This window comes from Rhipicephalus microplus, chromosome 9, assembly GCF_043290135.1.
Source record: "Rhipicephalus microplus isolate Deutch F79 chromosome 9, USDA_Rmic, whole genome shotgun sequence".
In the NCBI taxonomy this organism is placed as follows: Eukaryota; Metazoa; Arthropoda; class Arachnida; order Ixodida; family Ixodidae; genus Rhipicephalus; species Rhipicephalus microplus.
In genome coordinates, this window is record NC_134708.1 from 10754740 (window position 1) to 11043097 (window position 288358).

Genomic DNA, 288358 nt, shown 5'->3' on the forward strand with positions numbered 1-288358 from the left:
ATATATATGTATATATATATATATATATATATATATATATATATAGAGAGAGAGAGAGAGAGAGAGAGAGAGAGAGGTTAGTTGTCACTCACTCTACTCGTGGTTCAAATACACTTGACCTCGTTCTTACAACTGCACCTGAAACTATAGACCACATAAACTATTTGAATGGCTTCAGTGACCACAAACTGCTGCAAGTTGATCTTTTTATCTTGCCACCTTTTGCAGGAACCGAATCAAAGAAAATTAGAGATTATAATGAAGCCGATTACGATGCCATTAACAGGAAACTTGAGTCTTTCCTTGACAATGTGCTGCTGCCTTCCTTTTACAGTCGCTCAGTTGAGGAAAACTGGGTTCTTTTCAAGAATGCGATTTCAGCCCTAATAAAAAAACAGGTGCCGTTGATAACAATTACGAATGATAAAACTAATTCATGGTTCACCAAGTCTTTGCGCAGACTTAGAAACAAAAAGAAGCGGCTTTATCGGTCTGCGAAAAATTCGCGTTGACACACGTCTTGGGATAGATACGAGGAATGCCTAAAGAAATATTGCCACGAAATTAAAACTGCGAAAAATAAATACTATTCCCAGGATTTGCCTTCACTCCTAAAATCTAATGCGAAAAAATTCTGGAAAGTAATAAGTCCTGATCGGGACGATAACTTCATTTCATTACACGATGCATATAACACTCCTTTTGCCGACACTGATTGTCCTCATGTCTTTCATTCATTGTTTTCATCCATGTTTACTAGCGAGCATGCTCATCTTCCAGAAATTGTTGACCACGATTACTCATTCATGTCACCTATAGATATCACAATTGAAGGCATAGTTAAAATTATTGAAAATCTGAAGATGTCATCAACTTCTGGTATTGACGATATCAATTCAAAAATATTAAAGAACATTGTTTATGTGTCTGTCAATATCCTGTTTCACATTTTTCGGCAGTTGCTCGCTACAGGAATGTTGCCTTCTGACTGGAAGATAGCGAAGGTAGTGCCAGATCATAAAAGTGGTGGTAAAAGTTCGCCTGGAAATTATCGCCCCATTTCCTTTACGTGCATATGTTGCAAGATGCTTGAGCATATCATAACTTCTAACATTTATGCGCATCTAGAATCTAACAATATCTTTTTCTCAAACCAGCACGGGTTCCGAAAGGGTCATTTTTGCGAAACTCAACTCTTTGAGTTCACCACCGACCTACATTCTAACATGAACAGTAATCTACAGACAGATTGTTTATTTCTTGATTTTGCAAAGGCATTCGATCGTGTTGCTCATTGTCGCTTGATATTAAAACTGTCATCACTAAAACTTGATTCACTCACGCTAACATGGCTCAGAAACTTCTTAACTAACCGCCAACAATTCACTATCGCCAACAATCACTCTTCATCACTCTGTTACGTTTCCTCTGGTGTACCACGGGGCAGTGTTCTTGGTCCCTTACTTTTCCTCATCTACATTAACGACCTGCCTGACAACTTATCCTCATGTATGCGTATATTTGCCGATGACAGCATTATCTATCGTCCCATCCGAAACAATAGCGATCATCTAACTCTTCAAAAAGACCTCGAGCATATAATTGAATGGTGCAAAACATGGCATATGACACTTAATGTTTCCAAATGCAAACTAATCCCCTTTAATCGCAAACGTGATAACTTTAATAGCCAATACAAAATTGATAATATCATTGTAGAACGCACTGATCATTACAAATACCTAAGCATAAACTTAACTTCTACACTTTCGTGGTCCAGACATATCACTTCTATCTCTGCCAACACATCTAGATCATTAGGTTTTCTGTGCCGAAATCTATACAGTGCTCCCTCCGATGTGCGCAAACTGGCTTATCTTGCTCTAATCCGTCCTCAACTGGAGTTCGCATCCTCCATTTGGTCACCATATCAACAATACTTCATATATAAGTTAGAATGTATGCAGAACAGAGCCAGTCGATTCATAGCGTGTAATCACAGCTACCCGTCCAGCGTAACACAGATTAAACATAGCCTTGCACTCGAGCCACTGAAAATTCGCCGCGACATCTCACTTTTATCACTATTTCACAAACTCATCCACACCAGCATGATGCCATCTGTTCACCTTAATCTAGTACATCGAACTTCGAGCAGACTACATAACACCTTTAGCTTATCACGCATGTACGGCAATACTAACGCTTTCAACCAGTCGGCTCTTCCACGAGCTATTCGTTTGTGGAATGCTTTGCCAGATGATCTTGCGTCAGAACAAGACCACACAAAGTTCTATCATACTCTTAAAAAATACTTATGCACCAAAAACTGCTCTATCGCATCTTCGTAATCATCAGTGTTTATAAGACTGTTGCCGATGTTTTTGCACTATTGCTAGGTTGTAGTTACTGTCATAATAGTTTTTTTTTTGTATTTCACCTTCACATACTGTAACTCACTTTTCTAGTGTGTATTTTGCTTACATGTTCATAAGTAGAACTGCATTTCCTATTATATTCATTATTTGCCTATGTATGTGTAGATATTACGTATATCTATTTTTCTAACATATTATCTGTACCGCCCCCCTTACACAATGCCCCTGGAGGGCTCTGTAAGGTACTGTAAATAAATAAGTAAATAAATATATAGCTTAGGATGCATTGGAAAGGAACGCCAGCTAGTCGGGATTTCCGGAGGCTCACCACAATTGTGTCCCTCATCAGCATATTGTTACGTAAAAATGACACGAGGTGTGTCTATTTAAAATCTATATTCAAAATGATGCGTATGGCGTCGACTAAGATGGAAGCAGCGCGCGCAACCGACAGAGCACTTCCTCGTTGTCTTTTCACCGCTGATACGTCAGCTACGTAGCATTACCCCCCCCCCCCCCCGGCGGTAAAAGCGCCGTCTCGGTGCACATTAACTACGGTCTTCAGTAGGCAGGTGGTAAGGTTTTAGCCTGCTGACGTGCACAACATCACTGGGTGTGGTTGCAGGCAGGCTTGTGGTCTCAGATGCAGGAATGATCTCATAGGTGACGTCGGTTACCTGGCGGATGATACGGTAAGGACCCATGTAGCGAGACAATAACTTCTCTGATAAGCCAACTCGACGAACTGGGCACCACAGGAGAACAAGGGAACCGGGTGAGAAGTGAACGTCAGCATGCCGGCTGTCGTAGATGGCTTTCTGGGTGGCTTGCGAAGCCAAAAGTCTAGAGCGGGCGATCTGACGTGCGTGGTCGGCACGAGCAATAGCGTCGCGTGCATATTCGGTTGACGGCGTTGTAGTGGTTGGAAGTAAGGTGTCGAGTGGTAACGTCGGATCACGGCCATAAAGCAAATAAAAGGGTGAATAACCAGTGGTGTCGTGGCGCGAAGAATTGTACGCGAAGGTCACGTGAGGTAGTGCCAGGTCCCAGTCATGGTGGTCGGAGGACACATACATCGCGAGCATGTCCGTTAGGGTCCGATTTAGCCGTTCGGTAAGGCCATTTGTTTGGGGATGGTAGGAAGTGGTCAGCTTGTGGTGCGTCGAGGAAGAGCGCAGAAGATCGTCGATCACACGGGACAAAAATGCGCGGCCACGATCTGTGAGTAATTGGCGAGGAGCGCATGCTGTAGGATGACGTCGTGGAGCAAAAAGTCCGCAACGTCAGTAGCGGTGCTGGTGGGGAGCGCTCGAGTGATGGCATACCTAGTCGCGTAGTCTATAGCAACAGCGACCCACTTGTTGCCCGATTTCGACTCGGGAAAAGGACCGAGAAGATCTATACCAACACGGAAGAAAGGTTCGGTTGGGATGGAGATCGGTTGAAGAAGTCCAGCCGGGGGCGCAGTAGGTCGCTTCCTACGTTGGCATTTATCGCAGGAGGACACGTAACGGCGAACGGACCGGGCGAGACCGCGCCAAAAGAAGCGGCGACGCACGCGGTCGTACGTCCGAGATACGCCCAGATGACCAGCAGTTGGTTCATCGTGAAGCTCGTGCAGCACGGTTGAACGCAAATTTTTCGGCACGACAAGAAGGAGCTCAGGGCCATCTGGCTGGAGGCTACGACGGTACAGCGTGCCATTCAGGAGGACATACATTCGAAGTGACGTGTCGTTCGGAGCAGATTCGAGACGGTCAATAAGTTGTCGCAGAGAAGCATCACGACGTTGTTCATCACCAATCTGAAGAAACTGGGACATTGACATGACGCTGAGGCTAGGCTCGATGTCTGGTTCGTCGGGCTGATCAACAGGGTAGCGGGATAAGCAATCGGCGTCCAGATGGAGACGTCCAGACTTATAAGCAACCGAGTAGGAATACTCTTGTAGGCGTAATGCCCAACGACCAAGTCGTCCAGTGGGGTCCTTCAGAGAAGAAAGCCAACACAGCGCGTGGTGATCTGTGATGACACGGAAAGGGCGGCCATGCAAGTAAGGACGGAATTTCGAAACCGCCCAAACAAGAGCGAGACATTCCCGTTCTGTTATAGAATAATTGCGTTCAGACTTAGAAAGCAGACGGCTCGCGTACGCGATTACACGGTCGTTGCCCCGCTGAATTTGCGCCAAAACTGCACCAATTCCGTGACCACTCGCGTCTGTTCGCACTTCTGTGGGAGCATCGGGGTCGAAATGTGCAAAAATAGGAGGTGTCGTTAGAGCGGTGATTAGCTGAGAGAAGGCGTCAGCTTGAGGAGGGCCCCAAGAAAATGGGACGTCTTGTTTGAGAAGGTCGGTGAGTGGCCGTGCGAGTGCCGCAAAGTTTTTCACAAACCGGCGAAAGTAGGAGCAGAGGCCCACAAAACTGCGAACATCATGAACAGAGCATGGGACTGGGAAGTTTGTTACAGCGCGTACTTTCGCCGGGTCTGGCCGTACGTCGGCAGCGTCAACAAGGTGACCCAATACGGTAATCTGACGAAGACCGAAGTGGCACTTGGAGGAATTGAGCTGCAGACCAGCCCGTCGAAATATGGATAGAATGGTCGAAAGGCGTTCAAGGTGGGTTGCAAAGGTAGGTGAGAAAATGATCACGTCGTGCAGGTAACACAAACATGTCGACCATTTAAATCCTTGTAGGAGCGTGTCCATCATTCTCTCGAAGGTCGCTGGAGCGTTGCAGAGCCCGAACGGCATGACCTTGAATTGGTAAAGGCCGTCAGGGGTAACGAAGGCGGTCTTTTCTCGGTCCATGTCATCTACAGCAATTTGCCAGTATCCAGATCGGAGGTCGAGAGATGAAAAGAAGGTGGCGCCATGGAGGGAATCAAGGGCATCGTCAATGCGTGGTAGAGGGTACACGTCTTTTTTCGTAATTTTGTTGAGGTGGCGATAATCAACGCAGAAACGCCATGAGCCGTCTTTCTTCTTTACTAATACCACGGGAGATGCCCAAGGGCTCGTTGATGGTTCGATTACGTTTTTCGTAAGCATTTTGGCCACTTCTTTCTGAATCACTTCTCGCTCAGATGCTGACACGCGGTACGGCCGACGGTGAATGGGCGCAGAGTCACCAGTGTTGATTCGGTGAGTGACAATTTTAGTCTGGCCCAAGGGAGGATCGTCGGTGTCGAAAATGTCACCGTATGAGGCCAAAACTTGGCAGAGAGCGTCGGCCTGGTGAGGCGACAGCTCCGATCCAATCATGTTTCGAAACATACCATCGTCTGAGCTGGGTGACCGTGAGACTGCGCTTCGATCAGGAGCAGATACAGCGACAACACTGACATCGTCCTCTGTTATGGCAGTTAGCTGGGCTAGAGACATCTGGCAGGGCAACACTTGAGGGGTCAAACCAAAGTTAAGGAGAGGAAGTAACACACAGTTATCCGCTATGGTCGCGATGGTATAGGGCACAGTAACACTGCGCGTCAGCCGAACGTCAGTAATTGGTGTAACGATATAATCACCGTCAGGAACGGGAGGGGTCGATGACAAAGACACGTACGTGACGGCTCGAGGTGGCAGGCGAACGAAAGTGGTTGGGCTCAAGCGGCTGGTGCGCTTTGCAGAGTAGTCGGCAAAAAATGGTAGATCAAGGCTGAGGGTACCAGACGAACAATCAATTAAGGCCGAGTGTGCCGAAAGGAAATCAAGGCCAAGTATGAGGTCATGAGGGCAGCAGGCTAGCACGGCAAAAAGGACCACGGCGTGACGACCGGCAATGCTGACACGAGCAGTGCACATTCCGATTACTGGTACAGTACCGCCATCGGCAACACGTATTGCCTGCGTCGTAGATGGCGTCATAATCTTTTATAAGCGGCAGCGTAGAGAAGCGCTCATAATAGACAGGTGCGCACCTGTGTCAATGAGGGCGGTCACAGGAACATGGTCGACTTGTACTTCAAGCAGGCTATGGTGCGTGGGAAGCGTCAATAGAGGATTTTCGGTCGTCATTAGTATTGCAGCTTCACCTCTATAAGCTGCAATATCTAGTTTTCCTGCTGCGGTCGTCCAGAGAAGCTCGGCGAAGAAAAGCGCCGAGGTGGCGGAGAGCGGGATTGGCGACGTAGCGGCGACGGGGAGCGAGAGCTACGGCGACCGGACGAAGGGGCGTCAGGGTAGCGGCGACCGGGCAAAGGGGCGTCAGTGGAAGGCTCGTAAGATGACGACGAATAGAAATTGAAGGGTGTGGCGTCTGAACGTCGAGGGCTCGTCGGATGCATGAGCGCCGAGGTAGAGAAAGTCTGACGTGGTTGGTTTGACCAACGGCGGCGGCAATAGCGAGAAACCTGCCCAGGTTGGTGGCAGGAAAAACAAATAGGTCGGTCGTCGGGTGTTCGCCATTCCGAAGGGTTACGGAAGGGCATTGTTGGAGGTGAACGGCGAGCGTGTCCTCGGGAGTAGGGCGGGACTTCAGGGCGAGTCAGGGGACATGCTGAGGGAAGTCCGAGGTTCGCACACTCCTGCCTCACCACAGCTTGTATTAACGCCACTGACGGCTGTTGTTGGTCAGAGGCGAGCGTTGCGAAAACGGGTGGCTGAAGAGGAGCCGGACAGGCGGCTTCGATTTCCCGACGAACAATACGTGTGACGTTGTCATACGTGGGGGACTGGCGGGCGGCGTCACACGATGAGGTCGCGGCCGTGTTGGGCAGCCGGGTGAATCGCTGAGTGATACGGCGGCTTTTGCTTTCTTCGAACCGCCGGCACTCTTTAATGATGGCGTCGACGGTGGCAACGTTGTTGTAAACTAGTAGATTAAATGCGTCGTCTACTATGCCTTTCAGCACATGGGCCACTTTCTCCGACTCACTCATGTGCTCGTCAATCTGGCGGCATACGGCGATGACGTCGTGAATGTACGCGACGTACGACTCCGTCGACGTCTGTGCACGAGCCGCCAGTTGATTCCGCGCTGTGATCTGCCGCCCAACGGTGTCGCCAAAAAGGTCGCGGATCTTTTCTTTAAAGGAGTCCCAGCTCGTAATCTCCGCTTCGTGCGTCTCGAACCACACGCGCGGTGGGCCATCGAGGTAAAAAAGCACATTGGCAAGCATAAGAGTCGGGTCCCACCTATAGCTTGCGCTGACCCGTTCGTACCGGTTGATCCATTTGTCGACGTCAACGCCATCCTGACCGGAAAATACACCTGGATCACGAGCAGGAGGTAGAACGACGTATGTAGAAGTCACGGTAGGGGCAGGTGGCGAAGACGATGGTTGTTCAACCTGTGACATGGTTGGACCTATGATGATGCGGCCGTTGCGGAGCTTCGTGATGAAGACGGGGAAGTACCCAGCACGTCCACCACAAAGATGTTAGGTAAAAATGACACGAGGTGTGTCTATTTAAAATCTATATTCAAAATGGTGCGTATGGCGTCGACTAAGATGGAAGCAGCACGCGCAACCGACAGAGCACTTCCTCGTTGTCGTCTTTTCACCGCTGATACGTCGGCTAGTAGCAATATGATGGTTTGTGGGCTTAATTAAAACGCCAATCATTATTATCCACTTTCTCCACTTCACAGTACAATCGGGGTGAATTACGTGACCTAAAAATAAACTAATACAGCAAGCAAACAAAAATATGCGCATTACATAGTCCCGAATTGTCCCTTTTCAATCCGTAAGTACTGTACTACCAATCAATCTTATGGTTTGTGAACTATGGGAATCATGGTTCAGTCACAACGAAAAAACACTGTGCATGTCTTCTAGCGCCTTACTCGGGTACTGTGTCTTTTCTCATCCACATCATGCCTCTTTCTTTGCTGTCTGGCAAAAAATGAATTAAAGAAGCAAGTTGTTCCCGAATATAGCTACGGCAGTTAGTTGTGGATGCGAGTTCTCTGCTCCGTACAAGTAAATATGCAGAAATGCACATGTGCAAAACACATGTTGCTCGGTTAGTTCTTGCAAGCAGCTAACACCTTTCTCTTTTTTACTCTACGCAGTCACGCAGTTTTTCTCCTCTTGTGCAAACCACTATACACCCGAGCACAGCTAGTTCAGTGCTTGCTGCCATATTGAGAATCGTGTGGCGCCACCTCTCGCAAGCGCGGCGAAGCAACCCCCTCAACTGCCATGCGAGCAGACGCTCTGCAAATCAAACGCGAAACTTCACAACCCGAGTTCAGCTGTAAGCATGTTTCGCGCTGTTCCTTTGCAGGAATTTTGTGCTCATTTCGTGCGAAACGTCGAGGAGACCTTCCTCGACAGTCCGAAATGTCTGCAACACGTGCATTGCAGACTACGGAAACAACTACATCAATAATATGTACATCAGGTACATATTATTCGACTGAAAAAAACACGAACAGCGCAAATTGTTAACTGTGGCGTGCCTTGGCTGTGACAAGGCAGAATTCGTGCTGTAAGCCCGCGTCAACATAGCGTTAGAATCTGGCTCCAACTTACGCTCATTCACCGCATGTCTACTAATGGCCAGTCTTGCCGGACACTCGGAACACACACGTGATGTAAAAGTGCCAGCCAAAACAAGATTTTAAAATTCTACGGTGACGCCGGCCGAAAGCACATGTAGATTCACCGAGAGACAGTCAAGGCATGTCGTAGTTCGACCAAGTCGAAAGCCATGATTTCCGCGCCGTTCACGTCTCTTTGCATCGCGATAGCAGGTCCTTACAGTTGAACTAAACATGCGCGTTGCGTTCATCCTCGCGTGAGTGGCAGTACGTATATCTTATTATTGACATGCGGCCTGCGAAAGCGTACGGCAATAGTTTCGTGCCGCATACTACAGGCATACTGCATGTAAATAACTGCTGTAAAGTGGAACAGCTGGTGTCGCACTTGAATGAACGCAATAAATATACTTACTCCTACACTTTACTGTGCTCGTAGTTTTTCCTGTCGATTACAATTATATACTAATGCGGCGGAGCTCAGCGTTTTCTTCGTTGTGGGCGGAAATCTGTGCAATCGCAAGACACCGCACCGGCACAATTCCCGCGATGTGCTGTGAACTTCACAGGCACTGCTCATCAATCTCTTCCTCTTGCGCTAGTTGTTGTCGCATCACATGACATCGCAGTGGTACCCAGATGAGATTTTATAAGCGGGCGCAGCGTGAAAAGACGCGTTTTTGCTTTTTAAACTCCCAGAACCACTGCTTTCCATGCTAGCGAGGCGCGCCTTGGCAGTTCCAAACACATTATGGCGTCTCTGGGAGCGAGGGTATACCGCCGAAGGCGCCTGGGTGCGAGATAGGAGTGCTCTCGTCTATACAGCAAGCATACAGCGTCGTAAGTGTTCAGAATCACACATATATGGCACCACCTTACCGAAAAGGAGTCTGTGCACATGGTCTTGCATTAAAATGCCGGTCAGTGCGCAGGCGCGCGTCACGGGGACGTGACTTGACCGCCAATATCAGGTGACCGTGTTTAGGAAGCTGTACACGAAACCAAAAACACAAATGCCTGCGCACTGGCACACGACATAACGTTCTTTCGTTAACAATGTAACGAAAATAAATCTTCCTGTTCAATAAAGTTTCATGAGCGCCTTCGTGTACAATGATTGTTAAAGCTTTGTACAACTGTTGAAAAATTTAATTGACGATAGCGACACTGCCTCGAGCGAATCATCTGAGCGTATACCTTCGTGTTGGGGCAACACCATGTGTGTTTGAAGTTTTCACTTTCCGCGAGGTATCAAGTACGCCACAAATCGTAATTTTTGTGATGGGACAAAGCACACACTAAGCCATTATTCATCTTTCTGGAGATCAGCGAGGTACCCACGCTACACACGTGTAAGATATTATGTGTCCATTGTTGATGCTGCACGTCGCTGATAACGATGAAGAATTATGGCTGAGAACTTCGAAGTAAGTGACAAGCAATAAAGCGCGCGCGCGCGCACGCACGCACGCACGCACACACACACACACACACACACACACACGTGTGTGTGTGTGTGTGTGTGTGTGTGCGTGGATCTGTTGTAGAATTCTCGACTGACACGCCGAGGGCCCCGGTTCAAATCCCACTCGATCCTGGGTGTTTTTTTCTCGTTTTAATTTATCATGTCTACCGGTTAGTTCTTCATGTCTTATGTGTGATCGTATCACGATGACCCTGTGATAGTATTCTACCGAATATTCAAATAGCTTTTTGTCTATCTCTCTCTTATGTCTATCGGTTACGTCAGCGACAGCAACGGCGACGCCACTCAACAATAGAACGAGCGCCTAAGTGCTGCGCTCTGCAAAAACTCGCAAGGTCTCGTAAGCATTCACCTCAGACGACGCAGAGACGAAGGCAACGTTGCTCTTTTTCTTCTCGTAGTATGTATTTATATGCATATTTGCGAAATATGATTTCCGAATTGCGCACGTGCTTACCGACGAACCCCGGAACCAGCTTGTTAATGCGAAGGACGGTCTGCCGAGTGAGTCATTTCCAGGAGTCATGTACGATATACTGTGCGCTGATTGTGGTCCAGTGTACATTGGCGAAAAAGGAAAGTTCTCCCGACGCCTCAAGGAGCCCAAACGTGACGTCACTAATAACGGTTACACGACAAATGTCATTGCTGAGCATGCGCATGAACTAAATCACGCCATTGACAGGGACAATGCCGTTGTCATCGCCAAGGAAAAGAAGCGGTAAGCACGCCGGATCCTAAGTTCTCTAATCATCCAGCATACGTCAGATACAATGAATAAGACAACAGGGACTATGCCTGCTAACTATGCAGACTCATTTCGTCACCTACTGGCTTCATAATTGACGACGACTTCTGGTCGAGCTCAGTGAACAAGAAAAACGTATGCGGTTCCGAAACGTCAGATCATCGTGAAACTTGGCCCTTGACCGTGTTTCATCTCGTGTATTCATACTCCACCGCTCCCTTCCGAAATGTTTCTGCGCCCAGTGTGGTTGTGCATAGCCTCAGGGATCGGAGTCATGTGCAAGCTTTCCGCGTCTCACCTGGTTTTGCCCTGCCTACGTATTCAGCCCACCTTAAACAATTCGACACTGTCATGTGTCGACGTCAACATGTCACAACACAGATTTTGCCGATTTAACGTCATCATTCTATGATCATCTTTTACATCACTCGTGTGGACACCTACGATTACATTTCGCATTTGGTGTGGCATCTAAGGCATTTCGCGTCCAAAAGAAAACAAATTATGCTGGCCTGAAGCCCCTGGGAACGGCGCTTGTCTGGTCCAAGTCATTACCACCTTTTGGACGGCTAAGTCATAGCTACGCATAAGTGGCTTTTATTCATCTATACACTACTGGAATTGCAGTGTAAAATAATACGTTCGCACATTTAGACATGAGACATGTGGAAGGGGTCCACAACTCATTCACGAAATATTGCTTGTAGGCGGCCCAGTTGGTATACATGCTAAGAGTGACAAAAAAAATCGCACAAGTCTCCCCGTGAAGGGTACCCTAGGTAGCATGCGAAGCAGCCGTGGGTCGACTCTAAGTTCGGTAATGAAGTACGCTTTGTTCATTACCGTAGACGTAGATGGTAGCGCACACAGCCGCTTGGCAAGCCCTCACCTCCGCCACATTGATGTTCATTTCTTCATTCATACTACTGTGCTGTGCGTGTGTGTGTGTGAGAGAGAAAGCGCTTTTATTATATAAAGCAGCACAGCACCGGTAGCGGTCTCTGCTCATACTAGAGCACTCGCCCGAGTGGAGCGAGCACACTACCGTAGAGCCATCTAGGGGCGCTCCGAGTGACAGCGTGGCTACGGCGACAGACGAGGGACAAGCTCCGACCATCAGCTGCTTCGCGTCTGAAACAGTGCACTGCGTATGTGTAATCCCAGAATGTGCAAGTGACCAGTCTACGTATATACCTGGACACAGACACACGCATGCAGAGCCTGCTTGATTCGAATATGCACTTTCTGGTATTCAGCGCCAGGTATGCAGAATGTGCTCTGCCGACCATGTGCGACTTGGGCGCATTGGAATCTGAAGGTGCTATAAGGATTCATATCGCGCTACGAAAGCCTCGCTTTGATTTTTTTTAGATGTACAAGCCTGCATGACCGTTTGTGTTGACGTGAATGATGTACCAATCTGTGCTTTTGTATCTCTCACAGCCTCTTTTTTATATCCATCAGTCCTGTTTTTCCATTAAAGGGTAGCACACTGGACACCACTTAGTTAACATGCTTGACGTTTCCCCTTTTAACTGCTACCCATCTTGGTGGACTGACGAATGTTACGACTCCGTGTCCTGTGGGTCTCAGTTTGGTATTGGGCCCCCCTCCTAGGACCCATCGTCGAACAAGTCAGATGAGACGCTCGTAAGAACAACAATTTATTTACATGGTTAGTAACTGAGAATTTGAAAGGAGGTGATCAAGGGATCACGAGAAGTCGAGAGCTGATTGATATGTGGGGTTTAACGTCCCAAAACCACTATATGATTATGAGAGACGCCGTAGTGGAGGGCTCCGGAAATTTAGACCACCTGGGGTTCTTTAACGTGCACCCAAATCTGAGCACACGGGCCTACAACATTTCCGCCTCCATCGGAAATGCAGCCGCCGCAGCCGGGATTCGAACCCGCGCCCTGCGGGTCAGCAGCCGAGTACCTTAGCCACTAGACCACCGCGGCGGGGCAAGTCGAGAGCTGTAGAGGAGAACTGTTGGACTGTGTAACTTAAAATATACAAAAGTTTTCCGCTTATATAGTGCCGCGTTGCCAACCCTGGGTGCAATAACCCGCCTTGATGGCACATCCTTGCTTGGAATGCGTCGAAATATTTTCGTCCAGTTCACAAAGACCGAAAGACTTCAATTATGATGACGGTCATAACACGGGAGTGTCATCACGCTTTTTTTTTACCTGAAGACCTCGGTTCGACTCTTATCCACGCGGCCATATTTATATGGAGGCGAAATGGAAGAAAACCCGAGTTTCTACGTTTATGTGCACGCCAAGAACCCCATGCCAAAATAATCATATGGAGTCTTCCAATACAACACGTCTCATAAATGTCATATCTGTTGTGACACGTGAAGCCCAATACAGTTACTTCTTTTAGCTCCTCGATTCTGTGACTTGTCACCATGGGCATAGTTTCCTCATAGTGCATTAGAGCGAAATTTGGCGCTAGTGTCTATGGGGGCTACAACACATTGCACTTCATCCGGCGTGGAATAATGGGTAGTGCATGGATTTGTATAAACATCGTTCTTTCCATAGGCACCATACGGCCTGCAGTCACTTTGTCGTAAGATGAGCTTCACCGAGTTCTTCAGCAGACGTTTAGCAGTGCCGATTCACCACCCTTTGAAGACACTCCGATTCATTCGGGGCAATGATGAAGCTGTCGCAGCTGCCCAATTTATCCATGACGGTGTCAGCAGTGTCATCATTGCCCTTTCAAGATCCGAAGCCGCGAAGGAACTTCGTGTGTGAGTCCATAGTCTAACATTAGACTTGTGGCATTCGTCGGCTTTTACAAATGTAGGGCTACATACTTTAGACCCTGACCTCCAGCTACGTGTCTCACTCAGCCTATCGCGACGTAACACTACCTTGCTGGCCTGTTAGTGGCTTGGAGAGGCGTTTTCAAGTGCCTATTCATTTCTTATTGAAATGGCTTACAGCCCGTCATGTGAAGCGTGCGGGTGCAGCGGAACAGTCGCGCACCTTCTCTGTGACTGCACCCGTTTCAACTGCGAGGGAGCAACCCTAGGCTAGCTGGACAACCGCCCCTATGACAGAGAACAAAATCCTGGGCCCTGACCTGCCCGGTTTGCATAACGAGCTGCTCTAAAAGCATTGTTGCGTTTAGTGCAAGCAACAAGACTTAGAGACAAATTATGACGGACTTAGAGACAAACTGTGACTGTTCGCAGACAACGTTGCTACATATAATGCTTGGATAGTAAGGTACTACATTTTGATGATGATGACGGTGATGATGATGATGACCTCATATGTATGGCGTTCACCCACAACGGGGGATGGGAAAGAGAGAGAGAGAGAGAATAAAACGTTTAAGATTTTCTGCGCGAGTAGATTGGTGAGTGGGATCCTTAGGCCGGGATCCCATCGGCTCAGGCCAGCGTCCTCGCATGTTTGACAAGGGCCTCTTGGGTCTTTGGATCCGAGCTGGACAGAGCTGCCTACCTCCTTTCCATGTTCTGTCCTGAACCGGGCGGCAGGATGTTTAAAGTAATGAAACTAAAAACCAACCTTTTATGTGAATCAATCCTAAAAATTACTTTGAAGATAAAACTGAGAATAAATAAAAATGATTACTGAGCTAGCGGTCAAACCATCTGTTTCCTGATTGAAATAACTACGAACTACAGACTGTTCTCTTTCACACTTCTACACCCATTTTCCCCTTCCCGAGCACAGGGTAGCGAACCGGGGCCTTCTTCTGGTTAACCTCCCTATCCTTCCTTTATCTCTCTCTCTCTATAATTAAAATCGGCTCGCAAAATCGACGACAATCTATAATTCTGTCCGAAACAAAAGACAAAAAACAACAAACGAAGCCACCAGAGTGTTTTAAGTCACAAGCACGAAGACTAGGCAAATCCGCACACTGCCCACCATTCCCCTGGTGGCTAAACATGGATGGATGGATGGATGGATGTGGCTGTACCCTGTAGATCGGGCGGCAGCTAACGCCCCCTAGCCGTAATACTTAGTGAACTAACTATTAGATTTATCTTTTTTTCCCTTTAAATAGTGACAACAAATAGTAACAATCGCCACGCCACAGTTCCCTCTAGTGACTATTGTAGAAAACGTTATGACCACGTGAATATGAACAGCGGAAATATGCTGCAGGCTGCCATGTGCCGACCACATTGAGCGTATTCATCGAAAAGCATGGAATTATGAATGACGGAGCCACTGACGAAGATCCCACGATCTCTACAGCATGGCGTTCTCCGGCATAAAGCGTTCCCAACTCGCCATCTCTTTCAGCACTTTCAGTCCCTGAGCGATAAAATAAACACAAAGCAGCAATCTGCGATCTACTGTTCGAATGACCTTGGACGACATAATGTCACTCCTTTTGCGCATGTGCGGAGGGGTTTAGAATCAACGCAACGGATTCGAGCTACAGCTATACGCAGCATACTCACCTGCGCACCATTTTTATGCGACTTTGAGCGAATCTTGCGTTTTCATTTTTTTTAATCTTACGTTGGCGCTCCATCGGTTATATTGAAGTTGCCTTTGTATGAAAAAAAAGTAAATTGTTGTAAAAGAAAACAAAAAATGCGCGACGCAGGTTTAACCGTGCCAGTAAATGGTCTGTATAGGAACGACAACGAACGAATCCCCGCCAGCCATTTATTTTTTGAAACCTTATTTGTATCTTTCCTTTAATATTTCTGTTATATATCGCACCGTAAAGTGTATACGAGGTGAACCGTGGAAATGGGAAATACACGTGAGAGCTGTACCCCGTAATACAGCCCATGCGCGCGGCATTGTAGTCTCTTGAATGGCGCCCTGCATGCACCCTTTCCTAATATTCTCAGTGACTAGACACCGCCAACAAAAAAAATACATTAAAAACAGAAAATTGGATGGAGCTGAAGAGTTGGGGGTTGAGAATGAAAAAAAAAATATGTATACTACATCGATACGTTAAAAAAAATACATCTATAGAGTTACGCAGAGCACAAAAGCATCGAGAGATTGAGGAGGGGAAAGCTATGATTTTTTTTTTTAATCCCGTAGCCGTACAGTTACCGTCGTTTTCTCTACTCTTTCCACTCAAGTTGGACCAAAAACGACAACGAAAAGAAAAAGCCGTAAAACCAACTTCGCTCCTTCGCGAAACACAAAACGCGCAAGTAAAGCAGTAAACTAAAGCGCTCACGAAAGGATATAGCGAATAGCACGTAGGCACTATAGTCCCGTCGTTACGACCGTGTTCCCGTGCGGGTTTGTCCTTGAAAGTTTTCGAGGGCTGTAAATCGGTTCGAGTCAGGGAACGGGGAGTAGATGGGCAGTGTTGGCCTCAACAAAGAAAGGCGTCGTTGTGTTTGGATGCGTGTATATGGGGCCGCATGTGGTTCTGATATTGGCAAAACGTGAAAGAAGACTACTATACGAAACGTGGGAGCTAGAACGGCAGCCGAACGACTGAAACGGCTAATAAATGAATGAAATATATAAATAAACAAGTAAATAATATATATACAAAGCTCGAGAAAGCATAAAACGAAGCCTGAGAGATAGTAATCATTTTCGCCACAGCCTTACGGATTAGTACTGTTATCGATTCGCAAATGGCGACAACCGAAGCGCTTTATAATCAAAACGAGTACCATGAAATCCCTTCTTCAAATTCACTCAAATACAGAATATCGTGCAGCCCTGCTTGATTCGACGTCATGTTACTTATTAAAGACGATGGTCGTTCTTGAGATACTTGAACACAGGAATTGGTGTCTGTCTGTCTGTATCAGAATTCAGCCACCCTGCCAAAGTTTTAAGCACTGGCTGAACACCAAGCCATCTTGAACTGGTGGCTGTGTTCACATTTGTGAACATTGTCGATCAAAAAGCGAGTAATACGCATATCTGAGGCGCAACATATACACGTCAGTATCAAGTGTTGTGTTCATTTACTAGAAAATGCATAGATACGTAATTCGGCAGACTCTAGTGTTTCTTACACCGCGCTGAAAATGCGGCGCCGTTCGCAAAACGGCATCTGCCGGCGATATGATTCTGCGGCGTGACAGGGCGGAAACGTTGCGAGAACAAGATCACAGGGGGCCACGGTTTAGGCCAGGACCCACGTAGTACGGGCGGCAGACGTCTATATCATCTTTCGACGACATTTGCATCGATGCACACAGATATGCGGCCATTTTTTTCAATAATGTTCACGACACAATCGCAACAAAAAAATATATGTTGAAAAAGAACTCGTTGCGCCCTGATAGAAGGGTTTGTCGGTGTTTACGTTGTGTGGAAGTAGTACATTGGTTCCGAAGCACCTATTGCGGACTTTTCTTTCTTGAAGCAGCGGATATGAAATGCACGCTATCAGATTCTTTTATGTCATGACTAATGACACAATGACGCAACTTCGCTTTTAAGTGCTGAGAACTTTTGAAGGTCGGGCTGTTGCATGCTATAGCGTGCAGTGATCTTATGCTTCATATGGTCGTCGCTTAGCATAAAAACAACGAACAGCATTGCCAGATGTAGCGAATTTAGCGCTCGCTCGTGTCATGTGGGTCTTTTTCTTCCATTCTGTGGGCTTGCCCTCAGGTGTCCCTGCAGGGTTGCAGAATAGGTAATGATGAGCAGTGGGAGGATTGCCGAGTTCAGATCCGAAATAGGGACTCTGGGCAGTCTGGCTGGCCGAAAACGCCGCCAGGACCCAACTTCTGGTCTTGGAGTGACGTCAGGGTCTGCCCGTGATAACCGACGCTTGTGCGTATTCATAATTATAACATTAATGATAATATTCAAGTTTTACGTCCCAAAACCACGATATGATCATGGGAGACGCCATAGTGGAGGACTCCTGAAGTTCTCACCACCTTCTCACCACTGAAATCACACAGTACACGGGGTCTCTTCTATTTCGCCTCCATCGATGTGCAACCGTCGCAGCCACGATGGAATGCGCGGTCTTTGGGTCAGCAGCCGAGCGCTGTAGCCACTGTTCCACCGAGGCGGGTAGCTCGCGAGTCTTCACAGTATTCAAGAGAAGATGTGTTGGCATACACTTAAAAAAGAAAACAAAAGGTAGTTACACTATCTTCGAGGTAGGAACGCGTCACAATATTTTTTTGTCGTAAGTAAACGTGTTCTAACATCCGATTTACTAAGTTTACTGCATTTGCACTTACTACTTACAGTTACTATACCTACAGGAAAATAGTAATACAAAGTCAGTAAATTACTATCCTAGTGTCACCTATTCGTGTGACCTGGTAAATACGCGCCACAATTACGCATTCAGTGTATTTCCTCTTCCAGTAACGAATCGCTCTGACGAGCGGCTGTGCCTTCAGCTAGGGCTTCGTTTTCTTGCCTGGCTCAGATTGAAAACTTCTAAATCGGAAGAGCGGGACGCGCCCATTGCTGCAATCCAACTGAGAGCACGCGAACGACCAGTTAAACGTGTACTACGCGTAAGCGGCTTAGGTTTCCGTCGTTACTCCCATAATCTGAGAACATGACAAGCCCGTCGAGTTTCCGGCGGTTAGGATTGCCCCATAAAAAACAAACAAAAATGAACGACGCCTTCAAAACAAACGGTGCTATTTCCTGCCGTGCGAGCACGTCACGGTCCAGATAATCTCGCACCACCCATCTGCCACGACGCAGCGAGCGAATGCTCGAAAACGCGGGTAATAAAAAGCAACGCCTGCGGCATTGCGTAGCCTTGAAAAACAATGGGAATCGAAGGTGCGCACAGCGAATGACGAAACACGCTATCTGTACGGCGTATACGCGGACGTTTCGGCAACGAGAAATTGCTCTCCGCCATCTGTCGTGGGCGCCGCGCGAAATCGGCCGCCCGAGCCTGCAGTGTGGGCGCGTCGAAGCAGATGCGTTTCCAAGAGGGGCGAAGAATCTCCGCAATGCCGTCGCTCAATTTGCACGAATCGGAGAGGCTGCTGCCACCGGGCGCACTTTCGTAAGAATCACGCCAGACGTGGTGCGTGAACTATACCAAAACCAAAACTAACAAATGAAGTTTGTATACAAGCCACGCTGATGTTGCGAACAGATGCACGAACGATGCAAGAAGACGACGACTAAGAAAATTAGTTCGAACGTGGGCCGCCTGAAACATAAAAAAATATATAAAAAAGTTCGCACTTTCATGCCCACACGAAGCAAGGAGCTTCCCCGCATCGGCGAGTGGTGTGGGAACAGAGATTTTTAACAGTGACGATCACTCTACTTAGTGCCGTGGGTCGACGCGAGCTTTTTTTTAAAGGGACACTAAAGAGGAAGAATGACTCGGTTTAGTTCGATAAACTGCACCCTGAAAACTTCAATTCCATAGGTTTCACATTGATAAGTTCATTATTACCGTAGGAAATCAAGGTTGAAATTTCATTTTGAAATTCCGAGCCGACATCTCTGCGCGTGACGTATCGAATTTCAAATGTATTTCTCGTATTTTCGCCGCTTTGGCTCGATGAAAATTTTTTCAACAGAAGGCGACAAAAGCTCTGTTTAAATTCCTACGCGACACGGACTTGAACAAGCGGCTGTAACAGCAATGCCACACACCGCGAAAGACAAGACTGGTCACTGAATGAGTGTGCGCGCGTGTGCTGCCGATTGTGCTGTGTTTATCTCTCTTCCCTCTCCGCTCTCGTTCATCTCCCTCAACCCCCTCCCATGCGCAGGGTAGAAAACCGGCTGCCTATAGGCTCGTTAACCTCCCTGCCGTTCTTTTCCTCCTATTTTTCCTTTTCTTTCAAAACTCGTATGTTAGGTCTATGGCACCCGTTAATGACATTGTACTTTCTTTTTACCGAGTAGAAACTTTGCGAAGCCCAGTATATGCCTTCGAAATTTACTCTGTCGCGGTGGCGTCTCCACTCGCATTTTGTTTTTGGCGCGTTTTCTCCGTTACCAAGCGTCACGTCGCAGCAAGAGTGGTGTTTTCGGGATTGTGAAATCGTACCGCTCTGATACGGGAAAAAATTGTTTTGCTCTTTAGTGTCCTTCTAAGCTCAGCAATCACTGAGATCGCGCTACTGAAACAGATCTTATTACCCTGTGAAGGGATTACTGCACACACAAGAGGCAGTAATTGGGGGGGCGGGGGGGGGGGGGCAACTGAGGCGAGAAACAAACGGGTAACTACTTGGTCAAACGAGGCGACACTCAGTCAAGTGTGATTTAGGGGAATCTATGGCCCGTATTCACAAACCAACCTCATACTTTCCTCGAGTTTTCCTTATTGGTTTTAAACCTTTATTGCACACGATAAACAAATTGTACCAGTCTACATGAACCAGTCTTGTCCTTACCTTTCGCTCTGTTACCATTTTTGTGTCTTTGTAACTCATGTAGAAGGTACAGAAAGTTGAAGAAAACGCGAGGTAAGGCCGAGGTTGGTTTGAGAATACAAACCTAAGGAGATTATATGCGAAGGAAACTTGCTCAACTTACCGGCAATGTGTTTTGGCAAAATCATGTGACGTCAGATCTGTCAGGGAAATAACGTGTCGCGGGTTTGCCCCTTTACTATCGTCATGACGTCAGTACAAAAATAGGTCACCTTAAAAAAAAAAAAACATTGCCGAATCGCCCGATCGGAGAATCGAACTTTAGGCTGCTCCTCAGCACTCTTTCAGTCTCAGACTCTACCCTCTGATCTGCCGAGCAATTAGACAGACAGATTATCTCAGGTAACACGCCACTAATGCAGGCCTTCAACTTTTAGTGGACGGTATAGGCGAGATGTGCTGTGGCAGTCAACGTGACTGCATCTACGTCAGAGGCTCAACCGCAACACGCACTGAAAGTTGTATTTTTCTGCTTCCAATGAAGCTGCCGCAACTTGCATCATGCACACTTCAAATTCCCGTTATCAGTGACAATAAGCATGCGCAGGGTACCACGTTAGGAAGGGAGGTTCGTCAAAGTGCTCCCCACCCATTAAATCAATGTGTTGGGCTTATTTCGCGTCCCGTCTCACAGGTGGCTAGTGATTTGATTGATATGTGGCGTTTAACGCCTCAAAACCACTATATGATTATGAGAGACGCCGTAGTGGAGGGCTCCGAAAATTTCGACCACCTGGGGTTCTTTAACGTGCACCCACATCTGAGCACACGGACCTACAACATTTCCGCCTCCATCGCACAGGTAGATAGTGTGTCCCCAGCCCATATTATGCGCAAGTCTATGTGAACAACCATATGAAGGAAGATCCCACTAAAAGCGTTCAGTCATTTCATAAATTTCATAATGGCATGCTTGACGCAGATAATAAAAAAGGTGACCGCCCCGCCACGGTGGTCCAGTGGCTAAGCTACTCGGCTGCTGACCCGCAGGTCGCGGGATCAAATCCCCGCTGCGGCGGCTGCATTTCCGATGGAGGCGGAAATGTTGTAGGCCCGTGCGCTCAGATTTGGGTGCACGTTAAAAAACCCCAGCTGGCCGAAATTTCCGGAGCCCTCCACTACGGCATCTCTCATAATCATATGGTGGTTTTGGGACGTTAAACCCACATATCAATAAGAAAAAAACGGTGACCTTCGGGTTGAGTATCACTTAGATATCGCTCGACTCACCGACCAGTGAGTTGGATAATATGATTAATACCTACGCATATTGTCACGCATACGCTGATAATTGTTTAAAATTGTTTAGTAACCCTCTAATAATGAAACCGCTGAAGTCGCAAATGTTACCAGCGACCAATGTACCCAGCGGACATTAGGAGGAGAATAGAACAAACTTTCAAAATGACGAACTTTATTTACGAAACGTCATAGTAAATACAAAACGTTGACACCCTTGGTCTTCGCAAAAACATAAAATATTGTCTATGAATTACGGTACATACATGACTAGAAGTCATTGCAACGAGGCAGCAATGAACACTGGTTAGTACGAAAAGCTTATTCTGCGGTAATACTTATACCAAAAGCTAACGAAAGAAATCCACTTTCTGACAGTGCCGTTCGAAAGGTAACATATATGTACGGTTCCTGAACTCTGTTTATTATCTATAGTCAAGCACTTTTTTTTTTCGTTTTCCGGCAATTAGGGGCCTGAACAGCAATCTCGGTATTCCGTAGCTTTAAAAAAATAAAGCATGCTATCAGTTGAATTTATTCTATTGAACGTAACTACCCGAACAACAACGTAGACATCACATAGTGAGAAAAAAATAAATTGTAAAGAATGACAATATCACAGCTGAGCAAAGCTGAAAAACTATGTAGCTTCTATGAAAAAACAGGTACGTTAAACACTTGGTCAACAATAGGCCTATAATGAATTCTATGAGGCCTGACCCGTGCCCGACGGCTAAACCGCTGACAGCAACAGCGCGACTTAATGAGACCCGTGTCCTGTCGTTGTAACAGCTAATAATGAGAATTTTTTTTCGCGGAAACGTAATAGTAGTTCACATGATACAGATCACAGCAAAAAGCCCTAAATATGTAGCACACACTGGGTGGTTTGTACTAATAACAGAACCAGTGTAGCTGAAACGAGGTTGTCATATAGAAACAGCGGCATATTATGGCAACACTGCACTGATATGCTTTCGAAATCTCCGTCCCGCTACTCGTGTAAACACTACAAGTTACCCGTCAAGAACAATGGCACCGGATTCCCAAGTGGCAGGGACTAACCATCGGCTCTAGTTTAAAGAAGAGAAGAAAAATTGCAGATTTGAACTTCGCGAGCGCAATTTACAAACAATTGCGAACTGCTGATTAAAAAAAAAACAGCGCAAACAACTATATCAAGAGCAACGTTTCGCTAGGCGTTATGCTCTGCATGAACTGCGCCAACACCTTAAACTAAAGTAGGGTACACATGTATGCTATCTGTTTATCACAGCTGCCGAAATCTTCTCGGTAGTGCTACAATTGAAACGACAATAAACAGCGAGAAACACTGGCAGATCTCTCGGGTACAAAGATTGTCAAGAACTAATCACAGTTGCATGTCATGCACATCTCCTTTCGAATGGAATGTTCTTGTTTTTTTTTTTTTGAACAACATTCCAATCAGTCAAAGTGCTCATTTAATGCAGCGTCTTGGCTAACTCTCTGCCGATAGCGATCGCCAGAAGAGGAGCCACGCTCATGGCGATCATCTTGTACCGCTCCAGAGTTGGACCCAAGAACACGAAGTCGTCCGGGTAGCCCTGAATCCGAGCACACTCGCGCACGCTGATGACCCTGTCCTCTTCGGGGTGAATGACCGGACCCTGCTTGCTCAGCGGTTCGGGGTTGGCCACGACGCTGTGCAGGTAGCCGTCCCACTGGAGCCGACCGTAGACGCCACTCCACTGGCCGCTGCGGTGGGCCGTGTGCACAAGGCTCCAAGGGATGAGCGTGTTCTCCTGGCGATACCTGGGGTCGCACGGAGTCGTACTGTCCTCGGCGCACGCGCATACGCCTCGCTGGTGCCTGTACGGGCTCGAGGCGCACTTGTGCGTGTATACGAGGCGCTTCGCGGTCGTGCCGTCACTCAGCTGGACCTCCACGTTGGGCAAGTCGCGCCAGTCCGATCCGCGAGTTCTGGGAACGAGTTCTATCCTCGCTTGGGCCATAGGATTCATCCGCTTGAAGCAATCGGCGTCGCGCGGTGCACCACGTCTCCCGCAGAACCGCATGAAATCCGTAACGGGCCCTGCTCCGCCGTCACGTGCGAGGTCTCCGATGGCGTCCCTCAGCGTAGTCCTCGGGTACGGCGCGGCCGACGTGGCCGCCAGAGGACTAGTGTAGGCGCGCCCGTCAAAGGAGAAGGTCAGGTGTCTTTCCGGGATGTCGAAAGCGTGAGTGACCGGTGGGAAAGCAGGCAGCTTCGCGAGTCCCCTCTTGGCGCCAAAAATGACGAGCCGCCGATGGCTCTGCGGTATTCCATAGCAGCCGTCCTGGAGAATGCTGCAGGACGTCTGGTAGCCGAGGTCCAAAAGGCACTTCAGCGCAATGACAAGTCCGGAACCATTGCTGTACTTCACCGCACGCCTCTCGGCCACGAGTACGACGTATTGCGGGTCGTAGAACTCGCAAAATCCTAGGAACGTGGCCAGCTGGGAGTTCGACAGCGGCAGGCCGTCGCTACACTTCGACGACTCGAACGACGGGGTTCCGCAGACCAGGTGAATTTCACCTTTCTTGAAAACTGACAGCTCAAGACTCGCCTTGCCCGACTGTAGGCCTCTAAGCACATTTGAAGGGCACGAACGAGGTGCACACACGAACGGGAAGTTCATCCTGAAAGTGTTCAGGTGGTGCTCGTTGTCACTCAGTGCGAGCACGGTCTCGGCAACTCCCGACTGCAGCAGACCAAGTGAGAGACCGCCGCAACCGCAGTACACGTCGATGGCTTTGAGGGTGTCCGGCGGGGGGGAACAGGAGACGAGATGGAGGTCGATCTGCTTCGCCTCGGCAGTTGGCTCCGAGTATGTGTTCTCTTCCGCATCGTAGCACTGCGAGAAGTAGAAGGGAGGACGTACGGTGTCAAAACATGTGCCCAGGGAGCCGCCAACTCTGTATACCACTTCGCACGGAGCTACGACATCTGTCAGTTCGATAGAGAAGGACTTCGGCGAAAGGCAGAGGTGAAGCTTATCTTTGGAGCCTTCGGTGACTTCGTAATCTCTGTAGAATGGCTGCACAAGCAAAGTCGAATCTCCATTTCTCCGCCTCGTCTTCCCTTTCGGTCCTTTGGATACAATGCAGCAGATGCGATACGGGTCTGGTGAGTTGCAGTCCTCTATATGTGGGGGGCGCAGAATTTTCCTGTAACTTTCGGTAAACTTGTTGCCCGACAGTACCGGCACAACACTATCTTCATGCGTTGTCTCACTTAGCTTCGGCCTCAGCGGCACACGAATGGCACTGGGTTTCACGAAAAAGCAATCGCTGTTTATATTCGGAAGGTACGCGAGCGTCTTCGCGCACTTTTGCTGCTGAGCACACAGGCAACTCGGGCATTCGGCATTCGCCTCGGTGAATGTGCACGTCTTCACGTGGCACTGGAACCTGTAGAAGAACGTGGACCCTTTCAATCGCGCGACGTCTACGTGGGCACCGTCTTTTCCATGGAAAACGATGCTACAGACGTCTCTTATGGCTTCCAAGGGCACTTCATCACATTCCATCGTCGAGAAAAGCTCGCCACTAACACCGAAGAAGTAACTGCCAAATATGGTCTCCTCGTAACGTCTGAACCAGATGACATGAGCAAACTTCTTCCCTTCCTTGTCAGCGTAGAGCTGCGTCACACGGCCAATGTAACATTTGATATCCAGCAGAGTTGAAAGAACAATCACGCCCTCTCCAACAGTCACGTTCACATCGCTTCCTATACTGCAGCACTGGTAGAAAGTCTTGCCCTCGCTCGTCCCCAGTGAATCTCCGGTCCAGACAACATCGATGCCATATCTTTTGACGAATTCCCTCTGCGCAAAGGGTTCATCGGGAAGCGTCGAGACTTCTTGGTCCATAGAGTCAGTTCCCGTGCAGTCAACACTGTCCAGGAGATGCCTCTGCTGGCACCGTCTACGAACGCAGCACTGCTTGAACGTGCCCGGTCCTCCATACTTCTTCATATTGAGGCAAAACACACACACCTTGCACTCGGACGCCAGACAGGCTTCGCACAATCCACATCTGTTCTTCCTCGCGGGCACCAACCTCTTCGGAGTACTGCTGGCGGCCTTGCAGAGCTCTTCCAGCGTCTTGCACACTGCGGGCATCACGAACGGCGACTTCGGCTTCTTGGCCTCCCTGTGTTCGACGGTTGGTAACGACCTCCATTTGGGCACGTTCCTGATGACAGCGCCGGTGATGCGGATAAGATCACAGATGAAGGCGCTATCCAGTAGCAGCGTGCCATCGTCGGCGTCGTCTGCCAAGTCGTACGCCTGAACCTGGTCCACCACGAATTGCGAGTACTGGTGCAGAGTCTCGAGCGTCAGTGGTCCCACGTCGATCGGTAGGCCCTCCAGGGTTTCAAGGTGATGCACGACTTCGTCAAAACTGGCGTCGCCGCTGCTCTCAATTAGCTTCTCCAGGACTCCCCTGAGAAGGTACATCTTCTCGCCCATTCGCTTCATGTAGGGCTCGTACTGATCACTGGGCTTCATCAGAACGTATTCGGCGTACGCCGTGCCTAAGCCCAGGACGACGTTGACGCCTCCGTCGTAACCCGTCGTCCACCAGCTGACGACGGGACCCGCCCTTGCGACAGCCACACTGTCTTGCAGTCCGGGGTCGTCCGCGCAAATACTTTTGATGTGGCCGCTAAGGTATAGCGTCACGTCGGCTTCGATCAGGCCTCCGTCAAAGGCGCAGACATGCCCATGTTCGTCGTATACTGTAAAATTTGTAATTTTAAACAGCGGTTGCTGTGCCACGTCGTCCTTGGCGCAAAGGGACGACGTTATCCGAGTGTCAATGATCGCCAACACCTCTTCCACTGCGCTTTCGGTGTCCCCCTGTAAAGCAAGGTAGAGCGAAACATGCCTTTAACGCCAGCCCATTATTGCTCAGATGAACAAGTGCAAAAATCACCCCAAAGGAACGAATGGAACATTATAGACAGAGATAGATGGTCATTCTAATTCTAGTACTCTTTAATGTGTCATGCATTCGAAATTTCATATATAGACGTATGAATGAAATGTTTTATAATTAAAAACCATCCATTTCCATTATACCGAAGTATACTGATAAAGTGTGTTAACGCAGCATTCTGTTGCAATAAACTACTGCCTACGTAAATACTTAGGAAGACTACCGACGTAGTTTAAATAATTGTTGACTGAGAATGCCCGTTATTGTCGTCAGACAAGTTACACGTTTAGAACAGATGCGTAGCTGTCAAAAAGCACACCCAGGCGGTCTGTTATGGAAACAGGAGTTCGAACAGCACAGAATATATGTTACGGATGGGTTTTGGTTCCGCCATGCTCAATCTGGGGTTCTGTTTAACTAAACGAATAGTGGTAAGACACAAGCCTACGCACGAAGACTGTTGCATTTGGAAGTTTTCGGTTGGTTACCTTAATTCATGCCCCGATTATTAAAATAAGAATAAATTCTTTTTACAGCCTGAAGTGATGGCGTGAATGACAGTGACGTAAACTTATCAACTGATAGCTTGCCCGGACGTCACGGACGCACGACATGGCTCCAACATGGCAGCTAAAGTGACGTCAAGGAAATATATATAGTACGCGGCGATTGGGCAGCTTCAATGAGACAACGTTACTGGAAAGTTATGTCAGCTCAGTATAAGAATAGCACAAATACAAGCATGTCGTGTACTGATAACACATCTATGACATCCCAAAGTTCGCGTTGGGCCATGTTGGTGCTCCAATGTAGCTGTTTCTGCGACGCCAGAGCAAGCCATAGCCAATATTTTGTCCTGCTCATGTGCTAAGGGTTCCCGCGCTTCAGCCAGAACGTGCGCTACTCACTTTGAACATCACAACTTCCGAAGGTATCAACCTCTTGCCACAGTCCCGACACCATTGCATTTTTAAGTCGTCCCCAGAAGCGACGGGATCCTTTTGTGGGGCAGACGACGCGCGGCCTTTGCACTTTCGCTGCTTGAAGAAAGGCGACCAGTTGTCATCATAGCGAGACGGCCTGCGCGCGGCCCTCTTGGGGCAGTTCGTGCGACAAGCAGCGTCGCTCGCACTGGCCTCTGACGTAGTTCCGTCGCCCACGGCCGCCAGTTCCGCAAGACGTCCAGTGGGAATAGCAGACTTGTCATCGCTGCTTGTCTCGGCGGACGACATGGACGCGATGTCGCTTGTCGAACAGAGTGCAGACTTCCTGTGGGTTTCTGCTCTGCAGCTAGCACTCGCGGATGACGGGCGTGAGGACGCCCTCTTCGCACGGTCGTCCGGAACTCTACTCGTTGCCGCACCGCTCGGGTCACGGGCACGGGACGCAGACGAAGTCACCGACGGCAAGGCATCGTCGCCAGTCGTGTCTGCAGACCTTCCGCGAGCGCCGCCCCCTAGCGAAAGGGTCGTTGTCGGAAACGACGTTTCACCCCCGGGAACTCCAACCTTTGTCGCAACGCCTGGGATGCGGTTTGAAGACACCGACGAAGTCGACCGCAAGGCGCCATCATCATGACGCGCCGAACACCTTTCGCGAGCACCCGCCGGTTTGCTTCGGCCCGCTTGCTTCTGGGACGTCGTCTTGTCACCCTTCATTGCACTGCCTGCGGTTAGTGCACAAGCGCTAGTTCAAGTTATTTCATTGAGCTGGTCTCCGGCTCTTGTGGAGCTTCGGATTCGACCCACAGCCGACGAGCTCGGGGCGTTATAGCCTCCTGCACAGTGCAAATAAATACATAAGTACAACGCAAAGTTTGCTCACGTGAAATTATACGTTCCCAAGGAACTGCATTCACATTAGTTCAGTACGAGTGCGCTGGATGTGTCTTATCTGTTGCCATGTCTATCGTTTCTTCTTGTGAAATCGTCCTGAAGTAAGGGATTGACACCCTGCCCAGAAGGTTGGTCCCCTGAACTGCACATTCCTCTGCAACGCTTTTTAGTTTCTGAGCAATTAGATCGCGCAATCGATGTAACACGTACCTTTCATCACGTAACACTGAGCAACAAAGCCGCGATAGTCGTGTCGTATAACTTGCAGATATTCACGTACAATACTCAAGACACATTCGCACTTAGCCTCGAACGGGGCTGACGCCACAAGGCTAACCAGAAATCCGCTCGCGTTTGCCGTTTCTGCTGCCGGAAAACCACGTGGCGAGCCCTATCCGTAAAACTCGGTCCGAGACCGATTGTTTTCGCCTTTCCGCCTCACAGGAAGCGCTATAGTCTGGCTGCACTGACATCTAAACGGCGTGATGTAAACCCCTGGTCACGTACTCAAAATGGCGACAAAGAAAGTGCGGTGAGATCTAATTGGTGCAATTGCAAACTGCCGCTTGCTGCAAGACGAAGCCCAAAGTTTCTGCGAGAACGCGCTTCTGAAGGCCCCGATTTAATTAACATTTTCTTTTGTCGATAATCAGTGAGTGGAACGACCTGCCCTGACATATTGCCGAAACCGCCTGCTTATCCTCATTTTCCAAAAAGAAGAACAAAAGTTTGGCATGTCTCAATAAATGTACTATAGCCATTATCTTGTACATGTAAGGTAGCCACTATCTTGCAAATGTATTCAGCCGCTACTTTGTATGTAGCTATTATTTTCAAACCCCCACCCATTAATGTAATACCTCTCTGCGAAGCCTTTAAGGAAAATAAAGTTAATTAGAATGTTTTGTAGCCATCATATGGTGGTTTTGGGACGTTAAACACAACAAATCAATCAAATCAATGTTTTGTGGCGCAAATAACAGACAGGACAGATGTAGGCACGTGTGGGCACACAGGGAGCGCTAGCTTCCAACACTGGTGTACTTTCGGAAACCTGGGAACGCACACGCCTTCGCCCCACGAGTCACATCTACGTCATCGTGATAAACGAAGCGAAAAGATACAGATATGCACACAAGTGACAGGTACGGATTTTGCGCATGCTCTGCATGAGACGTGTAAAATGCAGTTGTCAGTGGCACTGTCCGACAAGCGATTTGAGCATCTGCGCATGCTGTCTAACATCCCTGCATCTTTCCGAGTTGATCGCCATAGTCACATAGCTGTGAAATGTGCGCATAAGTATCACAAAGTCACTTAGGTCTCACATCGTACGCATCAGATCGTGCAGCAGCAGCGGCGAGTGGGCGTGCCCCAAAACATCCAGTTTTTTGTTTTTGTTTTTTCACAGCCGTGTGGATCCACTCTACCACCGCTGCCGGCGTGCTCGTAGCTTCTTCCGAGCAACGTCGACAAGACGGGTGGATGGCTCGATGGATACAGAACTTTGTGTGCACGACCAAGCGCGCTGCTACCCCGTTGGGACAGTCAGGCCAAGTCCGACTACCCGCAGCTTCAAAAGGTGAGAACATTTCCTTCCCGTTCGGCATGCTTAGGTTTAATTCGTTAAAAAATACACAGAAGACAAGCGCATTAGCGTGCGTTCACTTCATGAACTGATGTTGTCGGTAGACGTGTCGATGACGGCGGCAGGCCAAATGCGCGCGGGCGCCGTTTTCAGCCCGTTCTGGCTCTTTTGCTCCTTAATAGTGACTGCGCCTTAACTATGTAAAGCTCATTTTCGATATGCTAAAAAAAGTCACGATGCGAAACGAAAATTAAACGAGCCATCTTCCATATCCCGTTCATCGTAACCTGGCCGCCGCAGCCAGTATTCGAACCGGCGACCTGAAACTCTGCAGCGCAACGCTATAGCCGCGAAGTCACGGCGGGCTACAGGAAACGACTTTCACGAAAATTGCCGAGATCTTGCGGTTAGCTTGTTAAACTTACACGCTGTTACGTCAGCGGTCTGCAAATTACTGGTATTACAAAACGCCAGTATATATAGTCTTGATGAAGATTGGTCTCCGGTCGGAACGCCGACTAATGAACGGTTCTTGCGAAGTGTACCACCTTTTTTTCCACTAGCATGCACATATATTTGTCGAACGCTTTACTTCTCAAAACCACAATACGATTATTAGAAACGCCGTAGTGGAGAGCTCCAGCAATTCATGTGTGACCTTAAGTCTTTAACGTGCATCAAAGGAAAAAAATACGCAACTAAAGAAAAACACACCACAAAGAAGGAACGCTTCAATAGGTCGAGCGCAAACTACCAACTGTTTTCATCAGTTAAATAGAAAAATCGTCGATTAAATAGGGAAACTGAACATAGCTGCGCCGACGCGCCAGGGTATACCGCACCTTACTGATCAAAAAGGACATTTCTGCACCGTAGATCGATATCGAGGCCTCGCCTGCACACCTATCACTTTTCATGTTAATGAAAAACGCTTCCAAAACCCCACGAGCACAAGTGTTTCTGCTATGACCCAGTATCTCAGTCTGCTGAAATAGTGCTTCACATCCAGAGGCTGCACAGTGGGCAGGTAGATTACCCATTTCTTTATTTGTGATTGACAGCTGCATGGTGTTCCCGTAAAGGGTCGTTCATGCCGCGGCCTGTGTGGCCCACGTAAAATAGCCGCACGAAAAACGGAACCTCGTATACCATGCACTCTACATCGCATTGCACCATCGGTTTGGCATGTTTCTTGCTATACACAGGCTATCGCGCTCTTCGCCGCTCGAAATTCACGAGCACAACCGCGAGCACAAGTTTCTCTGGTGCAGAAAACAACATGCCAACTTAGTGGCGCTTGGCAACCTTCTTCAGGTTGTGTGTTTCCCTGTGTAAGTATAAGGGTAACGTACACTATCGCTTCATCACGCCCACTGGGCGCGTCTTTCAGCACCGGCCGGCTACACACGCTTTGTCGATGCGGCACGCATGTCGTGTAAATAGGAAGCATGATTCGCCTTAGAGATTGCACTCGACTTGCATGGGCGCTCGTAAGGAGCGCATTTTATCAACCTTCAAGTGCAGGCCCAGCTATATCATCGACGTGAATTAAAAAAAAAATAACGTATGTGCTCTTTCTGCTTCCTGCACCCAGGTTCGACGCGTCTAATCTGCACTGTTTTGCGAGCAGTGTAGCTGGTCGGGGTAAACAGCGTAAATATATATATATATATATATATATATATATATATATATATATATATATATATATATATATATATATATATATATATATATATATATACAGTAAAGGAGGGACACAAGACGAGCCCTGACTTACAACTGCGGAATTTATTGAATAAACATCAAACATACATTCATTCGCGCATGCTCACGCAAGAAAAAAAACACGACAAAAAAAAACACTTCTGTGCAAGCACGAGGCATCTTGCCCTAACAACGTTACTGTGGTAATAATCTAAAAATGATATTTCATTATCATGAATAGCCATTGACGGTTCGCAGACGCAGTTTTACCTTGCCTTCGGAACTTTGTGGGCTTCAAATATTCCCTTGTAAGCCGGTCACGGTGGCGGAAGAGAGCCCTCGTTTTCGAAAACTCTTAAGTGCATTCGCAGCCCCAGCAGTGCATGGCCAAGTGTGACAAGGTTACAATACCACGGAGGGAATTTCGATGCTCGCTCAGTCTCTAGTTTACACACCACCCTGTCTGACCAATCTAAACGCATCCGCACGGGAAGGGTATGCTATACACAACGGCAATGACATATTCTACAAACATATTTTTGTGGTTAATAAAACATGCATTCTTCAACAACATGCATTCTTCAACAGTCTTGGATGAATGCATAGAATACTGCGGTCTTTCTAGTTTTTTCTATATCTTTTACCTCTTGTGCACTACTATGTACTATAGTATTTCTTGTATTTATTTTTTTTCTTTGCGAAAAAGTTCAAAATTACAGGGTCCCTTGTCCATTCACTTAAGACGGCTCCAAGGCCAAAGCCATCTTTTTTTCGTTTTCTTCGCAGTCGATACGTTTATTATAAGGGAGCAGGGAGTACAAGCCATGGCTTCACGGGCCTCACTGCCAAGCGCCGTCTTGAGGCCGCGCGATCTCCGGTTTCGGGCAGCACCCAAAGGAGGGCGCTACAACTGCGCTACTGTACTATTTTATTGTATTATATTACTACCAGATTTTCGTTTACCGCTCCCGGTAAACGAAACGGTTATTGCACCCTCAAGGTCCTCAGGCCTTGAGGGTGCAATAAACAAATGAACAAACGGTCATACGTAGCGTTACGTCACGTAACGTCAGACCAGAACTTGTTACGTTATGTAGACGTCATAAACTTTTGCAATCTGTGACGTCGTCATGGCACACTATGGCGATGTCGCCATGACGATGACTGTTCACATTACTCGTCTCCCACGCGGTGGGGCGGTAGACACAGTCGGTCAAACCTCCGGGCAGCGCCAGCTAGCGGCATGCATGAGGGGCGGCGGAAACCTCCACCGCAGAATTTTCGCCTGACTCCCCACCCCTCTTTTCGCCCCCCAAGAACATAGTAGAAACACAAGGCATACGTTCCCCACCTTTCTGTCGCTACTCGATTGTCGTTGGTTCAGCTCCCCGTAAAAAAATCCTTGCACCACCCTTACCTGTTTGATGCCCCCTCTCCCCGTAAAAAAATCCTAGCGACACCCCTACCCGTTTGATGCCTCATCAAACCAGTAGGGGTGGCGCTAAGATTTTTGTACGGGGAGGGGAAGGTGGAACCAATGACAAGCGAGTAGGGACAGGTAGGTGGGGAACGTATACGCCTTGTGTTTCTACTACGTTTGCATGTTTTCTTTTCACAGATGCAAAGCCCCTCGCGCGATACCTTGTAAAAACGTATAAGGTACTCCGCATATTATATAGTAAAAATAATCATGGTTGCCGAGGTTTTCCGTCCGACGATATGATTGAGAGACCCCGTAATGGAGGGTTCCGGAAACTTCGACCACCCGGGAATCTTCAACTTGCACCTATACATGATTATAATATATATAGAGGAATGAAGGGGCTGCGGAGTTGGCGTCATCTTCGGTGTTTTCCATTCTCTGCATGCGCCACACTTTGTCGCCGGCCAAAACGACAGTCAAAGGCACATTCCTATCGAAGGCGCCAGCGGAGTCTACCGACACGCCATGCGTTTGCCCGCTCTCACCATAGAAATCTCACTTTTTTTTTTACAGTGAAAGTTTTACGAGATCGCTTTTCGGGTCAAGCGCAGTTGCATGTTGTCCGCCACCCGCCGCGGTGGTCTAGTGGCTAAGGTACTCGGCTGCTGACCCGCAGGGCGCGGGTTCGAATCCCAGCTGCGGCGGCTGTATTTTTGATGGAGGCGGAAATGTTGTAGGCCCATGTGCTCAGATTTGGGCGCACGTTAAAGAACCCCAGGAGGTCTAAATTTCCGGAGCCCTCCACTACGGCGTCTCTTATCATCATATAGTGGTTTTGGGACGTTAAACCCCCACATATCAATCAATCAATCAATGCATGTTGTCCCCCGCCGATGTCCGTAACCACATCGCGTGAAAGCAACAATAACCCAGTGGGGAACCTGGGTCTGCTGGGTGTCGGTTCAATATTCTACCTCAGAGTTACGTCGGTGCTTGGAACTTGTCAAACTTGCCTTATAGGCAGACATGGCCTAGCACCAATGGCACAGTGGCGCTCGATCCCGGGTCCGCTGGGTGCCAGCCCAGTATTCCACCACTGAGCTACATCAGTGCTTGTGACTTGTTGTCGAACTTGCCTTAGGCAGGCTTGATGTCGGGAAAGCAATCGCGTTAATACGACTCGTAAAGCGTTTTGAAACGGCGAAGGAACGACCAGTCGTCGCACAATGCGATTAGCGTTAACGAGTGGGCCGTCCAATGCTCCAACCCCTTACAAGAGCTTCTTCTTGTTTCCCTATTAACTGTGGCGCACAGCCACAGTTCCTCATCGTCGTCAGTCACTGCACGAACATTTGGCACAAAATTCCTTGCAAGTGTTTAGCGGATACCAGGCTTCTCAGAAGAATGACGAAAAATAGCATAGCGAATGCCGGCCTACTACCCAAACGTTTATTATTAATGCCCTAGTGGGTACCAAGCTAGTGTGCTTGCAGTAGTTACCCAATGAGCGTATTGAAAAGGCTCTGAAAGGTCGCTCTTCTAGCTTTCGCTGCGACTGTGCTGCGCCTTCCGCGCAGGCCTGGCGTTTTTTTTTTTTCTTCCTTATTGTACATGCCAATGGTTACTAATGGGGAATCAGAGACAGGTGCTCAATGTACATGCCAATGGTTACTAAAGGGGAATGAGAGACAGGAGAATTCGGCTTTTAGTTAACGCGCACGCTGCGAAGTTTTTATTGTTCAACAACGCACAGGAGAAGTCTCCCAACCGGCACCACCTTGCAGGTCAAAACGTAAGACGTGTTACGCACTACTACGAGGGACGAACGGGTGCCGCTCAAGCATGCCATCTCTGCTTGCGAGGTGCCCAGCGCAAAACCTTGCCACTGTAGCATAGAACGGTGACGTTAACAAAAATATCACCTTGATATTTTTCACCCTCGCGCATTCCATGCATGGTCTCCAGGCTACCTGAGCGCGAGGGCGCAGGTGCAGGTGCCGGATACGGTCGTCACCATTAAATATTTGTGAAATTGAACAACGAAAATGTACTCGTTAATTTACGTGCGAGTTAAAAAGTTTGAAGACGTTAAGGTCATTCTGGAGTAATAAGCTACGCGGCGTGGCCTTATATAACATCGTGGTTTTAACGCGGAAGACACCAGAAGACAATTTCACGCAGCCATCACGTCAACTTTAAATAAAATTACTCTTACCCCATCACGTCAGCCAAAATCTCGCATGGCCCCTTTTGCATTCGCTAATGAGGCCTTGAAGCCACTGATGATGATGACTATATGTATGGTTCACACCCATACTGGGGGGATTGACCAATAAACGAATACTCAGGTAGAAGTGATTATATATGAATTGTATACATAATGAATTACAAGATGGTTATTGGAAGTTAATGACACTAATTTAGAAATTTGAGGTGGAAACCTCGCTGAAAGCAGTTATCCTTTTTTTTTTCACAGCCGACGTCCTGATATAACGAAATGAGAAATAGGTGAAAAAAATATCAGTCAAAAGAAAGCTACTTATCGAAAATGAATCGTAATACTACGCAGCAGAGACCCACTAGAACATTTTAGTGAAATTCCGGTATCGTACTGTACAGCTTTCCCAGCCAATTCAACACGGCCTATTGGAAACGCATGGGGCCACATTGTAAAATAGAGCTCTGGGAAGCCACGCCCATTGAATCGCGACGCTAAAATTATACCAGGATGACTATGGTGGTCTCTACCGCGTACAACCAGGAGTCGTTTTTGATAGACAGCTTTCTTTGTTATATATGAGCTTTTTTTTCGCCTATTTACCATTTATTTATGCATGGCATTCGAAAGAGCGCGCGCCCATTTCGGAGGCCATGATTTGTGTGAGGACGCTGTCGTTACCACCGAGAGATGGCGCCATATGCAGATATGTGGAGAGTTGGCATGATTAAGAAGTCCGCACTAGAGATCTATCGAACTTTTAAGCAGGAAATCGCCAAGGAAAGAATCTGTGATAACACTCGGGGTAGTTCTCTATACCGTTTGAGGCCAGGACGGGAGTATTTCGAACCAAGACATATCGGGCAAATACAAAGGGGTAGACAGGGTATGCAGTGCAATTGGAGAGGAGGAGGAAACTGCCGAACACTTGATGATGCTTTGTAAAGGGCTTCGCCCTATAGTTCAGGATGATGGCGCAGAGTTTTTCAAAGCACTGGGGTTTCGGGACAGGGAGGGCAAAATAGACTTTAAGCGGGTAGACTTAACTAGAAGGAGGTTATCTGATTGGTGGCTAAAGTCAAGGCGCGCGTGAAAATTAAACCCTTCACTGCAAAGTACGAATCCTCATCATCACTATTTAAAGGGGAAAAAATCTAGTGGTCAGTTAACTAAGTATTACGGCTAGGTGGCGTTAGCCGCCGCCCGATCTAAAAAGTAGAAGTCCGTCCATCCGTCCGTCCGTCCGTCCATTCATCCATTCATCCATCCATCCATTCATCCATCCACCCATTCATTCCAATCATTCCATCCATTCCAATCATTCCAAATCCCGGTGATGCCAGCTAAAGAGCTACGTCGCGATGAGCATATTACCGCTTACGCAAACGCACGGGGGTTAAAGCGATCAGTGGGGCAATCTGTATGGCGTATACTATGGGCCGCACGAGGATGCACAGGTTGTTCGGCTAGTTTTTTTTCTTACTCGGTCCTCAGTTCTTTGACAAGACGGCTATGTCCTGGACTAACGGTCCACTGACGCAAGCTTCGCGTAACACGCTTCACCGACATCGCTGAAAAAGAAGCGACGACGAGAGTGCCACCAAAGAATGAAGACTTCACAATGTCGGTGGACAGCGCGACGACACGATTCGGGAGAAGCAGCTCGAGCAAGTCGCTGCCAGGCACCAATGCGAGAGCCGCTTTGCATTACTGTGAGACAGAAAGACAAAGACGGCGCAGAGAACGTTGCGCATGCTCTCGGTCGAAGAAGACGTGGAGACTGACTGAAGAGGGGTTACGTCGTTTTTCGTAAGGGAGTGGAAGTGGCAGACTATCCACAAAGCACTGGCGTAGCCGGTAGGGACCGGGGGGTGATTTTTTAGGGGCGAAGCTCCTTAGGGCGTGGGCTGTGCGTCCCCTGTAGCCTGTATGTAGCCACCTCTAGTTTAGTTCTTGCAGTGTTCACTAGATGGCGGTACGGTCCCCTGTATGTAGCCACCTCTAGTTTAGTTCTTGCAGTGTTCACTAGATGGCGGTACCGTCTCCTGTATGTAGCCACCTCTCGTTTAGTTCTTGTAGTGTTTACTAGATGGTGGTACTTGTAGCTGATGATGAAAAGATGCAAGATGTTATAAACTAGAAAGCGGTACTTGTAGTTGATGAAAGACGCGAGGTCTTATAAAATAGGAATGATGTCACATATGGCGCGTGTCATTGGTTGAAGGCAATCGTTCGATATAGTGCGGCGACGTACGCTAGGGGGAGCGATGTAATAAAATCGAGTGGGCAAAATGTACAGAGGATTCATGGTTTACCAGGTTTACCTACGGAGCTTCGTCCACTCATCATCATTCACTTCGTGGATATGGCGGATTTTTTTTTTATTTAGCACGTGTATATTGTAGCAGGGTTGTTATCGTTGAGGTTTGACGCGTGTCGTAGACATAAATTATGATCATCATTTACCGGCATGCGCCAAATCACCCAACGCCCAAGCACTACGCCCCTGCCACAATATTTTCGACTAGTAGTGGCTTTCAGGATACGAAATAAGGTTATTTCCGCAACTTAAGTACGGCGAAGCGTCGTTGAGGAAAAGGGTCGAGTTCTTCACGAAGGGAGGGTTCTTCACGAAATAAGCACCACCAACAAGCCGGGGTACCAGCACGTCTATTACGAAAACCGGTGGGTATACCCATAGGCTCTGCAGCGAATCCTGTTCAAACGCCACGCACTTGGTCAAGACAGAATGCAGTCTATAGACGGCATTCTGTCCATAGAATGCATTTTATAGACGGCAGATATATCTATACACACGTGTCACTATACTCGCATATATCTGATAGCACAGCTGTGCTATAGATAGGTAATCGCTCACTAATTCTGCACTTTTTTTTTCGAGCACAGTTCTTAGGCGCCCGTTCTTGCGTTGAACGATGCTGCCGTCACCGGCATAACTGACAGACCTAAAAAAGTAAGCGAGAAACATGGAAAAATAAAAGGCGGAAAAATACCTAGGGTCCAATGGGATTTAAGCCAAAGCCCTGTGCGCGGCAGCTGAGCATTGTACCACGGAGAGCTTGCAACTTTTTTTTCTCTTGCATGGTATTAATTACAAATTATGTCTGCATACATACAAAGCATACATAATACTTGAAACTGCTTCGACAAATGAACAGTAGGCATTACAAAACAAATACCACTGTGTTCTAAAAGGGTGTTTGAGCAGTGCACTTCGTGAACTCTGAATACCAGTCCTGCTGAAACTGTAGTCGTTCTCTTTAGGAATATTTTAATGACTATGCAGATAAGAGTGCTTGAAACTCCTTTGCAAATAGATCCTATACATGCATCACGTCGGGCAAGGAACCGAGTTAACCTGTGCAATATAGCATGGTACAAGAGTACCAGCCATGATGAAATGCCAATCGGATAACGGGTGTGTGTTTTAATGCTTCACACCCACTGCAATGTCCTCAGCCGTAAGTCTTCACCGTCATCAGCCACATGCAACATCAATCAAGTGCAGATAATACCCTACAGATGTGTAGCTGGTATCCCGCTTATCAATGGCGTAGCGTATGCTGTACTAGTTCACAAAAAAAAAAATTTATGGCGCATCCATACCTTGAGTTAAGCAACTAAAAGTTGGCCCTTACTCTCACAAAGCTGCGCTCAGAATTTTCATAGGGCAATACTGAAATCATCGGTAGTTTTTTTTTTTTACTTTCTTCGTTAAGACGTGAACATATAAGCGACCTGATCAGCTTTCCAATAAAAAAACTACAGCTAGCAGTGAACATGAATCGAATCTAATATCCACGTCTCAAACGTCCTCCGTAAGTTCGCAATGGCTTGTTTACGTGCCGGCGTAGCCAGCCGACCCTCCGCGCTACGAAAGACGCTAAAGAACATCCGCTGTGGGGAACGTACTGTCGATCACTCTCATTTGTTATACCTGGCTGCGTTCCGCGTACACAGATCCTACCATATACTCGATGATTCCTTGTTTACAGCTTCGGTTGCGCAGTAAAAATGTACCAAAGTTAGGATGCAAAGAAACGAAAGTGCGATGGCCAGCAAGGAAGCGTCCGAGGCCACTGCCGACAAACTGTACACGTTGCTTTCGGAATTCTCGTTCAAGTAGACGCGGCAGCTGAACGCATGGACTCGCTCTCTGGATTTCGTGCCGAGCGGTTGTGCCCCCGCGATCTCCGACGACAGCGCAGCTCTGGCCGACTGGCTCGCCCTACGCCATCTCCTGAGGCCGACAAGAGCTCTCGCTGAGTGGTGCCCCATCCTCAGACTCCTGCGGCCATGTCCATATTTCCTATCTTCTCCTTATTTCTGTATGTGGGTCTCTCTGTCCCTGCGCCTATCTCTATCCCTATACTTTTAATCCCTCCTTACCCCCATCCCTCGTGAGCCACTGTTGAGGTGTCACACTATGATGCAGACAGTTACGAGGCTCACTTTTTTTCTTCTTTTTTCTCTTCTAAGATTCACTTCTCCCCCTCTATACTAAAAGCGACGTCCGAATTCGCAACCATGCCATATATATATATATATATATATATATATATATATATATATATATATATATATATGGCATATATGGCATATATGGCATGCGCAGAAGAATAACTTCGGTTGCCGCAAGGTTATAAATATGAAAGTAGATGCGCTTTCACATAACAACTGTTTATCGTGCCGACGTTTCGACGGGAACCCCGTCTTTTTCAAGCCTTGAAAAAGACGGGGTTCCCGTCGAAACGTCGGCACAATAAACAGTTGTTATGTGAAAGCGCATCTACTTTCATATATATATATATATATATATATATATATATATATACAGAAAGTGATGTGATGTCACCAGATGGGCATATGAGGTGATTACGACATTTGTCGCGAATGATTGATAGATAGATAGATAGATAGATAGATAGATAGATAGATAGATAGATAGATAGATAGATGTAGGTATGCAATCTACGGGTTATTGAATATTCCTTAAAGGGACACCATATCTAATGAAAATAATAAATATCGCAGTGACGATGATGATATGCTGTTAAGTACGCCTGTTACTTGAGCGAAATCTCCATAGAGACACGGACGGACGGTGGCGGCAGCGCCAATAGTGATCTACATCTTGTAATGTTCGATTCCAGCACAAAGCTTCAGTCCAATCTTTTCGGAGCTACACATCGTTGAACACGCGGACACATAAACAAACACACCTCCACGGTATAGTATACATCGCAATGTTACGCGCGCACGGAACAACAATACGTGCGGCGTTGTCGTTCATCGTCAACGACACCGCGAGGCGCGCATTACAGAAAGTAAAGTCACGACGGCTCCGCCCCGTGCGGCCGCATAGCCCAGTCCCAGCCCGATTCCTTTTGTAGGCACGAGCACGCAACGCTTACACGGATCGCGTCTCGCTGCGCGGTGAATGGCCCCTTCGCCGCAGCGAGGAGCCATTGTCGACGCCGTATACAGCGCGCAACGTCTCGCGCTAGCCACGCCAACGTCGCCGGCGCTTCAGCGGCGACACCACCACGCTGCTTGTTCGCGGTGTGCCCGTCTCACCGTGCGATCTTCCCGTGGGGCAGACTTTTTCAGCAACGTTATGCGGGAGGAAGCCTTAGACGGCCCATCAAACGTGAAACGCGACCGTCAATAACAGCACGAGTAATGAAAAAAAAATCATCGTTCGATGAAATATGGCGTTATCACATGACCACACGGGTCGCTTAAATTTGTGGCGTCGTCGCGAGGTCTTGTAACAATGTCACCAGAACCCTCCTCCGAGGCACAGCAAAAGCGCGTGAGCAGTAGAAAGCCTCGAACGCCTCCATACCCCAGGGGCCTTGAAAAAGCACCCAGGTCACAGTAAATATCTCGGAGCGGCGAGGGAAGACAATGCAATAGACTGTAAAGAAAAAATAGATCAATAGCTTTCACCTTCGAGTTGTCTTAAGCAAATGTACATGGGACCATGCGAGTTATTAGACGTACCCGATTGCATATACTGTACTCAGATACTTGTGCGCCCCAGATAATTTGTTAAGAGTACGCAAGGCTGTACGTCCGCAACGTGGTATACGCGCTGCGTCTCCTACAGCATTAGTTTACGGTGCGCAACATTCGGAACGTGTACTGCCCCTGTGCGTCAACAGGCTTGATTTATGAGTGCTGCTTCACGCCATCTCATGGAGAAAGCAAGAAACTGTACTAACCGACATTCGTCGACGCAATACGCAAGTCAAGGCATGTGACAAGCTGATATTTTCGAGGACGAGTAGTGGTTTGAGGTGTTGATTCTAGGTCAACTAGCAGCGTGCAGGACAAAGACGGCGAAGACGATCGCTTATTTTTTAAATTTTTTATTGTATTTTCTTCAAGGGTCCCTAACAGAAGGGACATTACATGAGGGGTGGGGACACAAGACATAGGTAAAGGCAAAGTTGGATGTACAACAAAACAAAAAACAAATTTTACGACATAGCTGAAGCGGCAGAAACAAACAAAACAAAAAGAGAAGAGGGGAAGGGGGGGTAAAGGTATATTTATTTGTGGACTCTAGATAAAAACATTCTGCAGTGACAAAAGATACCACTTATAAGGTACAAAACATTGCCAAGTACACAAAATATACATACACGCCATACTAGGAGGATGACACTAGAAACCATTACACAAGAATTAGCATGGTAAGTCACACGAAAAAAATAATTATTACGGTTCAGTGATGGTTGACAGGGAATTTTTAGAGGCTTCTGCATCCTGAATGCTAACAACAGTATCCGGTAGGGTGTTCCATTCCTTAGCTGTCCGATGTAATGCCAATTTAACATTTATTTTTGCTACGGACATTTTCTGAAACCACGGGAAAATTAACAGAGAAAGAACTGAACTGGTCTTGCTAAACACTAAATACAAGAATGCCCCCATTGGCGGAAACTTCATCACATGTCAGTCTTCACGTGCCGTGAAAGCTGTTTTCACAATGACGAGGACATCGAGTGCGAGAAAATTCACCTGAGCTCGTGAAACACGAACGCGTATTCAAAACACATGCACGCTATGCACGATTAGAACTAACCTTTATTTTCTAACACTTAGAATGCTTTTACAGGCGATCATTCAGCCACCGGCCGGTTAGACACACGCAGCAACCATACCGCAGTTCAGAGGGATCAAACATACGAAGCCCCGTCCACAACTCACAAATCCGTCGCCGTGCATGCTTCACGTCCCCACCGGGTGCATACTTCTCCGTAAATGACGTTGCCCGATCATGCAACGTTGTGTTCCGGCTTAGCAGCGATCACAGTCCACTGCACCTGTTCACCTATTCGCTTCAGGTTACTCAGGTCACCGCCCAAGCCCACCTAAATTCAACGGACACCATTCACTGCCACGACCACCATAGTGTAGCTTGTCGCAGCCATCTCGTCTGTTTCGGTCTCGGCCGTTCGATATCTCGCGAGAGCCGCTGGTAAGGTGCGCCACGGCTGTAGCGGGCACCACGTATACAAGCGCCAAGATCTAGATAGCGTGCATACCCTCTGCGTGCGCAAACGCACGCATCTCCTAGGTTTGGCGCATGCGCACTCTTGCTTCCTCTCGCGCGTTGCGGACTCTAGGCCGTTGCGCGCACTAAACCAACATTCTCTATTCGCAGAGTGCGCAGGTGTTGGTCTGCATCCTGTGTGGCCGCGCCCACGCGCATTTATATTTTATGTGTCTCATTAGCTACGGGCGTGTTAGTTAGACAACGCTGCAGAATAACCTATTAAAGTTACCTTTTCGACGGTAAGCAGAACGAAGGTCCACTATATTCATGCACGTATGGCTGATAGTCTGCGCTCCTGTTCCATTGTCTTCGGTCATAGAAACATAGCAACGTTGCTTTTTGGACGAGTTGGAACAAGTTGTTCATAATGTAGTGCAGCGCAAAAAAAAAAAAGACAACAAACGATCGTAAATGCACTGTGTCCTCGTTTTCTCGCTCACTTGTTGTCTGTCTTTTTTTTTTTTTTGCGCTGCGCTACATTATGCTTGCCATCATAGAGACAGTAGCATCAACAAACAAGAAATAGGTTTGTTCACTGCGAATCAAGCAACAGCAATAAACTAACGTGCAGCTTGAGCTTGACAGCGATATAAGCTGGATAAGTTCACACCAGTCAAGGCTCTGTGTAAAGCTCAATGGTTGTCAAAAAACTCCCACGTGCAGAGTCTGCGCTTTTCTTCTATTTGCTTCTTCTTCTTCTTTTCGTTCACAGACTTCCAGTGTGTAATGGGAAGCTGATGCAAAAGACATCGGACAGCACGGGCTAGCATCTACCGATGCCGGTGGAGCGAGCTCCAATTACTTGGCGCCGTTAACTGTTGGCACGAATCGCCAGTCGCTCGCAAATGACCGACCGGCGTGCGGCACGCTCTAATCGCGGAAGCGGCGCGACCATCTGCCCACACGTTTTCCCTCGAAGAGCTGGCGCTTGCCCGAAGAGACGCGCGTCACGGTGTTTATATGTATGCGTCAATACTTTCTGCAATGCCGCATTAGCAGGTATACGGCTGGTTCGTGTAACATTGTCGCTGACGCAATTCCAACGGCAGGTTTCGTGTACTTATAAAGCTAGTACTGTCACAAGAATGCCACAGCCAAATCGGGCGGGGAGCGCTTTCGGGTTCATTTTAGAAGCGTAAAATAAACGAGATACAAATTAATAAAGGGCCCGTGTGCACAGATTTGGGTGCACGTTAAAAGACCCCAAGTGGTCGAAATTTCCGGAGTCCTCCACTACGGCGTCTCTCATAATCATATGGTGGTTTTGGGACGTTAAAACCTCACATATCAATCAATCAATCAATCAATCAATCAATCAATCAAATTAATAAAGTGATACACACAGAGCACAAGCGCTAACGTGGTATGAAATGACGCTGCGCGCGTGCAAGCGGAACTCTGCTTTTAGAGACAGATCGTATGTGTACAGTTCACGTCTTGTTATCTTTTTTCTCCCATTTTTCTTTCAATCCTGCTTGTTCTTGTGTTTCAATGTTGACATCATGGTGATCTGATAGACCTAGCCCACCTTCCAATGTCTTTCACATATAAATGAAAGAGAGAAAATATTAGCATCGCAACTTTTGTTTCCAGTTTCACTGAAGATATGATCAGCTCGAAAAACAAAGCTATGAACCAAAAAAAAAACAATAAAACGGTAAGCACACAAACTCCAATATCCAAGCGCTTTCCTACACGTGCCAACGACTTGTTTCAGCGTTTTAGTCCGAGTGCCGGCCACTCGTGGGACCACCGGGGAGAACGCGTTCTGCGCGTCGAAGTCGCGAGGCTTCGCTGTCGAGTAACAACAACGTCCATGTCCGCACGACGTCCCGTGTCAGGATATAACAAACTGCTACACATGGGCAAAAATAAAACCGTGTGCCCCTTCCAACTCGTTTGAAGGAACGCTTTAAAAGCGTACGAAATTGAGCTTGTTTGCAGGCGGATCATCGTACAAAAACCACACACAGACAAAAAAAAAAACAGTGGAATAAAAAAATGCATAAAATAGCGAATAAGAGCAACGCTGCAGTCTTGCTTGGTCGTTCTTGCCGTTTTAAAGTACTCTTTTTATTGAGTGAAAGGGGGCGGGGGGGGGGGGGTGTACTATATAGCACTTGGGCGAAAGCGCAAGTGTTGCTTCCCTGAGAAACTTCCGCGGACGGCGCAAAGCAGCGAGCGACGGCTCTTGAGCGAGTTAGTGAGTGAGTCTTCTGTGCGCACTCGTGCCGTGTTTGCGTGAGAACGACGTGGAGAGAGAGGGAAAGAGAGAGAGAGAGAGGGGGCGGCGTGCAAGCAAATGGGTTCCTGCCTCGTTGGAGTTTTTCGTGCGAAACGCACTTGGCGAAAAGAATAAAGAAACAACAGGCGGTAAGGTGAACAACCCGAGCGGGTTTTTTCTAGACAAGAAGGTGCAGCTGTCAAACTGTGTAAACAATGTGGCTTTTTAGACCCGCCACGTGGGTCTATAGCTAAGGTGCTGCATCACTGGCCCGTCCCCAAGGTCCCGGGCTCGAATACCAGCCGCAGTTTGGTGCAGAACGGCATTTCTAAATGCTAAACATGTGTGTGTGCTTAAAAATATGGGTGCACGGTAAAGAGCCTCAGGTGGCCGAAATTTCCGTAGTCCTCCCCATACGGCGTCTTTCACATCCATGAGTCGCTACCCCTAATATTCTTGAGGTGTTAATGTCTTTTCAACTAAGGTAAACCAAAGGGAAAGTGTGAAGCACGCATCTCTTAGATGTAGCGACAAAGCAATGAAAAGCTAGAACAAGGGACGCTAGGATAGATCCCAGTTTGTGATAAGCACCTGGCCCGCACGTTTAAGCATGGCTGGTTGACTATTGTACAGTGTTTTTGAACGGCGATTTTTTTTTCGTAACCGCATATCCTGCAGCTCCTCTTCTTAGTTCTACACATAGCGATAATACGCACTATAAAGAGTAAGACCCGCCGTGGAGGCTTATCACACACTGACAATTATTCATTCATTCGGACTTTAATGAAGGCGATTCTCAATTGTCTTAGGACACGCATCAAAAGGCCCGAAAGGTGCCTGACTATATAGGCTTCGTCATCCGGGCAACAGCTGCGGCAGTGCGATGCCTGTCGCTCGCAATTTACGTAAGTGCAAAAACACAAGAACACCACAGAAAGCTACTCCTTTCGCTTGGAGAGGAAAAAGAAAAACAGAGATGAAACGCAACGAACAGATGTAGACATTTGGCAGTGTTTGTTCAAAAATATTGTGTTATATACATTGCACAACATTTAATACGCAAGTGAGCACAAAAACCTAAAGCGCAGGAACTATTCTTTTCCTTGCTCTTTAAATTATGTTGCCCAGATTCTATTTCCCGGTAGGTTTCAATACCTGGGTATTCGTTTAATATGTCTAGTATTATGGTTGCCAATTTTTGTAAGCCGTAGTTTGTTTTTGATGGCGGAGAAATGTAGGGGAGGAGTCTCAATCTCACCTCAATGAGTCCCAGTCACGAAATTTAGCCCCACAACGGCTGCGACAGTAAAAGAGTGTTAGAGCAGTGAGAGAGAGGGGGGAGGGAGGGAAGGAAGGAGGGAGGGGTGTGAACAAAATGTCCGCTGACCACACCATTCGAAGAAAAAAAAAACACTTTTGCCATGTCCCACACGTGATTATTTTTTAAGGAAATTAGACGTGTTTCGGAAAAACATATCGACACGGATTGCCACAATGACTTAAACCTGTACTCTGATTCAGAAATGGTTTTCTGCTATAGTGATGGTGATGCTTCAACTCGCAATGATCGTACAAGTTGCCAAAAAAAAAAAAAAAGCTTGCCATCAGTCCAACTTAGTGGCTTGCCCGAACACAGCGCTATTATTTTACCGGTAGGAAAACGTTATTTTCTTGTGAAGATGCGGGCCGCATGTTTGAGACCCCTTGGCTCAGGATGTTGCTCTGCAAAGATTGAGGTCGTGGGTTCGATTCTCGGCCGCGCCGGTCACATCTCAATGGCGGTGGAGTGCAAACAATTTTGCGAACTTTGATTGTGCCTGCATTCTAAGGAATAAGTTAAAAGTATTACAATTTATGTGCTGGGATATAATGGTAGTTAATTATTAAAAATTACCTAAGGGTATACAGTATTCCGCTGACACCCGCTACAGCGCTCTTCGTAATCACATAGCCTGTTTTTTTTTTTTTTGCATTCGAGCCGAAATTCAGGCAGAATAATTGCTTAAAGAGGCACAGCCGGGTCGATGAAAAGGGAACGCGCGTATACAGAAACATTCGCGCGCACAAGAAAGCAAGAGCGATGGCGCATGCGCACACGAGCACATGAACGCATGCACACCTGGCGTAAGTGCATCGCCCTTTAAAGACCACTCCACGTCGTTTATATATACCTGTGCCACACCGCTTGAAGTCTCTGCGTTTTGTGTTTCTTCTTCAATGTTTAAAACGCCTTTAAAACGTAGCCAACGTCTTCTTCCGCGAAGGCAACTTTCATCGGCTTCAGAGCGAAGGCGCCTCTTAGGGGGAAAAAATTGCGAAGAGTAAAGTGACTAAAAAACAACACAAAAACCAAACGCAAGGACGCAGAGAAGAGAGCGACAGTGACATACTGACACGCTCCAGGGCATGTAAAAGAGGTAGACATGAAAGCACAGGGACATTTTTATTTTTTTTTTTGCGTGCCCCACCTTTCTGCTGTGCGAGTTGAGGCTCGTTTTCTTCGCATTTCACTCTCGTTTCACATTTGAGTCGGTATGCACACTACCTTCGCCGCCACCTTCTCGGCAGGCAACACTGTGTTCACTTCACAGAGTGCTATCGAACGTATGTAAAGGCTTGCTGCGTGCTGTCAACGCGCCCGACTATGGTATGGTGATCACGATGTTGACGCCCCTGTAATGGCTCACCATGCATACGGCATTATTGTTATTATTATTTATTAATGTTGTTGTTGAATGTGTTTAAGCTAGCCGTAATTTATGCGTGAGGCCAATCAGAAAACGTAGTACTACTAATGGATTAATCTACGCATGTCCTTTTGTATTTTGGGGCCTAATTATTAGTTTTGCAATGAAAGTATGCGTGCCCATCCGGGACTGTTAATGAAACCAAACGGTTGGCAAGTTAACCAACATTACTATTCTAACATGCCTGCATAAATATATACGTATAAAAAATAAGGGTATTGCTTTATTTTATGAAAGTTTAGTAGCGGGTCATCAAACTTGACGTGTCTACAACATTACATAAATATACTCAAGTATTGGTCTAATTTAAACATAAACTACTTTTTCTTTATTTAAACAATTATACGCAAAAGCACCACAATTTTCGAGGCTATCTAAATTTTTTTTTGTAATGTAACGTCCATTATCCTAAATCTGCAGATTATTTTACAAAACCACCCAATTCTTCGCCAACCCCCACAGTGGGTATGCACCAGGGGCAGTAGGTGAACAAAAACAATGCCCGAGCACGCACAACGAGAAAATACTGGAAAACGGGAAAGCACCACAATTTCCAAGGTCATCGCTAATCGTTATATTAATCTCCATTATTCTAAATCTGAACAATAATTTTCAGTACTGGGGGGAACAGCGCAAAAAATGGAACGGAGAAAGACTGAACACACGACGCAAGCGCTGTACCAACTAGCCCTTCAACAAACCCTTCTGCAATAATGTTTTTTAAAACCACTCATATCTTGTCCAATCACCCATAGTGGGTATGCGCCACGGCCAAAAGGTGAGCAAGAACAAGAAAGGCAGTGGGGGCTGCGTGAATACCCCGGAGTAGAGTGTACTAGAATAAGTTCTAGCACACTCTACCCGAAGTGATGGAAGACCACCCACGACGTGCCCGCAGATCTATACGAAATGTTCGATCGCATAGTTTCTGCGCCAATTTCTGCCCCTGGAGTTCGCACAACCGTGTCGTGACTGTTACTGTCCAAGACTTAACTCGAACTTCCGTGCTACATGATTCTACAAACAACCCAGGTTGATGCTAACATCTGCAGCCTCGAGTGAGAGAATGCGGAGTCACAGGAATTGCTGTTACCCATTTCTGAACAACAAATATTTGCGCGTTTTAACGCCTTCCAATACTGACGCCTTTTTTTTTTTTTTTCGCGTGTCAGAACCACGTCATGACCATACGACACATCGTATAGTGGGGGAACTTCGCTATGATTTCGACCACCTGCGGCTCTTCAGCGCAACTAATAATAATAATAATTTTATTTCTGCCAAAGAAAATACATTGACAGGGGAGCTGCAGAAAAACCTGTAGTAGACAGCTTGACCGAGCCACAGCCGCTAAATACAAGGCAACAGCGAAGGCACTTGAAAACTGAGTTCAGAGCGTACATAGAACTTCATGTTACACATCAAAACGCACACGAAGTGAACAGAGTGTGGTCTACACTTTCTACACACAGCATCAATTCATCAACTGCTTCCTCAATTAATAAGAATTATAATAATTCTAATAACAAAAATAACACATTTCGAAGACCACCACGTATCAAGTAAATTTAAGCATACAACCAGCCGACGTAATGTAACGGTTATGGTGCTCAGCTGTAGGTCGCAGGTCAGATCCTGGCCTCCGTGGGCACATTTCAACAGAGGCGACATGATCCGTGGACTGCGCGATTTTAAGGAGCATCATCAATCGGATGGTTGAAATTTCCGCAGCATTCCCTTACGGCCTGCCTCATTAATAACATCGTGGTTCTGGCATGTCTAACCCCCTATATATCACTATTAAATCTGAGCTTACGGGTGTTCCATGCTTTTCCCCATTTAGCAACCGGCATCGAACCCGAGACCTTTCGAGTCAGCAGCGCCAAGCACCGCAATCGTTACACCGCCGTGGCGGACGTTTAGCGCTTACGAATAAATTGAGGCTTGCAAAAACCCGCAGGTGACTTGCCGCAGTGTATATAATCTTGAGGGTGCCTCAATAGAGAAATCTTATAGCCTCTGACTCTGCTGACTAGCCAGTACATTTTTCGTAATATACCCATAACGGTGTCGCAATTTCGCCTTCCAGTTCGTCTCTCCAGACGCTGCACTTCTCCTCGTCGGTAAGCGACACCGCCTCGAACCGCTATATACGAACGGGAACGTTAACGGTTTTTTTGTGTGTGTGTGCTTTCATTCTTTCAAATCCGCATGCAGGCAGGCGGCATGCCATCCATCGAACATTTCACGCCGCTGAGCAGGTCTCCTTTCGCCCTCTCCTAACCGCTTCTCAACGAGTCGTCCTCCGGCCGCAATACGCGAGGTCGAGCACGGCGAAAAAGGCGCGCGTCAAAGAGTGGGAGCGAAACGACCAAGTGAAAACGGACAACAAAGGCACGAGCGATCGAGTTGTATGGTCACATGATTAGACTAACAGCTACGATGTCACGCACACTGCCTGGGCTTACAGGCCACGAAGAGGAAACGGAGAGATAAATCGGTAGCACACTATACACGGCGCGTGTAAAGCCACCGCGAGGCGACGAATGTTCGGGTATACATTGGGGCGCGCGCCGACGATCGCCGCCAGGCTATAGACTGGGTGTCGGCAGCTACACTCGCAAGCAGCAAAAGTTCACAGGAAGTGAAATGTTCTGACAAAAATGCGTATGTTTACGTTGTCTGGTGGTCCAAATTTCCGGAGCCCTCCACTAAGGCGTCTCTCATAATCATATGGTGGTTTTGGGACGTTAAACCCCCACATATCAAATGAATCACGTTGTCTGGAACACAAAGTGCATAAAAATACTCCATCCAGCCTGAAGTTGGCATTGCAACTTATACAGTCACAGCTAGATGCAAGAATGTTCCTCATTCCGGCTGAGTTCATGATCCTCAAATGTTTACTCTGACTTGAGTAAACAGAAGTAAAGCAAGATTCCGTTGAATTTTCGCCACCAAGTGAGCAGAGGTCGCCCACTCCACTGATATAGTCACATAGTTCCGTGTAAACGTTCGATAGGAGTCAGCGGTAGTTGCACCCCGTTATGTCGCGATGGATGAGGTTGGGGAGTCCTGAAATAATGATTCATTCGTCGCGACAAGTCAGCGAGCAACAACCGCGGAACCCTACCAGACGTTTACACAAACTTGTGTGGCTAGCAGCATGGTTTCCTAAAATTAACTAGAGGGGACTGTGGCGCTGCGATCGTTCAGCGACCATGGGAATGATGGGTACTATACAAATTTGCCTCGTCTTCTTACTTGCGGGCAGGGAATTGTACTTGCGGCTTCGTTTATTGCTGGTTTCATTTTTGTTTCAAAAAAAAAATAACGAACCCTTTTGAACTTCGCGACCCTATTTGAAATGGTAAGCCAAAAAAGAATAAGGTGGTGAAGCGCAACAGCTGAACATTTCCCGATTTTTGTTTCGTGACAAAGCTGCTGCATGCTACACGAACACACAGAGCCAGCAGTACGAAGATTAGACAAATCCGTGTACTTCACATCATTCGCATGTTCGCTGAAGCGCCGTTCGTTGCAGCTCCCATAGACACTAACGGCTGAGCTAGGAAACTCTAGCAGTGAACTAGGCGACCTCAGCTTATCTGGTGTCGGGGCATACTGAGGATGCCACCAGCATGGGTGGCGATAAGTCTGTAATTTTTGTTCTTCTTGAGTTATGTCGCAGTAAATATTTTAGAATCAATCGCTCCTAGATTAGAAGAATTACGCACTTAAAGAGCAGAAAAATTGATTGAATAAAGGAGAGCTGACCTAGTTCGTACGTATTCTTCATGAAAGGATACGGCGTGCAAATATTTCCTTCTCGTGTGTGTTTGTACACTGTATATTTATATTGATTGATTGATTCAATACATTCATTCATCGAGTCAATTATTCATTCATCTCTATTTCCTACAACAACGTATCGGATACACGGGTAAAAACCAAATGCGTTCTGTCTGAGAGTACCCCTGCACCAGAATGCGCAGGCAAAGATCACTGTACCAACACAAACACAGAAAGCAGTCTTATACAAAGTGAAGAACGTGCACAGTTTTACAATCACAAAGAAAGAGTCCTAAAATTACAATTACCGAAACCTCAGGAACATATAATTTCCCGAAGAAAGCCAATTAACGAAAGCATGGGCTACGAGAAAAAGGCAGATGAAAACACCGCTGTAGCATCATCATAATAATCATAATCATCATCATTCTGAAGCACCACGAACCAACTTGCCCAGACATCAACCCTTGAGCGTATCAATTCACCATACACAACCTATTAATCATGAGGACTGAAAAGGTGGCAAGCTTTAACGTTCTTTTTGATAGATTTGAGGGACGTACGTTTCTGAATAATTCCTACGTCTTGCGTATATCTGTTGAACAGACTGAAAATTAAGTTTGCAATCGGGTTTCATTGTTCGTCACGCATTAGTGAAATTATGTGATGGTTGCGCCTTAAGCATCAGCAAGTCACGGGATCGAATCCATGCAGCGGAGGTCGCATTTAATTGGAAGCGAAAATGTTTGAGGCTCGTGTACTTAAAACCTCGGGAGGTCGAAATTTTCGAAGCTCTCTCCTACGGCATCTCCCGTAGTCATGTCGTGGTTTCAGAACGTTAAACTCTAACAATTATGTATTAGTAATTAGTGAGGCCGAAATACGGGTTGTTTCTTACGGAAGAGGCGCGGCTACTACATGCACGCTGACGCGACATCAAACTAAACCCAATCACCTCTCTGTAACCATTTAATGGTTATTAAATGTTTCACCACCAAACAAAACTCATTCGCGACTATCGAGCGCGTAAGAGTCGGCAAGTGTAACCCAAAATGAAATTTCCGCTCGTTCGGCTTATCACTGCGCCATTCAATATGCTTCCCGAAACGCACTACACTTGAACGTCAAGCATACTTCGTGGTGTTCGCTGCACCGTTTAACATGCACACAGCGCAGGCGCGCAGATAAGCGGCGAAGCTGCAATCCAACCCTCATCCCAAGCTTGACGCCTGGCGTGCAAAGGGGTGTAGTACACATCAGTTCCGTTACGAAAGCACTCGATCGCGAACATTGTTTCGGCGTTACAAAAACCAAAAAATAAACTACAGCTCCATTCGTGTTTCACGTGTCACCTTGCGGTGATTAGGAGTGGCGTTGTACGACCACACGACAAAGCCCGACGACAGTGACAATGCAGACAATGAAGGTGACCGCGTGGACGAAATTATAGAACTGAAAAAAAAAACGCAATCTCGACCCACTAACCCCCGTATCCAGAAACGCTTCTCGACTCGAATTCCATCCTTCACTTGACTGATTTGAGCACTGCGCCGCTGCTCGACAGAAATTGACGCTGCGCTTCTCAAGAATCGCTGCAGAACATTGCCGATATGCAGTGACTTGGTCTGCCAAGAGACGGCGCTCCTATCAAATTTTTCAAGTCGAGGAGAGCCCTTGAGTGGAGGAGCGTTTGTGAATACGGGGGTAAATCGTTTCTCTATAGACGCGGACGACAAGTCTATATAGCGACCGCCTTGCCTCGAAGCAACATTTTTCATTCGGAGCAACAACACGAGAGGCCTTGGAGCTGAAGCGACGCGCGCGCACTTTTGAAAACTTGCGGGGAAAAAAATTGAGCAACGTATACGAAGGTATAGGGCGCGTGCACGCGATAATGATAACGGCTCTTCGGAATTAAGTCCTGCTCAGACGTCCTTCTATGAAGCGTGACAAAGAAGCCAATCTGTGCCAGTGTATAGCGCTTACGCCGTTCGTGCGCGTGAACGGAATTCGGCGTCGTATAGCGTCGTGAATTTTGTCCTAGGAACGCACTCCCCGCACTAAAAAGCTTGAACGCGTGCACGCACCACCTAAAGTGAGAGAATAAAATACGCGCGTATTATCGCAGCTTCAATTGAAACAAGAATCGCAACTTTGAAAATGATTAACGGGGTTTACCGTCCTAACTAAACCACCACATGATTACGCGAGACACCGTAGTGAAGGGCTCCGGAAATTTCGACCACCTGGGGGTTCTTCAACGTGCACCTAAATCTAAGCACAGGGGGCCTACAGCATTTTCACCTCCGGGATTGCAAATCCGGGATTCCATCCCGCGACCTGGGTCAACAGCCGAGTACCTTAGCCCTAAAGCAACGCGGCGGGTCATTTTCTCAACTGAGTAACACATTGATATATCAGACTGACGTATATCTCTGCGAATATTTATAACGTCAGGCGATTTATTCAATTAAAATTACGTTCAGGTGACAAGCTTGTAACATCAATCAGCTAAAAAAGTTAAACAAATATATTCAGTAAAATTTGGCTTGATTTTATTTTTTGGTTGTTTATTGATTGAAGGCGCATAATGTGTACGGTTACGTTCGATGACATTGCCATCTGAAGGTAATTGTGTACGTCTCAGTCACATTTAATTATAAGTTAGGTATCGTTGGCGGTCGAAGTTCCAAAGCCACAATATGGTGATCGATGACGCCGTAAAGTGGAGGGCTGCGGAAATATCGAACGTCTATAGGGGTTCTCTGATAGGAAACTAAGTCAAGCCTGAGCGCACGAGGCTCTAGCGCTTCACCTCCATCGGTATTAAGCTGCCGCATCTGGGATTCGACCCCGCGACCCGTGACAATCGAACATCAGCGCTGTCGGTATATAGCGTCCGCGCGCCCTGTGTGTGCTTCGACACCAGTGGCCAGCGCTCAACCGTTCGGACTCGAGCTGCGCCGAACGTGCCCAAAAGGCCACCTTCCTCTCCGTCTGCGCGAGACGCGGAAGGGATACCATCGCAGTCGATAGATGAGAGAGAGAGAGAGAGAGAGAGAGAGAGAGTGAGAATTTATTAGAAGGCAGAGAGGTCGGCCTGAGCTAGTTCGCTCTAGCCTGCTACTCTACACAGGGGATAAAGGAAAGGGGAAGGAAAGAGGGATGAAGGGTGATGATGGAAACAAGAAGAGGTGGTGCGTATATGTACAGTAGCCACTTAGCATAGTACCCTACAGTCTAGTTTCTAGTCCAGTGCTTTTTATAAAGTCTAGAACCGCCTTTGTAGGAGTTTTTGACACTGTTTGGTCGTTCATTGCTGACAATATCTGGCTTTCACTTAATGGTGTTCGTCCAATGCTTGCCAACGTTGCAGTTAGCATTTTTCTTTGCGCCACGTATAATGCACAGTCACAAAATATGTGAGCTATCGTTTCGCGCACTTGGCAGCGTTCACAATTCGGGCTGTCCGTACGGCCGATTAGGTGGGTGTAGTGGCGAGTGAAGGCGACGCCCAGGCGAATTCGGTGCAGTATATTAGCATGTCTTCGGCTGATTTTATCTGGAAGACGAAAAGTCATACCGGGGTCTGTTTCCCGCAGGCGCTTGTTCCGGTGATCTGGTAGCGACCAGTAAGTGGCAGCGCATTCGCGCATGAGTGATCTCAACAATGTTTTGACGTCACTTCGCGAGTAGGGTACTTTGACGTACATAGGAGCGTTGTATACTGCCGCTCTTGCTTCGCTATCGGCTGTTTCGTTGCCAACCAGGCCGCAGTGTCCAGCAATCCATCGGAGTGTAATCAAGCGACCGCTCCTGTGTGTTAGGTCAAATGCTTGGACGATTCCTAACGCTAACTCGTAAAATTGGCCTCTTATCCCGATCGGGTCTCGATTGCGATCCAAGACACCCCAGCGAAAATCGCATACTGCACTTAATTTCCCACCGAAGTAACGATCAACGCGTACCACTGGGGCGAAATTCGCGGCTCTCATCCACAACCGACGCCTCCGCAACGAATGCCATCCTCTCTGCGCCTAACACACGCGAGGTCAACGCCACGGATGCCACGGCGGCGTCGAGATGAAACAAGCCGGTCCTCGGAGATTTTTATAGCACACGCGAGCGGGGCAATATGTAGCCGGGGACACTCTACGACAACACGCGAGACCACCACCAGCAACGGCGGCGATCTGTTATGCAAATCGCGCGCTCGGGCGCCCACCGCAACAGGTCTGCAGCCGATACGGAATCCACGACGCCCGTCAAGCTGTTGCGAAGGAGGGGGAGAGGGAAGGTGGCTGAGGGAAACGCGGCACGTTCCGGTTGTACCGCTTTCTGCGAGATCGGATCGGCCGCGTGCCGGCTTTCTCGCGGCGCGCTGTGTATGGGCCCCGATTCATTTCGCTCTTACTTGGTGTGACGTTATGCCATACGGACCCGGTGTATCGGAATGCTGTTCACACACACGCGCTTCCTACAGGAGCGCCTCCCGCGGCGCGGACGCTTGGAGAGGAGCGGCGGAAAGTAAGGTAGTCGGCAGGTGCGTGCCTTACCGAATCACTTTAAAGGCCACACTTGCGATAGCGCATTAGAAACCCCATTTTTGGACTTCCAGAATTTTAAAGACGATAGTCTTAAAGACAATATTCTTTCTTGGGGACCTTCGACGCAAAAATTTTGGTCTGTCTGTCTGTACATTTGTCTGACCCCATCCGCAGCACCCACCTATGCTGCTCAAGATTCAGCGTTCATACTTGCGCGATTGTCGGTTAAAAAGCAATTTTTGCGCGTGTCTGGGGCACCATAACAACACGTATATATTCTGCATGTGCGCCTTTTACTAGAAAAGGCGTACATAAGTAACTTTAAGGACCGTAGCGCTTATCACGCTGCGCTGACCATCCAACGCTTGCACGGAAAGGCGATTGCTTCCAACGCTTTGCTAAAACGAGACGGTGGTGCCACCTACCCGTCGCCTTGTGTTCTACACAATATCACCTCTGAGGCGGGCGCGCACACCCGTCTCAGAGCCACGTGCTTTGTTTTTGAAAAACTGTCAGATGGCGCTCATGTCTCACGTGTGACGTGACTTGATGCGCTCGTTTGCCTCCGCTACACGCTCGAGACACTTTAACGCAGCGCCTCCAGAATACCATTCACCGATTTTCTTGAACAGAACATCCAATGAATGTTTTGTTGATTCTCTCCACACGCAAGACTATCGTCTTTCGACGACATTTGCAGATTAAATGCAGATACGGGGCCAAGGGGCCAATTTTTTTTAATCAATGTGCAGCATTCCTTTACTGGATTCCCGGGAATTATATAGTCGGGTAGGTATGCTCGCGTTTCGTTTTTGCAGCAAAAGCTGTTATGAGACCACTTTTCGGGTCGCGCGCAGTTGCATGTTGTCCGCTGCCGCCGCCGCCGGTGTCCGTAACCACATCGCGCGAAATTGCACCAAGAACCTTGCACCAATGACACAGCGGGGCTTGAACACGGTTCCACTGGGTTCCAGCTAATATTCTACGACTGATGCTTGTAACTTGTTGTCGAACTTGCCTTAAGCAGGCATGACCTAGCACCAATAGCACAGTGGGGCTCTAACCCTGGTCCGCCGGGTGCAAGCCCAGTATTCTACCACTGAGCTACACCGGTGCACGTGACTTGTTGTCAAACTTGCCTTAGGCAGGCTTGATGTCGGGAAAGCAATCGCGTTAATACGACTTATAAAGCATTTTACAAGAGGGAAAGCACAACCATGTCGCCGCACAACTGTGGCGCAAACCCACTTCAACCATAATTCCTAATCGCCGTCATCCAATGCATGGACAATTGGCACAAAATTCCTTGCAAGTGTTTAGCGGATACCAGAAGAATGACGAAAAATAGCATAGCGAATACTGGCCTACTACCCAAAAGTTTATTATTAAATCCCTAGGGGGTACCAAGCTAGTGTGCTTGCATTGGTTACCCAATGAGTGTTTTGAAAAGGCTCTGAAAGGCCACCCTTCTAGCTTTCGCTGTGACTGTGCTGCACCTACCGCGCAGGCCTGGCGTTTTTTCCACATGTAATTTGTATCGGTTTACATGTGTTGAAACACATTACAGCAACTGACCATTTCACCACAAATGTGTATTTACAGTTCCATCCTCCACAACTGCGGCCCCGCCGCGGTGGTCTAGTGGCTAAGGTACTCGGCTGCTGACCCGCAGGGCGCGAGTTCGAATCCCGGCTGCGGCGGCTGCATTTCCGATGGAGGCGGAAATGTTGTAGGCCCATGTGCTCAGATTTGGGTGCACGTTAAAGAACCCCAGGTGGTCTAAATTTCCGGAGCCCTCCCCAACGGCGTCTCTCATAATCATATAGTTGTTTTGGGACGTTAAACCCCACATATCAATCAATCAATCAATCCACAACAGCAACCGAACAAAACCGCCGCTATCGCTTTAATAATGACTGTGCACGTGAAACGGGTTGCAGAGAATATCGAACGCGTAACGAATGCCCGCCGATTCCGAAGGCAGAAACTTCATTTCGTGAAATGAACTGACATAAAAAAAATATTCGTATCGTAAAATAGGAATTTCAAGCAACGTTCTTGGTTCATTGTTCATTAAATGAGGCTTTTATCGAGCAAAAGCATATAAAGCTACACAGCGCCAGGTTGCACAATTAAGATTAAAGTTACAATTCAAGTTACAAAGTTTTTAAAAACTGAAACCGCTATACAATGTAATAATTGGGTCCTATACTAGGATTAGGCTATATAAAGAGTGGGAGGGCGCGTCAATGTATGACTGCCAACGGTTCCTGGCTTTCTCGAAATGTATTATAAGTCGTTCGTGAAATACGTAGTTAAGACGTGTGCCTCCTTACACGACACTAGTTCACGGTGCCGTACTAAATGTTGCCCCCTTATTTGCATCAGTCAGCTCATCAAAACCTCAAATGTGCGATTAAAGATCCTCTCCGCCACTTGACGCAACGCGGAGTGCCAACGCACCGAGTCCTTTCACCGCCATTCAAGTGGAAGGAGAAGAATCGTGCCAGTTCCGGTGAGCGTTTCTTTTTCTACCTTTGTTTCGCCTCAAATGCGCACGCACGGCGACCAAATTGAGACATCCATCGAACGAAAGACCATTCACACGAGTCTGAATGGGGTGCGCGTCATTGCAAAAGCCAAAAATTCGCTATATCCGCACGTGTGCGTTAGCTATATACAAGAGGCTTCGCACCGCAGAGATGTTTCGCCAATACAGTAAAAGACGTCGGAAAGTGTTTAACAACAACAACAACAACAACAACAACAACAACAACAACAACAACAACAACAACAACAACAAAAAATCTCGCGAGCTGTGCACGTTCTTCTCGCCGAACAATACGGACTGCGAAAGCTCACGAGATTTCTGTTTATTCATGCATGTTGGTTTATTCATTTTATTCTTTCACACCACCAAACCCTCTCCACTCACTCGAAAACTGAGCGATTTCGTTAGCGAGGAAGAAACACGAGAGTACGGAACCGGACCACCAAGGCGTGTGCAGGGGGGCAATCAGTGCGCCAGCATCGATTTGAAAGCGAGACCCTTCGAAAACTGCGGGGTCGGTTTCGTCGAATATACTTTCGGTTACGCAAGTCGCCGCATGCAGTTGCGCGCTGATGCACGGCATCCTTGGGATGCTCGTCTCTGGTAAGGAAAACCGATTCGAGCGAGCAAACGAAACGGTGTGCCCAATATGTTACAAGAGTGAGACTATGGCTGCGAAGGCGAGCGACCCCGTGGAGCGTTCCCACGAACGTTAAATGCGCATAGGCTGCGTATCACAACGCCATATGTGTTGACCTCATTAGTAACGACCTGACGACAGCTAGTCACTTTACAATTCGGCGGAGAACGAAACAGCGCGACGAGGACAAGTACCACAGGACAAGCGTTCGTCCCGTAATATTCGTTCCTTTAGTTTTTATGTTCTTTCTCGTCGCGCTGTTTTAATTCTCCGCTCCAGTGTTTACCGACAAATCACCAATTGAGCGCAATCGCTCCGTTGTAAACAAAACAACAGTAAACAAATAGATAAAACTCAAGCATGGCAATTGAGTTATTGAAGAAAGACGATGTTGCTGTTGGGAGAGTGTGTTCAACCAGGTGGGAGGCGCCGGTTCAACTCAACCGTTCATGGTCACGTGACACGAGCACGAACGTCACACATGACGTCATACAAACGATGACGAAAGTTATAGCGCGAGAACAAAACGACGACACGGAGACAAGAGGGAGGCGAATGACTCTTGTCTCTGTGTCATCGTTTTCTTCTCGCGCTATAACTATCGTGGTGCCATACCAACTATAGCCCAAGCTGCCACACTTCTAAGACATGCCAACACCGTGAACATTGAATGAAAGCCGTGGTATTGCGTGGCGTTCAATAAGGACCGCTATTTTGCCACTGTTAGTGGTTCGTCCGTGTCAATGGGAGAACCACGTTTTCGTTTCATTTCACTTTTCTGGCGTGAGCAAGCGTAAGCACGCTCGTTGAGCTTGCGCAGTCCCGCATGGCCCATCGAGGATCACGCTGCGCATGCCCGAGGAGCAGTGACGTCACACTGCGCACAGCTGACGCGCCGATGAAGGCCTGCAAGATCCTGGAGTGACGTGTCAATCGTGGACTGCCGCATGACTATATAGCGTCAGCTCGCTCGCTGTTCATCGATTTCATTCGTCGATTCTAAAGACTGTTTCTTCAGTGCTCGACCACCAAGAAGGGGGGCAGGAGGCTGGCGCAACGGGGAAACTCAGCACCTCCCGTAATGAAAATCAACCCTGCGCACGCCTTTGACGACACATACATCCAATCTCCGAAACACTAATGCTCATTTTTGTATAGTCAAGAGTCCGACGGAATCCCGTCTGGTCGGGGACAAAAATGAGTGCAAAATAACAGAAACGCCGACCAAGGTGAAGTACACAAAACTTAAAAAGACGTTTCGGCTACCCACACGGGAGCCTTGTTCACAGTGAACAAGGCTCCCGTGTGGGAAGCCGATACGTCTTTTCTAAGTTTTGTGTATTTCACCTTGGTCGGCGTTTTTGCTACTTTGCACTCATTTTTGCATATAGGAAAAAGTCCGCTACACCATGCCTGAGACGGGTGTGCATTTAAACGCCCCGTTATGTGTCTTTAAATTACATAACCGCTAACAATGCAATCTAGGCCTTTCGAACCACTCTGCGAGCGTAACTGCGGCACGTAATCGAAACGCTGCTTTAGTAGGCCACAATGGAGCGCGCAATTATGGCACGCGAAGGCCGGGCAGAAGAAGCTGAGGTTAGCAACGAATGAATAATTCACTCCGCACAGAACGAGTTCCACAAGACGCGGCCGCATCCCAGGGACCTTTTTTTTTACGGAAGCGGCGTTTAAAATGCCGGTCGGCGCTACTTTTTGCGAAGACGTTCACGTTTACTGCTTACAGAGAAAAACAAGCTCATGCAAATACGAACACTATTGTTCTTCTTATCTCCGGGATGCGAATTTTCAATTAACTCAGTCTCGAAGCAGCTTTTTTACTTCGCACACGTGACATCGAGACAGTGCTGCATGCTGAGCGTGCGTGGCTGGCCCTTGCATGCGAGTCATCCGACTCAAGGCAGAAGCTGGACAATGGGATTCATTCAGAAGGTACAATACGCCACGAACATAACTAAAAGAAACAAGAGCTAACCGCGTCCCTAATTACAAGCGCTTTCTGTGTGCCTTCTCGACCATCTGTAACAGTCTCCGCAGAGCATAACATCTCTGCGTTGGCTCTGCTGAATTCTCAAGTACCACGTTTCTCAGTGCAGCTTGTTCCGCAACGCTCTACCTGAGTCACACAAAGAGAGAGAGAGAGAGGTGAATTGAGACAAAAGGCCAGGAAAGTGCAGTCAGTTAAACAAAAAATAAAAACGAAAAAAAAAAGACACAGTACTTAGAGGAGGTGGAGAAAGCAGCCTTTTTTTTTAAGCAACACGCATCCGGACGACGTTTCGTTGCGGTAACTCGGGAATTCCTACGTAGACACGAGAAAAGGCCTAGCACTAAACGAGGTGGGAGAGAGAAGCAAGAAGAAGAGTTCGCAAAGAAGTGTTTCCCTGAGCTGCAGTAGCTCGCGTGCTCACAGCAGTCTAACACAGCACATGCGCACGGCGGAGGAATGCGAGAAGACGGTTGCTACTGATTCTCCTCTTCCCAGAGTCACGCAGTTATGTCGCTCCTCCATCCTTCCGGCAAAGGAAAATAATTGTTTCAAACAAAGCCGCAGTCGCTGCGCCCATCTAGGCCCGCGAAAAGCCACTGCGCCTTCTCTTAAATGAATCCAACGGATAGCTAAACCAAGGAAGAAAAAAAAAGTAGGGGGGGGGGGCATATGGTGTTTTTAACTTTATAGTGTGGTTATTATAACATAAATACAAGTCAACTGAAGTAGACTAAAAAGCGCCCTTCCGTCAGTGGGAACCAAACCCACAAACGTCTAAGGTTTCCAGTTTCAACAGCATTCATCTATCTCCTGTGTGAACAGCCGTACGATCTTCGTCGATTCAACGATGACATTGGAACACCACACTTCCCTGCCACCACCACCACCCCTTTCCCTTAATCACACACTCTGGATTCTCGCGTCGTTGTGCGCAAACTGGCCTCCCGCAACCAACGATTTTTCCGTTTATAGTAACTATACAGCATTACCACATAGGTTAACTTGAGACGTAAGGGAGCCGACACGTCAAGAGGAAATAGTCTTATAACAATAGAAAGGAAAGTTTGGCGAGTTTGTTATTACTTATTTAGAGCGAAATTGCTTGAGGCCTGCATACTATGCAATTTTCAGTGATACCACATGGTCAAAATTTCCGGAGTGCTACAGTATACGACGTGTCTGTCATATCGCGGTTTTGACAGGTACAGACCCTATTCTTCTTCTTATTGTTGTTGTTATTGTTTGTTATTTTTGTTATTATGAGGAGGACGAAGAAGGGCCACTGAAATCCTTGTAGACTCTAAGAGAAAGTGGGCATGGGGTGGGTCACGTCACGGTGCGGCGAGATAACCGATGGCCTGTAAAAACGATGGAATTGTTACCAAGGGATGGGAAGCGCAGTCAAGTCCGCGTCTGAGTCCGGCAGCTTGATGAAATCTAAAAGTTCACAGGCATCAAATGGATTCAGCTTGCGTAATACAGGGTAAATCGCGAATCCCCGGTACCAATATCCGTCCAGCAGTCGACACTGAACAGCCTAATGATGATGATGATGAATCAAGCTCGCGCTAACAAGTGGACTGCGGCGCTGTCAGCAAAACAATCGAAGCGCTCCCTTACCTTGCATCCCCAACTCTAATCACTTTCGTTATCCCAGATAACCAAAAAAAAAAACAAAAAAAAACCAACCAGCACTACTCGCAAACACCGACGAAACAGCGAAAGTAGTGCCGTTCCCTTCGACAGGTTAAGGCGTTTTTGGGAAGTCTCTCAGATACGTTGTACCACTGCTCTTTATTGAACAGCACTTGTTAATCTTTGGGGTGATAGCATAGTTTTATTGCATCTTCACCGTACCACTTTCACACTCGGGTTTACAAAGAAGCGTTCGCTTAATTAGGACGCTCCGATACGACGTATCAACGCTCATCATTAAACACTCTTTGTTTAGGTGGTCACCACCTTTCAACCATACAGTATCACGTGACCGCGATGCGCATGACTACGGTAACGACGACGCCATTTGCTTGTTTAACTGTTGCCTCCTTCCTGTTCGGTGGAAGTTGTGTCTAGCGATTTCTACCCAAATTCTGTGGCACACGCGCGGTATGATGATGATAGGTTTCTGACAAGCCGCACAGATTTGTGTGGCATTTACTCGTCTGTTGGTAACTGATGCCTGCTTATATAGCCATTCATGACGTTCACAAACTTCGCGTATACATAAAAGGCTCGGCTGAAAACAGCATCGCTGTAAAAACTTCTGGCCAATCACGTGCCGGAAGTCCCAATTTGACTGAGATACGAAGTAGTGCGGTTTCCAGGTTATTAGGAAATTCTCCGATAGGGGTCCCCAGAGAATTTTGCGTATACACGCTTCGGGTCAAGCAGGAGGCGAAAAGTTTTTTTTTTTTTTAATAGGGTCTGTTGCCCTTTGCAGACTCACCCTATTCTAGGTTTCCCTATAGTCTTGGCCGAGAGCCGTCACACTTGCTTTATGCAAAGCCTTTGGGGCTCGCGCTGAATTCGAGAAATAGCGTCCCCTGCGCAAGACGCAAACCCCGTTTGGGTCTCGCACATGCGCAGTGGCCTCGACGCTATTTCTTTGGGGCCCCAAAACGAATACGGCCCCTATTCGAAAACTCCCTCACGTCTGTCCCCCAGGGTTCGTTACCATAACGCCAATCTAGAACATAGTATAAAACCGGGCAATTTGGTTGATTCTCGCAATAAAAACAGGGCAGTACGGACGGGCAAACAATGCGGAGAAATGGAAATGACATGGTGGCAGTAGCGTAGCCAGAGAGTGGCACACCGAACCATCGTTTTCGTCATGGCGTACAAGGCGTACAAACCACAAAATGACTCAACCTCATCTGCCTGCCCGGACGTCACTTTCTATCGAAGTACCCCCCCTCCCTCCCTCCCGAAAAAAAATTCTGTCAACGTCCCTGCAAGCGCGGACCTAAATTTAAGCACACCGGTGCTTCTGTGTTTCAAAAATAGGTACGGCACTAAAAGGACGCGAACCATGCGAAAACACAAACCGACATATTTTGTCACTGCCGGCCACAGTGGAGTAGCGGTCATAATGGTCAGCTGCTGACCAGAATGTCACAGGTTCGGTATCGGCCGCGGCGGTCGCATTTCAAAGGAGGCGAAAGAGGTAGAGGCCCATGCGCCCATTGCGCCATGTCAGTGCACGTCAAACAACACCAGATGGTCAACATTTTCCGAGCCATTCGCTACGGCATCTCTCACTTTCATATGGTGGTTTTGACCACGTAAAACCACCGACACACACTTTGTTGCCGTCATTTTGGCGCCACAGTTATTTTCGTCATGCATATGTGCCAGCTAGCTAAGCAACACACGATCAAATGTCACCTCGACCCCATCGCAAAGCGGCCGCCGCAACCCGGACTCGAACCAGCACACTCGTTCCAGCGCTACTCGTGAACCTTAGCTAAGACACCTCCGCGGGTCCGAGAACAGCTTCATTGCGAAGGAAGCAAACCAGCTGTGTAAAAACCAGTCATCCTTTTCCTTCAAGCGTTTGCCTCCGGGAAGCCAACGGATGTCGGTGACACTTTCTTTTTTCGTGTTGCCAGGATTGCGCTCACTTTCTCTTCTGACACGTTCACGTCCCGTCTTCTTACGTTTTCTGCATCCTCCCCTCGCGACGTGGCTTCTTCATCTTCTTCCTTGCCACACATCTCGACGCTCATAACGCGTCACGCCATCCTTTCCACCAACGTTTTCCTCTAACACTACCGCCATTTTCGTGATAGAAGTGTCGCAATAAAAATCAAGAAGGACGACAGAAAGGCGAACAAAACACGTTCACGTGCTGTGCTCCACAGTTGCGCTAGAAGGCACAGCTTTCTTTTATTTCCCGACAACCTCCTCGTCCCGAGCTTTATAGTCACCCGCTCTGTACCACAGGGAGTGTAGTCAGTCGGCTTCGGACTCGGGGTAAGCGTCAGCGAGTCGTCAGAAGCGGACTACGACGAAGCAACCGAGAGCCGACGCCGGGACGAGGATCTCCCGTATTCCAGGCTTACGGGGCACTCCGTGTACAAGATTTAACCAGGTGTGGAGAGACACGGAGAGAAGGCGAGACAACGTACGAACCAGTGCAGTGTGCAGACAACTAAGCGAGCGTGAAAGAAACGTCGTGCCGACAACGACCGAAGGAAATCGACAAGGCATCTTAGGGCCAACTGGAAAGTGTACGATCGACAAGGAAGCCGACGAGCAAGGACGTGTCAGATCGACAACTGTTTGTCGGCCCGATTGGGTACAGGACGCCGCAGCTATCGACCCACGGGTCGGCCGCCAGTTCTTCGGTCCTTGAGAAGGTAAAGAACTCCACTGGTCCTTCGGAAAAGTGAAGAGGAACCGCGTGACAAGTGTTACACGTCAAACTCGTGCACGTGTACAGATCAGCGTTGGTTTTAACCGAGTGTGTCACGTTCGAACCTTCTCTGTTGCAGCCGTACCACTGCGCCGATACTTGGAGAGAGGAGGACAAAGAGTCGAATTCGAGAAGAAGAAAGGAGACGCACGGACTTATACGACAAAACTTGCGCTGCAACCAGCCTCCCCTACCACCCACCAGTGCAGGTCTCCAGAAGGGGCCCCAGCCGGCAAGCTAACGGAGGGCGAACGAAGCCAAACCGGCTAGCGCAGAACCGAAAGAAAGGGACCGACGACGTTCGGGAGAAGAGAAGTTTAACGCTCGCCCCGCTCACTTCTGGCGCGTGGCGGTTCGTTTGCAGCGTCGGCGGAGCCAGTTTAGCGGACGCGCGCCGCCAGCTCTGACCCACTTGGACAGGAGACCGTCAAGGGACGTGTGTGTCGGCCTGTCCTCCGCATCGCACGAGCGCCCCACGGAGAAGCAGCCGGAGGGTTCGGCTGCACTGAGAGCGGTTTCACTCTCGGCCCCGACGTTTCGGCGAGAATCTTGCTCTCCGACTCGCTTTTTCTTAACGGGAGTCTTTTTACCCGTTTTCTCCGTCTGCGGCGAGTTTCATCCGGATCTACGGGAGGTTGCGTGCTCCGGCTACGGCTCCGGTGAGTACTTGCTATTGTCGTTATCATCTATTAGTTTGTCTGTGTGAGTTGTCGTTCGGACGTGCGTTCAGCCTGGAGCAAAATTGCAAGCCAACATGTCAACAGTTCCTCTGGCGCAAACTTTGAAAGACGCCAACCGAGGTGAAGACATATTTGAATTGACGTTTCGGCTCCCTCATCGGGGCATTGTTCAAATGAAGCTATATTTTACAATACATACAATATGAAGTAAATATGTTTTCACCTTGGTCGACGATTTCTAAAATTTTGACCAGTGTATCATTGCCAGTAGACAATTTCGTTACTGTTGATTTCAACAATCTCTCATAAGTCTCTCATAATCATAATCTCTCATAAGCTGCATGGTCGCGCTAACGTAAGAGCGTTTTTTTTTTCACAGTGCTCGCATGCTTGATGACGATACACGGTTAACATGTACGATTTGCGAGTAATGTTTTTGTGTCTATCGTTCTCAAATCTACGCGGCTATGTGTCACTTTTAGGGAAATTAAAAGGTATTCCGTAACAACCCAACATGGAACAACATTTCATATTTTCTTTGTTAAGCGACCATCGAAGCAAGATTGAACATAGTGATTAAAGCTAGATTACGTCCATTTACATTGTTCAGCCACGTATGCTGCGGTAATAGATGTCACCTTACGTGTACATGAACGGTGATGTGACCGAGAGATTTCTTTTCGAACAGCGTTCATAAATTGTTTCCGAAAGCGTGTGTCACGTACATTAGGTCCGTACCAACATCTCTTGTCAATCTGAGTATCAAATTATCATGAATGCACCATGCCCACAACTTGCACTTTCTATAGGTTTTACGTAATGGAGTGTAAGCGCCTCCTAGATATCGCTCCCGAGTCTTGTCTGATGAAACACCTTTGAGATGTCGGTGGTGGTAATGTTGCAGCCGGCGGGGTTCGCCTGGCATGCACGACGTTCTGAATGCTAAATGCAGTTCAGACAGAGTAAAGATAAAATCACCGCGTCTCATGATGAAACCAGCGCTAAAAAGTACACACACTCAGAGAGGACACAGACGAGCACTTACTAGCAACTGAAAATTTTATTTCGAAGCGAACACTAATATATGCAAACACGCATGTGCGTCATTCCAAACCTCCTGTATTTTTTAGCGCTTGTTTCATCATGAACCTTTACGAACACGCCCAACTGGCAGTCATCCCAACAGCATATCCATGGAGTGAATGATGATGAGTGGGACGAAGCATCCATCCGTCTATCCATCCGTCCGTGCATGCGTCCACACGTACGATCGCGTTCGAGAATGCAGACGGCGCGTGGGTAACACCGAAGAGACGCAAGCCAAGAAAGCCCAGCGCTAGCGTCTCCAGCGCACCAGGCGCTTTGTTTCGTCCATGGCCCACCAACGATTTGCCACATACGGCGACTATTCAGGAGACTGAGAGAGGCACTGCACGTTCGCGCACTGAGGCAAAGCGCGCTCAGCAACCAATCGGAGAGTAGCTGCACTTCGGAGAGTGTCGGCATAGAAACGCCATCTAGGAAATGACACGAGAAATGGCCATCCATTTCCTTTTTTTCTCTTTTGTCTGTCCTCTCGTTTACGCCTGATTGGTGACAAGGTTAGATTATAAGGAGCTTCGCCTCTGAAATAAACGAAGGTAGCGGTGTGCATAGCCGTCAGTTTTCTCAACTAAGTACCTAGTATACGTTTCAGCACTCTGCGCGACCGCACATTGAACTCTTGCCTTTCGACGAAAGGCAATCGAATCCTGGAACAGTGGTTCCATTCAGTGCCGTTGACCAAAGCTCCAGATGAATTTGCTTTGCCGCCCTATTTTCTTTAACACGCAATGAACTAATTACAACGTTAGCACGCACAGGCGCCTTCGCGCCGCGACTGCATGCGAATGTGGCCGCGCGGCCAGGAAAATACCAAACAAGTATTAGAGAATATACGTGACACTGGACTGTTGCAATTTATCCGGCGATCGGATTCGCAACACAGCCTCTTTTTAGAGACTGGTGCTGTGATATAAAACTTGTACGACAGACGCCTCCTGACCCTTGAAACCAAGAGTGCCGGAGACAGGCTGCTTCTGATAACCCGACACTAGCGGTTTTATCACATCGTCGTACCTTTTTTTGTGTTTTATACGTTTCCCCGTGATCTTGTATATACACAACGTGCATTTAACGAAGCTTTTAAGGCCGCTTCACAGCCACTCTACATCGACCACCAGAAAATCATCCTCTAACAGCTCATTTTGTTTTGTATGGCGCTCTTTGGCCAGCACTGGCCCTTCAGCCACTAACCTCCAATAATCAATCAATCAATCAATCGCGGCCAGGAAACGAACTCTCGACCTCTCGTTTGGAAGCAGAACCCCGCATCTGCGCAGACAACGTATAGCGCGTGAAACTGTACTCTTTGTCGAAAAGATGCCTTTTTCAACCCGTTCCGGAGAGCACGCGATATGTAAACATCGTTACACGAGGCCGACCTTCGAGTGAGCACAACAAGCGAGAAAGGTTACTGGACTCATCCGTTGCGATAACCAACTCAATAACGTACCCAAACAAGTGCGTGCGGAATTTTCCTATAGACTTATAAATCCTGAAACACTAACCCTCTTTAGAGAGCGCTTAGGCAGAACCGACTGGAGCAATGTGTTCGCAGCGAGTGCCGCCAATTTGGCATACGATTTATTTATGAACAAGTTCACCGAAATATACCTTCAATGTTTTCCCCTAAAGTCATTTAAAACATTTAAAAAAAGTCGGAAACCTTGGGTAAATAAAGAATGCCTTAAGCTTATAAGAAAGCGGGACCAATTGTTCAAGGCATTTATTGTGAGTAAGTCCCCTGAAGCCCTCAAAGCATTTAAAAAGCACCGAAACTTTGTCACCAAACGCCTTCGTGATGAAAAGAAACTATATTATTCGAACCTGTTTAACTCAACGCAAGGGCGTACAGAAAACGTTTGGAAGGCAATTAACAGTACGCTTAATAATCCACCGGAGGAATTAACCAAAATTGTGAAAGATGGTACAGAAATTCAAGGGCCTGATTTAGCTGATGCATTTAACGACTTCTTTTTGTCAGTTGGCGGCCCTACAACCAGTAGTACTTCTTTAAAATATATGAATATTCGAAATAACCAAACAATATTTCTAGAACCAATTTCAGAGAGTGAATTAGTAGCGACATTTTTGACACTCAGTAATAGCAAAGCCACTGACGCGGACAATATTCAGATGAAACCTGTTAAGTATGTTATTGACATACTAGCACCCTGTCTTGCCTACATTTTTAACATATGTTTGTCCACAGGACATTTCCCGCGAAACATGCAGATAGCAAAAGTGACAGTTATCTATAAAAAGGGTCCCAGAAATGACATGTCCAACTACCGCCCTATATCGATTCTACCTGTATTCTCTAAGGGTCTGGAAAAAATAATTTTGAAACGTTTGAACTCTTTTACTGACAAGTTCAACTTGATTACTTCAGCGCAGTATGGCTTCCGGAAAAATAAATCTACTGAGCTCGCGCTACTGGCACAAAAAGAATACATTCTAGAGAATTTTGAATCCCGAAATATGGTACTCGGTCTTTTTCTTGATTTCTCAAAAGCCTTTGACCTCATTAATCATAAAATTCTCCTACAAAAGTTGGACCATTACGGTATAAGAGGCGTTGCACACAAATTGATCACTTCATACTTGCAACACCGAACTCAATTCGTCGTAATTCAAGGCAAACATTCCGCAACAAAATCCATTAAAACAGGCGTCCCGCAGGGAAGCATTTTGGGACCGTTTCTCTTTATACTTTACGTTAATGAGATAGTTCGTATTGATGAATCTGCCCATTACATTATATATGCTGACGACACAAGTTTGTTTTTTTCAAGCAGATGTAGCAGCGATCTAGGTAGCCGAGCGAATAACGCACTGTCTAAAATTAACACATGGGCCCAAGAAAACTCTCTAAAACTAAACATAAAAAAAACAAAAGCTGTTTTATTTCACCCCCGCCACACACAAGTTCAGTTTCCCATCATTTCGTTAAATAATTTAGAAATTGAAGTCGTCAAAAGTTTTAAATCATTAGGCGTGTATTTTTCACAAAACATGACATGGGATGATCACGTGAACCATATTATTACTAAACTATCTCGTATAATCGGCGTCATGCGCCGTCATTGCTACTATTTTCCTGTTTCTGTAAACATGCTCATATATAACTCGTTGTTTTCTTCATTATTGAATTATGCCTTTCTTGTATGGTCCACAACGACAACTGTAAACGTTTGCAAACTTACCATCTTGCAAAAGAAAGCTTTGCGTCTTGCCTCTAAATTACCACATCGCAGCCACACAGCAGAATTGTTTAAAAAACACTACATCATTCAGGTTGCATCAATATATGATTATAAACTAAGCCGTTTATATAAGTTCGGTTTATTGAAAAATAATGATACGATTGCTAGAATAGCCAGGTTAGAGAAAAATTTTCCTGCTTATAATGTACGTCAACCTGAAGTGTGGCACATATCAAAATGTAGAACGAAATACGGTAATCAAATGTTAAAGTTTCAACTGCCTGCACTTCTAAACCGCATAATTAGGGAACATAACATTGATATATCTAGCATATCACCAAAAAAATTGCGATTAGTGTTTATATAATAATGTGATCTAGCGACTACCTCGGTGATCTTTCATTGTAATCTTTCATTGTTTCTTTTTTTAGTGCACATTGTGAAACACTTTTATTTTGGTTGTCCTTAGCCGCACGTCTTTCTGTGCTACCCTGTGTACTAGGGGGTCAGGGCTTCTCAAGCTGTTCTCACAGCTTTTACCTGCCCTCCTCGTAACATGTATTTTGTTGTTGCGGAATAAATTTCAAATTTCAAATTTCAAATTTCAAATTTCATAAGCCTAACGCGAAGAGCAAGCGGAAGTGAACGCATCTATTCGAAGTACACCTCGCCACGACGAGCCATCGCGGAGAGACCGTTAGCTCGCGCTGAACGCCACTTCCACAGCTCGCGGCTACTGTGGCATCGTTACACGCGCACTATTACCGGGACCTTGAGGGACCGAACGACCGTCGTGCGTCTTCTTCTTCTTCTTCTTCTTCCTGGTCCGATAGAGGACCGCAGACAGGCGACCTCCATGGACACGTACAACACAGTAAGCCACATCTTGATGACCATACGGGAATCGGAGATCTTCTGATCGGGTCGATCGGCCCATTAGAAAAGGAAACTTCAGCGGCGACCTTACAAAAGCCCGTTCGCATAGTGCTTGTGGGAGGCCGAGATTTGGATGGAACACGTGCGTCTCGTTGTAAATCAGAAGCAGCATGCTTCGGACTGCTAAGGTTCTCAGAAGACCTCTCTTCGCGAACGATGCATGATACATGTCATTACAGAGTTCGCGAGGTCATCGGGAAGTTGGTTTTCGTGTTTATTTCTTTCATGTTGCAATGAGGTTTCTAAATCGTTTGGTAACGCCATTAGCAACTCGAATGGACGTTCAGTAGCCGAAACCCAACTGCATGAAAGTCCACCATTTTTTATTTATGAAATTCCTCAATTGACAGTCCACAGCACCCTGTGCGGCAACATAGTTCGCATGGTTTTTCTACTTCTCCTTGTCATGTTCTGGCCAGTCCTTAATATCTGTGCACTTGCAAATGTACGCATGGTCGGCAAAGAATATAACACAAGAACTGCAATAACAGCGTAAACGAAAGCACGCCCGCTTAGTACATCCACTAATATCTGTTGTTACCGTTATTGACTTCAAATGTTACGTCATCCGAGTCAATCATGGTCATTCTTCACGCCTGTGCGGTACCAGAGCAATTCGCCACTTCTTCTACTTATTTTTTTCTTCTGTATATGCCCCGTGCTTCGTACAGACACTCACGAACGACCTGCACAGTATAAGATCCCTTACTAATGGGAATGGCTGACATCATTAAAACTGGATCTTTGTAGGATCGTGGTAACTGCATTGATGCCAATGTACCCCCCTTCAATGTGCAAAACACCCTCGCAATGCAACTGCAACTGGATAACGCGTACTGAGCATACCTATACTGTACTTAACTGGAGTCGATATGTAGTGTGGGTACATAATTTGGGGCTCGTCTCATACAACATTAGGACATTAATACAAGGAGTAGTCAACCGTCCACCTAACCATGTCCTATTCATGCCATAAAATACAGACGGTAGGCTTTTCTTTGTCTATACCTTACGTGCCACGCTTCAGCACTGTGTGCAGCACATAACAACGGTATGGCGCTAAACCCACATTGATTGGTTAGACGGGCGGTCGGCTACTCCTTTTCCTTATGTTTCACCTTCGGCATTGCAGTCCCGTGCGAAATTGCGGCGATACAGCAGTAAAAAACTAAGTCAAAATCACTGTACTTATAGCGCTTCTAGAATTCTACTGTTGTAGCGTCTTATAGAATTGGCATCGCCGTTGTTTCAGCACGGCAGACAAGCGACCCGCAAATTAATTAGAACACTGCACCAGACGCCAGGCCGACCAGCGGCAAGCAATGTGGGCCACCTATGTGCGACTGATAGACCTTGGCGGCGTGGCCGGCAGGCAGTGCACTCGCTTTTTTAAACGTCGCCAGACCTCCCACTTTTCTTCGAGGCCAACAGCAGCAGCACTGGGTGTCCCCCCCGCTGATCGAAAGTGGGGCCCAGCGACGCCACGTTCCACAAATTCCACTGCTCCCTCACTCCGCTGCGGAACTGGAATAATGGGGGTAAATAAGCAAAACACGCAATACGTCAAAAGCGTAATGCGTGCCACGCGTATATAGGCTCGCGACAGGTCGGCCCAATCAATGGGCGCTTGAAAGTGTCGCTTTTCAGCGCGGCTGGCGGCCGACGCCCTTCGCCACGCCACGGCGACTCGCTTTTAAAGGCGCGCGGCCGCCAAAGCAGAGCAATGCACACCGGGCGCCCGCTGAGGCCTGGCACGGCAGTTTATAGATAACTTAATTAAGGAGAGAGCGGTATCTCTAGTGCACGTCGTGTAAGAAACCCATGCGACTCCGCGGGAGGGCTGTATATAACACACCGTGTTACAGTAACGCCGCGTTGCAGCGCGATAAAGAGGTGCGCTGCGCCCCGAAGAAAAGCAGGGCGCGCGCCGGGACCATGGGAGAACAACGGACAGCGCGTTTTCCGTTCAAGCTGACAGGCGCTGACACTGATATCAAGCATTTGAGGCGTGTGTGAAAATGTTTTCCCGACGCGAAAACGTCTTTGTCAACCTCGCAACCTCGGTGTACTTCCGATTAATGAAATGAAAAAAAAATATCCATTTTACGTTATTTACACATATCACAAACACAAGTCAGACTTGTAGCCAAAGGCTAGCGGGGGGGGGGGGGGGGGGGGTTAGCATAAACAAATGCCTATGAAATCCTATAGCACAGTAAGAATTACGAGCAGCTATAGTGATAGTTCCCCAGTCAGAGGCATCTACTGAATTCTAAAATTAATACATAGTAAGTCGATCTTGAAAACGCAGTTCGTTTAATGTTCAATGTTAACTACGTCTCTTCCTTTGTCGACGGCGGTGTTGTCATCAATTCGTCATTGTGAAATCCCTTACTGCCTCAGGCGTTGCGAAAATGGATGCTTTAATCTGCTCTGAGGGGAACCTCGACGACGGCACGCGTTATAATCTGCATATTCGGTGTTTCTACTTATCCAAAGGAGCTCTAGAGCCCGAAAGCAGCACTGAAGCATTCACAATGTGTCGATACAAGTACGCTGTCGCGATTATTACACTTGTCGTCAGCAGCTCTATACCTGCTGTTACGGCTTGTGCATCGCTGCAAGATCTTAACGTATACAGCTGAACCGCCGGCGGAGCTGAGACGTCAACGACGCAAGACGCCCCGTGGCGCGGCCGGCGTCATTGTCTTTTTTCGTGCCGCGAGGAACCGCCCAGTCGAAACACAACTGGGACATGGGGCGTTGCAAAAAGCAAGCTACACACTCCATCGGCAGGGTTTCTTATATTTGTCCTTTATTTATTTTACTTTATTTCGATTATTATTATTTTGGCTCACAAATCGCGCATTCAGGTCTCGGTTAAGCGTTCCAGATTATCCGACCGCCACAGCACACAGCACGCACACATACAAGCTGCGACTTCATTACTATAATGCGCGCAGCCTACACTACCTCAACTATACACCCTTAATTGCCCCGCATACGTTTTAACAGCGGTACTGTTTAAGCTGGTTTATATATGGTCGGCACTGCGCACACAACTCGGCGATTATGCGCCACGAAAAGCGGGTACGTGCCAAGCAGTTCCCGGCATAGCGTAGCCGTGCATAGTTTAGTACAGCAAAGGAACGGGAAAGAGGTGTCTCGTACCTCCTTCCCGAGTGATATGATGGTGAAAAATGCAGAGAGAAGAGAGAGTAATGGCTTACATAGCCTCGTATAGTACACTTCATGCACCAAAGCCAGTGGGTATGTACACAGCAGCTCATATAGCATAGCATAGCGTTGCGTTGTACAGCATAGCAAGGGGGTGGGAAAGAAGAGCGAGGGGTGAGGAGAAATGATGTGACGGTGAGCAATAAGGGGAGGAGGAAGGCAGAGGGTAAAGCGTGGCACATATCTCTGTGTAGTTAGTTTCGCAAGGGTATGGGAAAGGGAATCAAGCGACGGAAGTAGTAGTGTGAAAGATGGGAGGACGCAAGGCAGGAGACGGGACAATATAGAAAAAAAATATAAACAAACATACACGAAGCACTCAATCGATAGGTTTGCCAGTTGGTGGCGCCCACTTGCCAGCTCACGTTTCATAGACGCGGAACTGGCTCTAATTTCTTTTTTTTTTTTTGTTTCGATAATACCTGTTCTGTACGACAGAGCAGTTTAATCGAACAGCAGCACCACACGCGGCGGGCTGGCTTCAGAAAGCAGGCAACCTTGTTCGAGACAGAGACGGAAGGCGCGTCGTTAAAACGCTCGTTTTTCCGGAGCTCGCTTCTTCGAAACGAGCAGCCGGCGGCGACGTGATGCCGAGATACCGAGCCCGTTAGCTGTCCCGGTGGCTCCCCGCTGACGTTGCACAAGGCCGACCGGATTTGCCCGCAATGGGTGCGTGTCCGGCGGCGAAAAATGGATGAAACGGAAAGTCGAAAAGTGCGACTGCCACATGCGGCGTGCCACGCGAGAAAGCAGTTCATTCCTACGTCCTTTTCTCTCTCTCTCTCTCCCTCTCTCTCTCTCTCTCATTCAAATCGACGAGCCACATATCTTAACAGCAGTCGTTTGGAGTCCTTAAAAAAAAAAAAAAACGGCATCACTAACAACGGCCGCATTCTTGAACGAGGCGAGAATGCTGGCAGCCCGAGTGCACAGATTAAGGTGCGCGTTAATAATAACAGGGATTTCGCGCGCCAAAAACTGCAATTTCGTTATGGGGCACGTCGTAGTAAAGTGCTGCCTAAAATTTTGACCACCTTTGGTTCTTTAACATGCACCGACATCACACACAACACACGGGCCTCTATAGCATCTAAACTGCGTCGAAATGTGACCGCCGCGGCCGGAATCAAACTCGCTACTTTTAGGTCAGCATCTAAGCACCATGACCACTGATCCGCCACTGCCGACGTAGGCGCACGTTGTTCGATTTCAATTCAATTCAATTTTATTTACAAGAAAACAATCTGGAGGGACACATGGGCAAAAAGCTGTCGCAGCAGCTTGACGAAGGCCCAGAGTCCTTCACATGGCAATAGCACATATACGACACATGTCAACAAGTGTTTTTACATGCCACTCACATCGAAAGCATTATACATACAGAGATCGAAATAACTCCAGTTGGTAAAAATTTCCAAAGCCCTCCAGTGTGTTCCTAATAATCATATTGTGGTTTTGAGACCTAAGGGCCCACATTCATTGATAATATTAACGTTATTGGACGGATTACGAATGAATCGACGACAGCCCCCCGAAGCTACAGCCAACGCTGCGACAATCTGTACAAACGAACAGCTCTGCACACGTTATCAAGTGGAGTAAGCAACTAACTGCGCCAGCATGCCTTGCACTCATTAACGAGAGAACTTTCATTTCGTGATATCGATCACATACGCACGGATCAAACTGTGTGGCAATCGTGATAGGCACTGTAAGACACTTGCACGTTTAAATAGGACGTCGCCACTAGTCAACTAAGTCGCTTGGCGAGTGCTTATCGTATTATTCCAATTTTTCCTATCAGCGTCGTCCTATTTTTCACCTGCACGCCACAAACGTTTTGCAAGGGATATATATATATATATATATATATATATATATATATATATATATATATATATATATATATATATATATATATGTGTGTGTGTGTGTGTGTGTGTGTGTGTGTGTGTGTGTGATATAACACACAGTAATGCAAGGAATGTACAGGGGAAGTTATTAGAACCAATGGAATGTAAATAAGAAGAAAGAAAAGTGGATGAAAAAATAACCAGCCCTGCCCACGGCTGCTTATTTTTTCATCCACTTTTCGTTCTTCTTATTTACATTCCATTGGTTCTAATAACTTCCCCTGTACATTCCTTGGAATTACTGTCTGTTAGATCTCATTAATATTGTGTTAAAACACGGAAAAACGAGCCCTTAGGTATACATACCTCACCTAAAGCAGGAAACATTTCAGGCGTTCTGTAACTTTGTCTCAGATCTGCTGATAAGTAATGTGTCTGGACTACCAACGTTGCTTCATTTAGAGACCAGCATTGTTAATCTTTAATTGCACTGGATCGCACGCGATGAACATTCGGCAGATTGCAATGCAAATATCACACGGTACGCTTTTTAAAAATAAATGCTGTAGTACATGGCGCTATCCTACGTGACAGTTCATTTACATTGTGCATCAAGTGCCAAGCAATGCGCATCGCATGCACTAACAGAACGACAGTGCACTTCAAGTCCAGCGTCAAGGTCACGTATCACGGGCGACGGATCGTGTATTTATTTGTTTTTTATTTATTTATTACATACTGCAGTCCTATAAGGACCAAGCAGGAGGGCAGATGGGAAAGTTACATGTATCGCATGGTAGCGGTGAATACATATCAATTAGCATGTTTTGGTCATACACACGAATAGTATAGATATATAAACAAATACACACATACATACATTTATACACACATTTCCAGGTAAAAAAAAACGTTGCACAGTGCAAAACTCATTGTAAACTAGAAAGTTGCAACGATCACACTGTCTCTAGGTCAAGTAAACAAAACCATTATACAGTAGAGCTCGTACATTCAAGGACCACACTAAATTTTTCAACTTCAAAAAAAAAAAAATCAGACAAATACGCACTTTTCCTAACAAACAATGAAAACCCACGACTAAAACATCCTCAACCGTTCGAGAGCTACACGAAAACTAGAAAAGCACCAGCAATCGGTCAGCAAACCTCTGAAACAAAGACGATAATTATTCTAAGGCAGCAAACACCTTCGCTGAAAAAGCAGCCGCAGTTCGCGCAGAGAAAACCGAACTCGGTAATGCATTCCAATCCGCAATTGTCCGCGGGAAGAAAGAGTATTTGAATAGATTTGTGCGAGCTTTGTAAGGAAGAAGATTGTGTGAGTGGCGATGTCTCGATGTTCGAGGTAAGAACGGCTTGACATAAGGGTTTGCGTTAGGCTTCAGGTGGCCATGAAAAAGCGAAAGCAAAAATTTTAGGCGGGCTAGTTTACGTCGCTGCTCTAAAGTTGAAATTCCATTTTGCACCATCAATGAAGATGGGGAATCAGTGGATCTGTACTTGTTGAAAATAAAACGCACTGCCCAGCGCTGCACTATTTCTAGCCTTGTCATGGCGAACCGCATTGACCTGTCAACAAAGCGCATCATGAAATTCGTACTGCACTTGACTTGTCGATGTTCCTCGCGCACGTTAAATTGTTTGTGTATGGCATCACAGAATTAATAATAATAATAATAATAATAATAATAATAATAATAATAATAATAATAATAATAATAATAATAATAATACGTATTATTTGTGGGTTTTAACGTCCAATTGAAACCACGCTATGATTATGCGAAAATTTATAGCGCAGGGCTCTGGAAATTTCGACACCCTATAATAGTATTCGTTGACGTGCGCCTCATATCGAAGCACATGGGCCTCCGCCATCGAAACGGGGCCGACGCGGCCGGGATTCGATGTCGGGACCTTCGGGTCGGCAGTGCAGCCCCACTAGAAACCACCGAGGCCGGATAGACATCAGAAAAGAACTCGCTCCTAAGAGGGCCAGGTTTCGGGTTACGCTGCAGTTTCTCTCGACCACTATAGAATAAATGCAAACCGGCACATACTTCGTGAGCAGGTGCAGTGCGTTAGCTGTCACCGTCAGAGTGCGCTGCGTGCGACAAAGCGCGCCGCTCCGCGGGCATTCTCACGCCAACGACGACCTAAATAATACACGCAGCCAACGCGCAGTGCGACCAAAGTCGAGCGCTCCGTACAGCGCTGCGTGCCTTACCACGGGCTGACACCGAGCGCGCCCCGTTCGGACAGGGTAGCAGCACTCGTGTGGGTCCCGCGCTGCGACCAGTCTGCCCCGAAACCGCCGCTTTTATTTATTACGTCCGCCTATGGCACGCCGACGTTAAGTAATAGCCCCCGACGCGGCGTCATATCGGGAACCGAACGCGCTCTGAAAGGGGCTACCTACCCCAGCAAGCTTTCGCCGTCGACCCAGTAAATACAGGGTGTATATAGGAAGGCATGCAAACAGGTATAGGCAGACGGGCACGGCACGGCACGGGAGCTGAGGAACCGCTTCTGACCGGTCGAGATTTCGGCACGTACGACGGCACATTGACTCGCGTTTGCGCGTGCGAGATAATGCACGCCTGTGTTTCTGTACGCCGCGCTTTAGTTATTTCTCCTCGTCTCTTTCTCTCTCTCTCTCTCCTAGCTTACGTGCACGTCAAAGCAATCCTTTTCACACAACCCGAGTTGTGATTTCCGCATGTCCAAGCTGCAGATGATATGCACGACGACATTATTATTATTATTATTATTATTATTATTATTATTATTATTATTATTATTATTATTATTATTATTATTATTATTATTATTATTATTATTATTATTATTATTAATCCGTCAATCCCACGCGCCATAAAAACTACCACAGCCGTGGCAATAAATGAGGCACTAACAGTACACACTATTATTTCTCCGCCCTCAAGGTCTTCTCAACGGCATGTTGTAAATTGCGAGATCTTGCAGTAGTGGATGCATGAGCGTATCACACCGATCGGCCTACGTAACTTGCGGTTCACAGTCTCCACCACAAGGCGACTCTTCAGCACTGCGCAGCACTTCCCTAGGGTTGAAATCACCCTTGTCAGGCAGGCAGGCGGCCTGCTTTGCAGCGAAGTTCGTACTTCAGAAGTTCGTAACCATGGTCTCGTCGTCCGCTGCAGGTAACACGATGCCCCTGCACTTAGTCAAGTTCGAGGAGTCGTTCATGTACACTGAATAATGTTTGCTTATTTTGCGATGTCACTGTCACGCGGACTTGCAGCATACATTGCTGACATAGTTTGATTATTATAGTTTCTGGCGTCTCTATAAAGAAACGACGCGGTTAGAAACTGGTAATTACCTTTCATCGCGCACTACTCACCGCCCCGGCACGCCTACCAGCTTCTACAGTGCTGCACGCTTTTACGGAGCGAGACGATTGTATGTGGACGCCCTCCTCCCCCATCGCATGTCTACAGTCGCTTCCGACTCAACCCTTTGCTGGAGAATGAAAATGGGTTTAGTACGCGTATTTGTTTTGTTGATTGCCAAATATTTCGCCATGTTGTCGACAGCTGTATATCCTTTATCCTCATCTCTCCCTCTCTTTTTTTTTCTTTTTTTTTCTGAGTTGCGTCGGGCGATCTGGGTCGTCGACTGCGCAGTGACCCCGAGACCTCTTCCTCGGGAGGGAGACAGGGGAGAGCGAAATGTAATTGCCACAGACCACCCTGGCCTTAACCTTTTTCTCTTTCTCTCTTTTTTTTTTTTGTCTCGACCCAGTTTACATGCAACCCAATACAACCTTACCATATACACGCAGCCGGTTCTACAGTTTATAGGGTCAGCGTAGATTGGTCATCGCAAAGTATGTAGTTGCGTTGTTGTGCTGATAGTTAGAAAAAGCAACAGTTGCTTCGCAGAACTTTATTTTTTTTTTTCACTACACCATGCACTTGCATGTGTACAATTCACGTCATAAAGAAGCAGCCTGTGGCGACGACTTGAGGCGCTGCAACGAACCAGAAAATGCGAGAAACTTTCCCGTGTTCTTTGCCGCTCGCCTTGTTCGATAGCAATGGATTTCGCGATAATAATGTAACTGCCAACACCGGCTGCGCCTGTTCGCGCTTTGAGATAGAGCATCGAGAAGCATCTATTGTACCATTGTTTCTCGCGGCAAAGCTTTTGCAGTATTCCGGCTTGCTAGAGAACTTCCTTAAAACACAAAAACAAAATTCTGTCCCAATCATTACCCTTGCACTAGGACTTTGTGTCAAGGAAGTCATAATTCAATTATTTGTTCTGCTGCGGCGGCTGCATTTCCGATGGAGGCGCAAATGTCGTAGGCCCGTGTACTCAGATTTGGGTGCACGTTAAAGAACCCCAGGTGGTCGAAATTTCCGGAGCCCTCCTCTACGGCGTCTCTCATAATCATATGGTGGTTTTGGGACGTTAAACCCCACAAATAAATTATTCGTTCTTAACGAATTATTTCGCTGTCATAAAATCAACTTCACATTTCAGCGCTAGTATAAGAGCAGAAATTTAATATCTTCGCGCGTCGCGAAACTATAGAAAGATAAAGCCGAACCGACGCAGTGACACAACACAATAATGTCTATAGAACTACCTGTAGACTGTCGGTAAATCGGTACTATAGCGAATCATCACAGCAACAGAGCAATCGCGGCGCCACAGTTACCTCTGGTTATTTTAATGCGCAACGTTATTAAATTTCCATTCACGGAAACTTTAACTTCCTTCTCCTATTGTCCTAACGTCTTAGGTCTTCACCTTACTATAATTTTCGTAAAAAACAGAAAAAAAAATGATAGACGGCACACGTCCTCACCTCTTACATACGTGTCTGGGCTGTGTTTGTAGTGGCCTAACAAAAAAAAAAGAAAAGAAAATTACCCACTTCAAAACCGATGCGCGAACTTCCCTGGACAGCAGTGCAATTACCACGCTTCTCAAACCACACTACCACGTTCTTCTTTCTTTCTTTCTTTTTTTCCTTTTTCACGTCTTGTGGGTTACGTTAAGAATGACAGGGACTATCATTACGGAAAGGAGTAGGCGTACAAACGTTTTCATGCCTATCAACTATACAGCCGCAAACACGATGGTCGAAATATTCGGGTCCGCCTTGCTTCTGTATCGGGAGAACAGGGCCGGAACCAATCGGCACCTGTTTCCGTATTCAGTAGGCTTTACTTCCGGGATCAATCTACTGCGGGATCACCCTTACCGCGCGTAATAGGAGTAAGTCTTTTACGTGCGTAAACGTAAGCGTGGTGGTGCGCAAGTCCTGAATGCGACGGAGGAAGGATGTCAGAGCGCCACTGTTAATCATAACTCTGGCTCCGATGTCCCCGTGCCCTCCCCCCCTTTTTTTTCCTATGATAAACATTTTTCCATCTATCCATCAACTATTATTTCGCAATATTTGTGCGGGCCCTATTTACTATTTTTTTTGTAGAAACGTTTGAACCAACGCGGTGATGCGCTGGTTATAGTACTAGACTGCTGACCCCAAGGTCGCTGGATCGAATCCCGGCCACGAAGACCGCATTTTGATGGAGACAAAATGGTACAAGCCTGTGTGCTTAAATATAGTGGCACGTTACAGAACCCCAAGTGGCCGACATTCTCAGACCCTAGCCTACGCCGTATCGCGTATTCCAATAGTGGCTTTGGGATGTAAAATCCCAGCAAATCCAATTATCACGTTTTGTTTGATTCTACAGAACACTTTCAAGAAAAGTTCGCCAGCTTCCGAACAAGGCTTACGCTAGCGTACCAACTTTAAAACCCGCCCGCGATCTTCAGAGTTCAGCAGCAACCTGCGATTCAGCGTAGAAGCTGAGCACACGAAAGGCTACTCCCGCCTTTGTCTCGGCGAAAAGCGTAGACGTTTAAAAAGCCCCAGCATGGCGTCCGCAATCGCCGCGAAAACGTGAACACGCTCATGTCGCCTCATGCATATTAATAATGGTGTCGCGCTGCACCGAATTGTTAACCGGCATTGTCACAACGCAACGCTCAAGGTCGCTGCCCTTCGCGCAATTAAGATACGCGGCACGTGACATTTAGCCCTAATCTGGAGCCGCCGCCATCAGCGCTTCAAATCACGGTCACGGGAACTGTACGCGGCAAACTCTATACAGCGAGCGAAACAATGCGACTGCGCGTTGATGGGAGATAATTTGTCTCGGACAAATGATCCACGCCAGCGGCCCGCAGGACCCCGGCTGAATTGCGTGCAAAGAAAAGCGCACGTTTATAAATGCGCCTTCTACGCTCCTATTAAGTGGTCGAGGAGCTTATAAAGCGAATTCTCAGTCTGTATTGTCTCTCTACCACGTAAGCACGACGGGATTGCGACTGCGTGACGACACGATGGTTAGTGGAGGCTGTGTACAGAACCTTGAGAGAGATACACATCGCCTAGGGGCGCCAGAATCGGACTGCACATAGCAGCTGGAAAATACGGCACTGTCCCGTACAGCAGGACGCCACGAAGACAAAGGGCTATTACTGCGAGTCTTTATGCAGCGTAAGAAGTTACTCCGGCATGTTATGCTGCACTTATTCCACGACTCAGAGGCTCAATAACTAGTGCTGACATCATCCACGTGTTTTGTGAAGAAATAAGTGAGGAGGAGAAGATACCCCCTGTAAAAAAAGATAATGAAGGCGAGGCACGAACCTCTCGCGTCTTCGAACTCTCAATGGTTTAGGAACATCTTAATTGACAGCATTCGGAGTTAAAGCAGCACGGACTTTCGCCCAATGGCAATGCGATTGTTTGGTGAACAGTCTACATTAGTTTTATTTTACATTTTTGGTTTGAAGTATCCGCTTATTATTCAGACATCTTTTACTCATACACAAGAACCAACTTCATACCCTAGGTTGAGCTATTCGCTTCAGAATCAACCTCACATGAGATAATGAGTCGCAACAAATTCGCCCAACGTTCAGCGCATCAGAAAACACACGTACACAGATCGCATCTGGGCTATGGTAACCTCCAGGCCGTACACTTACGGAACAAACTACCTATCCAAACAAACACGCATACCTCGCATTCTCTCGTCGTCGACCTACGTACATCCGTCGGTTTCGTCAAAACAGGCCTCAAATATGAGGGGCTACGATTCCACGCCTCCAGACGTAGCGGCGAGTATACCAGAAACAATCGTTATCTTAAATTTCTTCGCTGTACCGATACCAGCGAATTCCTTTCACTTAGAAAAACATCCGCTCCCAAGAGCTCACGTTTTGATCAATGTATAACATTATATGCTCTCCCGCCTCGCACTGCCCGTCTAAGTGTCTCTTTTGAGACGTTTTCGAAGTGGCGTCGCCTTCTTTGACAGCCGCCCACTTAGACTGCAACGGGCTTGAAAGATTGAAAGTCGGGCGTGTTGGTATGGATACATGCTAGAGGGAGGGGGGAGAACAGCGCTGAAAACACGGGTACGCACAAGAGCAGCAGCGTTTTCTTTTTGCAAGTCCACGTGTTGTTCCTTTGTCTATTTTTGGTTATTGTTTTCTTGTGCTCTGTGTACGTAAACACTATTTCACCCACAGGGCCGATGTAGAGCCAGTAAAGGAAACGCTCTCACTCCACTCACAAGCTTTCAGTAGGTCATCTCTTTTATCAGTGTATTATCAGGCCGACGAAATATCGCATGGCTTCGGACTACGAGAGTCAAGAATGAGAGGGGCATGCGTAAGGAGGCATACAAAGAAACCAGTGCGCCATTACCGGCAGCGACATTTCTAGGCTAATTGCGGACAGGCCGACCTCGTATAGGGTGGGTCGTGCGCGCTCTGTGTGGAGCGCAGTGAGAAACCACGCGCCGCTACGAACCACACTATAGTGAGCAAGCCTGTCACGCCAAAGACGCGGGAGAGGAACTGCCCACCAAGGTTGCTCGTGTCGTGCCCGGTAAACCACCCACTCTCGTGACCAATCAGAAAGGCACCTTCGGTCGAGACAACAATGTTCCCGTGCGACTTCACACTGGCCTCGAAGCGGGCAGGAACGTAGTAAGGGAGAAAGACACGACCAACTATCTAACCTCTATCACTGGCACATTAATAAGTTTATTGGTCATTCAAGATAACGTCAATTGCACACGAATGATTCACATTCAAGTGTCCCAAAAGTCGCAAATTATATATGCTATACACCGGGATAGGCCAGAGCATATATAGCGAGAGGACCCGCCTTGGTGGTCTGACGGTTGTGATGCTCCACTACTGCACCGAAGGTCACGGGTCAAATCCCGCCAACGGCATCCGCACGACGGAGGCTAGACGTTTGAGGTTCTGTATATACCGCTACCTATCGACGGAGCAGGTAGACTACAAAGAGAATTAGAAGGGTAGATTACAAAGAGGCTTCAACTTACGTTGAGGACGACGCAGTGGGCAGTGGAAACGGAAATGATAGGTGTAACCCGAAGGGACAAGAAGAGAGCGGAGTGTAACAAACGGCTGTGAAGGACATCATAGTCGTAATCAGTAAGAAGTTGTCACGGGCAAGGCACGTAACGCGAAGGCAAGATAACCGCTTGATTAAGGATCACAGACTGGATACCAAGAGAAGGAAATCGGGCGAGGGGGAGGCAGAAAGATGGGTGGGCAGATGAGATTGGGAAGTTTGCGAGAACAAAGTGGCAGCAACAAGCACAAGACCGAGTTGACTGCGGAACACGGGAGAGGCCTTTGTCCTGCAGTGGGCGTAGTCAGGCTGATGTTGATGTTGATCATGATGATGATATACTTCGATTAGAAGCACGTTTAAAAAAAAACAGATGGCCAAAATTTCCGAAGCCCTCGGAGCCCCTCATAATCATATCGTGGTATTGGGACGTAGAACCACTTCAATTATTACTCTTGAAAAATAGGGAAAAAATGAATACAAGAAAAGTAGGGAGGTTAACTACAATGCGTCCAGTTTGCTACCCCCGACACGTGAGGCAGAAAATAAGGGGTAACAGAGAGGGGGAGAGAGAAAACCATCAGTGCACCTAATTCACAACGCATACATTGTGAAGCGAATCACAGGCAGTCACTCAATTCTGTTGCCTTCCAGAACTAACATAAGTTTTCATGAGCAGTGCGGCTATAAGAGGTCTTAGAAAGACGACGAAACGTTGGTACAACCACGTTGCATATAGTGCAAATCAAACAAACCGCGAACTTGCTTAGTAAGAATAAAATGACAAGAGTGAACGAGACGAGAAAGGAGCAGCAAGAGTACGGAGCGAGAGTTCCTTGAACGAAGCAGTGATACTCGAATAAATCCCGTATGGAAATAATTATCCATTGTTCAACGTGAAAATGTTGATTGATTGATTGATTGATTGATTCACAACCCCGTACGTGCCCCGCCGCGGTGGTCAAAATGATTATGAAGTCAAAACGGTGGATTATGAAGTCAAAACGTAACTCGGAACCTCATATCAGCTATAAAGAAGAATCACCGCTACATCACAATCGTTCTCAGCACTATCTCTTTGAATAAAAAAAAATATAAGCATCACAACCACAATCAGTCTCAGTACTATCTCAACTTTAATCACAATAATCACCTCCGAAAGCTTTGCCCCATAATTATCTTCAAGCAGCTTGAAATGCAGCGAATGTTTTTTTTTTTTGCATCCTTCGTGCTTACGCTGCCGATGCGAACGACGACGTGTGAGGCTGGCCGGTTCCATTATTCGCTTAATGTACACGTTGTACATAGACACACACCGCCCCGTCGCGGTGTTATAGTGGCTAAGGTACTCGGCTGCTGACCCGCAGGTCGCGGGATCGAATCCCGGCTGCGGCGGCTGCATTTTCGATGGAGGCGGAAATGCTGTAGGCCCGTGTGCTCAGTTGGGTGCACGTTAAAGAACCCCAGGTGGTCGAAATTTTTGAAGCCCTCCACTACAGCGTGTCTAATAATCATATGGTGGTTTTGGGACATTAAATCCCACATATCAATCAATCACGACCACGTACGTGGACGGCGACGCGTTTAAATTGACAATCGAACACCTGGTTTCCTTCATAACCGGTGCCCAAACCAAAGTGGACGAGCTTTCATACATTCGACATTCGCCGTATACCTGTGCCCCACCTACGCCTGGTAGTCCAACCCGCGACACCTCGCTCTGCGAGAGAACAAACCTACCAGTGACAGGCAGAACATGGGAGACGCTGTTCCCTGAAGAGTGCCCCTCCCCCCCCCCCCCCCTCTAGTAGTTAATTGGGCCTCCCCCCCCTTTTTTTTTCGCCATGGCGACGAAAGCACAAAATTACACTCGACCACATCTGCCTTCCACATACGGTATACGACCGAGTAACGATTGAACGATCCCTGAAAGCTGCCTAAGCGGCTTGCTCCGAGGGTAAGCGTTTGGGCGGTACCAGACAAAGAAAAAAAAAGGCAACGGTGGAGAGAGAATGCGATCTTACGAACGTATACAGAGAGACGGCAAAAGCAAACAAAAAAAAACTCTCAAAAGAGCTACGTGACCACAATCAGACGCAATTCAAGTGGGTCGAAGGACAGAGCGATCACACAAAGGGGGCAAACCGAAAAACAAAGCGCCACTCGGCGCTTGCGGTCTAATTATTCCGGAAAAGCCAACGCGGCGTGAAGGCTTGCGGGCAGCCTTTACGCCGCGCAAGCCCCAGTTTGTCTCTATTTCGTTTGCTTGTTTGCTGGGACGAGGAGAAATTGGGCGTAGGCCCGGGGCGTTCCAGACACAATGCCGAAACGTCACATTCCCATTGCAGGAAAAAAGGTGTCGGCTTAAAGTGAGGTACAGCACTGTCTAACTGGAACCAGCGCTACGGCGATGATCGTAAGAACATATCACGTACACGCGCGAAACACTTCCGGTTATGATGATCATGACAACACAGAGGCGCTTATGGAACGTTCTTTCGTAAGCAGATTCGACGGCCCACAGATCTGCGTCGATTGCAGTCATCAGATATTCCCGGCAAGTTCTTGGCGAGTCAGAAAAGAACCGCCGCGCATGTAATGCACGGCGGTTATGTGGAATATAAGAAGGTATATAGTGGTTCACTGTGGGTACTGCGTTAATCCACCACAATCCACAGGGCAAGGAGGCCGATTGATCCGAATGGGCTGGAATACATTTCAAGCGAAACACGACAGGTATGTCCCAGCTCATTCTGGGACGCACGCTGAAAGGCAACGGCTGAAACGACATGAATACTATATACGTCGTGACTATAAGTTGTATACGAATGCCGCGCTTACAGAAACTTGCAGAACATTTAAAAACGACAGGAAGGGTAAGACTGAAGCTTGCGACGACAAATATACGTGAACAGGTGTCACGTGCTTGAGCCGCGGTGTTTCGACAAGTGGAACTTATCTTCTCGATTGCTAGAACTTTTCTAGCTTTTTTTCTAACATTTCCTTGAGCCGCACTTTTAGCGTTTTCTAGAGTAGTTCTAGACTTGAAAACAAGTCCACTTGTCCAAACGTAGGCTCGAGCGCACAACTCATGTCTACATATGTTTATGCAATATTCGCCCTTAATGACATTTTGCTGAAGGCGAAACGCTACAGGCAGTGTACTGTTCGAGTTCATGCACGTTAAAGGCTTCGGGACGTTAAACTCTATAAAAACCAAAATTACTAATAAATCCCCCAGAATCCCCATTTATTAAGCACCAGCTTTCATTTTCTATGGTCTTTCGAAATATTTGCCGAAGCATCTGGGTTGTGTGACCGATAACGTTAATCTCGAGAAAGATTGAGGTCTCTAGACCAACGAAAAGGGTCGAGAGGATTGCGTGCGACTTGAACGCGCAACAACCGGATTAACGAGATGTCGGACGGATAAGCGTCTCCCGCAGGTATTTAGCCAATAGGGGGATCAAGACAAGCCTGTGTACACAACGACACAGCAGTACTGCGGCGAAAGCAGTGAGGACTGCTATCGGGCTCCTGCTGCGAAACAAAATCGCGAAGCTAGCTTCCTTTCGCAACCCGGAATCAAAAGTGGTCAAACATACAAAAAAACATTGCTCCCCGGTGCAGCAGTGAGAGATAGGTCACGGGCCGATGACGCATCGAGCTCGTGCGGAATATGTGACTTCTCCAATTGCATCAGTTAAGAACTATGATGCAGTCTTTGTATGTCAATCAATTACGTGTGAGCGAATGTAATGTCCAGAAAAGTATGCAGGGAATCGACGTACATTATTCACCTGCTTCTTCTTTGATAAAGTCTAAAACCACACACGGAGAGAAGCTAACAGTTGCCAGGTCACAACAAATCGACCAGACTGACTTTGTAGAGGCGAAATTCTGCAACATCAATTTATAGCTTCATTTATAGATTCTGGTTCAGATGCGTTAGTAAGGCACATAAGAGTTCCTTTTAGTATTTTCTTCTTTCCGAGTAAAAAAAAGCAAAAAAAAAACCGAAGCGCAACGGCGGCGGAGCTGTGTACGTTCTACACGTAGCTACGACAAACGAGCATAATACACTCCGGTATGAGAGGTTGGAAATTGTCCTTTGAAACGTCGAATCCGGTAGCTACTTCAAGAAAGTGCACCGATTCAGCTAGTCAGTCCGTAAAAAAATCCGTACACATCCCCACACCCAGTATAATTAAGAAACTTCCGACTGAGCAATACGAGTGGTACGTCGCGCGCGGTTGCGCCTCTGACAAACCGGTGGCATATAGGAAGGGCGCAATGTACACAAATTCGACTGAAGTTGTTTTCCGACTCAATGCACTGCAGGAGGATATCATGCATCTATACCACATGATCGAGGGGTAGAAACCGGAAGCAACATAGATCAAGAAAAGAACAATGAAAATTATCGAGGACGAGCTGCGTTGAAAAGCCACGCGGAAACGAACACCCAGCGCCTAGACAGAACAGCGGAGGTCCCGTTTGGCGTAGCCGCAGCAACTCTCCTTTCTTATGCAACGGGACAGAACGGCGCGGTGCGCCGCGCGAACTCTGACGCAACCTTCGCCGACGAGCCACGAAGGAAGGGGTTGACCGGAAGTGGGGTCGCGGACGAATAGGCAACGCGCCCTTTCGTCGTACACAGGCGAAGTGCGGCCGCGACTAAACGCGGCGTCCGTCCAGTTGCGCGCATACAGAGTCGTCCTCTGTTCGACGTCTCTTCTCTCAGCCACACTTGCTTTGTATACGCTTCCTTCGAGTAATGGACGGTTGTGCGGGATGCTCTACGCTCGCTTCCGCACCTTTTGTGCCGGAGACTAAGCCTATTTGTTGTCTGGCGGCAAGTCGAACCCCACTGTCTCAAAAAAAAAAAAACATATTTCCGTAATGAACTCTCGAAAGTCAAAAATCTCAAACCGTACTAGAAGACAACATGTCTTTGGGCCTCGCACGTTTTCCGTATTATGTGTTTTGAGTTCGTGCGCTTAGCAAGGCCGCAAACTTGAATACTCGGGCGCACGTGAACAAAAGCTTTCAAAGGCACCCGCGTTCGCGAATAGTGGCAGCGTTAAACAGCAAGGCAGCGTTATCACAGCGCCAAAGCTTTCGGACGCATTGCGACAATTAGACGATCGGCCACTCTCTGGGCAGATGCTGCTGGAGCACCATCATCGCTTTTCGTCGGCTCAAAAAGCAGTCAAAGCTGTCTTGTGCTTTTTGAGGACTACAGGCCTACGTGACCACCTTTAACTTTTGTTTAGTGCCACCGCTGCATACGCGCCAGCCGATTGACTGACAATCCTCCTTTTTTTGTTTTCTCTCTCTCTCTTTCTCTTCTCTTTTCTCTCTCATCTTTATGCCCCCTTCCCATTCCCCCAACGTAGGGTAGCGAACCAGGCATGTGCCTGGTTAACCTCCCTGCCTTCCCTCTTGTTGTTTATCCCCCCCTCCCCAAGCATTACGCAAACACTTCAATCATTAGCGCCGGCATTTCATTCTCATTAGCGCCAGCAGTGTATACCAAAGGTACAGAACTTGGGGCAGCATTCGCAACTGAATACGTAATTATTTATTCCATTCAATCAATGAGGTCCCCAACTGTCGCTATTTTACAAACGCGAAAGCTGACTACTGAGGATACAGTGTCACAAATGCAATTTCTCTGTCACTCACCAACTAGTTTAATCATTACTTCGCCGCAGCAACCATTCCTTTCAGAGTTGAGTTGAATGCATATTGAATGGTCCACATAAAACTGGCCATGCGATCACGCTGGGCGCGACCCAACGAAGCCATCCGTCTCTTTCTCGTCAACGTCTTCATTATGTTAAAAAGCACACACGCCTTGCGAATCGCTTAGAGCGGGTCAAAGCGTGCGTCTTGTTTACGGACGCGTCAACGGCGAGGTCGAAAATCCGACCTTCTCGCACGGCTTATACCAGCCGCTATATAGTCCTCGCAATGAGCGAAAAAGAAATGGTCTGAGGTCATCTTCGAATCTCCGCGCAGCGCTTCTTCTTCCTCTGCCAACGCCATTTCCAAAGCCGCGCCTTCGGACGCTCCCACGCGAGCCTTCAAACGTGAATGAGACGCAGAGCGGTTCCGGGGGAGGCATCTTAAAAAGAAGAGGAAGAAAATGTGAAGATTCGCCGTTTGTCCCGTCTATAAAATGCCCTTTACGTAACGCAGCGCCGTGCTCACGTGAAGAAACGGCAGCCCGCCCCGCACATTGCGCGGCGCTGCGCCAAGGTTTTTTTTCTGTCGCGCAGGTAACGTGTTCACCCACGCGCGCCCGTGGCAGACAGTAGAGAGCTTTAGTATATACTGCGGAATGGTGCTACATACGCATCACGCAAGCACCTTGCGTTACGTGGCGTCTTTTTGCCACTAATCGGCTTTTAGTACGCCGTAGTACCCGCGTACGTAACCAGCGTGTTGCGCCATCTGGTAGATCAGAATAGAAGCACGTGTTGTTGACAGCCAATGTGAGCCAATCCAAGCGTTATAGCCAGATTATGGCCATATTTTAGGCCACAGAGCCGGTCGGTGCTTGCCTTCGATGCCGCCATTTTGCAAAACGAAGTCTCGCGCTGTCGCGAACTTGTTCGAGAGCGGCGCGATCGCCTCATACGTACGCACGCACGCATCTCATGCGTGCGTACGTAGCGGCTGCGTACGTAATGCGATGCGTGCGCGTTGCTGTCTGCGCACGCGCACTACGCAGAACGTGGCGTCCTTACGTACGCAACGCCGCCACGTACGCAGCGTACGCAATACTAAAACTCTCTAGTGCTTCGCAAACAGCCACACACTGCCAAGAACGATGCGTCCTGCGAAGGAATGGGCAACGTTTTTATCAGAGAGAAACATCTGACGTCGTTTTGTAGCGCGGAGTTGCGTTGGAAATCTGTGCGCAGATTTCTCGGACAGAATGCTCCCTCCTTGATCATGAAGTTCATCCCGGCCCCGGATGTGAACCCGAAACCAACGCCGTTCCTAGAGAAAAGAGAATTATGATCACGCATGGTTTGATTTGTATGCATGCATGCGGTATACCGATGAGTAAACAGACTTGCAATGCAATACGCGACGGGTTCTACATTAGAGAGAGAGAGAAAAAGAGAAGAAAGGCAGGGGAGGTTAACCAAGCTTGGCTCGGTTGGCTACCCTACACTTGGGGTGGAGGAAAGGGAGAATAATAAAAAGGAAAGAGATAGAAAAGAAGAGTAAGAAAGAGAAGGATGAATAGTCAGCTCGAGACTACACAGCGCGGTCTCACTGTTCTTTCACAAGCGGTCGTGAAGTCTGGTGATCTTTAAGAAGTACACTAGAAAGGCGCGCATCGAAACAGCGAGGGACTCTTCGCCCTACGAAGAGAAAGAGAAATACCCCTAATGCAGCGTCTGGACAGCTCTACCAGCAAAAAACAGGTTGCTCATACAATGAGCCCGCCGACATTATTGAGCTCTTCATACGATGAATACTAGAAATGTAAAACCTCTGAAGCTCCTCCGTGTGACAGCAGTGCTATGCAGTGAAGCCACCGAATTCTCGAAGCGTAACTGCAAGTATACTTGGCTGAAAAAAGTCGAAGTGAGGTTGAATCTCGCATTAAAATTCAAAAGCACAAAGTTTCATGCAAAACACCGGCGTAAAGATAGGACAAGGAAAAGGTTCCGCAAAAGCCTTGCGTATACTTAGCATTTAATTAGCAGGAAACAACATTTGAAGTCACGCTTTCGCGTTAATGGTTGTTTCCGGATCTTCCACACGTTTCCATCAAGCCCCACTGCAGGCCAACCAGTGGATATAAATGACCTTAATGCTAATCGTAACATTATGTGCATCTCATGTGCTATCGAATAAGCGTTCACTACTAGAAAGAACACCGCACTTCCCCGAGTTTTGAGGGTCGCAACAATGACTTCTTACCACCGACGAAGCAGAGACGAGTACATATTCGGATTGACACGCACATCTGTGCTCGCGCACCCAATAACAATTGGAATACACGCGCTGCACGCAATTAATAACCACACCGAAGTCTGCGCATACGATCATGCGCCGCTCCGTGGTGCCTGTTGTGTGCAGGACTCGGGCCGCCAGACAGGGGAGAAGTAGATTAATGGATGAAATAAAAGTACGGCGGCTGCACAAGACCCGGGAAGACGAGAACGAGTCGCTCTGGAAGGCTGACGGGTTGTCGGGGGCCGGCGCGTGCCTCACGCACGGACGTTTGGGATTATTGAAACAAGGCTACTAAATAGCCGCACACGCTCGGCACGGCACGCGTTGAGGAAGGAAGAAAGTGAAGCGTGCAGCGGTGCGCCGGAGAAATGCAGTTGGTACATGCAGTTGTACCAACATATTGCAGTTGTACCAACATATTGGTACACGAGTACCAATATGTTGGCTTGGCTTAGGATAACAGATGCTTCGGCGATATGGTAAGGCTCCGTCATGGTACTTAGAAGATAGAAAAACAACACACACAATCAATCAATCAATCAATCAATCAATCAATAAACGAATCATTTGTGAGGCGACATCAGGTACGACGAAAACGATTGTTCAACACAGGGGCACGCGAGCCAAAAAAACCGAACACCCCGCGGTGAGAGAACACGATGATGATGATGACTACGACGGGTACGTAGCCAGAGGGTTGCCCACCAGCCCATGCCCCCCCCCCCTCCCCCGAAATTGTTTTCTCCATTGCATAGAGAGCGAAAAATGACCATTTCAAGGGAGTGACCCCCCTACCCCGGAATGAAGGAGGTGCCCTCCCTTAAAAAGTATGTCTGGCTACGGCACTGGAACACGATGATTTTATGCACAAGGAAAGCCTTGTGGCTTCGTGCTACAAACGTGGGGGCTGTCTTCTTTCCCTTCTTAACCCTTCCGCCACCTTGCGGGTTTCCGTAGAACTCATTTGCACTACTTGCTATCGGGTTTCCATCGCTATTTTAATTCTTGCGAAATAGCGAGCGGCGTTCACAAGGTACTACAGGAAACTCTCGAACGTGTACACGAATCCGGCGGTATCAGTTCATCTCGGCGTTGCAGCCAAGTAACTTCGCCGCATACGCATCCGCAAGGCTGAAGTAATTTTCGTGGTAAAGAAAGGCGCTTGGCGCATGCTCCGTCTTTATACCCGGCTATGAGCGCGTCGGCCGGTCTGCATCTTGCGCCGCCTTTTTTTTTTTTTTTTGACTTCAACAACGGGCAAGGTTGCATACAACTGCGGTACAAGCAGCTATAGGGTTCTCCGAACGTCCAGAAAAAAAAAAAAAAAACGAATGCGCTTTATACATTGCGAAACTTCTTCACCTCACTTCCGGTGTCCCGAAGAAAAGCATGCACCGTTTCTAGACTGCGAAGGAGAAGGAACTGCTCGGGCATCCGTCAACCATTGTATACCATGTGCCGCGCGTTTGCCTGTCGCATTCTAAGGTATACCTTAGAATGCGACAGGCATTATGTGAGGTATATCCTCACATAATGTTCCTGCTTGGAGCCTGTGAGGTATTTGTAAATAAGTAAACAAATAAATAAATAAATAAATAAATAAATGCAGCAGGCAAACGCGTGCGCTCGCTTGGTTGCATACAGCAGATTCCTTCGAAGTCATTCCTAGCCCTCTCTTTGCGCGTCGTGAAGTGCCACAACACATCGGCGCCATGCAACTGTTCTGAAATAATTTGCCTCAATGCGTCGGTAAATTTTGTGCGAGCGGTGTTGTTTTATACTAATTTACGGAGCCACCTGTTGTTGTTTTTTTTTAGCGCAGCATGCCAAAGTAACGCGGCGAATGCAGTATGTCATGCCCGTACAGACGATGCAGCCAATACATATTTGAGCCAACACTACCCCACACCACCCATACGACTGTATTTACCTTTGAAACATCCAACAATATACACACATCTGCGCTTAAAGGACTTAAGAACGTTGCATTGAATCAGTTAAACTGCACGCAGTAGCCCCTCCGCGGTGGTCTAGTGGCTAAGGTACTCGGCTGCTGACCCACAGGTCGCGGGTTCGCATCCCGGCTGCGGCGGCTGCATTTCCGATGGAGGCGGAAATGTTGTAGGCCCGTGTACTCAGATTTGGGTGCACGTTAAAGGACCCCAGGTGGTCGAAATTTCCGTAGCCCTCCACTACGGCGTCTCTCATAATCATATGGTGGTTTTGGGACGTTGAACCCCACATATTAATCAATCGATTGCTTTACGAGTATGCCGAACGTTTTTATTTACACGTTTAGAACTATTTGGCTCGTTACGTGTTAAAGTGGGTTCGATTCGGACAACCCGCTGCTCTTCAAAACGCACCCAACGCACACTTCGCGTGTGCTCTCGCCCACGCTAGAATGCGACCGCCAAAGCGAGTATCAAAACAACCTTGTACTCAGCAGCGCAACGCTATAATTATATGTTGCGAATAAGCGCATATGACGCGGGTGTAAACAACCGAGCTTCAGTCGATGCCTCCTTCGCATAGCTTGCGAAAGCACTGCACCGTTTTACGAAGGCGATTTTCGCCACAAGTCGGCGCCAATGTTACTATCTTCACGTATGGAGGCTATATACCTGAGGTGCGCCGCCATGGCGCCTGGGCCACCTTCGGTCGGGTGACTCGATGGCGCTGCAACTGAAGAACTCCGCCCCGCTGCGACCTTGCCATGCACCGCCGAGAACACTTCCGTGACGCAATCCCTGCCTTCCTTCGCGCAGGCGTGGGAGTTCGAGCACATGCACTTGTTCGCGCGTTGCAAGTTTGTAAATGTTTATCACAGCAGTTCCTGCAGTCCTTGAACGTTGCAGAGACTACCGTCACAGCAGTTCCTGCAGTCCTTGAACGTTGCAGAGACTACCGATGGATTGTGTATAGGCTGCGCTTAGGGCAGGCAAGGACGCGCACGGGGTTCCAACACTAAGATGAAGTTAGGCGCCACGGATGCAGCCGTTATTCCGACGCCTACGTGAGCGACGGCGATTAGCCGCGGCACGCGACTTGTTTCCGGTATTGCTATTCTGTTCAGATCAGGCTCCCAGGCAGCAGCTATTCGTGGTAGGAGAAAAGGCGTTTAAGGGCGAAGCTCCTTAGGGCGTGGGCTGTGCGTCCCCTGTAGCCTGTATGTAGCCACCTCTAGTTTAGTTCTTGCAGTGTTCACTAGATGGCGGTACCGTCCCCTGTATGTAGCCACCTCTAGTTTAGTTCTTGCAGTGTTCACTAGATGGCGGTACCGTCTCCTGTATGTAGCCACCTCTCGTTTAGTTCTTGTAGTGTTTACTAGATGGTGGTACTTGTAGCTGATGATGAAAAGATGCAAGATGTTATAAACTAGAAAGCGGTACTTGTAGTTGATGAAAGACGCGAGATCTTATAAAATAGGAATGATGCCACATATGGCGCGTGTCATCGTTCGATATAGTGCGGCGACGCACGCTAGGGGGAGCGATGTAATAAAATCGAGTGGGCAAAATGTACAGAGGATTCATGGTTTACCAGGTTTACCCCCGGAGCTTCGCCCACTCATCATCATTCACTTCGTGGATATGGCGGAATTTTTTTTTTTTTTTTTGACGAGCGAAGCGAGATACACCCGTTATTTTCCACGTCCGTGCGATTTATGAGAGGTATGCTTTTCCGTTAAAAACTTTGTTAACCAACTATTCTTGAATACTTTGAAAGCTTCACGCAGTCACACCGGTATTTTATACTGCGAGCATATACAGCAATCAAGCCGTTGAAACAAATTCAGCTTCTAAAAATAAATGTGGTCAAAAACATTCTTGGAGACAAACAAGCTTGTCTTCTCGCCTTCCGTTCTCCCGTCCACTGTGTGCACGCCGAAATGTTACCAGGAATGTCTTCAAACCAACTCGCCAAACTTTCCATTTTATTACATTTGGTCAAAAAAGCTGATATAGGAGCCCGTTCCTTTAAAAAAAACAATGACAACAAAGGCAGTCGCCCTCAACGAAATGTGGAAGTTTGGTTTTCTCGTGTATCCTCCCGGCACTGCTACTCCACATAACATCTGCAATTGCCCCGCCACGGTGGTCTAGTGGCTAAGGTACTCGGCTGCTGACCCGCAGGTCGCGGGTTCAAATCCCGGCTGCATTTCCGATGGAGGCGGAAATGTTGTAGGCCCGTGTACTCAGATTTGGGTGCACGTTAAAGAACCCCAGTTGGCCAAAATTTCCGGAGCCCTACACTAAGGCGTCTCTCATAATCAAATAGTGGTTTTGGGACGTTAAACCCCACAAATCAATCAAATCAAATCAATCGAGCTTCAGCAATACCACGCCACGCGCACTGCGAATTACGATGACTCGCGAAGGAACGTCTACGCACAGGGCAAATGGCGCTCCCACGAGCACAACTTCACTGCCAAATAGCGAGGCGGATGTGCACGGATAGCGGCACGAAGCTTCGTTTCTAAATTCGTCCTTCTAAACAGCGCGAGAGTGACTCAGATAAGCCACACCGGACTCTGAGGGGGGTGGTCTCTAGGTCAAGGACGTTCGCATTCGGGATGTCGAGGGCCCACCCACCGATTCCGCGTTGTGACGCAGGAGGGACTGCTCGTTCATACACGTCGAAGTGCGCCTGCACACATCGTAACTCATTCCCAGCCTCGTGTCTCGTCGCACTTGTTAGGCTTAAGCGAGTACTCGGTCATCCTGCCGGTGTTCTACCGGCAAACTGCGGAGGCGTTTCGCCAAGAAATACCGCTATATCCTCGCACACGCGCGCGCGTTCAAGAAAGCCTGTAAAAAAAAATGAAGGAAAAAAAAACGCCAGAGGCCGGTTTGGAGGAGACGTGATCGTAATGTCAATGGCGAGACGCACCGAGAGCGTACAGCTGAGTGGCCTAAATTTTATGGGCGAAAGGTACAAGGAGATAGCGGAAAAAGAGAAGGCAGACGACAGTTACACTTGGCATGCAGACGACGAAGCCACCCGGCAGTGTACGTGTGCCGCTTCAGGTTTTCGGGATCTGAGACTTGCTTGTTACACCGCCGCCAGCTCCCCGCTGAAACGCCGACTAATACCGCTCGCCATTTTTATACCTTCCAGGAAGAAGAGAAGTAAGCGATTGTCGAAACGTTAGTACTCGATGCGGTTGCGTTAGCAAAGAAAGGCGATCATGTGAGCGGCTGTGACGCAAGGAGACGAGCTAGCTTGTATCTGGTCTTATAGCGACAGTTTTATGAATGTGCTTATGTCACAGAGAACCAGTGTTCATCGAAAGTGGCGAAACCACCGTTTCGCGCTGAGTCATCCAAGTTGTGAGCTGAATGAAAAGGAAGCAGGCTTAACGGCAAAACAATATAGCGTGCACAATTTCAAAACGTGTTGAAAAGCGCGCTTCACTGCATAGCAGCCAATGTATGCGGTGTAGCACGGCTCGATGTTTCCTTGACCCCAACGGTTTTTCGCAAACCAGTCACCCGCAAAATTACGAGACTCGGTCGCATAGCGAATTTCAATCTTTCAAACGGATTTCGGGTTAACAATGCATACTGTGTACTTGCTTCACAAGGCAGCTAGTGGTATGTGCGTTTTCCGGACTCGGAAACGTAGCGTGTAGTTTTCTTTGGTAAATTGGCGTACTGAAATAATAAACGAAGCTGTGGACTGTACGCAACCTGAAGATGTAGGTAAAAATGCGAGAAGACGGAAGTTGAATGTCGCAGAGGACGCAGTATTCATAACTTAGCCAAAGCAGCAATAGTCCTACAGAAGGCATTTTCTAATCCCGGCTGCGGCGGCTGCATTTCCGATGGAGGCGGAAATGTTGTAGGCCCGTGTGTTCAGATTTTGGTGCACGTTAAAGAACCCCAGGTGGTCGAAATTTCCGGATCCCCCCACTACGACGTCTCTCATAATCATGTGGTGGTTTTGGGGCCGTCAAACCCCACATATCAATCAACCAAGGCATTTTCTGTGTAGGTCCCGTCCCGCAAGTAACTTTCACCAGAAAAGAAAAAAACTAAACTGGCACAAGTATTGAAATTAGACAACGCTTTGCAGAACTAAAGCAACGCTCTAAAGCTGTCTTCTGATATGTTGGCCTCGAACAAGAAATTAATTCCTCGGGTTCAGTGGTTAAACGGTCGACATTAACTTCAGTAGCATCACGTCCATGAAATGGAAAAAAAAAAGAATAACCCTGTACTGCATATGGTCTATCCTCGTATCGTCGCAACGAATAATAATCTCTATACTTGCTCCGCACAAAAAGAAAGGTCCACAAGGCGACAGGAATGTCGTAAAAATGATCCCAAAATGCCAACTCCCTCGTTACAATGTGCCTGACCCTGCGTCATATTTACTAAGAGAACGGGCACATCCATTTGAAAATACGTGGACGAAATCGTCATTGTGTGAAGGAGCTGAATGACTAGCGATAATGCATGTCACTTGGGAATACAGACGCGAAGAGAGGGAAACAGAGATAACACTGTGCTACTCGCACATCGCTCTGCTCAAAAAGAATTCCCGTCTGACAACTAAGTCGCGTCACTACTCGCTTCTGTACCTTCAGCGCTGGCAAAGTGCGAGAAGCAAACGGGTACGTTTTTTGTCACTGAAAGAGAGGGGGAAAAAAATGAAGTCAAAGCGAATGAAGAACGTCCCAACTCAAATAAAAAACGCATTCCAAATGTAAAGAATTGATACAAGTCCAAAAGCGGGTTCTTCTATAAGTGAAAACTTACAAGCGAAATCACGCTGAAATCATCGTAAAGAAAGCACGTGAAGGCGCTCCGAGCAGCGCCTGCCATCCGAAGAACTGTTCCATCAAACCACACACACACACACACAAAACGCATCGGGATTTGACGTAGGGACAGATGACAATTTCATCGGCAACACCAACGATCCGAAGCTGCCAAATGGAACGTTTTCTTCTTTTTTGCCGGCATGTCAAGGACTCCGAACAACAAGATGAGGCAACCTTCCACAGACGATGATTTGATGACTGTGACTATTTTCTGGCATGCAAACGTACATAAACGCATATACAATATTAGCAGAGAGGAAATAAGGAGGGAGCAGGCTGGAAATGCCACCAAGATGGTCGCAACACCTGTCTACTCATTCGGAAGACGGGAATAGAAGAATTGAAGAGGATGAAACAATTAAGTCACAGGAAACACAGACTAACGTAAAGTATGAACGCGATAAAAGTTCTACAAAAAGGAGGGCAACTCGATTTCATGAAGTTATCAAGGTACGACGAGCCTGCAGTAGCCTCGAGACGCACACCAACTGAGAATCGGACAAGCGTAGAGCGAAAATCGAAACGCAAAAATCAAACGCGAAAATCGGCCAACGGCGTTAATACAGTGATGCCAAAAGAATCAACATCGCACAATGACGTCACCACGTTACGTCACGTAACGTGACGTCACATCATGATGTCATCACATGACAGCGTCGGTTGGACAAATGTAGCCGGCCACAGATGCGATTCAAAACCAGATGAGGTTCAGAGAGCCCCTAATGCGTCTCATCCAAAAGGGAGTGCAGAAAGCTTTCGGTTGCGATTGCGAAGTAGAAGAAAATAGCTTTCGCCTTTCTTAACTCGTGAGCATGTCCAACGAGCAGATATATATGTACAAGGGGGGGCACTTCGTACATGCGCGACGTCCCGATCGGAATTCCTCAAAGCTCGAACAGATTACGTCGTCGTCTCGGGCCCGACCTTCTGTATTCTCCTGGCCCTCTCTGTTGCGCATTCAATCCAGCCACGCGTCTCGATGCACGCCCCGGCAGCGCGAGAGGGGCCGATGGAGACACCGGTTTCCCTTGAACTTATCTCGGCGCGACCATCTTCTCCTTTGGCGTGCTGACCTCTTCTCTGTCTGCTCGCCTCGCGGCCTCGAGATGTGATATGCGTATAGAGACTTCCACTTGTCGTTGTTATAGACGGCCGTAATCGTTGTACAAAAACGCCCAACCGACGAACGATGCGTCTCTGAACGTGTGTGTGTGCGCGCATGCTCGCGGACTTTTCTCGCAACATCCCTCTATACAGTGCGCATCGGAACGCACTACTATTTGAAACTGCTACACAGCAGTAGGCAACGTCGACCGAAGTCAGGGATCACTATATTTTGATTTCGGAGGTAGTAGCGGTTTGGTGTGGTGTAGCGGTGAAAACACCTGTTTATAGAAACCTCAACTTACTCGCATCCCGGTATGACGAACAAAAATGTTGACAGTAAAAGGGGGGGGGGGGGCATTTTGTTCTCTCCATTACACGAGTACTGGGCTGGCAGACAGGAGTAGGATATGCAATCTGACGGATAGCAATACGACGGCTATTTGGTTATGAAGCTGTAGGTTTGGGCAAGAATGGATTTCTGTCCGAACCCACAGCTTTATAACCAAATCTTCAAAGCGGAACCATTCAACGCACGAAATGCACGAGGAATAATTACCGATTTAGTAGGGCGACCACAGCAGCTCTGTAAACGCCGCATGCCAGCCATTTCCAGTGGCTGATGCAGTCTCAGCCGGAGTCTCCGTCAATCTGTAGGAGTCTATCTATTGGAGTCTCTCAGTCAATCGATCGATCAATGAGACAATGTTTAATATCCTAAACTTGCACCACAGTCAATGCGAAAAGCGGTAACATATTGTACTTTCAGTTTCACTTCCAGTTAACTTCAGGCACGGCGGCCTGGCATTCGACCTAGCGATCTTGTGCTCATCAGCGTAACGCCATAGGGACTTGGATGCCGCAGCCGGGTCGCGCTAGCCTTTAGAATGTCATCAGCGCTACTTTATTGTACGGTATCTAAGTAAGAAAATAACGTACCTTCTTTTGCGGCAAGTCCATATTCTAATTAGAAAGACCCGTGTCACCCACTATAATCCTTTAGTTATGTTACCATGCGGATCAAACGAAGGAAGGTGACTTGATCAAGGGCTGTTTTTCTTTGTTATTTGCAACCTAATGAAACCAATTGAGGGAGCAACTCGAGCAGATAAAACGCTTTCGGATTAAAGTACATTTAACGCAGAGCGCTTATTCAGGAGCATAAACGCGCCACGTGCAGAAAAAGCTTTTAAATTTCGCGAAAAGCACTGGGCAGCCATATTACTTGAAGTATAACAAGATACTAATCAACAAGAAAGCCTACGTTTATTGTCCGGTCACCGATCGTGTAACCGAGGCAGGACCTATTTATGATAACCCCGTCCACGTTGCTCCCGAAGTAAGCAATGCAGAATGCGCAGGGGCCAGCGCTCCTCCTTCACATCGATAGCTAGATAAGCATTTTCGAGCTCATGAATTTTCTTTTTTGCTATGTAATTCTCGAAGTGTTACTAACAAGCGTGATGCCCTATCTGCGCTAATAGATACATGTCTAGCTGATGTCGTCGTAGTAACTGAAACTTGGCTGTCCGCGGAAATTGAAAATAACGAAATATTTAACTGTTCAAAAAAGTTTAAGTTCTACCGCTGTGACCGGGGTACGAGGCGCGGGGGCGGCGTATTGATTGCCATTAGCGACGAGAATAGCTCGTTCAGCGTGCCTGTTGTTTCACCGCTTGAAATTGTTGTCGCGTGTGTTCGCATTAACCACAAAGATATCGTTGTTTGTGGCTGCTACCGGCCTCCTAGCCTTACTACCGGTTTCGCAAATGAATTACACGATGTACTAAATAAGTTGCAAGTAAGGTTTCCGGCTGCACCTATGTTTCTCCTAGGTGACTTTAACTTCCCTGATGTTTCGTGGTCTCCCCCTTTCCCAATAATTTCATCAACTTCTGCTGACAGTGCTGCCTTTCTTGATGTGTGTTCAGACTTTAACCTTACCCAGCTGGTTAACGCTCCAACCCGCATTACCTCGTCCACCTTCTCAGTTCTAGACTTGGTGCTGACCACGCATCCCGACCTAATTAAATCCCTATCAGTTATTCCGGGCATAAGCGACCATCTAGCTATTCATTTTAACATGACTAAAACAACTAAAAGAAATGATAGCTCAAAAGTTTTTAGGGACTACAAAAGAGCCGACTATGTTTCAATTAATAATGAGCTTCAGCTTTTCCTAAACGATTACCTTTCGCAATTTCTGGAAAGGTCCGTGCAACAAAACTGGAATTTGTTTAAGCAGAAGGTAGCAGAACTTACCAATCGTTTTATTCCGCTCCGCAGAATTAGGCAAAGCGCAAAGTCCCCTTGGTTCACGCTTACACTAAAACGACTACTAAATAAAAAGAAACGAATTTTTCGAAGGGCAAAGCTAACTAACAACGCGGAAAGGTGGTCCGCTTATCATCACGCAGCTGACGAGTACACTCGCGCATTATCCGTCGCAAAAAAAAATTATTATCAACAAACGCTTCCCTCTCTGCTTGCAACTAACCCTCAGAAATTTTGGCAGATGATTAGGGGAAATGAAAAAAAGGCGATAGACTTATTCCATGATGATAACAGCCGTGTACCAAAAGAAGAGTGTTGTGTCATTTTAAGCTCTGTGTTTTCATCGTGCTTTGTTAAACCTACAGCGCTTTCCTTTCCCGATACCCCCACCCACAACTTTGTTGCCATGGAACCCCTTTTATTTGACTGTGTCGGCATACAAAAATTGATAGAAAACTTGAAATTAGCCAGTGCTCCAGGTGAAGACGGTATCTGTGCAAAGTTTTTGCATAATACCTCTGTTTACTCATCTGTCATTTTATGTAAGCTTTTCACACAGTCTTTGGAATGTCATTGCCTCCCGGGCGACTGGAAAGCGGGAAAGGTGGTTCCTATTCACAAATCAGGTGACGTTCATAACCCCCGCAATTACAGGCCCATATCGTTAACAAGTATACCGTGTAAGCTCATGGAACACGTCATCTACTCCCACATAATCACTTTCTTAGAAAACAACTCGTTCCTTAGTGATAACCAGCATGGATTCCGGAAACAGTACTCATGCGAGACCCAACTTCTCTGCCTTACTAATGACCTTTTTCTTGCCATTGACGCTTCTTCCCTTGTTGACTGTATTTTTCTCGACTTCGCTAAAGCTTTTGACACTGTATGCCATAAACTTCTACTGCTAAAACTAAGCAAACTTAATCTTGATGCTAACATATTAAAATGGATTGAATGCTTTTTAATAGACCGCTCCCAATTTGTAACTGCGAATGAATGCAACTCTCCCCTCTCACCCGTAACCTCTGGCGTCCCCCAAGGATCCGTTCTTGGCCCACTACTCTTCCTGATTTACATTAACGATTTGCCACACAACATCTCTTCTTCTATTAAACTTTTCGCCGATGACTGTGTTATTTACCGAGAAATTAAAACCCCTTCTGACCACCTTGCCCTTCAGTGTGACTTAGACAATGTTTCATCTTGGTGCGATACTTGGCTAATGAAGCTTAATGTTACTAAATGCAAAGTAATGAGAGTCTCACGTCGAACATGTAATATTTCTACTAACTATGTACTTAATAATTCTCTCCTTACTAAAGTTAGCTCATACAAGTACCTTGGCATTACAATTTCTGACAACCTTTCCTGGCAGTCTCACATTGGCATTATTAAAAACAATGCTAACCGCACACTTGGTTATTTACGCCGTAACTTCTCCCTTGCCCCGATGCAACTGAAACTTCTGCTCTATAAAACATTAGTCCGACCAAAGCTAGAATATTCATCATCTGTATGGGATCCCCACGTAAACATCCATATCAGTAGCATCGAAGCAATTCAAAATCGCGCCGCTCGTTTCATTTTGTCGAACTATTCCCGTACAGCAAGCGTAACCCATATGAAGTCAACCTTAAATCTACCCAGCCTATCATTTCGCCGCAAAATCTCGCGCTTGTGCCTCTTCCACAAGTTGTACCATACCATGCACTCACTGAGTAACTCGCTTTTTTTGCCGCCATCCTACATTTCATCCCGCAGCGATCACCACTTCAAAGTTGGAATTCCAAGCAGCCGTACAAACCTCCATTTTAATTCATTCGTGCCCAAAACAAGCACGGACTGGAATCACCTTCCCGCTTCCATTGCATCCATCACTGACCCGACCAACTTCAAGAATACCATAAACGCATACCCTTTTTAAACATGCTCCATTTGTTTGTACAGTTTGTTTGTTTGTTTTTCACCACTCCTCTCTGTAACGCCTTGTGCATTGAGAGAAAATAAATGAAATGAAATGAAATTACCCTATTACATAGGCGTCTTCACGGGGGAAGAGCAGCCACGCCGCAAGAAAAAGGGGGGGGGGGGCAAAATCTTCTCTACACTTTGACTATACTAGACCATCCTAAAGAGGTGAATTACGCAGAAGAACGCTTCCGATCGGCAAAACGTGCGGCAATCTATAGGGGCCCATATAATAAGCTCGCGTACTGAAAGCATCGCGCTCACAAGCGCCACCAGCCAACACAACCCCAGACTATGCACCAGCTCGGAATACGGTATGGCTTCCGTTAAACGGCATAAACCTCCGCATTCTCGCAGCACGCACATCGAGCCAATCGGTGCGAGGTTAAGCGGAGGCTTTTAGCCTCTTCACACGCACGCGCGCACCCACTGCAAATGGGGGAAGTAATATGAGAGGTCAAGAAGGGGCCCCCAAACTGTGCTCTTCTCATGTTTGCCTCCCGCTGTGCAGTCGTTCTTCCTTTAGGCCTATTAATTCATTGAGCCGTCGTGCGCAGAGAGTTTACTTCCTCGCGAATATCTTGCCCGGCAGCCGAGTTTTTTTCTTGCGCACTCTTCCCCGCTGGCAAGCGACTGTTGAAGCTCCTTTCTTTCTTTCTTTCTTTCTTTCTTTCTTTCTTTCTTTCTTTCTTTCTTTCTTTCTTTCTTTCTTTCTTTCTTTCTTCCACCTTTCCCGTCTGTCACATGCGGCAAAGGTAAGCGTGCGGAAGTAATAAGAGCGAAGAAAAAGAGAAACGCAAAACCGGAAGAGCAAAGAAACATTATTATTGTTTCTATCTAATTTCTCTTTATTCTTTTTAGCAAGCGTTATAAAAAATGATATATCAAGAGGTACAGTGTGGCCAATCCCCCATGTGGGTATGAGCCAAAATCTCCTAGGAGACAAGACAAGACAAGACAAGCTGGACTGTTTATGGTTCTAAGCCCCAATAGTTTGTTTCATTTGCCGAGGCACCTTGCTCGCTCCCATGCACCCTTGCCAGATGACGGAAGATTGACTTAGTAGAAAACTTAGTCCATGGAGCAAACGTTCCCCGAGGCGACTGCATACCATCCCTGGCCTGATAGTCTGCTGAATTCATTTCGTTGAGGCTGTCAAGGAAACGAACGAAAATTCCTACTCTTTCGTACATTGTTTCCCTGCTGTTCCACTGGCTGCTGTCACGCCCGACTTGAGAAATAATTCATGCTGCCTTTCCCGTCTACCGCATGCGACCTGCAAAAGCCGATTGCTGGAGGGACTGTTAAGACAAGAGCATTCCGGAATCATCTGACCGTGCTCTTGTGACCATCGTTTACAGTCACCCAAATATGGCATACACGAAATGTGTTTATGAATGTGGGCGGCGAGCGTGTAGTTATCCAACAAGTCAGATTAGTTGAATCGTAAAAAGTTAGAGTGCATTACCACGCAATATCAATCGTCAAACTAAAAACATACATCCACATATCCCTCGCACCTCACGGGCAATGATTTCCTATGTAATCGCAAGCGTGTGCTACGTACACTACTCGAGCCAGCCTTTCATTCGCACGATAGTGTAGTCGGAACAAGGTGTCACTGTTATCGGTCAACGAGAGTCGTAGTTAAGATTTGTAGGTCCACTCGTAACCGCACCATGTCAGTTTTGCAAAGTCCCGGCCCCGGTGAGCCTAACGGCAGTTCACTTGACAGTATTGCTACGGAAGATACACCACGCTCAAACATTTGTCAGGTTCGTGCGCTGTGGCAAAGCGAAAAATGTAGCCGGCAACGACAATACCGCTTTTACAGGCAGTTCTCGACAGCATTAGAGACTCGTTCCTTACCTGAAGCGACAGCGCGACTCGGTCCTCATGACCAGCCCGACGGCATGCAGTTAACCGTCATATCTGGTTGGCGATCGAACGTTCCTCGCGTCTTTTGCAACTGGCACTGAGAAGAACAGATAAGGCATCTTCGTCGTCGCCGTGACGACACGCGACGGCGTTAATCGGGACGACCACACACGCAGGCGAAACCAGCCGAGAGCGTCCTGCAATCTGTGCCCACTTAACAGTCTTTTAACTGCGCGCATCAATGCGGCAATACCTCGGCGGAACCGCACGCGCGACAAAGCGCGAAAGCGGTCGCGTTGTCGTGTACCTTATCGCGCCATCCCTCCGACTTCATACTCTTCCTAAGACAACAAGTATACTTCGCCCCCTAGCATTCCGCAAGGAGTCCACTGGAAAGGCGACTCTTTTTTTCCCCTTTCGCAACCACGACATACAAAGACTAACGAGGCAGATAAAGGAAACCTTAGGTAACTGCAGGGGCAAAGCCTGCTCGGGGAAGGCCTTGCGGGCCGCATAGCCACGGCGTTCACGTGCCCCGACCGTACAGTGGGCCTGCTATCAACGAATCAGCGCTTGCATAAGCCGCTGCCGCTTCCCCGCGGCGGCGTTGAATGACGACTGCATCCGCTCAGCGCGCACAGCCGCCCACAAGAACCCCAGCAAACGACGGCTGTGTGACCTGTATAGCACGAGAGAAACCGTTGCATACCTACTACAAGAACCCCTCCCTCCACCCCCTTCCTCGTCTCTTCGTCCTCCCTTCAGTCTTACTCGCAGCGGGCACGCGCGAAAACGCCCGCCGCTAGCTGCCAAGGCGTCTGCTGCAGTCTGACCCCGTACGCCCACCTTTAGTACAACGCGCTACACACAGCCCCCTCCACCTTGGGGTCAGCCCGGGGGCTCTGGGTCAGGCGCCCGGCGAGTGAGAGTACGTGAGCGGCTAGACGCTGCCCCACGCGAGGCGACGACGGCGAGATGCGTGCATACCGAGTTGACTCGACTCTGCTCGTGAAGAGGGATACCCTCGAAACATGCCGCCATTGTACTCCCGCGCTCTGCACTAGATGCCATTGCGGAGTGCGCGGCGGGGCAAGGTTGACGCGTCTCCGACGGTGCTCTATGTAACGCGAAAATGAAAGATTGATTACGATGGAGACGAACAGTGATTGTCAGCTGGTTTCCGTGCGAATGAAAAGACTAGCTATCTGGCGCTTCGACGATCATTCTTCGGCCGCAACGGGCCGAATGACCAGCCGAACTAACGGCTGGAGAAACAAAGTATAACCAAAGATTAGCGTTCGCGGGGCTCGATAATAAACAACGTCGATCTACGCGGCGCTCTGGTTTTCGTTTGAAGCACGTTGTTAAGTGTAAGGAGAACAATGCGCCATTGTAACTGCTCACGCGAAACTCATTGCTTCTTCCTTCTACCCCCCACAGGAGTCAAAGTCCAGGACCTGCTGACGTGTAGGCAGGCTAGGAAACATGGCTACCTCAAAACTGGTCACGGGTGAGTGAAGTTCGTGGCTCGAACCCCGTCTAATGATGGCGTGCCACACACTAACACGTTAGCATAAGCACACACACAGTTTCTCCTCAGCCTTTGTCATTCGCGATGTCCGTTGCAATAAGCAGTCGTACTCCAGCTAAACCCCCACCCCCTTTCCTCTGTTACCAAAAAATTCTGCACTCAGAATTGCAAGGGAAGCGTCTTTAGAAAAAAAAAAAAACGTAATTTCGAACACCACTCGACCTACCTAAACATCTTGAAAAGTGAACTTGTCAGCTAGTCGGTTCAACATTTTGCAGGAAGCAGAGCGAAAGACCAGGACACGAGTAGACAAGTTAATTTTAAAATCGATTTGTTGAACATGTGCGTTATTTTGCATCGGTTTTAAGAAAAAAAAACGGCAGCACAAATTCCACTTGTATTTATTCAAAATTATCAGATTTTATTAAAAACATAAAGAAATTATGCATAGTGACGTGGAATGTGATGGTGGAGGTCTTTCGGTTAGTTTTGACGACCTGGTGTTTTGTAACCATACATGAAGAACGCCGTGCGCGTTGAAGGTTCTCGCTCCACAGAAATCCAGCTGTCGCAGCCAAGTGTCGCGCCCAAGACCTCATGTTCAGCAGCTTAACACCAGCGAAATACCGCGCCGGTTGCCACTCCACTGTGTAATGAAAGTAATAACAAAGTAACTCAAATCACGACAGCCAAGCGATTCAGAGAACTATCGTCCTCAGCTTATAGGCGTTCGGTAGCATAATTTTTCTTATCAAGGCTCTAAGACCATAATTGAAACGAGAAGCAACAGCACGGTTTCTGGTTCAGAGCAAACGAAACAAACTGCACGCAGCAACGCCACAACAAACTCCCCGGTGACCTCATTAACTGGGAGGACCTGACTCATGCATGCATCGGGGAAAAAAAAAAAAGGCGGCGCGACATTTGCACGCGCCCACGTCGTAGACATCGTCCCCCATTCCAGCAGCGTGATGCACTGAGTAGTTGAGCAGTTGTAATTTCAGGGAGGAGGAGGAGGTACGTGCACGACTAACTTCTCGAGACCTCATTCGACAGCTCTTGCGAAGCAACCACCACAGTAGTGACCAGAGCTATGTGCTGTTGACCGCTATGTCATATGGATTCGATTACAGGTTGTGACGTCCGCATTTTTTCGACAAGTGAGAATAGAACGTCCTAGTTTAGGAATGTATCGGGAGTTCCTGCGGCTCGCCGATGGCGTACCTATTTGCAACATAGCAAATGTAGGCTTCTGAACCTGTGAATACTCTTGGGCAAGGCTTATTCGTCATGTTTAATTGTGTTATTATAATCGGTCAAGCAACTAAGTGTTTTATATCGTCAGCCAAGCGAAGCCTTTCGGGCCCTTGAAGCTTCGATAAGCCTCTGAATCTCACCGCATTATTAAGTGAAAATAGAGGTGTAGTGAGTGAGAATTTATCAGAGGGTAGTAGAGAGGTCGTCCTGAGCTAGTTCGCTCTAGCCTGTTACTCTACACGGCGGATAAGGGAAGGGTGAAGGAAAGAGGGATGAAGGATGACGATGGGGACAAGAAGAGGTGTGGCGTCAGTACAGTAGCCACTTAGCATAGCACCCTACAGTCTAGTATGTAAGTACGTATGTGTGTATTACATAGCATGTCATATGTATCAGAAATACGACACTTCACACTTGAGGAAAAAAAATAAAACCTATGTGTTACTAGCTAACAACTATTATAGTTCATATTCGTAATATTATAAAAGACAGCGCAAGAACGAATGCAAGAGGGCGAGAAGAAGACAGGACATGCGCTGCCCTAAGTGTAACTCCAGTTGTGGCAGAGAAGGATGTTGTAGCCTTGCGCTCCAGTTGTGAGTACAGCGCATGTCTTGTCTTCTCCTTATCCTATTGTATTCGTTCTAATTCAGCCTTTTACATCATCGTGCGTCTGAAGCGGCTTGCCCGCCTCTTCGTCATTCTACAATACTATAGTTCGGCCACAACGTCTCTAAATATAGAAGCTTGCACAGATACTATGTTTTTCTTTGTTACAGGGCTGCTGGCCTTGGCTGCCCTGATGCCTTTGGTCACTTCAGACTTCGTTCATGATCGGGTAAGAACGCACTCCTTCCTTGTTGCGGACAAAATCCTCATACAATATTTAACGTGTCTCGCAGGCACCTTTCAAAACTTCGCTTCATCTACTTAATCAATGCTGTCTTGTTGGCCATCTGTCGTGTGCACAAAGAACAGGCTGATAACGAAGATAAAGAATGTATGACGTTAGCCTCTAATTGTAATAGGCTAGTTAGTGATAACTAGCACTGGAGAGCAAAGCCTAAGAGTGGTCTATGCTAACCAACAATAACCATTGCTGGTATTATCCATGTAGATACGGCAGGCGTCACACAATAGGCTTCTTACCAACATACGAAAATTTTTATGCATATTTTGCCTGATAGTTCTATAATACAGTCGCATTTATACTCTTCTATAAATCGCTATAAGTGTGTCACCACTGTATTATCCCGAAAAGTCATTTTTCCGGAATGTGGTCCGAACGGTTCATGTGTCTTTTCCTAGAAAGCTTCGCACTTTTCGCAAAATCTCATCCATTATGCATTCGCTATAGATGACTTTAAACATGCGACAGCAAACTGCGGTGAAACTACACTTCGCAAATGATTACCATAAGCCAGAAATGGTTCACGAGACGCAGCACTTTGCGTTTTGACAACCGCTCTGCCATTAGCGAGACGCGCGGCAGCCGGCGGACGCTTCCTTGACGCCAACGTCGTCTTGTGACGCGCGGGAGGGAGCAGGAGAGAGTATTCGCTCTGTTACCTTCGACACGCCTCGCTAGCTATAGCGCCTCTTTCCTCCTGGCTACTTTGTGCTTCTTACTGCTTTGCAAGTCGGATGTTCCAATAAACTAGGACGCGGGGGCGATACGCGGACATTTTCTTCGTCGCGACTCTTTCGCCCTGACCCGCTACGAGCTGTAGGGTTCAAAAGGCCACGCACCGCGTCTTCGCCGTAACGCTTTCGACGCCTCCTGATGCCGTTGGTAGACAGATTATCATTCCATTAAATTACGACCATACACATTAGATGAGTGAATACTTCAACGTCTTTCGTTTCTATTGTAGGTGCGTTTTGGCACCCGCAGGTACAAAGCTACGAGAGAAAGGAATCAAGAGACAGGCGGCAAGGGAACACTGTTCCAAAGCTAGGAGTAGAAAACCAGATATGTGTAAACACAACACATGCAGGCTGCAATGGTCTAGTAGTTATGGGTCTCGACAGCTGACCCGCCGGTAGCGGGATCTAATCACGACCGCGGCGGCCGCATTTCGAAGGAGGAATAATATTTGAGGCCCGTGAGCTTAGATTCGGGTGCCCGCTATAGAAAACCCCGGGCAGTTGAAATTTTCGGAGTCTTCCGCTACAGCGTCTCCCGTAATTATGTCGCGGTTTTGGGATGTAGAGTCCTAACAGTTATATATTACAGCGATAGCTGTTATAAGATCACAACAGAAAAACACTATCATAGACCTTTCGCACATCCTCACTCCGTTATCTTCACGTCCTACTAGAAGATACCATTCTTACAAATTCACACCTGCCTTTGCGCGCACTAGCAACTAAGTACTCTTTTTTTCCCTCGCACAATAACAGACTGGAACGAACTGCCGCACCATATTTTTGAGCCTGCAAATGTACTAAAATCTCTAGAAAAATTACTTTGAAGTGCGAGTTATATATTGTACACTTGTCTGGTTTATTTTGTCTGTCGATGTTGTTGTTTTTTTGTTTTTTCTTTTCTCTACACCTGTACATCTATTAATTGGTCATATCATTATCATTGTACCACCTCCCAATCCTGCCTCGGCCATTTATATGGCCTGCTGTACTTTATAAATAAATAAATAAATAAATAAATAAATAAATAAATAAATAAATAAATAAATAAATAAATAAGGATATATAGCGTGCGCCGTCGTTGTTCGCCGCCGGTGTCCGTAACCACTATTTCCCGAAATAAGAAAATAAAAAAACACGAAACACACTATGGACATAACTGAGATTTGAACCCGGGTCTCCTGAGCGATAGCCCGGTATTGTATCACAGAACCACGCCAGTGGCTGAAACTCCGTTGCATACTGGTCTTAGGCAGGCTTGATGTCGGGGAAGGAATGGCGTTAATGAGTAATAAAGCGTTTTAGAACTGCAAAGGAACAACCATCCGTCACACAATGCGAATTGCGTAACGAGTGAGTCGTCGAATGCTCCAACCCATTACAAAAGCTTCGGGCATAATTCTTCATCTTCGTCAGCCACAGCATCAAAAAAATTGCCCAAACTTCTTTGCAAGTATGTAGCGGGTACTGCACTTCTGAGAAGAGTGAAGGAGGAAGGCACAGTAAATGCCTCCTTAATACACAAAAAATGATGAATTATGGCGCAGTGGGTACCCTGTAAGTATGCTTGTAGCATAACCCAAAGAAAAGGCTCTGATAGGCCACTCTTCCTGTTTTCGCTCTGACAGTGCTGCGCGTTGCGCCCAGGCCTGGCAGTTTTGTATAATTATTCCAACAGCTCATTATTCATAAAGTAGTTCTGCTCACGCATTCAGGAAAGAAAATGCAGTTTCTAGACTGAATATGACTAACACGCCGAAACGAGTTTCAAATCCGAATTTTGTTTACAGAAGAAAGACCACGAGAGTATTCGGAACATACATCGCTAATGTCGCTAACGCGAACGTGCGAGAACGGGACCAGACTCCGCGCGTACTACGAAACACGTTTTGAGCAGTTTTCAATTACTCCTATTTTACTGATGATATACAGAAAAGCGCCACGAGTCGCCAAACGGCATTTGCGTCATAATAAACGCCGTGATTGCCGAAACACAAATAGGCTCAGCGGCTCCCGCCTTCTTCGCATTTTATCATCACACCCAGCCTCCCAGACGAAAAGCGTAGCCATTTCAATGAGCGATTAGGAGACGCTCAGCGGCGTAACCGCAGTCGAGAATTTGAGAGAATAGCGCTGAAACAACCCGGCACGTGTCGACAATATAATCATGCACCCGAGGCGCCACTGGTGGCGGTATAGTGACAGGAAAGCCCGGGAACTTCGATTGCGTGCAGGAGGTGCCCTACCTTTAACAGCGCACCTGTGTAAGCCAACTAACTGAGCGTGAGGTGTAATTCGTTAGAGTATAAAGTTGGGCATGTTGGTAAGGCATACTTAATCGACGTAGCGCGTTTTAAAACATTGCGTCGGCAATCCTTCTCTCGGTCTTTGTGAAAAAGAATTGTCGTTTTTGAGATCATAAGTTTTTAGCGCATGGCAATAGAGGGTTTTTTCATCTGTTTGTTGTTTTCGAATTTCATGAGCATATATATGTACGCTCCTTGAAATAAAATTTTGTTGGAAGTAAGCGCTCCCTTCTGTCCCTTCCCCTGTCCTATGTTTTAAAACGCGCTACGTCGATCAAGTGCGTAATTCGTGTACTGGAAATGCTTGCCAGGAGATGAGATCGCCCATCAGAACTGATGCGCTGGTGTGACGTCACGCCCAGACTCCCTTCGTTCTCTTCTCCAATCTGCTTCGCCTCCAGGACGCGCGCACCAATTACTTCGGCTCGAGATAGAATGTCTGATGGGAGAGACGACGAGCACAGAAAGAAGGAAAGAAAGAGGGAAATTCGATGAGAACGAAATCTCTTCGCGAGGCGAGATTCGAACCCGCATAACCGCATACACGCTAGCAGAGCATACCCTAGTATGACATATTATAGTGCACGGTATAGTAAGGAACGGGGAAGAAAAAGTGGGGAAGCCAGATGTGAGAGAGAGAGAAAGGAAGAAAGTAGGGGACAACGACTACCACTAAAGAGATGAAAATAGAAATAGACAACGAGACAATGAGATACAAATAAACAGGCAAAAAGACAAACGGGAGTCTAACGACACTACGATAAGAGTCAGCATAGACATGTATAGTATAGTATAGGCTATTTTACGGAGGGTTTGCAGTGTCGTCATGTTCGGCTGCTAACCTTTGTGTTTTGCATCTTCAACAACTCAACGAACAGTGTTACAATAGACGCATACATGTGAAAACCGTTGAGCTAGAGCCTATACGATGTTTTATGGCATTACTGATTCACATCGAAATTTATAAAACAAGAAAACATCAACTTAGCATCCAAAGATGGCGGCGCCAACGTGTCTTAAGTAAGACAGTCGTGGGAAGGGAAAAGGCGAGGGGATAAAAGCCTAGTCCAGCTAGGCTTAGCTAGGCATCCAGAAGCTCTGCTGCGATTCAGCTTTGTGCGAATCAGTGCAACCTGAGCTTTCCTTTTTTTTCTTTCTTAGACTGTAGCAATCGTGAAATGAGCCAAAAAAAAAATACCGCCAGGCCTGCACGGAACGCGCAGCACAGTCGCAGCGAAAGCTGGAAGATCGCACTTTCAGAGCTTTTTTTAAAAGATTCGATGGGTAACTGCTACATGCCAACCTGCGGGGCACCCACTATGCTCTTAATCATAATTTTTTGTGTATTAGGGAGGCAATCACAATGCCACCCTTTGTCATTCTTCGGAGAAGTGTGGTATACCCGCTACACACTCGCTAGGAATTTTGTGAAGTTTTTCTCATGATGTGGCTTACGACGATGAAGAGTTACGCCTGAAGCGTTTGTAATGGATTGCAGAATTCGACTACCCACTCGTTACGCAATTCGCATTGTGTGGTGCCTGGTTGTTGTTTATTTTTTGCTGTTTTAAAACGCTTTATTACTCGTATTGATGGGGTTTTTTCCTCGACATTACGCGCGCCTAAGGCCACTTTGCAGCGGATTTTCAAGCACGGCTCTGTGATGAAATGCTGGGCTGGCACGCAGAAGACCCGCGTTTGAATCCCGTTGTGTCCTTGATGCTTTCTATAAACTTTTTTTTTTCTTATTTTGCGTGAAAGTGGTAACGGACACCGGCGGCGGCGGCGGACAACTACGACGCACTCGAGCCTCGTTGTGATCTCATAACAGCTTTCGCTGTGCAACGCACATGAGAGCAACGAATTTAATCTGTAGTAGCCTACTTGAAACGGAATATCGGTACATCGAAACCAGGCTGCCTCTTGAGAGAAAAAAAAAATGCACTCTCAAACTGAACAGCGCTATCCTCGCAAAAACAAGTAATTACTGTTTGACTCGAAGCGCATATTTTTGACGTATAGCGCGCTTCGAAAGGCAGCGATTGTGTGCGTGGAATCGTGAAAAAAAAAAGCTATGAAAAAAAAGTAACTATAAGCGGCGTTGCTGTTTTCTGGAGCTGGAAGAGTAATTAATTTTCAAAACTGGTACTATAGTTATAAATAAAACCCGAAGCAGGTTTGTGCGCTGTTTGATGCAAACCGACTGTGACATAACAGGGACAGATGCGCAGACGACATAACGGTTTCCGCCTATCACTTATTTATTCAAGACTCGCACACGAGGTGAATTCAATCCATCAGTTCGACTCACTCATCAGAAAGTTCTATATTGAGGTATATATATAATCCTTCCAGCGTAATGAAGGCGTCTACATGCTACTGCGCAAAGAAAGCGGTATTGAGCCCATAAAAGGAAACAAAAGAGGGCAGAAACAAAAATTTGTTGCTGTGACGTGTACAGGTGAAATACTAAACGTCAGGGCCATGATGTAAGCCACTTTAGAGTTTATCAGTAAAGTTTTTCAGGAACATGAAAATTCAATTGTAGAGACCGTTGTAAAGAAGACATGAGAGAATCCCGAGGCACAACTCTATCGGCTCGCATAGCTTTAATGTCCTAGAATACTATGAAAAGCGTGATATATTGTTACTTCTTACCAATAATTTGTTTTTCGCTACTTTTTTGATCGCGCAGCCCATGCACCGGATCCGGCGGCAGTCGCCGTCGATCAACGTGCACGAGATCCCGAAGACGTCGTTCAGCTGCGCCGACAAGCAGGCGGGAGAGTACTACGCCGACCCGGAGGTGCAGTGCCAGGTCTACCACATCTGCGTGCCGGGCGCCTTCGGCAAATTGACGAAGATGTCATTCGTGTGCCCCAACGGCACCATCTTCAGCCAGTCGTCGCGCGTGTGCTCACCCTACGATCGCGTCTATTGCGCCCTCGCCGAGCGCTTCTACGAGAACGTGATGGGCGCCATCGACACTGATAAAGACTACTACCACAGCCTTCGCGTCGACGCCCCCGTCTTCAACGCCATCGTGCCGCCTCACGACCAGGAACGCCAAGACAAGCGTAGGCGACCCGTGAGACCCGTCGTCGAGTACGACGACGACGCCGACTACGACGCCACCACGGCGTCGCCGCCACCCCCGACTCCTGCGCAGAGACGACGCAACCAGCAGCAGTCCACCCAGTCCAGCAGGAGGTTCCAGCCGTCGCATAGGTCCCAGTTCGGCCGCGGTGGAAGCAGGTCTCAGAGCACGACCGCCACCGCCGCCACGACGACCACGACGACAACCACGACCCAGCGGCCTCCCGCTCCAGCCTTCAGGCCATCGCCCTTCCGAACCCCCGTGATCCGCGGTCCTCAGCAGAGTTTCACACAGCCACCGACTCAGACTATCCCGACCTTCGGAACCGCTGCGCCAGCCATCGTTCAGCCGAACCCCTTCTCGCAGTCCCCAGCGAGATCGCCCCTCGTTCCGGCGGGCGTCTTCCCAGCTAACTCCGTGAGCGGAGCGGGTACCCCACCCGTCGGCCCTCCGCCGATCCCCAACAATGCCGTCGCCGCCGGCGGTATCGTCCAACAAACGGCCCCGCCAACCCTGCCGCCGCAGCAGCCACAGAACTTCCCGGGATCTGCGTTCAGGCTACCCCCACGACAACTCATCAGGAGGCCCGGTGCCAGCATCGCCACGACTACCACCACACCACCGCCGTCGACCGCCGAGTACGAATACTACGACTACGAGGAAGAGACCAAGACCGCCGCTCCCAGGACCAAGCGCGCAGCCGCCGTCCCCGTCAAACTCGTACTCCCACCCAACAGGCACACCTCCGCTGAGCAGACCAGCTTCAGCTGCCAGGACAAGGTGGCCGGAGGAGTGTACGCCGACCCGGAGACCGACTGCCAACTCTTCCACATCTGTGTGCCCGTCGGCAAGGGCAAGCTGCTAGACTACGGCCTGCTCTGCGACGAAGGAACCGCCTTCAACCAGGAGACCGGCACGTGCGACGAGCGCGACAGCTTCTCATGCGCGCGTAGCCTGCAGTTCACTCGCACCGACAAGACCAAGAAGTTCCTGGCCGACAAGAAGCCCTGGGCGTTCCCCAAGTTCAACAAGCGAGTCGTGCGCGACGTCGGAGCCCAGGAGGACGTGGAGAGTCGTTCCGCCGAGGTGCGGGAACACGGCGAGGAAGAAGGCCTGCTCGTAGCCGCCGTCGAGCTGCCCGTGACATCGTTCACCTGCGAGGGCAAGACTGTGGGCGGCTACTACGCAGACGTCGAGACCGGCTGCCGCATGTTCCACATCTGCGCCCACACGGACATGCGCTTCCTGTGCACCAACGGCACGGTGTTCGACCAAAAGGCGCTGGTCTGCAAGAACGAGGACGAGGTCCACTGCGAGGACGCGCCCAAGCACTACGCCAACGGGCTGACGCGGTTCTTGGAGCACCAGAAGCTCAGGCCCGAGGAAGACGCGCGCGAGCAGTCACGGGCCGACGCGTACGAGATCACCAAGGTCAAGAACAAGTACCCCAAGAAGGTCGGTCATTACAAACTGCGCAGGTATCTCTAAAAAAGAGCGTGCGATATGGGAGACGGTGACGACGACGAAGCGCCCGCCGTCGCTCGTCACGTTCTCTCACTTTTTTTCCTTGCAGTGATCGAGCGCTGTCACGTCGTCAACAGGCTTCGGGGCATTCTTCGAAGGGACCAGCACTCCGAGCTGCGCCGCTAATTTTCGATATGTGAGCTTTGTATTGCGGAAGGACGCTGTGACAACCAGTACGCTATACGCCACAGTAAGCCTTCAAGGGCCTCAGCGACTGCTATTAAACGAATATTGTGGATACTTCCCGGTACAATGTCCTCAGCGGTGTTATCATATGCTATGCACTTTATTGCGGCGGGGTAATCGAAGTGCAAACACGACTGAAATTCGCAACCATTGGTGTGCAGTGCGGTCAGTAATCCCACTGAAGTCTATGTCTAGAGCACACTATTCACGCAACATCCAAGGACGCGCCACGACGCCGATTATACGCTTCATGTGGCTGTAAGTTCCGAAGTGCGCTACGTACGCGTATGAACAGATGCAACTGTAACCTGGGGAAGAGAACTGCGACCTGGAAGGAGTCTGCAGTTCTACGACGACCACAATACCGATTGCAAGTGTAGAACGCTGCAGTTTCAGTTCAGCGCGCCGTGTAACGCATAGCAGACTGGTCGCCACGCCGTAATTCTCAATAAAGCGTGCGCCAGCCGGCGTGGAGTCAAGACGCGGAAAAGCAAGGCGTCGTTGTGCTGCCTACTCCGTTCCCGCCTCCTGGCCGATGCGCACATTCCACGAAGATGACCGTGCCAGCATCGGTCGATTCATCGCTCTGCCCGACGACGTGTCTGCACACCGCGCTGTCAAGTGCACACCAGCAGCCACCACAACGCGGTGGAGTCATTTGTTCTGGATTCGGTACAAGGCCGGCGCAAAAAAAAATATATTCCAATGCCTAGGATATGTTACTCCAGGCACGATGCCATACACGAAGCCGCAAAACGCGCATACACTGCGACGACTTGACGAGCGACAATGGGTTGGGGAGTCCGGACTTGGGGCACGTCAGGTGCGATCTGCACGCATTGTGCTGCTTTCACCAATACTCTGTTTTTTGTTTGTGTCGATCGTGTTGTGTTTCTTTTTTATGTACAATAAAGAAAATGAAGACACAGCTGGTTTGTTTATTGCTAGCCAAGCTTCGAAGGCTGGCTGACGCCAACGTGAGAAATTATTAAAAAGCTGATGTAGAGTCCTTGAATTATAAAGGTGACCGTCATTTTGGCCATTCTAAACAAAAACACACATGGTCTTCAAGTACTCGCATAATACTACACAGGAAAGCAAAAGTCATCGTGTCTTTGTTTTGCTCATTTCTCTTCTCAGTCGACCCTGTGGATCCTTCTGCTGATAGGCTTTGCACTCCTTTGTTTCTCTACACCCTAAACAGGCCCTGCCTTTAACCAAGCAACAATGTCGTGGGATTACGCCATCATATATCACGATAAAGTCGCAAACTACGGCGATCTGTGACGTCATCCTAATGACACACACATTTCTCAGTCGCAGTAATAGCTCGAAAAATTTATATTCCCTCGTGTTTCACTGTGGCATCACATTGCATTGCCAATAAATTAGAACACATATACGGCAAACCTGCACAGTACAGGCTGTTCCACGTCTTTTTTACGTGCTAATAGGCAAACCTGTTCGCCCATGTTCATGACAAGCTTCGAAACCTGCGCTACCAACGCAAACATCAACGCTGTGGCTTCATTTTGACGTTGCTGATGCTTGATAGACATGTATGTGACGTTCTTCGCATCAATCACGCCGTGACGGGACGCGACGAAAGAAATGCGCGCACACAACGTGTGCCGCCTTTGATGTCTGGTTTTTGCGTGCGTTGTACGTAATGTATGATCAGAATGATCACACGGTGTAACCGTTAAGGGCAGTCGGCAAGGATACGAATACGTCGGCATGGCCAATTACAGCGTCGGCGACTTCGAACTCCTTCGGATCTCCTTTACGTATGTTCGCGCGTCTGTATATATGCGCTTATAGATGATAATAATCATCATCAGCCTGACTACGCCCACTGCAGGGCAAAGGCCTCTCCCATGATCCGCCAATCAACCCGGCCGCTCCTGCGACTTCTGCTGTATCTGCTGCTGGCACGTCGTACCTGCGAACTCTTTTAAATCTCATCGGCCCACCTAACTTAAAAGCACATTCACGTATCAAAAACTCGCAGGGGCCTCGCAGGGCCTACGACGACTCGAAGGCGAAGCGCATCTTTTTCTATTTATTTTTTTCGATGTATAAATAAGAGAACACGAGCCGCGTGGCTCCACATAACCAAGCGTTGTCTTTATGTTCCTAGTGAACGATGGCGCCACAACGGCAGCATCTAGCGTTACGTAACATGACGGCGCACGGTAATTTGTGACGTCATGGTGACGTCACAAAATTTTGCTATTTTTGGCATCATATATCGACGTCATCATATTTTTTTTCATCACTCGTCCCTGTCGCCGCCTGCAGGACGAATGGAAAAATTGACCACCGGTCAATTTTTTTTCCATTTGACAATACGCCTGTGGCTGTCACCTTAATAAATGAAATCAGTAGAAAAACAATGTAGAATATGAGTCACGCCGACGGAAGAACCCAATCTAGTTTCTAAAACAAGACAGCATCCCTTTCACGGGATGCTGTTCATGGGAGCAGCCCCCGCGGCGGGTTGAGTCATATTACTAAGGAACAACCAACCACGTAGGCAGCCAGCTAACCAACCAACCAATTTGTTTTAGAAACATTGATCTGATTTCAAAAATCCATGACAAGATCCCCATGGCAAAGCATACTTTTCTATGTGCCTCAACAAGGAATCTTTAGATGAGTTGAACAGGGGATAGTGCAGGTCAGGTTGGCTGGCCCAGGGGAATTGGCACACCCTTCCCCTCAAACGGGTGTGGCAATGAAACACTAGCAGTGTTCAGAGTTCAGACTCGTGAACTGTTTAGTGCAGACTGTCATGATGTTGATATTGTCGTTTTTTTTGTCATTATTTCCAATACCGACCAACTATAAGTGGCGTGATGTGCGATCCAATATGGCAACCGGAAGAGGGCCAACCCATGTGTTAGCATAAGAACAGATAGGACGCGTATATTGATTGATTTGTGGGGTTCAACGTCCCAAAACCACCATATGATTATGAGAGACGCCGTAGTGGAGGACTTCGGAAATTTCGACTACCTGGGGTTAGGACGCGTATAGCCCATGCCCCTTTCACCAGTTGAAGTCATGAGCTGCACCGAAATGTACATGAGACAAAGATACTTTTCAAAACCATGGAAAAACACGGCGCCTAATCATTTGTCGCGGTGTTAAAGGTTATTATTTGAACTCCGGTACCATGCATGAACAATGCTGTGCGAAGTCATGTGCGTGCTACAAAAAAACTGCATGAACTAGAATTGACGTATGAACTCAGCGGCGCTCGGAGGTAGTATGTACAGAGCCTACCTGACGGATTTTCCGCAGTAAAATAAGCCGCTAGCAAGTATACCACCATCGCTGCTGCACGGCACCGTTCTCTTTTTTGTTTTGTTTTTTTTTTGTTTTTTGACGTGATGACGGTTTGCAAACATTACGCCGTCGTCACTACTGTCAGGAACACCGATTTTCTCCTCAAATGGAACACGAGCATTCAACAACACAGGCAGTATAGCGCTTGTGTCAAGGCCGTGCTCAGGCTATAGCCGTGACAATTCACTGCACTCGGGTGTTGCTGGTTCGATCGGCACGATGAAAACATGAATATCTGAAAGAAAATACACACGTGTGTTTTTCGCAACGTCGAACGATTCGATGATGCGAAAAAAAAAAAACGTCAAACAACTACAGAAGTTAGCAGAGATGCGTGGATTGTGGCCGACGTTTCATCACTGAGCATTTAGCTTCGCTGGTCGAGAGTGCCGGCAGCATGCGGCGCTCTATATTATTTACAATAACTGCGCTACATGCAATTCACACGCAAAAACAGTGCTTTTATTACGATTTTGCTAAAGCATACTGAAAATTAAATACGATCAAAGTGACTTACGAGCGTCAAAAATATTAACGCATGACAGGATGTGAAGTGCAACTTCGTTCCTCGTGAACTGGCAGCTGATCGTTCATCGTCGCATTCGCTCTCGCTGCTTTCACAACCCTTTACGTCCAGTGAAAAATTCCCATCGTCAAGGCAGTTTCTTTCAGCATCACTGGTAAAAGAAATCTGAAGAATTTCCTCTGCCGAGCTACTTGACCACTTAACGTCCATTTTGTTTTGGCTGCGGAGAAAATTTTGCTCTCAAACCGGTCAACAAAGAAAGCGCTTGCAGTGTGCTGCCATCTATCAACAAACGTACAAAAACAAGCTACACAGCACAAGCCAATTTGAGATAATCGCGAGTACGTGCGACTTTCCGCGTACAGTGTTATAGGATTCATACAATCAAAAGCATTGACGAATGGTAAATACAATAGGGACCATAATACAAGTAAAATATTGTGAGTTTCAACTGAAAAAGTCAATGACGATGGCAAATTACCCTACTTGATTACATAAAACCTCCCGAAGTCGATATGTATGTGTACTTGGCGGCCCATCATCGAAAGCGCGAGTTGCCACGTATTTTCATGAAAACTTCAAGTCTCGCTAGAACGAACTAGATTTATGGAGTCGCTGTGGATCCGGTTTGTTCTCTGATGCAGGAAACGTGCAAAGTGATAGCTAGTGTTCGTTTCTTGCAAACGCGTTAGCACTGAAGTTAGCACAGCCGAAGAAGAAAGACTGACCATCCTTGAGAGGACGTTCCTCAATTCCGCTTGGCAGCGCAACAGTCTATGGACATTGCGGATTAAAGGGCGAAGTGGAGGTCGAAGCTTCATTTTTATTTCGCGCCGTAATTCCAGCACCTGAATGTCACTCTGACGTGACTTATCTCGAGCAATCTTCATATTTGGGCACAATTAGTTCAATAAAATGTCCTGCAACTCGCTATCTGTTGAGTCTCCGGTTCCTTCGGTACACGTACAATCCATTTTTTATCGACAGTTATTAACGCATATACCAGCTGAGTCTTTCAAAACAAAAGGAGGTCAGAACGAGGCGATGCGTGTAGTTCGTGGCGGCATCACCACCATAGATGCCCGCAGGGTTTCCCTTCAGGAGCTTGAGGGAGCGCGATCGCCCTCCTCCCCCCCCCCCCCCCTATCTAACGAGGAATCCGGCGCTACAATATGGTTCATCATACTGCTTCCCCCCGAGAGGGGGCACGGGTTACCACCCGTATTATTCATATTGCTCGCATTCTCACACCGAGCGAACTCGCTCTAAACAATGTTTTTGGCGCTGTCAGGAGAAAGTTTAGTAAAACGTGAAAAATTGTTGTTCTTTCAAATGCGGCTGAGAATAAAACTTCGAGCAATCAAAGTAGTGAAAATTGTCCACATAATTAACGAAAGAAAATTTAATGGCTTTTTTTTTCTGATGGATACAAATGAAAACCAACAGACAAAGCCAATGAAAGTATGGGGGATTTTATCCGTAGAAATTATGACAGCATTGTGAAGAAGCCGAAGTGGACGAAAACGCAACTTGCCGCCGGCAGAAAGCGAACCCGCAACGTCAAAATAACGCGTCCGATCATCCACCAATCGAGCTACAGCGGCGGTGGTCCTCCTGTGCACGTTATCAGGCACATCTGTGCATGTAAACCTGGGAGTGTTAGCGGAAGCACTAGTTAATATCGTAATGATTATAATGTCCCCTGGCTTCGGAGTCTGTAGGTTTTCATAAATATACTGTGCATGGTAGGAGCACTGCAAAACGAACCGGAAAAGGAGTAGTGTTCAAATGTGTGCCTTCAGCAGGAACCAATCCAGAATGATTGCGATGTGAATGAGCGCTATAGCGCGACGTGCGAAAGAATGAAACAAGCAAAGAGTTAATATACAGTCTGTGCATAATAAAACTATGAAAACATGCGGCGAAGTCACTGAACAAAAGTATTGGGATGTGGCGTCCCGTAGCAGCGACTAAGTGAATGAAACGGTGCCCGTTTCTTACGCCGGCGGCCAGGTGGCAGTAGCAGAAAATGGCGTCTAGGGTGCCTTGATGTCCGCGCGCATCGGGGGCGCGCGCGCGCATCGAGGCACTCTAATGGCGTCTGAATAAAGAATTTGCAAAAATGTGCCCCTTATACTTGAGAGATATCGTTACAGAACTAATCCACCATGCTCACCTTCTGCTATTTCGCACGCCGCCGAAACATCCACAGCACGAAAGAATGAACGGAGGAAAACTTACCTAAAAGGTGTACGAAGAAACAGAGACGTAGCCAGGCAACAGACCCCCCCCCCCCCCTAGAAACTTCAGCTGTTTGAGCTATCGAAATCGGAAAAAGGTGAAAAAAGAGACTGAATAGAACTATGCGATTGCTGGAGCTTGGGCCCCGTGCTCGTTTTTAATTTATTTTGAAAGCCTGACTTAATTCTTATATAAATAAAAATACATCCCATTATAAAAGTACGAATTAAACCCCAGGAATGTGTCACTTCTTAAGATTTTTCTAGATTTACGCCACTGAGTATTGTTTTGCTACACGTATACTACATGCTACTTGTATCGCATCATTGGACCCTATCCTTTGGCTATGAGTCCAAACAGTTTTTTGAACTATCATGTTGGAATTGAAAATAAAGTGAAATGAATTGAAAATGAGTAGCGTACTAGGATGATAGTGTATACAGCTTGCTCTTGGTTTCGCTTAGGCCCACGGGATATCCCATGGTTTAGCTTCATTTTTTTTTTTCGTTTGCCAACACCATTTTGGAGCGAATTTGGAGCAGTTACTAGCAAATATCGCATTCTGGAGCAGCATATAAGAGCATTTCTCTTTTGGAGCAGTTTGAAGCAATTGGAGCAGCACTTCCATCACTGCGTCAATATTTTCGCAATACGTGACGTACTCTGCGATGACGGTGATACCATAAAAACAATTCATGTTGAACGCCAACGGTCACTTTTCACGGTTCAAGAGGTATACCTAAAGTTGCGTCCACACAACAACGTGCACATGGTCGAAAAGGGACGCCGAAAGCGTTTCACGTACGCAATGCGCTGCACGAACACACGAACGACGCTTCTTGTCTACCCCGTTTCAAGAGTTCCGTGCAGTAGAGCCAAGGCTAAGCGATCTACGAGCGCAGGTTCTTGCGAAGCGAGATGTAATGCCCACGTTCAGAACCTGTTGCTCGTCTTCATCACCTTTACAAACAGTCTCGACGGTAGACTTACTAGTGTTCTCCGCATTTCGGAAATGCGATCTGCATGGCGACCCATTTTTCATAGAAAACAATTGTTGTGGCTCCATGATACGGAAGAAAGAGCTCTCGCTTGTCCGAGCTATAAAACGCAAATGGCGTAAGAAATAACGCAACTGTGCTTCGTATACATCAAATTTTCATATCTTAAGTCCAAATTGTCAGTAAGACATTGCATAAAGTCTCACATTTAGTCGGCACAGACAGGCACTCCACAGCGTCGCGGAAGAACCGACAATGGGTCCGAAAAACATGGCTGTACTGCTAGAAGCGGTTCGCCGACCTCGAATCTATCAAGCGGCCGCCGTGCGCTCTGAAGCTTGCAAGTGCCGAACGGATACTTCAATTCACTTTGGATTCATGTCCTTAAAGGGACACTGAAGTCAAATAACAATTTACGTCAAAGTGAAAGCTCAATGTATGACAACATCTAAAACGACTATTCTATCAACAACAATGCCCTATTTGCCGAGAAATTAAAGTAAATGCACAAGAACACAAGCGCCGCAGTAGGACATCTTTAAATGATACTGATGACCTCTGACGAACCGCCTACAATTAATCACTAGTAATCCATCTAACTGCCCTAAATAAAGAACATCCCGTGCATCAAGAGACGCAATAAAATGCTGCTTGTTCGTTTCTGTTTGATTCATGAAAAAAAAAAAAAAACGCCAGACGTTACCATGGGGAAAGGCGCGAGTGGTTCAAAAATTATATTTTCGCGTGGTTACACGGGACCGGTGGTGCCATCTAGCGGGGCGCAGTTGGAACAAAAGCGTTTGCAATCTCGAAGCCAATGGCGGGATAATGATGAATGGCCGTTGCTGCTGCTGTGGCTCCCGCTGCTTTCGGCATGCTGCTACTAGCGAAGTAAAGCCGGGCAACGTTGTGCACGGCAACAGTGACGTGAGACGGTCCGGTCGGTCCACTTCTTGAGGCGGTTAATTTAAAGTGCGCTAACCCGACGCGGAGTACTAAAACGTGATTTTATTTCAAAATAGGCCCTTCCTTGGCACAAAAGTAACACTACGAGGTTTCTAGATCGCCATTTCAACAATCAACGTCGACTTAATAGTTGACTTTAGTGTCCCTTTAAGCTTCTACGACACAGTATTCGAATCTATTCAGCACGGTTTTTAAAATCCACACTCAAATAACCGATATTGCAGGCGTAGCGCGTGGCTTTGGGCGCTTTGTCAATAGACGTCCGACTCTGGAAATGTGGCACTTTTGGGCTAGTTGGTATGACATGACCATATCTTATAGCGCGAGACACGAGCGCTCGTGTCCTTCTTGTCTCTGTGTCATCATTCTGTTTTCACGCTATAACTATCGTACGACTCTGGAGATTTGAAGACACGCAGCGCCACCTGTCGAGGCAGTTTTGGGTAGTGCAAAGTCCGACTCTTTGTCTGGTTTGCTATGGAAGCAGGTGCGACAAATTATTGTGAAACAACAATTTAGCGTAATATTGCGTGCTTTGCACATTTAACACTTAGAAGGCAAGGTATAAATTTTTCTCGGCTAGTCGGACGCGCCACCGAACAGTTAGCAAAATTTGTTAACAAACTCTCGCCAGTCGCAGACGATGGCGAAAATGAAACCAGAGGCCCCGGCTCCGCGCGCTACGAAGATGAGGCGCAGTCGACTGAACTGTTGCGTTGTTAACTACCACGAACGTGAAAGACTCGATAAGGAAGTCCGTTTTTACCGCTTCCCATCGCAGTCGTATGAAGCGGAAAGACGACAGCACTGGATACGGGCCGTTCAACGCGTTCGGTAAGTGATATTATTACTTTCATTCTCCGCAGCACAGCTGCTCGCGCACGAGAAAGTGCGATAATGCTTTTCTGTTGTTATTGTTTTTCGCAGTCCTGACGGAGAGTAATGGCAACCAAGCGAGAGTCCTAAGGATATGCAACCGCCACTTCGTTGGCAACAAAAAAATTAATAACGTGGTGACCTATATCCTGCCTACGTGCCGTCAATCTTCCCACCTCCGTACAGACGTCCGTCTCCGCTTGACTCGACAAGTGGAACGGAAAGATTTGGCAGGTACGGTTAACCAACAATTTCGTTCCTCCGTTGTGAATTTAAAATGCTGTTCTTGAGCCTTGTTCAGCATGTTTTGAGCCCTTCGACCCTGTTTTTTTTTAATCTGAGCATACAGTTGCTGCTGTTGGAGCATTATGAGTAGTTGCAAGGTAACGCACGTCCATCCAAGTAAAAAAAAAAAAACTTTCATTACAGTTATTTCAGAGCATTATGATGCGGTCACTGACCAACTGAGTCAAGCTGAAAACAGAAACGTTTAGGTATACCCAAGCATCGAATTCCTTGATCACAGGAAGCAGCACGACAGTTAATTAAACGCCTCCATGTTTTCACCCAGACTTGGTCACTGACCGCAAACTTTTATTTGAACTCTTTACTAGTTATTTCTGTGTGTGTGCACGAGCGGGGGTGCGAATACGTTTGAAGCGTCTGCGAAACGTTCAATATTACTGAGCGGTGCTGACACTCCTGCGATACAGAAAGATGTGGCGCACGGATGCATGTACTAGCTGCATGACACTTATTCTTTCATTTGTGTTCGAACGATGTTTCCTGCCTTGAATAACGTGGTTAAAGGACACCATTGCTTACTGACCCAGAGACGCCAAAACAGCTGTCCGTAAGGCATGCAGCTGGTTTCGCAGATCACACAATTACATCGCGCGTGTGCGGGTTCTCCACCGAGAGGACACAAACTCGTTCGTTTACTGCCGCACCACGAACAGATATAACACCGCCGCGCGAAGCTTAATTAGTGGAGACTACAAAAGGCTGCCGCGCAACTTACTGAGCTGATAACATCGCATGCGGAGTGCTCACCGAAGATTCTTTTTTTTTTTTCTCGGACCGTGTTAGCGCGCTTTAAGCAGTCGCCTGTCACTGCCGTTTTTCGAGTATGGAATACTTCGCAATAAGCTGGAAGACGTTCGAATTTTACTGAAAAATCCATAGAAACATTTATTTCTTATCTGTGTGTGTCATACAAATGCATCGGCTTTTTTACTTTCAGATGGCAAAAAAGAAACCAGGCGGATGTTGCACCTACAACAGTGCAAAGAAGAGATCCCTCGACAGCTTCTGAGAGTGCAGACAGCACTGTACCAAGCTTCTGTACAGCGGAAGAACATGTTGAAGCTGACATACAAGATGCAAGTTTGCCAGAATTATGATGTGCTTGTTGTCAGTTGTGGGGATTTTAAACACATGCAACTCCAATTTATGTTTATCTTTCCTTGCCCGCTTATTCAGAGCATTATAACATGTCATCACAGAAGAAGGTGATGATCCTGTGCTTCATCCTTGAAGTTGAAGCTGCTACAACAGAATCTGGAGGTGTTGTGACTCAAGAGAAGGGTCATTGCAAGGAGTGTTCTTGCAGTTGGCCCCAGCACCAGAACATGTTTTTTTTTTTCTGGCTATCACAGCATTATAGGAAGCCCAGATGCTCTAAGAAGTCTTTGTGGTGTCGGTGGCAATGTGTTTGGATTGCTGCTTGGTTTGTTGCCCACAGTGAGGGACAGAAGCAGTGATGTGACTGTTGAAAACAAGCTGCTCATAGTTTTAATGAAAACAAAGCTGGGTATTTCATTCTCGGCAGTTGCAACTCTTTTTGGTGTACACGAAAAAACTGCTTCTCGTACATTTCACACAGTGCTTTACACACTCGCTGAAATCACAAATGCTTGGGTCTACAAACCACCAATAACTGACATAATGTTGTTGTAGCCATTTTATTTTAAGGAAAATTACCCTCAGTGCGCTCTCATAATTGACTGCACAGAAATGAAAACTGAAACCCCAACTGAAATCAGGCAGCAACACGTGCTCTACTTTCCATACAAAGGAACTTGCAGCACACTGAAGTTTCTTCTTGCTATCATCCCAAACGGAATGGTTCTTCTCAAATCCAAGCCATATGATGGCAGATGTTCAGATACATATATAACATTAGACTCCAAGTTTCTCGATATTGTTCAACCTGAAGACACAATTTTGGCTGACAGTGGCTTCCCAGGCATAAGAACTTCCATTGCTGATAGAGGAGTAATCCTTATTATGCCACCTTTTTCAGCAGGACGTAATATTCTCTTCACACCTGAGGAAATGGAAGAGACTTGCTCAGTTGCTTCGGTCCGAATACATGTTGAGCGAGCAATTAAGAGAATTAAGCATAAAACATTTTATGCCGAATACCAATAACACTGATTCCTGTAATGGGTACGATCTTTCATATGTATTGTATTTTGGCAAACCTATAGCTACCCATGATTTTGTACGAATGAATAGTTTATAATTAAAAGCCATGCAGTGGCTACATGCACACTATAAATATTTTGTTTGTCCTTTTTGGACAATGCTTTATTCCTTGGCAAACTTTTTATGTATATAAAACATGCAGCCTCTTTGCAGCTTGTTTATGCCCTGTTCGTTCATTGCTATGTATTCTACGTTTTCAATTCTTGAAGAACTTGTGATAATTGTTGCGGTTTACTTGCTTGTCACCTTTTCTGCATCTCATTGCCCTTGGCAAAGCTTTTATATATAAACAGTGACTCTGAAGCTTGTCTACGTCTTCTTTCCTCATTGCTATTTTTTTTAGGTTTCAGATTTTTTAAGAACTTGTTATAATATTAATTGCCGCAATTTAACATCCCAAGACCCCGATAGGATTATGAGAGATGCTGTAATGGAGCATTTGGGATATTTTGACTACCCGGGGCTTTCCAACATGCACCTAAATCCAAGTACAATAAGCTCAAGGATAACTTGTTGCTTCGGCGAGCTGGTTCCTGAATTTGCTAAGCATGTTAATTTTGGCACAAAGCTAAAAACATGAAAAAAGATGAAAAAAAGATACAATGGAGAGCAAATCGGCACTCCAGTGTTTCTTTCTTTCATCTTTTTTTTCATCTTTTTAGCTTTGCACCAAAATTAACAAGTTTAGCATATTTAGTACACAAACAAGCCTCAAGCATTTTCGCGTCTATTGAAAATATGGTCAAGAGTCGATTTTACGACCTGTGGGTCCATAGTCAGGTACCTTAACCCCTACACCACCGTGACAGGGTAAGAACTTGTCCTAAACCGCAGTAGCAATGCCAGTATCCGAATTCTGAGTATCATTTGTTTTTCTTTATTTCAGTTTGTAAAATAAGTATTAGGTTAAAATCAATGCCACAGCTGTGTAACACTTGATGGAACTTGTTGCCTTTCATCATTTTAGACCACTGTATATTTCAACATTTTTGATTGAGTGCATTTGGCTTAATAAACATTTCATTTCTTAGTAAACAAGTGTCACTGAAAAGGAGTAGGCGTACACAGTAGGCACAGTAGGCGTACGCAGACACGATACCCCCACAGTATTCAATAACACCATATGAACTGTACTTATCACGAATTGCTTTATTATATGTATTATCAAATTTTACTGAGCTACTTAGCATCAAATCATTGTGGCAGGCAAGGTGAACTTAGCGAAGACAAAAAATTGTGTGTTCTGCTGTTTCTGTGCTGCTATCATATCCATGCTGCATGATCCATATAAACACCGGACTTATAACATATAACGCCGTGTTGTGAATTCATATTTATACATTGAAACTAAAGCAAGCTGGCAAATAGAAGAATTTATTGACATGTTCACAATTGAAGTTTGAGAGCAACAGCATCAGTCCAATATTCAATATTAAGCACACGATAACAGCGTCAACACAGCCGGAAGACTGTTGTTGCTAAATTGTGCGTATTTTACTAGACTCTGGAGAGGTGAACAGACTAAGTTCGCAGGCAAACAAACTTACAGAATAAATAAATTGCGCAGCATGCAGGCTGCACAATGTATACATGCATGCACTCTACATGAAAACGAACAACTATCTAGTGATTGCAACTCCAAATAAACATTCAAGAAAAGAACTGACACATCAAGAAACTCCATTAAAAGCAACAACAGTTGTAGTATTAAGAGCAGAACTAGATAAATTTAAAAGATAGGTAAATGTAAAAGATAGGTAAAAGATAGGCAAATTTACCACTGCAAGTTATTACCATAAACAAATGCTTTACACAGTGCTGTGCTTTCATGATGCCTCCTACAAAGTAAAAATTTTATGGTAAAAACATATTTTGTAGAAACAATACAAAAGCAATCAATCACTTCTTCATATCAAAGTACAATTGGGAAGCCACAAATAAATCACTCTGTCCTCAAAATCTCTCCAAAAATATGCATAAACAAACATAGAGGACAGCACAACAGTATTTGCTCAGCTCCATCTTGCAAAAATTTTTTTACAAGACTTATCTTCAGCTGCATTGTGTCACGGTAATCGATGATTATGCACGAAGTAGTTCCTTAATGTAAAAGCTGAAATAAAAGTGTTGAAGAACAGCTATAGACTGTGCAAGAAATGCTTCATCTCGCTGTACAACAATCACAATGCTTTGCACAGATGAGTACACAAAAAAATTGGCAGATCCCACGTACAGTGTGAATCGATGATATGCAAAGCACGAAGGAGAAGTGTTGATATGTCACTTTAAAATCAGCACAATGTTACGAGGTGGAGGTAAATGATGCTGTACATGACTTCTGCGTCATGATTATCAAGTTTGGATGTGTCATTTACTTTCGTCATCTATTCACGACTAGATACCAAATTTATTATATGTGGAGCTAGCGAAACGACCGTGAGCACGCTATGAGCGAGGTATGTTGTCATGTTGTTACATGACACGCATCTCATGATTATCATATTTGCACCAGTCACATACATTCGTCATCCATTCACGTACTGTAATACCAAGTTTGCTACGGACGCTAGCGAAACGGCTGTGAGCGCATCATGAGCGTGGCATGTAGTCATGTTGTTACATGACACGCATGTAAGAATTTTCATGTTAGGGTCTGTCGCTTGTGTTCACCATGCAATCATGCCATACCATACTAGTTTTGCAACATGCCATGTGAACGAAACCACCGCAAGAGCTGCCGGACCATGAAATGTATATCATGACATTCATGACATAAATATCACGATTTTCATATTATGACAAGCCAAATATGTTCTTCATACAGTTATGTTATGCCATACCAAGTTTAGTACCGATACCATTATCAAAACGGCCCGGAGAGCTAAAAGTCAAAGGCGGATAGATAGATAGATAGATAGATAGATAGATAGATAGATAGATAGATAGATAGATAGATAGATAGATAGATAGATAGATACTCTAAAATTCACCGAAGTTTGCTAAGAAATGCTTTGAATTTAAAAAAGAAGCATCGGCCTGTACCGTATAAACCGGAATATAAGTCGAGATTTTTAAATAAAATAATAAGCTAAAGTCGCTCCTCGTCTTATATAGCGGTGTCTAGCCGAAAGTGCAACGCTGTCTGGCAACATATGGCTTGCATGTGCTTGTGAAGCCAGACGCGGCCATATCCGCATCCAAATCCAATCGCAGTCTGTTTTCTTTGTGTTCGTGACTTGCTTCTGATCTGTTCCGAGTTTTCGCTTCGCTTGACATTGCGCTGCATTTTTAGTGGCCTTTTTTTTCGTTCACTGAATATGTCTAGCAGTGCAAGGAGGCAGTACTCGGCTGCGTTTAAACTAGATGTTAAGTTCACAGAAGCGAACAGGAATATGGCTGCTCAATGCCACTTTGGTGTATCAGAAAAAAGAGTGCGCTATTGGAGGGCGCATAAAGGGAAGCTGCAGATGTGCAATCCTCGAAAAATGTCGTTTCGTGGATGAAGTGCTGGTCATCCGCAGCTCGAGGATAAGCTAGCGGACTTTGTGCGGGAAGTTTGTGCGCGCTCGCTGCCAGTGACCGTGGATACCATTCGCAAGAAAGCCGTGGAACTCGCTCTGGAAGCTGGGCTCACGAGAGAAGAGTTTCGTGCACCGAACTCTTCTGCGTCGATTTAAGCGACACAAAGGATTTTCTCTCTGGCGGAGCACATCCATCTGTCAAAAGTTGCCGGAGGAGTTCGAGGACAAGCTCATAAACTTTCAGCGCTTTCTAAACCGGCTTCGGGAGCAGAACAACTACATGATGGGGCAGATTGACAACGCCGATGAGACCCCCGTGTGGTTCGACATGCCTTCGTCGACCACGATCACGCAGCGCGGCGCCAAGGATGTGAAGCTGCTGTCCACTGGCAACGAGCACTTGCGCTGCACCATCACGCTGGCATGCACGGCAGATGGTAGAAAGCTTCCGCCCTTCGTCATTTTCAAACGCAAGACAATGCGATGGTGCGACAATGCGACAAAGCGACAGTTGCGATGGTGGTAGAGGGGAGCTCCGACAAATAGGGATGGGGTGCGCCCAATTCGCAAATAAATGTGGTTTGGCAGTTTTGGGTTGTTTTCCTTTTTTTTCTTTTTCGGTAACCTGAACTTGGGGAGTCGACCTATATTCCCACTCGACCTATAGTCCGCTTTATACGGTATTTGTCGCATACATTGCGACTTGAACATGGGTATAATACTGGTGACGTTTCTTCAGCCTAAGCTTACCGCCTATATAAAGGATGTAGTTAACAAAGCTGATTTTATTGTCAGCATGAATCAGCATGTTGTCTTTTCTCGAGAAAGGACACTTTATCTCAAGCACAGTTTCGTCGCCACTCTTGAACAGTCCATCAGGGCTGGCACACAGGCACGCCTGCTTCAGGCTCACAGTTAGTCCGACCTGCATTTAAATCTCACACCATACCGCAACTTTCCATACATACTCCTATTTTATTCTCAGTGAAAAAGCAATAAGCAGAAATGGAGCCACAAAAATTCCTGCTCACTTGTAGCACAGCTATCCCTACTCTGAGTCAATCTTAAAATAAAATTAGAAAATAATGAAGGAACACTGTATTATATATTGTTATGAGACAATGTCCCACAAAAGCGGTTAAATAGGCGCGGAGAAAGACGATATGATTTTGGTGTAGGGCCCCCTTTGCGGGTATGCGCCAGGGTAAGAAGGATCATCATCTTCAGCTCTTGTTCTCCATCTTGGCTTGCGCGTTGGCATGGTGTAAATATATCTTGAAACGCCTAGTACCGCGTGTACCTTCACGTAACGTTTGGTGAAGGTGCTTGGTACAATGCACGACGGAGTTACGCAGCGGACGCCTAGTCACTGCTTCCAACATGTCCACCGGCAGCAACGCTTGGTCAACTGCCGCGCCCAATGCATCAACGGCGCCGACCTCCCCTCTTTTTTTCATGGCAGCTCCACCCCGCGATCCCGGCAACTTTTCGGGAACGGAAGGCGAGGACGTGGATGAGTGGCTTAAACTCTACGAGCTCGTCAGCGAAAATCACAGGTGGGACCCAACCTTGATGCTGGCAAACGTCACCTTTTATTTGCAAGGAACGGCCAAGGCATGGTTTAATAACAACGTGGATGCGATCACGAGCTGGGATGTATGCAAGACCAAGTTACGCGAGTTGTTTGGTCAATCTGCCGGCTGCAGGCAGGCAGCTAAGAAAGAACCTGGCACACGTGTTCAGACGTCCGTGGAATCTTACCTGGCGTATATACAAGATGTGCTGACCCTTTGCCGTAAAGTTGACCGAACCGTGGCTGAAGCAGACATGATAGCGCACATGCTCAAGGGCATCGCAGACGATGCATTTAACCTCCTTGTGCGCAAAGGCTGTTCCATCGTGCAAGATGTTATCTTGGAGTGGCAATGCTTTCAAGAGGCTAAAAGTCGTCGTATTGCCCACCACTTTACGCGCCTCCCCAACACTGCTGCAACGTCAACTTGCGAGGATCTTCGTATAGCGACCCAGCCTAATTGACACTACTCTGGTGGTCATCACGAGAATCGTACACCGCGAAATCGAGGCCATATCACCCGCACCCTTGAGAGCACTAGCACCGAGTGATCCTCAGCCGACCATATCGCTAATACAGACTGTTGTTTGCCAAGAACTAGCCAACGCGGGTATTCACACAGTCTGTTCTATGCACCGTCCCGACGCTGTCAGTTCATCTACCTCCAGCCACCCATAGCATTATCGCTGCCCTGCTCCGCGTAACCGTGACCCAAATGCGTGGAGGACGCCTGACAACAGGCCGATTTGCTTTCGATGTGAACGAGTGGGACACATTTCCCGCCATTGCTGGAGCACGTGGACCTCACCATATCGGGCAAACTGAAGCTTCTCCAACCTCCACTCACCAGCCCATCTCTATCGCCAGGAACTACCACGGCGTGATGGCTAAGCTAATTACGACCCGACCACTATGACCACTGCCCAGTACAGTCGTTCACCTCGACGTAGATTTTCCCGGTCTCCACCACCACCCCGTTCCCCGTCCCCCATCCACTGCCTGGCGGTTTTCCTCGGAAAACTAATGGCTGCAGCTCCTGGAGGTGACGCTGCTGATACGACTTGCTCTCCAATTCCTCTGTTGACGCTGCCGAACAATCAGAACCTGATCGACGTTGAAGTAGACGGTTTATCTGTTAAAGCATTGGTGGACACTGGCGCCCATATTTCTGTGATAAGCTTGCACATTCGTAACCGCTTGAAGAAAGTCCTTACTCCAGCCCCTTCACGCAGTGTTCGTGTTGCTGATGATGGTACGGCTTCTGTTATTGGCGTCTGTACAGCATGCGTCACTATCGCCGGCCGCCAAACTTCAGTTTTCTTCCCCGTTCCCTGTCACTGCACCAATGATGTGATCCTCGGTCTTGACTTTTTGTCCACTTATTTAGCCCTAATCGACTGTTCAGCTGGTACTGTGCAACTTGACCTACCGTGTCCGATTGATCCGCCCAGTCCACCCCAAGCCCATATGTGCTCTACTGAGGATGTCCGTTTGTCACCACAAACTGTGACCTGCATCACCGTAATGCCCTCACCACCTGTATCCGATGGCGACTACGTGCTCACGCCCATTACATCCACTCTTTTGACTCACAGTGTTACCTTACCACACACTGTTATTCAGTCACGCACAAACCCGGCCTTCATTCCGGTGTTCAACCTTGCTCTGTGTCCACAAGTGCTCCCGCGTGGAATTGCCCTCGCCATGCTGACTCCCTTTGAAGAATGCGCCATCTCAGCTCTATCTTCGAACGATGCTGGACACTGTAGCTACACGCATGCTCGATCTTCGCAAGCAAGCCCGTCTGCTGACGTTAAAAAAATGATCGCGCCAGACCTTTTGCCGCATCAAGGTGACGCACTCCTTCATGTCCTTGAGTCATAGTGGGACGTATTTGACTTTTGTGATTGTCCGCTTGGTCAAACCACTGCTGTAAAGCATGGCATTGACACCGGCGATGCCTCCCCTGTCCATCGGCGGCCATACCGCGTATCTATAAACGAGCGTCACGTAATTCAAGCAGAAGTCGACAAAATGCTCGCCAGAGATATAATTGAGCCATCATGTAGTCCATGGGCTTTCCCTGTAGTTCTTGTCAAAAAGAAGGACAACACTTGGCAATTCTGTGTTGACTACCGACATCTGAACAAGATTACTAAAAAAGACGTCTACCCGCTGTCGCGCATAGACGACGCCCTGGATTGTCTTTACGGCGCTAAGTATTTTTCGTTCCTTGATCTAAGATCAGGGTTTTGGCAAATTGCTGTCGACAACATGGACCGCGAAAAGACTGCTTTTGTCACGCCCGATGGTCTTTACGAGTTTAAAGTCATGCCCTTCGGATTATGCAATGCTCCGGCCACTTTCGAGCGGATGATAGACTCTCTTTTGCGTGGGCTCAAATGGTCAATTTGTCTATGTTACTTTGACGACGTTATCCTCTTTTCACCAACCTTTGAGACCCACCTAGACCGCCTATCCTCAATACTGGCTGTTTTTCGCAATGCCGGTCTCCAACTGAACTCGTCAAAGTGCCACTTCTGACACCAGCAACTAACCATGTTGGGCCACCTTGTCGACTCCTCTGGTGTACACCCTGATCCCGATAAAGTCCGAGCCGTGCGGAACTTCCCCATTCCGGCTTGCACCAAGGAAGTATGCAGCTTTTTCGATCTGTGCTCGTACTTTCAACGCTTTGTGAACAATTATGCGGAAGTAGCCCGTCCTCTCACAAACTTACCGAGAAAAGATGTCTCATTCACATGGGGTGCTGCTCAGGCTACGGCGTTCTCTACACTTATTGCATTGCTAACAGAACCACCTGTTCTGGCCCATTTTGACAACGCCGCCCCTACAAAAGTCCGCACCGATGCCAGTGGCCACGGAATTGGTGCTGTTTTGGTCCAGCATCAAAGCGGCTGCGCCCACGTTATCGCCTATGCCAGCCGTCTCCTCTCACAGGCGGAAAGGAACTACTCAATCACCGAAAGGGATTGCCTTACTCTCGTCTGGGCAGTAGCAAAATTTCGGCCCTATTTACACGGTCAACATTTCAGCGTCGCAACCGATCAGCCCGCACTTTGCTGGCTCGCATCCTTGAAGGACCCCACTGGGCGCCTCGGTCGATGGGCATTACGACTCCAAGAGTATAACTACTCGGTGTCCTACAAATTTGGCCGTTTACACCATGACGCTGACTGCTTATCTCGGAATCCAGTGGATCTACCTGAGGCATTCGATGAAGCGTCATGTGTCCTGTCTCTCTCCGCTTTAAGCAACATCCGGGAGGAACAGCGCCGAGATTATGTCTTACGTAACATTATCGAGAAGCTTCATTCTGCAGCACCTGATCCGTCTACTCAATTGTTCGTGCTCAAGGATGGCACATTGTACCGTTACAACGTCTGCCCTGATGGACACGAACTGCTCCTTGTGGTACCTTCCCACTTACGTGCGAGCATGATCATTGCACGGGCTCTACCAACCAGCTGTGCCACAGACGTTGCCGATTTCCTTCTGCACGACGTCATACTTCATCATGGCGCACCACGCTAACTCTACAGATCGTGGGCGCTATTTCCTTTCCCGAGTAATCGACGACCTGCTTCGCTCCTGCGAGACAAAACATAAATTTACGACAGCTTACCACCCGCAAACTAACGAACTGACTGAGCGATTCAACCGGACTTTGACCGATATGCTTGCCATGGACGTATCGTCCGACCACCAGGACTGGGACGTTGCATTGCCCTTCGTTACGTTCGCCTATAATTCCTCACACCCCCGATGCAGCTGGTTTTTCACCTTTCTATCTCGTGTTTGGCCGTGATCCAACTTTACGGTTCAACACCGTCTTTCCGACAGCTGTCGACTCAACGACCGAATACGCCCGCGATGCTATCACCATAGCTCGAAAAGCACGAGAAGTTGCCCGTCAGCACCTCTTAGCATCCCAAGATCAGCAGCGGCACCGTTACAACTCCCATCATCGCCAAGTTTCCTTTACTCCGGGTTCTCTTGTGCTATTGTGGGCTCCGACCAGGCGCGTTGGACTTTCTGAAAAACTGCTTTCCCGCTACTCGGGACTCTACCGCGTATTGCGCCGGGTGACAGGTGTGACCTACAAGATAGCCCCGCTCGAGTCTTCCTCCTCCTCCCCTTCACTATCTACAGACATTGTTCATGTATCTCGCCTTAAGCTTTACCACTCGGCAACATCATAGAAAGCACCGAGACGGTGCTTCAGCACCCGGGGGTTATGTTATGAGACAATGTCCTACAAAAGCGGTCAGATAGGCGCGGAGAAAGACGGCATGATATTGGTGTAGGGCCCCTTTTGTGGGTATGCACCAGGGTAAGAAGGATCATCATCTTCAGCTCTTGTTCTCCATCTTGGCTTGCGAGTTGGCGTGGTGTAAATATATCTTGAAACGCCTAGTATCGCGTGTACCTTCACATAACAATATTTTTGCAAGGCATGAACTCTCTTAATCTTATAATTTCACTGTGACTGAAAAAATACTGCACCTACTATCAGTAATGAGCCTTCCAAAATAAGAGTCTACTTTCTGTATAATACCTTCATGGCCAAATCTGTCCTTGTTTATATCGTCATGTGACAAAAACTGCTTGGGGAACCATTACTGAAGCAAATGTATTCAGAAAAAAATTTCCATGTTTTGAGCATGTTGAAATGTGAATACGGCATACTTACTTGGACTGTTTTGCAGAGGCGCCAATTTGATCACATTGGTTTAATAGCATGCAAGCTATAAAAGTTGACTTGAACCATTGTGAACTGCAGAGAAAGAAAGAGAAGGACAAGATCAGGAAGAAGGGAGTAGGTATTGTGTTTTGAACCTGTCTAACGACTCACGGTTCAGATAGAGTTGGGAGTCTGAGTTTGAGTGAGAACGAAGAGCAATATTTTGTTGATTTTGAGTCTGAGTGGTGCAAGATATATTTCTTGAGTCAGTCTAAGTAAGTTCCACCTGTTTTTTGCCAATCTATGCTTGCAGAACATATGTGCAAACACACAGTTACTGCTTGAGCCAAGATGTGTTGGATGAAAATCAATTGACACAGCTGCTTAGGTCGAGATGTCATCAAGTCCCCTAATGTAACCTCTACTAACTGTGTCACATTACAAAAAACTCATATACATATGCCATTTGAAACACAGTTTTTCATATAACTACAAGTCAAGGTTACTTATGTTATACAACACATTTTTGTTTGGTACAGCTGCTTTATGAAACATTCAAAGATATAAAATTACAGTAAAATCTAGTTTGCTAGGATATATTTCTGAAATATTTTAACATCTACCATGAGAAGGAAATCTCCACATGCTTAACTCACCTCAACAACTGACATAGGAGCTTTCTGTTCAATAGCTTTCCTTGCCTCAGGTTTTGTGCTGATCCCTAAAGTATTATAAAAGCAATCAGGAGCAATAATAATGTTCAGAGCAATTCTTTGTAGGCGTGAGCTTGCGCAAACTATAGTGAATATGCTGATCATTTGTGTTACCATGCCAAAGTGCCTTCCCACTGAAAGGCTTTCTGGAGAGAAGTTGTTGTCCAAGAATCTCAAGTGGCAGCCTATGAGCCACGACTATATGGTCAATTGAGCTCGACAAACGCATTCTCTGCTCCTTGTGCCACCTATCCTACGTAAAGGCCTTGAAATTGAAACTTTCTTTTTTGCATCCCCACAATCTCCGATAGAAAAAAAAGCTCAAAAATTATCTTTACTACAATTTGCTAAGAGAAGAACATGAGGAGGTATACCTTTCACATCTTGCTTGTTTCACTGTGCTTAGAGTAATTTCTTCAGCACCTTTCTGACTGCACATCACATTGGAGAAGTCTCGCTCTGCAACTGGCATGCGATCCACTTGTTGGTAGCGTGAAAGCCTGATTGTGGTTGGTGTTTTAGGCTGAGAAGTCATCACACTGTAAAAAGGCATACTGCTGTCCCAAGAGCAAACTTCTTGCAAGCGTGACAGTTCTTATTCCTTACACACTATAGTAAACTATCAAGGACACACTTCACTTCTTTGTCAACCATATTGAGGGCAGCAAGCTCTTGTATTTGATTGTGTGGTGACACAATTGCAGGAAAGTGGTCCCATGCATATGAAGGTGATGTTCTGCTTGGTCTTGATCCACCTAAGAACACCTCTTTGTCACCTGGTTCAAAAAGGCCATGCATAAATTTTCCGCAACAAAGTGGAAAGGACCTGCCTAGTGAACATTAAAAAAAATACAGGAGGAACTTACGACCAAATACTTCCTTAATAGACTCCTTGGCATCAATGCCTGGCTTTGACGGATGGCCCCGTGCCTGTGGCTGCTCTGTGCATGAAGTCGGCTGCACTTCATTTATGCACATGAATACAGCGGCTGCGTGCTTGCATGTGCCACTGGATCCAGCCTTGCAGGTGCGTTTCGCAGTTGCAATGCAACGATCGCAGGTGAGCTGCAAAGAGACGTCGGTAGATTATAAAGAGATGTACGTAACATGCAAGACACAACTCACTGCCTGCAGGCACATAACCCACTTTTGTCAAGTATGCTGGTAATATATATATATATATATATATATTTGAGACTGGGCAGATAACCGCACAGTTTTCTTGCTTGCACTCACCCACGCAGTTTGCTTGCGCTACGAAGGTGCGAGCTGTGATTCTTGCGATTCCGATGAGAACTATTCCCCATGTGCCGGATCTGATTAAATGGATATAGGTTTGTGTAATGAGGATTTACATACACGAGTTCAGACTCAGATAATCTTGAATAAGCGAGATCTCGAAAGTGTGCTCGGGGAGACGGATCGGATCAAAAGTGATACTCCGCAGTGTGGTAGAGCAAAACATTTCTTTCTTTCTTTTTTTTTTACGGGAAAAGTACTTTGGTGTGCTTACTTTAATCTGTGGGCCATGTTTAGCACAATGCGTAATTTAATTTTATAAAAAATAGAAAAGTATTTTTCTATAGACATTGCCGAAGAATAAAGCAAGTCTATGTAACAACAAAAACGATTTGTTTTTTTCACTTTACAATCATGCAAAACAATTTTAGACAGTGTCTTCCACAACAGAATCTTTTGAACAAGTTGTTTGAACAATAAAGAAATGACACACTTCTGGACTGCATTGCGCGAAAAGATTCGAGCCTGAAAGGTTTAAAACTATAGACATACTAATTAATTGTGCTTTGAGGGATCTTCACAAGCTGTTAACTCCTGCTTCTGTATATACCCACTGCTAACAGAAGATCAAACAGTAAATGCGTTTTTTTTTTAATTATGCACTCTTCGCGTTAGGAGATATTCATCTCTCTCAGAGAGTCCCCTGCAGTTACTTCAGTTCATTCAGGACTGTTTCGAGCTAGACACAATCGCACGGGCTATGAAGGTCAGCACATGTCTCTGACCGCAGCACCATTCGTGTGAGTAAGAAGCTAACGGTAAATTATAATACGCGCGATAAACATCGCGCGCATTGCGCCCTCTCTATTATTTTTTTTTTTTCAGTCACCACGCCTCATCCCGCACGTACATTCTCACGGGTTCAAGTTCTGGCACTTCAATAAATAATGCTAGCACATGCACCGCATAGAAATAATGTTCGCGACCACCTTAAGATTTGCAATGCCTTTCATCAGTTGTGCCCCACGAAAGCGAACTTGCGCGCAGGTGTAACTATTTAGTAAGTGCATACGGAATACAGCCGTAAATTGAACATTCGAAGACTCGTCGAATAAAACGGCAGAACGCACAGGACGCCAGAGCTGAAGCGAAAAAAATGCAAAGGTCACTGGGGCCATTCGCCCCCCCCCCCTCCCGATAAAACAAGCTCTGAACGATTGATCGTAATCTACGCAGTTAGCCGAGTTTATCATGTGTGCACTTCATCGCTTTGACAATGTGTACGTACATAACCAAAATTTAATTTGTGCGGCAGACCAATACCGACTTTGGTGTACTTACCTCAAACTCGAAGTCATACGACGACCGCTGTACTTGCGAGTTGCAGCGCGCTGGAATAACGGCCGAAATTTCTTTTACGTCGTACAAGTAGTTCACCTTTGCTGAGCTTCCTCCCTTTCCGAAGCGTAGATGGGCTGAAGAAGCTTTTGAGGTACTTGATTTTAAGAAAACCGTGCTTCAGCACAACCGAAAGCGGCGCATCCATTGCTTGCTTGCTTGATCCTTTTTCGTGGCTCTCATCCACTGAGGGGGATTGGCAAAGAAGCCGGCGGTCAATAATACACGTCAATACCTTAAGATTATCCAGGCTGCGGAAATAGGATTACCTTGTTTTGACTTGGCGGGATTATTTCGGCACAATGTAAAAAAAAGTGAAAGAAAAGAAATACCACACAATTATGTGCGCGGCTGCGATGGGGCGCGCCTTTTGTCCAGGCGCCAGCCAGCTCGAGGAGACGTTACTTGGTTTGACTTTTTTTTTTTTTTTGAATACCGGGGCCTTGGTCAAGAAAAGCTGCTGTGCGAATTCGACTTCGGTGTGTTGCGAAATCGTGCACAATTTCTGTTAAAAGGAAGGAAATTTTGACGCTGCGCAAGCTCGACGCTAGCAGCGCTCGCCGCTTGAAGACGGCGGGGCGCAAAATGAGACACATAGACGTGCTCTTCAATGGTCGAGAAGGGCTGCAGCACAAACACGTCTCGCGACAAGTGCGAGCCGGATCGAACCCTTCTTTGCGTTCAATCTAGCACGGCCGAGCGCGGTTTTGTTTGTATGTTCAAGTATTACGAACGATTCACAAATAATAGACATCGTGCACGCGCACGATTTCACATCACCATTGCACTCATAAATAGAGCGAAACGGCCGTTAACTGTCAGTGCCGTAATAGTTTATGGCCGACTCTACGGGTCCCGCCAACTTAGTGGTTAGGTACAAGAAAAAAAAAAGTATAACGAATGTTCCGACCGCGCCACCGTAAACCAAGAAGCGTGTAGACAATGAACAAACACCACGGCGCAAGTGGTCGTCAAACTTGGTGCCTGGAAGATATCGTGATGTTTTATTCTGTAGACGTCACCCTTTTCATTCAATAAGCTGTCGAAGACAATGTGTCACGCTCCTAGCGCCACCAATACACTTGCGCACTCACTGCATTTAAAATGTGATTGTACACATTTGCTTTTTTTAATTCTTTAACATAAGGTATTTCGACAATGAAGCATGGTACTGGTGCACTTATGCCAAAGACAAGGACAATTCACCGGTTTTAAATGTCGGTTACATAATGCTGAGCTAGAAGAGGTGGTTACATAAATATAACGAACAGAGCTCCACGATGCAGCTGTCGCAACGTGCGCCGATACGTCAACGCCACTTAATTACTCCTCATACACCACCTTGCCTTGTTTATCGCTTAAAACCAACTAACTTACGCTACGAGCACCATGCCAGGTACACAGCGACGCAGTACCAGCGACTTATTGAACTACAAAAGAAGCCACAAAACGTCGAAATCGGCAAAAGGCAGAGCGGCAGAGACAGAGAGCAGAGTCGTGGTACTAACTGACGTTTATTTCGGAGTCCGTACTCCCAAGTCCGTGCTTTTTTCTCTTTGTAGTTAACCAAGTAAGTACCAACTTTCCCAACAAGCAACTCTCCTGGACTACCAGCAACGTTTCAATGCGCGATTAAGATCGTCGACACAAGTACTCCATCGCGGCAATCAACGCACGCTTTCATGCCTCTCATCTTCCGGCGCGGTCCCGAGGCGAGCAAAGCGGGTTCAAGAGCTCGCGGCCAACCAAAATAACCGTCAACAAACGAAGCAGACGACGATGGCGATCAATTGCAGAACGTTTCCATCACTCACCGTTACGTCTGACGACGCTTGTCGAATCCTGCGCGGATCACTGCTTTCAAATCCGGATTCAGAATAATGCGAGCTCCACAGTGCGAGCTGAAGAGCGGGAAATGTGGCGCGAAAGTCACTCGGTTTGCAGGGGGGTTGTGGGATTGAGAGGGCGCGCCGTCGTTACAGTGTATTAGAATAGTACACTCTACCGGCGTCTGGTGTCGTCTGCATCACCACTCGCATGACCCCATTGTTGATAACCGGCTGGAGTTCTGAATGTGCACTTGTATGCAACTGTTGCACTTCAAACATGATGGAATGTGTCAGCGTTAGCAAGAAACGAACAAAAATCACTTTCGTGCATCAGTAAATATACCGGACTGTGCGTGACGCGATAAATCTGAATCTTTCTTGCGAGGCGCGAAGTTTTTGTGGAAATACGTGGCGATTTTCGCATCGCAAGACTTGCTGCAACCACGTTGGGTAGCTAAATGTTTTAATCCGACCTTTGCAGTTGAAACTCACACTGTTTTACGTGCGCATAGCAATTGTCAGTGCTTTTGTAGTGCATGAATCTTATAACACATATTGTACGCGGAAAGTAGCGCAGGCTTGCGATTTGCTCTTCTAAACCTTGGCGAACGCTGCGCCACTTGACTTTTACGTTTGTTGATAGATGGCAGCACACTGCAAGCAACTCCAAAGGTTCTATCACGAAGCTCTCCCTGGATTCGTTTCTCGCCGGGTCACAGAACACCTGCCGGGTGAGGCTGAGCGGATCGTTCTCCGCCCCCGCCGCCCAGACTAGCAAACGTAATGAGTGACGCCGTGTTGGTGTTGTGCGTAGTGAGTGACGTGTTGTTAGTGCTATCGAAGTCATTCGGTGGAGAGAATTCCTCAGATTACTTTCAGCAGTGGTGTTCAAAGAAACCGTCTTGACGTCGCGGATTTTTCACTGGACTTAGAATGCAGCGAGAGTGACAGCGACAATGAACGATCAGCTGCTAACTCACGACCTGCGAGTTGCACTTCATGTCCGCTCGTGCGTTAATGTTTTTGCACGCTCGTTAATCACTTTGTTTGTATTTATTGTATAATATCATTCGGCGATCTCAAAATAAAAGCATAGTTTTTCTTGTGCGTTGCATGTAGCCCAATTTCACTGAATATTGCGTTGCGCCGCATGTGCCGCCAACACGCTGGAGAGACGCGGCGTTTCAGCGCCCGCGTGAGACGCATGTCACGTCGGCTCCGTCGGGAATAGACGAATGTTGTTCACTTTTGGCAAATATCCACCAGAAACTGGTTTCGGCGAAGTCATCAGGAACCTCTGGATATCTATTTTATCCAGGTAGGCCCATTTTCCGGCAATCTACGACTAGTTGGACATCACGCGACGCCCGAGCCCGGCTGAGTCCAACGCCGACGGGGCTTACGCCCGGGCTCCCCAGCCATGGCAGCGTCCACGAAGACAGGCTACGACCCCAGCACGATGCAGTGGGTTGACATCGAGGTGACAGAAACACGGGAAGACCCCATACCAGGTGAAGACGAATATCTTCAGATCATGGTTCGCCAACTGCAAGAGAAGCTCGCTAAAATGAAGCCCCGAGGCTCGACGGCGGCCGCCCAGCCACAGGCTCGCAAAACAGGATCAACACCCGCAGCTTGCGTTGAGTCCCCGCGGCAGCTGGCGACGTGGAAGCCAACACACACGCCTCGAATCCGGTCGGACGAGTTGGTTATTGTGCTCAAACCAAAAATAACCATGGATCTGCACGCTGCGTTCGGCCCAGGCGGGATTGGCACAGCAGTGCAACGCTTCACCGGCAGCACCACGAACGCTGGTATCTTCGTGTGGCCGGTGTGGGACCAAAACATCGTTGTTATAGGTGTGAAAACGGAAAGCCTGGCCTCGAAGCTCATCGGGGACATCACGCTGACGATCGGGGACCGTCAGGTACCATTTCAAGGACATTTGAAATCAGCCAGAGAAACCTGCAAGGGTGTCGTCACCATCGCAAACAATGAAACTTCGGAATCCCTTCGACGCAAGCTCGAGTGGATCGACGGCCAAATTTTGTATGTGCGGAAACTCGGAACATCCAACGTTGCAATGGTGACCTTCAAAGGACGCCGCGTTCCTAGATTCATTCACTACTGCTGTGAAAACGTGCCAGTGCGCTACTACAAGAAAACGGTTCCGGCATGTTACCGGTGTGGAACGGTGGGCCACAGACCGGATGCGTGCCCCAATCCGGACAATCAGCGGTGCATTCACTGTGGTGTGAAGGTGGAACTCACTCTGGAAGGCCCAGCGAAGCACGACTGTCAACCCGAGTGTCTTATATGCGGTGAAAACCATTTCACCGCTCTGCGCAGTGCGTCGGAAAATTCCGGAAGGCATGGAAGCCCACTCTACCACAGCGGCAACATGGACTAAAAAACAAGCAAGAAGAGCCCTCAGCACCTATCAAGGCTGGCCAAAAAGCGAAGCCCATGCATAACAAGCCCAAGCCGATCAAAGCCCCAGCCGGACAGAAGTCGAGGCCGCCTACCTTCGGCGCCGAGGATTTCCCGCCAGTGGCAAACCCGCCCAAACAGGTGAGCAATTGGGTAGGGGTCTCCTCTCAGTCTCCTACCACCACCATTGCCTCCCCCTCCAATCCTGAATTTTTTTTAAAACAATTGGAAGCCATGAAAAAACGCATTGAAACTCTGGAACGCGAAATTGCCCCGACGCGGTGGTCTAGTGGCTAAGGTACTCGGCTACTGACCCGCAGGTCGCGGGTTCGAATCCCGGCTGCGGCGGCTGCATTTCCGATGGAGGCGGAAATGTTGTAGGCCCGTGTGCTCAGATTTGGGAACACGGTAAAGAACCCCAGGTGGTCGAAATTTCCGGAGCCCTCCACTACGGCGTCTCTCATAATCTAATGGTGGTTTTGGGACGTTAAACCCCACATATCAATTATCTGGAACGCGAAACTCGGGCGCTGAAGGCGTCGCACGCTGCTACTCCTCCACCACCGTCGGAACTGGTGGTTATGCACACCTCCGACTGCTCGGACGATGAGCAGGACAATCAGTCAGACGTATCGGGTAACACTAGTGTGTCTAAAACTGTAGTAGGTGCTTCGAACGACATAGAAGGTCGACTAAGCAGAGTAGAGACTAAACTTGAGGAGCAGAGCAAAATGATCCTATAGAACAAACCAAGCTTGGAGTACAAGAAATTATTCCGCAGCAGCTGAACCTATCAGTTCAAGCGGCTATGCAAGACCTCAAGCAGAGCGTTTTGCTTATTCTCACAGCCAGTGTACTACAAACCATTCAAAATTGGCTCACACCCCATTTGGACCAACTCAAAACTAGCCTTAAGACAACAGAACAACCCCGACGCAAAATTGTTTATCGTAACCTGGCAAATTCTGAATCCGAGAGCAACATAGCTCAACCGTTAACAAACCAAACTGAGTCCCTCACGCCTCTCCAGGCTCCCACGCTGGCTGCAGTGGCGAAAATGACACCTCCTCAATAATAAATCTATGATGGTAGGCAGTTCTAAACATAATAATAACAGGTCCAAACAACAGCAACTCGATATTTTCCAGTGGAACTGCAGGGGGTTTAAAGATAGGAAAAAGAGGGCCACTCTTAACCTTTTCCTGCAGAATCAACCTTTTACCCCTGCAGTTTTGGCGCTACAAGAAACCGGCCTACAGGCGAAATCGCCTGGTTGCAACTCATTTCAGGGAAGTGCGTCTACCTGTGTTCTCGTACACAAGGAGTATACCGCTTGTCAGATAGACCTTGATCTGTCACAGGTGCATGAATACACAATGGTCAAAGTCCTTCCCAATAAAAGACGAGATCCTAGCTTGTACATTCTAAATGTATACAGTTCTCCAAAATCTAGGCAATGTGCCTTCAACGAAATGCTTTATAAAGCGATTAAGGAAGCAGATAAGTACCCACTGGTGATATTGGGTGACTTCAACGCCCCCAGCTGTCACTAGCGTTACACCCGCGAAGTCCCCAAGGGACGGAAATTGGCAGAACTCATATTCGCTCCTCGTCTATCACTTCTCACAGATTCGATGAAACCCACTAGAATTTGGAATTCGGTAAACCGAGATACTTGCCCGGATTTATCACTAAGAACATTTCCTACGCAACATGGGAAAACTTAGAAGAAACGCTCGGCAGTGATCACTGTCTCCTCAGAATCACAATCTCCGCCAACAAAGGCCGTAGAACATGGAGCCAAGGTAAGCTGACAGATTGAACAGGTGATCCCCTCTGTGCCAGGGGCGGGAGGATATACGGGATGGGCAAAACAGCTCCTTGCAGCCAATTCCAAGTGTCTTAAAACTATAAAGACAACTGAAGACTCCCCCGCCGTCGATAAGTACCTGCTCCACCTTTGAGACGCCCGCAGAAGCTTAACTAAACGATGGCCGAAAAACAAATTCAACCGCAAGCTTAAACTTAGAATAGCCGAGTCGAGTAAACAAGCGGAGGAATATGCTGCACAACTGAACGAATCCAATTGGATAGAACGGTGCAATGCTGTAGCTAAAGAAATCAATACAAGGAAAGCATGGCGCCTTTTTCGAACTCTCGTGGACCCCGCCCAAACCAGAGGAGAAGCGCAAAAGCAGCTCCGTCGAGCCCTGCACAGTTTTCAGAGAACCAACTCCCAGCTGGCTGATGCTTTGTGTGCTAGATACCTATGTCGCACCACGGATCCCAACAGGAACGCATATGAATACGCAGGTAGAGAAAACAGTGAGCTCGATGCCCCTTTTGAAATATGCGATCTGAAAGCAGCACTGAAAAAAATGCGCAGGGGCACTGCCTCGGGCCGATACCTGATCACGGTAAAACTGTTAGCAAATCTGTCAGACGATTCTTATCGGCATCTGTTGCAGTACATTAACGCGATCTGGGATGGCCAACCACTGCCAACTGAATGGAAAACAGCAGTTGCCACATTCATCCCCAAGCCAGGCAAGCAAATCAGCACGGACAACCTCAGACCTATATCATTAACTTCATGGGCCAGCAAACTAATGGAAAGAAAGGTTAGAGACCGTCTCGCCACGTACCTCGAGAGCATGGGGCATTTCGCAGATTTTATGTTTGGCTTTAGGCCACACCTGTCTGCGCAAGATATCCTCTTGCTACTAAAACGAGACATTATCCAACCCATTCCCTCGACGCACAACGACAGAGCAATCCTTGCACTCGACCTTAAAGGCGCATTCGACAACGTTAAACATGAAAGCATCCTGAAGAACGTGAGTAGTGTCCAGTGCGGTAAGAAAATATTTGCCTACATCAGAGACTTTCTCTCTGAGAGACTGGCGTTCATTCGCACAGATAACGAGGAACATGAATCATTCAAAATGGGGACGCGGGGAACCCCGCAAGAAGCTGTCCTATCTCCGCTGCTATTCAACATGATGAAGCTCTCGCAAGCATTGGCAGTAGTGGAAGGAATATATCATGCAATATACGCCAATGATATAACAATCTGTACGAATCGGGGCAGTTTAGGAGAAATTGATGACCGCCTTCAGCAGGCCGCCTCCATTGTGGAGGACTATGTGACCCAGTGTGGGTTGCAGTGCGCTCCAACCAAATCTGAATTCCTGCATATCGGAGAAAACATTAAAGATAGGACGACCCTAAACTTGATGGTATCAGGATCAACCATACGAGAGGTTTCAGAACTACGAATCCTTGGCCTTCTGATTCACAACAGAACAAAAAACAGCACCACGCTAGACAAGCTAAGGAAAATTGGAGAACAGGTAGGGCACATGATCCATCGAGTGTCAAACAAGCGCGGGGGCTACGAGGAAGGGACGCGAGTCGGCTCGCCAATGCTTTTGTAACTAGGAGGATTCTATATTCAATACCGTACTTACGAATGACTAAGCAGGAAGAGAACAGAGTTGATGCTATTCTTAAGAAAGTAATTAAGTGCGCACTTGATTTACCCATCAGCACTTCAAATCAGAAACTCTCTGCATTGGGAGTCTTTAACTCTATACGAGAGCTCCAAGAAGCCAACCTCACAAATCAATATACGCGTCTTACGCAGATGCCCCCCGGGTGGCGCCTACTGGACCGCCTCTTGATCCGGCACGAATGCGAAATCGAAAACGCGGAACGTATTACTGAACTTTGGAGAATAAAACTCTGGGTGTCCCCGCTTCCCCGCAATATGACCAGGGAGGCGCACCAGGGTAGAAGGCAAGCGCGCGCTGAGGCACTTGAACAACGGCTTGGCTCCCGTAATGGGGTCTATTACGTCGATGTGGCCGGGACGTCACCTAGGGGATACTACACGGCGGCGGTAATACATCAAGGAACGCAGGTGGACGGCCTCACTTTCAAAGCCACAAGCTCAAGTAAGGCGGAAGAGGTGGCCATTGCACTGGCAGTATCCCATCCAAACTCAAAACAAATAGTTACAGCCTCTCGAAGAGCCTGCGAGAGCTATCTTGCAGGAGAAATCTCTCCATTGGCTAATATACTTTTAAAATTCAGCATCAGGAACCGCGATCCTACCCCAAAACGTCTTTTATGGTCTCCAGGACATCAGAGTCTACAGGGTAACGAGGCTGCACATGCAGCGGCCCGCGTGCTTACTTCCCGGGAAACTCCCCGTTCCCCTGATAGACCTGAACGTCCCACACCTTTAACACGGTTTCGAAAAATCAAAGAATACTACATTGAGCAACGCCGCTTGTATCCCGCACCAGCTAAGGGACTCTCGAAAACGGAGAAGCGCGTCCTGCGGCGCCTACAGACAAACACGCTGCTCTGTCCAGCCATACTCAAATATTACGACCCAAACATAAGTGGACAGTGCCAGTACTGTGGGGAAGTGGCCGACACTTACCATATGGTCTGGGCCTGCCAAATGAACCCAAAATTAACCCCCTTTCCCAACCCCACCAAAGAGGACTCAGAGATGACCCTACTCAATAGCTCCACACTAGAGGAACAGCGAACTCTAGCCCAGTGGGCTCGGGTGGCGGCCTCGACTAATGACGTCCCGGACTAGGGATGTCAACCATCCTGGTGGGGGTAAAGGCTATCTGGCACAACCAGCATCAATAAAGGTTTTTTTCCTCCTCCAACACGCTCGAGCTCGAACAGCGATGCGAAATGGTTAAGAGACTGAAACGCGCAGTTGCGACTATACAGTCCACGCCTCCCTGCGAACGTCTCCTGCACTTCACCGGTACCATCCGAACGACATTGAACAACAAATTTTCACAATTTTGACGTTGCGAAAAGTGTCAAAAAACTATTGCCACTGGCATCAACGGCCACCGACCATTGCCCCGCCGCGGTGGTCTAGTGGCTAAGGTACTCGGCTGCTGACCCGCAGGGCGCGGGTTCAAATCCCGGCTGCGGCGGCTGCATTTCCGATGGAGGCGGAAATGTTGTAGGCCCGTGTGCTCAGATTTGGGTGCACGTTAAAGAACCCCAGGTGGTCGAAATTTCCGGAGCCCTCCACTACGGCGTCTCTCATAATCATATAGTGGTTTTGGGACGTTAAACCCCACATATCAATCAATCAATCACCGACCATTGAAGTAGAGAGGCTAAAAGGGTAATTGAAGAGCGACTAGGTGAGGAGGGGACCAACAACGAAAACCGAAAACTCAATACATTTTTAGAGTAATCTTAAATATGTCAAAGTTAACTATACATTTACTTTACGGTTTATCTGACAGTTGGATAAATGGCTGATTACCTTATTTTTTAGTCGAGGTCCTGAAATCGGGGGGGGGGGGGGGAGGGCACTCCAGGCAATCTGCTATCACAGCCTATGTTTAGTTCGGCGCACGGACGGACGCTTCGCCCCACTCATAAGCATTCACACCGTGGATGTGCTGTGATTTTTTTACTGTTGGACAACATCTTTCGAAAATTGTCGATGTCTATGAAAGCATTGAAAGTGAGCCGATGCACAAACAGTATCGTGTCCCTAATCACGTCATTTTATTTCCATCACAACACAATGAGTCGATCACAACACAGTGACAACCGCAAGTGAACGTAAGTGACATACTATGTGTGAGTGCTGTAACATTACTTGTGACGTTAACTATATCGGATCACAAAAATGTATATAAGGAGATGTATGAATCACTTTCCCCAATGGCATGACATCAGATATCGAAAAGAAAACGTGTAGCTTTACATAATCATGTTCTAAATATTGTGTACATTACATTGCAAGTGCGCCTTGGTTATTTGAACTGGTACGTACATTATGCTTCGAAAGGGCATTGGCTTTTTTTTTATCAATTTGCTTCAGGCTTGTTGAAACCCTCTAACGTAATACATTGACGCTCCTTTTTTTTTTCGTTCTTTTTTCAACCAATTGTTCTACTTTCTTTTAAATGCTTCACCTAAATGTCGAAATGCCGGTATAATCTTCACATAGCCAGCTTTATTGAAGCACTAATTACGTCAGAACATTTAGACAGTATGATTGAATTTCTTCGCAATGTACAAAATGAAGTGAACATTCCTCACCACTGATTTCAAATGCTCCTTGAGATGTACCAGTAAAACAAGCAAAGCACAGAAAAGAATTATTACATAGTATAAAAATATGAAAGGACTAAGTCCACTTCTCTCTTCCCACATTATTTGGTCCTATTAAGCACTTTTATTACGCAAGCAAAAAGTAAACAATTTGATTTTTTTCCCAATGCGCTTGTTTCCTTTTATTCTACGTTGTCTTGTTATGCTGGAGGAAACACTTTCATAAAAACACACACAGAAAGAGAGAGAGAAAAAGTCAGAGGAAATTCAGAGAAGGGAATCAGATATAATAGAGTAATATAGTGTAATATAGTGTTGTGCATCGAAGTGCAGTATAGCTTAGTGTAGCGTACTGTAGGCAGTATCTCTGAGGGTGCATTCTTCGCCAATGTAAAAGTAAACCTGAAGGATTGGTGTTCAAAGCCGGCAGTGTTCTCTGTGCACACCGGTAATTTTTGAACGAATCATTAGTGAGGGATTTCAACGGGAAGCACTGAGCATTGAGGGAGGTCCTCAATATTACTTGCACGTTTGCAAGAATATCTGTTTGCGAAAAACTGCTTGTTTTCACAACGACGGAGAGTGTGCAGGCAGATCAGAGCGTGCTAAAGAAAAAAAGTTAGGAATAAAACTAAACGGTAAACCAGCGATAAGTTGTACAGGACACTACTACTACTTTGTCGGCACTCATATATATATATATATATATATATATATAGACTCATAGCGGCTCGCGCATAGCACCGAGTCTTCTGTTTGTGGACGGATGGCCTGTTTACCTGACAAGGGCTTCCACTTCACTTTTCTAGAGAAGTCACGTGAATGCTGAAAGGCTACTAAACAGATGCACTTGGCTACACAGCAGCTCTCACTACGCTTATTTGGACCCTGAAACGGCCTTTTTTTTAAATTAAGTGACTAGTTAAGCTCTGCTCCTGTAAGGAGGAAGAAGAACAATATGCCATAGTGGGCCGCCACCTTAGCCAGAAGGGCCGAGCGTGACATCTTGACTCCCGCGCTGTTTTTTCTTGCATCGGTTATCGCCAGCCGTTTTCAGCGTCGCATAGACATCGTGTTGGAATGCTACTTGCGCCAAGAAAGCCCCACTAATCAGTGGTGGATGGGCTGGGTAGACATTGCCCCGCATTCCTGGAGCTAATCATTAACACAAGCGAAAATCGTCTCCGCTAGGCAGCTGCGGGTAATTAAAAGTTACTCTCCCAACTAAATGTGCTTTTCGTCGACTTCTACGTCGAGTCCTTCGCCTTCTCTGCGCCAAGAGGCGACGCCACCTATCCGGTCGCTCCCACCTTTTCACCGGTGCAAAACACTAAAAAGCCAACGAGAGCGGTAGCACGACCTTTAAGGATTCGAAGAACTCGTGCTGTTGGATAAATGGGGTTGTTCGCATTCGTGAAAGTCGTTTCAGGGACCCTCCAATGAACGGCAGAAGTGTTTAGGACACGACGGTGCTTTATCACACGGCTTACAGCCTACACCTTCATGTCGCATTACAATATGACTGACTAGTGATTTGAAAGGTGAAGGCATAAGCGTGACAGAGAAGAGGCAGTCTACTTGAGAGAGTTCCCAAGAAGCGTTGTAAACAGGGTCCTGCAGGGATCGCTTGGTTAGTTTTTCTATCAATTATTCTTGTTACACGATGGGTATTTTGTTAATTACATTATGCCGTTTCTTAAACGTTACGAGATGCGAGGAAACGTAAAACAAGCTTTAAAAATGGTGCTGAGATGTAGGATACATTTGGTGTATGCGACATCTATTTTACTACAAAATTTACTGGCAACGTGAGCATGGGCGGATCAAGCTCCTCCATGGAAGGGGTGCGTTCACTTGAAGCAAAACTTGAAGGATGAAGGGAAAGGTGTCCCGATTTTTTTTTTTTTTCAGTATTTATCAGCATCACAAGGACCCCACCACAGCGTAAACACTGTCGATTTCCGCTCACGGTGGTCCCTGCCAGTTGCCCTAATCGGTGATAAGAGGTAGACGACGAGCACTAAAGATGGAGGAGGGGGGGCGCTGACACAGGCATTCGCAGGAAGAGGAGGAGGAGGGGTGGTTGATCGCCTTTACACTGCCACTCCACTCCAAATCCGCCTCTTAACGCGTGTATATATATCAAAATATTCATGGCGCAATCACGTCATTACGATTGCAGGCGTAGTGTTGATGCTCGCTAGCTTGTGAGACTTTGACTAGGCACGTCAGCTGTGTAGAGGCTCGGTAAAAGCCTGTGACAATGCTGTGGCTGTACACAAGGACGTTATTGAACACATGACACGTGTATCCTTCGAAAAAAAAAGGGTGGGGGGGGGGGGTGCTTGTTGGGGATATGCGAAACGCGAATAATAAAGACCACCTGTGCTTTAGCACGGGACAGAAATACTACAAATGACTTGGACAGAGACAGATATGTTTCGGTCACGCAATACGGCACGTGATTAGATATGGGCGAACACGAAGGACCCCGATCACGTAAGTGACACATTGGACCCGACTATGTTAAAATAACTATAGTGGGGGCAGGAAAATGTACGGGTTCCAGTGCACGTGCGACTTGAACATGCAATTAATAGTACATGCAACTTTTATGTAAGTTGTACAATAACAACGACGCAATGTTTCGTCGACACAGCGCCGAAGCAAGAAGGACACACAGTGGGAGCATGACTTGCGATAGCGGCCCAAGCTAGCATCTGGAGGCTTAGAGTATACCTTCAACACGGTTGCAAATGGTTGCTTTCGCGCAGTAAAACCTATATCTCTATCCACGACAGTGGCTATAGACGGTACGGATTTGCGGAAATATGTAGCAATACAAACAAGCGACACTAAGCGTTTTCCCACAGCGTCTTCTAAGCTTTCTAGTCATTTTGTAACCCGCCTCTATGTTGTTGTGTTTATGGCGCTCGGCTACTGAACCGAAGGCCACGAGATCGAATCCCAGTCGTGGCGACCACATTTTGGTCGAACCTAAATGCTGGAGGCCTATGTATTTACATTTAGCTGGACGGTATATAAAAAACTTCAGGTGGTCGAAATATCTGGAGCCCTCTACTAAGGCGTCCCTCACGATCATATGGTGGTTTTGTGACGTAAACCACCCAAAATTATTAGTACCGTCATTCGGTAAGAAATCACTGCTTTAAGAATCCCTAAGTACACCTCTATGCATAGCAGCGCACTCTATAGGAATTGTATCGCGTGATTCCTCCCTTCCCAGTATTGAGCTCTTGTTCGTACGCATTTATTTTTCCCTCAACGCTAATCAACCCCAAAGGCGCGGGTAGCCATATCTTCCTTGGTGCGATGGGGTACTCGGTCTCACGCCTTCACAAAACGTCATGGAAGGGCGCGTCGCTGCACAATGCGATATTCAAAGCGTCTCCCGATAGACTGTCATTACCGAAAGCGTAAACCAATGAGAATTGGCGTAGCTGAAACGCAAACCACCTCTCACACTACCATCAACATTAAGGACTGTTAGCCACTGAAGCGTGGAATCCGAGATCGCACGGACAAAGAGGCCTTGGCAATTTGTGGAGTCGCCGCTCCTCCAACCAGCAGATGTGTAGCACAGTTGACCTCTACTTACCCCAGTAGTCCACTGGCTATAAACTGGTCACAGATAAACTTTTACCGATGTATTAATGTAGATTTTACACTGACTGCGACCAGCCTACCGGCAAATGTTATCAAATGTTGCGCCAGGAAGCGTGTCGCATTCCTGTCACTCTCGTGCGAGGCTGGACTCGTGGTGAAATAAGTGACATGGAAAGAGGCGCTCAAATGGAGTAACAGCTGTTGAGTTCTACCACACCGACATCATCATCATCAACATCATCATCATCATCATCATCATCATCATCTCAGCCACCATCTCCACCACCAATCGCAGCACTAGAGTGTACTAGCTAGAAGTGATGCAACACTATGTATACTTGCACAACACAGACGCCCACATATGCACTACACGAACAAAGCGGACGAAAGCCTCAATGTGTCGTTATGTACAAGCCACGGAAAAGCTAGCCGCACTCTAACTGTTTGTTTCTATCGGCTCAACGCTACGGGTCGGGATGGCCGCCAGCTGTTTCCGAGTCGATTGCCGGATCAGCGGCGACGCGCACCCTTGGATATGGCATATTCCTGAGAATTCACGTCTCTCTCTCTCTATTGGAGTTGTGTGCACGTGAACGTTGCTTGAAAAGAAAAAAAGAGGACAAAGCCAGGGTGAAGTGACTCGAGGGACAAAGCACATGAGATGTATCGAAGTAGTGATGGGTGCACAGAAACGGACGTGACAGTATTACGTAGTGTGGTTTCCTCGAATATCGACGCCGAAATCGCTAATTGTAAAAAAAAATAATAAGGGGTTTCAGGCAGAAAGAACCTAATCAGTTATCTATGTTATATGTGAAAACATCACTGATTCGACTGGTACACTGGCCAACAGACCATGCATGCCAGGGGATGGTGGGTAGTGGCCAAAGGGTCGTGGACCCTTCCAAAATTTTGATGGAGGTTTTTTGCTAACCTAAGGTAACTAATGCAAATAGACTTCTGTTTGTTCAGGTAGTAGATGCCAATAATAAAAGCGCCCCCCCCCCTAGAAAAAAATTCTTGGCTACGGGTTTGTTGGCCAGTACTGCCGGCCACTTACCCTTGTTTCAACAAGTGGACCCTTAAGAAATACCTATAGTGATGAGCCAGAAATAGTAGTCATTAAACGTACTTATGCTAACATTAACCAACACGTTCTAGCTAATTGATACTAGCCAACGCTAACCAGTGCTGGTACTTTGCGAAGAAGTGGGGGAAGGACACTGCCGCTCTCTGAATCGGCACGTGTATGCTTGCAGATCCCCTAGGCATTGTCGCCAGATTTCACTGTAGTAGGTATCGTAGGAAACTCGGCAGACGCTTTTGAACAGACGCTACCATCGTTGCACCATCGCGGCTCGACGACAGAGCAGGTTGAACGGGCGACGTGTTTTCGCACACCGACGCGCGATGGACCGTGGACATCGCAGGACATCGGGAATCCTCCGAGACCTGACTTGAAGTGCCGCAGAGAGGTACCGAAGTGGGTCGTATGGTGGGAGAAAGCTGTACGGTGGGCGGCCTCCACGTGTTGACGTGTATGAACCATGTGCTGTGGATCCTGCGTGCCAGACGAAGAAAACGAAGTTAAAGAACCCTTAAACCACTACGAGCTCGAAGGCGACAGAGCTGTTTACTTCTGACCTTCACTACCCTTTCTGCAAGGGCTATCTCTCCATCGTCAGTTATTTCTTCAGAAAACACGCTGATAATTATAGCACCAATCTTAGCTGATAAGGATTTCGTGATTTTCTGGGTACACAGTCGAAAACACGCAAACTATTGATTGATTGATTGATTGATTGATTGGCATGTGGGGTTTAACGTCCCGAAACCACCATATGATTATGAGAGATGCCGTAGTGGAGGGCTCCAGAAATTTCGACCACCTAGGGCTCTTTATCGTGCACTTGAAGCATATGGGCCTCAAGAATCATTGCCTCCATCAAAAATGCAGCCGCTATTCGATGCCGCGACTTGCGGGTCAGCAGCAGAGTGCCTTAGCCACTATAGAGACCACCGTGTCAGGATGGAAATGTTGTATTCACTGGGTAAATAGGAGGTTTCTTCATGTTTTTTTTTTGAAGTTTCGAAGACTTTTCTATGCCGTAACGAAGTGTTTTGTATGACGTCACACAGTTTATATCGCACCACATGTTTTCTGTCAATCATGCATTGTGACACGAAATGCTAAATCCCGAGTACGGACAGAATCACACTTGTCTCCAGCCACCCGCTTCAGCTGTTGGCTCTTGCAGAAATGTGCGAGAACCCACTCCATGCATGATGACGCTTAACGTGGTCATTCTGCGTCGCCCTTGTGCTATAATTCAGGCACGAATGGAAGCTAACGTGAGAAAGCAGCTGCGGCGGGCAACAACAGCGTCCACAAACATGCACTTCATGTGGCTCCAGTGTGATTTCGCGTGTACAATCGTCCGCAGGACACGCAGGCAATCTATATACTGCTCCGAACAATTGAAACAAATCGAACACTCACTCGTGGTAGCGCAGCAGCTGTTTTTTCTTGGTCAGAGCCAACGCCTTCAATACCTGGATCCCAAGGCAGGCAGGCGATATCAATCTGAAACAATGTGTGTAAATCGAAGTTATTCTTCACGCATCCTTACTTTTTAACTATTTTGAAACAAGTGAGTATAGTTGCTCCAAAATAGATAGCTCTATAAGATGTCAGAGCACAAGCCACACCACGAAGCCTCGTGCTTTTTATTAAATCCATAAGTTGAAACGAAGATACCTCGCTATCATGCACTCACCGTAAATATTTGTGATGAATTCTTAACATCCCAGGGTGTAATTAATTGCCTAAAATAATTTTCGCAAGTTGTACTGTCCTCATTTAGCAGAAATAAACGCATACAAAACAGTCAAACGACAGGAACACGCAATATTAAGCTTTGCTCTCTGTAGTGCAGCAAGTCAAACATGGTGCAATGTAGTACACAACCATTCACAAGTGCTATATATAAACACCCACAGTCCCACAGATGAAGATAATAACTTGATGATGTCTGTGTAAGACACCACTCATCAGACCGGTGAGTCAGAATACGATAGACAGCGTACCACAATAACTCATAGAACTATATAAAACAAAAAAAAACATATAAAATTTCATAGACATATCGCAACTTTCATGACCAGTATAAGTTACGTCATCAGCGTGATGTTTACGTCATTCATTTCACGAAGCCTATATATTTTCGTCTTTATAGCATCACTGATATCAAAGCATCACTCAATCTTACATCTCGGGATAAAAAAAGACTGCCGGCTCTGGTTACTACAATTTTACAAGAGTTATCGCTCAACTAGATAACCCATTCAAGGTTGTAGTTCAATATGGGCGTACTAATCTCGTAGATAACTCGTCACTGTTTTGTGCCACCCGTCGTTGGAATAGTATACCACACGATGTCTCGCGTTCATAATCACTGCCCCGACATATTCGTACAAATTTTAAGCAGGTCACCTAATATCACTCAATATTCGCCTTTCGATACACATGTCTACAATCCTAATTAGCCCGCCAAATAGACGACGCCTGTACCAAAGCAAAACACCATTCCCCGTTGGGAAATGAAACTGGGCATGAATAGAAGAAGAAGAAGAAGTAAACAGGGCTTGTTGATGAGCTATAGATGGTTCATACTTAAGAAAAAAAAACAGACATGCGCAAAGAGCACGGCGATGAAGTGAAGAAGTGTCTGTCACTTCGTTTCTTCACTTCGCCCCCGTACTCTTTGCACCGTGTCTGTGTTTTAGTTTTCTTCGACGACGTTGGTGGAGTGGAAACACTTTTCCCTAAAGCCGGGTTTCAGGCTTGGTAACACTAGCCCCTCATATAATAAATATCTCTCAAAACACTGCGTGCTTCGCCAGGCCCTCCCCAGGTTTCATGCTGGAGCTGAAACAACCTTCCCTTTATGCCCCTTCGCCCCTTCCCAGTTCAAATTGCCTTAATGCCCTTGGCGGGCCATTAGGCCCGTCAAGGGCCTTTGTGGTATGCGAATAAAAATCTTGCATCCTCTTCAGCGTCACGCTTTCGTCTGGTTTCCATTACATATATGCATTGCACACCAGGCGTTAACCGATCCTGTGTCCACTATATTTCTACACCTGTCACTGTACACCATATCACGTTCTCCTGCACACTTACACCTTCTCTTTTTACGTGCGAGGAATATTCCATCGCGAAATATTCGGAAACGGGTTTTCCCCGTGCTCGCCCTTCTGATGAAACGTGACAACCTCGTCATTGTTCAGAGCCCGAATCGCTTCAAGCAAGAAAGGCGAATACTAAGTGTGCAGGTTACTGCGGTTGCTTGCGCTGATTGATTGATTGATTGATTGATTAATTGATTGATCGATCGATCGATTGATTTAACAGAGCCTTCATTCGTCTTCGCTCTACCCGCAGGTCACGGGATTGAATCCCGGTGGCGGCGGGTGCGTTTCCGATGGAGGCGGAAATGCTGTAGGCCCGTGTGCTCAGGTTTGGGTGCACGTTAAAGAACCCCAGGTGGTCGAAATTTCCGGAGTCCTCCACTACGGCGTCTCTCATAATCATATGGTGGTTTTGGGACGTTAAACCCCACATAACAATCAATCAATCAATATATTATTATTGTTATTATCTTCTTTTCACGTGACCTCCGTGAAGCCGGACGGCAAACGGTCGAGATAAAACAGCTTCAGCACCTACGACGCCTCTCGCACACGTGCTCTTGCTTTCAACAACAAGCAACATGATTCTGTTGTGTAATTTCGGATGTTTCGCTTCACTTGCAAGAGGCTTTGCAGCTAGTGGTGAGAGGTAAGGAGGCTTACGTATATAGTTTGAAATGAGCCGATTGCACTAAGGCGGCAGATAAGCGAGTTCCGATTGAGACGACAGTGGGCAAGCTCAAAGAGAGAGCGGCGACAAACAAGAATCGGCTCCTATCTTGCTGCAATCACACACGAGTTTGTAAACGTTGGCCGACAGCTTCCGCATGCGTGCTTTGAGATAGCGCGCGTGGCGTCTCTTTCGGGAAGAGGTCATAACATTGTGTACGGCGCACGATGCGATAAGGGCCTGGTTAACGCTTGTCGCAGCCTGCTGATAAGGTCAGCCAATGCAGTTGCTCCTGTAACGTGCTTCTTGGTGGGGGATGGTAATACGGAAGTATTTATTTGCAGCATGCACTTCAGGGATGTAGACATAACTTTTTTTTTTTCGAGAGGGGGGGGGGGGGCGGTGTCAACTACACTGTGCAATCTTGCATGAGTTTGTGTGTCTGCGTTATGCATTATTATATGACGTGTATGCAACGTGCAACATAAAAAAGAAACTGCTGGTGGCACTGACCAAGTCAAAGTGAGGACTTGGTGGGGATCCTCAGTATGCAGGCGATTCCCATTAGGATGCCTCAACAGACGAAGTTTTGTCGAACACTTGTCATACAATGCTAAAGAACTTTGAGTTCCATCCCCATCGCTACGCACAGCCCTGTTTGTAAATAATTCGACATACATAGTATGTTTTATCTCGAGAATTCTCCATTTAATGAGTTACCTTTATTGATATCTAAAATATGAAATATTTTAGATGCCGTAAATATATTCAGGGCGTCTTACAATGGTTTGATATGCATGACGTATGTCTGATGTATGGGTGTTTGACTGTATTCTCTGCCTTAAAGGCAGGTATCGACATCTATCTATCTATCTATCTATCTATCTATCTATCTATCTATCTATCTATCTATCTATCTATCTATCTATCTATCTATCTATCTATCTATCTATCTATCTATCTATCTATCTGTCTGTCTGTCTGTCTGTCTGTCTGTCTGTCTGTCTGTCTGTCTGTCTGTCTGTCTGTCTGTCTGTCTGTCTGTCTAGATAGATAGATAGATAGATAGATAGATAGATAGATAGATAGATAGATAGATAGATAGATAGATAGATAGATAGATAGATAGATAGAAACTTTGCTGATGTCCTGAAAGATATCGAAAAAAAAAACTGCATTCGCACTTTCGTTACTGCATGCTGTTATTCTTACAGGGGACTTTGAAATGTGTCTTTTTTTGCGTTAGGTGAGGGTCTACACTGTCCAAAGCTTAGAAGGTACGTGTCGTCGTGGGTCTCTCTGTCACAGGAACCGTATACGTCATACGCATTCAATCGCGCTATCAGGGCGATACAGCTTCAACTATTAGCGCATGCCAGAGAAAGTCCGTCGAAACAAACTTTTTAAATTTTATTGAGATTTCCATTTCACTGCTTGGTTCGTGCAAGGACCGCATGGCAGTTCGCACTGTTGTGATCGGCCTGCCCGACTTGGCGCCGCTTGGACGCGTGAGACACTGCGGCTGAGCCTAACCTGATTTGTTGCCGGTCAACGCTCCCGAGTTGCGTCAAGAGCGGCGGAAACACGACAGCAGTACTTCGAATCTGCAGCGCCGTCGTCTCCCCTCGTAAGACCCTTTGGACAGGCCCGACCGAGCGACGGCTTAGAAAGCGGTGTTGGCAGTCGAGGCTGCTTGTCTAGTTCGACGGGCTACGAGACGCGCCGAACGGTTGGCCTTGCGTCTGGATTCTCCTTGGGTGACTTCATGGCGGCCGTTTTCCACAAGCCGTGACCTGCGCGGCGCCGCAGGAACCTATCGATGGGTCACCACTGCACTGACCGCACAGTAGATCTACACGCAGGACTCAACTTATTCGCGCTGTGCTGGTAATGGGAGTGGTTAAAAGAGGAACAAGGCGCCTGATTTCTGCAGCCCGGTAGGAAGCACGGCGCAGCGCCTGACACTGTGTATTGTTTCTCCCTCACCGTGGGACGAACTGGGCGCGCCTCTTCCATTTTTCGTGGGTTGGGAAGGAGGCGGTGTTTCGCCTTCTCGTTTTGGGGGCGGTGGTGAAAGCGACAGTTTCAGCGGACTGTCCTGGTCTCAATTGTTTCCAGGCGCTGTGCCGTGATCTTTACCGGGCTGCAGAAATTAGGCACCTTCTTCTTCTCCTAGCCACCACCATCACCAATTGTTTTCCTCTGCAGGGTATTTTGGGAAGACAAGGGCTTGAAACGCAAGCGCCGAGACGCCCCGAAAAAAGCTCCCGGAACATATCCATCTAGAGCTTCCATGATGCTACCTTCTAAATGCATATTTTGTAAATAAACGCTCCTGTTATCAGCCCCGGCTACTCTGCTGGACTTCTTCCTGAGACTTGGCTGGCTCCGGTCATGCGCATGCGCAGACCCCCGACTACATCAGTACGCAACACTAGCAAACACGTAAGGTATTTATGCTGTAATAAACAACGGAGAGGAATGATGTTCAAAAATCGCCAATATTAGGCCAATCCGTATAATGTGCCTATGAGAATAAGACTCAGATTTATTGTGCTGCTTTAAAAGGTATATAAATAAAAAGCGAACTGGGCGCGCCTCTTCCCTCTTTCGTGGGATGGGAAAGAGGCGGTGTTTCCCCTTCCCATTTTGGAGGTGGAGGTGAAAGCGACAATTTCATTGGACTGTCCTGGTCTCAACTGTTTCCAGGTGCTGTGCCGTGATCTCTACCGGGCTGCAGAAATTAGGCACCTTCTTCTCCTCACCACATAAAGTTGTATGAAAATATCAGAAGTTGAAAAGTCGTAAAGTTGTATGAAAATATCAGTAGAAAAACCACGCTTGGATTGTGCGCAATCCTCGTTATGATAAAAGATTAGGCTATAGAAGAAAATGAGATGTATCTCGCTTTATCACTTTTTTTACTCCTTCTTATGCCGCTATTTAGCGTGTTTTGTTATTTTGCAGAGGAAGCGAATGTGGCGCATTCAATGAGATATTCGAAGCCCGCATGCTTTTCGAATATCTGCGTTTTATCGAAGATTTCCACTAAAGTCAAGCGCACTTGAAAAAAAAAAAGAAGTCTTCAGAACATACTAGAAAAACACGAATGCTCTCGCTTATGCAAATTCCCTCTAAGTGCTGTATGGAAAAGCACCCGCGACGAAGCTTGTAAAACCCACTTCCCTCTTAAGCCTCGTGAAATCCATACCAGTTGCACTCGCTGAAGGCAATAAGCGTCTCCATGACAACGACGGAGACTGTGGCGCGACGCTCTTTAATGAGACGTGACCACCTTTGACGGGCGAGCGAGTCGGCGTTCCCGTATCGAATGCGAACTCTTACATATGCGCTGCGTGGAATGAATTTCCGAGAAAAGCGTTCGATGCTCATAGTGGCTTGTTTTTTGGGACTATGGGAGAGCTCAGGAGGAACAAATCAATGCTGCCAGTCTTTTCTTTTTTTTTCATAATTCTGAAAAGTCTAATTTAGATGAATGCAGACCGGCTTAGGGAGCAGGGTGACAAAGAGCCGAAACGAACTTGAACAAGCGAAAGGTCAAAACATGGCTTCGTATGACGGCATCGGAAAAGTTCGTCTTATCTTTCATTTAATTTGAAAATTTTGTTCGTTATCTGCGCAGGGAGCGTGTTACAAGCTGCCACTCTAGCGTCGCCAGCGCGAAGTCGGCGACGGGAATGACAGCAGGTTGGTTCGTTCCGTACGCAAGCAGAGGCAGTGAAGAGATCAGAGACGTGGGAAAACAAAACAAACTTTACTCTAGTGATATTGCAGCAACACGGGATCTAATACAACACTTCAATACAACTAACAAAATACATCGACACTTGATACAACTAAAGAAATATATAACAGAAACAATAAATCAGCTTACGAGAGAGAACTATTACAAACCACACAAACAAGAATAGAACGATGGAGGAGAAAGTTCGAAGATATAAACAGGTGAAGGCATACGTGTGATGACCGGCAGCGTTGTGTCCCCGACGATCGGATGCGAGAAGTCGAAGAGAGTTCTGGCACGACTGCGATGTCGGCGGTGTTGCAACGCTGGTGGCTCCGGGAGGCTAGTGCTTGCAGGTGACTTCGAGCAGGTTGAGCTAACTCGAGGCGAAGTCCCGATGTCTACGTTGCCGACGTTAATATCGCGTCACAGCTAGACGAACGGCTAAGTTTAGGTGGCCAGCCGATACAGAGCCACACTAAAAACTTCTAGAAGAGATGCTTGTTGATCTGTTTCTACACCATCTTGGTCAGCGACTAGTCTGCCTAGCAGGGCAAAATCCTGCGCTTAAATCCCCCTCGTGTCTCCTCGCTCTTTTCCTTGGGGACAAGAGACCTCTACCTGGGTCCAATCATGCGCGTTTAATTGAGGGGAAACTCCGCCCCAAAAATATTTTGACCCCACCCCTTTTTAATAGGGAGAGGGCCCGCAACTAGCGAGAGTGACAACCTGTCGGGTTGTTGTCATACGGCTTGGCCACCAGAGTGTTTCCCACGCTTTTCTCCGTGGGAACGGTCAACCACTTAGCTCTCAGCCGGGCGTCTTGTAGTATAATCCTTGTACGGGGTATACCGCGGCCTTCTACGACCTTGCAGACGCCGCCACAGTTACAAAAGGATTAACTGTCGGCGGAGACGTTCTAAGGAGAGCACCCCATTTTGCACTTATCGGTTCCCTTTCATGTGCCGCCGTTTCTCACGGTCAGTCGGGGAGTACGGCGCCCGTTGATTGCCGTGACGCGGTGTCGCCGAAAATAGCCGTCCGTGACATTGCCCCCCACTTTCAGAATGTTATTCATAACATTTGTTCGCACGGAGGGGAATTTTTCCGACAACAAGGAACAAAACACCACCAACAAGGGAGGCATAAGGACTGTCCCTCTCATACACAACATAACTAGGCAGAGTGCATCAAAGTAACAACAAAAGAAAAAACAACCAATTGTTAGAGTACCAGCCTCAGTTATACGCAACAATATCAATGCGCCATACAAACAACAAGAAGAAATAGCCGTGTACGGCAGCCATCAATACAGAATACACTGCACGAATGTATACTACAAAATAAAACGGAACAGGTGCGCTCCTCAACTGTAGTGCAATCCTTCAATGTGCATTACAGCAAGTAAAAACAACCAATGCACCAAGCAAAAAGAAAATAACTCAAAATACACTTCTTATACAATGAAATACGTGCATACAAACAGAAAACAACCGACGGAAGGGAAAAAAAAACATGCTCATAGACCTCAAGTCTCAATGCGCGCAACGACCACTGTACCGGGTCACGCCAATCTTAATCAATTTACGAAATCATTCGGTTTATGCTAACACCTTCCTCAATTGCTCATTCATGCCACATCCCCATGGCAGTGGAGGCATACGATGTCACACTAAACCTTTGAAGAAACTAGAAAAATGACACATTTTCTCGGTTTTTACCTTATGCAAATTTTCGCACTCATGATTAAACTAATTCGATGCTAACTTTCAGCTTTGGCTCGGCGGTTTTCCTTTTGAAAACCTTACATCAAATCTTGTAAGCTATACAAAATTAAAACGACTCAAACATGAATCTCCAATGTTGCCCTGAATAATTATACTTAGTACGCGCGTGCACCAATTCTTCAAACTAACCGCCCCCCTTTTCTCAATTCGATTCCCTTGAATCGCACACGATGGGGTCGCTTTCCCGGCAGCTTTCGAGCACGCCAGAGGTTACAAAAAGCACGAACGCCAGGCTGTGTCCCGCTGTCACGCCTCATTCTGCATTTCGGCCGGCTCCCCTCAGGAATGTGCAAGGGACGCCAGAAACAGGGGGGAAGCCTGGGTAATAGTGTCTTTGTGGTCGCCCCCACGCAGTACTTAGCCGTTGTGCCTTTTCGACTTTGAACCTTCGGGGAAGGCCGCTTTCCCGAAGTCGTCGAAATGAACCGCGCGTTTCGTTCGGGTGGCTTTCGTTCGGACGCACCTCCTTTTCCCCCTCTACACCTGGCTCGCCGCTTGTGTCTCCATGAACGCCACCATTGACGTTTCTTGAAACGGATGCATGGCCTAGCCTGTCGTCTTTGTTGGGAAGGAGTGGGACCTGCCCTAGGCTCACAAAGTGCCGAACGCCTCCGCTTCTTCCTTTTCCTGCGATGTTTGCTTGCCCCCTTTCTCTCAATGCCATCATCATGTCGCGTCGGGAACTGAGTGGTTGGGAAGCTCGTTGGAGCTTGTGCTACAATTTGCCCCACGCTCAAACATTTTGAACTCGGTGTCACGACGGACTGCCGGGCCAAATTATCTTTGTTAATGCTGATGAAACCATTAACTGGGCCCTCTCCGATGGCATCGCTGCACTCCTGAAGCGTCGCGTTCTCGCTTTGTTTAGCCACTGTGCTAACCCTATCTGCATGTGACGATCTCGAGACGTCCTCTCGAGGCATGAGGATGGTTTCCAGCTTCTTACTGAGTCCATTAGGGCTGCTGGCACACACCTCATCCTCGCTAGGACCGTTTTTTGATACTGTCTCTACCTCGAGACCGGCCAAGGCCTCGTTCTCTACATCATTTATATGGATGCATTCGAGAATATGCGGGCCCTTTTCTAGCGCGATTTCTGGTTCTGGCGTTTCATGACGCGCTTCAATGTCCAACGCTTTCCGACGCGCCTTGCTTTCAGACTCTTGTCTTTCTGCTTCGCGCTCTCTTTCAGACTCTTGTCTGAGCTGCTCTTCTTTTGTCCAGACAGAAGTTCCGAATATCCGGAGCATCTCTGCCTTAACTACCTCGTTGTTCGCGTTCTGCTGACTGAGTCGCGCAACAGCTTCATTTGCCTCGCAAGGCAGAACCGTGAGTAGCCCTTGACACCATGTGTCTCGCTCAAATGACATTTCCTCGCCGGCATCGCCGTGCTCACTGCTGGATCGGCTCTCACTGCTACTCTCATTGAGGCGAATCTTTAATTGCAGTAACTGCACTTCCCGTTCTCCGGCTTCCCTTGCCGCTTCTCGTTCTTTCGCCCTTTCTTGGCGCTCTCTCTCCCTTTCTTCCCTTGCCGCGTCTCGTTCTTTCGCCCTTTCTTCGCGTTCTCTCTCCCTTTCTTTTTCCCTTTTTTCCCGGGCCCGTGCCCGCTCTTTTCTGGCTAACGCCAGCGCCTGTTCCTGCTGCTCCTTAACACATTGTCTCAGTTCGGCGCCCTCGAGGCCTAACTGTTTACCGTACGCGATCCACTTATCAAAATCCATACACTCCATACTGCAACTGTCACTATAATGCCACTATAAAACCAGCACAATCATATGCAGGATGCAACCGCTTCAACTGTGTGGCTCTATCACCACGCTATCCGCACGGTTCTCGTTCACCCCTCACTGTCTTACTCTTGTATGGAACGTCCTGTCTCGCGGACGCCAGTTTTGTTACAAGCTGCCACTCTAGCGTCGCCAGCGCGAAGTCGGCGACGGGAATGACAGCAGGTTGGTTCGTTCCGTACGCAAGCAGAGGCAGTGAAGAGATCAGAGACGTGGGAAAACAAAACAAACTTTACTCTAGTGATATTGCAGCAACACGGGATCTAATACAACACTTCAATACAACTAACAAAATACATCGACACTTGATACAACTAAAGAAATATATAACAGAAACAATAAATCAGCTTACGAGAGAGAACTATTACAAACCACACAAACAAGAATAGAACGATGGAGGAGAAAGTTCGAAGATATAAACAGGTGAAGGCATACGTGTGATGACCGGCAGCGTTGTGTCCCCGACGATCGGATGCGAGAAGTCGAAGAGAGTTCTGGCACGACTGCGATGTCGGCGGTGTTGCAACGCTGGTGGCTCCGGGAGGCTAGTGCTTGCAGGTGACTTCGAGCAGGTTGAGCTAACTCGAGGCGAAGTCCCGATGTCTACGTTGCCGACGTTAATATCGCGTCACAGCTAGACGAACGGCTAAGTTTAGGTGGCCAGCCGATACAGAGCCACACTAAAAACTTCTAGAAGAGATGCTTGTTGATCTGTTTCTACACCATCTTGGTCAGCGACTAGTCTGCCTAGCAGGGCAAAATCCTGCGCTTAAATCCCCCTCGTGTCTCCTCGCTCTTTTCCTTGGGGACAAGAGACCTCTACCTGGGTCCAATCATGCGCGTTTAATTGAGGGGAAACTCCGCCCCAAAAATATTTTGACCCCACCCCTTTTTAATAGGGAGAGGGCCCGCAACTAGCGAGAGTGACAACCTGTCGGGTTGTTGTCATACGGCTTGGCCACCAGAGTGTTTCCCACGCTTTTCTCCGTGGGAACGGTCAACCACTTAGCTCTCAGCCGGGCGTCTTGTAGTATAATCCTTGTACGGGGTATACCGCGGCCTTCTACGACCTTGCAGACGCCGCCACAGTTACAAAAGGATTAACTGTCGGCGGAGACGTTCTAAGGAGAGCACCCCATTTTGCACTTATCGGTTCCCTTTCATGTGCCGCCGTTTCTCACGGTCTGTCGGGGAGTACGGCGCCCGTTGATTGCCGTGACGCGGTGTCGCCGAAAATAGCCGTCCGTGACAGAGCGAATGAAATAACAAACAAACAAGGTTGCGCTAATATGTAGGCGCCAAATTAACAAATAATTCTCTTTGTATACATCTCCATAAGATAGGCTTTTGTGTAATAGAAATATTATTTTTTTACTATCTATTATCTATTATTATTTTTTTTACTATCTATCTATTAGATCGCTAGTTACTACATGTGTGCTCTAAGATATTGTCCTGGTAGGACTGTTTGCAAGCACTCAGTATCGTGTCAGCAATTACATTTCGAAGTGCATTCATACCTCCTGCAACAGAACTTTTGTAATGACCTTAGTAAACACAGTAGATTTGCTTTGCCATTTCGCGTTATCAAGGGCGTAGGCCTTTTTCAGAGGGGTAAAGCTATAAGGGGGTTTAGCCCTGAAGTAAAAGAAAGTTAAGAAAAAGTTAGCAGTGTGCTTCCTTTATCAGGCAATAATTCATTAGTTTTATTTAATTTATTATTAACGATATCGGAACACATGATATAAGAGAGCACGTTAAACACGAGAATTACTTTCAGGTGAGCAGTATGCTATCTTATAGACATCATGTAATAATCACTCATGGCTGCTTAATGCCCCTAAACTACCTTGCAGCCTTGCAGTGAGGGAGGTTTGAGTGTGTATATATATATATATATATATATATATATATATATATATATATATATATATATATATATATATATATATATATATATATATATATATATATATATATATATATATATATATATATATATATATATATGCTGGTGATGCAGTTAACAAAGTCTGGAGCTCATATTTTTTATGATCCCCGTAAATAACTGGAGAAACAAGAAAGAAGCTTCGTTAGTCACATGTTAGAGTTTATAAATATTCGCAATCATTTTACCATACATTACATAATGCAGCTGCGTGCTAAAGCGTAACTGACGATGCCCACAATTTGCCTGCGCACTCACCATATATTTCAAGCCAGGAATGAATGTAGCCTCACACTTGCGAATGTATCCACTGCTATTTGTAATATTTGCACACATATTACTCACCTGCATGACTGTTTTTCCGCCCTGATGTCGCTTTCGAACGAGCTCACACGCCGGATAAATTGGTCGCGGCTTCTAAAATCTTCAACGTCGAACTAGTTAATCGCCTTTGGACCCAAATAGCCTATCATACAGCGGTGACCAGCCAACGAAAGCACGAAGGCTCCTCCATATCCACACAAAGGTTTTGTGCTGCGCTTAGGCCGCTGTGGTAGCTCAGTGGTTAGAGCATCGAACGCGTTATTCGAAGGTCGTTTGTGCTGCGCTTAACCTGTTTTGGCAACGGCACTGTCAAAACAGTGGATGGCCACGCGCGAGCGCGTGTTGTCGAAACAGAAACTGTCTGTTGCCATGGCGACCGCTTTGTGCTGGTGCCGCCATCTCTCGACTATTCGCAGCAAATCGAAACTGCGTGTGTGCATCGCGGCTGCTTCAATGAAAAGAGCCAGCAGCTGCCGTCTCTCTACGCGCCTTTGCGCTCGTTTCGTCAGCTGCACTGTATTTTCTCGAGCACAGCTCTAGAAATCTGATATCTTCGAAGGCTGTAACCGCACCGCTACATTCATCTGCACCTCCGGTGGCCGTCGGCTAGCCTGTCGCGAAGCGAATCGGCGTCAAGGTTGTCGAGTTGGGCGCGCATCGAAAACGTCGCCGCATCTCCTGCCGACGGTCAAGATGGCGCCTTTCCCCGAAGAAGTGGATGTGTTTTCGGTGCCGCATTCGAGGATGAAGCGGCTCGTCGAAGTGTACAATGAAAAGGTATAGTGTGTACACCTACACTCAACTTGCTGCCCCTTCTCGCTTGTTACGCTCGCGAGCTTCGCGATCCGCCACTCGCTGAAGCGCGCACGGTGGTCGCCTCGTCCGTGCGCCAAACACAAATTACGCTTCGGAGCTGTTACACTCGGAGCTGATTCTTTGAAAACTTAGTCTGTATTGTGCAGTGTATACACTATGCAGTGTCGCGGACGTGTAATACCTGACTGCTTCGCTCTTCGTAGTATGCCCGGCACATCGTCTCCCAAGCATACGTTTTGCTTTGTAGCGGATGCTAGCATTGAAACACGTGTGGTCGAACTTCATTACTGCATTGTACGTAACTTAATCATTCTGACATCCAATAACAATAACACTCAGCTTGACGAACAGCCGTCGTACTGAACTACTTGCTCTGCACGGAACAATTGTGTCGGCACCCAAATAATCCTCATCCGTATTCGACAACAACATATCCGAAATGTGTTGCCTGTTCACAACTGACACTTCGCGTACAGGCTCGAATTGGGGTCGTAAACCTGCGCATTCCAGCGTTCATGCTCCCAAGCTTGCACATTCCGACGGTGAAGGCACCGTGCGGGTACGTTTTGACAGCGGTACCGTTATCGCGTAACGTTTGCACACGTAGCCGGCATAATTAGTTCTCATATTGCTTGGGATTACTGCGATGTTTGGGTCATGGTTGGAAGAAGCGCGATGTTGAGCAATCGCCTAAATTACCCCGCAGTTCCTGGCAAAAGCAACCGGCGTAGGCGTGTCGACTTGGCAGCAATATAGGCAAGCGCAGTTCGAACATGCCTGCGAGCCTTTATTTTATTTTATTTTTGGGTTTTTCTTGCTTCCCCTCATTCTCCTTTTCCTGTGAACGTGCGCCGAGGCACGTACTGCTGTTCACCAGGCGCGAGCTCTTTTTGTTTTTGTTGCACAGGTGGGGCTTTGCGCGTGTTCTTTAACGATGTCCTCTTCCACAGCTGGGATGCACGGATTTTACCGACTATGGCGCCCTGGAGTCGCTGTTGCACGAGTTGTACCAGACTTTCCGCGAGTTCCGGTGCCACGAGCAGATCGAGAACCAACTCATCATGACCAAGTTGAAGAAAAAGTTGAAGGTGCGGTTTCCTGTGATGGTCTTGCGGGTAGCCACGTCAATCTATATAAAAAAAATTGTCTTACAGTGGAGTTGTGCTGAAGGGCACCTAGTTTGGCTAGTTGGTTGATGTACTTTTTACGAGGGTTTTGTTGCACTTGAAAGTGCACTAAAGAGAAAAATGATTTTTCGCCTGTTAGTAATGTAAAATTTCACAATCCTGAAAACACCACTCTTACTGCGGGATTACGCTCGGCAAGTGAGAAAACTTGCAAAAAGAAAATACGGGGGAAGATAATACTTTTGAGATTCACGCACTAAACATTGTGACCTAATAGATTTTAAGAGCAATGACTGGGTCCTACGTTGCTTCTTGTCGATAAATATTAAGTACATTGTCACCTGTGGGCATAGGTAGGAAAAAGAAATATATCTTGCGCTTGGGACTCGTTCGGACTCAGGTTGACCAAAATTTTCTTGTGCCGAACTCGCTTGGACTGATGCTCCGGAAAATATTACTCATCCGGACTCGCTCACACTCACTCACGGCTTAATCCAAGTCTGAGTGTGTCGACTAATGAAGTCTCAAAAAATTTCATAGAGCCAAAGTTGCCAAAATACCTTTTGAAGTTTTCATGTCATGTGTGGAGATTTCTGCATGAAACCTAAATATGAAACTACAACCTGGATTTTCTCCGCTAATGATGAACTTATGGTAGTGAAACTTATAGCATTAGAGTTCTCAGAGGGCAGTTTATAGTGTCCCTTTAAGACAGCACATGCACATACTCACAGCGAAAGTGTTACTGAGTGAAAGACGGTGCACATACTGTGACCATAAAAAGACAGCATCAGCTCATTGGCCAAACATAGTCACATGAATGCTTCAATCGCAGTCTAGCTTCTAGATATTGCATCTCACAGTTAGCAAGCACCCCTGAAGAAATTATTGACGCATCCATCAGTGATGCGTCAATACTTGCATTTTGCGGTTTTTGTGGGGTTTGACTATGAGATTGTGTAAGGTTGGCTATTGATGAAACTTGTAATGTAAATACAACCATTGAGCTTGCAGGAAAGCAGCAACAGCTGTTGGATAAGACACTGCACTGCATGCCAAGGCAGTCGGGTCAACAGGATTTCACTGATTGCATCAGCTGAACTGCAGCTGCATTTCACATACGGATGTGTCATGTTGAAGTATTGCTAAGTCAGTCTCTTTTGATAAACATTGTTCATTACTGTGCTCACATTATTCACATCTAATATAAGTGGTTATAATTTAAGGCCACCAACATGAACAGATGTTTATGAGTTAAATTATCACTATAAAGGTGAGTACTGGTTATAGTTTATAATGACCTAATTTACAAGTGATGCAACTGCTAATTTACAAGTGATCCAGTTACTTTAGTTAGATTGCATAAGCACAGCTAATGAAGCCCATATAGGAAACAGGCGTAAAAATGACCCAGGACGCACGTGATGTTACTGATAATTCATTCGTGGAACTACACGCATTATATGCTGTAGGGATTAGTGCTAAGCTTATAACCAAGCATATTTTTCCAAAGTACGAAAACGGCATACAGTATTCACAAGGTACCAAATTTATGTAACACATGTTGACGCTCCTAAAAAGTAAAATTCTTTTGCCATCAGCACAATACATGATACACTTACGTAAAACTCATGAAGTCTTACTCAGTTCTGTAACCAGGAATTTATTTGGGGGGTGAAGGGGCATATGTTGAAGGTCTCGAAAAACACGCTTTTTGTTAATGTCTGCGGTAAAACACACTATCATCCAAATTTCAGGGGTACCCGAAGACCTAGGGCTCCCCTCTCACGACTACGGGCCTGGTCTTGCTGTTATCACTTCCACTTGATGAACCTCTTTAGCAAGCTGATATTGCTCTAGCCAGAAATTCAGCAAATGTCAAACATATGATGACAGGTCTGCTCCTTGAAGTGTTTCGCAACAAAGCTAATTGCGTTGTCTACATTGTTGTATAGATAAAACTGCCTATTGTGTAATGGCGAGTGCTATTACGATGATTCACGGCTCTGTATGCAATCGGATATGGGATATAATTTTTGTTCTTTCCAAGAAAGTACTGTTCTACTATTTCTGCTTGAAAACTGCATTTCTTGCTCTTTCGAAGATTCCTGCCGGCTTTTGAAAGCAGCCAACTTTGTTAACTATTTTTATCGTCACCATTGTATAAACTTTTGCTTTTGTGAGCTGCAGATTTATCCCAGCTCTGTGACTGCTGACACAAATAAACAGAAGGGAAGCCAGTCATTGTTTTTAATTGGCAGAATTTTCCCAACATGAATAAATTATAAGCTCCAAGGCAAAAGACTTAACCACTTGTACAAGCACAGATGTTCATATTGTACTTTTTTTTTATTTTGCCTCCAAGACTCAAAGCCTCATAGCACATAACAGTGGAATAATTGCTGACTAAATTTTAAGAATTTTTATTCGGCAGTCGCCGCAATTTAACATGAATGTGTATAGGCCACACCTTCTTCCTGCTTTCCCAGTGCTGAAATTTGCAGTTACTTTCACATCTGCTTTAGACAGTATACATAAATGGTTTACAAAAGCATTGAAAATTGCTTTGATTTATTGGTATAATACAGCGTGTGTATGCAGGAATCTTTTTCCAGCGAGGCTCCCCTGGAGGGAAGAGAAATTTGTTTCAATAACCCTCTCAAGCGAGAACTTTCATTGTCTAACTTATTTTAATTTTGCACAATGCAAGCACAGTTGTTCAAAAACTCAATAGCTAGGAAGAGATAATAATTCGGATGTGTTCAATTTGACAAGCTAAAATCAGTATGGGTAACTTGGTGATATGTCGGCAGAACTTAGTGTGCTTTTGTCAGTGCAGTGACATTTTGCCTTCCTGGAGTCTTTCGATGACTTAAAAAAATCTGCGTGTCCTCTGAACCGGGCCAAAAACAAATGCCTTTGTGTCTGACTTTGAAACATTGTCGAAAATAAAATTTTCTAGCGCTACTTGAAGTGTACAAGAATACAAGGTTATGTTTACCTAAATAAATTGCTTGGAGAGCAGCGTACTTGTGAAAAGGAAAGTAATGAAGAATAAGAGGGGGGGGGGGGGAGCACATACGGCAGGATCTCTGAAAATAACGGTAGGCGATTTGCTACTGTCCCGTAAGCGAAAAGTATGCAAGACTACTGCCAGTTCTAATGTACGGGGCTGAAACTTGGAGGATAGAAACAAACTAGAAAAAAAGTAAAGGATCACGGATCATACAATAGAATGATAGGCGTGACATTAACAGGTTGGTAGATAGCAGAATGGGTTAGAGAAAAATGGGAGCAACTGATATGTTAGTAACATTAAGTGATAGAAATGGACGTAGGCAGGCCACTTAATGCGTGGTGCATACAACAAGTTGTCATTTAGGGCTACAGAATAGTTACGCAAGGATAGGAAATGCAGTCGAGGAGGGCAAAAAGTTAGATGTGATGAAATTAAGATGTTTTCTAGGATAAAATGCAATGTGCTGACATAGGATAGAGTAAATTGCAGATATTTGGAAGATGCCTTCATTCTTCAACAGACATAGCACTGTATTTTCTCACATATAACCTACCCCTTCATCTAATTTAAACCTCTAACTTTAACACTTATTAAAAAATAAACGTATAATCTCATCTATAACCAGCACCCCCACTTTTTAAGCACATTTTTCCGTTTTCTTAGTGCGGCTTATAAGCGAGGAAACGCGATATATGCCGATAATGACGACAATAAATAAAAACGCTGGCTACAACTTTGATTTTTGGACCTGTAGATATTTTTGTTTGTTGCAGGCACTTTCTATTCACGATTCGGCCGTCTGCAACTGTCACAGCGACAACCGTCTGTCAGATATGCTGGCCTTAGTTCGTGACGGTTACTCATGCACCAACAAGACAGCGACCGAACGTGTCAACTACGGCCTCAAGCTTCAGCACGCCCTCATTGAGTTCACTGAGAAGTTCTTGCCTCATATGAAAGAAGAGGAAGAGGTGAGTATTTGTTTTAGAAAAGTGCAATATATAAATATAAAGTCTAAATATAAAGTTTATAGAATAGTGTAATCAAACAACTCGAAGTCTGTAGCGATCTTCAGTACTCATGTACGTAAACGGGACGTTTGCTTTCTAGTAAAGTAACTGCTGCGAGAAATGGCGCGTTATAGCTGCACCATGTTTCCTCGGTCAATCTAGTCACTAAAGGTATTTCTGGCTTTGATTTAAGTGCCCCAATCAAAATTGCTGCGACATGACACAAATTGAAGGCACTGGAGACGGAAGTATAAAAATGACTCAGTCCTAAATTTTCGTGCTTTACTCCTTGAGTACTGCACATTGATTTTCAATACGACTTGTTTCAGCACTGCACAAAAGGCGATTGATGCCAACCTTTTAGGTGGAACAGCATTCCATGATGTTTCATAATGGAAATGCAACTTTGTAATACTCTTGACATTGTGCTAAGAACATGATAATAGGCACCTATAAACTTGTGGTACTCAAAACTGGGTGTGCAAATGTGAACACAAATTGCAGTTGTTGCTTTTGTCACTGTGTCTGTTTGTGTTTGCCTTCCAGAAGATCTCGACACCATGAATCATTATTATAATGGTCAGCTTTCAGTTGTTGAATGTAAATGCTAGTGTTATGGATATCTTGTAGGCTGGTTGAACATCCCATAAGTTCTCGGCTGGTACTGAAGTGCGTGCAATGGCATGAGGGTGTCATGACTGGCAGGCCATTTCTGAATGCTTCATCATAAAATGTGCATACTGAGGGCATGATCTTGTACACATTTCATAATGAAGTGCTTATCTTCAATGCATGCTATTAGTTGCTCACTGGTGCATCTCCCATTCCTTGTTTATATATGTGTACGGCCTCTGTTTACACCGACCTTGACTAATTACGTACAGCAAGGATGAATCTTTTAGTATTGAACGTTAACAAGCTTTCACTTCAGTTCTGAAGGTCCTGAGGGAGTTGCTGCACGCACTGTCTTGCTATGAACATTCATAAGTACAAATTCATTCCTCGTACAAAAGGGAGTAGTGGTTTTTCGCAGTTTTTGTCGTGAGTGCCGGAGTCACAAACTTTACTGGCCTTTTTTACACAACGACATCAATATGAATTAAAAAAGATTAGCGTAGCTTGCACTGAAGATGCCCCGTGAAAGAGGCAGTGTAGCTAATGAGCAGATTTGTACTTCTGGAGGTTGCTGGTCTGCTAAGCTTTGCAAATTTTCTCATTCTTTCATTATTTCTTACTTTTTCCCTCCTCTCTATTGTATATAAAGTTTTATCTGTTTATTTTTCTTTCTTTCTCACTCTCTCTGTGTTTCTCGCTTGCTTTCCATTTTTTTCTCTCTTTCTTTAATTCTCTCTCTTTTTTTCCCCTATGCTATGCTTCACTTGCTCCCATCCTCATTTCCCTCATCAGCACCCTTCCTTCCCAATCCATCTCGGTGCTATTCTGGGCTATGCAAGGCTCTGCTATGCTCTGCTAGCAAACCTCAATGTCGGAGTGGTAGGATGCTCGCCTTTACATCGGGTGTACATCGGGCTTGCCTTTGCATCAAGTGTAATCTCGCTTCACGAAGCAATTTTGATCCCCCTAAAACTTCTCTTTTTCCTTCTCTTCTTTATACTTGTCTCATCCATCAGGGTTATAGGATCCCATGCCAAAGAAATCGGGGACATGTTATGGGAGTGAAAAATATGATGAAGACTGCAAAAGAGATGACAAAAAGAGCACATGTCAGTTTTTGGGGTGATAATTTTCTAATTTTCTGTTCGCAGCAGTAGGCTAATGGCTGCTTTGTACACCTCCACTGTTAATAAAGTAGGCATAGCTGCCACAGTTGACATTAAAGCTTACACTTTTTTTTAGTTCTAACAATGTTGCTAATATTGTGACCCTGTGTCGTTATTTCCTGGATTAAGATTTTCCTTTTTTTTTTTCGTCAGAGGTTGAAGGGCTCAAGCATCGTGGAGCTAAATGTTTTGAAGTTGAATATGGTGACAGCAGAAAAGTAACACTAGTTTATTTTCCTCCCCTGCTCCGTTTTAAATAGAGTTGAGAGCTTATGGGATGATCTGGGTAAGAAGTTATGCAGCCTCTAAACGAGGCTGTCATGATAAGAACACTAGAGTAATACCATGTAACTTAAAGTCGCGAAAACCCGACAAAATTTGGAGATGAACGGATTTTCGAGAGAAGCAAAGTTGCCCTAATCATCGGACAAAATGAGCAATTTTCAGAAATATTACTACTATTTATTTTACTGGCTCTTCAGCGGCAGTTTCTAATCTTCTCAGGTGTAAAAGAGACAAAAAAAATAACATACAAGAGACTTTATTCGGCTGGCTTTTGCGGCACTGCCATTTTATTTCGCAGAGAAAGAATGCCTAAAGGTCGTCTGGTTCGCGATCGTACTCGGGCCTAGGAAGGCGTCCTGCAGCTGCTTGATGAATTGCACCAGTCGATATCCTCCGCCGGTGCACTCGACCTTATTTCGGAGCCATACCATTAATGCCGCTTCAACGTCTGGGAACTTCTTCGGTCGAACGCGCTTCCGCTGGTTGGAAAATCTCTGCTGAAATACATCCAGCACCTTCTGCTTGTTTTTCAGCACAGTCGAAAGCGTAGACAAGGTGATGCCGAATTCCTGCGCAATGCTTCATTTTGTTTGGCCTCCTTTTTCCAATTCCTGAATTAGGGCGAGCCTTTTTTTTATCGGTAGCGACGTGCACTGGTTTGTCGCCATGCTCGCCACACTCTCGCTAAGTTACCGCTCCTCACAGTCAGCGAAAAACTCGTACCGCTCAGTTTGTGCAGATGAACGGAAATCACACCTCGCGGAAAATCACGAGCACTGCACTCATATTCAGTGAAAAATTTATATTCACACCGCGTGGTTTGTGCATATAAATGGAAATCACACCTCAGGAAAAATAATGTGCACTGCACAAAGAGATGAGACAAACTACGCCAAGTGTGGGCAGCAGGCCTCCTTGCTCAGCACATGTGTCACATGACACATGTGCTGAGCATGTGAGACATGTGTGTCACATGACGTTCCACAGGGTTGCTTGACAAAGTTGATATGTCGCTGGGCTGAGACTTCACGCACTTTGCATTCGCAGAAAGCATCGATGTAGTAACAGGTGTGGCTAAATAAAGAATAAAAAAATTGACGGACTTCAGGCATGGCATTGCAGGAATCTTGTGAAATGGTCCGGTGGCGAAATTTTCATTCCACTCCCAGTGAAGCTTTCGAGTGATGCGCAATCTGACCCAAAAACACTTAGAGATAAAGGGCGAAATATACATGCGGCGTATAGGAAAATGTTCGTTGCCCCGGAGAATTTTGACTTCGCCGATTTTTCGAGATATGCTAGTTCGAGTTAACGAGGTATTACTAGTATATTGTAAACATTAAAGAAAAGGCAAAAGAAAGGCTGAAAGTACAAATGTTGACCGGGTAAGGCTGTAAAGATTATGAGGAAATCTTTCTATTTTGAATTCCTCTAGGCCTAACCGTAAATGAATAATATCACTTAGTAAAATAAAAATCCAAGGATGCAGGACCATTCTGTTTGGTTTATTTGGATGTCTTGTGCACATAGAGGCTTCCCTGTTTCATGAATTACTCCTGTGTTGGGAACTCTTGTATAATGCTGGGATGTTACTGATAATTCTCTATATGAAGCAGTGCTCATATTTTCTCTTAACTCCTATGTAATAGTATAGCACTGTTATAGTTTTGAATTTGTGTTGAATTGCCAGTATTTTTAGCAAATGAATGATATAAATGGCCGCGCTGACATGCTGAGTTTTCTTTCACTTTGACTGTGAGCACTGCTTACAGAGACGTAACATTTAGACATTCTCTGTCGCTGCTGATCCTAATAATAAAACGGTTTTGTTCATCTGCCACACTCGATGACAGTTTTTCTTGGCAGTGAAGCATAAGCTACAGAGCAAAACTGCATAGATGCTACTGTGAATGAATTTAGTCCCACAATTACATGAGTTCTTGTATTTTTTCTTCAGGAAGCTTTTTGGTACAGCGTGTGGCTCACCCCATAAAAATGTTATTTGTTTTACATTATACCTGGTCATTTCAGATTTTTGCATGCACGCAGCACCTTGATGTGTACCTCAAAAGCTGAATGTCATCTGCGTCTTAATGGGAGTGACTGTCTCCTTCCGGTCCTTCTGTTTGCACACCTTGGAAACTTGTGACTAAATTTACTCACAAATGGCCATCTAAGCAGACATAGTAAAGTGCTCTGCAAAGCTGATGCCACCCTGCCTTCACTTTCCGCAGTGGTATAAAACGTATGGCAAACCGGACTACTTTGCTTAGGAGTACAAGTTTTACACCCGTAGCTTTCCCTTGATTGCCAAGAAAAGTGACTGTGAGTGTAAAGTACTCAAGGATGCGAGTGCAAAATCAAATTTTTTAGCATACCGCCTGGTGCGTGCGATTGATCGAGATAACTGCATCATGTCACGTTGAAACTGGTCTCTAAAGACTATGTTGGCTCTGATGTATGCATCTGAGTAGAAATTGCAGTTATATTACACAAACCAAAGACGGTGGAAAGAAAAGTGTGTGCATTACTTGGCCCACAATCGACCTGTATAAATCAAGGACTACTGTACATAATATTACGGGGAAGATTTATTTCTTGACAGCTAACACTGCGCAGATCGCACAGTATTGCAGACCAAGCGGGCAGTGAGAGCTAACCCACAACAATGTTGTCGTATTCCTCCTTTTGGGTGTCATTTTAGCGCTTCTGCCGGAGTCCCAGTTCTATACATGTGTCATTACCCCAGCCGGTAAAGCACTGTCTCGGTGCCTGTTAAATCAGCGAGTCTTTTTAGGGCTTAAGACGAGCAACGTGGACAATTTCAGTTCTGGGTGTAGCAGTCGATAAGTTTGTTGTTGCGGAAATTTCATAAGTGGCAGGTTTGACCTGACAAAGGACTCGGTAGGGCCCAACGTAGCGCAATAATAATTTCTAGCAGAGGCCAACACGTCGAGATAGAAGCCACAAAGAGACCGCAGAAAAAACAACACCCCTATGCCAACGATCGTAAAGAGACTTTTGTGCTCTCTGCGAGAATGATAACCGAACATGGGCTACTGTGCGTGCCATGAGGGCACGGGTGACAGCAGCTTGAGTGTACGAAGTGTAGAATGATTTGTCAGACAAAAGCAGGGTGTCGAAGTGTAGTAAGGATGCTGAAGAGTAGTAAAGGATGCTGAAAATGGTGAGTAGCTCACTGTTTCATGAAGGGATGAGTTGTTCCAATCGGTGTGGTCGCTAGCTACCTACATAGTAAGCATGTCAGTCAGTGTGCGCATGAGGCGCTCAGTAAGGCCGTCAGTGTGAGGGTGGTAAAACAGGGTGAAGTTGTGATAGGTAGCACAACGGCAAAGTAGATCATCAACCACACAAGATAGAAAGCAGCAACTACAATCTGTGAGCAGGTGAGATGGAGCACCATGCTGGAGAATGATGTCGTGCAGCTGGTTGGTAGCGCTCGAGTGATTGCATACCAAGTGGCATAATCGGTGACTACGGCAACCCATTTGTTTCTATTTGTCGAAGTAAGAAAGGGACCTAGCAAGTCCAACCTCCTTTAGTAAAATGGCTAGGCTGGCACCTAGATAGGCTGAAGGAAACCGGCAGGGGGAGTCTTAGGCTTCTTTGGGTGCTGGCAGATGTTGCAAGCTGCTACGTAACGGCGAATGGGGAGATAAAGACCCCTCCAGAATACTGGTCGTCGAATACAGTCACAGGTTCTGGAGATGCCTAAATGCCCAGAAGTTGAGCGTCATGAAATCATTGTAGAACATCCTTTTGCAGGTGGTGTGGTACGACGAGTAAAAGTTCCGCTCCATCGGGGTGTAAGTTGCAGCGGTACAAAAACGTCTTGAAGCAGAGACCTGCCAAGGGAAGGGTCAGCAATGCTTGTTTAGAGGCAGTCACTCATGGAAGGCAGTGATTGATCTCTACGTTGTTCGCCCGCCACGTGCAAAAAGTCAGTGATGGCCAAGATTCAGGCATCTGATTAGAAGCCGGTGGAGTGGGGTGGATTAACGGGGTGTCGGGATAAGCAGTCGGCATCACTGTGCAGCTTGCCAAATTTGTACACAACCGAGAACGCGTACTCTTCTAATCGTAGTGCCCAATGGTCGAGTCTTCCTGTAGGGTCCTTAAAGGTTCAGTAAACAGCCCTCAAATCTACGAAAATTTTAAAAACAGATATATGTGCAGTTTCTCTTTGTGAACATGCTGCCGCAAGAATTTTGCGAATGCATGCTATATTAAGGAAGTTACAGGGGTTAGAACATCGGTCTAACCTGGTTTTAAATTTTCGCGGGACTTCGCCACTCTTCTCCTTTCCATGAAGGGGAAGGCGTAGCCTATCGTTGTGACTCCGCCCACTTCGGCAACGTGACACTACGTCAGTGATTGACGTGGTGTCAATCACTCGATCACTCGACGAACTCGATCAGTCGCAACACACTTTCGCTTGCTGCGAAGCGTAATTTTTTGTTTACTGTTTGCCGCACCAGCCACGGGTCAACCGTGTAAGCGTCAGGTGCGAAGTGCCGACCACAAACGATCAGGTCTCCCACGTATGTCGCTGAATGGCTGATTCACTTCAGGCATGCAGCGCGCAGGGCCCCATTGTGAGGCACTTGATGCCGATGCTTCTCCGCTGCCCAATCGCTCGATTTGCAGCCAACGACAGAGCAACGCTTTTTACACGTGTTGCTCATGTCAAGGGCTGAGTACGTTTGTATGTGCGCACAGGCACTGTAGTTGAGCGAGGAGTGTACACGTGCACGCGACAACTGCGAGGCTGGCTCTTTCACCGCAGTGCCAAGAAACAAGGGGCAGTTTTGTAGCTGTGGGTGGGAACAGGCACTGACGTCGACTTCACTACTATTTTTCACACCTTATTTAAACCAATCGGCAAGCTGTGTGCTACGTCACGTCGCCAATTGTCGAGTTGACGTCACTGCGCGTGCAAGGGGGTCGATCAGGCGCAGTAAAGATGCGCGGAATTGTTTTTCAATATAGAGGCTCTGCGCAGCACGCAGCGCTGTAATAATCAGAAAATGTGATCGCTGTGATCTAATCTACAAATTGCCGAGCTTGTATGGGGGGTGTAAAAAAAAATATGGAGCCTGTTTACTGGCCCTTTAAGTGTTGACAGTCAGCAAAGCGCATGAAGGTCTGGGATGATTGTGAACGGACGTCTGTATAAGTACGGATGGAATATTGCGATGGACCAGACAAGGGTTAAGCATTCTCGCTCAGAGATGGAATAATTTTTTCCGCCTGCGACAGAAGACGACTAGCGTAGACTATCACACTGGTTGTACCATTCTGTATGTCAGCAAGTATTGCACCAATGCCATGGCCACTTGCGTCGGTGCGAAGCTTTGTCCGAGCAGTCGGATAAAAACGAGCAAACACAATATCATCTTGTAGTGCACTGTGCCTCTGTCCGAAATTATTACATGCCCTTATTCACTGTATAAGCTTTATTGTATCCACCAGCATTTGCCAAGACATAGCCAGCAGCCACACATTGCTTTGCCTTCTTGCATGGTGCTTTCAGTGATGCTTCTTCTTTTGTCTGTACTTGTGCAGGTCTTTCAGCCCATGCTGATCCGGTACTTTGGCTATGAGGAGCTAAAGCTGCTGAAGGAGCGAGTGATTCGAGAGCATGCCAAGTGGCAGCAGCAGTGCGCTCAGGAGAAATGTCACGTGGAACTTGAGAACGTTGATCAAAGTGAGTTTGTCACCTCGTCTATATTACTGCAGATAGGAATAAACTCAAACCTCTGAATAACAAACCCAGATATAAATAATTATTTGTTATAATGAAGTAATGGAGAATAGCTCAGTCATAGATAGGTTGCTGCAAATGTATGTTTATAGCGAATTTTCTGATATAACGAAGTAGTATTTTCGTGGCAGGTGTGACGTTGTTATAATGAGGTTTGAGTGTATAGCTCAAGGGACCTCCAAAATATTTTATAAATGATACTTTTTTTTCAAGAAATAGCAAGCGGGTTATCAACAATGGATGTAAATCGTGATTGTGAAATGATGCGATGTGTCTATTTCATTTATCAGGACCCTGAGTTATTCAAAGTTGTTTTAGCATGGTATGCAAGAAGAGTTTTGTTCAGGTATACTCACAGTTCGATTTCTCACGTAATAGGTATGTGAAATTGCAGTCACTGCTGAATCTTACCGGGGTAAAGGTGGCTCGAGCGTATCAGGGTTGCAGGTTTTCACTGTGCAGTTTCGCAGTTCCTAACAATGAGGCTCGAGAGAATTGAAATTTGGGTAAGGTTGTAAGAATGCATTGGTGAGCAGCCCGTGGAAGATACGGAGACACAGTGGAGCATTTTGTGGTTCGTTATTGTTGTGGGAGCGGGATGAGATGTTCTTACTTCGGTGGGTGGCAGTGTGGTGTTGCGACTTTTTGCTGGTAGATAAGACAGGCGTGAATTCTGAGAACAACAAGCTTTAGTTTGGAATCAACTCTTGTCTAATGTGTCCGTGACTTGCTTGTATCTTCATATTTTGCGCTGTCTGCTCAAGAATGGTGCTCGTTAACATTTATAGTATTATCTGAGAAAAACCACCGAGAAGGTGGGAAATGAAGAGTATGGGCATTGCCATCGCTGCAGCTCTGTTCAGTCTAAGCTTTTAAAAAAGATATTTATTTAGAAACATGTACCCTGAAGGGGTTTATACTCACTTCTGCATATTGTGTGGTTTTTGATAAAATGTGTTTCATGATCCATGTACCCTTTAATTTCTGAATTACGAAAAAGCCAAACAAAATAAAAATTTTATTTTCTAACTTTAAATAGCAACCTTCACTGGATTCTGCAGTTAAATTATCTAAAATGCAACTTTAATGCATACAGTTAGGTTTGTCGCAAATTCTCCATATGTCACGGAAGCGAGGACCTTGGAACAAAAAACGTACTTCAGAACTACGCAACACGTCATGTGGCACCTATTGGGTGTGCACACACCAAATAAACAAAATTATTGCTGATAGAACTTACGTTACCGAGGCAAGAAAGAACAAAGGCTTGAAAAGTGTCGCACGTGCTTTGCGCTCTCCGCTATCAGCTACAAAAGAGTGTCTTCTAGCATAAAGTACCTTAGGCTACAGATGGTGGTAGATTTTTTATGCTGAAAGCTACGGCCCCTGTGAGTACTTGACAGCCTGCATCGAAGCTGGCACGCATTTTCTGACTTGCTTGCTAAAAGTTTTTCGGTACTTCACTAATTCGCGACAATCGGCAGTAAAAGGCTAAAGGACCTGAAAATGAGGTCTGGAACGGAGCTCGACCACCCACCTAATTATTAAATGTGTTTTGTGGATTATACACAGAGGCAGATAGTGATGAAGATGACAGTGAAGAGCTGCCATCGTGGGCTGACATGCCTCAGGAGATTTTGCTGGACATCTTCTCACGTCTGAACGCCCGCGACCTCTCGATCTGCGGCGGCGTGTGCAAGAGTTGGTACATTATCTCCCGGGAGCCGGCCCTCTGGAAAGAGCTGAGGCCTGTACACTGGGCACTGGGTAAGCTGGGCTACAAGCACCAAAATTTTGCATGGGCTCGATGACAGGCATTGATCTATGACTGGGGTTCTCAAACTTCCGGGCATTAGGGAACCCCAATGGCTTTTCCACAGTATTGCAGAACCCTTAATTTTTTTCCCTAGCTTGAGGAGGTCAATTGGATGCGGTGGGGGAGGGGAGAGTAGTAATAGTTTCATTAATTGCAATGTATGATGGAAATATTGTTAAAGTCAATGTATTAGGTGCAAATGGCGGCAAAGGGGAGTAGGTCCCATTCGTTGTGACAACTCGTGGAACACTGAAATGCCCTTCATGAACATTCAAGTTCTACGGCACTTAGTTTGAGCACCCATGATCTAAGCGTAAGTGCGGTGTTGCACAATGATTTTAAAATACATTATTATTGGTGTGTACAAGTAAATTGTCTCTGCTGGGTGGTGTTCCGATTGCGGGAAGATGTGGGAACTTGCTGGCCACTGTGTCCTGCTTACCAGAACTAGCTGGTCCTCAGAGCTCAAAATAAACAACACGCTTCTCACTGTTCTTTGGTTGTTATGTGCTTTAGGGGCTATTGTTGTTGTTCTTATTATTGTGATGAAGTCCAAATGACCCCATTTCAGTATATAATGCTTTTTTCGGGACAAAAGATTGTAAAGACTGGAACCGGACATAGGCTGACTCGTAAGTAAGGTTTTATTGGGGTACAGTATCAGTTATAAGTACAGCAATAGGGAAAAATGCCTAAAAATGAATTCTGATTAACATTTTTCGTAAGAAACTTTTGTACTATTAACTTTTACCATTTTTAATAAAACCTCATTTGAAAGTGAGGGCATGTCCTGTTCTCAATCCTTGCCATTGTACGTTTAAAAAGCAGAGAAGCGCTGCACGCACGAAACGTGGTTGTGTACAGCACCTGATTTTGCACCCACTTCAGTACGGCACTGAACTGAAGTTGTGGTTCAGTTTTTTATTCAATGAGAATAGGCTATCATTTTTAGAGTTTTAGGTACTCTGACATGTGTTTCTTGCATTACGAGATCGCACTTGGCAGGAAGTAGGGCTAGGGAGCAGTTATCATCATCATCATCATCAGCCTGACTACGTCCACTGCAGGACAAAGGCCTCTCCCATGTTCTGCCAGTTAACCCGGTCCTGTGCTTGCTGCTGCCAATTTATACCCGCAAACTTCTTAATCTCATCTGCCCACTTAACCTTCTGTCTCCCTCTGACCCGCTTCCCTTCTCTGGGAATCCAGTCAGTTACCCTTAATGACCAGCGGTTATCCTGTCTACGCGCTACATGCCCTGCCCATGTCCATTTCTTCTTCTTGATTTCAGCTATGATATCCTTAACCCCCGTTTGTTCCCTAATCCACTCTGCTCTCTTCTTGTCTCTTAAGGTTACACCTACCATTTTTCTTTCCATTGCTCGCTGCGTCGTCCTCAATTTAAGCTGAACCCTCTTTGTAAGTCTCCAGGTTTCTGCTCCGTAGCTAAGTACCGGCAAGATACCTCAATTCAATCCCTTAATTGGGCTCATGAAGTCAGACCTAGTATCACCAGCAGCAGCTATGCGACCTTACACTGTGTAAAATTGTTCAACGTTGTGCGGCTATAAGCCTTGGTAGGCATTGTTACTCGTTCGAAAAACTTGATGGTGGAAATTATATTAGTTAGTGCTGGCACAGTTGTCGATTCGTGCTACATGGTGAGAGATTTAGGTGGTCCTTGACGGGCATACCTGATGCTTACTTACAGGATTATGGGACCACGTTCCACTGTGGCCAGACTCTTATAATGAAAGCAAGGAAGGCAAAGGGCACGCTGATGAAGATGCAGATTTTGATGAATCCAGTGGTAGCTCGTCGGATGAAGATTCACCTTCAAGTCCTTCGGCAGACACCTTGAGGCGGGAAGCGACTGTGCTGAATTGCCTCGTCAAGTATCTCCTGCCCGTCGTTGGAAGTGGAGTCCGAAAAATTGTACTTTCTACTTCTCATGTCCTCAACAGCCGCATGGTACGTGGTCCTTGAACAGACGGATTTAGAGGCCCTTATGGCACAGCCATGTGTTTGAAGAGGCCATGTAGTGTGGGTGTAAGTGTGGACAGCGGTAAGCCTTAGTAATGGTATACTAGTGTGCGCACTTGGGTCGTCACTGGAGGTCGGATTTTTAGGCATTAAATATCGAGCTTTAGGCACCAGAAATAGGCAGGCAAAACATAGTTCTAGGCCTTCAAAAGAAATTGTCGATATAGACGCAAGAAATTTTTACAAAAAATGAAATGTTCCTAAAAAGACATGCGCGACCTGTGTCTACTACACGAAACTAAAAAAAAAAAGAGTTTATGACGGCAGAAAGGCACGAATAATTTAGCATAGCTATGCAATGGTCTTTTTCCCACATGGTCTGCAGAACAAGGTCTTTCTTCTTTTTGTGCATCATGGTGAGGGAGGTGTCTATCGCCGAATAAAGACACTGATCAGTCTATTTCTTTTCGGCATGGCTGAAAAGGGCTGCAGAAGAGCGAATAGCAAGACTGGTAAAAGGCCCGGAGAGTTTTTCTTGCCTGCTATTGGCTGGGTTCAATCGCGCAGAGGCAATTTTTTTCTCTGTCTGTGAAAACATTTAACGGCCCTTCACAAGGTTAACTATTTCAAGGTGGCAAGTGAACTGCGTGCAGTCGGCACTTACAATTACGTCTGAAAAGATTTACAACGCTATGCACCCGTAAAAGAGGGGAAATTTATGTCATCATGTCGCCCTTATAGCGCGCTCATAATTTTTCTTGAAGCGGGCGTCAGGAACGCGGTAACAGTCAGGTGAGGCAGATGTACGTCGCAAAGCTATTTTCGGTTTAGATGGATGCTGTGAGCACAATCAACGCTTCGGTTAAGGTTGCCACCTTGCCATGTGTTAAAGCATTGACAAAAATGCGCCAAATGTAACGAATGCATGATAGCACGCCTTGAAGGTACTCATTGTGAAGGCCACAGAAATGATGAATTAATTACTTTACTGTTGAAAAAGGGCAGCACCACCCTACTGACTAATGGCGCTGCGAGAAGAAAGTGTGAGATATAAAAGTTGTGTTTGTTTGTATTAGCCGTTAGTGTCGTTGGTTTGTGGTGCAGTGAATAGCATGCTCAAAATTTATTTCTTCAGACTTAGAGGTCGTGGGTTCGACGCCCATTGGCAGAACTTTTTTTTTTACATCTGATCGTGTACACTTTTGCGACGTCATTTCTTTGACAAAAATACATTATAACAAAGTTTCATCTTACAGGAAAATAAGTTTGTTATATCTGAAAATTCGTTATAAAGGTTTATTCCTAGCATTATATATATTGAGAGATTCTTATTAATTTACTTCATTATAAGCAATAGTTTAGTATATCCACGTTCGTTATATCGAGGTTTGAGTGTACGTCACTGAAATCTTGGTGGATCACAGCATAAAACACTTTTATGTTAAAAATCGTTTGAATTCCTAGCTAAGACAATTCGCAAACAAAGCGTGTGGACAACAAAGCCTTCACATTGGCCTTTTATAAGCACTATGAAGAGGAGTGTGTCACTTCGGGGTTCAGACGCGTCTGGTGTTCCTGAGGGACGCATTCAATATCTCTGAAAGAGACCTTAGCGAATGAGAGAGCACTGCACAGAGTCTCGCGACTTCAGAACATCAATGCCTCTAGGTTCTGCGGCGCTTTCCCAGGTAGTTGTGCTCGGAGTCTACGCTGTGTGGTCTGTGTATTCCGGTCTAATTCTGTGATGGTATGGCCTATCCTTGGTGTCCCAATTATGCGCTGTTTTAAAAACTATAGTTTTTGCATGTTAAAGGGACACTAAGGTCGACTAAAGTCGATGTTGATTATTGTAATGGCGGTCCAGAAACCTCGTAGTGTAACTTCTGCACCGAGGAAGGGCCTATCTTGAAATGAAATCATGTTTTAGTGGTCCGCATTGGGTTAGCGCACTTCAAATTACCCGCCTTAAGAAGCGGACCAATGGATCCGCCTCACGTCACTGTTGCCGTGCACAACGTTGCCCGGCCTTACTGCACTAGTAGCAGCAAATCGAAAGCAGTGGGAGCCACAGCAGCAAAAATGGCCGTTGATCAATTTCCCTCCATTGGCTCCGAGATTGCAGACACTTTTGTTTCAACTGTGCCCCACTAGATGGCACCACCTGTCCCTTGTAACCACGCGAAAATTGAATTTTTGAACCACTCGCGCAATTCGCCATAGTAATGTCCGGCGATCGATTCTTTTTTCCACGAATCAAACAGAAACGAACAAGCAGCATTTTATTGCGTCTCTTGATGCACGGAAAGTTCTTTATTTAGTGCAGTTAGATCGATTACTAGTGGTTAACTGTTGGCGGTCTGTCTAAAGTCATCGGGATTATTTTAAAGATGTTCTACTGCGGCGCTTGTGTTCTTGTGCATTTACCTTAATTTCTCTTTAAGTAGGGCACTGTGGTTGATCATATTGTCGTTTTAGGTGTTGTTATGCATTGAGCTTTCACTCTAATGTAAATTGTTATTTGACTTTAGTGTCCCTTTAATACGTGATGCTGATTCTATACTTGCAGTTAAGATCTATTCTGAAGCTTTGCCCCAGTGTTCATCACCTGGACATCTCGTACACTAGCACTGGGGACACATCGTTCAAAGGGTAAGCGCCTTGTGTACTTTTTGAGTGTTGAGTAATACATAATTAAATTCAGACGGCCGTAGAAACATACCTTTACTTGCTGAATGAACTTGCAAATTCTGTTCTTATGTTTCACAAAAAGAGTGTGTAAACTTCCATTTTCGCCACCGGTTGACCTCATTCGCAATGTGGCTACAGTGCTAGCTCGACTCGCGTCCTCATCTGCCATGTCCATTTTGCTCACCTCTCGCCTTTTAGATCTTGCACATCCTGATGATTTTATTGGCAGTAAGAGGAGCAGCGGTGGGTTACCATTAAGGTGATAGCATCTCGTTTCTTGAAAATTCCGGCGTCGGTGTCAGCATCATGGGTTGTGAGCGAAAAGTAATCTTGTTCACGACCAAAAGATTATGATTGATGTAAACAAATAACGAAAAGCTTTAGTTTGTGTCCAGGCCATATGCGTGGCAAGCAGGCGGTCTACCCCAGGGCCACGCTATTGCTTGAAGCTACTTTGCAAAAAGACAGTGTATATGGGTTGGAGGAGTCGTCGTAATGCATGCAATTCTGCGTGGCAGAAGCGTAAAATCGCTCCACGCGTCAAAACAGGAATATTGCGCAATGAGAGGGTGTTAAAGGCCCACCAATTGCAAGCGCTCACTCTTATTTAATCATCGTCAGCTGCAATAGTGTCAACAGAGTGAGCAGCTGCTTAGGTTAGCGTGCTGCCTTTCAAACACCACATGGTGGGCCCTTCGGTAATTTGCAGAAGCAAGAGGTATGGCGTAGTCGGCACTTAGCCACTGTACTTGCACTAGGCATTCTAGGCTAGTTTGGAACAGCCAGTGTTACACACACACAGTCTTCTGTTTCTTTACGGCACAATTGAGGCATGCACTGACAACCGAAACTGGGCTAGCAATTGAGATGGCGATGCACACAGGGCCTGATTATGCCATCGTGTTTTGCTTTCGAAGGCGAAGCTCAAGCTTCTGCCAAGTTTTATGGGATATTGCACGCTCATCATAACAGCACAAGAACTACCTAAAGCTCTATCCTTTGTGGAGGAAACTGTGGTCACTTTTAATGCAATCCTACATTGCACACATGTTCAAAGTTCTTTGGAAGTTGTCTGTGGACACGGGTTGTGGAGGGGAGCTTGTGCTGGCTTGGACTGTAATCTTGACACCCCCACTGATTGACTGCAATTATTTTTTTTCAGACATTTTATACTGCTGGAATAAACTTTTTGCAAATAAACTTCCAAATTCTCATTTTAACAATCACAGGCTTGGGCTTATTTTGTGTGACTTTCTCAATATACCATTAATTCATCATTTCCATTTTTGCTAAAAAAAAACCCGAAAGTTACATCTCTGTTTAAACATAATTACTGCGAATACCACCACATAAAAAATACACATTTGTCAGGTACATATATTTTCTATATGTTTTCTATCTTTATGTTGTATGCAAGATTGTTGTAGCGAAAGTCGATTGTACGATGTGCTACATTCATTAAGAAAAGAGTACTGAGGTGGTGGTGTTTTTGCTCATGGACTTGCTGCAGGCTCGAAGAACATGGCGCATGCTCCCAGCTTGAACACGTTGACTTGTCCGGTTGTTCCATGCTGACGGACGTTGGCCTGTCTCGACTGGCACAATGTCTGCTGCAGCCGCAGGGAGTCTTGGCGATAGGTTGCCCCGCAAGCTTGAGGCAAGACAGTCCCAAACGCCATTGTGATCTGTACAACACTGGCAGTTCACTGTTCTCAAATCTGTCGTTTAACTCTCTGGATGCGTGGGACACCCCCGCAGGGGCCGTGAGTCAGTCCGCCTCTGTCGTGGTACACGGAAGAAGTCGGTTTTGCGACAATTGTCCATTCAGGAGCCGTTGCAGCGGTGTCGTTAACGTCTTGTCGGAGCTGGACCTCTCCGACTCTGATGAAACGTCTCTCAACCAGTCAACGAAACAGAACGTGACGCAGGAAGGTTTGACCAGCGTCGGTGGACTGAGACACCTGAATCTCTCGGGGTGCTTCAACGTCACAGACAGTGGGCTCCTGTAAGTTTTCACTGTTAAGTTTGTCCTCAGAGTGAAAATAAGTATACTCTAGTAGAACTTCTTCTTTGCCTAGTGTCTTAAACATCCCATTTAAATTGAAAGGTTGCTCAAAAGGAGATGAAAATAATCGGAAGAAGTCGATATATGAACCCAGAGTTGTTACTTAAAGCTTTTTCTATTGCATGGAAGGCAAGTGCTTGTGTTCGGGATTCTTCAATCAGCCTGCACAGTGGAGAGAAGGGGTTTATAGCTTTGCTTGTGTGATCTTGGCACCAATGTTCATTATTTATACATTGGCTCTACCCATGAATCAACGATGTCATTTGGCACTTGTCTCCGTACCCTTCCACGTGGAAGCATCCATTATTTTTTTGGGGGGGTGGGGTGGAGCTGTTCAATTTGAAGTAAACATAAACTGCTCACTCAGTTGTTGAAGGGAACAGGCAAGGTTGGAACAAAAATAAGTTTAAAGAAATCATGAGCCACTTTTTCAAGTAATCAACAAATGAATGACCTTATTATCAGAGTTTATTGCCTCACAATCGATTTTTTTGAAAGCTGTCAAGAATGAGCAGAGTTATAGGGGTTTGTCGCATACATTAAGAGCCTTCTCTTGTTCTGGCGTGAGCGCTGTAAGCTAAGCAGGGAGGGATGCACGAGGGAAGCACATGCCATGACTTCGAGCGCGCTGCCCGTTCTTATTTTTCTGCACGAGTGTGGCTCACAATGTGAGGTTAGCACACTGTGAAACCCTGTGCCGGGATGTAGTGGCACCGTGTGACAAAGAGCACATCTGATCCAAATGGTGCACTTGGTGTTTGGATCAGAGTTTGGATAGACTACTGGCCAATCGCATGCTGCCTGTTCTTCGACGTCAAGCAGCTGTCGCTAGACCTCCGAAACAATTTAGAGGGTGCCTTAGAGAATGTAAACCTTGTGCAATGCTTGTAATCTCTCTTTGCCTTGCACAATCGCAAGATTTGGCAGAGATGTTCATAGCAGTATCTGCTGTCTGCAGGGTGTGTTCTCCCACCTAGTTCGACGGTTAGCTCATGACCCCTCTAATATACTATTAGTGCAAAATATTGGCATGAAAATTCAGGGGTGCCGTATTTGGTTACTTTGCACCAATTTAGCTACTATCTTTAGGCCGATAGCATCAGAAAAAAACATCTTAGATACTTGGTTACTTTACGGTAACTTTTTTGTTTTACCTTCATTTGAACGAACTTATTAATGTCCTGCAATGTCACAGACCTCAGCATTCGAATATGTGGTGTCGAACATGGTCGCTAGGCCATGTTTACGGCTCCTAAGATTGAATTTGGCTCTTCAGTCAAGTGAAGGAAAACTTTTTATATTCATAGCTGGGTTGTTTGTAAACAATGCCTCTGTAGCAGGGTCGAAAAGTCATCTTTGGTTTGACGATTGGTGAATGCTTGTTATTTTTCACCATGAATTCATCGACTACTGAAAGGGCTTCCGTTGAACTTTGGACGTCATAGCAGGGGCTCTGGTGAAAACTGTTGCATGGCACCTCATTTTACAACGATGCTATTGTTAAATGCAAATTTAACTTGTAATGGGAAGTGAGCAGAAAAATCTAGAGTGCTCTGTATTTAGGCTGCTCGGAAATAGTTGGCATTAGAAATTAGATATATGATGTGCATTTGCTAATTTGCAGAATTTGTAGTGGACTGTGACTGGGGAACATGATTGTTTATTTCCTCATCCATATGACTCATGCCCCCTCTGGGAGAATCGCCAGCACTTTGTCTATGAACATTTGGGCAATAATCTGAGTAATGTACAACGGCATACAGCAATTACTGTGTGATTGCGGAAGCAGGCATAAGCAGCAGTTGATATAGTTAAATCAGTTTTTAGTTTTAGCCACTATATATATATATATATATATATATATATATATATATATATATATATATATATATATATATATATATATATATATATATATATATATATAGAGTGTGTCTTGATTATGTACTACTATGTTCTTTTCAGTAAAAAAATTTATTTGTGAGGATAGCATTTGTGTTGCAGGTTTTTTTGCATCGCGTAATAGTTCTTCTCTGGAGATTTTCAGCTGACACCTCTGAGTCAACCATCCTTGTGACATTTATGGTCATGGTATTTTTGTTATTAGCTTTTTTTACTTGTTTAATTGCCATTTTTTATGCTTATAATGCGAAAGGAGATGTTGGTGCAAAAATAAGGTGCTGGCTGCTCCTTTTTCCTTGAGTTGAGATCAATAATAATAATAATAATAATAACAACAACTTTATTTTCATCAATGATGGAGGAGACTGCAGGTAAAAGTTGCTTGAGACGCAAGCAACTTGACGAAAGGCCCGCAGCCACCTCTATAATGCAGCAGCGACAGCACACATGATGACACAGAAACAAAGAAATACTGTTAATTTATACATAAATAGTTACATCAGCATCACTCTTGTTTACTGTGTGAGCCTAAATTGATAGAACGGTCACGCAGTGTTTGTACAGAAGTAAACGGTATTTCAATGTTTGATTTATGACATCAGTTCAAAAGGGTTGTTAATATTTACGATATTCACTGCATAGAGTAATTTGTCTGCGCAGCCACCACCTTCCTCTGTTCTTTGTGACGAGTGCTATATGAATATGTGTTTTTTGCTAGATTAGGTAGCTCATGAAAGAACTCTAAGTTTTCTTTTGCAAGAAATAGCATATGACCAGTTGTAAATGTAAAATAAGCACTTGAGGACATTTCACACCACACAATTCGAAAATGAAAGAAAATGTCCGAAAGGCAAATAATAATGTTACTGATAATGTCTCTGGCCATCGTTGAATCAAATCGGAACACACAGGCAATAAGGCAGTCAACTTGTCTGGTCATTATTGGGATGAGTCTGCACATATGGGCATCCTAACAGTCAACACATCATAGGTTTCAGTACATACATAAAATACCTATCATATTATGATATAAATACTAATTAGTATGATATATATATAAGTTACAATATAAATGAATATGAATTCCTTAAGTGCCAGTAATGCTGCTGTCTTCTAGAGAGAACGCTTTTAAAGCTTATGTACTAGCAAGTTTTAGCTTGAGAGCAAATCAGTTGATGATTCAAAGGCATGGAATATGGCGAAAATATCTACTCGTGCATTACCAAGATAGATCTCTTGCAGGTTAGGATTGCTTGTGTTGTTCATATTCTTTTCGTGTTTAGACCTGCTTACATTTTTTTTAATGCCTTTAAACATCTGTCGTTGGCATTGCAGATTTCTGGCCAACTGGGACTTGCTGAGCCACCTCGAGTACCTTGACGTTTCGGGATGTTTTCAGCTGACTGGTGAAGGCCTAAGGGAACTCATGCTGGGCACTCCGCGCCTTCAACCTACAAATCTCTTCTACTGCGACTACGTTGACAACGGCCCGTTTCAGGACACCGCGAACGGTTGCCAGAATCTGCAGTGCTTTTCACGAGCGTGCTGTCAGTCAGGAGAGTAAGTTGCTGGTAGGTGATCCATGCGAAACGATAATCTGTTTTAGCCAAAGCTTTAAATGTGATGTAAATAAGAAAAGCAAGAAATTGGCAGGCGCAGTGCGATTTTAGATGGTACTGCACAGGCAGCCAGAGCTGGTGAACAACTTAGAGCTCGGGAAGAGCAGTAAAATGTAAGAATTTGTGAATATTGGCTCAAGCGAATGTTTAGTAAGCAAAAGATGTGTTAGAATATGAAGATGCTGAACATGTGAGAACTGACAGCCAAAGAAAAGGTTGTATTGCCTCTAAGGGTTCTGCATCTGTGAAAAAAAAAAAAAAGCATGAATTAGGTGGTTGTTAATGTCATTACATGACGGAGAATTAAAGCAGCTAGGTACACTAACATTCATCAGTTGCATAAACATTAGTTAACAAACATTGTGTCGTACATATGAACATTAGAGGCCCGATTGACACATGCTCGTACTTTTTGCTTCTTCTAAGCTGCTTGTATATATTAGTGAAACTCCAGTTGTTACAAAGCACAAAACGGGCTATATTCATTTCCTAAATTGTCACTTGTTCATGTCTTGTTTGCAAACTTAACTTGGATACTTAGGTTCGAGGTGACTACGCGGTGGCAACGTAACTAAAAAGTTGCGCTAGATGATGCAAGCTCGTTCAGCGAAAAGTGGGCGGCAGATTCAACGACCTACGAAGACAGTATAAAGTGCTAACTTTTGCTAGATTGATGTGCAATTTGCCTACAGATGTAAAGAAAAACGTTCAAATCGGCCTGCTGGAAGTGGGATGCAAAAAAAGGTGACCTAATATGTGGGAGCTTTCTGTGGGCCTAAGGATGGAACAAGAAGGCATGTGGCTTCTCTGCAAAGCTTTCTGGTCATGAGGTATTTGCCTTTCAGCGTTGTGGAATCGGCAAGCAATGGCGGTTACACTGAAATCTCATTATAACAAAATTGCATCTTATAAGAAGTTTGTTATATCCGAAAGTTCAGTATAAAGGTGATTTCTAGCACTATATATTGCAAGATTATTTTTTGTTTACTTTGTTATAACCGATATTTTCTTATATCTGTCTTTGTTATATCGAGGTTTGCGGGTGTTTGAACAACCCCTTCTTCTCTACAAATTAGTCATTTCTCTGACTGCTAAATGAAAACTGATAGCTTACAGTAATAAAAATCTTTTAAGGCTGTGCATACGTTGGCACATTGCATGAGATAACTATGCATATTGTGCTTTCAGAAGGAATGAAAATGTATTGTTTTGAATTGGCGTGCAGTGTCTAAATACACAGTTAATGGGATTACAATGCTATAGTGACATGGACAAGAAAAGCTATGAGGATTACTTCTCACGTTGAATGTTAGCACCCATTCTGGTCCTTTTCATGCCACTTCAGTTCTGACCATTTAGCACATAGAGCTTTTCCTTGTTTTCAAAGACACAAATGGCATCAAATTCTCACGCCATAATTGGAAAGAGAAATTGAATTGTTGCTGTTGCTGCTGCAGTGTTCGGTCACGTTCGAAGAGGCATTCATTCTGTACTCACAATTGTTTGCTAGTAAACAGATTTCACAACGAGTTTGACATCACGATGGGACGGGCGATCGTACGGTGATAATATTTTTCAGCTTCTTTTCCAATTTTCGCCGCTCCAGCTTACGCATTCGTAGTCTCTATCAACCTGCCTTTCTTGTATCTGGTCATTACTAGTATTTAATATTGCAGTGAATGCTATCTGATTTGTGGCAGTATCGCCGGAATTCTGGGCTGAAAGCCTCTCAAGTGCGCACCTGGTAAGAAAGTTTTAGGGCAATGTTTAATAAATCACATTGCTATGCTTTGGCTATTTGGTGCTTAAGTAACATCGTACTCTCTGGAGAGGGATATATTACTAGTTTTTGTTTTGTTTCTCAAATTTATAGAATTTTTTTTTATCTGTTGATAGAGGGAAGAAGTGAGAACTGTTCGTAATGTATCAGCATGACAATACTAGCTGTCTATAGCGGTCACCCAAAAAGCATATTGGCTACCTTGCTGTTGTCGATGTGTCATAAGCTACTCCGTCACATTAGCCGTCCTTCACAAGAAAGCAGGTTGAGCGTTGATATGTTTGTGCTTTAGCACTCAAGTTGACCTTGAAATATCATTTATAGCAGCTTTAGCTTCTTTCTCTGCGGCATTCCACTTGAGTCATGTTACATCACGTTGCAGAAACATTGCTTTGTCTTGGTACGCACCTGAAATGCAGGGACACACAGAGACATGGGGTAACACTGGGTATGTGTGCTTCTTGTGTACTTTTATGTGCGTCTTCCAGCTGTGAAGTATATGTTAAAAATTATTAATCAACTAATCGAAGTCCTCACGTTGGCCTGTTGCGAGTGTCATAACTGATACAAATTTTAGCACGCTACAATCTACTTGCAGAAAGTTGCAATCAGTGCCGGTTGATTTGTCACAATGAAGCAGAGTAGACAAAAGATTACGATGTACAGGAAGCAGGGGACAACATTGTCCTGAAACTGCCTTCATATACAGGCAGCGTTGCATTTAAGTCCTCGTTCTTGTAGTATCGATATTAGGTCTTCGTTTGAGTGGTGCTTGCTGGAGATGCAAATTTAAAAAAAAAATTAATTTGGAAGATGGGAATATTCTGACCCCTGAAAACTGACTCGCATCTCCTCATCTGATCTCTCAGCGACGCAAGCTTTTCTAAACTAGCAGGGTGATGTGTTGCTTTTATTCTGGATGGTAGTATTGCACACAATTCGTGTGCAGTGTTGCAGGGCACTCATTAATCATATTTCTTGGCAATAACGACATACCTTAGTACAGAATGCCAGCAGTTATTATGTATAACCCCAGGTATCCACACAACCTAACAACTCATCGAGCAACAGCTTCTGCAGTGTTTTTCACTGTTTCTTATTTACTTAATGACAAATGGACACACATGCTTAATATGCACCTTTGGAGTGTGGTCATTCTTTAGCACAGTTATTTCTGTCGACATCTTGCTGCTGGCCGCTGATAACTCAATGCAAATAAGACTTGTCAGATTATAATGTCGCCCTCAATAGGTGTTGGCAAGTTTTAGTTCCACATTTTAGCATAGCTCACGCATCAGCACAGGAAAAGCAATCAAATAAGAGGTTGCACAAGTGATCATAATTCCTATAGCTTAGCCTTCTTGCTTTGTGAATGTGAGCAGGGATATTTACCTCACTAAACCGTAAAGTTTTGCATCATTCAACCATATGTTGGGTCTTTTTCTAGACTTATTAGCTCCCTGCAAAAATTTTCACATTTTGTTGTTTGTACAGTGTTCGTCTTTCGATTTGTATTGTGGAGTGTTCCAGCGTTTACAGAAATGTTGCCCTAGTCTGTGCTTGTGAGAAGTGTATCTCTGGAAGTCTGTCTCATAGAAAGCCCGAGACCAAACTTTCCTAAACTTTCCATACTGATCTTAAAAAAAGCATTTTCGCTGTACATAGTGTAAATAGCAGCGCCAACATGTTATGCGCTTTTTTGTTAGTCTTTATGTGGCACATGTTTTGTTGAATGTGTTCTGTGATCTACTAGTGTGATTCTCGCTACAGGTATCCACTATGTATTCTCTCTCTCCTGGTCTCTTTCTTCCACAGTTTGACTTGACTTAGATACTTGCCATTCATGATACTTTTCTTGTACATGTAAGATATGAGTGATTCTAATTAGGTGCGGCATTGGGAAGCATCTAGCACTTTTTTGAACTTGTACACTCTTGTTACAGTGTTATGATTTGCTTTAGTTCTGTGCAGTAAGCTTAGCCATGACACAACTTCATTCAACAGAAAAACCAACCTCGCAGTATAAGGTAAATATTGTGTGCTGAACGACAGAGAATGTGCATGTATTGGTTAGAGCAGTGGTTCTCAGCCATGGCTGTGTCGGGGACCCCTTGTAGACTGGTAGAAGTGATGGGGGACCGCCTGCAGCAAAGGGCAGGGAGGGGGGTTATTGCTACCAAAAACATCAAACAAACGTGCCACATCACTTCATTTTGGACAGTTTATCAATACGTGGCACAGTCACGCTTGAAGCAAAAATACGGGTGGTGGATTCGCGGATCATAGAAATGGCTTCACGGACCCCATTTGAGAACCACTGGTTTGGAGGATTCTAGCCGTAGAGAAAGCTTTTGTGGGGATGATATAGGGATAGAGCATCAGTGTTACACACCCACAATGTTTCGTGTGCAAATGCAGCTATATGAATGCACGCTGTATTTTATCTCGGTGATTTGTTACTGCATTGGCTGAAGCAGCAGCTCATGCATAGTAACAAGTTGCGTGTAGTAGATTTTTTGCATTTTATTATTGCAGGCGCCTTTAGACGCTCAGTGTTATGACCTCATTGCTCTTGATTGTTCAGCATTGGTGTCTTATGGTTTCTTCTGTTAATGGGCAGGAGCGCTTCCTTGCATTGTATTCTTCGTGTGCTGTATTTGGGCTAATATACTAGTGCATTGCTGTATCATATCATATTGGCCATTAAATGGAGACTTGTGTACAAGTCACTGGTTAGGGGTCACGTTGGACCTTAGCACTCCAATTATGGATGGATTGACATAACTTGAAATGTACCACAGGTAGACGTAGTCATCATATGTGACTAATGTCTCACTGAAGAGTTTTATAGTTGCCTAAGCTCTGTAGATCGTTGGATCTTTCTGCTACGTGGTTTTATCTTCTGGCTGCCAGTATTTCTGATAAACTTTCCACTTTGTTGCTGAACACTGATCTGTTATGTGGCTGTGGTCACCATTTATTTGGCTCTTCAAGACCCGTCTTCACTTCAGCCTAATTTGAGCTAGACCTATGGTGGAAAAAAAAAAACGTGTCTCAAGGTAATGTATAAATTGGTAAATCGGAGATGTGACAAAACCTGACTTATGTAATTGGAAGTCGTCATTTGGTTCATGGTAATGATGCGGGTGTCCAAATAAAAGTGGATAGAGTCATGGTCCAAATAAAAGTGGATCGAGTGCAAACTCAACTGAAGATTAGATTTTTTAAATTTTCATAGCCCAGTATTTCAGCATTACTGACAAGCGCTTTCACAAAGTGACACGATTTTACGCGCAGTGAATGGCATTTAAAAACAGCCACAAATGCGCCTGATCCTGTGTCTGCATCGCGGCAACTTGAACTTTAAATGGTGTTTTGTCCAAACACTACTTTTCGGCAGAAAAGGAAAATTTTTTCTGTATACACTTGAGGTATCAGGTGCAAGCTTTTGTGACTTCTTTCTGAATAATATGTGCCCACTCTGAAACAAAATAATAGTGTTGCCACCATAATTGTGTTTTTACAAGAGTTTTTCTCTAACAAAAAGCCCCAAAATTTTATTCATTAAACATCTAAATTTTTAGCTTCAGAATGGTCATGCCTACAATTATTACTACTTCGGTTCAGAAGTATACCCTGGGCACACGTAATAACCAGAAGAGATCTCACTATTTTACATGCAGAATCTTTTTCACGAATGTTCCTTCAAAAAATAAATATAGCAAAATCACACATCTTTTAAAATTTTTAGAACGACTTGGTATTTTCTTGCCAAATTCACAAGACATATAGTAAGATCTCCATTCAAGTTACTAGAAAGGTTTTGTGGCGTTTTTTAAAAACAAATGAGTGATGGGCAGTGGGACTTGCACACCTGTCTTTGCTATCCATCCCTCCTTAAGGCAAACTGTACCAGCGGTCTTGCTGCCATAGTGACTGCACGGTGTTTTCTTGGTTGGATGGCAAAAAGATCCTATTGTGACACAAGATTTGCAACCCTGTACTGTATCCCAAAATACAGAATAATACTATGCCGCATTGGTTCTCCCTGATTAACCATGATGAAATATTTTAGCACCCCCCTCCTAAACAGTGCCAAGATGTGAACATCAAGGAAACAAAGCAGCATTCAATATTTCATGGTACAGTATAGGCTTGATCATCTGCTTATTAACAAGCGTAAATTCCTGGGCAAATATAAGTCATGGCTGTGCGGTCACTTTCTTTAGGTTTCAATAAAAATATTTGGGTAACACGACTATTCACTTTATTTAATTGAACACAGGCGTCCATTATGCTTATTACCGAGGTACCTTGCTTTAATTTAGTACACCACTTACATTGCTATGCACATCTAGTGGAGTACAGTCAATCTTTTTAATAAAGCCTTTTATGATGCTTATCAGGACAACGCTATGATGTTGGCAGCTTAATATAGGTTGTCATTGGTTTCATTGCTGCACGAGGCTTCAGTCGTAACTTTGGTGCAGCACATGTACCATTCCTTTATTTATTCATTGAGCTTTTTTATTGTGATAGGAATTATATGGACACTCGGCTGGTTTTCAGCGTCAACGTCGGCGTCAATGTCATGCACCGTATATGCATACGTATCAATATATATGAAAACGCAAGAAAGAAAAAAAAAATCCCAGAAAAGAAGACTCCGGCGCACGGAATCGAACGTGGGACCTCCGCATTGTAAATGTGAGGCGTTGACCACTGAGCCACCGAGATACCTCCTTCAACCTTCAAACTGCAAGCTATTCATATCTACAACTTACCGCTGTTGGCAGGCATCTCGGGGGGGGGGGGGGGAACTATCGTGTTTTCAGCACTAAGCACTATCAGCAAGATGGCGCAAGCAGCGCGTGGCAGCTCTCATCTCTTACGCGTACATACTTGGCCCGTGTAGAGAATAAGGGGGTGTACGCTCGCCCTAATCTTGCAGTGGGGAGAATCGTACGTCTTGGCTACCCTTTGAGTTTCGTCGGAACGATTATGTTGTAGTTACCGGGCGCACAAAGGTTATTGCAATCGTTGCGCAGCCTCCGCTTGCAAAAAGGGCGCGCTTTTCAGACACAGCGAAGTATCAACTGAGAAGCTTACTCGCGTTGATCTGTACCTGTGAGTACGTTTCATGCGTCCTTTGTGCGTGAGAAACGCGGGGCATGTTTTGATCTGCTTGCCATTCTGCGTGTGACCTTCCAATTTGTTGCTATCGTGTTTATTGCTTGGCCTTTGCGGCAAAGCTGTGACTTTTTTTGTCAAATGGTTGGGATGATCAGGAAGCTCCCAGCCAAATTGTTGTCATTCAGCAGCATCATTGTTATTAAAGGGGCTCAGTAAAGGCCATATGCAACTTTGAATCACTCTGGTTGAATCGGTTACAGATGAATGGTACACGCACAGGGAACAATACAGTCAGACCCACTTAAAACAATGCTGAAATGCCACGAGAATGCTATTATTATAACTGTTAATTGCTATTAACGAGCCACATGAAAAAGCATAGTAGGAGGACAGCAGACTAGTGAGAAAAATATATTGTCAATTGGAATGTACCAACAGACATTCGTGCTAAGAATGACAGAACTGCTGAATTTTCGGACATGCTTGAAAGTTTAGATGTGGCTTCACGAGACCATCACAAGCCCCATAGAGCCAATGTATGTTGACCTCTGAGGTTTTGCACAGTGAAAATTTTCAAAGTATCAACTTTTTACTCGTATTGCATGCCCAAAAGGCTGTTAACAAAGGCCTCCACAACTCCCTCGCCGTAACAGATTTTAAACGTTAGGTTTGCTGCGGTGCTGGAACGCTGTGAAGTGAAGCATACTGTAATTCTGAAGGGGCACTAAAATACGTGGTTGTGGGCAGGATTTCAGCAGCTTAAATTTTCTTGTTTCCATTGTCTCTTCAAAGATTTTGCTTTATATTACTATTCAACTAGAACATTGGACAGCCAGAATTTACTGTTGTAACCGATTTTGCGGCATGCGGGCATTGCTGTGAGTGTATTATTTCACTGTAGATAGCTCACAACAGCCGATGGTGCAGCAGCTTCTAATTGTTATAACGGATGTGTTGCTAAAACCGGTATCTAAAACTGGTACCTTACGTGGGCTGTCTGGAAACACCGGCTGCTACCCAAGTTGACAGACAGCATGTGCAGAATCCCCCTGGTCATGACACAGCATTGAATATTGGTTATTGCGTATTGTTGGTACAAGTTATAGAGGGCTCTGTTGTGTGGCAGCTTTTGTGAGACCTTGTAACTTTTATGAGTTTCTTCGATTGTTGGAATAAAATCAAAATTTCTAATGAGTAAATGATGGCCTCGTGTTGTTAAGTGAATGCATTCTGAAAGTCGCCACAGATGCCTTCTTACGTGTTGCAGTACCATATTTACTTGCATAATAGGCTCACTTTTTTTCCAAAAAATCCGGCTCCCAGTTCGGGTTGCGCCTATTACACGTAAAATTTCCGAGAATTTTATTTCCGACTACAGCATACACTGTTGATAACGTACGTCACCGAAGTCACAAGTATCTGCACTACAGTCGAAACAACCTTCCTCATAGGCTACACTAGTGCAAGTCGTATTGAGCGTGCAGTCTCGCGTGTCCAAGAATTGAGGCATGCAACGGGGTGTGCATTCAAATTTTCAAAAATTAACATGAAAGATCCACGTTACTGACAAAATGAACGGGGGGAAAAAAAAACTGCCCCTTGAGGCTAAGAGGCTGTTCAAAATAAGCGGCTCTTTGATGGTCCAAGGGGGAAGATATCTGTTTTACAAAGAAAGCACTGCTGCCCCTTGTTGACACTTAATAGAGCAGTATCACTAAAACAGGTGACAAGAAGTTGTATGATGTGCATTATTTGCTGCCGAAAAGGCCGTCCTGGAACCTCGTGCTGACGTGCTATGCAGTGGAGGTATAGCAAAGACAGGCTTCGTGCTACGTTGTGGTTGTTCAGTTTGAACATTTTTTTCTTTGTTAAAGTTAAATATACTCTTTTCAAACTTTCTGTTTATCTGATTGACAAACTATGCTATGCAAGAATATAAGAGCCATATTTTTACGTGGACTTCTACATGGGGAAAGCTAAGCCACGATTTAAGTCAAAATGTTTATCCCGGCTATGTCACAAAATTGTGGCAATATTTTTGTTTCATTTGTTCCAAAAGTATTTTAGTCATTTAATATAGGAACATATAGTAGACAAAATGTAAATATATTAGTACTGGTAAAAAATTCGTGTTTTTTATAAAAAAAAAGCTAGATAAGCAGCACATTGCAATTTTTCGTCAAGGCAAAAAAGAAACAAGATTTTTACACAAAAGAACGTAAACACACTTAAACTATCATAGGTATAAAATAGCAGCACCTTGAGATAGATGAAAAAATTGTTTCATATTGTTTTCTCAGACTAGTAACATTATATGAATAAATTTTGTGTGACCCAGCTCCACTTGGATGCCCAAAGTTTGAAGCTATGGGCAACACAATTGTTTTTTTTTTTTGCAAATTATAGCTCTTCAATAACTACTCGCATTCACATATACCTGTATGAATTTTTGCAGCATGATCGGAAATGGTTGAAAATTGGCTGGGTACTCTTAGTAGGATGGAATGATATATATATATATGTGTGTGTGTGCGTGTGCATGTGCGTGTGTGTATGTATATATATTATAAGAAGTCTGGTTTCCGTTGTCATAGCAAATAGAAAAAAATAAATATATGCTTCTGAAAAGCTGTTTCTTTGTGACGTTTCAATCGGAGACAGATCTTCGTCAGACCTGATGATAAAGATGTGATGAAGATCCCTGAAATGTTGCAAATAAACAGGCTTTCAGAAGTGTATATATATATATATATATATATATATATATATATATATATATATATATATATATATATATATATATATATATATAATAAATGGAAAGAAGTGTTTACTTAAGGGCTTGTTTTTCCGTGTTTTTACTCAATGTTAATGAGATCTAACACAATAATGCCAAGGAATCTATAGGGGAAATTATTAGACCCAATTATAATGTAAATGTGAAGAAAGAAAAGTGGGTGAAAAGATAACTTGCCCCGAGCAGGAACCAAACCTGCGACCTTCGAATAACGTGTTCGATGTTCTACCGCTGAGCTACCATGGCGGCCATCCCCCGTGCCACTTTATTGGGTTTATGTGTGTATTTAAAAGTGGAAGTGTCAGTCAGCGCCACCTGTAGCCATGGAGATGAGTGTAGCATGCTCTTTATGAGCCTCTTTGGCGTCGCGTAGCACGTGAACTTATTTTGAGCTGGCAGCTGACCAATAGTCCCTCGTATACAACCTAACGGCACCAAGTCTGCCAGTACGAGACCCTCGTGAATGAATAAGGGAAAGAAGTGTATACTTAAGGGCTCGTTTTTTCCATGTTTTGACACAATAATATTGACATCTGACAGACAATAACGCCAAGGAATGTATAAGGGAAGTTATTAGACCGATTGTATTGTAAATATGAAGAAAGAAAGATGGGTGAAAAGATAGCTTGCCGTGAGCAGGAACCGAACCTGCGACCTTCGAATAGCGTGTTCAATGCTCTACCACTGAGCTACCATTGTGGCCATCCTCCAAGCCACTTTATTGGGTTTATATGTGAATTTAAACGTGGGAGTGTCAGTCGGCACCACCTGTACCCATGGTGTCCCGCCGCGGTGGTCTAGTGGCTAATGTACTCGGCTGCTGACCCGCAGGTCGCGGGATTGAATCCCGGCTGCGGCGGCTGCATTTCGGATGGAGGCGGAAATGTTGTAGGCCCGTGTGCTCACATTTGGGTGCACGTTAAAGAACCCCAGGTGGTCGAAATTTCCGGAGCCCTCCACTCCGGCGTCTCTCATAATCATATGGTGGTTTTGGGACGTTAAACCCACATATAAGTGAGGGTTGACAGTATAAATAAGTAAATAAATAAATAAATAAATAAATATCAATAAAAAATCACCTGTATTTATGGTGCCGAGTGTGGCACACTCTTTATGAGCCTGTTTGGCATCACGTAGCACGTGAACTTATTACGAGCTGGCAGCTGACCAATAGTTCCTCGTATACAACCTAATGGCACCAAGTCTGCCAGTATGAGACCCTTGTTAATGAATAAGGGGGAAAAGTGTATACTTAAGGGCTCATTTTTCCGTGTTTTGACACAGTATTAATGAGATCTAAAAGACAATAATGCAATGGAATGTATGGGGGAAGTTATTAGAACCGATTGTAATGTATATGTGAATAAAGAAAAGTGGGTGAAAAGGATAACTTGCTGTGAGCAGGAACCGAACCTGCGACCTTCGAATTCGAAGGTCAAGGTTTACATTCCTTGACATTATTGTCTGTTAGATCTCTCTCTCTCTCTCTCTCCCCCCCCCACACACACACACTGTTGGTATCACCCTGGGTTTTTGGTGCTCGAGCGCACGAGCTGACGCGCACGTGGGGAACAGCCGCTTCGGCAGTCGAGCTTGGGGCTGCAGTCAGTAAAGGTCATGTTGCTTATGGTGCCTCTGTCTGCTTTCTGAGAGCTTCAGCCAATCTTTAGCCCTGAGCCTACATTTGGCACCCAAAGTAGGGCCAAATGGGGGGGGGGGTTTCGAGGTAGCTCGGCCTCAAACCCCGCAGGGAAGACGCGGAGTCAGGCCAGGAACCTTCTTTATTGACCGTAACCCGGGCCACAACTGCTCGTTGCTGCGTGCCACCCAGTGCACACCCGGTCGTCATCCTCCTCTTCCTTCTGTCATTGGCTGCAGGCTCGCGGCTGCCACTCCTATATATATATATATTGTAAGGACGAGAAATAAGACACAACGCCTTTGCTGCAGGCCGGCTGTTCTTATTCTGCTTCGTCTTTCTCCTCTTCCTTCCTAGCATGCGAGTCTGTGCCAGAGAGAGTTCCAGTTTCGGTTTTCGTCATTACACTCGGCCATGACTGCTAGCATTGTCGTTGGGCCAAACGACAATGTTCTGGTAGGTAAGGCTAGCTGCAGCAGTTGACAGTGCTTCAGGTGGGCGAGGTTGGCTACATCGTCGTGGTCGGTCTCGACCACGCTGGAAGTTTGTCGAAATTGGCTCCGGCGGCCGACACTGGCTATGTCGTCTGGGTCGTTCACCGTGTCGTGATGGAGACTGGGTCCTGTGCGCGCGCGGAGCTGGCGGTAAAGTTTTTGGTGGGTGGGCTTGACTTTGTCGCCGTGGTCGAACTCGTCCATGATGCAACGTTTCCTGACAACTCGTAGAATGCAGTTCAGGTGGACGGCCCTGACTGTTCCGGCAAGGTCGCAGAGTAACCTGGAAACGCTGGTGTTTGTCCCACCGTCGCTGGTGGACTGAACTGCAGCGGGATGCCCTGCGAGGCAGCCATGATGACGTTTGGGCCATTTCTTGAAATGAGATGGGACGCAGCTCATGGTTGGGCATAAATACCACAGCAGAACTCCCAGACGTAGTCGAGCCGGTGGCTTCTGGCGAACTGTCATGTGCAAACATCGTATGCTGGGAGGAAACAGCAGGAGGGCTGGTCCTCGGCAAGTTCTCGATGGCAGTGGCCTCAGCGTAGCTAGGTATCTGGGCTTTCTCGAAGGAAACGTTCCTTGGTAGCCGAGTGTCTGCGTGGCTGAGCATGATCGTGGTCTGGTAGGGTTCAGTTGTGTCTAATACAATAGGATTGAGTGCCTCGATGTCCTCAGACGACGAGCGCGAGGGCCGTATCTCCGGACGAAGGTCTGGTGGGGGTATTTTCAGGTCGAATACCGATGCAGAGTCCGGGACCTGTAGTGTAGGATTCCAGCCACTTCGGTCAGGGTCAGCAGCAGGGAACTCCTGGCAGCATTCCGTTGACGAGCTGCAACGAACGATTGCAGCCTCGAGGCGGGGCGCTGCCTGGGCTCCATCCTCGGCCTCGGGGAAGATCGAGCTGGACTTGCTGGAGTCACAGGAAATCCGTCCGAAAGCGGCAATCAGGGCTGCACTCCATTCTGCCCAGGACTGCTGCCTGACGCCTTCGTACCTGTGCCATGCTGCGGCAGCATCCCGCAGGCGATCTATGGCCATGTCCCACTTCTGCTCTTCAGTCGTTCCGAGAGCGTTGACGGTTGCCACCCATTCCTCGGCGTCGTCCTGGAAGCCGCGAAATTCCGGTAGCGCGAAGGAAATCGGCGATGGCGGGACGGCGGGCAGAACTCCGAAATGTGCCCCCGCCAAGCAGTTCACTTGCTCCGATACCTCCGCGAGAGAACGCCGGAGATTGCGACGGTTCTCGGGCGAGCTTACCTCGAAGTTTTGTGCGGCGGCCGCAGCCAACATGGCATTGAGTGCGCACAATGTTGGCAAGATGGCAGGACATAGCTTGGAACTCGACGCTATGAGGGCGTTGGTCGTGACACGGAGTTGCGCGATGGTATGGGACAAACACCAGCGTTTCCAGGTTACTCTGCGACCTTGCCGGAACAGTCAGGGCCGTCCACCTGAACTGCATTCTACGAGTTGTCAGGAAACGTTGCATCATGGACGAGTTCGACCACGGCGACAAAGTCAAGCCCACCCACCAAAAACTTTACCGCCAGCTCCGCGCGCGCACAGGACCCAGTCTCCATCACGACACGGTGAACGACCCAGACGACATAGCCAGTGTCGGCCGCCGGAGCCAATTTCGACAAACTTCCAGCGTGGTCGAGACCGACCACGACGATGTAGCCAACCTCGCCCACCTGAAGCACTGTCAACTGCTGCAGCTCCGCTGCGCTGTCGTGTGATCCGCACGAAGAGCCAAGGCCCGCCTCTGCGGAGGATACAGTGACTGCGGTATTCGAGGTGGTACAATTCTTGACCAAGGACGCGTGGACGGCGTCCCTTGGAAATCCAGCTGTGGTCGGATTCGTGGACATGGGTTCCAGGGCGCTGGAAGCGTCAACGACGTTCCCAGGCAAGCGGAACCCGTGTGATGAGTTGTGACCTGGTACTGTGGCGTAGATGAAGCGGTCTTGCGCCGCCGGGTAGGCCTCGACGCCGTACACGGTGGGTGCTTGAAGCGCCGACAGGTTGCCAGGTATGGAGGAGGCATGTACGCCATCCCTAGGTGAGAGAGGCCCGTGCGCATGGTTGCCGCGACGTGTCGCGTCCCAGGACAAGTTTCCCGGAACCACAACGGAGGCCTGGACGCCATCCGTCGGTGCTGGGATCGATGCTGGCCGCGACGGACGCCTTGCGGGTCCCATCAGCGAAGAAGCGTGACGGCGAGGAGGCCTTGACGCCGTCCCCGAACGGTGGTGTCAGTAAACAGCTGCCGAGGAGGGCTTGACGCCGTCCTCAAGCGACGCTTACCGCGGCTGCACGTCGGCGGGCGTTCTGGATGACGAAACCGAGACGTAAGCCGTTTTCTTCGTCGACTGCGCCATTGTAAGGACGAGAAATAAGACACAACGCCTTTGCTGCAGGCCGGCTGTTCTTATTCTGCTTCGTCTTTCTCCTCTTCCTTCCTAGCGCGAGGGCGGTATATATATATATACCGCCCTCGCGCTCGTCCTCAGACGACGAGCGCGAGGGCCGTATCTCCGGACGAAGGTCTGGTGGGGGTATTTTCAGGTCGAATACCGATGCAGAGTCCGGGACCTGTAGTGTAGGATTCCAGCCACTTCGGTCAGGGTCAGCAGCAGGGAACTCCTGGCAGCATTCCGTTGACGAGCTGCAACGAACGATTGCAGCCTCGAGGCGGGGCGCTGCCTGGGCTCCATCCTCGGCCTCGGGGAAGATCGAGCTGGACTTGCTGGAGTCACAGGAAATCCGTCCGAAAGCGGCAATCAGGGCTGCACTCCATTCTGCCCAGGACTGCTGCCTGACGCCTTCGTACCTGTGCCATGCTGCGGCAGCATCCCGCAGGCGATCTATGGCCATGTCCCACTTCTGCTCTTCAGTCGTTCCGAGAGCGTTGACGGTTGCCACCCATTCCTCGCCGTCACGCTTCTTCGCTGATGGGACCCGCAAGGCGTCCGTCGCGGCCAGCATCGATCCCAGCACCGACGGATGGCGTCCAGGCCTCCGTTGTGGTTCCGGGAAACTTGTCCTGGGACGCGACACGTCGCGGCAACCATGCGCACGGGCCTCTCTCACCTAGGGATGGCGTACATGCCTCCTCCATACCTGGCAACCTGTCGGCGCTTCAAGCACCCACCGTGTACGGCGTCGAGGCCTACCCGGCGGCGCAAGACCGCTTCATCTACGCCACAGTACCAGGTCACAACTCATCACACGGGTTCCGCTTGCCTGGGAACGTCGTTGACGCTTCCAGCGCCCTGGAACCCATGTCCACGAATCCGACCACAGCTGGATTTCCAAGGGACGCCGTCCACGCGTCCTTGGTCAAGAATTGTACCACCTCGAATACCGCAGTCATGGCCGAGTGTAATGACGAAAACCGAAACTGGAACTCTCTCTGGCACAGACTCGCATGCTAGGAGGAAGAGGAGGAAGACGAAGCAGAATAAGAACAGCCGGCCTGCAGCAAAGGCGTTGTGTCTTATTTCTCGTCGTTACAATATATATATATATATATATATATTTATTTAGAAGCCAAGTGTAGGTCTGCTTTTTAAAAGAGTACTGACATAAACTACAAATATTTTAGAATTGTTGCTCAAAAAAAAACATTGCTTTTGGGAACACTGATCAGTATTGGGGTGTCTGGGAAAGCATCGAATGTATTTTTAATATCGGGGAGGTGGCTTCTCAGTGACATGTCATTGCTGTATGTTGTCATGGAGAGGCAGCTTCTCGTAACATACAAGCTAGGGGCAGATCTGTCATCTACTCGTGCATGCGAAGGACAACATTTGAATCGTTTTCTAGTGACCTCGAGAGAGATTTTTGCAATTTAGATTGGCCACTTGACGCAGACTTCACAAACTCTAGGAAACTCTGTTGAATTGTTCGAACAATATCCGTTGCTGTGGGGCTGGCTTGCAGATTCTCAGCGACAAAAACATTAAAATCAAAGTAAGATAGCTTGTACATGCTGTTTGGCTCCTATGCGTAGATACCGTTGAAGCTGCGTACCAACGAAACATAACCTTTGTTTTGGAATGTCTCAAAATTGTGTCAGTACTCGTTTAAAAGAACTGTATATTTGTACTTTTTTAGAAGAAACCAGTGTTTTCAAGACAGCAATATATATTTTCAAAGCCGTGCCCTCTTATATACCTTGTGGAAAAAAAGGAAGGGCTATTATACGCGCACCTGGGTTTGAATATTTTGTATGTTGTGGGAATTTGCAACATAAGGGGAAATATGATGCAATAATTGATAAATAGAAAATTAACTGTCTAATCGACCATTGTGACAACAGGTGTATGACCTTCTAAAGGGAAATTTTTGCCCAGCCTCGTTACTTCAAAAGTTGGTTAAATAATTAATGTTGCTTAATTAAGCAACTCAACACAATGGGAAATATAGAGAATTATCTCATGCAATAGGTGGCAACACCTAATTGGTCAGGTTTTATGTTGATTTTGAATGAAGAAACAGTGATACAACAAGATGAAATCAAGAGGACACGTACATGGTGCCAAGTATGTGTTGCATTGTTGTTTATTCATTCAAAATAAGTGTGTATCAGCCCACTTGAGGACGCTACTACGGGTCTTCACGTTTTTGAACTTTGGCTAGAGTTTTCTGGAGCACCTTGTCTAGTGAGGCAGGTGGCTCGTCTGGGTGTGCATTCAATGACTCTGATTGCTGTGAGCTCAGTCCAGTGTTTTTATCTTGCTAGGATACCTGCCGAACTTCATAAGTGTGGCTTTGAAGAAACTCACCAGAGATATTCTGAAGCTTAGAGGCTCTGAAAGCCTAACCTACGTGTTTTCTCTCTTTTTGAAATTTATCCATTCACACACGCTCTAAACTTAGACACATTCAGGTGTTTGGCGTACAAAAAATGGGCTTGACTATAGAAGTGATGATGCAGAAAAGGTTAAGTAAAAATAAAATGTGTTATGTATACAGCTGGTCTAGCTTCGTAACCGCTGTGTTGATGTTATACAAAGAACTAATCAATCGAACACTACCTTTTAGGAGGCAGTCATTTCTGTTTATTGAGCTAAAACACTATCAAAGCGACATTAAGTTGAATTGAATTAGATCTAAGTAATCTGTCCTTTCTTACAGGTGTGTCTACTCCACTCAAGAAAAATAAACAGTTTAATAAGGCTAGTTATAAATTGAAATTGGTAGATTATTATTATAAATAATTATTGATTATTCCTGAACTTCCTCAATGGTTACATAGGTCATGTGTTCATATTTATGAAAAATTTCATTTCTTGCCCAATACCCCTGGGGCAAGGAATGATGGCAGCAAGCCAGTGACATGGGACATAACCATCATCATCATTAACACACTAGGACTAGGAATATGGATATACTGCTTCTTCGAACACCATTTTAGATCATTGTAGTTAACGCAGTTTGGTGGCAAAAAAGGATAAGGCAACCGCCGTTATTGAACATTTGCTCTGCTCATATTCCTTTGTTCTTCATTTGAAATGTTCTGCATTTGAAACAGATATTGTGATCGAACATTTGACTGTGTTTCTATTCATTAATTTGTTCAAGTAATTCACCATTTTTGCGGCGGTAATTTAATTTTAAGCTGGTGGTAAGTCCTCATGGTTGCATAAGCTAGGTCTAAACACATCGATATCAACACAACAAGCTCGCGCCCCGAAGATAACGACGGGCACGTGAAAGATTCTTGTGGTACACAGGAGCGGTCTCGCTCCCGAGACCCTCCGCCCAAAATTGCTGCTGGCCATCTCAAACTTCGTGTGCACATGGCGTGGTGAGCAGGAGCGCGACGCGCATCGTCCAGGCAGAGTATCGGAACTTTCCACGATAGCTGTCGAATCGATTTAGCCATGGCTTCTTTCAACCCGTCGCGACGTGAGGAGCTCTGCCGTCTCGCTGGCCAGATCAGTTGCCAGTCTCTCGAGCTCAGGGACATTGTCGACAACATTTACCTGCGTGGCCAGAACCCAGCAAGGCCTCCCTCGGACACCCCGAGCAGTCCACCGGGATTCGCGGTGCGCCAGTCTATGTCCGCAGGCAAGGCTGGCGGCGGCCGAAGGGCCTCGGCCGCTCCTCAAACAGGCAAAGGCTCGACGAGTCAATTCCTAACGGTCCAGGTGCCGGTCTCGATGGCGTCGCAGTTCATGGCCACTCAGAAGCTGGACGCCGCCGACTTGAGCGCTCGCCTCTCCGCGTCCTCGTTGGGCTCCGACGTGGGCCCCAAGATACCCACAACGAGCCACATGTCTCGGAGGCCGAAGCCTCGGCCGCCTCCCAAGCCCAAAGCGGAAGAACCTGAGCCCGCGCATCCGAGACCCTACGAGGACGACCCCATTTGGGAGGTGTGGGAGAGCAACATGCTGCGCTTAGCACAGCTTCTCAAGATGCTGCTACAGGAACTGCGCACAGTCACAGAATACACCAAGATCGACGAGCCGACGCTGATGGCGGCCGCCGGCGCGGTCGGGAGCGGCGTTCCTTTGGCCGAAGCGCCGGTGGCGGACGCGTTCGCAACAAAGCTGGCAGCGAGCAACATCATTGGTGGTATGGACAACCGGGAGAACGTGAGCAACGCTCTGCAGAACCCGGCGCCTTTCCGACAGCTCTACGCGCCGCCGTCTGAGGTGAAGGAACGGTTGTTGGAACCACTTCGCCAACACCCAGACCTGAGCGTGTACTTCAGCAAGCTGGCCTCCCAGATGGAAGCGCTGACGCAGGCTCTCAGGCCAATCGCCGGAGCACCGATGGCGAACGGGTACGTTTTCCTATATTGCGTGTTTTTTTTATTGCGATAGCAATTATATGAATATTTGCCGTCGCCGTCATGTCCCGTAAATCTAAAGGCATGTGTATAGTCATAAAAGCCACGTATAGAAGCAATCGAAAAGAAGTTTTCGAAAGGTGTGACCCAGAATTCGAACTTGCGCTCCCTCGCGTTATTCAATTGTGCCATGCGTGTGTGATCCGTTCTCCAGGACTGTAACGGCAGAATACAAACACACCGGACGCCACGCGGAGAGAAATTAAGATTATGAGACGCGAGCCATGCTGCGTCGTTGTCCACGTGGCGCGGCGTTTGTGTTGTATCGCTGTTGTGCCATGCCACTTTTTTTATTGCGAGGCTATAGAACCTTCATGGGCGCACTTCCGTGCTCGCACATGAAGGCTCCCAATTTGGGTATGTAGCATTGTGCTCGTGGTGGCGTGAGCTAATGGGAACGCTGATGCTCCTGCAGGCTTGGCCAACAGCAGGGGAAAAATGAGACGGCTGAACCAGAATCACAGTATATATATTGAAGGTAAAACTTCACCGCACATAAACAAAGTGACAGAGGAAAAAGAAGCAGACACCACGAATGCTGCGACCAGGATGCTGAGGCTAAAATTACTGGTCAAAAGCACTGCACTCACGACACAGGCGGCGTAACAGCTATTTATTTTTTAACACGCCAATGCTTATACAAGTGCCTAGCAACCCTACCGCATATGGTCACATATTAGAAGAAACCAAGAGGTGTAACAAGGATGATAGTGTGTTAGATGTACGAATGCACGAAATCAGATTCAGATGTGGGCAGAGAGAAACTAAAAAAAAATCAAAAAACGTCATTCTAGTGAGCTTGCCCTGTAATTTAGGCTTCAGGAATATTTACCGACTAAACCCATATCACATTTTATTTTAATGGCCAGAATCGACGCTGGCGGGGAATGCGAGCTGTGGCTTCACGTTCCACTGCGCATTTCTTAAGTTTCCAATTCGAAAACTCGTTGTTTCGCCGGAATTAGAATGTGCGCCACCCAACTTGTACTTAGGTAAAAGGTAATGATTTACAGGACGTCGCCGCCTGCGCGTGTGTTCTTCTCTTGACGGGGGCTATCTACGTTGTGTGCTCTCTCCGCAAAGTTCGCGTTCAAGCTTGACCGCACGGAGGTCACTTCTGTCACTGCAGCGGTCGCGTTTGCTAAAGGAGTGAATAGCTAGCTATAATAGTCAAAGTAGGGGGCTACTTGAAGTAGCAACTTTGACAGTAACCCTTTGAAGTAACAACTGTGAAGTAATTACTTAGTGCTTAAACAGGCACAGCATGTTTCTATCTGCTTGTCGTTCTTCCTGTGAGATTCCAAATTTGTTGTTATCGCATTCACTGCGCCCTTGAGGCGAATGAGTGAGTTTTTTTTCAAGTAAATTTTTAGCCCCTTCTGTCACATTTAAATTTATTATAATTGTTCCTAGGCAGTGTGCCTTTCTATAGTCGAGCAGTTTAACTAAATACAATGGTGAATTACTTTGCTCACGTTGCCCAAAATGTGATATCGCTAAATTGAACAAGCATCAACCAGCATCAACAGTTGCTAAAGTTAGTCGTTATACACGTGAACACCCCTGAAAGAAAATCCTGAGTACTGCCCTGGGTTGATGTGAAGCCGTGTAAACACTTTAGTATCACCAGAAAAGTTTAAGCATGTAAAAAATTCCGTGGATGTGAGAACCGCCTGAACTACCCCCTAGTTACGGCACTGCCGAGGACCATCGCGAGGCTCGCGTTCACCGATTTGATGTCCTGATGTCGTCCAGGAATGGAAGTCCGGTTGGCCAGCAGATGCTAGTCCGCGCCGATGTGCACACGGACAACGGCGAGGGTGTCAGCATGGCAAACCGGGCCAACGTGAGCTTCCAGATAGGCAGGTCTTCCTCACAACCGTCGTCTTTGGCTGCCGCCACCATCGGCAAGGGTGCAGGAGGACTCGCGCACTCCGACACCATGGCGTCGCTCGTGGCGAGCGTCAACCAGCTGACCAACCACATGACCCACGTGCAGGACCTGTTCCGGCGCGCCTTGGGCGGCAGACCGGCGCCCAAGCGAGCAGGACTTTCGGTCTCCGAGGAGGAAGACCTGCGATACTGTGTCTCAAAGCTCACGGACAACATGACAAGGATGTCTCACGACTTGAAGGACACCCTAAAAAAGCACACCTCAGTGCCCGACGATTTAGAGGAAAACACGGAAGATTGCGGAGGACAGCCCACTCAGGAATTCGATGAGCCGAGTATTACCATAACGTTGCTTCGAGAATAGTCGCTGACCTGAAGAGGCGTTGTTTTTCTAGTTCTTAAGTCTCGAAATTGACAAGATGGGCTCTGCTATCCAAACTTGAGTGTTAAACTGCTGTCCCCGCGGACCGCTGTAGAGCAACTACCTTCAAGCAACAAGTGCACGTTAGTGGCGCGATGATGTTGATTAAAATATTTCCCGGCTGACGACTTCATGATGAAACGAGCTTGGTTGTACAATTAACAAGGATGATACCTGAGAGTTGTGCAGTGTCGGGATTCCTTACGCACGCTATGTTCTTTACCGTATATAACCAGCTTATAATGCTGCTGTTTATAGCAGCTGTATAGCGGCAGCTCAATTGGCCCTAAGGAAGAATTAAATATTGTTCGTTTTGTGTATCTGCTGGGTGTAAAGCCGTTAAGTGCCTACTACGCCACAATTATTCCTTTTGCTCATTGGCGGAGTACCTAGTACTCTTCCGGCTTCATCGGTCTCGCGCTGAGCCTGAATATCCTGCCTTGCCAACTTGCCCAACATTCAATACCATGTTCGTTTCTTGCGCATTGCTAGAGTATAAGTGCGCCATGTCGGCCCGTTCGTGCTCGCACAGCCAGGCAACGGATGCAGTCCAGGCCACAGGCGGTGCAGATGGCAGGGGTTGGTCTAAGTGCCCGTCTGCAGTCGCCTCAGGTCCAGTTGATCTTACAGCGAGAGCCGTTACGAGACGACAACAAAAGCCGTTCTTGGCGCTGTAGTTGTCCGCCACCGGTTTACGTAACCACTATCATGGAAAACAAACTAAAAAAAATAAGGTGGAATGGTAATAGAACTTGGGCTCTTTTCGTGGCAGCCCTGTGTTATACTACAGAACCATGCCGTTGCCAGAAACTCCTTCGCAAAAAGGCTATACAAGTGCTATGTCGGGATGGAACCACGTATACTTGATAACTATACTGTAGTGTGGTAGAAGAGTAAGATAACAAAGAGGCGTCACACAAGCACATTGTGTAACCAGGTGTCACACAATACGAATCGCTTAACGAATGGGTCATCGAATGCTTCCAACTCTTTACAAAGGGGTCAGCCAGTCAGTCGGTCATCAAACTTTATTGGTTCCTAACATAAAGTTTCATACGAACCTAAGGGTCCTGAGAAACTACAGAGTCGTTCTCAGCCGCCGCATCCACTAAGTGCACACAATGTCTTTCAAATACGTAGCGGGTACCTCGCTTCTCCGCGGAATGGTGAATATGGGCATAGTGGGTGTTTTCCAAATTTTTTTAAAAAAAGAGAAAAGATTTCGGTGATGCGGTGTGTAATTTTATTCAAGACTCTAAACGTTTTTCAACATAAAGCCCACGTTAACAGATACCCCCCCAAAAAAACGGGTCTAAAAGTAATTTTCAATTCTGGATAAATCCATGACATACCAAATTAATCGGGTTTGGCAAAACCAGCTGTCTGGTCGGCTCCTAAAATCAAGTTGTAGCTATTAGTGTATACTTTGTTGTTGATTCTTTTTTCTCACTATCTAAATCTTTGGTTTCTTTCTTTTTTTTTAACATACTGTCTTCACTATACAACTTTCCCAACCCCCCCCCCCCTCTTTTTTTTTTCGTTGTAAGCAATAATGCAGTTATCGTCCATACGAGACTATATGTTCTCTTGGCCAATCCCCCAGAGTGGGTACGAGCCATGGATTAGAGGATACAAACAAACAAATAAACAAACAAATGGGCCATACCGTACACAACCTCCCACTGCCGGTGCCGCGGCACTCACCCGGCTACGCTTTGGGAGTGCTTTGGGAGTTCCCGGCACAGTACAGACACATTAACGCCATGACCCTTTCGTCTAAGCTCCATGAGGTTCTGCGGAGCTCTGCTCTTGACAAAACCTGGGCGACCCAGCACGCCCGTGAGGCGGCGTCGAGGCGAGCCCTTGACGTCCCCTCATGAGAGGCCTAGGCCCGGCCACCTAAACCTGCTGGTTTCTTATAATAAGGTTTATTCCTCCTCCTCCTCCTGGGCCGTATTAAAGGCGTTATCATCAGTGGGTACCTTGCAAGCGTGTACTTGTATTAGTAGCCCCGAGAGAGTTCATTACAGGCTTTATTAATGCTGCTCTTCCAGCGTTCGCTGCGACTGTACTGTGCTTTAGGTGCAGGCCTGGCGTTGTTTTCGCTCAGGACTAACGGCGTCCCGACACCGGAATTTCTTCCAGAAGAGCTTTAACAGTCTAAATGTTTTTGCACTTACCCGAAACTTTACTTCTGGTCGTGGTATTAAATTTGGCTGCATTCTCAATATAAACGAAACGGCTCAAGGCCCGTGTGCTTATATTTTCGTGCACGTTAAAGAACCCCAGATGTTCGAAATCTCCAGAGCCCTCCACAATGGCGTCCCTCATAATCATATATTGTAGTTTTGGAAATATAATTAATAATAATAATAATAATAATAATAATAATAATTTGTTCAAGGCGCTGACACTGCTGAAACTGTAGTAACTTCATTTCCTAACGAGTGGTTGTGGTTATTGCCAACTTCAAACAAATCGACATCATCATCAATACTTACATATTTTCATTAACGGGCTTTCGTCTCAACTAGAATGACGGTGCCTACAGAGTTTATAACACATTAGAGAATTTTCTTGAAATCTGCCCAGTGCTTGGCTAATTCCTGAGTGTAGGCGTGAGCCATGGATTTCAGGCTCGGCTCTTATACTCTGCTCTACATTTTACAAAACCACAAAATTCTTGGTCAATCCCCCACAGTGGGTGTAAGCCACTGGTATTGGTGAACAAGAAAAGAAGATTCTTTCGAAATATTATTGTTGCTAGCAATAGTGCAGTTATCGTCCATATGAGACTATATGTTTTCTTGGCCGATCCCCCAGAGTGGGTATGAGTCATGGATTCTGGGCTACAAACAAACCAACACTGGAGGGGTGCGTGCCATTTGCGGAGGTCAAGAAGACGAAAAAGAAACGGTCGAAATCGCGAGACCCTTGCCCGAAAGTGCCTCTGACTGTCGCAGATTTTACGTGCACACGATTCGGTGAGTGAAACGCGACAGGAATTACTTAGTAAACTTTCCCCGCTAGCTGTCAAATCGAGTTAGCCACGTCTTTCAACCCTTCGCGGCGCAAGATCTGCCGTCTAGTTGGCCAGATCGATTGCCGGTCTCTTCAGCCCAGAGACATCGTCGACATCAACACTCAACGCGAGCAGGGCCCCGCTATGTCCCCCTCGGCCGTTTCGAGCAGTCCTTCAGGATTCGTGATGCATAAGTTGGTGTCTTCAGGCAAGAGTAGCGGCTGCCGAAAGGCCTCGGCTGCGCCTCAGATGAGCAAGGACTTCCCCGTTAACTCCAAGGTGACGGCTGGTAGGCTAGGACCCAAGGACTCAAACAGTCAGTTCCTAAAGGTGCAGATGCCGGTCTCGCTGGCGTTGCAGTTCATGGCCCTTCGGAAGCTGGACGCTGGCGAACTGAACACTCGCCAGTCCGTGTCTCTGTTGGGATCCGACGATGGCTCCAAGATTCCCACGATGAGTCACATATATCTCAGAGGCCCAAGCCTCAACTATCTCTCAATACAAAGGTGGAGGAACCTGGGCCCGTGCATACGAGGCCCTACGAGGAGGACCCGATTTGGAAGGCGTGGAAGAACAACCACCTGCTGCTGACCCAGTTATTGAAGATGCTGCTTCGGGAGCTGTGCTCCATCTCGGACTACACCAAGATCGATGAGCCGACGCCTATGGCTGCCGCCGGCTTGGTTGGGAGTGGTGTGTTTTTGGACGAGGTGCCAGTGGGAGATGTGTTCGCCACATCGGTGGCAGAAAGCAGCATCATCGGTGGCATGTACGACCAGAAGAAGGTGAGTAACGCGCTGCACAACCCTGCGTGGTTTCTGTAGCTAGCTCTACCCACCAATGCCTCAGGTGAAGGTGCGGTCGCCGACGAAGCAACTGTCGTCGGAACTGGTCCGCGAACACATAGACCTGAGCATTTACTTCAACAAGCTGACGCCGCAGATGGAGGCACTGACGCAGGCGCTTAAACTTGACACAATCCTGCGGCAAGCTGGAGCCCTGATGGAGAACAGGTACGCTGCGCTATGATACCCGTTTCTGCGTATCTTTCTTTGATATCTCCTTTATTCACTGTTACGTCAGTTCGTATTTCGCACAGAGCATGGTGCCCTTCTATTGGTGTCGTCTACATTTCATGAAGCATTGTGGATTTTCTCGCTATGATAATTACGGAGTTATAACTATATATATATATATATATATATATATATATATATTCTGCAGTCAACTGTGCCGTTTCAGCAAACAAAGTTGAGGTTTAGCTAAACTCCAATGCTCAATGTAGTGGGCGCGTTCGAGCCGAGGCGGCTAGGGACGCATGTCGAAGCCCAAGGGCCGCAGTGATGAGACGCACGCTTGGCGTCTCCAACAGAAGTGTGGTATGCTTTGGGAGAACTTTATTCTGAAATTTCGAAGACGCGTGCCCTAGCACACGGCGGGCCGCTCCACTCAACGGGACAGTAAAGCCGAGGCCTGCCGCCGCATCGTGGGCACTGCGCCCTCTGGACAGCCCAAAGTTGAGATGTGATAAGTCACCCAATTCGTTAGTAGAACATACTTTTTGTACATACTCCCATAGAGGGCGCTCCAGAACCAACACAGGAAAAAAATATAAATCTAGCTTTTGGTTCACTAAGTATCACGGCTAGGTGGCGTTAGCCGCCGCCCGATCTAAAGCGTACATCCATATCAATCCAGCTGGAGGGTTGGATATCACGCGCCCTCTATGCTCAAATTCATTCGTGGCGACAGGAATTACGCGTGAGGGACGAATAGTTTTGTTATTGCTGAGGACACGACGCGCGCTGAATGTCCCAGCGCTGCGGTACGTTGCGCACTAGAAGGATGAGTCAAATGCCCCATTGCACCATGCGGAAAGTTTTTTATATTTGGCATATTTTGACGAACAGATTTTTGTGCGATCTTCAGATATGTGTATATAGTGGAATTATTTGATACGGAGCGTTCAGTTTGGTTAAGCGACGCTCGGTAAGGTATAGAGGGGGGGGTTAGTTAATAAATACTTCAAAACACCGCGTGAGAATGGTGGACAACACACAATTGACACAAGACGAGCGCTGTTCCTTGTCAGCGCTCGTGTCGTGACCTTCTGCATACTTGTCGTTCTCGCGCTAGTTTTTCAAGTAGGCCGGAATAGCTACAGCGTAGAGCAAAAGGAGGAATTTGCCTGTTTCGTTTTCCTGCGCTGCCCTCTGCCTTTTGGTAAGGTTCTTGCAGAAGCCGAGGCAACCGGTATGACCAACATGAAAGACTCCCATATGAAAGATCGTATTGCGACGTTTTCTCTAGCAGGAGGGCGCATACACCGCGGCATTGTGAAAGATGAATTGGCGGTACATACGCGACCCACGTGTGCACTTTCTAAAAGATGAAAAAGAAACAAAAAATTGCCCGCAGCTTCCCTCGGGGGAACACTGAGGAGGATGCGGAGCATATAATTGGTTAACGGGGTGTTAAAGTGCGACTTACTTGGGTCGATGGCTAAATTGGTTAACGTGGTTGTGAAATGGGGTGTTAAATTGCGACTTACTTGGGTCGATGGCTAAATTGGTTAACGTGGTTGTAGGAGGGGGTGTTAAATGAGTGAACACGTACACACGTATGCGAAAGGGCGGCGCTGGTCGAAGGGACGTCGATCATTGTGTTTGTGGATTCGTTGGAATTCATTTCACCGCGACCTTGGACGTCGACGCGCCGTACAAACCAACCGACGAGCGGCAACTGAGCGAGCGAGCGCCGACCTTGAGTATATATACAGCTCGACGGCGCATGCACTGTCAGCTGTTGAATGTTCTCGAAGCGCGACGCCACATGCGCGTCCACTGGAGAATCAGGAGAATTGTAGATGTCGAACGCGGTGTGTAGAGGAGGAAGGGTGCACAGATGGTGGAGGAGTGAAGCACGCGCGGTGTGTAGAGGAGGAAGGAATGCACAGATGGTGGAAGAGTGGGCGACGGCGCGACGGCGCATGCGCGCGCGTCAGCTGTCGAATGTTCGAGAAGCGGTGCGGACGGCGCGGACGGCGCACTACAAGGCGCGAGTATAAGATGCTCCGCATCTAAAACAGCATTCAGGCCTCTCTGTTTTTTTTATTCTTTCCTTCGTCTCTGCTTCCTAGGCCGATCCCGCTTGAAGAAATTGTCGGTTGCCTCACGCACAATCTCTCAGATATATCGATGCCCATCGTGAGGCCCGTCTACTCACTACATCTCCTGATATCGTGCAGGGTCGGAATCACGGCGGCCCAGCAGATGCAAGTCCGCGTGAAGGCGCAGATGGACAATGGCAAATGTGTCAGCATGGCGAACCGGGCCAACGTGACCTTCCAGATCGACAGGTCCTCGTCGTAGCCGTCGTCTTCGGAATAGCCGCCTGCGTCAACAAGAACGCAGGACGACTCGCACAGTCCAAAACTATGGCGGCCCTCGTGGCGAGCGTCAACCAGCTGATGAACCACATGACCTAGGTACAGGACCTATTCCGGCGCGCAGGACTTTCCGTCTCCGATGAGGAAGACCTGCGATATCGCGTCTTCAAATGCACGGTCAATATGCCCAAGATGTCTCGCGACCTGGAAAAGACCCCGGACGAGCACACTGTAGTTCCACTTAAGCCTGCTCGTCGACGATTGTGATGACGAGATAGAAGACTGCTGAGAGAAGCCCCCCAAGGGCTTCATTAACGTCGAAACTGCATGCTGGCCAATAGTTGTCTTCGACATCGATATAATTGGCCCCGATATTTGATGCTTAGTGTTTGAATAATGTCCCGCGGACCTCCGCAGTGCGACTACCATCAGCAACGAGTGGTTAGCGTTGCGATTATGGCGAATAAAATATTTCGCTGCTGACGTCTTGGTAATGAAATGAGCTTGTAATGGCTTGGCTATTGACAAAGATTGATCACATGGCGTACGAATTGTGCAGTATCGGTGTTCTATGTGTGTGCTAAATGCTCTTGGCCGTCTGATCACAGCTTACAGTGCTTGAAGTCGATCTTTCATTGTCAAAGCTGTACAACGGCAGCTCATATTGTCCTACCTACCCTCTGTGAGAGAAAAGCAGGGGGACACAGCTATTGCGCGTATAATGAAGGCACTAGGAAGGCAAACAACAAAAAGAGGGTATATACTCCAGCTTGCGGCGGCGAACACTAGAATATTTGAAAGACGCCTCGGCTTCACCTTCAGGAATTGAACGATATAGAGTAAATTGGCCCCGTGCGCATTGCAGTCAACCGCGTCGCAAAGAAGGAACCTTTGCGCGCCTGGGAAGTGATCCTTTCAGACTATCCATGAATGCCTACTGCAAGTACAGCGGCGAAGTGGCCACTACGCCACATTTCTTCCTTTCGCAAATTTACAAATTGCCCACTGGGCGTCCTTAGGCGCCACGCACACTTGCGCTGCTGCATCTATACTTTGTAGTGTGTTACCAGCCTTAAACCACCAATTCGTTGCGCTATAACATGTATTAACACCCGGTGCAATTCTGCGATTCTGCCACTCAATATTACATGCGTTAAGGAGGCTCCTACGATACATGAAACTCTTGCAGCGTTGTTTAAACAGTCAGCCTGTTTAAACGAGCTGTACTTTTTGTGCAAGTGACATATGAAAAAAAATCATGATAAACGGTTATGTGCCAAAGAAACGGGGTAAATTTCACTGATCATTACTGTCCACTAAAAATCACGAAGGCAACGGTTAGCCCAACAAGTCGCTGCGAAAAAGATGGTGGTGAGCCGGAAATCTCTAGTACACACAATGTGCGAATACCTGAGAACGGGAAAGGCAACGGCATGCGCGAGAAAAGCCCCGAAGTGATGGAAGGCCTGCGCCAATGACGACGGGCCTCTAGAACCATGAGAGGTGCGAACGCTGGATTTTAGCGATAGTCTTCGTCTCTGGAGTTCGGGAATCCGTGCCGTGTCTGTGACAACGTAGAAACAACTTATCACCACCTGTAGTTGAGGCCCAGCAACAACCTATTGGAGCTACCTTAAAACAACCTGCACCACCTTCGTCAGAAACAACCCAGGTGCAACCATAATAGTCTTCACAATTCTCCAGCATTGCGGTTTCACGCCTTGCGCAGCGGCTTTGTGGAAGCTTTGCCCCTTTTTTTTCTTTGCTGAATTCTAATGGTCCAGGCTTTATGTTTTTAAATTACCATTGTTAACGTATGCTTGTTATTCTGAGAACAACCATAAAATTCACGTGTTCATAATTTAGAAATTATTAGTCTCCCTGCTCACCCCCAGTGTGGGTGTGAGTGTGTGACAGACACCAACACACGCTTTCTCCCTGGCCACTACACCTTAAAGTGCATGTGCCACCAGACCAGTGGGTAGACATCCACATATTCTGTCATCCTGCTTTTCTAGACACTTTGAAATCATTGTTTACAGATTTACCGTTTCGCTGCAACAACGGGACAATCAAGCTACGATACCATCATCGAGCAGGTTATTTCTACTAGGACTGCCGGCTCTGTGGAGATTCTTTTATTTCAAATGTTCTTCGATCGCAACCTAATTGTAATTTTCCTGGAAATTAACATCAATTATCTCTTTCTTGTTTTCAATTTCTTCATGGTACTGACATTATTGCTGCTCCAGTAAATTCCTTTTCGAATGAGTGGTCAATCCTCGCGAGTGCAGGTGGCAGGTTTAAACAAGACAACATCACCATCATCGTCATCATCAACGAGCTCACGCCAAGCTCGCGCCTCAAAAAGAATGATGGGCGTCTGAGAAATTCTTGCGGAATGCAACTGGGGCCAAACCGGGAGGCCTGAATCCCACCCTAAATTGCCGCTGACCAAGTCAAATTTAGTGTGCACACGACGTGGTGAGCAGGAGTTCGACGCGCACCGTCCAGGCAGAGTGTCGGAACTTTTCCCGATAGCTGTCGAGTCGATCTAGACATGGCTTCTTTCAGCCCATTGCGACGAGAAGAGATCTGCCGCTTGGCGGGCCAGATCAGTTGCCAGTCTCTACAGCTCAGGAACATTGTCGATAACATTAACCAGCGCCGTCAGAGCTCAGCTAGGCCGCCCTCGACCACTCCTCATATGGGCAAGGACTTCTCCGTGAACGCCAAAATGACGACTGGTAAACCAGGACGAAAGGGCTCGACGAGTCAGTTCCTAAAAGTCCAGGTACCCGCCTCGATGACTTCGCCGTTCATGGCCACGCAAAAGATGGAAACTGGTGAGCTGAGTTCTCGCCAGTCAGTGTCCTCGTTGGGTTCCATCGAGGGCCCAAAGATTCCCACCACGAGTCACATATCTCGGAGGCCCAAGCCTCGGCCGCCGCCCAAGCCGAAGGCCGAAGAACCTGAGCCCGAGCATCCAAGGCCCTACGAGGACGACCCCATTTGGGAGGTGTGGGAGGGCAACATGCTGCGCTTGACCCAGCTGCTGAAGATGCTGCTGCAGGAACTGCGTGGCATCTCAGACTACACCAAAATCGACGAACAGACGCTGCTGGCGGCCGCCAATGTGGTCGGTAGTGGCGTCCCTTTAGCCGAGGCATCGGCGGCTGACGCCTTCGCCACAAAGGTGGCGGCAAGCAGCATCATCGGTGGTATGTACAACCGGGAGAAGGTGAGCAACGCGCTGCACAACCCTGCGCCGTTTCAGCAGCTCTACCCGCCGCAGCCTGAGGTGAAGGAACCGTCGTCGACAGAGCATCTGTCGTCGGAACCAGTCCTCGAACACATAGACCTGAGCGTTTACTTTAGCAAGCTGGCCTCCCAGATGGAGGCGCTGATGCAGGCTCTCAAACCTAATCCCTTCCCGCCACACGCTGGAGCTCCCATGGCGAATAGGTACTTGGTCTTTATTATCTGTATACGGGAAAAGTACAGAGGGCCAGCGCTGTCTGGGGACAGCGCCCGTGATGTTCTCTTTTTCTGCGTGTTCAGCATGCTCACGCTGGTTTTCCAAGTATTCCAGAAAAGTTACACTGTAGAGAAAAAACTGCCTCAGATATGCGACCATCTTTGCGCTGTCTAAATGAAGAAAAAGGTTATGTATAATAAAAAAGACAATTGGAACCCTCCTCTAACTTGTTTTTTCCTTCATCCCTGCTCTGTAGGCTCATTCCTCTCGAGGAAAATGTCGGCCGGCTCGCACACAATCTCGCTGATGTCTCGAGGGCCATCGCGAGGCCCGTCGACCCACTCGATGTCCTGATGTCATCCAAGAATGAAAGCCCGCCAGACCAACCAGTGCAAGCCGGTGCAAGGCCGGCGCAGGTGGGCAATGGTGAGGACGTCGGCATGCCGAACCGGGCCAACGTCAGCTTCCATATCGACAGGTCTCTGTCAATCCCGTCGTCCTCGCAGCGGTCTTCTTCGGCGGCCGCTACCGGTGGCAGTGGTGCACGAGGACTTGTACAGTCTGACGCTACAGCGCCGCTCGTGGCGAGCGTCAACCAGCTGACCAAGCACATGACCCAGGTAGAGGAGTTGTTCAGGCGCGCCATGGGTGCCAGACCACTGCCCAAGAAGAGGGAAGGACTTTCCGTCTCCGAAGAAGAGGACCTGCGATACTGCATCTCAAAACTCACAGACAACATGGCTCAGATGTCTCGCGACCTGAAGAAGACCCTGGACGAGTACACCGTAGTGCCCCTAAGCCGGCTCGTCGACGATTTGGACGAAAAGCCAGAAGATTGCTGAGGGCAGGAAGCTCCGGGCTTTTACGGACCCGAGGTTTGGCGTAATTTAGCGTCGGACAGCTGGCTAACCTGAACAGCCTTTGTTGTTCTAAGTGGTGAAGCTGAAGCATCTAAATTGCCAAGGGCTCCGCTATCCGAGCCCTTTTGTTCGGCTATACTGTTTTTCGGACCTACGTAGAGTGACTACCTCCGAGCGACGAGTGGTTGGCGGCAAGATTATTTCGATTAAAAGATTACATGGCTGTGACGTCATCGTAACGAAGTGAGCTTGGCTGTACAGTGTTTTTCAGTGAAATTTTCTCGTGGTCAGCGGGAGGTTTTGGATTTCCCCCACACCACGGTATACGCCAATGGTTTGGTGAGCTGTACCGTAGTAGGCATCTTAACATGTGCTACGTTGTTTACTGTGGGAGCGCAGCTTATGATACAGATACTCAGATATTTAAACTTTCACCTAACGTTGAAAACTGACATTTATTTTTGGTGACAGCGAGAAATGTTTTGAGCACGGCGTGCTCAAAACTTATTTGGTGATAACGATGCAGAATTATGGTTGAGCATATTGCAGTACACTCTAAAAAAAGAGCCAGTAAAAAGGATGTCTTTTTGTCCCACAACAATAATCGTCATCTATATTGCGTTCCATCCTTGCGCTCTCGCCCCGCGCCCGGTACATTCCGGTCACGATCGACATGCCCATTATCAGGGTTACATTGCATTCTCGATAGGTAAGTGGCCAGCGCCAAGTTTTCAAGAAAGGAAGCGCACGCAAGCCTAATGACGATTATTGTTGTGGGACAAAAAGACACCCTTTTTACTCGATATTTTTTTAGAGTATACGCGGGAAGCAATAAACCATGCACACTCTCGTTGCAAAAGTAGCATCGTGTGATGAGTAGTTATTTCACTCTTCTGCCACGCTATATTTCATACGCGATTCATTGCCCGACATTACGCCTGTATAGTTTTTTTTTACTAATTAGTTCCGAGCAACAGTCTAAGTCTGTGGTAAAATACTCAACTGCCACGCAGAGGGGCCCTGGTTTGAGATACTATTCGATCCGGGGTGATTTTTGTCTGGTTTTATTATTACATCGAAAGCCGTTATGAGATCAGAGCACGGGTCATGCGCGGCGCCGTAGTTTTCCGCCGCAGCCGCCGCTGGCGTCCGTAACCAGTATCGCAAGAAATAACAAAAAGTCACAGTTTCGTCATAAGGGCGAAACAATGAATGCAATAGCAACACATTCGAATGTTTTACGAAGCAAGGCTAGCAATATTAGGAGCAATAATAATTGTAGTAAACATTCGCTTGCTAAATAACCAAGTTTCCTGCGGCACGGCCACAGTAGATGACCACCACAAAACTCTTGCGTAGTGATGGCTTTGTTGAGACGCGCGCCCCCGTGGGCAGCGCACGCTGGTACTAAGGGCTATACGCCGGGTGGCGCCACTGGTGGCAGTTACGTGTAGAGAGCATCTATATGTGGACGGCCGCTCCAGGTACACTTTTGACGCCGTTTTTTCGCATTGAGAGAGCGCAGACCGTAGAAGCTCCCGCCTCCTGTGGGGGCTAGAGCCGCACGCTGATCGTTGCCGCGACAGTGCGGCAACCATAAGCGTCCACCCCCCCCTCCCTTCTTGTAAAAATATGGCTGGGTGGCTTCATAGGATCTGCGTACCGTTATCTTGACGTGGAGTTGGTGGTCTCGGACGTCTACTCCTTCGTAGACGTGTGCATGAAGGGGGGGGGGGGCAGGAAGGGCTGCTGCCCTCCTAGTCACCCGTAAGGAGGGGGGTGCAAAATCTGCCCTATATGTTGACATGTAATGGAGGAGGGGTGCTGCGATGAACCTTTGCTCCCACCCCCCTCCCTGGTAGGGAACTGTGACCGTGCTTCATCCACCGCTGATGTTCACCACAGTGGAGCAGTGGTTGCTCGGCGGCTTACCCAAAGGTCGTGGGTTCGATCCTTGCCGCGGCATTTCGATGGAGGTGAAATGGTAGAGGCCCGTCCACAGTGTGATGTCATTGCACTTTAAAGAACACTAGGTGGTCGAAATTTCCGGAGCGCTCTCTACGGCGTCCCTAATAATGATATCGTGGTTTTGTGACGTTAATACCAAGATATTATTATCCACCGCTGACGTTAGACAGCCTTATACTGCGGGGTTTTAATTATCATGAAACGCCGCGGGAGAAGCATATTGTTTCGGAATGTTAGGATGCACAACAATCGTGGAGTGCAAAGGCACGCAAGCGGACATGTCATTGTCACCTGGTGACATGCTTGCTTGGACTCTTTTTAGGGGCGAAGTTCCTCACAGTTTAACCTCGTCCTTCGTCACGATTAACCGACCAGACGGACGGACGGACGGACGAACAGACGGACGGACGGATGGACGGACGGACGGACAGACAGACAGACAGACAGGACAAAAAGCGGCTGGGTGACCACAGGGCAAAAGGGGAGAAGGCCATTCGCAACTGATATTTTTAGTATAAAGACCAATCGACAGTTTGCATTTTAGTTACTTCACGTGAATTACCCTTCTGTCCTCACTAAGTGCGCCGAAAACACGACAAACGTCAGGAGAGAACGACGCGCTCGTTTTATTTTAAAATTTTAATAGGCTGTCTTGCGGCCCTTTAACACTTGGTAACAGAGGTATGTCAAGAAATAAAATTTTTTATCGGTTGGACAGAAATAAAGGAGGCGTTGGACAGATCAAGGTTTCATTCACAGATAATTGAGCGACCAACTGTCTGATACAGAAAGATTCGCGTAAATTTACTTTGCAGTCTGCTGTGCTCTCTCCCCACAATCGAAGCACTAGCAAAATACGGTTAGCGTCTGCGCGTCTACAACGCAAGGGAAAGTTCTCTCCAGAATCATTTTGGAGCAGATCCCGATGCCGGCCAGATTTGGTTCTGTACGCATGCGTGGCGGAGTTCTGCAGAATATATTTCTAGCAAATTTCACTTGTGAGTGCAGCGTTGTCCTGTGCGTTTCTTTTTTACTTTGCTCGCGTCTGGGCCTTCCTCAAATCTGCGTCCAGATCATGTTCCAACAGGCCCGGAAAATCACCCTGCTCAGCTGCCCTTGGTGAGACCCATTCTCGTTATTGTATCTCCAATTACGTCCGAATGTCCTTTCATTCATATGATGTGCTCCTGGCCGATGTCGCCGGACCGATTCCGCATGATCCGTGTCCATGCAGACACGCAACACAAGAAAGAACGCTGATGTGACGATGATACATGTTCTTTATTTAACGATGGACCTAGCTGCCCGTAATGTCTCTGAAGCCTCTGGTTGTCCCCTGCCCTATAACTATGACCCAGAGCGGCAAGCACCACAGCTATCGATGTAGGAGCTCAGTGGTAGCTAAACTGCGTGGGCTCAAAACAGGGGCGTACGGCATGGGAAAGCTTCACTGACCTCCGTAAGGGCGTGAATTGGTTGTATATAGCGGGCCGCTCCCACGTCGGGACAGATAGGTCTAACCTCTCCGCCACGTAGTGGGCCTGTCTGACTGCCCATAGCCGCGTCGTTAAATCAGTACTGCGTAGCGCAGCATTCCACTTGGACCATGTAACATTTTCAACCCGTAACGCAGGGCACCGCCAGAGCAAATGATCTAAGCTGGCAAAGTCTACGCAAAGCCCGAATTTGTTTCATGTCTGAATTTCTGGATAAATTTTGCGCAAGAGTGCGAGACTAGGATATGCTCCGACCTGCAGGAGTCTGAGCGTCAATGCCTGAGGTCTGTTCTGTTGAATTTGCGATAGCGGATACTCTCGCCTCCTCAGATAAGTTTTTAGTAAGTTCATTGTAAGTCATTGAGGGATCTTTGTTGTCCAGAACCTCATCGTCACGCCGTTCTGTACCTACGCGGGGGAGGACTCTCAGCGCTGCTCTGTGGGCCGTCTTGTTGAGGTTGGACGGAGCGCCTTCGATCTGTCCCATGTGATCTGGGAACCAGACGATTGTGTGTTGCTGTGTTTCCTTATTTCGCAGTATCCGCAAGGCTGATTTCGAGATGGTGCCCCTACCGAATGCTCGTACTGCTGATCTCGAGTCACTGTATATTCTTGTTCTCCCGTCGTCTAGCAAGGCCAAGGCGGCGACCTGTAGCAGGGGCGTAGCCAGAAAATTTTTTTTGGCAGTGATAGTCGGTTGGGTCGACCGCACGCTTATGTATGTTTGTGCGTGGGTGTCGTGTGTTGAAAAAATTGTAGCACAAGACAATGAAGACCACAGGACATGGCGCTGAACCAACTGTGTGGTATTGTGGTATATTGGCATGGGGTTGTGACGTTGACGAGGGCAGTAGTCGACGTATGCAAAATGGAACTCTTTGGCCGAGCTTGTGGCCGCTAAACGGAAACACAGATTACATCGAGCAATGCGCGTTGTGCACTGATATCGGCACACGGAGCGTTGGTCATTGATAAAACTGATCAGTGGTGAAGCGCGTCGTGCACATGACCCCCCAAATGTTCCAACGTTATCAGTAGTGGCCACGTAAGTTCCAGAACTCTGCATTGAATTGCTGGATTTGCTGCAGCTGCAATGGTGCGAATGCCTCTGATAAGTTTAAAGAAGCCGACGAGAAATAGTCGAGACAGCCATACTTCCCATGTACATAGATGGCTGCTTAGCAAGCATTTCGCACTTAAGGTCATTTTTCTTTCTATTAGTTGGGAAAACAACACTCCTGATACTTTCGAAAAGCTTAGGTAAATCTATTATTTAATGAATATTCTCGCATGTGCCTCAATATAAGCTTTGTAAAGTAGCACTATTGAAAAATACAATAATTTAGCTTTATATATCACACCGTGTCTCTAATATTTAAAAAAATAGCAAGACCTGCAACATGTGACCTATTTTCCACGATAACAAAAGAGTTAAACCAATCGCCATCATCATCATCAACAGGCTAGCATCTGAAAGAGAATGACGGGCGCGTGAAGGCATCATCATCAAAAGGAAGGGCCGCTGTCGGGAGGCCATCCACCCTAAATTGCCGCTGACCAACTCAAAATTTGTCTGCACACAACGTGGTGAGCAAGCGCGCTACACGCATTGTCCAGACAGAGTGTCGGTTTTTTTTTCTCGATAGCTGTCGAATCGATCAAGACATGACCTCTTTGAACCCGTCGCGACGCGAGGAGATTTGCCGGCTAGCAGGCCAGATCAGTTGCCAGTCTCTCCAGCTGAGGGACATCGTTGACAACATCTACCAGCGCGGCCATGGCCCCGCTAAGCGCCCCTCTTCCGCGCCGAGTAGTCCTCCGGGATTCACGGTGCGTCAGTCGGTGTCTGGAAACAAGAGTGGCGGTGGCCGAAGAGCCTCGGCGTCTCCTAAGATGTGCGAGGGCTTCAACATGAACGCGAAGTTGACGACCGATGGATCGGCACGAAAAGGTTCGACGGGCCAGTTTCTAACGGTCCAAGTGCCCCTGTCGATCGCGTCGCAGTTCATGGCCACTCAGAACCTGTACGACGGTGAGCTGAGTGTTCGCCAGTCCATGTCCTCGTTCGACTCCGGCGAGGATCCCAAGACGAGTCAGGTATCTTGGAGGCCTAAACTTCGTCCATCTCTAGAACCCACGCATCCGAGGCCCTACGATGACGATTCCTCCATGGAAGTGTGGGAGAGCAATATGCAGCGGTTGACTCAACTGCTGAAGATGCTGCTCCAGGAAATGTGCTCCTTCTCCGGGAACACCAATATCCACGAACCGATGGGGATTGCGGGTGCCGGCGCAGTCGTGAGTGGCGTGCCTTTGGCAGGGGCGCCTGTGGGACCAGTTCGCGAACCCGCAGACTTGAGCGTTTACTTCAACAGGCTGGCCTCTCAGATGGAAGCGCTGACGCAGGCTCTTAAGCCCAATTCCATCCCGCCACGCGCCGGGTCGCCCATGGCGAATAGGTACGTTGTCCTTTATTGTGTGCATTTCATGGGGATATTTTTTGTCGTTTTCTGTCACATGTTGTAACATTTTATTGTACCCATCGTTCTTTTCTTTAGCGCTTGCCATTATAGTTGTCCATTTCGTGAAGTGTTAGGAATTCTTCTGCCGGGTGGACCGTACCATTATTATGGAGTTTATGTATCTTGCAGCCAACCGCGAATTTCTTCATACAAAAGCGATTCCTTATCTTGAAATTTATTCCAGTGTGCAAGAATTACGTGACATGGAGAGATAGTATCCTCACCGCTGACAGTTGAGGTATAACAACCAAGCGCTACAATACGCTGGGCAGTAGAAATATAGGAGCCAACATGCTCCCATGCAATGTACGGGACGCTTTCGATATGCGACATATATTGGGACGTACGGATTTTTATCCGTGCTTATATACCTCGTAGCATTATTGGATACGGGGGAATGTCTGATGTTAATCAAGAGTAGCCCTCGCTTGACGTTAGGCTGTATCTGGAAGGTTCGTAACGTAGAAAGGCGGACGAGTTGATATCGATGGATAGTTACATATATCTAGCGCGAAAACAGCAGCGAACAGATATAAAAGACATTGGCCCCGTATCTGCAGGTTACGCTGCTAATATCGTCGAAAAGTGATGTTCTACGCAAGAAAATTGGTGAATGGTATTCTGGAGGCGCTGCGTAAGAGTGCCTCGAGCGTACAGCGAAGGCGAACGAGCGCATCAAGTCACCTCAAACGTGAGACATCAGCGCCATGTGTCAGTTATCTTGGAAAACGAAGTGCGGCGGCGTGCGCGTGCGTCTCGGATGTCATAAGGTGTAGAACTCAAGGCGTCAGGTAGGGGCTACCACCGTGTCGTCTTAGCAAAGCGTTGGAAACACTTGCCTTTTCGTGCAAGCGTTGCATGGTCAGCGCAGCGTGATAAACGCTACGGTCCTTAGAATTACTTATGTATGCCTTTTCTAGTGAAAGACACACATGCAGAATATTGACGGGTTTGATGGTGCCTCAGCTATGCGCAATAATGACTTTTTAAAAGACAATCACACAAGTATGAACGCTGAATCTTGAGCACTATTGGTGGGCGCTGCATATGGGGTCCGCCGTTCGGGATATCGTTAAGCGTGGACAAACCGACAAATGTACAGACAGACAGACAGACAGGCAGGCAGACAGACGGACGGACGGACGGACGGACGGACGGAGACAGACGGAGACAGACGGAGACAGACGGAGACAGACGGAGACAGACAGACAGAGACAGACGGAGACAGACGGAGACAGACGGAGACAGACGGAGACAGACGGACAGACAGAGACAGACGGACAGACAGAGACAGACGGACAGACAGAGACAGACAGAGACAGACAGAGACAGACAGAGACAGACAGACAGACAGACAGACAGACAGACAGACAGACAGACAGACAGACAGACAGACAGACAGACAGACAGACCAAAATTTTTTCGTCGAAGGCCCCAAGAAAGGCTATCGTCTTTAAAGAAGAATGCGTGGCACGTCCACTGCAGTAAAACCTGAAAGTCCGTAGCACGGGCACCCAGTGATTACCGCTCGTAGGGTTGCCATTGTTCCGTTTACCAAAGCATCCATGACGCCAATGTCAGAAGTAAGCATGCAGGGTTTCTCCGGTCCGAACGAATCTTGTTAGATTCACTAACTTGGTGTGTGAAGAAGAACGGCCATTTGGGCCAGTTGTGTGCTACATTTCGCTCCGCTTTACCAACGTCCTGCATGTTACTGCGGTTCATATACGCGTTGTTTGTAGCGGGCTTCCGCCAGGTTGTTTTCCCATTGCATGCAGTCACGGAGCGATACAGATGCGGCACAGGGCGAGGGGCATTCACTCGCTCGGCTAGGTGGTGGCGACTTCCATTGGGCCCCGCCAGATTAAGCCCCTTGTTTCCGAAACACTTTATTAAAGACGATAGTGTTTCTCGGGGAACTTAGACGCAAAATTTTTGGTCTGTCTGTCTGTACATTTGTTTGTTTGTCTGCCGTAATGATATTTAGAAACGGTACCAAACGATACCTCAAACTGCCAACCCCATCCGCAGCGCCCACGAAGACTGCTCAAGTTTCACCGTTCATACTTGTGCGATTGTCAATAAAACAAGCAGTTATTGTGCATATCTGAGGCACCATAACAACACCTCAAAGTTTTGTATGAGTGTCTTTATGCTAGAGAAGGCACACACAAGCAATTTTAAGAACCGCAGCGTTCATCCGGCTGCGCTGACAATGCAACACGATGCTCAAAAAATGCAAGTGTCTCCAACGCTCTGCTAAGGCGACACAGTGGTGGCACCTGCCCGTCGCTTTGCGTTCTACACCTTATCGCCTCCGAGACAGGCGCGCATCTTTCTCCGTGGGCGCGCACGCCTTCCTTCGTTTTCGTAGATGACTGCCAGATAGCGCTCGTGTCTAACGTGCCTCGATGCGCTCGTTCGCGTTCGCTGCACGGCTCTCCGACGCAGCGCTTCCAAAATACAGTTCACCGATTTTCTCGCGCCGAACATCAAATAAACGTTTTGTTCACTCTCCACACACAAGACTATCGTCTTTTCATAAAATTTTCAGTGAAAAATGCAGATACGGGGCCAATTTTTATTTTAGGTCAATTAATGCGATTACTTCGTCGCTATTTTTTTGTTGATTATATCATTTTATACGGCATTTGCTTGTTTTAACTCGAATTTGAGCATTATTGTTATTTTAGCACCTTGTTGTGGCCTGTATTGATTGAATTACTGCGAGCATGATGACGCCACATGAGATCAATAAATGACAAGCCGAGCGCCTGAAGTGTTCCGCACTCAAAATGACATGGCACAAGGGCTGTCCTGTGTCAGCTCTCGGCATTCGCCGTTTTTTTTCGTGTTCGCCATTCTCGCGCTAGTTTTTCAAATTCGCCAGAAGAGCTACCGCGTAGACGAGGAGCAGGAATTGGCGGGACAGGAACATGACCGTCATGTTCCTGTTTTCCCTTCTTGCTCTCTTTTTTCATTCATCCGTGCTCAGTATGCTGATTCCTCTTGAGGAAAATGTCGGCCGGCTCGCACATATAGTCTCTGGGGCTATTTATTTATTTATTTTTAATTAACTCTCCAGGGACAAAGGTAGAGTGTGTTCACAGACAAGTGATAAACTATTGTGAAAATGCACAGACGTTACAAAACATGTACGTGGAAAAAATTCAAGTCCTGGGTAACCGCATGTACTAGTTTTGCACCGGCAAAGTACAAACAAAATGCGAGGCTGGTTGACCCAATAATGTCCTGATGTCTTTCAGACCCGGAAGTCCGGCTGGCCAGCAGATGGACAACGGCGAGGTCGTTAGTTTGGTGAACCGCGCCAACGTGAGCTTCCAGAGAGGCAGGTCTTCACCGCTTCCGCCCTCGTCACGCCCGCCGTCTTCGGGTGCCGCCAGCGGCGGCAAGGGCGCAAGAGGACTCGCCGAGTCCCCCACTTTGGCGGCGCTCGTGGCGAGCGTCAACCAGTTCACTAACCACATGACCAAGGTGCAGGAATTGTTCCGGCTCGCCATTGGCGCCATACCAGTGCCCAAGAAGAAGGAAAGGCTAACCATCGCGGAGGAGGAGGCACTGCGAAACTGCGTGTCTAGGCTCTCGGACAACATGGCCAAGGTGGCGAGTGACTTGAAGACGACCCTGGACCAGCACACCCCTGCGCCCGAAGATTTGGAGGAAGACACAGAAGACTGGTGAAGGCAGCCCACTCGGGGCTTCAGTGACCCGAGTTTTGGCATAGCGTAGCGTCTAAACTTGTCGCTGACCTTAGCTTCAGTTGTTCCGAGTGCTTAGTCCTCAAGATTGCTATGGGCTACAATGGGCTGTGAGGTCCACAGTTGCACGTTCGGCTGCTGTCACGTAAGCCTTCGTTGGGCGAGTACCCTCCAGAAACGAGTGGCTGGCGGCGCAATCATGTCTATTAAAATATCTCGCGGCTGACATGTTCATTATGAAGTGAACTTTGCTGTGGAGTTAGCGAAGATTCATAACGGCGAGTTGTACGGTGGCGGTGTTCATTACGTGTCATATATGGTCTTACCGCGTTAGCACAGCTTAGAATGCAAGTTTTTGAAACGTTCCGGTTAGATTATAGCTGCATAGCGGCTGGTCTATTCGCCTTACGTACACGCCAGATTGACCTGCAGGAGAATGTCACCAGAGGTGTGTTTACGTGGTCTCATTCCTGCGAAAAGCGACGCTTAAAAACATGCAGACAACTAGACATCACGGCCTGTTGGTCAAAACGCATCTCTCATTGACAGATGAGGCGTTGAAATATATTCGCCTCTGTCTATAAACGGATGAGTATATCTTGCTATATTAACGAGTTTTCGAAATAACGTCCTCATGCGCCGGAATTAGTGCTCAGAGAATTTTAATCCCAACGGTGAGCTACATGAAATACTTCGTGATTGGTACTGATTTTCATTTACTTTATATAATTTAGAAGTAAAAAAAATTATAAAAAGCGATCATGAGTATGCGCCGTGGGAAAACAATTGCTCCACTATCATGAGTGGGCGGAGTGTGTCTTTTGTCAGATGATGGCTTTTGTTGAAGTACACCTATCTGCGCTCAGAGGTTCTGGTTTGAGAGCATGTTATGACGACATGGAAACATATACGATCCAAGTAACAATATTCTTATAATACAAAACTATTTAAATATATGATCGCATGAAATCTATATAAGAATTTCTGGTGATGCTATGGAGGACACATGAGAGTGCACATGAAAATTTCATGCGAGACACACAGAATGGCTGTGTGCTTCCTAGGATCGCCATAGCATCGTCTTGACGCGCAGTTGGTAGTTGCGGACGTCGGCGCATCCACCGCTGACCTCGGGCAGCCTTATACCTCATCTGGACGGATGGATCTCAGATTGCGCATGCGCTCCTAGCCGAGGCCTTCCTTGATAACCACATGGAGAGCCTTACGCAGAAGCACTTCTCATGGAAACCACATGGAGAGCCTTGCGCAAAAGCACTTCTCAGCGCTGTTTGGTAAAGCGCTCAAAGTATTACGCACTAGAAAACGAAGTATTGTGACTCATTCATTCTATTGAAATACAATAAAGACTTTTCAGGTAGCGAGCGTTTCTTTGTCCAGACCTTCCGATGTAGTGCGGTATCAAATTTCTCTTCTGCAATTTGCGCTGTTGAGTTTCTCCAAGTCATATATATATATATATATATATATATATATATATATATATATATATATATATATATATATGTCTGTCAGCGCCGCCAGTAGCCATGGCGGCGAGTGTGCCACACTCTTTTTGAGCCTGTTTGGCGTCACGTAGCACGTGAACTTATTACGAGTGGGCAGCTGACCATTAGAACCTCAGGTTGTATACGAAGCACTAAGTCTGCCAGTACGAGACCCTCGTTAATGAATTAAGGAAAGCAGTGTATACTTAAGGGCTCGTTTTTCTGTGTTTTTACACAATATTAATGAGATCTAACACACAATAATGCCAAGGAAAGTATACGGGAAGATATTACACCGAACTGGAATGTAAATATGAAGAAAGTGGGTGAAAAGATAACTTGCCGTGGGCAGGATCCTGCCCACGGCAAGTTATCTTTTCACCCACTTTTCTTCATATTTACATTACCATTCGGGCTAATATCTTCCCCTATACTTTCCTTGGCATTATTGTCTGTTAGATCTCCCACGGCAAGTTATCTTTTCACCCACTTTTCTTCATATTTACGTTACAATTCGGTCTGATATCCTGCCCACGGCAAGTTATCTTTTCACCCACTTTTCTTCATATTTACATTACCATTCGGGCTAATATCTTCCCCTATACTTTCCTTGGCATTATTGTCTGTTAGATCTCCCACGGCAAGTTATCTTTTCACCCACTTTTCTTCATATTTACGTTACAATTCGGTCTGATATCCTGCCCACGGCAAGTTATCTTTTCACCCACTTTTCTTCATATTTACATTACCATTCGGGCTAATATCTTCCCCTATACTTTCCTTGGCATTATTGTCTGTTAGATCTCCCACGGCAAGTTATCTTTTCACCCACTTTTCTTCATATTTACGTTACAATTCGGTCTGATATCCTGCCCACGGCAAGTTATCTTTTTACACACGTTTCTTCATATTTACATTACCATTTTGTCTAATATCTTCCCCTATACTTTCCTTGGAATTATTGTCGGTTAGATCTCCCACGGCAAGTTATCTTTTCACCCACTTTTCTTCATATTTACATTACAGTTCGGTATAATATCTTCCCCTATACTTTCCTTGGCATTATTTTCTGTTAGATGTCATTAATATTGTGTCAAAACATGAAAAAACGAGCCCTTAGGTATCCACTTTTTTCTCTTATTCATTAACAAGGGTCTCGTACTGGCAGACTTGGTGCCTTAGGTCGTATACGAGGGAGTATTGGTCAGATGCCGACTCGTAATAAGTGCACCTGCTACTTGACGCCACACAGGCTCATAAAAGAGTGTTCCAGACTCGCCGCCATAGCTACAGATGGCGCTGACTGATACTCTCACGTTTAAATTCACATATATACCCAATAAAGTCGCTGGGAGGATAGCCGCCGTGGTATATCAGTGGTAGAGCATCGAACGCGTTATTCGAAGGTCGCAGGTTTGGTTCCTGCCCATGGCACGTTATCTTTTCACCCACTCTTCTTTCTTCACGTTTACATTACAGTTTGGTCTAATAACCTCTTCTATACTTTGGTTTTCCTATAGTCCTATAGTGGCAGGCATCTTAATAGGGAGGAAGATATTTGGAACGGTAAGTAGAGACAGCCTTAGAAACGTTTGGAAGAACTTACGTAGGGGAGTTACAATATATCCGTAGATTGTACATAATGAGAGGTCTAAAATAGCCTTTTTGATGACAATGACGAACGGCATTTTAGAGACAACGATGAAAAAGAAGCTGCAAAACGAGGTTCATTGTCACCGGGTAGTGTGTTCCTCTGTAAGAAATTTCTTTAGCGAATCCTGGTGGTTTTTAGTTGAGCCTAAATATTTTATTCTAACTATTGAATAATTCATTAGCTCTAGAATTCATATGCGACTACTTTCAACTTTCAGCAACTGATTACTCGTATAATTCATTTGATTGATTGATATGTGAGGTTTAACGTCCCAAAACCACCATATGATTATGAGAGACGCCGTAGTGGAGGGCTCCGGAAATTTCGACCACCTGGGGTTCTTTAACGTGCACCCAAATCTGAGCACACGGGCCTACACCATTTCCGCCTCCATCGGAAATGCAGCCGCCGCAGCCAGGATTCGAACCCGCGACCTGCGGGTCAGTAGCCGAGTACCTTAGCCACTAGACCACCACGGCGGGGTATAATTCATTTGTGACCTTCATATGTGGTGGTTCGTTTTTCGGCCAATACTCTATAGGGTGGGTGTGAGTCATTCATAAAGGCAATCATCACGATCATCATCAAAGTGTGGGTCCCGTAGGTCAACCATCCGTTCATGAAACGAACCGGGCTATAATTTTGGACACAAACTACTGAATATGAACGAAATTGTAAGTATGCTGATTGCGGCGGCTAGCTCGTGATGTTTGAGGTAAGGTTTAGGTATAGCACTTAACTTTGAATTACGTGATCCTCCGAGTCTGACCCATGAGGTCAGAGGCTGAATTATCGGCCGCCGTGGTCGTATATTGGCAGAGACGATATTATACGATGAAGTGTCTGCGTACCCCGCCTTGGGCGCACGTTAAATAACATTTTATCTGCGTGTTTCTAATTTAACCAAAGTGGACGATTGGGCCACTTGGAGATTCATGATCGATGTATATTGTGTGGTAGGAAACACAGATGGCAAGCAGACGAAAACTGCACTTGCCTTTGAATGCCGTCTGTGTTCTCTACCGTGCAGTATACATCGATCTAAATCAAACTATTTCAGAAGCATTCTTATTGAAATGCCACCTAAGTATACGTTATTTCAGGGCTTTGGTTCAAATCGCACTGGGTATGTGATGCGTGCGTATTAAATTCAAGATTTAAAATAGATCTGCGGATATTTTGTTGCTGAAAATAGTCCGTTTTCCGGGACGAAAGGAAGGGGCATATGCGAACTCCCCGAAGCAGTTCTAACTTTAAATGATATTTTGATTTAATACAAACTCTGATGAATGTGGCCCTACGCGACGCTAAATTAACATCTTTCCCAGTATAAAAGGTGTGGACTGTTGGTAATGTGCCTCTTTGGGTGGAAACGAAATACAGTGTTGTTGAACTGAGAGAGAGAAAACGTCGTTTATGGGCGAAATAAGTGCTTGGGGGCGTGTTCTGGTCCGGGGCAATCATTTGGTTTTTCGTGTCTCACGTGTCTCGCTCCGCTAGCTACATTGAGAATTCAGGATTCGGGTCGAGCAGAGCAGCCTCCCACTGCACTAAGCTGCGGTGGTGGTATTTTGATGGATGTGATAGGCTTGACCGTGTGTTCAGATTTGGGTGCACGTTAAAGAACCCCAGGTGGTCGAAATTTCCGGAGCCCTCCACTACGGCGTCTCTCATAATCATATGGTGGTTTTGGGACGTTAAACCCCGCATATCATCGTGATAGGCTTGAGACCCGTGTACTGTGCGATTTCAGAGCAATTTGAAGAATGCCAAATTGTTGAAATTTCAGGAGCCCTGCTCTATGGCATCTCTCATTATCATATCGTGGTTTTAAGACGTTAAATCAGAGATGTGGTTGTTCTTGTAATAATAATAATAATAATAATAATAATAATAATAATAATAATAATAATAATAATAATAATAATAATAATAATAATAATAATAATAATAATAATAATAATAATAATAATAATAATGCGACTGCACTACGTTCCCATTAGCCTACCTCGCTAAATGGACTTGCCGTTAAAATAACTTCCGTAGGCAGGCAGGACAACCGAAGTTAGCGCCACATCAGAGTACTCGCTCGATTACCCGATAGGTGGCCGGAGAAGTCCTCTTACAATGCCACATGAGATTTTCCTCCACATCGATAGGGGGCAGCAAGTGTTTTTATATCCTCGTTCTGAAGCTCCGGAGCATGGAGGAAGCACATCGAGCTTTCTGTGGTTACCTGTTGTTAGTTGCTCGGACCTAGCCAGAAATAGATTTCGCGCGTGTTGGAAGGGGCGTACCGATTGCCTTTTGGGTATTTTCGTCTCTGTATGTGCGTGCACACGTTAAAAGGAACAATCGCATGTGCAACATTCCTACTGCTGGTCCCCTTTAGATAGGATATGGAACCATTGTTCGTTCCACTGATCGAGTCTGTCGAAAGAGGTCGGTACTGTTATAAACCAGTAGAGGTCTTACGCAAACCTGTGCCGGCACCGTGCTTTTGCAAGAGAGCGATATCCGTACATGCCTTGAACACAAGTGTTTTTTTTTTTTTCACAAGGGACCCGCTTCTATATAAGCTGTGAAAACTTTGGAGGAGTGGGGCATGACCGAATCCTTACCACCTTTGGCTATGTGAATGGTTAGCTGAGTGAAAATTGATTTTAGAATATCCAACTACAAAGCAGCCTACCTTTCCATGTCTGCACGCCCAGAAAAAAGATAAATAAAAACCTACGTGCGATAAGTTTGTAGTGACCAGGAGATGTGTTCCAGTGAGTTTGATCCCTAGCTATGGTAATTTAAGTTAGGGAAACTTAACACAAGTTCCCAAACACAGCACAAGTCGACAAGTTTAACGCAAGTAGTCTGTGCATCTGTGCAAGAAAGAACCTCTAACCTCCCAAAGAAACTCACGATTTTTTTTGTAGATAAGGGAGTGTGTGCTATCATCACACGGTCATGACTGCTATTGCACACGCGCATTTTTGCATAGGCAAGCTTATGTTAGGCTAAGGAATCAGTTGTTATTTTGCGTTAATAATCTCTACTTCTACTCTGATGTCTCGTTCCCGAAATATTTTAATTTCCCGTAATAATGTCGTTCCAACTAGCCTCCCAACACACTTTTCTAAAGCAACCCTTACAAACCATGCACCATTGTTTAGGGTTCAAGGTGCATGACTGCCGACTCCAAGGTCGCAGGATGGAATCCCGACCACGTTGTCCATGCAGGTGAAAATGCTTCTTAGAAGCATGCGCACTTGAATTTAGGTGCACCCCAAAAAACTCTATACGGTCGAAATTTACGGAGCCCCACACTACGGCATCCCTTATAATCATATCGTGGCTCTAGTACTCACACACCCAGCAATCGCAGTATTAACGGAAGCCCCATAGCGAGGACGCAAAAAAGCACTGGGTCTATTACGCTCTCCCCCAAGACCAGTGGCGTAGCGAGGGGGTAACACAACGTTGTCGTCTCTCCCCATCTCCCACCCCAAAATCAAGAAGGTGCCCCTCCGCCTTCGAAAAAAAAATTCGGCCTTTGCCCCTGCCCAATACTTCCCGAAGGCAAAAGCCATCTACTTCTCTTCTCCGCCTCCCTGCGCAACCTTTTTGCTCGTAACGTCATTGTGCATTTGCACTCTGCCTCCATTGCACGCTTTCTGCGTTTCTCCTGGTTTTGCACTGCCTCCGTGGCTTTTGACCAAGGACACAATGTCATGCGATGACGTCATCCTGTGACGTAACAAAATTTAGTGGCGTGCAAGGTGATGATGATAATGACGTCATATGGTGATGTCACACGTCATAATCACTTATCGTGTCACTCTTGTTCACGTTAATGGTCAATTTTCGTGTTTGACGAGACCTTTATGTCACCCTTTCCTCTTGACGGGGTGGGGCGAGGCCTCGACATGCACACGTCGTTTGGTGTGACAGGTGGTAGCTGGATTTCGGAAAAGCCTGGCTAGACACTGAAACTCGAAGATCTAAAGGGGGGATGTAAAAAAAAATGCGAACAGAGATGCACGCTTGCTTTTATTTATCACTTTTTCACCTTGGTGGCAATTAAAAGATGTTGGACTTGTTCTTGATTACACCATGGACGACTCTAGTGGCTTTTCAATAACATCCCGGCTGCAACTGTTTGGAGAGCAATGCGAAACAGTCAAGTATGTAAATGCAGCCCTGTTCGTGTTTATTCACTCCCCCCACCAATCTTCCCTCCCCATTCGCACTGTGCCGACAGCATACTGTATAAGGCCACGTAGGGGACGGACTTGAATTTCGTAGAATAATAGTGTTTCTGTTTATCTGCGCTGTCTGTGCTAAAGTGATTGTAGACGCCGCTTTGGCGTAAGGACTGTCCGAATATTTTCGTGGGTAGGCGAATCAGGCTTCAGAAATCTAATTAAGTATACCGAAAGATTCTGCGCAGCCCGCATGAAAGTCCTGCTGTAATACTTTGGGGGTAAATACTTTGACCAAGTCATTGAAATAAAAATAAATAAATAAATAAATCATTCGCCCCCACCCCCTCCTACTGCTGGATGTCGTTATGATTCCATATGAAGTATTGTGTCGGGAAAGATCAGGCACCAATAATTACAGAACAAATTGTATCAACATCGCGGAGCCCTTATTTGCACTGGTACCCGTATCAGAAAACGCTTTGCCCATGCTTGAGACTGCGACGAAGCAGTGAGGAGAAGTACAACTCTAGCGTGTTCTTACGTGGTAACGACGGTGAAGAAGGTGATGGTCTGCGTTTTGAGGACGGAACTCTTCATTCAGGCCAACTTAAGCCCACAAAATGAAAAGTAAATGTGCATTACAGGACCAATTTACGCACACTCGTTCGTTTCCAGCGTCTTCAGTCCGGGTTGAACGGGCCGACTCAACGTGCACATCAGGGCCAATATTATCGTTAGAGACCAGATTAGTAGAGCTATGACATGGTTATCTCGAGCAAATGTGCATGCCAGTCACTATCATCAGAAAAATTGATGTCGTGTTTGAATCCGTGAGTACTGTAACAAGCAGTACAAGTAGAATCACACTTGTCTAGAGTGCCCAGCCGGCAACTCCAGCTGCCATTTTGTACAGAAAAATGTAAAAGCCGACGCAGTAATGGTACTAAACATGGTAATACGGTGTGCTAGGCCCTTGAGTTATAATTTAAGCGGGATAGGAAGCCTGCAGCTAACGTGATGTAGAATTCGCGGCTGACAACAGCGTCGACAGCCACGCACTCCGGTGGTCGACAAGTGTGATTATATCTGCACGCCCTGTTCACCGACTGAGGTGATCATTGTCGTCGCTAATCTGATCTGCGGTAAACCCAGCATTCCGAAACAAGCCTTGACTCGAATTCCAGCCTTCAGTTGACCGAGCTGATCGCAGCGCCACCGCTTGGTTGAAAATGACTCGGCAGTTCTCACGAAATCCGGTGCTGCTATACGCTCGGAGTATCGCTCGGGCATCGGCATATCACTTATATTCCGGCTGTCGCTCACATGCAGGGAACATTTATGCCGAAAGGTGGATCTACCATCGACTTTCTCAAGTCAAGGTAGAGCGCTGAGTGAAGGGACGTTCTGGAATAGGGGGGTTAACCCCCGTATTCTATAATAGGGCACACGGGAAGGAACAGACGAGATCAGGCGCCTGTTATTTCGCGTGTCCTGTTTAGTTGCGCCCTCGCGCTGGTTTCTAGAACGTCTTTGACGCAACGTTGCTATAATAGAATCTATTATAGTAAAGTTGCCTTCACTCAGAGCTTCAGCTACACTTGAGAAAGTCGAGCTCCGTCTGTAGGCAGAGAAAGTCACTGCATATCGGCAATATTCTACAAAGATTCTTGAGAAAAGCACTGTGTCAATTTCGATCGAGCTGCGGCGCATGTGCTCAACTCTGTCAAACGAAGGACGATATTCGAGTCGAGGAGTGTTTGTGAATACGGGGGTAAGACACGTTGGCATTTTATGCAAGTGGCATCAAACATTCCTGCCTTGTCGTTGGTGTCCGCGAAGTTCCCAAATAAGTTCTACTGTTCTCGTTGCACGTTCAGGAATGTTTTTAAAATAATACGGAAGGTTCTTGGGCACCCAATCGGGCGTGGTTAACGCACGGCTGTGGTTATGCGTGAGTGGTTACATAAACACTATAAAACCAAGTGTGTCTAGCAACAGATAGGCCGTGATTTAAGTCTATCTTTGTCTGGTGAAAGTTATACTGGGCGCTCACAATGGCTTTGGTTCGCTCCATGTTCAGTCTTTAACGAGTCTGCCGTGGTGACGGATTACTGGGCGTGTCTGCTGTGGCGCCGTTTCTAGCACTGCCGAAATTTCGAACTCAAGCTATCATATTTTTCGGTTATACCAACGTACTATGCGCAACTTGATAGCGGGTATAGACGAGACTACACAAAAGAATAATGATATATTAATATCTGAACTTTTACGTCCCAGAACCCCGCTGTGATTATGAGAGACGCCGTATAGTGGAGGGCTCCAGAAATTTTGACCATCTGTTTTTCATTAACGTGTACTAGCATCGCGGAGTACGTGGGCTAATGGTCTTACGGAGTCTTCGCTTCGTGAGACCATTTGGCCTCGTAAGACCAACGCCTGTTACGTTCATTCCGGGCGCATTCATTTCCGCCGCAGAGTTTTCGGGCCACCGTACTCGTGCTGCTGTGTCTTCTCCCGACTGCGATGGGCCAGACCATCTCGCAGCTTGTGAACCAATTGTGCAGTAAGTCCCGTCCGTCTTTACTCAGCGTTGCTAATTAGTACTGCGTGATTCAGCAAGCTGGGGTGGCTAGATTATATATATATATATATATATATATATATATATATATATATATATATATATATATATATATATATATATATATATATATATATATATATATATATATATATAATTGAAAAGGAACGTTTGTGCGCGTAACACTGGCCGTTTCAAACTATCCAAGAATGTCTACTAGATATACAGCTGCCAAGTGCCATCGTTCTTCCTTTTGCTAATTGGTAAAGTACCAGCTACTCGTCCGTAAGGTGCCGTGTGCACCTGCACACACTTAGTAATTAGTGCAGAACTTGGGACCACCGACTCGTTGCGCGAATCACTTTCGACGCCAGGTGCGACTCTAAGATTCTGCCGCGCAATAACATATGCGCTAGGGAGACTCCTTCCAGTATATGATACTCCTGTAGCATTCCTTTGCCCCCGTCAGGTTTCAAGCAATGACGTGTCTTTGTTGTGGTAAAACACCTACTTGCCGCGAAGACAGCCGGGTTTCCATTCTCACTTCGAAGCAATTTTTTTATATTTCTTAATTTAGAAAAGATGATAATTTTTTCGCTCAAAACCACGCAAAACCGACGCCAACTGCGGAATTTCAGCAAAACGAGCTCTCTAACGCTGTTGCGTAAAAAAAAAAAAAAAGACAACCACCTGTTTTGTAGCAGAGAGTTACAAAGATTTAGCGGTTGTCATGTAACTTGCATCACACGCAAGCAAAACCAACGTTAATAACTTCAAAATCGCACTTCAGAGTTTTATTTAAAATAAATGAAATGCGCAGTTTCTTCATAAAACCTATTTTACTGTCATATTGAAGTCCATGCCTCCACTTATGCATTCCCTTCGTTGCCCTTTTTATTGACATAGCGATTCTCATCAATTATATCATGTCTATTTTTGTTATGTTCGTCATGTTTTTCTCGCACGATTTGTCAATTTATGGATATTTCATTCGTCGTTATATTTTTTCGCTTCCCGTGTACTCAATGAGCTAATTTTCTAACACTTCCAGGAATAACTGTCTTAATCGTTTTTATTATTTACTTAGCGTGTTGTGGCTTTTGCTGTTCCCCCTGAAATTTGTTAAATGTTTCATTGTAAAATTCTGTATTTGTAAATTCCGTATCTACAACGAAGTTTTTATTGTATGTGCAAGCGTTTGCCCCTACCCTCTTCAATGTTCGTTCACGCGCAAGGACATGTCGAATAAATAAATCCGCATGGATCACTCAGAAAGGAAGTTTTGTAGTTGTCAAAAAAATTTTGTCTTGTGCCGGGGATCAAACCCGGGGACCAACGACTTTCCGCGGCGATCGCTATAACAAGTGACCTAACCAGGACACTAGCAATATAGCTTCGTGGGGGCGAATCGATCGCAACTCGAAGGCCGGGGTTACCAAATATTGCACATTAATTCAACTAAATCCAGCAAGGTTCACAGCATATCACGGAGTCAATGATGATGAGGGGAACGAAGCGCTCGTCAGTCCGTCCGTGCTAACGTCTGTTCGTTCGTTTTTGCTTCCGTCCATCCGTTCGTGCGTCCGTCCGTGCTCCCGTCCATGCACCCGTCGGTCCATGCAGTGAACACTCCAATTACCTCCACGTTGCATCTTTTCATAATATACTTATATACAAGTACCACCATCCAGCGGACATTTCAAGAACTAAACGAGATGTGGCTGCCTACTACGACGACTACTACTACTGCAACAATATTAACAGTATTACCTATAGTTGGGTCATCTTGGCGCTGAGCCAACGCTACGTGCAGTCCAGCTAGGGCTGCAGAGGTTGCCTCTTTTCCTTTCGTCAACCTATCCTCCTCCTCCTCTGCGTGATTTTTTATTATGCACTTTTTTGTGTAAGTTAGGCACAAACTCGTCCAAAAAATTTGATTAGATTAGAAAAGTCACAATTATACTGCTTAAGCTATATAATCAGCATTTTGTCATTCTTGATTTTTATTATACGTTTCTGGTTCCTGTATAATTTAGGCACAAACTCAACGGAGAAAATGTTTTGATTAGATTAGATACGCCACAGTTCCGCTGCTTAACGTAATCGGCACGCTATCATTCTATAAAAATTTGAATATAATTATGTACATACCACCAATCATTGCTTTATTCCTGCTTGCTTCGCATGCAGGTCAACGACATCAGCGACGCCTGGATGCCGTCACGTGCATCGGGGTTGAGACTAAATCTGAGGTAAATCCTATGTCTTTTATTCAGCTGCAAAACAACACAAATTTGTTCAACACAGGTTCTGTTACGTATCAAGATATAGACCGACATGATTTTTACCAAATTAGTGCAACGTACACCATAAAGTCGTTTACTTATTCAGGGAAATTTACGTGTAATGAAATGGAAAGTAGAGATTGAGCATCCCTTTTTGTTGTTGTTATCAAGTACTATACAGTGCTTGAATGGGCCTGTTGATACCAGTCGAGAGAAAACTAGAAACAGCGCGAACAAGATACCGGGCTGCGACAGACAGCGACTCACTTGTATTTTTTTTTCTTTTTCGGTTGTCGTGTCGCTGGCGTTGTTTCTAGTTTTAAATGTTATTTTTTTCTCAGTACTCTTCGTTGTTAAGTATCAAATTTACATTATTAAGTGTAATACCGCACTCATAAAAGGCATATGTTCACTATGAACTTGCCTTGACGATGAAGAGAATGAAGTATAAATGATATGTCAGGAGAGCGTCAAAGTTTTACTGTAAAGTAAAAGCCCAAACTACTTTGCCCCCCCCCCCCCCGCCTTTTTTTACCCCCTTTTCTGTATCACATGGAGTGTGATAACAGGCGACGGAAAGGGATGAACGAAAATGTTAGGTGGAGAGACAAGGGATGAAAAGAAAAACATGAGAAACGCGAGAGTGTCACGGTTGTTTAACGAGACGACTCCATCGCAGCAGTCGCAGAACGCTTTTATTACGTTCGCTTGTGACGCCCTGGAGGGTCCAACAGTTACTCCAGGGAACCATTTGCCGCTGCGATTCGGATATAGACTGGTTAATCAGTCATCGCTGGTCTTCGAGGGCTGTGATGGAAACAGGGCACTCACTTTGACGGGCGGAGGGGAAGGAGAGTACTCTAGGTCGCTTTTTCTGGCGCAAACATCGTATCCTCCGACGCTACAGGATGATCGATTGCCCACACTATACGGCTGGTCGTTGAGGCGTGCCGATGCCACGTCTCTAGGGAATTTCCACGGGAGCTGGGTCGAAGACAGCGACAGGGGATGTGTATACGATGTTTTCCTCGCTACTGCACTGGTGAACCGTGGCCGCACTTTGTCAACCATTCCGATGCAAAAAGCAAACAAGACTTGGAGGACATTCGAGTTTCGTCTTCAAGAGTATACGACGCGACAGCGTGATCTGGCCCAGTTCGCGTAGCCTTCTCATTCGCTATAGCCAAGCCGTGATGAAAAGAACAGCTTCGCGTGTAATGTTCCCTATTTTGAACATAGCCCACAACGCCTATACTGCGAGTGCAGTTACGAAGTAGCCGCTACGCCTTAAGTCGTCATTCTGCGAATTGGCGAAGTATACCCACGTTGCATCCGTAAGGCAATGCGCGTCCCTAAGCAGCTACACTCTTTGTTGACGTTGTTCCTTATGATTAATTATGTGAAACAGCTTTGTAATGGGCGGGCGTTAAAATCACCCATCCATTGCGAATTTCCCGTGGTGGCCCCGCCGCGGTGGTCTAGTGGCTAAGGTACTCGGCTGCTGACCCGCAGGGCGCGGGTTCGAATCTCAGCTGCGGCGGCTGCATTTCCGATGGAGGCGGAAATGTTGTAGGCCCGTGTGCTCAGATTTTGGTGCACGTTAAAGAACCCCAGGTGGTCTAAATTTCCGGAGCCCTCCACTACGGCGTCTCTCATAATCATATAGTGGTTTTGGGACGTTAAACCCCACATATCAATCAATCAAGCATTTCTAGTTTTCCCGTGGTGTGACAGTTGGTGTGATTCTACGCTTCTGGCACAACATATTACATCTGTTAGTGGGAACTATGGCGCGTCTCATGACACACGCACAATTTCCTTTTCCGTAAAGGCACCAACGTTGACGTTTCCCATGTTCATGTGGTAGAAGAGCCAAGGCAAGGGTCAGTGTGTTGCACGTAGTGTGACCTTATGATGCGCTAAAATGAGAGAAAATCGACGAAGAAAAAAAGAAACAGGACAACACAAGCGTGAACTTACAACCGTTTACTTGTGCGAAATCACGACGCAGTATATGCGCACAAAGAAAGGGGGATAAAAAAACGCAACATAAACACTCACACGTGCGAAAGAACTGCGCCACGAGAGGGGCTATCATCTGTCAACTCGACGTCTGTTAACTTCCTCACCCTGCAGGAGGAATGATGCTTTCGCTTCTGTAAGAAATTGTGATGGAGCGCTAACACAGCTGTCAATGCCGGCGTGTTGCATTGCATAAGTATGAGTGCTTTCGTTCTTTTCAAACAGGACATCATGAAACAATCGTGGTGCTATCAAACTTCGGATGAGGCTGACACCTGTTGCTATGAGTAGCCATGTTTCGGGCTGAGTAATATGCTTGCAGTTGTAGTTCTGCTCGAGTAGTCGAGCTTGATGCACCTTCCGCTTTGACCAATACACGTCTTTCCACAAAAAAAAAAAAAGCGGTATACGATAGACTCAATTTTCACATTCAATAAACTTGCCCTAATTGTTCAAACGGCACATAACTTATTAGACCACTGTTGGTTGTTGTTGACTTTATGGTACAGTGAAATTAACTTGTTAAGAGCCGTGAGAACTATGGGTATGTGGACCTCTTCGGGGTTTTATTTAGTCTGAGGGACACGTTATGAATGTATACGGCAACACAACAGGACGTTCTTTTGCAACAGGCCATTCATTGAACCCTTTGCAATGCACCGCGTCGGCGGCGACAGCTGTGTTAGCGCTCCTTCACTATCCCTTACAGAAGCGAAAGCATCATTCAAGCCAAACGTACTTGGGCAGGGAAGGTAAAAGACAGAACACCGTGGTCGTTTTAATTTTGTTTCTAACGGTTTTCACCGGTGGACTGGTGTTCGTCAGCGTTTGCGAACGAGTGCGATGCTATGCGAACATCCCCGCATCGACATCGTGGTGCAAGAAGGAAACGGTAGAGAGCGATACATTAGTGATGTTTTACAGTGGTGATATTTGCCGTGCCAAACAGTTAGAAGCTACACACTACTATCTGCCCTTGCGCAGTCACAAAAAAAAAAAACGAAGTGAAATTACTTTACCGCACACGATAGTCATGCGTGATAAAGAAGAATGGACACGCGACTGCGTGACAAATGAAAGTAGCGGACGATTTGCATCAGATACCTCTCTCATATCGACCAATGGAGAGCTCATTTCACTCTGGCGTCGCGTGACCAATCTGCTGACGTCATCAATCGTGCCGCAATGGCGCGAAACGCAAGGAGAAAATGACGAGCTTGTAGCGGCTGCATTTCAGATGGAGGCGGAAATGTCGAGGCCCGTGTGCTCAGATTTGGGTGCACGTTAAAGAACCCCAGGTGGTCAAAATTTCCGGAGCCCTCCACTACGGCGTCTCTCATAATCATATGGTGGTTTTGGGACGTTAAACCCCACAAATCAAATGACGAGCTTGTATTTGCTATTTTTACAGGCTGTAGGGGCCCTTTAAATACTTGAAGAGTCAAGCATTGACGTAGCCAGTAATGGGGGGGGGGGGGAGGGGGGCTGGAGCGCTGTAGAAACTTGGGCTTGACGACGAAGGAGAGTTGTATGAAGGAAAACACGAGAAGAGGACACAGTAGCAACTGAGCAGTGTGTCTTTCTCTTGTGTCTCCGTTCATTCAACGCTATTTTTTGTAGTAGGTATTAGAAAGATGGACCGATTTCTCTCCTCTCCTTCCCCCAAGATATTCTGGCTATACGCCTCATGGCGTCAAAGCTTGCGGTAATACTTTCGATTTGCGGTAAATATAACTATCCATAGATTTAATTTCACCCGTAGTGTCGTAACCGTGTTTATAGTCATTATCATGTATAATACATGCATCCGGCACAACCACTATCATATGTTAAGCGGCCCTTGACGTTATTATTAATGCCTTTTTCATTTGTTTATCTCTGCGAGAGCCAACTGAGACCGCTGCAGTGGCCCTTTGGAGCATTTTCTCGGACCAATGCAGTAGCCTGCAATTACGGCTTACTTAACACCGCCTGCCACACTCGCTAAGAAACCGTTTGCGTAGCTGGGGGATACAAAATGACAATGGGTTGCATTTGCATATCGCACAAAAGTAAGTGTGCAAGTGCCAGCATAATCGGCTTACCCCAAACGGGGTTTCGATTATCGGGTATTGCGTGCCGTACACATAAACGCTTTTAGATGGTGCCTTGCTTCGCTAGGCTTATGCCCCGGGCCAACTCTTGCCCTCCATGTAACCAAACTTGTTGCGTGAGAATGGAATGAAGTGTGCCTCCCGACGCGCTGGCGTTTCGCATGGCAATAAGGAAAAGTTCCTCTCCGCATTGCCGTACATGCGGGACGGGGAACGACGGCAGTGGCTTCGCACACGAGGAAGTGTGAGCGAACGACGTTGTAAACCTAATAGATATATTTTCACCCCCACGCAGTCGCTTAGATAAGTGCTGCACTGATCTGATTACATGTCCGATTAAGATAAGTTTCGTTGCTTGCCTTGAATGAACTGCCGTTTTTACTGAAGTGATACTGAAGGCTGCGTGCTGTGTTTTACGTACGTGTCGCCGCGTCCACGTCTGGGTATAACGCGCGAGCAGCCCGCCTTGCTCTGCGGCGCGACATTTGCGGCGGTTGCGGGCTCTGGCGTGGTGTGCCCAGGAGCATGCGTGGCTTTAGACATCTCAATTTCAAACAATGACGCGTTTCGATGCGTCATCTTTCGCAGTCGAGGTGCCTGAAGTTAATGCTGTCGCCTTTCAGTGTCGCCTGGATAAATATGCGGGCATTATGGTCGTTGTTTCTTGTAGCAACTGGAGTGTGAACCACTAAGCACATGGTTGAAGGTCTAATTATCGGCATAGAGGAAGGAAACAGTTCGGGGGGCAGCATTATTGCACAGACAGACAGACAGACAGACGGACAGACAGACGGACAGACAGACAGACGGACGGACGGACGGACAGACGGATGGACGGACGGACGGACGGGCGGGCAGATAGATAGATAGATAGATAGATAGATAGATAGATTTTCTCTTTTGTTTTTTGTGGCAATAATTCCTCTTCTACGTGGACTATTCAATCTTTGCTACTCGCTGTGTTAAGCACTTCCTTTCATGATTGTTTCAATTGCACTGGGACCTCTAACTCTGCGAATTATCGTGAGTGCTATCCTACTGTGCTTCGCACATGCAAAAAAGCATTAAAGACGCAAAACATCCTCAAACGGGACAGATCTCTGAAGTAATTTTCGTGTAGTCCATCATAATCCGTATTTCTTCTTAATCGCACACGAGAGCTTGTGACGGCTATTTAAGAGAAAAAGCAATACTTAGCTAGTGACTGCCTTCAATGTAACGTATTTACAAAATAGGGCAGTTGCGAAAGTTCATCGCGCGGAGGCAATCAAATCTTCCCCACTTGCATTCAGTTTAAACTTACCTGAAAGTTTGACAGTGACTTTTTAATTAAAGCGAACTGCACATCCAGAGAAGAGCTAATTTACATGGAATAAGCTTTCTCGGGGGCGTTCCTCGCGAACTGGTGAGACGTGGCAGCCGGAAAACTTCAAAGCAGGCGTGCCCACGGAAGTTCGCACCGAGAATTAAGCTGCCAGGAAGCCCGACTCAACGGAATACCATTTTGATGCGCGCATGATTTACGATCCGGCTGCAAACTTAACTATCGCGGAAGCTGCCGCTTCACACACTGACGGGAGATTCCACTTGCAGCTCAAAAACTCGTATGACGTCATTGCTAGAGCGGAACGTCACTGCCGCGTTCGTGTTCAATTTGAACCAAAGAATAAATGCAAGCTCCGCCCACAGCTGTCGCTAACCCAACCAGAGAAAACTTGCATACGTGGCTCATCCAACCGTATTTGCCCAATTCCTTGACGTCAAACACCTTACGTGTATTTCGGGTGGTTCATTTTCGTATACAGACCCACCATGGGATTCTTATGGTTACTGTCCTCGACTACTGATCTGCAAGTCGCGGGATCGAATCCCTGCCATGGCAGCCGTATTATCGATGAAGGCGAGGACGGTTAAAGCCCGTGTACTTTGATTCAGGTGCACGCCAAAGAACCCCAGGTGGTCGAAACTTCTGGAGTCCTCCACCACGGCGTCTCTCATAATCAAATAGTGGTTTTGGGGCGTTATTCCAACAATTTTTATATTCATATACGGACATATGTTTGTGTAACTAATTCTCACTGTGAATGTCCGCCCCGGTGGCACAGTGGTGCTGGGATGCTGACTTCAATGCCACGGGTTTTATCCCGACCATGGCGGTCGCTTTTCGATGGCGGCGTAGCGCTATAGGGCCTGTGTACCTAGTGATGCCAGTATACATGTAAAAGGTCGTCGATATTCTCTGAGTCCTGTACAACGGCGTCTCTCATAATCATATCGGGGCATTAGGGTGCAAATTATTATTATTATTATTATTATTATTATTATTATTATTATTATTATTATTATTATTATTATTATTATTATTACTATTATGTCAGTCAAAACTTCAACTTTTCGGTAAATTTCAGCAATACTTGAACATGAGTGTTCAGGGAAACGCGCTATTCTAAGTATGGATGAACAAACTTGTAATGAATCCCATGACTACCACGCGAAATGTTTACACTAGCAGAAAGAAGAAAGGTACCAAAAGATACAGCAGAAACTCTCCAGCACGACACTTTTTTACGTGTGAAAAGCGGGTGTGCTGCCGATCTGGGGTTGACGCTTGTATTTATTTTAAAATTGTACCCGTATATAATTGTGACACTATATGGTAGCGTGGTCAGAACATTGATAGACAGTGATGCAGTGGCAAAACAGAACCGTGAAGTGCCGCGTCCTCGGTCACTGGGGCCCACAGTGACATGGGCTAACCGCCGACACTGGGGAAACGGCCGTATACGTGCACGCATCGACAGGCTGGCGTGTATACGTACGACCCGCCTTGTCATTTGTTCATCCGCCGAGGTGAAGCAGTGGCCATGGTGCTCGGCTGACGACTCGAAGGTAGTGGGTTCGACCCTGGCCGCGCAGGGCGATCACATTTCAACGGAGCTGAAATTCCGGAGGCTCGAGTACTATGAGATGTTAGTGCGTGTTAAAGCAGATCAACTGGTCCGAATTTCCGGAGCCCTACACTACGGCGTCTCTCATACGCAGTTCTGGGACGTCAAACCCTGGATGGTACTACCACTGCATTTCATTCGATTTGCATGGTGGTGATGTGTCAGACGTGACGTCACATCGCCGCCATAGTTGCCAGGATGACGTGACGTCGAGCTGCATCGGTTGTAAGTAAACTCTCCGCTTCCCTAGAATATTTCAAGCTATATAGCATGCAGGACGAGACACACAGACGAAAATATAGAAATAAAAACAGATATTTTTGATTGTTTGATTGATTTGTGGGGTTTAACGTCCCAAAACCACGATATGATTATGAGAGACGCCGTAGTGGAGGGCTCCGGAAATTTCGACTACCTGGTCGAGGTGGTCGAAATTTGCACCCGAATCTGAGCACACGGGCCTACAACATTTCCGCCTCCATCGGAAATGCAGCTGCCGCAGCCGGGATTTGATCCCGCGACCTGCGGTTCAGCAGCCGAGTACCTTAGCCACTAGACCACCGCGGCGGGGCGATATATTTTTTAGCTTGACGTGATGTATAAACTCTGGTACTGTTTAATCAGTGAAGGGAAAAATACGACAAACGCTAATGCCACTAACTAATGTTGGCCAACATTCAGGTATTTACCATTCAGCCAACGTCATAGATCGTTTAACCGCATACGCTTGATAACGAGCGCTGACAGTGTGCAGGTAAATACGGCAGTTGAAGTACCGAGGCTAAGTGAAACCGGTCGCTCAGACTGCACTGCGTTCGACATCGTATATTTTTGGCAATAAATCATTACAACCTCGTTGCAGAGTGTGAGTTGAAGAGAACAAGGAAGTGATTAAAATTAGGAAGGCTTACTGCGTGTATAATAGACCACAAAAGGACGTCAAATAAACGCATATTTGGATGGGCATCATTGCTATATAAAATGGGACCTATATAATATAGATCGTTCTTGTTGCGAATAGAAGTTGGTAAAATTAGTGTTAACGTTCAGATAATGACGTCAAGTTAGTTGCTGTTAGTTTTTAAATCACTAACTCAATAACTGCGAAGCCGGGGGATTACAACATTGATCGGCATGTTTATACGTCATAAAGATAGTCTGTGACTACCTGAAGTCGCCGTCGCGAACGCAAAAGCGTTGACGCGGTACGCACCCGACGTGCAAAAATCGAAGCGGCAACCATGTCGCCAGCAGCGTCCCGTTTTATCGAACCAACGTAGCAGACGCCGGAGGAAAGGGGGCAGATCCATAGAGGCATGCGCGAAACGTCATCTTCTATTCTATGCTGAGTTGGTAACCGGCGCAAGATATTCATCTGTTTGCGAAATGGTTCTCCATAGTTTAGCTTCGTTTGGATCGCTTTATCTTAGCAGATTACGGGCGCAGTCACGACGGGACAAAGCTGTCCGAACACGTGTCATGTGTGCTTTTGATAGCGCGTGGTATAAGCGTGTACTATACCTCCCTTTGCACAGTCAGCTGTACTGCACCGAACTAATCTCATACGCGAGCATGCGCATTACTTCAACGTCAGTTTCAAGCGTGTGACAGCATTATTAAGTGATTCAAAAACAATGCAGCGCCGCGACCGCTCTTGTTTTTTTTTTTTTTTGTATACCGGTCATCGGTCCACAGTGGCATGCGTGGTGCGGTGCGCATGTGTGCGCTCCACTTTAAACGGCGTATAATATGCTGCAGATCGCTACAGGCGCAGGAATGATCAAGGGACGTACTGAATCGGTTGCAGTTCCCAGGCAACCTGGCCAAGTGCGTTCGGGCCAGCTTCAAGGCTGAACGTCAGCTGAAGGACTTCGGCCTCGGCGCACTGTGCGGTGGTCCAACGCTCGCCTCTGAAGGCCTCGTGGACAGAGCCGCCCCGGTGAGCAATGTAAGTTCTTTGCTTCGTATTTCCTTGTTTTGTTACAGCTCGTTCTCGCTTGCCCATTTCTTTACACCGCGTTGGGTTACTTATTATTCTTGGTTGATTCGCTCTGCCCGCTTCCGCGCCTCGTATCGATGCTGATCGCCCAGAGAACGGGACGCGTTGCCATGTTTACCCGCCCGAATATGTAGGCGAACGCGTGCGAAATACACGCAGGCGTCGATGGGCTATGGCGAATACGAGTGACCATAGGCAGCGGATACTGAACCTCATTTTTCGTTATAGGCTTCGTTTGGAGAACGTATTACGCCTGCGATGAACGTCGGGACACGAAACGTCGATGATCCCTTCATCAATAAGTGGTTACACAAAAAGAAATAAAAGGAAAATAGAAATTGTTGTGTGCTGGCGCAGCTTTATGGGCTTACGATTACGGTGAACTAACTTTGACGATGTGTTTCAATATAGGGAACTTACGATGAGCCAATGATTTCGGACTGGGTCAAACTGGTTGCACGAACTTATGAACGTCGCTTAACTCCGCGGATATTGTATAGCCTGGGCCGAGAAGAGGTCGAACAACGCAGATATGCTCCACAATAGCGTAAGTCGATTAAAAGCTGCAGCACATTGCAACAGGTGCCGTTTTTGTCGTTATTCGATGTCGCAAAGAATGCACGGGCCTTAGTGTTGCGAAAGCAGTCACTAAGCTAAGTTCAATTAATCTGTGGATTGTCATGGGAACATAACATGTGCACTTCGTCGTTAACTTTCGGGGGCCGTGAAGTTTGATGGGATTGGACATGCTGCGTAAAAAATGATGCAGTGTGTGACCTATACGTGGTTTCTATGTTGAACTCTGCGAACTGTTATTACCGGCGGTTTGGATGACTTTGGGAGTTTATCGTACAGTATAAAGGCGATGTTACAATTATCACCTGTTATGTTAGAGTTCCTGATTTAATCTTTATTCGAAGTGTTGTCTTTAGCTGCACATCAAGAGAAGCACGCGAGCGGTTTCGCAGCTCGTCTCCGACGAACATCTACCCAACGCTGTTAAGTATGCTACATACTGTGCTTCAGTTTCGTGATAATAAAACCTGCACAGCTGGTATTTGCTGCACTACACGTTAACCGCCGAAAAAAGACGGAGAATGCGAGCATGCAGATATGAACAAAGATATGCAGTTTCAAATTATTGGTTCTTTAAAGCTGCAAATAAGGCTCTTATTTAAGTTTTTAAGAAAATAAAGACAACGAACCAGTTTGTTATATTTTGTTACGTGTATTTTAATCCGAAAGAAACGTACCTGCTTGCTTCATTTCAAAGTTAGGAGTAGAAATAAATGTTGCAGCAATTTTATAATTTGAAGGCACTGCGTTTGGTTACAGCCACAAAGATGTCTTCACTGTAGTGTTGGATTACATGAACAAAGAAAAAAAAATTACCACGTTAGTACATATTTATTGATATTATTGCTCCGAAGCCTTCGTTATATCGTTTCAAAAAAGTAGGCTGACTACTTTCACGTTTAACATTTTCATTTATTAGTTGTAATTTTTTAGTCTGAAGTTACAATGTCTGATTTTTAGCTGCATAGGCCTTTCTTTAGATGTCCTGCTACTCGGTTCTTGGCTGCAGTCTCCTTTTGTGGGTGAAATAAAGCCGTCGACGGCCACCCTTCGGGTAGAAAATAATCTTTGAATAAAAATACGAGCATGGCTGAACACAAGAAAATAAGGGATATTGATGTTTCGGTGTGGCAGCCTTGTTGAGAATTAAAAGTGAAGAAAGGAAGCTAGGCATATAAATACCACTTTATATGGACATGGCAAGGGTTACAGTCGCAACGCTCCCGTCACCTCCTGCAAGCCGACCTTCGCTACAGCGAGACAACCAGTTGCGAGTTTTAGATACATAACACATTACACCAGACACTTCATTTATTACACAATACCGGACTAACGGTGCACATTTAATACACATATACGCACAACATATTATGCCTTAAGGGCAAGTATTTGTCACAATAAAAAAGTCTCAAGCACCTAACCTAAAGATCTTGAGTATGTGTTGGGTATAGATTACTCTGATGGCGCTGACTCTAGTTGTGAGTCAGCGCCATCACAGTGAACACATCCTCCCCGCCATTACCATCAAAACGAAGACGCGCACAACTTTTGGGTGGTGGCGCTTTTTAGCCCAATCGATCTTGCGACCTCGCAGAACCACATCGAACGAGACGACGTGCATTAGCAAGAGGAAAAGTCAAGCGGGCAGGCAGGCAGGCAGTCGAGACCAGAGTACGCCTCTTCCTGATGTCGCGTAATGTCGCTCGACCAGGCGGCGAATTGGCGCGAAAACCCGTGGGACTGTGCCTTTCCGCGCGAGATCAGTCGAGCACGGCGGAGGAGACCCAGATATTCGGCATTCCATTAGCCGATGCGAAGAAATAAAGGGTGTCGCGTTTTCATCTGGCACGCTGCCCGATTTCCTCTGGCAGAACGGGGCCGAACGCGTCGCGTAGAATATATCGCCGATTCATTTCTTCTAGCCGAGTAAACTGTTGTAACCGGCCGTAGAATATCCGTGGTCACCGGAAAACTGTCGTCAACATCAACGGGCGTGGGCACAGAAGTCGGGCGAGTACCATTAGTCACTACTGATTGATTGATATGTGGGGTTTAACGTCCCAAAACCACCATATGATTATCAGAGATGCCGTAGTGGAAGGCTCTGGAAATTTCGACCACCTGGGGTTCTGTAACGTGCACCCAAATCTGAGCACACGGGCCTACAACATTTCCGCCTCCATCGGAAATGCAGCCGGGATTCAATCCCGCGACCTGCGGGCCAGCAGCCGAGTAGCTTAGCCACTAGACCACCGCAGCGGGTCCATTAGTCATTACTGGTTCTCACGAATTGAACAGGACAACAGTTAACCCAAGCGATAGCTTACAGTACAGTTTAGCAAGTGGGTGGGAAAGGGAAGTGACGTAGAGGAAGTCAGAAGTGAGGGGACGAAGAAAGAAAGAGTAAAGCACACCATAAAAAAAGAATAATAAAAAAGACAGATAAAAATAGAGAGTGAGAAAAATTGATAGAAAGAGGAAGCAAGAAATAGAGATAGAGATAATGAATAGAAAATAGCGAAAGAGAAAGCAATAGGGAGAGGAAGAAAGGAGCATTTTCAGCTCCGCGCCACTTCAGTTTTCCCACGTAGCTGTGCTGCTTCTTTATGTACGGTTTAATTGGCGGCGGAACTTTATTTACCGGGTTTTACGCGCTAACGATGTAAAAAAACCGCATGGTCGATGTACCATAATACGTCTATATTTTACTAACAGTTGCAAGACGCGTAGGAGGGACGGTGTATGTATATATGGATATTGCGGTAGGGTTTTGCTTACGCGCTGAAACACCCCAGAGCGACTCGGGCTATCGGGTAAGCCGTGGTGTCGCATTGCAGATTAATTTCGACCATCTGGCGTGCTTGAACTTGTGCTGAAATCGCCCAAGTAGAACACGGGCCCCGGCTAGCACAGCGCCTCCATCGAAATGCGACTGCCGTGGCCATAGGATCAAAGAAGCGATATATTGCGGTATGCTAATGGGTTTTAGCCTTTATTCGGCAGAAGGGAAACTTGTGGCGTTGGGGAGTAACGGCAGACGCAACGTGTCACCAGATGGCATATAAGCAGATTACGACATTTGTCGCGAATGGTAGATAGATAGATAGATAGATAGATAGATAGATAGATAGATGCGGGAGACGTGGCGTGGCTCATACGCCATGTTTATTCTATCTCTGACTTCTTCCTTCTCTGCCTCTACCAACCATCGCTTGATACGTCACACGATTCCCCCTCCCCCCGAAAGAAGGCATGAATTATGAACAAGAAAAAGTAAACAGGGAGAGGTTGAAAAGTCGCAAATGTCAAAAGTCAAAATTGGTTCTATGCTCCAGAGGAGTTCCGTAAACTTTCAATGACTTCAACGGAGAGTGCAGCAGTCCGGTTAACGCAGGAGTTCTGGTGGGCGAGGCTGACTGTTGCGTTTTGGATGGCATAACCACACCCTTGACATCTGCACTGATGATAACACGATTTGAGGTCTTGTGAGGAACGAACAAGGTTTGAAATCTGTGTAGCATTGGATTGACGGATGTCTTTGGCATCGGATGCAGCACCGTCGTGGCAACAGACGCGTTGCTTCTAAAATGCGTGCTTCTTGACGGATTGTGACGGCGTGATGCCTGCAGGCTGGCGGTATGCAAGAAGTGCTTCCGCAGCTTTCTTGGCGTTTTCCGTGGTGTTGCGGTCTGTTTAACTGCAGGCGCAGTGAGCGTCTCTGGCGACTTACCTCTGTGCGAGAAAATTTGACGTCTTGGAATACTTTTTGGGTTAGAGATCTTATTTTCTGCTGTTCTTCAATTGGTGAGTGTGCTTCCGTTGAATTTTGCGTTCGTCGATGCCTTCGTTGCAGTCTATTTTGTTGTCGCATGAGGGTGCGTGCTCGGCTATGCTTGCTTTGCTGATGCTGCTCAGGAGATGGCTGTATTGGCAAGCCTTTCGGAATGGGACATTCATTTACTTCGAGGTTTGACGCGTCCTGTAGACAGCTGATGCATGGTGAACAGGTTTCTTGCTTATCGGGCATGGTTGTTGGTGCACCATCATTGCTAGCCTGCTTTTCAGAGGCTTCTGTGACGTGGTTGATTACGGACGCTTCTGAAGAACAACTGTGTACGAAGTTTTATGTGTGATTTGCTTCTGAATTGGTTCGATTATTGGATTGGTTACCACTGCATGAGGGTACCACATGTGACGTCGCATCTCCAGGTTGAAAATGCAAATTTTGGCAAGTCTGCGGTGCCGTGGAAATGAACTCTTGCGACAAAAAACATTCAGAGTTGACAGATCGTTCATCAGGGGCTTCTTCTTCGCGGTTCACTATGAGTGGTTCTTGCGCCTGGTAGCATGCGACGTTCGATGCGTCTGAGCCTCCTGTGTTTGGAGTTTCTGGTGGCTGCGCGCACTGGACGGCAACACCGCAACAGGGGTACTTCGGTAAGGTTTGAGTTGTGAATGACCCGCTTTCTGTGCAACTAACTGTGCAATTCTTGCAAATTCTTAAGATTAAATCTATTTCATAATATTTATATTGGTAGCACTGGTTTAAATAAAGACGTGTACATTAAAGATCCCACTTATGTATCCTCTCGCCTAGATCACTCCCGCAAAGTTCGCGAATACCGTTGTCGCATAAATACTTACAAAAACTCCTTCTTCCCAAAAACCACACACGAATGGAACAACCTCCCAGAATATATTGTATCCACCCCGCCACCCTCATTTCAAAATGCTCTGTCACAATTTTTGTTGAAATGAAATATGCCAATTTCTGTTTGCATTTCTGTTTGTGTTTTACTTTTCCTTGATTGCCTCATGTTCCCGAGAATGTGTACACACTGTATAAGCTGAGCATGCTTACTTGTTTTGTTATCGGTATTCATACCCTGTATCAATTTCAAGTTTTATGTCTCCTCCCCCCTACTGTAATGCCCAAACTGGGCGCTGTAGGTACTCGAATAAATAAATAAATAAATAAATAAATGAATAAATGAATAAATGAATGAATGAATGAATAAATGAATAAATGAATGAATGAATAAGTGAATAAATAAATAAATGAATAAATAAATAAATAAATAAATAAATAACGATGCGAGCTGTTCTGGCGCATGAATCTGGGTGGTAAGTCCAGGGCTCGGCGTCACAATGGTCGGATAGAGCTCCGCAGCTCTATCCCGACCATTGTGAGAGTGCTAGATGTGAGATGGACATTTTGAGTCACGAAAGAGCCAAGCGATGGAAAACCAGGAGGCGGGCCAAGTCTGCGAGATTGGGAGTAAGCTACTCCAGTGCGTGAAGACTGATTTTCACTCTTTGAGTCGTCACGGCGTTGGTCGGCATTTTCCTCATGTGTCAGCTGGTCTACCATGAACAAGGCGTCCTTATGACATGAATGGCGACCGTTAAGAGCCTTTGAAGAGCTGCGTCGTAGAAAACCAGGTGGTAGACCATTTATGCGAGACGAAGCATGAAAGGCATCAGTAGGGTGAGCGACGTCTCGTGTCGTATGTTGAAGCGATGACTTCGGAAATGCTGACTTTCGCACAGAAAGGATGCGCGCTTGATGGTTAGGTGTTTCCCAATATACGCATGACCTTCTGTAAGTAAACTCATGTGCCACTTTGTCTTGAGGCAGTTCTCGACTAGATAGATAGTCTCCTTACTACCCTTTTTTTTTAGTGTTGGTAACCTCACCATAACATCTATGTTTTTGTTAGCTTAAACATTTTGTAAAAGTGAGCGTATTCTTTGTTGACAAAAAAAAAAAGAGAAAACACGAGGCGTTAGCTGCACCTTTGTGGTGGAGACCTTAATGACCCCTTCGAGGCAGAATCGCTGATAAGATAAGAAAAGAAAAAAAAAGACCCCCCATTATCCTTGGTTTCACCGCAAGCTAGATTCGTTGTTTTCGTTTTGCTAGTTCATTACAGATAGGTATCGTCACTAACATCTTCAAGATGATAGTTTGAAAGTGCACTGTCATCTAAATCTTATTCGAAACGGGCGTATCGTTTTTCGTTGAATGAAAAATAGTAAAAAAAAGAGAGAAATGCGGCTAAGAGTTTGAGATGTCTTGAATGTTTAAATGTGTGTTCAACATTAGGCTCTATTGTGTTGGTGCTGCTTGGTATAAAAATGTCTCCTCAGTCTTTTTTTTCTGCTTGTGGTTTATCCAGGACAAAACCCATTTCCCGGAAGTTTGTTTTCGCCGTATTGTATAGCAGCGCATGGTGACAAATAAAGAGCTAGTTTTTTTTGTTGCGCTTGAAAAAGAGCGTGACATTGAAATGAGAATGAGAGAAGTAAAAACAGAAAGAGAAAGATGAAGGTAATAACAGAGGATCAGAGTAAGGCCGATAAAGATATAGAGAGTGAGAGAAAGAGCTAGAAAGATGAAACGAGAAACAAGGGGATGCAAATAAAATGGAAGATAGAGGAATAAGAAAGAAAGACCGGGAAAGAAAAAAAGGCGAGAGAAAAAGCAATGGGGATGGGTGAGTGCGGAGGAGGAATAAAGTGTATTTTTTGCATGCAAAACTTCATCATTATATTTATCTTCATGTTAAATGTGTTTACATAATCCTGTAGTTATTTTGTTGTTCATCTGTATTTCCGCGCCTCCCCTCTATAATGTACAAATGTACCTTTAGGGCAAATAGATAAATAAATAAATAAATAAATAAATAAATAAATAAATAAATAAATAAATAAATAAATAAATAAATAAATGCAACCAGCTCTGCGGCAGCCTCAGTATTCGCACCACGACTTCTCATGGATGTACGGTTTATTGGTGGCATAATATTAACTATAGGGGGCCTACTATGGTGGTCTAAGGGTTATGGATCTTCAATTCTGACCCACAGGTCGCGGGATCAAATCTCTGCAGCGGCGGCTGCATTTTCGATGCAGGCGAGAATCCTCGTGGCCCATGTACTTACATTACTATGTACACGGGCCTTAAGTGTTCCAAAATTTCGAAGCACTCCAGTACGGCGTTTTCAATAACATAGTGTTTTCGGGAAGTTATACCGCAATAACTACTATCAATAATTGTAGGGTTTTACGTCCCAAAACCACTGTATCGCTATCAGACACCGTGGTGAAGGACTCGATGTACACGGGTCTCGGGTATATCTCTTTCATTGAAACGCGCCTCCGCAAGCGGGATTCGATCCCGCGACCTGCGCGTCAGTGGCCAAGTACCATAATCACTATATGGACCACCGGGGCGGGAATCTTCGCAGATACACCTCAAATACAGTAATAGCAAATCGAAACGTGATAATTTAGGGCCAAGGAGCGTGCTTAATTTCGCGTCTTGCGTCTGCAGGACGTATTGGCGTATTTTTCGGTTTCGCGTCAGAAGCAACGTTATCTCCAGCGCCAGATTTCAGTGACATAACGCGGCTATCACGAGAGATTTACGAACCGTAGCAGTCATGTCTAACGATGTTACATTTTAATCCATCTTCTTTAGTTTTAATTATGATGTGTTGTTGTTTTGTTTGTTTCAATAAACGCCTGAATTTTTATTATCTATGAACGCGCAATGCCTGGCAAATGTTGCAGTGCGTGTCATAGCAATATAACGAACAGTGATAAGCCATTTACCTTTGCATGGCGGCTGGAAAGCGCGAAAAAGAACGGAAAGTTATACCTAAATCTAATTCAAATTTATTATATATGTGCGGGTGTGCATTAACTTTCCTATTATGTACAGCATCGATCGTTGTGAATTGGTTGGATTGAAACGCGGGCGTGTAAACACGAGTCATGTGAAGCAAGGAATGATGGGAATGAACCAGGTGCGTACGGTAGCCTTGTGTTCTTTCCAACGTTGTACTGCTCCGCTATTGTATTATTGTCCAATACTAATGACGCGTGGATCGACAAAAACACCTCTTGCTTCGAATGGTCTCAAAGAACGTCATTTTAAATGGCTAAGACTTGGATACCTGGTCATCCAGTTATTTATTGGTGGTTGATCGTATACTTTGACAGCGTAAGCGATAACTAAGAGCGGACTGCGGGTCTCTTGTGTCCAATCGGTGCTTCCTGTCTTTCATTAGCAGCGATTGGCACACTCCGAAAGGAAATACCGGTATATCACTGCGTGCTTCGCACATCTCCAGGTTTCCCTCTTGCGCAACAACTCGATGAGCGCCATCGTCAACGCAGCCGCATGTGTAAGCGCTAGCGCACTCTGCTTCGCATCGATACATGGTTCCCTTTAGTGGAAGATGGTGTAACTTTTACCTTATCGGTTGTAAGCTTTTATTGCGTTTGATGAACAAAGAAGGCTAGTATTCACGAACCAATGTTGTCGTACTCTTTCACCTCTTTAACATTTTTGTGCCTTTATAACGCACGTAGAGGATTGAAACTTCAGGAAAGCTCTAGCTAAGACCAGGGTTCCTTTGTGAATACGGCATTTAATCTTTACAGCAGAACAGAGCACCAAGAGCGACTGGTAATGCAAGTAATTCCTAGCTCCTGCACCTTTTTATGATTTGGTGTATGTATCTTTTTTCATTTTTGCTGCACAAAATTATCAGAGCAGTCGAAGTTGTGTGGACAGCGCCTTGCCTGTTGGTCCAAGGTAAATACGCGCTGGGAAACACAAACAGAAAATGCGAGGAAGAGCGTAGGCAAACACGCGCGCTCATAATTAAGGAACTCAAGGGAAAAGCTTTGTGCAAGTCCGTTTTCTAGAGCGTCCAGTCACGGGGCATCTTCACAGAGGTAGTGACGCGCTCCAATGGAACCTTGTGCAATAAGTCAGTAAGTGGTTTTGTTGAACGATCGTACTCACAAAAAGTGATGGTTAAGTGAAACGGTATAGTCAACTGAAAAAAAAAAGAAGACTGGATTCGGAAAATTGGTTTCTGGACCATATGTAGATAGGTAGATATCGTAGAAATTTCCGTGGTGGTACGCCTGACATGTTACTGTGTATGTCCAGCGTGAAGAGTGCAATGATATGTGCAGTGCACGACATGTAGATAACACAAGCTATTGATTGATTTGTGGGGTTTAACGTCCCAAAACCACCATATGATTATGAGAGACGCCGTAGTGGAGGGCTCCGGAAATGTCGACCACCTGGGGTTCTTTAACGTGCACTCAAATCTGAGCACACGGGCCTACAACATTTCCGCCTCCATCGGAAATACAGCCGCCGCAGCGGGGATTTGATGCCGCGATCTGCTGGTTATAGCAGCCGAGTACCTTAGCCACTAGATCACCGTGGCGGGGCGTGTACCTAACTCAGGGTAACTCCGAGTGACCTTTTGTGGAGTCTATATATACTCGGACTAACCATTGCAAGGTGCACAAAAAGAAAGAAATAGGCATATATGCATGCGACGGTAAGTTATGTCTTATCAGTGTGAGGTCGCGAAGCGATTTTCGCCATGACAGGCGTGGTAGTGGCGCATTGCAGATTAATTTCGACCATCTGGCATGCCTGAGCTTGAGCACTTGAGTCTCCAGCATTTCGCCTCGATCTAAAAGCGACTGCCGTGGCGCGGGTGGAACCAGTGAAATATTGAATTATGTTAATGGGTTTTTCGATTGACTAGATGGCAACGTTTGTCGTTGGGGTTGAATGGTACTTGAAGCAGACACTAAACGGTGGTACAGCTGACGGTAGCAATCATGGGGAATATTAGAAAACGAGAGATAGGGTGGAAGAAAAAATATGTAAACGTAAGGAAAGAGAGGAAGATACGAAGAAATAGAGTGAGAATAAAAAAGACTGAAAAAAAGAAAAGAAAGGAGTTGCTTCCCCTCTCATTTTTTTTGTTAGCAGCCTCACCTAAACATCTATATTGTGGTTAATGCAACTAGTTTATAAATGTTCGCACAGTTTCTATTAAATGAAAAAACAGTGGGAAAAAGAAAAGGTTTTAACGGAAAGTTGGGGGTTCAAACCTTAATGGCCTCTTTGGGGTATAATAGCTGATACCGATAGGAAAATAAGAAATAACGCCAAAGTTCCTCTTCATTATCCATTCTTTGTTCCGCCATAAGCTATAGATTCGTAACTTTTGTGTTGCTAGTTCAGTATAGTTAACTTTGGCCAGTAAGACATTGACGATGACAGCGTGGAAGCACATTGTCATCTAAGTCCGCTTCGAAACTGCCTGATCATTTTGGTTGAATAAAAAAAGTTAAAGAACACAAAAAAGGGCTTCAGATGTTTTGAACGAAATTTACCGATACGTTCACCTTTAGCTTCCGTTGTCCTGGCACCCCTTGGGGTCCGAATAATGTCGTCGTGGTTTTTATCAGCTCAAGGTTTATCTACTAGAAAACGCATTTTCCGGAAGTGGGGTTCCGGTGTTTTGTATAACAAAGAAGACGTGTAAAGCGCCCCTTTTTGTTGTGCTTATGCAAGACCGTCACATTGAATTGATTTTTTTTTATTTTCATGTTTGAGACTGCATGAAACATTGAAAAAAAAGTGCTTATGTCTAGTGTTTCTGATTTGTATTTTCTGCTATTTCTTTACAATTGATGCGTCTTCCATGCTGTTATTGTTTTTTAAAGAAATTGAGAATGTAGACACTTCTTTCAAACGCAAACCTACTTAAAGAGCTATTCCTCGATCCTATACTGTGCATTGCCAAGGAACATTCATGGGACGTCTAATCACATGTTTGCGAATAAAAAGCGCACACGCACACACGCGTGCGCGCTATGTCGTGGCGAGACCGAGGATGCTGCTCGATCTTTAAGTACGATACTCGCTATTAAGGTACGATTTAAGTACTATGCACTAAGTACGAGTTTAACCCTTTAAGGCGCTACCTATAAAGAACTGTCTGCAAATGTGCCAACTCACTACAACGTTACTTCAAGGCTCTCAATATTCTATTATAACAAGAATAATAAGATACCTTTTCAATATAAATATGTCATCGTAATTAGGTCGTAATGAAATATATTTTAACCCTGAAGTAATCAATGCTTGTTTTTGGCATAAGCGCAATCGAATCTCAGGCTAAGAATATAACACTGGACTATTTTTGTCTATGTTCATTTTGAGCAAAGAAAAATTCAGCTTTTCACATTGCGAGCAGGAAGCGGCAGGACGCACGACTCATAGAACGTTCTAGTGCCTACAGAAAAGTGGCCGTACGTATCAGTGCACTGCAAAATGAAGTTAAATGAAGGTAAATTTATTATGCAGGATGTTCAATTCATTCAAAGTACGATATATCTTGCTCTTTCTTAGCCTCTGTTTTATGTATATAAAAAACGAGTGGTATGCACAGTTGTGTGCATAGCATCTCAAAAGGTTAAGTAGAGGCTAAACTGATAAAGAAAGGAAACAGCACGTTAAAAGGGTGATTATAGCTGTGTTACAGAACAATAGTAGTCTGGTTCGCTTGTGTTTCCTTTTTTTTTTTGAAAAGTCAATATTGGCTACATTGGTAAAGTACTACGTGACGCAGATTACACCCATGCCATTCGTGTTTGAAAGAGTTGGGTGCACCACTGTATTGCAAAAAAAGGCGTTTGGTCGGTCCGAATGTGTGGCGAAGCTTCGGCTGAAAAACGGTGCAGCTCATATCGCCATCGGCATTAGAAAGAGGGGGTTGTGGTTGCTGCCATTAAAGCGCGACTATGCACGGAGGGAACAAACATCACAAAGGAAAGTTTTATTTAGGCGCGAAACTGCCTGTGCATGTAGCGAATAATATTTTGCTCGAGTAATGTTATGTAGAGGCAATGAAGGCCCCTGCGCATAGCACCCGCGTATAACCACAGAGCCGTGGTGGTTCATTTCATTTGCGAAAAGGCAAGCGTCATGTAGGTCAAGTAATCGATTTAACCTATATCTAAGAAAGCGTGGCAGAAGGTAAAACTGCAGTCATAACACAATGCTAATTATGCAACGAGTGTGTGGTTGAAATTTCTTCCGACCTGCAAATTTATCAGCCTTAATTTTTCGACATCCGCGACGTGCAGCATCAACAAGGTTCACATGGTACCTGACATATATGTTGTGGGTACCTCGCTTACCCGAAGGAAGTCGAATAAAGGGGTAGTTCTGATTACTCCTTTTGCAAAATTAGGCTTGACCTCATCAGAGGAAAATGCTTTAAGCTTCGGTGCCTCATGCTTGGGATACTGCCACAGGGATGCCTTTGATGCCGTGTGTACTTTCATTATAACTACTCAACGAGTACCATTTTAATCTTGTATTTAAAATTATTTGTCATTTCATCAAATTGACATCGAAGTTTTCAAAATTGTTCACTTAAGGTTAATACGGCAGTCTGGAATGCGAGCTCAAGAGCATATTACTTGTAGTTAAGTTTTTCGTATTACTGTCATTTGATTTGTTTATTTCTGGTTTTAAATTTCATAGCTTACCTAAAATAACATTTAAGTCTCAACGTTGCATTTTTGGCCAATCCCCCGAAGTGAGCACATGCCATTTAGCTAGGTAAATAAACAAATAGTTAGGCCCGTATTCACAAACTATCCTCGGCCTTACCTCGACTTTTTCTGATCGGTTGTAAACCTTTATTGTGCTCGATGTACAAGTAGGCCTGTATTCGTGAACCGATCTTGTGATCTTTGACCTCGATACCGTTTTAGTGCCTTTATAACGCATGTAGAGGGTGCAGAAACTTCAGGGAAAACTCGAGGTGTAAGCCCAAGGTTAGTTTTTCAATACGAGCCTTAGTGTTCTCCTACTTCACACGAAATTATGATGGATAGCACACTCGAAATCTTCGCGGAAATTCCGGAAAATCCACAACGTCACACAATTAGCCTTGCCCCAATCCGAATCTGCGCTCAGATTTTGCTTTAGGTTGTGTCGTAACTGTTGGTGATTTTTGCGTGTGCTTATGTGTTTGTGTGTGTTTTGCACTTACATGTATTTTTAGAATGACTGGTGAGGATTGTTTTTGATGAGCGCATAATTTGAAGATGTGTTTCAGCGTTGGTGAACATGTGGAGCACGGTGTCCAACGTGTAGCGGGACGATGCGGATAGCGTTTAACACCTAGCGCTTCCCTCGCGAAAACGATGTGCTATGCAAGTAATAAGGTGGCAAAGATGCAACAGCAAACACATGAAACACATAACCATGAATTCTCGATAACAAACTTCGGAAACGGTTTGGAGTACTGTATACACGCTGGCTGAATTTTCAAGAATCAGTATTCCTGCGGCCTGGTATATGCGTCTATGCGATACTATTCGTGTAATCGGTAAGCACATCGCTAAGATATTTATCTCTGTACCGTTCGCATACCTGTATACGTTACACGTAACTTCAATTTATCGGAGCGCAAGTCATAAAATAGTGCGCGTACTGTCCGCGCACTTTTAAGGGCGAAGCACCTTAGGCTCAAGGCTTGTGGGCTTATCAAGTCGTCGTCCTGTTGGCCTGTCGTCGTCATGGTCCATCGTAAATTAGTGTGCGCCACAATAATTGGGTAAATTAATCTGTCAACTTGCCACTGGTTCATGCTACACATATTATGAGTTAAATGTATGAGAACATTATGTTTGGCTTAGCAGCGGTGTTTTTAACGCAGCTGCTAAGTTTTAACAATGCGCTCATGCTCCTTGTAAAATACCAGAGACCCTAACGTGCATTTCTACGGCAAAGTCTCTGAAACACCCCTTCTTGAAACATATCTGCAAAGTGATAATTCGTTTGCGGACCAGTGGCAAGTAAAGCAGTACGGAGTAAAAACTTTGGTGTGGGACAGATTTTCGTACGTTTGATGCTGTCGCGTTAGCGGAGCTGAAGCGCACTTCCTTCTTCATTGCGTAGTGCTTCCTCAAAACTTTAAAACGGAAATTTTGTGCTAGCACCGACGATATGACGTCACTTGCTTACCAAATATTCCGTCACATCTGCCTATTTTTGCCCCTTAAAGTTTGACTATAGTACCATGTTAGGTACATTCCAACAAGAGTGTTCAATCTACACTATGTATTTGCTTTCTTTTTATGTTTCAATAAACACAGACCTTCTGGGCGCTTGGGAAGGCTTCTGAAAATCTGTCGTCACCGGCTTTCAGGGCCATGGCGTGCGCGCTGTCTTACTCGCGGGTCAAGCTATCCCAGATTAAGAGTCTAATTGAGGTGAGTCGCTATATCACTAGGTAAATCGTAATTAAAAAAGGTTTTATACGGGTCTTCCTAACAACGAGAAAAAACCATGTCTGTCAACAGACTCTGACTCTCGCCAACCTCTTAGCGCGTATTATACTTTAATGCATTGAGTGACGTGTAAGTTTTGTTTCGTTGGTTAGATGCCTGAAATTGAGTAGAAATGGAGTAGTTACTGCATATGCGGCCTAATGCCACTGATAGGCAGCATATGCATATTCTATCGATATCTACCATATGCTACCGATGGGTCAGGTTAGTGATCTGGTAGCATATGCATGTGGTAGAAACCGTGACATATGCTACCATATCATGTAACTACGTAGCTATCCTATGGTTGCAGCATAGCATACGGTAGCGTATGGTAACATATACATATGCTACTGACAGGTAGCATATACTATATGCCTTTTATCACAAGGATATATTGCATATACTTTACCTAAGAGGTGGCATATGCAATATTGCTGCGATAATGCATATATATAGTAGCGTAAACGATATCATCGAGATTCTGATTCTGATATGCTACCCGAAGGAAGCATGAACGATCAATATTCTTGTGATTTTAGAACTATTGTATATGGTCATGTAGGGAGCATGTACAGTACAGTATTTTCCCGTAAAGACCATATACAGTAACTCTAAAATCGAAAGAATATCAGCCACATTTGGCGCCGTTTCTTTCAACTAAGAAATGCAGACCTGTAAATACGAATACAGTGTACATACTTACTTACTAATACAGTTGATAGTGCACTGGGAGGTATTTAACATATATACTATTTTGAATTCGTTGCTACAAATTTGAATGCTCGCTTCGTTTACCAATGTTCATGCCGTGAGTCCGTGCAGCTTTACAACTTTAAAATAGAACGTTTTATGTAAGATAGAGGTAGCTCTATAACCTCTTAATCAGTTTTCGCGTAATAAAAAGTATAAAATTAACTGTTGTAGTGAATGGAGGTTGATACCCACGATGTCATATATATCGCAATGACCTATAGTGGAGACATGAAGTCTTAAAAAGTCTGTTAATTACGAAACATGCATTCACCTACTTATGGCATACAATGTTCATTGTAATATTATTGAACGTTAGTGAGTGACAATCGCTAAACCAACGAGCCTTCTACATGGGGACGTTTTGCAGAATACAAAGAACAGTAATCCTGGATTTTATTCGATACGACATTCGATACGATATTCGATTTAGTCGATATGCGCTCACAACATGTTGTTGTTTCACGACAGAAGCAATTTAGGGCTTGGTCACAGGACATTTATACCCGCTGACATGGTTTCCGGTGTGCCTAAGTTCCCTAATAAAATGGAAACTGCGTTAACATTGGATATTACAGCACCAAGAAAAAAAAAGAAAAAAAAAATGCAATCACCTTTTCCCCCGGTGCTTGATTCATTGAAAGTAAGACAATGCCAAATGAGCCCGTAAACTAACCAGCTATACCACCTAAAATAGCATAACATTGTGTAATATTTAACGATTGCCTTTTGACCGAGTCGTGTAATGGAAAGAGAAACAAATGTTGATATTTTCATTACTGCAAGCACAGTGCTTCAAGCGAATCATTATTTAATGGAGCGAGTAGCGTTCTGAGGGTGTTGGGCTGTTTTCTTACATCCATATTACTTCCAGATGACTTGTGCTATGCACTCGTTTTATATTTATTTATGTATACTCGTGTCTTCCATAGACACAAAATACCCAGAGCCGACTTGGTGACAATAAGCTAAGTAGACGACGTAGAAGGAGAGGGCGAGAGAAAGAAGAAAGGTAAAGCCGAGAGGTAATCAGGCTGCATGTTATCTGCTAGACTGCTACCCTCCGGCGGGGCAGGCCCAAAAAATAAGAGGAAGGCGAAAGAGTGATCAAGAGCTCCGAGTGCCCATCTTGTTAATTGTGCGTGACAGGATTGTTCGCGCATGCGCACATGGGCACAACACAGAATCACTTTGTTCCATCTGTCACAGTCGGAGAGAAAATAAACAGGAATCTTTGTTGTTAACGTCGGTTCGCAATGAATGGCGCAAAGGTATGGAAACTCCGCAGTGCAATTCTACATGATGTAGTTGCCATTCAGCCGAGCGTAGTGCCTGTCGCGTACACTAACCCCATCAGGGCTCAAACTTATTTATTTATTTATTTATTTCAATACCCTAAAGGCCCAATTGGGCATTACATAGGGGGGGATTTAAGTGAATACATACATTTCAAGCAACATGAACGGAAAACAGAATACCAAAAAGTAACAATAAAAAGGAAACAGCGAGTAAATCGAATCACAGCATCAAGTCAAGTACGTTCACCAACATTAATCGAGTACATATTCATTAGTACAATAATAATGAAAACACTTAAGAAAATTACATCGAAGAACACTGAATAAGTATCGGGAGCAAAAACAGCAGACGAAACGAGGGCAATCACACACAGGTCAGCCATGTTTTTCACTATGCAGATAGCCCTATCGTACTAGATAGCCTTATCGTACTACCACCACGTTTGCCCCAGGTAGTACGGGGACTGAGTTCATTGCAATGATTTTTAGAGTGTGTGGCACTTCAAGCGTACCGCTATTCTATCCGTAGATCTCAAGTCGCGTGGTCACACTCAAATTCAAGCGATCAATACGAGTCTAAAGCGTGTCTAACAATGCTCAAACTGAGTTAGAATAAATGAACAGGGCGTGAATAACACAATTAAAAACAACAACCAACAATTAATGACAAAAGTTGACTCGAAATTGTCAAAACTGCTTCGGTCCCAAGCGGTTGATTCCTGCGCCACGCAAGAGAGGGCGTCACTGACTAGCAGAGCGCTCGATTGTCCCTCTCGTGGGCACTTTGCCGGTGCTTGATGACTGAATCTAATGAAAAACAAAACAAAACAAAACAAGAAAAAAAACCGGACAGGACCCGCTGAAAGGGACACATGTCTCAACTGCCGTAATAGGAGTGAAGTTGATAAAACGCATCAAAAGCTAGTGAGCATGGTGCATACCAGACTTGCAAATCTCCCTAACAAATTCTCCCCCAACTGAGGAAAGCCTACATGCTTATCTCAAGCATTGACGTAATTGACGGTTCTGTGAACAGAACCGCGCGAACTCCGGGAATCGCGGCGCCACTATGTTACTAGCTTCCCCAGGTTTCTCAGTCTTAATAATAACTGGGAGTTTTAACACCCCAAGATCACCTTATGAATATGACAGAAGCCGTATTGAATGGCCGTAGTGGACGCCGTAGTAGGGTTCTGTAACGTGCCCCTAAATTTAAGTATACACGGGACCCAAGCATTTTCGCAACCAACACCAATGCAGCCGCCACGGCCGGGATTAGATACCATGACATGCTGGCACGTTTGACTGGCGTGGAGCTGCGTTTTCTTTAACTTTGTGCTAGAAGTGTTGTGCTGCTTTGCAAGTTTTCGGGTGAGCCTCCGGAGATCCGGCTGTATCCACGTCTACAGCTACGTAGAGAAGTCGCGTATGTTTCAAATCCATGACTTTCGAATTCATGGCGCGCGCCTAGGCACTTTGCAATATTGTTCTTAAGCGCATTTCAACTCGTGAGGCTTTCGAAAAAAAATATTAAACTTCATGCAGTATTGCCCTCTTCAAAGTAAAGGGTTTCTGTGTGTGTTTTTTTTTTACGTTCGTTCACGAAGGAAAGTTTAGAAATGCGTGTGTTGGTGCGCTGCATTCTCAAGATGCTATCCGGTCTTCGCGATTCAGGAATGTTCAAGGACGCTTCTGAAGTAACTTTTTCTTTGTTTTTCTGCCGATGTCGAGCGCACTTTTTTTTACTTGAATTGTATTGAAATTCCAGATGTTCTCGTTTCTCTGTCGAAGAGAAGAAGGTACAAGAAAGCTACGTTGCCACGTCCGTCGTTGGAATAAAAGATTATGAGCTGTTTTCATATTATTCTAGGATGTTAACTTACACGTCGATGTTAAATAGGTCCCAAGCCGCACTTGAAAAAGAACATAAAGAACTAATGCGCTCTATTGTTTTTGCGCTTCTCATCTTCGCCGCACTTTGTGGTGTCACAAAAGTGATTCGCCTGACGTCATCAAGGTATATATACGAGGAATATCAGTTGTCAGTTTTATCCTGCCAATAATGTCTCATGCTGCCCCCCTTCAGCCCGCTTTCACCTATGTCTCGTACGGCTGTCATTTGATGTCACCTGGTTTTATTTTGTTTTATGTTTTGGATTGCGCAAGCGGACATTACAGCGTTTAGCCTACAAGCGCGAAATCCTAATAGGCAAACTGTTTAGCGCTGCCATTGGTACACGAGTTCTATTAAAAAAAAAGGTGTCGGAGATATCGCCTCTATGAAGGGCACTGGACGTGTGAAAAAATCCACTCGCTCGTCTTTGTAAAGCTTTCAGCTTGGGAACCTTTCACTTTGCACTCCAGTAAGTACTCCTTATGTTCCCGTGAATAGAGCTACGCAACACCTACTCGTCGTTCGTTAACTTTCTTCACCGAATAACCACCGTAACATGTAACTTAGAGCATGGCGTGTCAGGCTGCGAAAATCAGAATGCGGATTTGATTCCTGTCCACAGAGGCTGCATTTCAATTAGCGGTAAATGCAACAGCCCTCGTGTGCTTAGATGTAGGCGCTCGTTAAAGAGGGTCATTGTTAAGCCGGTTTCTCGCACTATGTCGTGCCTAATAATCATAATTTGGTACCACTAAGTAGCAAATTACCTGAGTATCAATCATAATTTGGTACCAGTGAGTACCTGAGCATTTACAATTAAAAAAATGTTCGGTAGAATGATCAATAAATGAATGAGGAGGAACAGACAGGAGAGGTGGTGAAAATTTTGTGCTTTACAGTATCGGCAACTAACCGTTAGAATAACGACTTCCATATCAATAAAGCTTAGGCAATGCTGTTGTCGTGATGAAAATTGTATACACTGCAGTGTGGAGTCGCTTTGTGTTCTCATGTAACGCCATCACTGGCAACACTGTTCATGTGTTTGCATCATTGGGTTTATATATATATATATATATATATATATATATATATATATATATATATATATATATATATATATATATATACTTCTTATGCTGTGATAGCTCAGTGGTTAGAGCATCGAACGCGTTATTCGAAGGTCGTGGGTTCGATTCCTGCTCACAGCTGGTAATTTTTTCATCCACTTTTCTTTCTTCTTTCTTCTTATTTACATTCCGTTGGTTCTAATAACTTCCCCTGTACATTCCTTGGCATTACTGTCTGTTATATCTCATTAATATTGTGTTAAAACACGGAAATACGAGCCCTTAGGTATACACTTCTCTCCCTTATTTCATTGAACGAGGGTCTCGTACTGGCAGACTTGGTGTGTTTAGGTTGTATAAGAGGGACAATTAATCAGCTGCCCGCTCATAATAAGTTCACGTGCTACGTGACGCCAAACATGCGAATAAGAGTGTTTTCACACTCGTTGTTTGGCTTATAGATGGCGCTGACTGTCACTCCTACTTCTAAATTCACGTATAAACCCCAAAAAGTGGATGGAGGGACGGCCGCTGTGATAGCTCAGTGGTTAGAGCATCGAACGCGTTATTCGAAGGTCGTGGGTTCGATTCCTGCTCACAGCTGGTAATTTTTTCATCCAGTTTTCTTTCTTCTTTCTTCTTATTTACATTCCATTGGTTCTAATAACTTCCCCTGTACATTCCTTGGCATTACTGTCTGTTATATCTCATATATATATATATATATATATATATATATATATATATATATATATATATATATATATATATATATATATACGTCGTAGATTGAGTTCTCGTCTTTTTCTAGTGATTATCTGAAACTTCTCGAAAATATGTCGTAAACCCTGCTTGGAGTAGGTTTATTGCCTGATTTAAGACAACTTTAAAAACAGATTGAGGAAGCAATGGAATATTTTTTGTATCGGATCCCGCCGAGTAATCGTTTGGGCATTAGGCTCCGGGAAGCCGTTCGCGTAGATTATCGATTTAGATATTACGCCCCAATGTAGGAACACGCTCAAAACAGGTTTAGGAAGCGATGGAATATTTTTGTGTACGATCGCTTGTAATTGTTTGGACGTTGCGCTGTATGAAACTTAAGGCACAGTGTGGGTTAGGTAAACACGCCCACCGCAGAGAGTGGCAAAAGGAGGTTAGTGGATTAGCGGTGGCAGCGTAGCGGGAAATCAAATACAGAATATCATGAAGCCTAGTTCACACGAACAGTGAAGTAAAGAAGAGTACGCTGTAAACTGTGTTTCTTAAAGAAAACTGTAGTTAACAGGGATATGCAAGACATTACGTTGTATTGAAATTTGGTCTTTGTGCCTCACATGTCACCCTAACCTGTTGCAATGGAGACACATATTGCTCTCTATCCATTCCTACTGGTATATAACAGCGAGAGCTGTTATGAGATCACAACAACAGCTGTCACTGCCAGTGTCCGTAACCACTGTCATGCAAAGCTAGAAAAAAAACGAGTAAATAAAAAACACCAGGGACACATTGGCATTTCAGCGCGGGTGGGTCCTCTGCCTTCCAGCCCAGTATTCGACCACAGAGCTGCGCCGATGCTTGGAACTGCGTGGCGAACTGACCCTAAAGGCAGGTTTCATGTCAGGAAATAAATCACATTATAGTGCGTAAGAAAGCGCTTTAGAACGGCAAAAGGTCAACCAGGCGTCACACAATGCTAATTGCGTAACGAGTGGGTCTAATCGTGCAACCCCATTACAATAGCGCTATAGGCATAATTCTTCATCGTCGTCAGCCACAGCATCGAAAAATTACACAAGATTCCTTGAAAGTGTTCAGTGGGTATCATGCTTTGCGGAAAACTGACGAAGGAAAACATATGTTGAATGTCTGCACGAAAATTACGATTTATGGTGTAGTGGGTACCCTGGAAGTGCGCTTGTTGCAGTTACCGAACGAATGTTTAAAAAGGCTCCGAAAGGCCGCTTTTGCAGCCTTCGGTGTGACTGTACTGCGCTTTCCGCGTGGGCCTGGTGGTGTTTGTTTTGTTTCACCCTTGTTCGAAAGGGTACACGTTAAAGAACCCCAGGTGGTCAAAATTTCCGGAGCCCTCCACTACGGCGTCTCTCATAATCATATGGTGGTTTTGGGACGTTAAACCCCACATATCAATCAATCAATCAATCAATCAATCAATCAATCAATCAATCAATCAATCAATCAATCAATCAATCAATCAACCCTTGTTCGAAAATTGACCGTCGTTTGCGTCCCGCGGTGTTGGCGTCAACACGATTGTTGCAAAAAAAGTCATGACGCGACGACATCATTGAACGTCATATTTACGCCCCCATATTGGTGAAGTTCGCGACATTACTGGGTCACTATGACGCCGCATGATGACACGACGTTGTAGCATCGTCAAATGTGTGCCGAAAGTCAGCCAAAGGTCACGGGTTCGATTTCGGCCACGGCGGTCACGTTTCGATGAATGCGAAATGCGGGAGGCTCGTGTCTTGAGTGATTTCAGTGCAAGTTAAAGAGCACCAGGTGGCTGAAATTACCGGAGCTCTTCATCACATCGCGTCTCATAATCATATTCTGGCTTTTGGGCGTGAAACCCCAGATATTGTTTTTTTTAATTAAATGTTTATAAGGAGAGGTTGGTGCCAAAGCGTGGCGCCAGCTACTCCTCTTCTCTTGCACAAAAGTCGACATCGCATATTTTGCAGCAAACCCAATGATATACATATGTACATAGCACAACGCTTACGCAATGAGTCCACTTTTTTTAATACTGAATGTGTGCACACCACACGGAAATGTGTCCACACTACATAGAAATGTGTCCGCACTACACAGAGTTTGTAAACAAACACAAGTAATCACGCCAATTGGAGTGTTCACATTGTTGTTACTATTTAAAGGGGCGCCGATCAGGGAGGCCATGCGATGTGCATAAAGCATGCAATGCCTCTGATGCCGGAGGCGTTTCGTGCTTGCAACACGTTAGCAGAGGAAAGCTTTCGAAGAAGGGTGCGGGATGCATCAATTGAGAAAAAAAAAAAGATGGATTTTGTTCTCCAGATCATCTTGGGGCTCATTCATAAGGAACCGTGTGAGTTTTTCTACGTATATACTTCATCTTTCTTTTTTTTGTTTATCTCTCTTTCTCACCTTGTCTCGTGCGATTCCCAACATTAAGGGGGTCGTAAAATGGTCGCTTTACAACGACAATGCGGCACCAACGGCAGCCACATGTGCTAACTGTATCATCAGCCCGAGTGGACCTGCATAGAAGCTTTGCCTATCGAGAAACGCGGGACTCTATGGCATATCGAGAACGCGCAAGAAGCGCTCATCGGCGTCTGCCATACGCGATCCGCGTCCCACAAGGACGCCGCTTAATATGACGTCAGAGTTCAAGTTAGCGCTAATTGCGTATGACAAAGACGCTGATGAGCGTCCCAGTTCGACGCACTCGCAAGTACCGAAAAGTTCCGCGTTCCTCGATAGGCAAATAATTACTTATGATGACGTCACCTAGTTAGTGCGTGTGGACGCCGGTGGCTTCGCATTGTCGCTTTAGAGCGAGCGTTTCACGACCCCTTTAAACTACAGTGACTGTAATGAAAAAATGCGACAATTCCGTACGCATAGAGCCGTCCTCCACTCGGATCGCTTTTTTTTTTGTTTTCATCCACCCAGCCATGCTCGATGGTGAAATCTATTAAAACGATGCTATCGAAGCGATAAATTGGCCGAACCGATACACATCTCGCTACCACAACGTGTTCATTACATTAGAGTAAACGAGTTTTACTTACGTGCACGCGCAAATTTTCACATCCGAAAAAAAAAAAATAGCGTTCATGTCGGCTGTGATCCCACACCCTCCTATGTCACGATCGAGAACTTAGCCGCAACGATCGATTTCATGCTTCGATGAAAAGCACCCCCCTCCCCCACCCCGAAAAAAAAACACACTTACGCACACGCACACATATAAACACACACGGAAAGCGAATGAAATGAATCTCACACACACGCACACACACGCACATGCAAGCACGTGCAAGCCACACGTGTTGGGAATCACGTAGCGAGTGAATGAGCGTAATGATTGAAGGCGGTTCGCCTCAATGAACTTCAAAGTAGGCTGTTACGCAACAGTAGCGCCATTACGAAAGCGCGAGAAAACACGACGAACGTTTTTTTTTCTGCTTGTATTTTTTTTGCGGGAATTTTTTTTTCTCTCTCGAAAAGTGCAAGCACCACTATCTGTCAAGAAGACTGCTGCCTCTACCACACTCCTCGCTATGCAGGGCCCAAGCTGTTACTCTCCGACTGCTACAAACAAACACTTACCCGAGCCCTGCGGCACTGCACACAATGTACCCTGAACGGTTTCCAAGCCCGGACTGCCCCCTGTGTGGTGGTTATGCGGACTTCGAGCATGTACTGTGGGGCTGCGCCTCTGCCGGTCCCCCTTTCACCCAAGAGGAAATGAAGCGACTCATCAAGGCCCAGGACCAGACCTCTCAAATCCTGGCCGTCCAGAGGGCCCGCGCGAGGGCCGTCAGGTTTAACCTGATGGTCCCCGAGTGGGCCTAGCCAGGTGACGCTGAGTTTACTCGCGTCTATTGTGGACCGAATAAAGTTGTTTCACTCACTCACTCACTCACTCTCTCGAAAACGTGCGTAACAGGTGTCTTTATACGGAAGCTGAAGTGGCATCCGGAAGCACCCAGTAAAAGAGGGCTCATGCGCGTTATGAAAAAGAAACAAATATAAAAAAAACTGGTCGTGGTGACAAAAGAAAAAGAAAACGAAGGTGCCCGCAGTGCGTTGCGCTGTCAGGGAGAACATGGCGAAAAAGGAAGTGGCTGCGAAGAAGAAAAAACAAATAAAGGCGATGTCGAAATAACAAGTGGCACGTCGGTCAGCCGTCTCTCACACAGTTTTCTGCGGCCACTTTAATTTCGCCGTAAGCAATTAGTTTTCATTTGGAACGACTTTAATTTCATATTGATTTATTTCTCGACGTCCGTCCTCTCTCTCGCGCTTACACACACACACACACACACACACACACACACACACACACACACACACACACACACACATATATATATATATATATATATATATATATATATATATATATATATATATATATATATTAGTCGTGTGTTTTTGGGGCAATAGAGATTTTTGTTTAAACCATAATCGGTAGGCACTTGTCGTCTTCACAGCCAATTTCCAGGGCTGAGGCGGAATGGTTTGGCTACTAATTCGATGACTTAGGATCGACAAATTGATACAAATAATTGAATTAATTATTTTTGGGTGGTTGTTGATGTGATGAAGTTGTTCTTCGTGTTCAGCTTATGGTGAGCCTAGTTTTTAAATATTGGAAATATCACGCATGGTTTCAGAGATCCATCGTTGAATTTCCAGACCGCGGTGCCAGAGAAAACGAAACTAACGCAGTTTCGGCTCACTTCTCTGGTTTTGCCTGCATTCACCGCAATATATATATATATATATATATATATATATATATATATATATATATATATATATATATATATATATATATATATATATATATATATAATAGTATCATGAATGTGTGTGTGTAGAAGCTTTTCCAAGCTCAAGTTACGATAGCCTGCATAAGTATACGCCAAATTTCCATACATTTGTTCCACCCCGCGTCATAATCTATATTGCGAGGGAGAAGATGATAATGCGTTGTTTTACGCTTTTTCTGTAAGTAGCTTTAGTGAGGGTCTAATTAAGTAATAATTTATTCTGAAGTGCACTGATTTTGATTTCTGAACAAAAATAATGAGTGTTCACGCTGGTCTGAGTTCCGAAATTTGTTATAGGTTATGTTTGTTGGGAGAAAACGAAAATTACAATTTGACATATTACTTTATTGGTACGCAAAACGCGCTAACGATTCGCTTTTTCACCACGATAATTCTTATATCCCGATAATAACGAGATCTCTACTAAGTACGAAGCGTTGATACGATGTGAATTCAGCATTTAGGATGGTTTCGTTTCTTTCATCGAAACGATGGTACCATTTACTTGCTAAATTGTCACCCACATGCGTAACTTGCACCTTAAGCAGAACTGAAGTTTAATTCTTTAAGAAGCTTGTCAGCTATGGTAATGACCAGTAAGCCTATGATACTGGTCACTTTTTCCATTGTAGGTTACGTGCCCTTAACGCTACGATATTTTATGAAGGTGAATGCATACCACCTGCTAAGGACATGTCCTAGCTCGCAGTCCGAGCTCTTACTTTTCCTGCTGAAAGTGGACCTCAGCTACAGTGCCACGACTACATGAGTTCACTGGACACAAGATAATAAATTCCACAAAACACCACTTTCATTCACACACAACACACGTACAACAAACATTATGACCTTAGGGTAAATCTGCGCCGAAATGCAGACGAAAGATTCCGAATAACTTTAAGTGTGTGTATTTTGAGGTATTTTTGTTGCTTCTCGATCTTATCGAGTTCCACGTTTCACGTTTTTTCTTCGCAGAACTGCCAGTTGCTACCGTGGCCTTGAATGACCACTGCGCGCCATGGTTGGCCAGAACGAGCACAAGGACTACGAAAAAAAAAAATTGCTGTAGAATGGACACGTATACACCGACAGTTCTCGTGCCAATATTGCGCTATTCTGGGCATAATGCTATATTGGGACATACAAAATGATATAGCCTAACTAGCTGTACTATACTATTACTATACTGTTCATTATACATTTGAAGGCCGTAATGCCATGTCAGAGCGTTGGAAATAGCAGACTTATAATTACATTGACTCACCTTGAATTGTTTCAGATAATGTGGAGGTCGTAATGAGAAGTGGTCTTGGTGAATGCGAGCACGTTGTAATTATCGTTGATGATCATTTAGTGTTATGCATAACGCAATAATGGTGCAAGACAGCATGCAACAATTGCGCAGCTGAGCTGCACAATCGTTGCGTCCGCTTTATATCGGTGCTCGTGTTGTGTTTTCCTCAGTTTGTTATGCTTCTTGCCGTTGTAATTTTACAATGCAAGGTGCCACAAGAAACCACAGGGGACGTTTTTGTTCTAGCGCGTGCCGCTATTCCTCTCATTTGCATAACGCGAAGCTCTCTAAGATAGGGAAATTTTCACGCGCTCAATGCTATCATTCGCGAGGTGACGAACACCCTCGCATTTTTTTTGCTCCATTAAGTTTTCTGAATTATACTATAATTTTCTTTTCTATAAACGCTTACAACCCTAACCTTGAGAAAGCTGCCTCAGCTGCCTCGGCTGCCTCCACAGGCACCGTTGTTCCTTCCAAAAAGGCTTTAGGCAAATGGTCTGTACAATAGCACTCGTTTGTTACCGTGGCGTCAAGCACTTCTTGTAATAGCGTGGTGTTTGCATTCGCCAAGAAAAAGTACTTGCTAAAACCAACCGCGTAGCACGGCTAGCTTTCGCAGATGGAAGAAAGTGCCGTAGTTATTTGGATGGAGCGTACATTCATTTTTAGGTTTAAAGCTCTCTTGGATGCTTGAAATTATTAAAAATAAAAAAGGTACTTCCTTTTTCATTCGGAATGGATTTTTCTTGCTATTTACCGCGTTCCCCTATCACGCTGAGTCATCACGTGGGCGAGATCTGATCTGGCCGGTGTCTGTCTCAATCCTTTTCTCGTTGTCCAGGGAATACTGTATGCATGTTGGCTCATTAGTACGATCATGAACACCTGCAGATTGCTGAATACGAAACGGCGCAGAGTTCTTGACCT

General features: G+C 46.3%; 8 protein-coding genes across 9 annotated transcripts; 6 read left to right on the forward strand and 2 right to left on the reverse strand.

Moving 5' to 3' along the window:
* Nucleotides 1-21891: 21891 nt before the first annotated feature.
* Nucleotides 21892-145609, reverse strand: LOC119164854 (DNA (cytosine-5)-methyltransferase PliMCI-like). The gene is made up of 3 exons (XM_037417056.2): nt 145485-145609; nt 27610-28478; nt 21892-26622 (listed from the first exon to the last, which is right to left on the reverse strand). Exons 2-3 carry the CDS (start codon nt 28357-28359, stop codon nt 23197-23199), a joined length of 4176 nt encoding a protein of 1391 aa, XP_037272953.2. The 5' UTR covers nt 28360-28478; nt 145485-145609; the 3' UTR covers nt 21892-23196.
* On the forward strand, nt 66238-120001 carry LOC119163468 (uncharacterized). The gene is made up of 4 exons (XM_075873125.1): nt 66238-66648; nt 108966-109035; nt 111093-111151; nt 116962-120001. The coding sequence occupies exons 2-4, from the start codon at nt 109011-109013 to the stop codon at nt 118849-118851; spliced, it is 1974 nt and encodes a 657-aa protein (XP_075729240.1). The 5' UTR covers nt 66238-66648; nt 108966-109010; the 3' UTR covers nt 118852-120001.
* Nucleotides 145610-153472: 7863 nt separating the features above from the next.
* Nucleotides 153473-172490, reverse strand: LOC142771537 (uncharacterized). The gene is made up of 3 exons (XM_075873131.1): nt 172144-172490; nt 160171-160254; nt 153473-159231 (listed from the first exon to the last, which is right to left on the reverse strand). Exons 1-3 carry the CDS (start codon nt 172147-172149, stop codon nt 158935-158937), a joined length of 387 nt encoding a protein of 128 aa, XP_075729246.1. The 5' UTR covers nt 172150-172490; the 3' UTR covers nt 153473-158934.
* A 51-nt stretch (nt 172491-172541) lies between these two features.
* LOC119163469 (F-box/LRR-repeat protein 5) lies at nt 172542-225937 on the forward strand. Of its 2 annotated transcripts, XM_075873129.1 has the most exons (10): nt 172542-172899; nt 173889-174026; nt 177858-178055; nt 185747-185888; nt 187518-187712; nt 189473-189732; nt 192311-192393; nt 193943-194437; nt 197735-197970; nt 225314-225937. In XM_075873129.1, the coding sequence occupies exons 1-9, from the start codon at nt 172816-172818 to the stop codon at nt 197961-197963; spliced, it is 1824 nt and encodes a 607-aa protein (XP_075729244.1). In that variant the 5' UTR covers nt 172542-172815; the 3' UTR covers nt 197964-197970; nt 225314-225937. The 2 variants fall into 2 exon arrangements, with proteins under 2 accessions (XP_075729244.1, XP_075729243.1); XM_075873128.1 differs by lacking the exon at nt 225314-225937 and having other exon boundaries at nt 197735-206130.
* LOC142771536 (uncharacterized) lies at nt 215482-219169 on the forward strand. Its single transcript, XM_075873130.1, has 2 exons — nt 215482-216664; nt 218486-219169. The coding sequence occupies exons 1-2, from the start codon at nt 215760-215762 to the stop codon at nt 218985-218987; spliced, it is 1407 nt and encodes a 468-aa protein (XP_075729245.1). The 5' UTR covers nt 215482-215759; the 3' UTR covers nt 218988-219169.
* A 1861-nt stretch (nt 225938-227798) lies between the features above and the next one.
* LOC142771253 (uncharacterized) lies at nt 227799-230035 on the forward strand. The gene is made up of 2 exons (XM_075872724.1): nt 227799-228919; nt 229189-230035. Exons 1-2 carry the CDS (start codon nt 228015-228017, stop codon nt 229772-229774), a joined length of 1491 nt encoding a protein of 496 aa, XP_075728839.1. The 5' UTR covers nt 227799-228014; the 3' UTR covers nt 229775-230035.
* A 4702-nt stretch (nt 230036-234737) lies between these two features.
* Nucleotides 234738-240804, forward strand: LOC142771254 (uncharacterized). Its single transcript, XM_075872725.1, has 2 exons — nt 234738-235715; nt 239045-240804. The coding sequence occupies exons 1-2, from the start codon at nt 234922-234924 to the stop codon at nt 239478-239480; spliced, it is 1230 nt and encodes a 409-aa protein (XP_075728840.1). The 5' UTR covers nt 234738-234921; the 3' UTR covers nt 239481-240804.
* An 8532-nt stretch (nt 240805-249336) lies between these two features.
* Nucleotides 249337-288160, forward strand: LOC119164856 (uncharacterized). Its single transcript, XM_075872726.1, has 5 exons — nt 249337-249418; nt 251627-251688; nt 260592-260732; nt 275367-275483; nt 287110-288160. The coding sequence occupies exons 1-5, from the start codon at nt 249379-249381 to the stop codon at nt 287134-287136; spliced, it is 387 nt and encodes a 128-aa protein (XP_075728841.1). The 5' UTR covers nt 249337-249378; the 3' UTR covers nt 287137-288160.
* The last annotated feature ends 198 nt before the right edge of the window (nt 288161-288358 follow it).

Excerpts from the sequence above, each read along its gene's own strand:
- LOC119164854 (XM_037417056.2), bottom strand. The coding sequence starts at position 28,359 with ATGAAGGGTGACAAGACGACGTCCCAGAAGCAAGCGGGCCGAAGCAAA. Across the intron at positions 26,623-27,609 it reads CGGAAGTTGTGATGTTCAAA|GGGGACACCGAAAGCGCAGT; the intron begins GTGAGTAGCGCA and ends CTTGCTTTACAG.
- LOC119163468 (XM_075873125.1), top strand. The coding sequence starts at position 109,011 with ATGGCTACCTCAAAACTGGTCACGG. Across the intron at positions 109,036-111,092 it reads TACCTCAAAACTGGTCACGG|GGCTGCTGGCCTTGGCTGCC; the intron begins GTGAGTGAAGTT and ends TCTTTGTTACAG. Across the intron at positions 111,152-116,961 it reads CAGACTTCGTTCATGATCGG|CCCATGCACCGGATCCGGCG; the intron begins GTAAGAACGCAC and ends TTGATCGCGCAG.
- LOC142771537 (XM_075873131.1), bottom strand. Across the intron at positions 159,232-160,170 it reads CAGCTGCTGCGCTACCACGA|GATCCACAGCACATGGTTCA; the intron begins GTGAGTGTTCGA and ends TCTGGCACGCAG.
- LOC119163469 (XM_075873129.1), top strand. The coding sequence starts at position 172,816 with ATGGCGCCTTTCCCCGAAGAAGTGGATGTGTTTTCGGTGCCGCATTCG. Across the intron at positions 174,027-177,857 it reads AGTTGAAGAAAAAGTTGAAG|GCACTTTCTATTCACGATTC; the intron begins GTGCGGTTTCCT and ends TGTTTGTTGCAG. Across the intron at positions 194,438-197,734 it reads GTCACAGACAGTGGGCTCCT|ATTTCTGGCCAACTGGGACT; the intron begins GTAAGTTTTCAC and ends TTGGCATTGCAG.
- LOC142771536 (XM_075873130.1), top strand. The coding sequence starts at position 215,760 with ATGGCTTCTTTCAACCCGTCGCGACGTGAGGAGCTCTGCCGTCTCGCT. Across the intron at positions 216,665-218,485 it reads GGAGCACCGATGGCGAACGG|GAATGGAAGTCCGGTTGGCC; the intron begins GTACGTTTTCCT and ends GATGTCGTCCAG.
- LOC142771253 (XM_075872724.1), top strand. The coding sequence starts at position 228,015 with ATGGCTTCTTTCAGCCCATTGCGACGAGAAGAGATCTGCCGCTTGGCG. Across the intron at positions 228,920-229,188 it reads GGAGCTCCCATGGCGAATAG|GCTCATTCCTCTCGAGGAAA; the intron begins GTACTTGGTCTT and ends CCTGCTCTGTAG.
- LOC142771254 (XM_075872725.1), top strand. The coding sequence starts at position 234,922 with ATGACCTCTTTGAACCCGTCGCGACGCGAGGAGATTTGCCGGCTAGCA. Across the intron at positions 235,716-239,044 it reads GGGTCGCCCATGGCGAATAG|ACCCGGAAGTCCGGCTGGCC; the intron begins GTACGTTGTCCT and ends GATGTCTTTCAG.
- LOC119164856 (XM_075872726.1), top strand. The coding sequence starts at position 249,379 with ATGGGCCAGACCATCTCGCAGCTTGTGAACCAATTGTGCA. Across the intron at positions 249,419-251,626 it reads GCTTGTGAACCAATTGTGCA|GTCAACGACATCAGCGACGC; the intron begins GTAAGTCCCGTC and ends CTTCGCATGCAG. Across the intron at positions 260,733-275,366 it reads GAGCCGCCCCGGTGAGCAAT|ACCTTCTGGGCGCTTGGGAA; the intron begins GTAAGTTCTTTG and ends CAATAAACACAG.